This window comes from Acipenser ruthenus, chromosome 1 (assembly GCF_902713425.1).
Source record: "Acipenser ruthenus chromosome 1, fAciRut3.2 maternal haplotype, whole genome shotgun sequence".
NCBI lineage: Eukaryota > Metazoa > Chordata > Actinopteri > Acipenseriformes > Acipenseridae > Acipenser > Acipenser ruthenus.
In genome coordinates this window covers 81,111,863-81,400,220 of record NC_081189.1, presented here as the reverse complement: position 1 = coordinate 81,400,220, position 288,358 = coordinate 81,111,863, and the positions used below count along the sequence as shown (strand labels likewise).

At 38.1% G+C, this 288,358-nt stretch overlaps 2 protein-coding genes across 24 annotated transcripts in view; one reads left to right on the top strand and one right to left on the bottom strand.

Annotated features, from left to right (window-relative positions):
* LOC117421196 (calcium/calmodulin-dependent protein kinase type II subunit delta) overlaps positions 1 to 31,797 on the top strand; it is a 144,728-nt gene extending 112,931 nt beyond the window's left edge. For 2 of the 23 annotated variants that reach the window (XM_059030833.1, XM_059030822.1), the window contains exons 8-21: positions 348 to 431; positions 1,046 to 1,140; positions 2,625 to 2,747; positions 3,087 to 3,170; positions 3,512 to 3,554; positions 8,102 to 8,142; positions 9,456 to 9,488; positions 14,165 to 14,224; positions 15,560 to 15,604; positions 18,074 to 18,122; positions 29,421 to 29,496; positions 30,128 to 30,222; positions 30,856 to 31,089; positions 31,555 to 31,797. In XM_059030833.1, the coding sequence (XP_058886816.1) occupies positions 348 to 431; positions 1,046 to 1,140; positions 2,625 to 2,747; positions 3,087 to 3,170; positions 3,512 to 3,554; positions 8,102 to 8,142; positions 9,456 to 9,488; positions 14,165 to 14,224; positions 15,560 to 15,604; positions 18,074 to 18,122; positions 29,421 to 29,496; positions 30,128 to 30,222; positions 30,856 to 31,088 (1,061 nt within the window). In that variant the 3' untranslated portion in view covers position 31,089; positions 31,555 to 31,797. Of the gene's footprint in view, positions 1 to 347; positions 432 to 1,045; positions 1,141 to 2,624; positions 2,748 to 3,086; positions 3,171 to 3,511; positions 3,555 to 8,101; positions 8,143 to 9,455; positions 9,489 to 10,345; positions 10,361 to 14,164; positions 14,225 to 15,559; positions 15,605 to 18,073; positions 18,123 to 29,420; positions 29,497 to 30,127; positions 30,223 to 30,855; positions 31,090 to 31,554 lie in introns of all 23 variants that reach the window. The other 21 variants (XM_059030848.1, XM_059030846.1, XM_059030890.1 and 18 more) reach the window with 13 other exon arrangements.
* A 29,901-nt stretch (positions 31,798 to 61,698) lies between these two features.
* LOC117421068 (ankyrin-2-like) lies at positions 61,699 to 199,385 on the bottom strand. Its single transcript, XM_059030808.1, is given in 50 exon segments — positions 61,699 to 63,796; positions 66,144 to 66,235; positions 66,952 to 67,137; positions 67,512 to 67,676; positions 68,525 to 68,608; positions 74,725 to 74,827; positions 77,807 to 78,086; positions 78,551 to 78,697; positions 79,350 to 79,481; positions 80,694 to 80,768; positions 81,636 to 87,107; positions 88,700 to 88,721; positions 90,410 to 90,442; positions 91,423 to 91,545; positions 91,735 to 91,860; positions 93,129 to 93,357; positions 94,853 to 94,949; positions 104,736 to 104,940; positions 105,111 to 105,322; positions 105,640 to 105,794; positions 106,749 to 106,847; positions 113,538 to 113,762; positions 116,231 to 116,266; positions 117,871 to 117,974; positions 118,700 to 118,802; positions 120,230 to 120,371; positions 124,307 to 124,379; positions 125,953 to 126,051; positions 128,597 to 128,695; positions 129,046 to 129,144; positions 129,837 to 129,935; positions 131,954 to 132,151; positions 132,815 to 132,837; positions 132,840 to 132,912; positions 134,423 to 134,521; positions 135,401 to 135,598; positions 136,077 to 136,175; positions 137,650 to 137,748; positions 137,850 to 137,948; positions 140,083 to 140,280; positions 140,569 to 140,667; positions 144,044 to 144,142; positions 145,407 to 145,505; positions 147,396 to 147,419; positions 147,849 to 148,034; positions 150,275 to 150,373; positions 163,901 to 163,999; positions 164,544 to 164,642; positions 172,641 to 172,742; positions 198,851 to 199,385. Coding segments are annotated over 50 exon segments (11,415 nt in total). The 5' UTR covers positions 198,974 to 199,385; the 3' UTR covers positions 61,699 to 63,612.
* Between the last annotated feature and the right edge of the window lie 88,973 nt (positions 199,386 to 288,358).

Genomic DNA, 288,358 nt, shown 5'->3' with positions numbered 1-288,358 from the left:
ATTGGCCAATCATAATAAAGAATTTACTGCCACCATCAAATCTTTTGGCTTGTGACCCACTGGTCTTATGTTATTCAACTATAATTTCTGTAAATCCATGTGGATTGCAGGGATGGAAAATAAGACTCTGATTGCATATTGTAGCAGTTTTACCCATTCCAGGTTTTAATACAAGCTTGGTTAGTCACAGTGTATATATATAACACGCGCATGTCTGTCTTATTAAACCCATAGTAAAACCAGGAATGGATCAAACCGATATGCAATGGGAGTTTGATTTCCATCCCTGGGATTGTGGTTTTGCTCCTTGTGCTACGTGAAATTAACCCTTTGGTTCTATTCTGCAGGTTTTGCTGGTACCCCAGGTTACTTGTCACCTGAAGTGTTACGCAAAGATCCTTATGGAAAGCCAGTGGACATGTGGGCTTGTGGTAAGCTGCTTCTATGTATTGTCTTGCTAATCTGAGATTCACCAATGATAATTTCTTATACATATTAACCTTTTCCTTACCACTATATACACCCTTGTATCCAGTTAGGCCACACTTACACATTTAAGAGGGCTTTCAGTTATTTCCAGTTATATATTTTTTCAGCATACCCCTAGTAGTATCTGAAACAATCAAAGCATCTCTCTGGTGATATTTGACCAACGTCTAAATGGAAAACATCCTTTATGAACGTTTACCATAGTAAATGCACAGCAAAGTGTAATGAAGCATAGTGAAAGCATGGTAAAGCATAGGTAAGCATTGTAAAGAACAGAGCGGTATGGTAAAGCATATTAATAACCATGGCAAACCAGGGTAAATTATGGTAAATATGTTGTACAAACATGGGGAAAAGCATGGTAAAACTGCATACATTAAGTGGTTTTATAAGGGATGTAGTTCGATAGAATGTTTTAAATATTTTATTTCCATGTCCAAAATGCTCATGGCCTTGTCATTGTTCTTCCAGATCCTTCCTAGGCACTGTTGTTATCAGCTGTGATGTCTTCTTCTAAGAAGGGTTTCATGTATTCCTGTCTGTTTAATCTCTGCAGGAGTTATTCTCTATATTCTGCTGGTTGGCTATCCTCCATTCTGGGATGAGGATCAGCACAGGCTCTACCAGCAGATCAAGGCCGGGGCCTATGATGTAAGTGGGCAGCGGCCCTGCTGAGAACCCCCTTTCATACCAAGCAGTTGGATATATTAATGAATGCCAGGTTATGGGTTGAGCAGTACTTGTAGTGTGTGTTGCTATGATGATGTTTAATTCTGTAAAGGGTTGATAGGGATTTCATTAACATTAAAACAAAGTAGGGGGTTGGGTGATGCAGCAGGTTAATTCAGTAGCTTCTCTTGCTGTTCACCCCTGAAGGCAAGGGTTTAATCATGGCTCTGGTGACAAGATAAATACATTTGGTGATGTCAGCATAGCCCCCAGTCCACAGAACTATACAGTTCAGCAAAACAGGCAACTCTTCTCAGTCTTCTGAAACAAAATACTGTTGAATCTGCTTATAACAGGGAAATAAACAGGATTTACAGTAACAGAAAACAGTGAAACCTATTATACAAACTAATTGTATAAAGTTTGTTCAGGTTGTAGAAGTACCACTGCAAAATTGTTAAGATTGGCATTCCCAATCAAGAAACCTCCAGAAACAATTACAGTATGTTTGAATTGTCACATTCATTGCTGGTTGGATCTATAGAATTTCCAATGTGCAGCTGCCACTTGATCACCTAAAACCTAACCATTCAAACATTGATCTGCAAAACTGTAATGATGCAGTGATGGAAATAAGACTCCTTTTGCTTAACAGTTTCCCCATTCCAGGTTTTTAAATGAGCCTGATTAACCACAGTATAAAGGTACAGTAATAAACTCATAGTAAAACCAGGAATGGATCAGACTGCTATGCAGTGGGAGTCTTCTTTCTATTCCTGTGGTGCTTTGTACATTAAAAGGATATTAAAAATGTCACAGTTATTGGAACATTTGTGTCACCTGGGGATTTAAAGAAATCTGGTACAGTAGTACTGTACACTTATAGAGTAAGTCTGTGTGGTCCCATGGTTAAAGAAAAGGGCTTTTAACCAGGAGGTCCCCGGTTCAAATCCCACCTCAGCCACTGACTCATTGTGTGACCCTGAGCAAGTCACTTAACCTCCTTGTGCTCCGTCTTTCAGGTGAGGCGTAATTGTAAATGACTCTGCAGCTGATGCAGAGTTCACACACCCTAGTCTCTGCAAGTCACCTTGGATAAAGGCGTCTGCTAAATAAACAAATAATAAAAAATAATAAGTAGCGGGGTTCCGAGAAATATAGCTTAATACATCCCCATGTGTTGCTACAACTGTTTAAATAATGTACCTTTAATTTATTTTCATTGTTAACATCTTGACAACTGTTTACGCTTTTAACTTTAAACTCTGTTTCAAAGTTATTTTCAAAATGGCCCTTTCTGTTATCGATGAGTGATGAAAGAAAACTGTATTCATCCATTATTTCAAAAGGATGTCTGAACTTGGCCGAAACTTGCGTCTACTTGATTTACTTTCTTTTAAGTTTTACCAAAGAAAACTGTATCCTGTTATTCAATATTTTGTCTAATGTATAACCTGTTCTATTAGTTTCCGTCACCAGAGTGGGACACCGTGACTCCCGAAGCCAAAGATCTCATTAATAAAATGTTAACGATCAACCCTGCCAAACGAATCACTGCTACTGAGGCACTCAAACACCCGTGGATCTGTGTAAGTTAACATTCACATTCCAGTTCTAAAATACCAGGATGTATGTGCGTTTACTTGTGTAATACAGGTTTTCCTAAGGGGTGTGGAGTTCACTAAAAGGATGATCAATTTTAAACCATTATGAATACACATCTGTTTATCTAAAGTAACCAGCTGCTTAAATGTGTTATTGAAGAATGCATTAGTTATGTGTCAACCTGTCAATTTTAAATAGATATAAAAAATAAATACATATGCAGTATGTGTAGGGATCTTTTTTGGCAGACAAGCAAATGTGCAAAACAGCTGCTATTATCAAGCATGTCAGTTAGTTTAAAAAAAATGTTGTTCTCATTACAGCAACGCTCCACTGTGGCTTCAATGATGCACAGGCAGGAGACTGTGGACTGCTTGAAGAAATTCAACGCAAGGAGAAAACTAAAGGTATAAAGGGGGTTTGTTGTTGCAGGGGTGCAGTGCTTTAGCTTATTGGTGGGTACTTTCAATTTCAATGTGGCATTTACTGCTCCCAATGCACATAATTGAATGACATGTCTATAGTTATTTTAAATACCAGGTCACTAGGGCATAGTGTAGTGTAAATGAATATTTTAATGGATTTAATAAGTATGAAAAATAATGATTACCTTCTACCAGCAACTGTAGACATTTTCTTTTCCTAAGTTAGCAATTAATTTGCATTCTGGAGGGTTTGTGGTGGTGTTTATTTATTTTTTTAATTTTAAGTTACTGTTTATAAATTTGTCTGTCTTCTCTGTTTTAAGGGGGCTATTCTTACGACCATGCTGGCCACCAGGAACTTTTCAAGTATGTTTTGGTGCTTTGTGTATTTGTGAAGGTTTCTTAATATGTTTCTTAATGCATCTATTTAACTTTCAGGTAGAAGAAAGTTTGTCAGGCTATAGTCAAATGCACACGAAGCAGAAGGATATAATAGAAGCTACAGAAATGTAAATATGACTATTCACAGTAGGCTCACGGAAGACATGAAATGCATGCTTCCAAATACAGTATTACTGTCACATTCTTTTGTTTTGCTCAGCCGGTGGTTTGCATGTAATCAGGACAAGGTGGCAGTTGTTTTTGATGTGACAAACGTGAGAACCGACCATGTCTTGTTTTTAACTATATCAAATGATTGGCTGTTCTGTAACGGGTTATCCATAAGAACCACCTGGCTTCATGAACTAAGTAAATCACCTTTTACATTACAAGCACAGCCAGCTTTCCAATTATTGGGGGGTAGCATCTTTTTTTTAGGAGGCTTGAGATCTAAATGGCCAGCAATGGGGAGGAGAGATTAACTGTGTATCTGGAGATCCAAGGAAGTGAAGATATCCAAAGTACTATGAATACTGTACTGGATAGTTTACAAAATGGCAACATTAGTAAATAATATTAAAGCTTCCATTAGCTTTTGCCAGTATCTTGAAATAGGCTGACAAATGCATTAAAGGATCTCCAGTGTTATTAACTCTTTAAACTCAGCCCTATTTCTTCCTGTTTTTCACTGTTTTCATGTATGTATGTGGAACTACTGGATAGTTTGTGTTGCATGCGTATAACATATCAAATGAAAGGCCACACAATTTCTTTTCATATTATGTAAGTTGCAACAGGTTAATGTGGTAGAGATGAGAATATATGTATAAAATAAAAAAAAAACACTGGTCACTGCTATATATTTTGTAAATATAAATGGCTCAAAAAAACACTGCACCATTGAACTTCAATATGAAATAAACATGGGGAAAAAAATGAAACAAATTGTGTGAAAAACAACTGTTTTGGTAGCACTTTTACCAACCGAGCATAATCACAACTTTGAACAAAACAGAATATGGAACACTGAAGAGAACTAGTTATAATTTTACATGCTCAGGCCATGTCCCTTTACTTTCTGTGCCATTCTGTAAAGCAGCTCCTGTCTGGCACAAACACAGTGGATAAAACTCTCTGTCTCTGTCTCTGGTCTGTAGCTTCTCTAACAAGCTCTCTCTCTCTCTCTCTCTCTCTCTCTCTCTCTGAACTACGTATGCAGTTATTGCTGATATTGCTACAAAGTTGAGATTCTAAGCTTTCCAACGATACTGCCCCTTTCCATCTAGCTGCTAAAATGACAGAGCAATCGACTCATAACGAAACCTACGCATGTGAACCCTGTCACATGATGAGTGGCTTACCTTCAGGCGATCATAGCTCCAGCTAAGATACCGCTTTCAAACACTGAATATGTCGTTGGAAAGCACTGAGTCTGTACTTTTAAACAAACCACGCAGGTGGCTTTTACATTCCCTGAGTAATATGCACGTAAAGCCGGCACACCAAAACAAATGGGGCTGAGTTTAATTAAAGAGAAAAGTTCTGGATACGTATCTGCATGTTGATTGATAATAAGATTAAATAAGCCATACTAAACATAGTTACTTATTGCTGTATAAATACAGCTGTACATGTAAATCCAAAATAGCTACATTCACTTTGACACGCCCTATAAAACATTTCATGTGTTTCATTACATAATAGTTCCTACAGAGCCTACATACACAGGTTACTGAGTAGGTTTATTAACAACTTGTTGAGAAAAGGGTAGTGGGTGTTCTAAAGGGTTTTTTTTGGAAACAGAATGCTATGAAACAGAACAGCATGGCAGCAATGATACTGGCCTTTTGATCCTTTGGTAGAAACAAGCACGGTTTTCCAAACCATGATTGAGATTGTTTGTTTGTTTGTTTGTTTGTTTGTTTGTTTGTGTTTGCTTGCCTGCTTCATTTCTGCTGGGGAGGGTGACGGATGCCAGACCCTATTTGAGATTGGGATTTACTGGGGAATATTAAATGACCGATTGCTGAATAGAAACCTTTTCTACTTTCATTGCTTACTACCTCAATCATGACCATATGACCTCTGTACCTAGCTCGGCTGGTTGCTCCTGTAGTGTAATCACATTGGGTGCCACCTTCAGTCACCTATAAGAAATGTTACTACTGACAAGCTGAGTCTTTCCAATGTTGTGTAAAATTACTTGTACCATACTTGCCAGCATTTGGAAACTGTTCAGCGGGCCTCTCATCCCCTGGGGGGGTGGGGGGGTTATATGCATCATACACATGGGAGGGGTCATTCACAAAAAACAGTCTTAACTTATAATAATAGACATATCCCAACTCAACACCACACAAACAGACAGAATGAAACATTCGTAAGTTAGTGATCAGCAGATGTGTCAGCCGCATAAATAAATGCTTTTCTATGTGTAAATATCAGGACTTTCTTCCTATGCTTTGGGACCATATAGGGACTGTTGGCATGTATGTTGTACTTATTTGGAAGGTGTGAGCTACCAAAGAAGTGCATGTTTTCAGGGTAACCGTCAACATCCATACATTCTGTTTAATGTAACATCTTTCCAATCCGTTCTAGTTAAAAATATATATTGTATGTATGTATGTATGTATGTAATATATGTGTGTGTGTGTGTGTGTGTATATATATATATATATATATATACATATATATAGTAATGAAATCAGTGGGTGCAGTACCTTGTCTTCTCTTCAAAACACCAACCAGGAAACCAGGGTGTAATGAAAACACCGTAGCGTGCGTTTATTAAACAACGCAAGCAAACAAACTCTGGCATGTGCTCTCTTATCTCTGTCTTATTTCCTCTCCTCTTTATCAGGTTCTCCCTGTCCCTTTTAAAGGGGCTCTAATTACCCCAATTAGCCCAACTGAAAAAACACTTAAACAATAAACAATAAATCACTTAAGAGTCCTTCACCAAGATGGACTCCTTAGAGACAGGAACATTTACCAAGATGGAGTATATGTCCCTAACCCCAGGGTCCTAATGCCTCCAAATTATGGTCCGGGACATACACGTCATCACAATATATATATATATATATATAGATAGATAGATAGATAGATAGATAGATAGATAGATAGATAGATATAGATATCTTACTATAGAAAATGTATAGCAAGATATCATGCAAAGGAAACACACATTCTATGGTACTGGGTGTATATTGTACTGTACTGGGTTTATTGTACTCAGAGATTTTTGTTTGTAATATGGTACACATTATACTTTTGTTTTTCAGCTAATTCAGAATGTATACATATTGAAACAATATTTGAACATGAAAACCAATGTTCAAATAATAACATATCACCTGGTGACAATAGAAAACCATCACTTCTATAAAGAATACATAATTCTGTTGTTTAATAGCAACACAGTGTTTTGCGTGTGCATGATAGCGTGAGTCGTGAAGCTTCCTTTTGCTTTATGATTGTTAACATATCATATTTTAATAATATGATATGGCTTTGTCACATGTTATATGTTTAGATTGGTTTACCCAATTTTTCATTAAGTGTAATGGACAGATTGGTGTTTCTGGATCTTTCTTTTTATCCAAAATGTCCCTCTGATATGGTAGTACCAGTATTGGCATACTGTGGTACCCTTTTTGATTATTATTATTTATTTCAAATATATATAATTTTCTTTTTTTTTTTTTTTTTTTTTTTACAGTTTATTTAGGTCATGAGTGTGTGCACCAGCTAATAAACCTCTGTAAAATAGGTCACAAGTAAATGTGTGTTTACATTTTGTTTCCCCTTTTCTTTCCCTCCTTTATTTGGAATGTGTTCCCCATGAGGTAAGGTCCTTTGCCCAGGAGGGGACATTTTTGCATCCCCTAGCAATCACTGAGTAATCAAAAAAACACCCCTGCTTGCTTTATAAATCCTCATTCTACTAAGCCTGCTTTTGACAGTATTTACAATATTGTGTCTTGAGGCTGGCTTCTCTAACCTAAATTTCCTTTAACTGACATCAAATCAATACATGCCCACAGCACTTTTTAGATTCCAAGTATCTGCTTTTTTATTCCAAGTGTACTGTTTTGTTGCTCTAGATACTCTTTCTGATAAACTAAAAACAAACAGGTTATTTACTTTTTGTTTGCATGGTTTCAAATATTGTGGCACCTTTCGGGTACAACAATATACTGCAGTTGGCATGATTTCAAAGTTTTTAAACACATTACATACAGTATGTAAATATGTAACTATCTACTAATGTTTGTTTGAGTGTACAGTATATTTGTATACTGTACACAACATCTGTGTAGCTATGCTAATTTGTTGTATCTGTTTTTGAAAAGAACCGTATTCTAGCTTCCCAATTTGAAATCAATTTAAAAATGATCATTATGCTGACACTGTAGTTCAAATTCATGCAACAAGTAAGACACCTAATAACATTTCATTACTGTCACTAACCGAATGCAGCAAAGTAGTTGATGTATACTCACTGTACTTATGCTTTTCCTTTACAGCAGCAAGGAGTTTGATGAACAAGAAGACCGATGGTGTAAAGGTAGGTTTTGTCTCTTAATCACAGTCTCCATCTTGTATCCATCTTTGCGAGTCACTCTGTGTGAGTCAGGTCAGTCCATAGTGTCCTCATTGCATCATAAAGTAGTTGCATTACCTTTGTGATAAATTAAGGCCCAGACTATAAACCAACAAAAGTCTAGGTTAGACTTATTTAAGTTAATTTAAAAAGGATTTTTTTTCCCCCAGTCATCCAACATGTAATTGTTTGTGCCACTTATTCAGTTTAATACATTGTGGAACTGTTTGTATACACTTGGTGTAAAGAACATGAGATATAAAGGATAGTGCTACATAATATGTTACAGGGAGGAAACCATTGACATTTCCCCCTGACACCAAACTCCTGGTAGTGAGCAACACACTGTCCTTCATTAATTCATTTGATATCAACTTACTTGAACACAGTTTAAGGACAGCACTCCTTATTGATTACAAAAAGCCTTCTGAAGGTTGGATGACGTGTTGCAACCTTTGCCCGTGTTTCCATTTCATCTGCTGCAGCTCTTCCAGATATCAATGTTCGTTTACACTGGTCTGTGTGCACAGCTTTGTGCCTTATTAAGTGTTCATTATCTAGCAGTGGGTTTTTGGTGGATCACCAGACTTTGTCTGCAGCTACTGAGACGTTCCAGGTTTTTGTGTTAAGCCCGTTCTACACTAGCCCTTTCTGGAGCTGCTTCATGGAGGAGAATCTATTAACCTTCACTTTTTTGGTCCTAGAACCTTAACTTTATGTACAATTTTTAACACATGGTTCACAGTGGTTGTGTGGTTGGGCATATTTTTGTTACGAAAAATAAAGAATGGAACTTAAGGATGCTTACTTCTGCATATGCTGTCCCCGGTATTGGAAATGTCTGTGCATTTCTGCTGCTTGGTTGGAAAGCTGATAAGTGTATTATAAGGTTCAGGTAATTTAATAATCCTTACTATTGTTTGAATTTAAAACTGCATTTCCCCTCTGTCAGGTTTACTATACTGTGGATACACATTTAAGTGATTTAAGGTTTATAGTGTAACATATCTACTGTTTTTCTATTATATTTTTTTCTCTGATATCTCTCTTTTTATGTACTGTATTGTTCCAATTGTATTTTATTTTATTTATTTATTTATTTATTTGTATTTTTCACTGTGTCACCGAGAAGGATACTTTTGTGGTGTATTGTAGGTCAATTTCTGAAGAAATATTAGATTTTGTATTTTTTTTGGTTTGTTTTTTTGTTTTTGTTTTTTTGTGTTCATTCAGTCCAATCTGTCTTCTTTTCCTGTCTCTCTGGTTGTTCAATTAAGAAAAGGAAGTCCAGCTCAAGTGTTCAAATGATGGTGAGGATCTATGTTGGAAAGATTATTATTATTATTATTATTATTTATTTCTTAGCAGACGCCCTTATCCAGGGCGACTTACAATTGTTACAAGATATCACATTATACATTATTTCACATTATACAGATATCACATTATTTTACATACAATTACCCATTTATACAGTTTGGTTTTTACTGGAGCAATCTAGGTAAAGTACCTTGCTCAAGGGTACAACAGCAGTGTCCCCCACTGGGGATTGAACCCACAACCCTCCAGTCCAGAGTCCAGAGCCCTAACCACTACTCCACACTGCTGCTCCCCCTCCCCAGTGAGACAACACTGTAGCTTTAATTCTCCTTTGATATTCGTACAACCAAGTTCATTGCTTCACATATAATTAAATAGTTAACTGCAAACATTAAAACGAAACAGAACACGGAGCCATATTTATCAAAGTCTTTGCACAGGAATGTCACTTGCACTGTTGTTTCTTAAGAAAACAAGTGTTAATGTTACATTGCAAAGAACAATGTAGACATGCAGTACTTTTAAGTATTTACATCAACCACAAGTTGTTTTTAGGATCCTCGTTCAAAACATGAGGGCCTTTATGCTCTGATCACGTCCATCTGCCCGACTGTCTGTCAAACTACTTGGTGAACAGGATAACTGCCTTTATTTTGCATCTTTACCTAATCTTTATCGTACATGCCTGACCTCTTATTGACATTTTGGATTGCTTTTTGCTATAATGTAATGAACTTTCACAAAAAAGTGTAACAACCTTCATAAATGAATCTCATGGTCTCTTTTTTATTTTATATATATATATATATATATATATATATATATATACTACACTCTGATAAAACAGACACATGAAGTAACAGTAAGTTTATTATGATAAATATTGTTCTGTCCATCTGCAGTTCCTTATTTAATAGTAACATCCTACATTTATACTTGTTGAGTCAATGCCTAGGAGTTCCTGTGCTATCTGAATGAAAAGCTTGCTCGAATGCACCTGCTTTTTGCCACTAGCAAACCTCTTTTTTTGTATTTTGTTTTAGTTTTTCTTTTGTTGTTGTTGCTTTGAAGCAGACACAGTGACCTCACAATGGAAATGTTGTTCTTGTTTTTACTTTATTTGTGATTTTTTTTTTTTTTTAAAACACAATTATTTTTATTTTATTTTTATTGCAGGGTAAAGATATGTTGTTGTTTTAAGCGTAATTATTTAATGTTTAACTGCCGTATACATTTATTAAATTCAAATTCAACTTGTATTACTGTTAATAATTCTCAGAATACGTTAAACGTATATATTCTAAATGTGTTTAAGAAAGATAGATTTCGGTGTTAATCTTTAAACTGATCATTTGTATAAAAAGGACAACAGTAAGATGATAGTATAAGGATGACTTTTACCAGATAGGGTTAACTGTAATTTGAAGTACCTTTCACTATTACAAGCAAAAGAAGAAAACAAATATTAAATGGAAACTGTACTTTAAAAAATATATATCTGTAAATGTAATGATCCTCACTTTAAGCGTGGCTATTATTCCATTGTGCCCTTCAAAGTGGTACAGAACACTTTTTTTCAATTTTGTGTTGGAAATTTTCAAAATTTCAATAGTATACAGGTGTGTTATTTGTATGTTTCTTTTCCTCATGTCACAATCCTGGAATGCAAAAGAATGCATTGAGCTTTGGAAATATGAGGAAAAGATTTTAAAATTGAAACCTTTCTTTAGGGTAATTTTTACATATTCTACCTTTCCTCTTTCTACATACATCATTCATGACAGACTCACTAGCTGCTGCTCTAGCTTGATCTTGCTTGTGTATTGAGTCTTGCAAAGCAGGGAACACCCTTCAGAAAATGTCACCCAAGACGCATGTTTTTCTTGTACAGTTTCTCTAATTGCATGTTTCACAGACAAAGCTGTTTATCAATCAATCAATCAATCAATCAATCTTTATTTTATATAGCGCCTTTCATAGTGGACCACCATCACAAAGCGCTTTACAAGATGCAGTAACAACAAGAAGATGGAGCAGCTACACAGCTGGAATACCAATCACTCGAATTCCATCTTGTTGACTTCAAAGTTTTTGGTATTTTCTCCCTCATAATTATCTTGAACATATCGTCTACCTTTAAACTTGCTTTTTGTTTATACAACATGCTCTCCAGTCTCAGTTTCCGGTGCCTCAATTGAAAAATGATATAAATAGAATAAAATACATCATTCATTTCTCCAAAACAAAATATATTTCCAACAGAAAGACCTTGCGTCTGCCAGATGTTAATCAAATTCAATATATATATATATATATATATATATATATATATATATATATATATATATATATATATATATATATATATACAGTATATTGTAGTTGCACACATATGAAGCAGACAGTATTTTCCAACACAAATCAAAGTTTTATTTGGGTCCGGAAACTCCCAAGAAAAGGCTTGCTCTTAAACAGAAAAGACAATCCTGTTTGCGAGATAACAAAAGAAAATAAACAGTTCGAACAGGATTCATAAAAAAAACCCAAACACAAACGGCAATGTAAACTAACTGGTCCGTCAACCACGTCCAGCTTGTGAGTAAGGGAGATGACAAGTAAAGTCCGTCTCCAGCCTTTGAGCATAAATCCAATCCCATGGCGCGTTGCGAGACCACGAAGAGCAGCCGACCTCCGTGCCGCTCAGTCCAGGCAAGTGTTAGACCGTTCCAACAGCACCGGCAAAGGAAAGGGGATATTAGCCACATAAGAACTAGTCGCTTAGGTTTTGGACAGTTAGTATTGCTAGTTTTGGGCGTAGATAATCCAAGGTTCTCAGGTCGCTCTTTTAAAGGGGTGGTGAGTATCCAGACATTTGACTATTACAGGCTACAGGTGTGGGGCAATTGAGGCTAATTAGTCCTAACAATGTGATAACATTGATCCCCTACCTAACCAAACCTGCAGCCTGTTAGCCTGTTAACTCTGTGATGTCATGGCAGGCAGGTGCGCTGGCCACAGGTCTATCTGTTTGTTATCTGAAGCACCAGTGGGCTCGTTCCTAGCCCACCACACGCGCCTCCTGGTGATGAATATATATATATATATATATATATATATATATATATATATATATATATCTTGAAGGCATTCATGCACAGCAAAGCATTTTCCAAAAGGGTGTCAAACATAAGGCACTTTATATATTAATGTCACTGCAGAGTTAAATAGTTAACAGCAATCACATATAAACCATGTATAGTTTGCGCGATGGCGCTCGTAGAGAAGCGGTTGGTCGCACACTGAAAAGAAAACATGAAACAAACACAATGCGTTTCGACACATAGCATTTCTTCATCAAGTATTGAAGCTTTCCAGCTGTAATACTGAGCAGTCTGTTTAACATAAACAGCAGTAACTTCCTAAAATGTACAAGTGTTTTATTTTGTGGCCCTTATTCCACTGTATTTATAGTGTCTTTAATTATGTTAAGTTATGGCTGATGTAAAATACCAGCAGAATCAATACACTTATACATTTATTTCTTAATTGTTTACTCTGCATAAAATGGTCTACATTATTTTCAAAACCTTTTTTATTGTAGACATCTGAAAAAATGACTCCTCTTGGCCTAAAATAAATCTCCAGAATATTCAGTGGTATTTTATTTTCATATAACATTGTATGGCAATGAATCATATTCATGTGGTTTAGGATCCAAATAATAACCTAAGCGGATATAACAGTGTACTTATATTACTATATTGACTTATAATGTATTTGTTACTCAATGACACGTAATCTACTGATATTTAAAGTTGTAATACCAGCACACCCAATCTAGTTTCTAATTATTATTATTTTTCTTTTTTTTTCTAATACATTAATCTTGCTGAGTTAATAAAACCAGACCACGTATTTTCTTAATTAAAATAACCTCCCGTCATAAGGATGGGAATTAAATTCACTGTTTATCAAATGATTGACACTATGTCACTGCATTAATAAAATACAGTGAACTGCATTTGAGGTATAGTTTAAAACAGAAATATCCAGTATCAGTGATACTGGGTGTATTTATTAGGCAGAAAATTATGCCAACATTTGTGGTTTAGCTGTTGTCTCCATATCAGTGAGGTCCTGCTCAGTTTTGAGGTGACAGATATTGAGGTTTTATTTGTTATGGTAGACAGGTAGACACGTTTCTAGAAGTCAGTCCTCACATCTGGCCAGAATTCTATAACAAATGTGGATGTTAAAACCATTTTTTTGTATTTGTTTTTGCGTATTCTAATATGTGAATGAAGTCCTAATAATATGAGTGTGAATGGCACTGGTTACAGTCAGTCACGGTGCCTACAGCTGCAATAGGAGCTCTGCAAGCATCCATTGCCTTTCAGCCTTGGGCCATCGGGCACAAATGTGTGGTGTGGTGCTCTGATCCATTGGTCATTTAAGTTAAGCCCAGCAAACTCACTTTCTCTTGCCTGACATTCTTTTAAGTCAGTGTCATTCTTTGGTTGGTAATGTGCTGGTGGTAAAAGTCATTTTTTCCTGCTGCAAACAAAGCAAAATTTTGTGGCCGTTCATTGTATTCTTCCTTCTTTTTTGCACTTTGTTAGCCATGAGGTCTAAGCCTTGTCTGTTTCTGTTTTCTGCACACCTACAGATTAACAACAAAACCAACGTAGTAACCAGCCCTAAAGAACCTATTCCTACCCCAGCGCTGGTATACCCGGACTCTTCCTTTCTCCCTTTTTAAGTTGTTTACTGGTTTTCATTCTTTTTCTTCTTAGATTTTTTTTTCTGTAAAGTTTTTTTTGGCTACTGTTTTTATTTGTTGTTGTTTTTACTTTTTTGTCAGGGAAATCCATTGTGATGCAGTGTGGCAACATCAGAAACACTGTCACTCTTAGAGCTGGTGTTAGTAGTGTTAGAAGTAGCCTAATGCTTGCATGTCGTTGTAGAGTTCATAACCTTTTATAACCTTTTTTGCGCTTTTGCGTTGCCTTTAGCTCTGTTGATGATGCTAGTTGAAGACCTACATTTAAAAAAAAAAAAAATCTAGGCCTCTGATATACCAGGAGCAAGATGGCACGACAGAGAGCTAACAGGAGTGTTGCTAGGCAACTTGTAAAATAGACCTTATTCAGATTCTCACATATACCTTCCCCCCTGTGTCAGATGAGCCTTTGCCATTGATGAAAAGCTAATGACTCTCATGCAAAAAAACATTCAAATCTGTAAATGTTGTTCCGCATGAAGAGATTTCCTTGTAGCTATTTACTCTCACTATCTTTGCCATAACTTTGCATGGGATCCACAGAGGCAACTTGATCATTTGCATTGCCCTGAAGCCCATTATTTAAAGGTACCTTACTGTGTAAAAGAAAACCTGTAAAGCAAATTGTTACAACAATTTCATAAGCAGCAGTTCAGTTGCTGTTTGTTTTGTTATCAGTGTAATTTCCCTTAGATACAGGTCTGTACTTCTGCCACTATATTTGTAATAGGCATCTCTGCTGCAGGCAACAGCCTCCATAGTCTGTAGCCATACATCACAGTTTAGATTCTGTCCACGGAAGCATTATTATTATTATTATTATTATTATTATTATTATTATTATTATTATTATTATTATTATTATTATTATTATTATTATTATTATGTTAAAGCTTGGTGGTAATATACTGATGGCTAGGAAGCTTTCAGAACCTTCTGAGTAACTAAACTAATTAAAGTCATAAGCTAGCGTGGCTCTAATGGGTATGGCATACATTGGAAGCATCCAGCTTGTTTTCATTATAGCTACTTTGTCACCTGAATGTGTGCTTATCTTGAATAAGGTCTATCGCATGCTGTTGTTGTAGGTAGTCGGACCCTGTCATATTGACTGTTGCAGCAGGAGTCAGACCATCCCCCAGCATTGTTAAATTGCAGTAGTTGATGGATTTTGCTTTAGCCTCATCCTTGTTTTTTAGCTGATCTTGCTCTTTACCATTACAAGATTTTATTGACCACAAGAGAATATTCTTTCTTCCTTTTTTATCTTCTGTTGCTCAGGAGCCCCAAACTACAGTAATCCACAACCCTGCTGATGGAAATAAGGTATTCAGAAAGGAAACAAACACACCTTACCATCGGACTGCGTGTTTATTTAATCAGCTGCTACCGTATGTAGCACAATGGTCAAGGATTATGGTTTGATTTGTTTCGCACTGCATGGACCACAATTCAGGGGGTCTCTTGATTTTACTTGATGGGCTTGGAGCGTAAGAGCAGGTTATTTCTGAAGCACATTTATGAAGCATGTTTTGTTTTTGTTTTTTTGGGGGGGGGGGCGCGGGGCGGGGCGGTTGTTCTCTGCATGAATATTGTGGCTTTATGTGGTGCCTCTTCATTTATGAAAAGTACAAGCAATACACTGGGCCAGAATCACTAAGCAGTAACTTCCACATTTTCCACATTTGCACTAGTCCTACAAGGAAAAACAAAAGTATAGTATTACAAAGCTTAAAAGCTTTTTACAATGCAGTTGCAGTATGTTAATTTAACAGTCTGCTACATACAGCTTAGTTTGTCCTTGCTGGTTTTACAACCTTGCCAGTTTTCTGTTTGCATTTTTAACTTCAAATTGGACTTACTGTGGTCCAATGTGCATTGCTGTGCCTCCCTTTGAACTGGTGTATCTCCCTAAATTAAAATGGATTTCAAACAGAACAGTTTGAAATGCTCTCCCACTTCTCAGTAGGAACTGTAAATAAAACTGCATTGAGACTGCACAGATTTCTAATGTAATTTAATTGTTATGTCATAATTCTGGGAAAACGCAGCTATGTTAAATTTTGTATAGACAAAATGGTCTTTTCTTTTTGTGTGCCTTATTGTTTACTGCTGTGAATTGTGGGCCGGTAGTTATGGTTTCATTCCATTTTAGCTGCTGAATCTCCACGTAACCCTCAAGCAGTGGGAAATATATATTTTCATTCCTTGTGCTTCAACCAGTTTTTAAACCAGTTGTAAGAAGAAACCAGCTGGGAAAACAGTTTATAATGTAATTTGGGAAGACTTGGAAAATGGGATCCATGGTTTCGTTCTTGTTCTGTCTCCAATGAACTGCCTATTTGTATTCCATTAGCTGCCATGTTAAATAAGAAATTGCCTGTCAGGTTTGTAGCCAAGCTTTATTCCTGCTGTGACACTCTAACAGTGGGTGCCTCTACATTTTGTATTGGTAAGTTGTCTTGCTGTTGTCAAAATCTGCTCAAGACATATTGTAGATCCCCTTCGTGGGTGTCTGGGGATTCTAAATCAGGTTACAGCTGAAGGTCACATGACTCCTGAATTGGCAATAACCTGCAGGCTGTTGATTAATCTCCAAACTCAAGCTTACAACTTTCATTGGGTAGCTAGGGCTCTTATACAGGTCAAGCATTTACAAGCTTTTCATTTTTGCTAAGAACAAATGAACTACTGCTAGTGCCAGTGCTCTAAAATATGAGCATATTAAGGCCTCAGAGCCCTAGAACTGCCCAAACTAAATAAACCAAAAGGTACTCAAATCACAACAAATAAATTCCCTTTTTGAAAAAAAATCCAACAAGGGCAAAACTTGCTTTAGGCATACTAAAAAGAAAGGCCAAATAAAGAATTACGTTTACAGGGTTACTGGTTATTCTTTACCTGCTTGCTCAATATGGCTTTAAAGTTGTCCTTTTTTATCCTTGTTATGTTGTTCTTGTTTTATTTATTTTGTCTTTTTACATGTATTTGTTGAGTGCTTTAAGCACAGCATGTGAAGACCTCTGTAAATAAGACTGGGGACTTCCTTCTGATATGACATTTGCATGTGTGTGTTTTGTAAGCTGTACTTGTATATTGGTATTCAGTCTTTTCACTGTGGCATGAAGTTGAATTGTACTGGGTTTGCTTTAGTCAGATGATGATGTCAGTACATTTTTAAGCGACTAATCTTCATTTACAAAGCAGTTGTTCTTATTAGGCCAGTTAAATCGGTTTTATATATTTTCTCACCCCTTTAAATTTGACGTGGCAGATCTGTGTTAAGATTGAGGCCCAAGCAGCACTAATTGAAGTCCTTCTGTGTTTGTGGATAACACACAGTAGCCAGCACCATTCCTTAACATGACAATCAAAGTGTGAAGACAGCGAGTACTCCCGCTGTAAAATCTACTGTGTATTCCCTCATTGAGACCAATAAACAACAGCTTAAAGCTGCAGTTGTCTTTATTTAGCCTTCTCTGCACTCTACTTATCAGAAAGTACACATTGTTTACAGTTTTAGCAATAGGGACAAAAGCTTTCTCCTTGTTAAAATCTGCTTGCCACTATATCACTCTGTGAGACAAATAGGCATGATCCTGCACATAGGTTATGCTTTTTCAATTTGAATATTGAAGGCACAAAAAACGGATTGGTTTCACAAGGAAGAAATTGATTAATGTCCTCTTTTGCCCTGCTTATAAAGTATTGGCTATCTCCCTTAAAAAAAAAAAAGTAATGCTGCTGTTGTATTTACTTATTTATGTGTTTTGTAAATGTGTTTGTTTCTCTTAGGAGTCCACAGAGAGCACAAACACCACCATTGAAGATGAGGATGTTAAAGGTATGGGTACCCCTAATAATGACCATGATAGTCTTTTTATTAATATATGACCTGAGGAAACTGGGATTCAAGTCAGTGTTTATTGTGAAGTGAATAAGCTTCCCAAGTTCAGGGAGAAGTCCGTGAGGATTTGAATTGGTTGTACTTTAATGTTGCTTGTAATGATTTTATTTTGCTTTCGTTAATGCATGACTTCATCACTTCTTCATTAATGTGTTCATTTTGCCATTTGTAATATTGCATTTTATATTCTGTTCAGATTTAACCCTCTTGCTGCATTGCACTCTTCAGCTGCTCGTAGCATTCTTCTAAAAAGTGCCTCTGGTTCCAGTACTGTAGTTATATGGTTCCTGATAAACTTTTTTAACCAATAGACTACTGCTATTTGCTTGCTGCATACTTTTGTTTTTTTTCTTCTGCCTGTCATTCAAGCTCTTTTATTAAGTTGGTTTGATAAGCATGTTTCAATTCATGATCATTGGCTTAATTGATCATTTTTAAATACCGACTTTAGAAACTGGGTAAAGGCATAGTTTTTAAAGAAATGTTAAAGTACTATGTCTGGCCTGGTATATTTTGTTCTGATCATGGAAATTATGGCTGATGTTGTTGTTATTATTATTATTATTATTATTATTATTATTATTATTATTATTATTATTATTATTATTATTATTATTAATAATTTATTCAGCAGACGCCTTTATCCAAGGCGACTTACAGGTGTTACAGAGAAATACAAGGTTGCAATGCAAGCTTAATATATAATACAGTATAGTTTACAGTAAGGGCAAATATTACCACTAAAATACAATATGAACAAGAATGCAGCAACTTAGGATTACAATGTTATATCAACAATCACAATAGTAGTGCAATAGTGACGGGATAGTGCATTAGCTGAGGATCCAGTAACATGGTGCGTAGATCAGGGAAGCCCAGTGCATAGTAAGAAGGGCAGATCAAGAGATCTGGAAGTGCGGTCTAAACCGGTGGGTCTTGAGGAGGCGGCGGAAGGCAGTGAGAGACGGAGCAGTCCTAATGTTCACCGGTAACTGGTTCCACCACAGAGGGGCTAGGGAGGAGAAGGAGCGGACACGGGAGGATGGAGAGTGGAGTGCAGGCATGACCAGTCAGCCAGTAGAGGAGAAGCGGAGAGGGCGAGAGGGTGTAGGGAGACACGACAGGTTGGAGGTAGGTGGGGGCGGTGTGGTTAAGAGAGCAGTAGGCAAGAACAAGGGTATTGAATTGAATGCGGGCAGAGAGGTAGCCATTGAGGGTGCGAAAACAAGACGAACAGCAGAATTTTGAATAAGCTGAAGTTCATGTTTAATTTCCTGGGATTTGCTTAACCTGATTAGTCAAAATATTCAAACAGTAGTTTTAGATCAATGTGACACACAGTATCAGTGTTATTTTTTATGTTAATAAAGGTGTTGAAGATGTCTTTTCTCTGTAAAATACTGTAATATAAAGGTGTACATACATACTTCTAAACATATACTGTATAATGGCACTACAATGCAGCACCAATATGTGGTAATATAACTATACAGGCACAATAGGAAGTGCTAGTGCAGTGGAGTAAAGAAAAGGTTTTTGGCAAATGTCACAACTTACTGCATTCCTACAAGTCTTGGTCATATTAAATCAAATTGGGCTTATTTTGCATTCACTCACTGCTGTTTTGTCAAAAATGGTACTTTTAAAGGCTGTGGTAATCATTCCCTATTTAGTGGTTAAATCCTATGTTTATTTTTCGACAAACAGAACAAGATATTTGTATTCAGCATATAGGCAACTACAATATCAGTTTTTTGTTGAAGAATGTACCTCTGTACACATGAAGATTGTGTTGTAACAGAGAGTACTGTTTGTATTTCAAAGCTAAGTAGTTAATTGTATTATACTTGTAAAAACCAAAACACAATGAAAAAGGAATACCTTTGTATTTTGCCTATGGGTTTTTATGCCTTCACTAAGTTTGCTGTTCTCGTGTTGTTTTTATATACTCTACCACACTTGTTTGGTTTTGGTTCTAATAAGGCATTTGTGTGTAACTACAGTATGCATTGTTTGCTTGGTAACATTGGCGCCTCTGTCTCTGTAAGTCCATCAGTTAGCTTCTGAGGAGAAATGCGTTCGATTGTGGTACCTCAGGGGAGTATCATCACCAGTGCTGATAGTATCACCCAGTGCCTCATATAGGCAGACAGATTAGTCTTTAGGGGCCTTTTCGTCACTCTGCATTCACACCTACCAACACACTGGAATCAAAGGACATCACACATACTTCACTGAAACAGGGAATCTCTTGTATCAGAAAAAAATATATATATATATCCAGTACTTTGACAGAGTCGATATATTCATAGAAATATTCAGTGTGAGTTGGTAGCCTAGAGTGGGAACGGTCGGCCCAACATTAACTAGCGCCCTAGGCAGCACTTGAGATGGGGCCCCCTCCGAGTTAAAAACTAAACAATTACTGTGATGAGTATTGTGTGGTTAAACTCCATTAGTTACCAGTACATCTTGGTGAATAGCTTTAAACTAAAATGTAATCCATGAATAACAGCTTCATATTATTATTCATAATTTTAATGTCATTTCTGTACGCTCTCAGACACATTTTAATCCCACCCTCCGACCCTAACAAGCCATTTAGAATTTTCAAAACATTAATCTACACAAACAGCAATGGTATGCTTCCATTCAAACATCCAATTAGGCAGAAAAGAATAAAAATTATCATCAAGTGGCAACCAAAAAAGCATTCAGTTCACTCTACACAACGCTTTGTTCTGAAACAGTAGTGAAAGCACACGGCCAGTAATAATTACAAACTCTTTATAAAAAAAAAAACAAATAAAAACTGTAAAATAATTACAGCTAAACTCCCCCTGTTAAATGGTAACCTCCTTATGTTATTTATCATCCGCAGAGCTCTGTATGGTTCTTCATAATTTTGTAGTTGGGCTACGGTATTGTCTGTAAATACTTTACGCCAAGGATTTTTGCTATTCACACTAATTGAGGAGCTGTTTGTTTTGCGCCCCCATTGTTTGTTGCCATAGGCAGCCACCTGTATTTCTGATTCACTTTTCTTTTGTCTCAGCATGCAGCAATGTTTGACAAACTGTTGCTGTTTATTTACTTTTATTTTTTTAACTAATTGTTCATTTTCTGGCCTTTCTTTTTCTTTCTATTCCCACACATCTGCACACCCCTTCCTCCTCCTCCTCCTCCTCACAACTTTGACCATGGAATATAAGAGACAGCAGTTAAGTTGTATTCACTCATCCTTCTCTTCTTCCACCACTTCATCCTGCTGGTCAGCATCCTCACTCAGTCCTAGTCGTCACACCTGCTGCCACTGCCTCCTGAAGGTGCTGGTCATGCTGTACTTCTTCACCTTTGTTTGTTCATTTGTTGTGTTTCTTTCAATCAATTCAGCTGCCAGTGCACAGAAAATACAAACTCAAAGAGCCTGTTGCATGAGTCTGAGCCCACACAGTCAACAAACTCCTCAGTTCAGTGCAAGTGCAGGGAGAGAGCCTCCCATTCAGGTATCCCCGTTCACTGACGCTGGTGCCTTGTCTTAATGAGGCCCTACACATATGTAGGGTTGACCAAGGTATTTCTCTGGCTTCAGTTGTCAACCATGCTGTTACAGCAGTAGCCAAGAATATTGCATTGTCTTTTTTCTTAAGTTTGACATTCGCAGTATGGTTTAACTGTAAATATGTGTCTATGATGCATTGAATAAACAATAGAAAATGTATTTCAATTTAAAAATATATATATTTAAAAAACACTTTTTTTTGTTTGTTTTTAAACACAAAGACAACCTCATTGTTGTAAATATGCCCCACTAATTGGTTCAGTGAGTCTTGGTAAGTGCTTCCATGGCCTTAGTCCTTGTCTGACTGTCTGACTTGGCTTTTAATGTACTTGGTAATATATTGTAGAATTTGTAATCGCAATATTGTCTCATTTGGTATTTAGATTATTGTATGTTTAGAGTTACTGTAAAAGTAAGGTGATGCAATGTACAGTATGCATATGAATATCACTTTCTGGTGTTTATTCAAGTGCACTGCTCCATATGTGTTAAGTCATTTTAAAATAGTTATGTGTGAAAAAAATCTAATGCTGTTGTATCAGAACAGAAGAAAACAGCACATTTAAAAAATGGAGTTCTCTTGTGTACTTTTCTGTATACTTTTCTGCTGGGGATGCATTCCCTATCATCAGGGATATAGTGGAGGATCCCCTATGCAAGTTCTGATGCATAGACTCCTTTACATGCTCACTGGTACGTATGTGCGATATATACAGCCCAGGGTCTTCCAGGCACAGTAGAATGTGTGCTACAGTAACTTTCAGGTGTACACAGCAAGATGTTTCTGAAAGAACCAACAATGGTCTATATTTGACCTGGCCTTATTTATTTAATGGGATACAGCCCCACAGCTTGCTGAGCCATATGTAGAAGTATCAAGGTTATCTAAATGTTGCTCAGGTGTCTTGTGGTGGGGTGGGGGTTGTGAGACACCTGAAAATACCATCCCATTGAAATTACAGAATGTACATTTAGTGAGCCTCTTAAAGAGGAGGGAGGTCTGGATATCCCATCACCCCAGTATGGTTTTTAGGAAGCTGTGCTTATAGAGGTGCCTGTTTTGTATCTGAAACATTAACACAAAACCTAGTTTCCCTTTTATACTTAAAAAAAACATCTGCATGCAAAGGTATTGACTTATTAGTCCAGCAAAGATAACATGGGCATTCAGACACATCTGTAAGGCATTCGTAATGCAATAAATAGCACCTGCCAAATTTATATTAGGCCTGATTAAATATGCACGTTTACTGCTGTCTGAATAATTACAATATCCACTTTGGTGACACACTTCTATTATTTGGGCAATAACTAACATTAATTATCATGGTGATTGCCTGTAATTTCTCTGTTTCTGTAATTTTCAAGTTAATAAGGGGTCGTTTGGGTGGTTAAAGTAATAAAACGTTTCTTGCTGCCACTTTTTAACAACCATGACCTCCATTTCAATTCAATTATTTTGCATTTAAGGCATTCTGCAGCGTACCGTGTGTGTAGAATATTTGATTATTTATCTGAGTATGTGTTGCTTTCTTGCTAATGATTGCCATCTAATATGCATAATCAGATTAAGAGTTAGAGCAGACTCACTGCATGAAATTCATTCAGATCAGACCAAATCAATTTCATGGATGTTTAGCATATTCTGCCTAATTTAAGAACATAAGAACATAAGAAAGTTTACAAACGAGAGGAGGCCATTCAGCCCGTCTTGCTCGTTTGGTTGTTAGTAGCTTATTGATCCCAGAATCTCATCAAGCAGCTTCTTGAAGGATCCCAGGGTGTCAGCTTCAACAACATTACTGGGGAGTTGGTTCCAGACCCTCACAATTCTCTGTGTAAAAAAGTGCCTCCTATTTTCTGTTCTGAATGCCCCTTTATCTAATCTCCATTTATGACCCCTGGTCCTTTTTTCTTTTTTCAAGTCAAAGAAGTCCCCCGGGTTGACACTGTCTATACCTTTTAGGATTTTGAATGTTTGAATCAGATCGCCGCGTAGTCTTCTTTGTTCAAGACTGAATAGATTCAATTATTTTAGCCTGTCTGCATACGACATGCCTTTTAAACCTGGGATAATTCTGGTTGCTCTTCTTTGCATTCTTTCTAGAGCAGCAATATCCTTTTTGTAACGAGGTGACCAGAACTGAACACAATATTCTAGGTGAGGTCTTACTAATGCATTGTAGAGTTTTAACATTACTTCCCTTGATTTAAATTCAACACTTCTCACAATATATCCGAGCATAGATGAAGACATTTCTGAGTCAACATAAACTCCTAGGTCTTTTTCATAGCTCCCTTCTTCAATTTCACGATCTCCCATATGATATTTATAATGCACATTTTTATTGCCCACATGCAATACTTTACACTTTTCTCTATTAAATTTCATTTGCCATGTGTCTGCCCAATTCTGAATGCTGTCTAGATCATTTAGAATGACCTTTGCTGCTTCAACAGTGTTTGCCACTCCTCCTATTTTTGTGTTGTCTGCAAATTTAACGAGTTTGCTTACTATACCAGAATCTAAATCATTAATGTAGATTAGGAATAGCAGAGGACCTAATACTGATTCCTGTGGTACTCCACTGGTTACCTCACTCCATTTTGAGGTTTCTCCTCTAATCAGTACTTTCTGTTTTCTACCTGTTAACCACTCCCTAATCCATGTGCATGCATTTCTTTGAATCCCTACTGTGTTCAGTTTGAGAATTAATCTTTTATGCGGGACTTTGTCAAAAGCTTTCTGGAAATCTAAATAGACCATGTCATATGCTTTGCAGTTATCCGTTTTCAATGTTGCATAATCAAAAAAGTCAAGTAGGTTAGTTAGACACGATCTCCCTTTCCTAAAACCATGCTGGCTGTCTCCCAGGATACTGTTACCATATAGGTAATTTTCCATTTTGGATCTTATAATAATTTCCATAAGTTTACATATAATAAAAGTCAGGCTTACTGGTCTGTAGTTACCTGGCTCGGTTTTGTCTCCCTTTTTGTGGATCGGTATTACGTTTGCTATTTTCCAGTCTGTCGGTACAACCCCTGTGTCAAGAGACTGTTGCATGATCTTGGTTAGCGGTTTGTAAATAACTTCTTTCATTTCTTTGAGTACTATTGGGAGGATCTCATCTGGCCCAGGGGATTTGTTTATTTTAAGAGCTCCTAGTCCCTTTAACACTTCTGCCTCTGTTATGCTAAAGTTATTTAAAATTGGATAGGAACAGGTCGACATGTAGGGCATGTTGTCTGTGTCCTCCTTTGTAAAAACCTGTGAAAAGTAATCATTTAATATATTTGCTATTTTTTTTCTTCATCTATGATTTTGCCATTTGTGTCTCTTAGACATTTAACCTCCTCTTTGAATGTTCTCTTGCTGTTGTAATATTGGAAAAACATTTTGGAATTGGTTTTAGCCCCCTTAGCAGTATTGATTTCTATCTTTCACTTGGCCTTTCTAACTTCCTTTTTGACTTGTGTTTGCAGTTCCAAGTACTCTTTCTGTGTGCTTTGTTTTTGGTCCCTTTTAAACGCTCTGTAAAGTGCCTTTTTTCGCTGAATATTTTTTTTATTGATCTATTAAACCATTTTGGCCATTTTGTTTTAGATTTAGATTTGTCTACTTTTGGGATGTAATTGTTTTGTGCCTCTAGTACTACATTTTTAAAAAACAGCCATCCTTTTTCTGTGGATGTTTTCTCTATTTTACTCCAATCTACTTCTATTAGTCTCTGTTTCATACCTTCGTAGTTTGCTTTTCTAAAATTGTAAACCTTAGCTTTATTCATTACTTTTGGGGTTTTAAAAAATATTTCAAATGAGACAATGTTATGGTCTGAGTTTGCCAATGGCTCTCTGACCTCTGTTTTAGTTATTCTGTCTTCATTATTTGAAAAGACTAAGTCAAGGCATGCCTCCCCTCTAGTCGGTGCCTTGACAAATTGTGTTAGGAAGCAGTCATTTGTCATTTCCACCATTTCAATTTCGTCCGTCGTACCCCCCATCGGGTTTTCCCATTTTATACATTTTATACATTTTATACATTTTATATTTTGCTTCTCCTTTTCTACACGCATTTCGAATGTCACTGTACAACAGATTATTTTGCTCGGTGTCTGAATTTGGCGGTCTATAGCATGCTCCTATTATTATGCCCTTTGAATTTGCGTCCATTATTTCTTAAATCATCATTTTCCACATATACTTTGGGGGCTTGCAGTGGGATGTTGATGAAACTAATTAAAAGTACACAGCATATGGTGCCCAAAAATATACTATCAGTATAATTCATCTACTGACTACAAAGTGTGCATATGTGTGGTTATTAGAAATAAAATGCCTGCTTTGTTATTTATTGTATGTTGCCGTTATGAGTTGTTGCATGTTGTGGTAAGAACATTAGTCTTGATAATGGTGTTATAGTTTCATATAAATTACCCTTCGGTGAAGCTCCAGTGTTGTCGGACATTTCATTACTGAAGTAATTTAATAACAGGCACCTAAGGTGTGTTAAACTGTTCACTGTGGTGTACGGGTCAAAGTACTGTGTTTGTTGAAATTTGAATGTGTTATATTTGGAAACTATTGCCGTTGTATTTTTTCTGAATTCTCATAAAAAAGTGAGAGTTTTACAGCTTTGTGACTCAAGGTATTTTCACACCAAGCGAGTTGCGTCAGCGTCAGCGTCCTGTGTATTTTGATACCATCAAGTTGCTTTCACACCAAAGGCACCAATCTGAAAATGTCACGCTACACAGCATTTCCTTAACAAAGTACAGAATAAAATGTGTATATCTTTCAGCACCAAGTACTGTAACAGCAGTACTATTTCATGACAACTAATTAATGCAGTTCTATATACTTTACAGAAATAATAAAAATGGCAATATGTTTTAAATATTTAGTATACATTATACATTACATCAGTCATTTGGAGTGGGGTTATCTTTGCCACACAGTAGAGCAGTCTTTCTCTATCATACAGTTCTTTTCCGCTATTGAAAGTTACAGCATGTTAATGTATTTTACTGTAACCCCTGGTTGTGATCTTCATATGTATACAGCATTTTCTGTCTTTAATCTTTTTTAAACCTGTTTCTTGGACACTGCAAGTGCCTGCCTGTGTGGTGAGCTTTTTGCTGGTTTGCTTTTTAAGGGGCATTCCTGTAGCCTACTCAGAAACAACCATTTGCAATCTAAATGTCTCTTATTGTTGAGGGCAAAATATAGATATATGCGGTTTCATTTTGAACACGGTAATAAAAACAATTATTTGTCATATTGATGTGTATTTTTCATAAATACATTGGCCATATAAGTATGATTTATGATGGACACCCACAGAGAAATAGGAACACTGTCTGTGTCAGCTGCCATCTGCTTTACTCAGTGCGTCCGATGTGAAGGCCTCCATAAGATTTCAGTACAGTATTCTAAAAAACAGAATGTTATGCTGGACGCTGATGCTTTGGCACGTCACGCTTGGTGTGAAAAGACCTTCAGACTAATGTCGATTTTATAGATTTAACTATTTTAGAGTGGAGGCATCTGTGAATTGGTGCTCAGATTCTTTGGTAATCCTAAATTCTGATTTAACAAATGTTTTAAATATTTTATTATACACTTTTAGGGTAAAATCTGTGTTGGGCAGAGGTGCATGTTCAAGTCATAAGTTATATAGTCCTTCATTATACAGTCTATCCAAATAACAAGGTAAAAATGAAAAAAAAAGGTTCAGATTGGAGATTGTGGTCTTCACTAACAGGCATAAGTGATATGTAGACAATGGTGGTGTTGAAACTGTTACACAATCTTCCATACACCTTTCCTCAAGAAGAATCTGGCTAAACCAGCTGTATCCAGCTTCAGTTTATGCACATCTAATAAGCTTAACCGTAAGTGGTTAGTTATTATAAATTAACGCTGAGGTTAATAATGTTAAGTAAAAGATTCAGCTAATCAGAATGGGTCGATTCACATCTGTTTCATCACATCCCCCTATATCAATGAAATCCATCCTTCGGATGAGACGTAAAACCGAGGTCCTATTATAAGTGACTGCAGCAGCAGTTGTGGTGCATAGTTCACCCCAAAGTCTCTTTAAGTCGCTTTGGATAAAAACATCTGCTAAATGACTAAATAGTAACAACAGTGGACGTGCTACTACCTTCACCTAGGGATGCCTTGGCATGAAAGGCGCTATACAAAATAAATTTGATTGATTTGATAGTTGTGTGTAGCTGTGTAAAGGACACATGCCAAATTTGAGGAACTTTACGTTTTATTCAACAGGGAAGTCCAGTTAATTTCCTTGCCACATGCCACATGTCCTCTGAATAACACAGCATATACAAACAGCCCTCTGTGAGAGGTGCCCACATTTGAATGATGGTGTCAAGAGATTTGCATTGAGAAAATTAGCCAGCCCTGATGATATTCCTTCCTGACATTGACCCGTCACAGTGGTTGGCGTGCGCTTACAAATCTCTATCTTATCACAAGCAGTCAGTCAGGAAACGGTGATCAGCTTGCCTAGTTATGCCGTTCAGTCTGGATAAAAACAGGAGGACTTGCTGACATTTTCGTAACATCTGCTGGTGACTACAAATGTGTTTGGATTGCTGAGGGGATAAAATGCTAAAGAGATGGCCTCAGATACAGGTGAAGTGTTCATGATCTAACAACCCTTGGTTTGCTGACAGCTAAATAAAGTGTTCTGTTTATGTGGAAAAAAACACTAACTTATTCAGTGAGAAATGTTTGTAGTTACCAGCATTTAATGGAACTCTCTTTACAGAAATACTACCCGAAGATAACCAATTAAATGTTTTTAGTGTACTGAATAATACATATAAAAACGACATATACATATTAGTATATTTGAGTGGTGTTCTCTTTCCTATACTATTAGAGCTGTCTGCAGTTTTGAGAGCAGTTACCTTTTCTAGACCTGTAATTTGCTTTTCTAGTGTTGACAGAGTTAATGTTCTGAGTTGAAGGGAAAATCTACAATGGCACGTGTTTTATGATCAAAACTATCTGTTCATAATATTTGACATACAGTATGCATTTTGATACTAGAAATATGTGCACTTGCTTGGGTATTAGTGAGAAACTGTAAAAAAAAAGAATAATACCAGAGAGGGAATAAAGGTGCAATGTTTAAAATAGAGGTGCTTCTTCTGTTCCTAAATCAGGAATAGTGCAGGGTGTGCTTCTATAAAAGTGGATGTGACTTAGAACAAGTTATCAACATGGTGTATATAAACAGTAAGGGGGGCAGATCCTTAAGCAAAAGAACAGTAACATTGCATAGTTTTCAAAGTTGGGTTATCTTTAAAGCTTTGTTGCAACAGAGACTTAAGATACAATAAAGCTCCTGTAGATGTGGTAACTAAATATGAATACATTGACATTTAAAGGACATGGTGCATTGTGAGTGAACTACCCTTTCCCTTCTACAAGTAGAAATACTGTAGGCAGACATGGCTGATCTTAAGTAGGTAATTTGATTAATAGGATGAGCAAGGAGATCATTAAGCGGTTTACTTATGCAGGCTGCAATAGAAACTACCTTAACACAGTTCTTCAGGTTTGTATTTTTGGTATCTGTTTTATATCCGTAACTACCATAACTGATGCCTCATGTGATCGGATTACTCTTTGTGTTCCAGCTCGCAAACAAGAGATTATTAAGGTTACAGAGCAGCTGATTGAAGCAATCAACAATGGAGATTTTGAAGCCTACACGTGAGTAATCATGTTTGCTTTTGTGGCCTTATCTGGAGTGCTTCTGTGATTGCGCCTACTCAGATGCATGAATCTGAAAACTAAACAAGGCCCTTTTTTATATTGTGATCCAGCTCTGTGTTGGGTGTAGCATATAACAAAGCAGCGGCATATGAATTGTATTTATATGAGAGGCATGACAGTAGCAATTTCTCATGACAATGTATTTATGTTGTGATTGAAGGGACGGAAATAAGGATAGCATTTTATTCAATTCCTGGGTTTACTATGAGTTTAATAAGACCCCTGAGGTTGTTACCTATACACTGGCCTAATCAAGGACATATTAAAACCCAGAAGGGGTGAAACTGCAATAGGAGCATTATTTCCATCCCTGTGATTGACATACAGTCTTTTAATTTAATATATTAATATTTTCCAGGTTACAGAATGTACAGTGTATGTATGTGTATATGTATATAAGACCATCTGTATAGAAAGGCCCCATGTATACAGTGACCACTGAGACAAATCCATACAAATATATCCCCCATGTCAAATAACCTCTATATAAACATCACCTGTCTGTAAAGCCTACACAGATGCTCCTCCAATTACTTCACGTGACGATACACCCTTTGTCATTATACAGGAAGATTTGTGACCCAGGTTTGACAGCGTTTGAGCCTGAAGCCTTAGGCAACCTAGTTGAAGGCACTGACTTCCACAGGTTCTACTTTGAAAATGGTAAGTTAAACTCATCTGTAGAACAGTTCAAGGATTACCACAGATTTTAATCTCATTCTGTTAGGAGAAAGTCCTTCAGCATTAAATCTTCTCGTCACGTCCATAATACGGTCAGGTGGATTTAAATTGCTGAACTTCACCAGAGTTCATGACCACATTTTTTATGCAATATATATTTTAAGGGCCATGGGCTGCTAGGGACTCGACATCCACTGAATGAACAGTAGAAACAAGTCCCAAGCCTGCCTTGAGTGTTTTTGTTTCTTTGAATTTTCTGAACTGGGAAATTATACATAGGCCCTTATGTTCAGTGTTTGTTTTTTTGAGCATACTATATTAAATGACCATTTAGAGTAAATTTCCTCATTTGCTTTAAGCAGACTGGGGTTCTTCATTCATGAATTGTTGAATTTGTCACTTGCTGTGGTAATGGGAGCAGGCAGTGATATATGGGTACTGTAAAAATTACTGCTGTTCAGAAAAAAAAGCTGAACAATTAGCCGAGCAACTGCCACCTGTTGTACAGTTTAATTATGTTTCAATGAAAAAACAGAGTTGGCTCAAAATAAATACATTGCTCTAAGGGCGCATAAAATGCAAGAACATCCCACCAATACCACATTTCTGTTCTAGCTCTGTCCAAGAGCAACAAGCCAATCCACACCATCATCCTGAATCCTCACGTGCACCTGATTGGGGAAGATGCAGCCTGCATAGCCTACATCCGCCTGACCCAGTACATGGACGGGAGCAGCATGCCAAAGACCATGCAGTCTGAGGAGACTCGCGTGTGGCATCGCCGTGATGGCAAGTGGCAGAACATTCACTTCCACCGCTCTGGCTCTCCGACTGTGCCCATGAAATAAGGTGAAGACGTCAACCAAATCTCATAGATATCGCAAGGGGGTGGGGGGCAGTCAGTAAAAGTAGTCCAGGAATTATAATTTTACAATCGATTTATTTTCAGTGCTCTCTATGCATTGTACTGAAGTTTTTTGACCAGTTTGTGTCATTTTGTAGTACAGTTGCAGTGCAGTAGAACCTCATAGTTACAAACACATTAAAAATGGAGGCTTAATAAGTCTGAAATATCTGTGACAAAAATTAACCAGGAGGGCTGTTTCACTGATAAAATTCCTAGCATCTGATCATCAAGTCTTTTTAAGTAGTCAGCAGAACTGTGTCTGATTTTAATGTTTAGTGGACTGGTCAAAGGCGGGCCTGCAAACTTTGAGGTTGACCAAAAAGATTAGAATCACAAAAGTTCTGTAATATCAATGATAAGTAGTAATATAAGTTTCATTAGTAATAATATTTTTCCTTGTGTTCCAGATAATGGTTAATGGTGCCCCTGCTGCTGCAGTCACATGACACAAGCGTTCAGGAGGCTGTCCTCATTGTCAGGCTGTCCGGTCTCCTCCCATGCATGAGCTTTGGATGGGCGTCCCCTCAAACACATTCATCATGTACCATTTGTTGTTTATTCCATCTGTACTTATTGTTTACACTTCATTGGAGGAAATGTTCCATGCAAAATGAAATGTTCCATGAAAAATAATAAAAGTTTCTAAAAGATTTCATTATTTATGCCAAGTTTTGTGATGCTCAAATTAGTCATTATAAGGACATTTGTTAAAGAAATGTATTCTGCATTTTTTTTTTGTATTGATGTTAAAAACCTTTGTATATCTTCTAGGATGATCTACAAAAATATAGGCTTACTGACAACTCTTGACCGTTTACTTTTGAAATATTTTTGACCATTTAATTCCCTTTATTATACAGATCAGTACAAACTGCAACATCAGCAATTATTGCAGTAAAACCATATGTGATAATATATGTACGGTCATTGTTTATTAATTGTTAATAATTAGTGGATCAAACCATGTTCATGTACTTACAAAAGTGAGATTTGATAACTAGTTCCATAAACTCTGTCATATAGGTGTAATTTTTGACAAATTTCAGGTTAATATATATTTTTTCCTTTTTTTTCAGTTTGTGTGCAATGCATTTGATTTTTGTAACCAAGCTTGCTTTTGTATGGTGATGCTGTACAAATTTTGTGATTGAAGTAAAATGCTACAGTTGCTTTAGCTGGGAATATTAGGGCTTTAGAACCATTTTGTGGATTCAGTTTACCTGCTTTGTTGGGGTAGCTATTTATAGTTTATCTGGATAATATATTGGGTGTCACATATATATATATATATATATATATATATATATATATATATATATATATATATACACATACACACAGTAGTAGGCAAAAGTTTACATACTGCAATGGAAATTTATAATTTACAGAAATTTCTCGAAAACAACAGCAAAAGTTTTGCTTTTGTAGATTAAAACAAAGCTATAAAAGAAATAGATGTCTACAATTATTTATTTCAGCATTTTCTTTGCAAAACTCCAAAAATGCCAATTCAAAAGTATTCATACCCTTTGATGCTATGATAGTGTTGTCTATAAGGTGCTCGAAATTTCAATATGATAATGCAGAACCTAATTCTAGAAAAGTCTAGAAAATGCTGGATTGTAGGTGAACATTCTTAGAGAGTATAAAAGGGTTTGGCATTGGATGATTGCTGTCATTACCAATAAGTCAATATGGGAAAAAGTAAAGTTATCTGAAGACCTTAGGCAGAAAAAACATTTATTGTCATAAAGCTGGAGAAGGATACAAGAAGATTGCCAAGCATCTGAGTATCCCAATTTCAACTATTGTTTCTATTATTAAGAAGTATAAGACTCATGGTACTTTCACAGCGCTCCCTTGGTTTGGAAGAAAGAAGGTTCTTTCACCAAGAACAAGTAGAAGAACTGCGGTTCTACATTGGACCCGGTCCGACACAGTTTTTTCTTTCCGGTCCTGTGTCGGACCCTGTCTGACATCATCAAAAAGGCGTCAATCACAGGTCCCTAGTCATTTTTTTCGACGTAAAAAACAGATAAAAGCTTTCAATGGCTGAGAGAATGGAGGCGGATCTGAGCAATATGCATAGGCCCTTTACCACAGACATAACACGGACATAACCAAACAAGAAAAAACAAAGAAAAAGTATGAATATAAGTATGTATATAAACTAAATTACCCTCAAGTGAGCAAATGTTGAATGATTGAATATATGTAATTGCAAATGTATCATTATTAATACTACGTAGCAGCAGTAATAAGGAAAGCAATGTTACACATTTAAATGTAAACAAAAATAAACATACCGGTACCTGTGGATCCTGCCCAGTGTTTTCCTTGTGGTAAATTTTCAGATGTTTCACGAGACGTCGTTTGATTATATCCAATAATTTTCTTGCACATTTGTCATTTCACCTTTTTCCTTTCCTCGCCCTCGAATACAAACTATTTCCAAAGAGATTTCGCTTTTCTTCCTCCACTTTCTGCCATTTCTTTCCCTATGCCTTTGCACAATAATAATGAAAAAAAAAAAACCTGACCAGCCCAAGAGTAGAAAAATAAATGTGAGCAAAACTCTGCCTAAAATAGGAGTGTCTAGAATACAGTTTTCATTCTATATAAGGAAATGCTAACTTTTAAACATACATTACATTGGTTTAGACATGTATACATGATGACAAAAAGCACATTTTAGTAATATTGTTTGTGACTGCAAAAAAGGTATAGACAATGTTGACCCAGGGGACTTTTTTGACCTGAAAAAAGAAACCAGGACCAGGGGTCACAAATTGAGATTAGATAAAGGGGCATTAAGAACAGAAAATAGGAGGCACTGTTTTACACAGAGAATTGTGAGGGTATGGAACCAACTCCCCAGTAATGTTGTTGAAGCTGACACCCTGGGGTCCTTCAAGAAGCTGCTTGATGAGATTCTGGGATCAATAAGCTACTAACAGCCAAACGAGCAAGATGGGCTGAATGGCCTCCTCTCGTTTGTAAACTTTCTTATGTTCTTATGCCCCCACCCATACCCGCACCCATGTAAAGAATCGACTCCTCATCCTTAGAATCGATTCTCAAAATTTTGAACGTCAGAATCGGGAATAGACTCCCACCACTAACTCTGGAGAGTATTTTTAGTGTACTTTCAAAACACTCACTTTAAAAACACTCAGGTCACGTTCATAACACTCTACGATCAAAACAACACACTACGTACTTTCAAAACACTCTACAGTACATTCAGTTCAAAGCATTTACGTTGCTTTTTACAGTTATGGTATTACATTTGTATTTTCACCAAACGTTTTTCAGCTAAAGCGAACTGAATTAACCAACATAACAATGTACTAATAGAAACGTTAGGTTACTTACCGTAACCCTTGAAAGGAAAACCGCAGGTATTTCCTGTGCTCTGGGCGAATGGGTATATGAAAGTTGTGAACCAGTTGCCCGGCCGGACGGACTGGAGGATGTGACGGTGTGTCAGCATTTGGAACCTCCTTTCTTTCAGAAACCTGTTCAAGAGCCTCAGATCTAAGATGGGGCGAACGCCTCCATCTCTTTTGGGTACCAGAAAGTATCTCGCGTAGTACCCCTCCTCCTGGGAGACGGGGGTCTACTCGACGAATGGCTTGCTTGTGCAGCAAGGCGGCCACTTCTTGAAGTACCGAGGCCTGCGAGGGGTCTGTTACGCAGGTGTTTATAACACCCCGAAAGGGAAGAGGTCCCGAGTGAAACTGAAGCGCATAGCCGGTTTGCATGGTAGCGAGCACCCAGGTATCTGTGGTGCAAGCGCGCCAGTATTGCAGCTGTTATGCCGAAAAGGGGGTCTGAGGCCGCCAGCCTTCAGGTGCCCTGCTGGGGCTGAGCAGCTTGGGGTGAGCGCGTAACGTGCTGGCCCTGAGGACGACCCCTGAGACGCTGGTACGTGGCCTGCGTTTCCTTTACCTGCTGGTTGGGCTCTGTTACCCTGAAGGCTATGCCTTAGGTCACCCCGTGGGGCTGTGGGGACTGGAACCGTTCTGGTGACAGTTCGAGTCTTTGGAGCCCGCCAACGGCTCGACCTATTCCACGCCGGAGCACGGGAAGGAGCAGTGCACCTGACGGGAAGCCTCTCGGTCTTGAAGAGATTTCTGCAGAATCTCTTCCACAGCTGGCCCAAACGTATGCCCCGGGCATATGGGCGCATCCAGCAGCGCAGCTTTATCTGCTTCAGGGACCCTGGCCTGTGACAGCCACAGCTGTCTATGCTCCACAACTAAGCCCAGGGCTTGCCCCTGCAGGCCGGAGATCTGCAGCAGTGTATCTGACAGGAGATGCAGCTCCGAAGCCACCGGCTCCGGGAGCGGGGCCTTGCTCAACACTCCATCCAGATACGCAGTCAGCACACTCACTGTGTTAGCCAAGCGGGTTGCCTGCGCCCCTGCTGCGTACGCTCGCTTTAGATGTGTCTCTGTCACCCTGCACTGAGGGTTAAGACACATTTGGTCTCTAGCGAGCCCCTCCACCGCCGGGGCCCTCACCAGGGCTGCGATAGTGGAGTCTACTGGTGGAAACCCCGCCAGGCCAAGCTTATTCGCACCCTCCAAGGAGGAGAGCGGTGTAGCCTGCTTGGAGATATTAGGGGCCGAAGCTGGTCTATCCCAGGAGGAGCGCACTTCCTCAACAAATTCTGGGAAGGCTTGGAAACACTGCGGGCGGGGAGCCAGCACCTGCGTCCGGAACACGGAGCGGCACAGCTGTGCCCGCCGGTGTCCAGGGAGCCTGCAGGAACGCTGCAGCACGTTCCATGAGAGCCGAGACCGAGCTAGGCAACGGGGTGGAATTGGCTTCTGACACACACTCAGAGCCGGGTTCCTCCTCCGTAAGGGTGTCCCCCACCTGCATATCAGAGGAGAATGAAGCTGCATCACCGGAGGCGGCTATGGACAGCGCGTCCTCCTGTGCCAGTTGGGGCGAGCCTTCCCACCCTCCTTGTGCTCCCTGCGGGGAGGGGGGATATGGTGCTTGGGGCTGCAGCGGAGCCTGGGCAGGGGCCGATGCTGTGGCCTGTTTGGACAATAGCTCCAGGACCTGAGCCATCTGGGCCTTCAGGTCCATAATGTCCCTTGCCTGCTTGGAGCGTTTTACCCGCTTTGCGGCTGGAGACGGGGAGCGGTTACGCTGCGCACTCGGGATGTCAGGCAGGGAGTCCAGGGGCACGTCGTCGGGGGAATCAAAGGCCGCCGACGACCCCGCCGCGTAGGATGCAGAGCTCTCCTTTCTGGCTCTCTCCAGACGAGCCTCTTTCACCCTAGGCTGAAAAGCCTCGCAGACGCTGCAAGCCACATCCCTCTCGAGGGCCATGGTGGCATGTGGGACACCCAAGCACCGCACACAGAGTGTATGGTTATCCTCTTGTGGGATACTGGCGTTACAAGCCATACAGGCATGGAACCCCGGCATGGGTCTGTTCTTGTTTAGCATAGTTCCCCCTTTTTTTTAGGAACTAATGCGCAACAGACTAGGCCTGCACTGTACCGTGTGGCACCACGAGGTAGTGCCTACGCAATGAGAGCAACGTGCACAGCACTGCTCGCCTCGAATGTTCCAGACGCCATGCGCAGCGGGAGAGCGTAAACTGTGTACTCTGCGCGTTGTATGTGCTGTGAATATCGTTCTGCGTACACTGCATACTGGGAATCAAGTACCGTGTGCGTTAAGCTCCTACGCTGGCGTCGGATAATACGCAGCCTGTGCCAAGAGAATCAGGCTATGCGTGCGCCGCGGTACCGCAGCACCGGAGAGGACGCTACGCAAAGTGTGTACCCAGACCCCGGTGGGTCAAGCAAAAATTACAGTTTATAAGAAGGAAGAAAAGGAGAGAGAGCACACCGAACGCACATGAACCGACACACCACAGCGGTCAGGTTCGGCCGGCGACTCCGCTTGGACGGGGATACGGTAGTACCTAGCCCCGATGAAGGGAGCGCGGCTGGGTCACTCGACAGTGGGGATACGGCAGGCCTAGCCCCAAGGAGGATACTAGTGTAGATCTCTATAGGACAAGACAACTCACTCGCGGGTGGCTGCACAGACAGCCGCTCACATACAACAGACAGCAAAGAGAGAGCGGCCCACCAAGGGGGGCCGCTGAAAGACAGAAAGACAAAAAACTCGGTCTTTTTCAAGAGTCGTTGATTCCAGTAAAGCGGCAAGCCAGCTTTTAGCACGAATGCTAGGAACTACAACCGACCCGAATCGACTCGAGGGCTCTTCCTATCAACACGCTCAGTTCTAGACATAGAGGTCATACCTTACCGTCTTGAGAAGGAAAAAGAGGGAGATCTTCCGGTGAGTGACGGTTTTATACCCTCGGTAGGCGAGACCGAGTGCGTCATCACAGGAAGGGGCCTTCGGCAGCTCTGATATACAGAGCTCAGTATTACCTACCTCTAGGGCAGGGAATATCCCATACTTAATGTTGGTGGTCGTCTTCGACTTGAAAGGGAACTGTAACTGTATAAACGTACTGTATATCAAAATACGGAGTTGAAATACAAAGCAAACATAAAATAAAAAAAAATACCAACATTAACTATATACACATTAAAGAAAAAAACTACTACATCCAGAAACACACACACACATACACACACCAATAGTAAATTGGAATCAACGGCTAAATGGATGACCTTGTTTCAAGCATACTGGTTTGAGTTATTTTGCTCCAAAATCAACAATCATTCTCGAGGGATTACAAATGTTTTCGCTATACATGTTTTGAATATGTTATATTGTTTTATAAAACATTTTTAATTAACAAAAAAATATGTTTAATTAATATAATAACAAGTAGTAACATACTGATGTACATGCTGATAGAATGTGTCTATTTTGTGGCTCTCCTTTGTCCTTTTTTTGTGTACCTTATGTTTGTACATTAGTTGGCCATCTGTAATGAAAAAACGCTGGCACTGTCTCCGAAAATTAGCCTTTCTTCCACTGTTCCCTGGGTATTTCCCGTTTGATAAATAACTGAATATTTCTTGAAAGTTGGTATCTCCTTTTCCAACCAGTCTACCCATCCTGTTGAAACTCTGCACGTGGTTGGATTGTGATGTTGCACATAATATCAACAATGGGCCTGAGGCAGAATTGCATTCTGTTTAGTTAGCTAAATAGTAAATAGCACTAACACTTTTAGTCAAATACAGAATGACATTCATATTTAGTCTTGTTTAGACAAATTTAGATTAGCAGTATTTGCACACGTTTTACGCATGTTAGAAGAAAATATATAGACTGCTAACAAAATAAATTGATGAAATAAAGCTAATAGGCTAAATGTATTATATGTAGCTGTTTTATTTTTATTTAAGCAGTATCTATGGTATATGTACGAATTAGTATTAAACTAGTATTAAATATGATTGTGCTACACGGGAATGTTTTTGGCGTATGTAGCTATCATGTTTTGGTCTTGAAAGTGAGTGTTTTAAACGTGAATTCACAGCAGAGTGTTTTGAACGTATGCTCATTACCCTCTAGAATGGATAAAACCCTTAAGTACTAGTTATAATGGTGGTTGTTTCTTTCTCCCCCTCATAGCGAGCCTGCAGCCCCTTATAAAATGCCCCGCCCCTCTCGCTTCTGAGAATCCGGTTGGTGGAGACATCTCCTTAGCCTTCGCCTCTCGCCCAATCAGCGCACCCACCAAATGTCCATGACAGAGGTCCTCCGAGGATGTTAAGGAGCCGCCAGCCCTCCCGAGGTCGTTAAAATATAAACACACATTTTCTATTGAAATGTATTGCGATGTGTAGAGTTAAACATATTTAGGTCGTATTGGGCCCCTTCAGAGTGGGCCCGGCGCCGTGGCGCCATTGTAAACCCGTCCCTGGATATAAGATAAGCAAATGAAACAAAAATGTGATACAAAATAAAAGTATACACCGGGTTACAAAAATAAAGATAACAGTGCTTCTCTAATAGCAGGACCCTCTTCATATCGCTGTTGTGCAATTCTTGCTGGAGGCTGAGGTAGCTGTTCCTCTGCTTCGCTCACCGTCAGCAGCCACTGAACACCTCCTTATAATCCTGGCACAGATTGTGCAGGTTACAGCAGGCAGTAATAATTTCTGGGAACAAACTTGTGGTTCACTTCACTAAGCTTCAGTAGCCTAGTATCTGCCACCTCCCTTTCAATAGCCCAAACGCCTGTTCAACCACCACTCGGATTTGGCCCAGTTTATATATTGTCAGAAAAGAGCGAGTTGTTTTAATGTTGTTATATTTATAGGTATTTAATACTGTGTAGCTAATTTGGTAAAAGTTGAAAAAAATCAACTAAAACATGCCACAACGATGTGCCGCAATGTTAACCTATTAAGTGTGGTTCGGGGGGTGGAGCTAGCCCCCCTGTGCCCTATCATCTTCTTCCATCAATTAAATCTACTCTATTTAATGCATAGCCACTTACATGTAGTTGTCCTGTGTTTTTTCGTTGATCTTGCGTTTTTTTTTTTGTTTCATGTATCATTACAAACCTAAATCTAAATCGATTATTTGTAATACAGAAGAAAACTCACCCGTAGCAATTTTCTTTTTAGAATCAGCAAATCTCTGGTGATGGTGTGACCTCTATCCAAATCCAGCAGATGAAATGGCTAAAGAAATTTGCCTGGTATGCTGTTTTATCCTACCGACATAGCGTCTCTTCGACTCCGCACAACGCCGACCTTCCATATCAGCCGCAGCGGTACAGTACTCGATCATGCAGCCACTGTATCTAGTATTCTGACCGCTAGAGAAGTTTTCCTTTGCATGCATTTCCAGCGCGTCTTTGTAAAGATTAACACGTTCACGGAATCCTGGAAGTTCTGTTTGTAAAAGGTATTTTCTTTTCTGTTGCAAACCAGTACTCAAGCAGCAGCAGCAGCGCCAGCTTCCCCAGCTGGTTCAAGCCGCCAATGTTTTACTCTGTCTGCATTACAAGACCCAGTAGCGCAGATTATCTTTTTCCCCTTTTATAATATCTAAAGACAGCAAGCTTTCAGCTCTCAACGATGCCCTTCGGTGCACAATCACTTGGAATTACTCATTAAGAGCATTACCAATTCTGTTTACTTTCTCGCCATTGCAGATGCCAATACAGCCTCGTCTCTCCACGCCCATATCTGCAGTAGATCTCTCAATCATCACGTTGCACTATTTCCATACAATCTCCCAGCTGCAGCGATCCATTGCTACTTTCTTACAGTAACTGAGGCACAAAATCATAATAGGTAGGACATTAATTAGATTCAATTCTCATTCAACTTGGGATCCCCAGCTTGTTTTGAAAAAAAAGTTACTCGTGGCGACATTGTCTTGGTTTTGTGTTTTACAACGCATTCTTGTAGTTTACCCTCTTGCTTTCATGAAGTGGATTCATGCGTATCGTAATCACTAGAGGGTAGTATAACACCACAAATTGTGTGTTTTAAGCTACAGTATCTATATCATTGTGTAAGAAAGCCCTGTATTTTCTAATCAAATAATTATTACCTGCTGCTTGGTTTGAAATGTTTACTTTTAAAAGACTAATAACTAATGTGTGGAGCTGCCAGGAGACATTGAAGAACTATTAATATAATTGAAAGCATTCTCTTATCTCACGATGGATAATGCATTCATAGACTGTTCCCGATCAGTTCAACAGTTTTTGCAGCAAATTTACGTCTTGCAGCAACCTCAGAGCAAACACCTGCAGGACACCACTTCACGGTACTCATAATAACATGGCCGGTGTGCTAGCTCAGATACAGATATCCAGATTCCTTCATAAAGTCTGCAGCTCATCCAACACCTCTGAAAGCTTTGCAATGAAATCAACTATTGAACTAAATCTCTCCTTAGTAATATCCTGGATTCAGCCCAGGATACATGGCATCTACGCTCACCCTTCAACTAGATCATCCTACACCACCGACTGGAGTATTTTTCTCAACAATTTCTGAACTAAAATGGATTTCCTCAACCCCTTTTCAATCTCGCTTTTTATTGTTCATTCCAAGGACTCTTTTTCCCTGTCAAAGTCTACTTATCTGGAATCCAACATCAGTATTATGTGATATCCATTCTTCAACACTACACTCCATTCCAGCTGTTCGTCTTCAGCCTGTGTGGGATCTTTAAGAGCCATCATCTACCTCTCCTTGTTTGCCATTTTTACCGTTCTCAAATACTTTAATCTCTCAAGAACTAGTGATGGAAACAATCTGTTTATCCACTGCAATTTCTCAGAATCATACTGGCACTGGATGTTAAGCAAACCCTCTGTATGTAAACTTGACTATATTTGTTCCCCTATTCAGAACTTTCAGATCAAGAAACACGCACCACTCTCTTTGCGGGACCATTTTAATTTGTAATTTGCATTTTCCCCAAGGTTGGACATTTCATATTTCGATTTACTTGCTCTTTCATCAACAGCAAAAAACTTGGATTCCTCCATTAATATTTCATTAGAAGCTAGAAAATTAAATGGGGGGGGGGGGGGGGGCTCCCGAGTGGCGCATCCAGTAAAGGCGCTTCGCGTGGAGTGTAGGATGTGCTCTATAGCCTGGACATCACCGTTTCAAGTCCAGTGTGAAAAAAAGCGGTCGGCTGACAGCACACGCTTCGGAGGATAGCGTGTGTTCGTCTTCGCCCTCCCGAGTCAGCGCATTTGGCCATTCCAAATTGGGAGAAAATAATAAAAAATAATTGGCAACGACTGAATTAAAAAAAAAAAAAATTAAATGTGGTTGGCTCTCATTCAACATTGGAACGGCCTGTTCTATATTCTATGATGATTTCATTTCAGCATCTCTCGACCTGGCCTTATTTATGAACGCTTCCTTCATTTTTTTTTAACAATTAATTTTTTTTTTTGTTTTTATTTATTTATTTATATATTTATTTTTTTATTTTTTTGTCACTAGAAATTGAAAACTTATTACTGCATCTAAAATCCACAGCTTTTCAAATATACCCAACTGTCGCAGCAGCACATATATGGGGTCATCTTTGATCAAAGAAATAAATACTATTCATGTGCGAAAACAAATCTACAGTTCATATTATTATTCCAGTTCACCTGTTATTATGCAATTACTACGGCGATTTCCAGATTTTAGTCTGGTCCCTACAGCTCTGCCAACTCCAGCAGTGACATCCCTGTTCAACCAGCTAATGTTCAACTGAACCCATCTATCAGCAGACTACTCAATACAGCGCAAGCATACATGGCTGCAGCACTCCTACTTCCACCACCCCTCTTATTTCACCGGCTGAACCACCTATTGATTTTCTCTTCCCAAAGCAGGATTAATCCGACTCCATTTAACCACATGGCTTTCCTAGTTCATGCAAAATAATCTTTACATTTGGCACCAGCTACTATCAAATCCGATTTGTTAGGAATACACCACCAATTTCACTTGATGTCTTTCACTTCTCCAACTATACTACTTCGGCTCCACCTGCTCGCCCGGCTATCTCTATAGTCACTCTAGGCAACTTGATTACTTTCTATGCCAAGGCTGCTTTTCTCCATTTGACGATTTAACTATGGAAATCATATTCCTAACAGTATTTTGGGGGTTTTGAGATGCTCCGAATGTATAGTTCCTTCTGTTCCAGCTTTCCTATTCTAGGTATCCGCTGCAGTGACCTGAACCTCATTCAAGATTCCTATTTCATCCTATTCCTTCGGATTTCAAAAACGGATCAGCTGCGGCAAGGACAATATATTCAGCTTTCAAAAATCAACTCTCCTCTGTGCCTGTCCACTTCCATATTGAAGTACATCGCAGAATGCAAGGCCATTTCATCCTGTGACCCTTTGTTCTTCAATTCAAGCAGGTCCAATGAAAAAAAAACCCTCATCTATGCCCATATGCTTCCATGCTGAAATACATTACAGAATGTAAACCCAAATCTCCTTCCGACCCCCTATTCATCAGTGCAAGCGGGTCTGTTGTCTCAAGACAATGGTTTTGTTCTCGGCTCTCCACTTTGGTTTCCAGAGCAGGTCTTCCCCCGCTATTCTACACTCTGCATTCATTCAGAATTGGGGCAGCCACTTCAGCAGCAAGAGCAAAGATTAACCAGCATCTAATAAAACATATGGGACGCTGGACCTCATCAGCAGTCGAAGCTTACATTCGTTCTTCACCCGCCAAAGTAGCATCTGCCCATCAGTTTATTGCTAGTATGTCCACAGTGGGGATGACCTATCTGCCTGGGCCACAAAAGGTTTCCTCCTAAAAAATAAAATAAATAAAAAATGAAAGGGGGTTTTTCCTTTCCACTGTGCGGAGGGTCTTCACATAGTCAGTAGGGTACAGTTACTAACCCCTGTGTCACGTTAAGCGTTTTTCTTTCTTTTTGTGTTAAATATTTGATCTCTTTTCTTCTTTGCTTTATGCATTGACGGTTCTCCTTTTTTCTTCTCCTAAACGTCTTCAGCGGGGAGCCGGGGGTCCATCCTTTGGGGGGTTAGTGATTCCACTTTCTCCAACCCTTTGTTAAGCATCGCTTCATTTACCTCATAGAGGAGGGTTCTCTGTGAATCACAGGGGACCCCTGGCCAAACCCCTCCTTTTAGCATGCATGATTCCTTGTCTTCTTCTCTTTCAGGTACTGATGCCTCCATTTATGTGAGGGCCCCAAGCAGTGGCCCCCTTCCTGTTTGTCAGGTCTCCTCAGCGATGGAACTCCCCTACTGCATATGTTGGGCCATTGAAGAGCCGGCACCGCTTTTACATGTTAATATTACTAATCAATGTGTGTTCTTTCTGGTTCTCGAGCTTCTTCGTTTGTCGGGTCATCTCAGAGACGGTGACCCACCTCCTGTTTGTCGGGTCTCCTCAATGACGGAACCTCCCTTTATATGCGTAGGGCCTTCGAAGGATGGAGCCTCTCTCTTTATATGTTTTATTTGTTACTGACGTTATGTCCTAAACATTACAGCAGGTGGCCTAGCTCTGCCCCGTGAACTGTACTTACACAATTACAAAAAAAGGAAATATCTCCTTTTTTAAATTTCCGCAGGACGATCTCTTATAGCTAATTAATTACCTAGTTATACAATTCCTGTTTATTGTCTTGTTCATTCGTGTATGAATTATGTTGTAAATATCTTAATGTGTGTGTATTTCTCAATAAAAATATTTATTTGATCTATCACATTTATTAAAATTACCTCAGCAATTGATCTACCATGTATGTGTAAAAAAGCACGTTTTAGAAAATTAGTGATTATGAATACAAATAGCTTATATTGATACATATAAACAAATCGTTGTCAGATACCTATAGCATAATTAGAATGCTGAATCCATAATAAGTTTAAAAGAATAAAGCAGAACTTCGACAAGTAAACATTTTGTATAAGCTGAGAACACACTACTCTCCCGCCAAACACGTTATTATAAGTAATAATAATATTTTTTACGCTTTAGTATTAGTACGTGGTCCATTGCCAGTTTTTAATGTTTTTTCTTCTTTAATTTTATGTCACTCAGAAATTATCAATATTCAATTAATGTCATTCTGTTTTAATATGTAGGTGTAAAAGATGGATCATAAATATGAGAAGCGATTTAAAGCGTAACTCCTCATATGAAGAACTACTTAAAGGAGGTTATGTCGTGTGACAGACATTTTGAACCAGCGGCCATTATGCAAATAGTATGTTCGTTGACATTAAATATTGTATTTAAGGTAAAAATGTAATTCGTAATGTTACATTAAATCGGATTTGTGATTATATATTATATGGTAATGTGATTGATACGCTGTATCTGTTTGGTGTGTTTTCAATTGTGCTGATTTGTTGAAATCTCTTGAAGCAGGCATGTGTCTCGGTGAACCAATGTGAAACGTATTATACGTTGCACTGATTTAATCGTGATTAAAGAGTGATTAAACTGAGAAGCGCGGCAGATTTCACATTCTAGATAGGGAGGAAGTGAGCTCCGGAACTCCCTTTTTCCACACAACTCCCTGCGTGAGCAAAGACGGGACTACCAATGTTAATAACGGAGTTTACCATCTTGTCACTATAGAATATTTGGTGAAACTGTTCTCTGCACATGTGAACAATATTTTGGTGACTTTCACTGTAAACAGCACAAGAATCAAACTGGGCCTTACGTGTGGCTAATTTAAATATGACCCCCCTGGTCCCCCTTTCTTTTTTCATTTGCATAGCGTTCGGGGGAAAGTAGGCGTTCCCAGGAAAATGAGCGGCTTTACATGTAAATGCAAAAAGCTGCCAAGTCCACGTTTATTTATCCAGATAGAGATGTCTTGAGAAAAAGCAAACACTCACGTATTTTTTTTTTTTTTATAAAACTTTGAAGCAGGTAATGACGGATGACAGGTATGCATTTGCATCTTAAAAACAATATGGAAATCCACTTTTCTTTTTTTTTATTGCTGTGCATGCGTACCTGTGTACTAGTTATGTGAACCCCTGATATATCTGAATAAGTGTTGCTAGATCTGAGCAGCCTGTATGTAGTTCAGTCCTGGCACGAATCTTTGTATTATTTAAATTTGGATGTTGCTAAGTCAACTTAAAGCTATTTTTTGGTACATAAGTGTATTGAAACATGTTATCCTGCCAATAAGATATGTGTAACTTTCTTTTATGTGAATGGCTATTGTGACATCATTGTATTCAAAAATGAAATTAATGTGACATTTGACTTTTTAATATTGCATGTGATGTTGAAGAATTACAATAGACCAAGTTTGTCTCCCACACAAATTTGTGAGGAAAACGTGAGTAGTTCTCTTTCTTCACTACAATTGAAATTATACCTTTATTTTTCTGTCCTTTCTTGGAAAGGTGCAGTTAATATCATGGGATACAGTGTACATATTTCTTGCCATAAAGGACTGATTCATATATTTAAGTAACAATAAACATTTTTGATTTCTGCTGACATCTGTGCTTGATTTATTTTGTTTATTGTTGCATCTGTCAATTTGCACTGCTGTGTTTGTACCTTTCCATTTGTCTTTTAACAGATTTAGCAAACTGTCTATAATCTTTGTCACTAACTTCCTTTGTCACTAAGGCCCTATAATTGATATTGACCCTTTTAAAGTGGTTGAAGCTAACAAAATGATTCTATTAATCTTACCTGTGATGCACTTTTATTCACTATATAGGTCTCACATGAGCAGTTTTGAAAGAAACACATGTTATAGCAAACATGTATTTTCATTTTTAAAATGGCACGCGGTACTACACTAGATTCAAGAACAAGTTTGCTTGCCTTTCCTTCCAGGAAGTCTGTTTTTGCTTTACTTCGTTGGTCATTCACCCTAACAGTGCCTTCATGGTGGCTGCAAAGAATGTCAATTATTAGGGGAAGCAGGTGGTTGGTTAATGACGGGTGACCCAGGAAGTGCAAGACAGACAAACAGATTTAATTAACCTAGTGTAGTATCAGATTTCATGTTTTAAAAGTAAAATACATGTTTGTGTTTCTTTCAGAACTGCACATTTGAGACCAATAAAGTGGATTTGTGTGCAGAGAAAAATTATGGAACTAAGTTGCTGTTAGCTGCAATTACTTTAATGAGCAGTCACCTTTGCTAAGGATGTTACTTTCCATTTTCATATTACAGACTGTTCTATAAATCTAAAAGGTACATTTTAATGATCCTGACATCTGCAGATTCTGGTTAAATTCCTAGTTAGACAGTAAGTTGATAAAGATCTTTCTGCTCACTTTGTCCTTGCTAGGACAAGGCTGACCTCCAAGACATTTTGAAATAGGTTTTGGCCTCTCCTTTGATGTCCAGTTCTAACATGAAAGGCATTTGCCATTTAGGGTGGATCATTGTTTTTGTGTTAGAGGTACCAACATATTGTTAAACATCTTTACAAACTGGATATAAAACAGGTTTTCTTAGGAAATTACAAGTAATTTTATGAGGGTTATAAAAACTAGCTAATTCAAAGAGAAACTGGATTGAACCAGATGCTTTGAAGCTAGGGTTAGGACAAATGGACAATTAACCAAGTGTTAAGAGATTTGTGTCTTTGTGATTGGTTTAAGGAAAAATCATGATGTCATTGAGAGGCTGCATTTAAACTGAGAATACTAAAATGTTCTTGGTATTGCTCTGATCCGTGCTTGGAAAGAGGATACCTGCAAACTGTTGTCACCATGTAACCTGTCTGGTTGTAACTTTGCAATTCAGAACTTTTATCTTCAATAAACCCTACTTATCTGGACTCAAAAATAAGAAGCCCGTGACTTCTCTTTCCTTTCTTCTTTTATTGCTTATCTCAACAACATCTCAATATTATGACGCATACAGGGCTAGCTTTAGCAAAGTCTTTACACCAAAATGGTATTTGCTCAATAATAAAACTGTAATCTCACACAACCAGAAACAAACAAACTGTAAGATTAACTATAAGGTAGCCCAACTGTGGCAAAGCACTTCTTTTCAGAATGGAACAATGCACCCAATAATGTCACCAAACCAAAATTAAACAAGAAATTTGATTCAGTGGCCTAAGTAAGCTTAACTGGCTTCCCTTTCCTTCACAAAATGTGTTAACAACTCTGTGGTTCTTCACAGGCTGGCAGAGAGGACCAGAGTGGCTTTGCAGTACTGATGACTTATTAACTAGTCAGCCTTTATGAAGACATTAGCCAAAACTTTATAATTCCTTCAATGAAGTTACATGTAGTGTGGGAAACCTGCACTATGTTCTCTTGAATGGCCAACCCCTTAGGATGATGCAATTATTTGGTTGAGCAACTGAAGCACCAGAGAACAGTCAAGTCTGATAAAAAAATAACATGTGGAAATACTATTTAGGATGAATAAAACAGACTGCAATGAAAATGGAAAGGGTGAGCAATACCTGGATACCTTTCCCATGTTGCTTGTCAAAGACATGTTACCCTTATATATGCAGACCTTGAAATAAGCAATTTTGCTCACTTTTTGTGGGCTTTCACCATTTCTATTGCAACACGTAAACTATTCCTATAGAAAATGAAAATGCTCTTCGTCGACAACAACATTCTGGTTGCTTAATTTTTCAGTTTGTGTGTAGATGTGTAGGCCTATGCTTTAAGTCTGGTAGTTGTCCATGGAAAATCCCTGAACAGTAAGCCACTGTGGTAAATCAATATTGATTCCATTTTGTCAGTACTAATATTGTAAAAATTAAAAAAGGCTACACAATCAGACTCTTATTATGAGAATATTAGGTACAAAAGGCTACATTTATTAAGGGCTTCACAAAGAAACCCTGTGATGGACTTTTTGTTCCCTCAACAAACTGTCAGAGTTGAACCAGACTGCTGTGGCAAGGATATAGTGCTATAATGAATAGAGTTGAAAGTTGCAGGAGTTAGTAAATGGCTTATGTGTTGTTCCACATTAAAGATGATATTTCTCCTTCTTGTAACTAACGCTCAGTGGACGACCTTTTTATATTAAAGGATGACCTTTTAAGTTTAATGTGGTTCTCATTAATTGAAGGAACCTGTGGAGATAACAGACATTCTTAATAAATGATGTTTTGTTGTCATGGCAGTGTTTCTCAGAGCAGGGATGATGATCAGTGTGTGGCAAGTAACTGTCAGTTGAGTTCAGGCTATTGTGTGTTGATGAGAAGAACCATGCTGTTACCTCACCACCGGTTATGTAGGAGCCTGTCTGTGTGGGTACAGAGGAGAGCTCCTGCTCAAAAGTGACTACCAGCATTGACAGCTATGCTGGCTGCTGGTACTGTAGAACTCCCCTGAAGTCCCCCTACTGTCTAGCACTGCATTAACACAGAAAACAAGGGAAGCACTGCCAGATATCTAAACACATTCTATTAAGTGAGCTTAAGGAATAGCTGCAGTTCTCATCCTGGCATGAAAGCCGTATGAGACTAAATATGTCTTTGCTTACAGTGTTCAGACACCAATCTGCTTACTGTTTTTTTTCCCCCCGTAACGAAACACGTAAATATTTTTTGAAACATTTCTTAAAAATATCCACAGCTGTACATATCATTATTAACTTTAATGAAAGGATTTCATTTAATCAGTGCTGAGGCAGTCAAGTTGCCAGTAGTATCACAAAAAAAAAAAAAAAAAAAAAACTGCATAGGGCTTCACCAACCTTAAACTTGCAATATATATATATATTTTTTTTTTAAAGCATTATCCCATGTTGTGTATATACAGTATTGGTATAGTAGATTCACTGTAGGAACATGATCTACTGTATGCCAGAGGGATATTTAAAGCAGCCCCAAGATGCTATTTTAACAAACGTCTGCAAATTTTTCTTCCAAGTGAAGAGAAATGCAATCCCAAAGAAACAGCAGTCATAGCCTATGGGATCATCAGAGCTTAATATTCATTTATTTCAAAATAATTTAGCCAAGGTCTCCATTTGAAGTACAATATGTTTCCTGGCTCCTGCTGCTACCCAAATGTACAGCTGGGTTACCTGAAGCACACAGGTCAAGTGATTCACTCCATAACAGTTTTATTTCCAGATTAGCTGGGAACACCAATGGGGAAGGGAACAGCCTTTATAACGAACACTTCAGTATTAGATGTTCTTTGTATGGGTTTTCTTTATTAGCCATAGTCATTTGCAGTATGGCACGGTGTTGTTTCTACAATGAAGAGAATAAGGAGAACATACTGTATGAATGAAACCAAGCATGCTTCAGGCAGGTCGCTTGGCTTGTCCAATGTTATAAAGTACTGTAAGTAAATGTCCAGTTGGAATTCAAACCTATCCTACATAGAGGCCCATTCAAATAATGCATTACCTGACAAATATATGGCCAAACTCACAGTTGTTGGCAAGCTGTTTATTCACAGTAAGGTATCCAAGACAACACATACCTTGTTTTACAGTTTGAGTCTTCTGTGCATTAGCAGTAAATATACATACAGCATACACAATGCTTTATAAAGAGGCATCAGCACACAGGTATTCAGTAAATAGACAACTCACAAGACAAACAAATTCATCTTAACTTTTAGAACTTCACCAGTTTGACACTTGAGCACTGCTGAATGAATGAGACCTGAGACTTTCCTGGTTGCAATGACAAATACATAACAAATTCAAATTGCACATCAAATAAAATATGAATGCATCAATAAAGGAAAGATGAAACACAAAACATTGGAATGCACCTATGTGGGTGCAAGGCACATTCAGGAAGGAGTTGGAAGAATAGTTACACAGCCTTCTCCCTTTAAATGTTAGCCTTTAGGCGTAATTCGGGGGATGAAGTAGATGGCTCTCTCCAGCTTTGCGCTTCTTTTTTCTTATCCTATATCCTTTTCTTTAGCCCGACTCAAGCCGTTCCGACTCATCTCATCTGAGTATGCACAGATTTTGCGATCAGTTTTGGTTTGACGTCACAGTTCAGTTTTTTACGACTGGGTGTCGCACATTGCTAAGACTGAATTACTGACCACAACTAGATCTTGGTGATTACTATATATGCAGATTTAATTAATACTGACCTGTACACATTTTTGTATTAACTTAGCCCAACATAACAACCCTCATATTATGCATGGCATCGTATTCTGATTAGACGTTGGAGACAGCGCCGCGAGGCAACCAAAAGAAGCGCTTAGCCTATTAATTAATTGACCATTTACACCGTGCAAACGTTTCAGGCAGTGTTTGACTTTTTGTATAGTTTGTCTACTACACTTTAGCCTGTGGTAAATAAAATCCAAACTGTTGATTTTTTATTTGACTTTGGTGGGTTTTTTTCTCAGCGTGTGGATCTAGGGGCTTGTGATTTGTGACCTATTGGAGATCGACACACCGGTTACTTCTGTTTAGCGCAGTAAGAAAATATACGCTGCGAGTAGATTGATAATAAAAAGGTAAATTGATAATGTACCTTTGATTAATAAACGCCTAAAAAACGATTAAAATGTGCACATATCTGGTATTTTTTTAATTCGGGACACTCGGAGCAATTCAAGACTAATGTATTTTTACCTGTGGAACAAAAGATCTCAATATTCCACCATCTTGTATGACAAGTTACATGCCAAGCTACGTCACTTAATCCTGCTTCACCATTGGTTGACACCCTTATGACTAATCAGTCTCAGTCAGTCTTGGTCGGCAACCGCCGCAGACAGACAGACTGATCACATCTGAACGAAACTGCGTCTGAAAAATATTCAACATGTTCAATCTTCAAATCTGAAGACATCCCGACTGAAATCTGCATAATCTTGGTTTTAAGTGCACGCACACTGATACGATTCATCCAAACTCGGTACAGCCAGTTGAGATGAGATGAGTCGGGACGATGATGTTCCATCATCACTGCTGTACTACAACTCTTTCCCACCGGCGCCATACAGACAACGGTTACCACGGCAATGCCTCATCGAGTGACTACTGGGAGTGGTAAGTTACCACGGCGACCAGGCAGCTGTAACAGGCAAGGCGAGCCTGTGCCTCACTACTGCAATCTTCTGGTTCCTGCTGCTGCGCTTTTGCAACATGAGAGCTTCAACTCGCCGAATTGTGATATCTAAATACTGCAGGCTCCTCTTCTATACCTACGTTAACTTACTTATATCATGTATCTATGCTGCCCTGCTTCACTGAAGCCAATGGTTTCAATTCCAATCACAACCTCTAGATGGCAGCATAACACCACAAGCTCTACATAATTTAAGCTGATTTGCTATTGCTGCAAATCTCGCACACTCCAAACTTTTTATCAATTCCTGCAGTTCCTTGTCATACCAAGGGATTCTCAGTACCCTCCTGCCTCAACCTCTTTTGCTACATTATATTAACTTGAATTTTTCAAATCCAAACCCCTCCCCTTGAGGACCTCGTCATGAAGCCAAGCTTATCAGCTTCCCTGCATCAGGCCATTCCTGCAACCTTCTTGTTCCCGGATTTGCACTTCCTCATTTGCCCCCAACTTTATCAAGGCACTTAATATAACTTTCAAAGTCCATTTCATTCAATTTGAGCTACCAGTCACATACTGAAACTATGTGCTATGATTATCAACATTTCAGTCAAGCGTCCTCCTACCCCGCAATAGACAATGCACTCTTAGACTGCTCCTGATCAAATCAATAGGTTTTGCAGCAGCCTCCGAGCAACGCATTCCCATCCTCTCAGGTTTTGCAGCGGCCTCAGATCTATGCATTCTTCATCTCTGTCCAAAGGCAGCCCCATCGCCGACATCACCTAAAAACGCCTTAACTCTCAAATACCAATTTCCACCGCATTCAACAGCTTTGCTCTACAGCAAGCCACTGCACACTATTGACCGCATTCCATCGTCTACTCCCTCAGATCTCTGCCCATTCAGCAGATCTTGCCTCTACTGTTAATATCTCCTCATCACAGCAAATCTCGGCTCCCTCTTCAGATCTGCTCACTATTACAGCATACAAAAATGGCTTTAGTTTACTGTTTAAATCTGCAACTGCTCTCCTCTAGAGCTTCCAACGCTCCAGCTTTCCTCCAATACCTGGATCTAAAATATATATATATACACGGAGAGCTCGACTTCCTCAGCAATTTAGTCATATGTCTGCTTATCCTCTCAGATACTACAAGATTTAATACATGATACGAGACTGGAAATCTGTTTGATTTATGAATTAAGGAGTTCCACTATTTGGAGAATGACTGGAGTTGTGGAACCCAAATCTCTGATTTATGAGTTCACCTTTTCCATTCCAATCAGACATGATGGTAGCAAACCGCTGATCAATCCCGTATTAACTAACACAGGATGGTCGGCATCTCATCTCTCTGCCTTCGTTTTTAGAAACAACTCGGCAGTCGATTTCATATATTTGTTCAGGTCCAGCTGCCACTTCAGCCCTCATCAAACTCTGCAACACCAACATCTGCCGTTCAACTAAATACAACACTCTCCAACCTTCTGCAATCTGCTCATCACTACATGGCCACACCCTTAGCCCCAGCGACCAAATCTTCATTTACCACTGGATGGAAAACATTTACAACTTTCTGCACTCAAAACAAAATACATCCCATTCCGATTTAATGAGCAACGGATTCTAGCTTCCATCACCCATGCAAGGGATTCTCTTCACTTATCCCCCACTACCGTTAAAGCCTACATCTCTGGAATTCAGTATTTCTGCCGCCTCATCTCCGTCCCTTCTCTAACACTCCTATCCATCCCATCAGTTTGCTGACACTCAGAGAGATCCTCAACCTACAGCACCTCCTCGCCTTCATCACTCACCTCAGGCTGTCTCTACGTTTAGCCCCCTCCTCTATTTAGATGCTACCTAGTGGGCATTCAGTATCAATTTCGCCTCCAATCTTTCTCCTCTCGTCCGTTCTAGAGATGGCGGATCTCTAGAGAGAACGCTCAGATGTATGGAAAACCGGGTGTTGGGGTGGTCTTCTAGTATGTCTCGTCGGGTAGTGTCGTTGATTTGAAGAATGCAATGAAAATGGTGGTGGCTGTGTTTCATCATCTTCCTCTTCCCCCCTCAGGGTAGATGGTAAGTCTTTGATGCGTAGGCTGACGGATGAGTTTGAAGTGGGATGAGTTGCGAGTGACCTGGTGGCCTTTTGAGAAGGCAGTAATCATAGAGCCTTTGGTGCTCACTACTGTATAGAGCTTGTGACTGAAGGGTGAAGAGAGTTTGCCATCTTGACGTTGGTGAAGGAGGACAGCATCACCTGGTTTGATTGAAGACTGCTTGGCATGGAAGTGGGAAATGGTTGACTGCATGTATTCTACAGTAAAAGCTGTTCTGCTGGCCTTGTTTGCTTTTACAAACCGGCTCTTCACCTTCTCCATGGATTTCTGTGGGCTTCAGTGATTTGAAAAATCTTCCACAGGCTATAAAAAGAAATGCAACAGCACATATCTGCAGAGGTAAAAGAAAATTGACATTGCATTAGATGAAGGATTGTGTATACAAATTGCTAAACATGACGCTCCTGTTAAGAGGAACAGAGATGTGGTTAAGTGACTAATAGATGCTGTTACCTATTTAGCAAGACAGGAGTTGCCATTTTGGGGGCACGAAGAAGGTGCTGAATCATTGAATAAAGGGAATTATCGAGAACTAACTATGTTATTATCAAAATATGACACATTACTGGATAAAAGGGACTCTACTGTGTTTACTGGACTGTCTAAAACAATTCAAAATTATTTGGTGTCATCTATTGCCTATACAGTAGAGGGGGAAATTAAAAAAGAAATAGCTGATTCCCCATTTTTTGAATGGCAAGTGGATGAAACTACTGGCGTCTCCCTGCACATCGCAGTTGTCAATTATCCTGAGACTTGTGGATTAGACTGGAACTCAACATTTGTCCACATGAACAATAAGTTTCCCATCGAGGCTCTAGAATAGGGGTCGGCAACCGATGGCTTGTGAGCCATGCCTGGTTCCTCAAGTAACCAAATATGGCTCTCAAGTTTCTAAGTCATTCATAAATACACACACACAGACAAAAATAAAACAATTAAACGTACTATCAGCGTCATCACACATCTACAAATGTATCTCGCTTTATTTGTTTATTTATTTATTTATTTATTTTTACATCCACCTACCCGCTGCTCTTATTGGTGCTTGTATTCCTGGAGTCTGTTTCATCATGTTTTGATTGGTGCGTTTTTTTCAGTTTCAAAGTGTAGTGTAGAGTTCTTTAGTTTAATTTAAAAAATGGCAAAAAGTCAGATGAGGAATACTGTTCTTTTCAGCCGGAATGGACTGATATGTACGCCTTTGTGGAGAAGTTAGGATTTCCACTTTGTCTCATATGCAGTGAATGACTTCAAACAAAAAATCTAATTCACAACTTGCAGCAAAATACCCAGAAAATGAGGTGCGGAAAAAGGCCTGTGAGGAGCTGCAATGAAAGTGGGGCAAAGTAAACTACTGGTGGAAGTTTAAATTCAGCAAGTTTTGCAGGCTCTTTAGAGATCTTTCGCAAAGGTAAGCCTTTCACTGATGGCAAATATGTGAAGAGCTGTATGCTTAATATAGCCAAAGAACTATTTGAAGAATTCCCCAACACAGACAACATCTTGCACCAAATACAAAGTATGCCTTTATCTGCAAAAACAGTTCACGATCGAGCTGTAAAAATGGCAGATCAGGTTGACAAGCAACAAACAGAAAATATGGATGAGTCAACGGATGTCTGTGATGTTGCACAACTATGTATTCTCAGGCGATATATATGTGGCAACTTAGTACGAGAAGAAATGCTTGCAATTCTGCCAAAATCAGAGGCTAAGACAAAACTGTGCTTTGTTAGCGAGAAGCAGATACAGTTAGGGAAGCTTGTTTCAGTGTGTACTGATGGTGCACCCAGCATGATGGGTAACACAAGGGTTTTGTTGCTCTTTTGTCAGAACAGAAACGTCCCATTTTAAGCTTTCACTGTATTACGCAGCAGGAAGCTTTTATTGTCTTGTGGACATTACAGGTCATTTGAATCAACTTCATGTTAAACTTCAAGGGCAAGGAAACACAGTCCTGTCTCTACAGCAGGCAGTTTTTGCATTTGAATCCAAATTGAATCTGTTCATCAGAGATAACAAGACTGGCAGACAGACTCACTTTGAGATGTTACGAATGTTTCGAGATTCATTCATGGCAGCTCTGCAGCAGCTTGTGGCGTTTACATCTGATCTGCTAATGTCGTTCAAATCTCGTTTTGTGGACTTTCGCAGACAAAGCACTTTTTTCAAGTTCATGATTCGTCCCCATGAAACTTGTGTGGAAGCACTGGGCTTGACAGTGATTCCAGGCATCTTAATCAGAGATTTGAAGCTGGAAGTTGTCGACTTCAAGGAGTCATAGATTTGGGTTGAAAAGTTTTGCACTTTAAATTCAATTCAGGAAAGCCTTGCTCAGCAACGCGCAGAACTAGCAAAACTGCACACATGGACTGATTAGAAGAAATCGGAGTGCAAAAATAACCTCATTTTGCAAACTTGGAATGCACTTCTACTTCCATATGGCACAATGCAGTTTTGCTCTCTTAATAATGTTTGGCTCCACCTATATGTGGGAACAGGCATTCTCCTGCTTGAATCACGTCAAAAAACAATTTGTGCTCAAGATTAACAGAAGAAAGCCTGAATTTGACCAGCTGTGAACCGGACTTCAAAGAAATGAGCAAAACGATGCAGCAGCTGAAGTCACATTAAAGAAGCGCACTGTAAGTACAATAATCAATTTAAATTATTATTTTTTTCACTTTAAAGTACATCAATTGTGTGTATGATTGGCTTTGCAGACCACTTGCTCTAAATTTCTATTCAGTTTGGCTCTCTTGCACAAAAAGGTTTCCGACCCCTGCTCTAGAATCATTAAACAAGTACAAACGTTTTTTACACTGAGAGCTTGAAAAGTGAACTCATTGTATAATATGCAGACAAAAATCTCCAAGTTGCTAATGGGGATATTTGTTCTCTCAAAGTACTTCAGGCAAAACAATTTGGACAAAGTCATGTGCCAGCTTTACCATCTGACTGATGTGTCTTGTAGTAACCATTCCTGCATCTTCAGCAGCTGTTAAACTGAGCTTTTCTTACCTAAAGCAATTCAAAACATAGAAAAAAAATCCATGCTGGTATCATGCTGTTATCGACCATTAAGCTGGAGAGAAAGACATATGGCAGAGTTTTTCTACAAATCACATCATTCAGGAATCATCAATATCAAGCGAGTCCACAAATGTTTGTTGTTATATTCAGTTGCTTGCCTTATGTGCTACGTATACTCTATTACTGTATTATCTTATTAAATTACGAAGTACCTTTTGAAACATGCAACGTTTTATTGCGTATAATAAAAAATACTTAAAAATAATATTGAAATGCAATGATAGCAAGGGTTTATGTTCTAATCCAAGGAGCATGGCCAGGTCCTGTTGTAGATGAGTACCCAGGGTCTGGAAAGTATGGGGATGATTTCAATGATTACATCATTTCTTTATAAGAGTAGTGACTGGTACATAAAAAAAAATAGTATTTTAGCCCCTATTGTGCTTTGTTTGACTTAGACCTTTTTGTATATTTTTTTCATGGCACAGTTGTTTTATTTTATACAATTTTTTTTATAACATCACCCTTTTTTAGGATATCTTGAAACAAAACTCCCTGTCTAAATCAGTTACTGCATATTGTAATATGTCTTAATACTTAGCATTTAAGGTTCAACTTAAGGGATGAGTGATACATGCAGAGGGTACAAAACTTACAGTATTTTCAGCTTCTTTGTTTATGGTGAATTGATTATTTTTTAAGGTTTATTTTGTATTCATAAATGTTTTGTGTACCGATATGTATATATATTTTAAAAGTATTTATTCATTGTCACTCAAATTGTCTCAATTCAGTTAATGTTTACACCCGGCTGCGGATAGTGGGTACCTGTACTTCTTTCTTTTTTTTTTTTTTTTTGAGAATTTCACCCCTACATATATACATTGGTTTACCCCATATTTTTTATCATTATTGTTTGTGATTTGGGAAAGGAATACAAAAGTTAAATGTTCTATGAAGTTACTACAGTCAGCACTCGGATATCTGTTACCCAGTCGGGTTTTACAGCCCTTGTATTAAGAATAAAATCAATCCCCCATTATATCTATGTAACAAGTTAATGTACTTACCTGTCACGCGCGATTTCCAACTCTGTCACTAGTTTTCTGATAAAAAGCTCATCTCTTCAATGTTACAATTAATTTAATTAACCATCACAACCCACAGTTTTTTCTCGCATGCCAAATCAGCCTGTATTTATTGTGCAGTTACACAGCGCTTCCTCCAATTTCACATGATGAAAATGCAGCAAAAACAAAGCGAACAAGACAAGCTACGGTAATGTAAAACAGTTAATCATTAAACAGTTTTAGATACTGTGATGTATTTTTTTTCATCTTTAGTTGCTTTTGTGCATTTTCATTTGCAAGTGAACTGTGACATTAGGGCCTTATCAAGCACTATATTGTGCAATTTTGAATATTTTATTAAAATAATAATAATTATTGCATTTATATAGCGCTTTTCATACAAAAGTATCACAAAGCACTGTACGGTACATTTAAAAAAAAAAAAAAAGCATTTACATTTACACAACACAATGCCTTTGTATAAAGGTTCCCAGGCATGTCACACACACAACTGCTACATATTAAATAGCATATTTAAAAAATAGTATATAAAAAAATAACGTTAAAAAGCAGAAATTTAAAGGTTACATTAAAACCCACTATAAATTTTATAAGGTCGGATATGAGTGCTGACTGTAATATAAAAAGGTACACATTTCCCCCAAATGGGAAAGAGAAAGTGGATACATTGTGAATACTCAATTGTTTAATGTTGAATGGGAGGAACTTTCTTTTTCACAGAAAGCAAAACTGCTTCAGGTCTCTTTAACAGTAAAGTACAGTAATGGGAACTGGTTAATAAATAGGTTTAAATAAAAACATTGGAAGGAAAAGGTGCAATATATAAACAAGGGGCTGGTTTCACAAAACACTTCTAGGTAGCAGTCTGCTAAATACAGTTTAATGTTATAGAATAAAATTGAAAGAAATGAAAAGGTTTAACTTTTAATCATTTAGACTAGCTGATTTCTGCTTTCTTACAGGTAAATGGGCAGCTAAAAAGAAGAACATATAATTTAACACATGTTTTAAAGATGATCAAAAAACATAAATTCCATTATATCCATGTAAAAAGTCTCATTATATTGTAGTGCAGCAACACAATTTGTGTAATATAATAAGTGTGTGCCACATACAATCATACAATGTTTGTGTGTGATGTTTTTAATAATGTTAAGATATTAAATAACATTTTTATTTGCATTTTGAAAAGGTCCTGTAAGAATGTGCTTCAGGGTAAGCTGGTGATGAACACAATAAAACAAAAGATAATTTTACTGAAGCCATGAAATTGGACTAGTGTATCTGTATATACAGTATGTCTTTGCCATAAATTAATATATAAATAAACAATGCTCAGAGACCAACTTTTATTAACAATACTTTTGATAACATATTTTAAATAACAGTGTAACATTTTTGTTATTTAGGATGGTGTCTGTAGTAGGTGTAGTTAAAAAAATAAAGGAGAAGAAACTCTCTAAATGCTTTAGAAAATGTGAGCCTTTCATGGGAAGGGAAATTCTAGAAACTTTAAAGTCAACAGAGAGATTGGATGAGTTAACTCCCAAATGCATGTCATAAGAACATAAGAAAGTTTACAAACGAGAGGAGGCCATTCAGCCCATCTTGCTCGTTTGGTTGTTAGTAGCTTATTGATCCCAGAATCTCATCAAGCAGCTTCTTGAAGGATCCCAGGGTGTCAGCTTCAACAACATTACTGGGGAGTTGTTTCCAGACCCTCACAATTCTGTGTAAAAAAGTGCATCCTATTTTCTGTTCTGAATGCCCCATTATCTAATCTCCATTTGTGACCCCTGGTCCTTGTTTCTTTTTTCAGGTCGAAAAAGTCCCTTGGGTCGACATTGTCAATACCTTTTAGAGTTTTGAATACTTGAATCAGATGTCTGCATAGTCTTCTTTGTTCAAGACTGAATAGATTCAATTATTTAAGTCTGTCTGCATATGACATGCCCTTTAAACCCGGAATAATTCTGGTTGCTCTTCTTTGCACTTTTTCTAGAGCAGCAATATCCTTTTTGTAGCGAGGTGACCAGAACTGAACACAGTATTCTAGATGAGGTCTTACTAATGCATTGTGAAGTTTTAACATTACTTCCCTTGATTTAAATTCAACACTTTTCAATATATATTCGAGCATCTTGTTGGCCTTTTTTTTTTTATAGCTTCCCCACATTGTCTAGATGAAGACATTTCTGAGTCAACATAAACTCCTAGGTCTTTTTCATAGATTCCTTCTTCAATTTCAGTATCTCCCATATGATATTTATAATGCACATTTTTATTGCCTGCGTACAGTACCTTACACTTTTTCTATTAAATATAATTTGCCATGTGTCTGTCCAGTTCTGAATGCTGTCTACATAATTTTGAATGACCTTTGTTGCTGCAACAGTGTTTGCCACTCCTGCTACTTTTGTGTTGTCTGTCAACCATCAATCAGTTAATAACTACCAATAATATTCAAACAAGGTACATTTAAACCTACCTTTCTTGGCAGATTGCCTTGCTGTTGCAGTTGCCTTCACTTCAGGGGCGGATTGTCCACTAGGGGCGCTAGGGCACCGCCCCACCATAGCAGAACACAAGAAAAAAAATATTACAGATCAAGGAGTTGGGCCCGGATCAGCCAAATATTACAGTAAATCAGCAAAGCAGCAACGGGGGGAAATTGTTCAACCGGGCGACATGAAGCACATCTCGGAAAAGACGAAAAAGCAAGAACATGGTAAAACCTGTATGCAAAATGTGGTAAAGCTAGCGATGTTGGGCAAAGTTAACATAGCTACCCAACTGAAAAGAGTTCAATATTCACATCATTGAGAGGTTTGCCTCCCAGAAAGAGAGACGGGAAAAGTTTCTTTATAGGTAAATGCCTGACTGTTTCTGATCCTCACTTATGTGATTCTGTGTCAGCTGAGCAAAATAATTAATTCACACACACCATCACTTTCACTCACTCACACAGAACACATACTGAACTATACACTAAAAATGTTGGTGATGTTTAAATGTTTGAGTTATTTATTTTGGATTTATTTGAGTTATTGTAAATTTTATTTATTTGAGTGTTTGAGTTATTTATTTCAGTTTTTTATAGTGTCAAGTTAAAATTGTGATAATGTTGATATAGCCTATGGTTAATGGCTATAGCCTATGTTTAATGTAATGTGAATGTTGATAAGTTAAATGGAAACAATGTAAATAGTTTTAATGTAATAATATATTTGTTTTTTTTGACCCCTGGGAGTGTGTATCCGTGTGTGTGTGTTGGGTGGGGGGTTATCAGGTTTCTGCCCCACCTTACAAAAAACCCACCAGCTGCCACTGCTTCACTTTCACCTCAACCTCAGCCTTGTGGGAGGATGTCAGCAGATGAACAACCTCTCTGCTTCTCAAATGCAAGCTATGAGGCAGCACCAACTGCCTTGAAAGGAGACCACAATAAAGAAAGTCAAAATGCTGTAATGCATACTGTTGTAATGCTTCTGTATTCAAATTTTGTTTTTCATTTGTGAGAAACTTAACAGTATGGCCTTGTCGTGTCACAACAGCAAATTCAGACTTTTTTTTGCATTAGCCAAACTGAAATTCTCTCTCTCTCTCTCTCTCTCTCTCTCGCTCTCTCGCTCTCTATATATATATATATATTGTCTTTAATGCCACTTTAAATAAATGCAATTTTTATTAAAAAAAAGTGTATGCAGTAGTATATTTCCTGTTGTACTTTGAACACTGACATTTGCATCATTTGCAAAATAGATGGCATGCAAAGTTTCTTGTGAGAAGAATAAACAGCAAAAGTAAAGGAGACAGCCAGATATGTATACATTTAACACATGTTCATTTTATTTAATTAAACCAGCCATGTACACATTGCAGCTGCTATGCATTGTTAGTGTTTTAATGTTTCTTTTTTAATTATTTTTTTAACTAATACATGCCCTCAGATATAATATATGGTGATAACACACACACACATTATATATATATATATATATATATATATATGTGTGTGTGTGTGTGTGTTATCACCATGGGAACAAGATGCTGACTCATCAACTTAAAGTTTACTTATCACAGTTCTCAAATTCTTGGATTACACGCAAAGTAAAAAGTAAAGTGAAAAACCATTATGTCATTACATAGATATAGTAAGCAATTAACATCACAGATACTTTTCTTTGAGCCTGCCTGGAGGGCTAACCAATGTAAACACCTTTATTCTGTAGGATCTGCAGCAGTGATGGAGGGGAGTGCATCTGTTGACAGCAAAACTGTATATTTCATACTACAGGTAAATTTATCAAATACGGAAGTCCCTTTGTCCCCACTGTGTTCACGTTTTCAATCTGAGCGCTGAGTGAGATGGATCATTGTGTTGCAAAAAGCAAAATGATTAAAATATTTTATCATCCCTTTGAGTACCATACACATTGACAACTTCCATACGCACATTTTTATCAAACAGTATTTTCAAAACTTTTTTATATGTGTATATATATATTTATATTTATATCACATTACAACATTTGCTATGATCGGGCTGATACTAAGGGAAATAACTCGGACAATATTTACTAGTGTTATCCTTCTTTTTAAAAGTGCTGAAACGCTGCAGCAGTTCTCGGAAGGCTGATTTACAATCTTGAAAAAATTAAAAATACCTGAAAATGTCCAGTGAAATTAAAACGAAACAAAACATATTCACAAGTGGAGGCTGAAGAAGACCTCGCTCGTGCCAGATGGGTTAACAAGTGAGTACATTATAACAGCAGCATTGTATGTCACATGCATGTACAAAAAAGACAATCCTGATAAATATGGTGAAGCAATAGTCTGCCCAACTAGAAGCACTGGTCTGAGCTCCAGTTTTGCTGCAGTGCAGTGGCCAGTGGAAGGAAACTCGGCAATCACACACACACCTATATATGTAGAGGAGACACAGAAGGTGTATTTGGATAAAAAGCGGTGGCAAAGCTTTCTGTACTGCAGCCTTCTGTACTCCTAGTTTGAAAAGGTATCATTAGTATTGGTGCTAGCATACGATTTAGCTTATAAATGCAGTTAAGAAGGTTCATGTAACCAGCTTGGGTGATGACCTCAGGTGGCTTATATGACATTCACTTATTTTATTAATATCATAATCAAGATCAATACACAATTCCAAATACGCTACATCTGCCACTGCTTGGTTTAAGTGCTCTATAATTGGCCTGTACACACGGTTGATTACTATGGTGATATCAGTAATTTCTTAACCATTCCACAAGGACAAACAGATCTTGTGATTAGTGATGTTTTTGTGTGGTTATGATAGGCAGTGAATGTAGTCTGACAAGTCCAAGCCTAGCTATATGTACATTTTATACTGTCACACGCATCCCTTTTTGTTAGACAGTTCATAGAGTAATTTCGAAGAGGTCTGTGGACAAAGTTGACTTTGCAGTTTGCTCTTCCATTGTATGTCTATTTTGCAGCAACAAATAAGAAGATTTAGCTTTAAGTCATCCTACAGTAATGGATACTATCTTTGGTCACAAAATTAGCAAACGGTTAAAAAAAACAAAACAAAACAAAAAAAACAATACTATTACTAATAGTAATTATAATAATTATGTCTTCTAAGTGACTTCAGATAAAGATGGAATCTGTCTGTGAACTGGATGCATTGTACCGATCAGATATGTGTTAAGGGACTAAAAAAAAAAAAAAAAAAAAAAAGAAAAGTCTAGGTCATTTTATGTGGCCTCATGCTTGCGGTCGTCTGTGCAGAAACGGCAGAGGAGCTGGTGCAGGTCGTGCTGAAGGTCGTCTTGCTGCAGGGCCTCGGGGACGTCCTCCAGCTGCTCCACGTGCACATGCTTCCCCTCAGCGTCCTTCACCACAGTCCTCTTCTGAGAGCTGGCTTTACTCATCCTTGTCCTTTGGAGAAACAAGCAGGGAGACAATCAAGCAGGGCACCGGCTTCTAAATCAAGAGCATAGGCAAAGCCTGGGGGCAGGGAGAGGTTGGTTACCAAACTCCTCAGGGATGTTTCTATAACACAGCTAGAGCACATTTTATGAGGAAAAGTATAAATAGATAGTAACAGACCAGTACATAGATAGACAGTAGGGTTAGCACCTGGCAATTAAACCCAGAGACAGCTGATGTGAATTGCAATAGCTGTCAGGCTAAATAAAAGTACAGTCGATTTAATAAGAATTTCAAGGGACCAGCAAAACAAATTGTGTTATCGGCAATTCATATTATCACGAGTCTAAGCCAAATGCATACTGTCAGATTTTATTGAAGTTCTAGCAACACTAAAATCTAATTTTGATTACAGATCAATTAAAAGTTGTATACATTTCACATGATTGTGCATTTTATTGAATATACAGTTGGAAGTGAACTTTTAAAAAGTATCCATTGCAAACGAACTGCACTTGCAATCTGCATGTCCCATTCTGATGAAGGGCATGTTTAAACCACTAAAGGCGTCCTCAACATCAGGTACTGAGCAAATCAGAAATGCAGACGACTTGCATCCACAGTTGTATAACGTTTTTTCAGAATGGTTAAGAAAGTGTTATCCACCGGTATCCACTGCTTTCAACGCCTCCACTTCTGTCTGTAAGGATATTATGTGTGAACACTATGGCAACTCGAAGTGCATCATGGGATCTGTAGTCCCAAAACAGCACTAAAATGCACTAATCGGGATGCAAGTGAATACATTTCCCAATATCCTTTACACTCAGCTGTTTGAACTAGAGCAATTCATTTTATTCAAATATTTCTTGCCTGAGAGGGCTACAAAATAATTTGCACTAACAGGAAATTTGTGTCAAGTGAATTTGTATTATAAGAAGTAATGTACAATAAGCGACTGCTGTAGAAAATTCGTAGTAGCAGTTTTGTTTTGATGAGAATTTTCTATAATTGTTTTATTTTACTATCTACGAGTCCTGTCTAAAGCACACTCATTCTTTCTGTGTTTTTTACAAAAATTGTTTCACTACCATTGTACAGTGCCTTGGGTTTGGGTATTAGAACAGACCTATTGGACTATTTTGCTAGATTTTTTATTTTATTTCTACCATGCACCAGTAAATGTTCAGGCAGTAGGATTTTAAATCATTCAGTTACAATGCTTTCAGGATGCAATCTCACCCACGACAATCAAACAATAAAATCCTCTTAGTGAAACAGATGCAATTCACACTTTACATGTCAATTAAAATCAATGAAATTGTGGTTTAGTATCCTGGGATTATGGGGCCAGTTGGAAACACTGATAGACAGACTGACAGAGACAGTAAGAAATAGAAGCTACCAGAGTTGATAAGGGGGCCACTTTTTGACAAAAGACACATGTGCACAGCAGGGAAAAAAGTTGCGGTTATACTCTGCGTGAGAGATTTGTTTGAAAAAAAAATTGAATTCCTGAAAAACATTGCAACCCCCCCCCCCCCCCACACACACCTTTAGAAGGGCACCATTGACTGTGGTACCAAAACATTACTGAGACAGTTTTAATAATCATAGTATACAATATATACAATGTTGTATCCTTATGCTATTAGAAACACATTATTGAATTATTTCCCTCTTGCTGCAGTATATCACATTTTTATTAGCTATAATAAGCTTATTAGATTAATAAATGTATGCTCATTTGTTTAATTAGCCCAATGTGTCCTTTAAAACTGGCTTGGGTGTTCCGTTTACACAGCATCATTTTTAGTTCTGCCAAACCTTATGCTCATTTTATTTAATGTTATTATTTATCTTCAGCACTGGACAAAATTATTTTTTGTCTGAACCATTTTGTTGACACAACAATTACATTTGTATTGTGGAGCTCCTTATCTACTGGTTGTAATTTTATGAGAGCACACTACAATGATTTCAGTGATTTTATCATCTTCACATTTTTATTTTCAGTCTAGAGGTTAAAACTACTCAGGCAACTAACATTTTCATATGCAATAAATTATTCAGCTATTTGTACTAAGATCCTAATCAAATAATTACTACACTATAGACTGAATAACAATGAATAACACAATTGATAACTACTTCGGGAATAGTGCTTGTCTGTTGAATGAATCCACACTAATCCTTCAAGCAACACCATGCAGGCCTATTACAGGTCATTAGGGTTGGGAAAATTACTCTATGAGAGCTTTGTTAAAAGGGAACGACAAGTGCACTCCAATCAAACAGAAGCCTTTGCCATTGTTAACTGTACATTTGACAACAGCTGCACCATGCCAATCCAAACCTTTTTATCACTGATCCGTCCTCTTTTACAATCTCCTGCTCTACTAAACACGGGAGATGGACTTTCCCAGTGCCCCCTGCATAACTCAGGGCCTGAATGGAACAAGAAAGGAAAAGCAGTTCATATGCTAGTACTGTCTTATAGTCTTATTTCTACATAAATGGAGGCACAGGATAGAACTTAATGTGTGGTCTGTTCAGTTATTTAACAGTATCTCCCTAATACAAACAGTTTTCTAAAGATAATACTATGACTACTTTAATTGCTTGCTCATTAGGCGGTCCATTATGCCACAGAAATGGTTATATGGTTGTGAGGGTCATGGCTCCCATTTGCCCCATAAAGCCATTTGACTACTACTTGCAGTCTCTTTATACAATGGAACACAAATAGTATGCTTAACTATGACTCACAACTGCAGAGTGTGCTGTTTAAAGTTACAGTTCTGCCATATCTGATTACAAAATCTAACTGCTTTAAGTTTTCAAACTTCTACTGTGCTACTAGTAGAAATTGTTTGCCAAACCCAGGTTAGCTGGAACAACCTTCTAACCCCTGAGAATACCAATAAGATTATTTTAAATCTGACAATCTGAAAAATAGCTTGTTTGGGATATTACAGAAAAAAAAGTATTTGTTTTATACAATTGACTGTCTCTGCTTTGATGGACATTAACAACATACTGTTAAATGAATCTATGACTGAGTGGGTACATTAGCTTTCTGTTATAATCTCTCAAACCCTCTCCCTGCAAAGCTTCTTTATCGCATCACTACTGAGACCAGTGCTCAGTGGACTGTGGCTCACCTGTTCAAAGTCATCTTTGGCTGATGGAAGATCAGTGGCTAATGTGGCATCTCCAAGGTGTTTCTCCATTCTCTCCCCCTGCACCACCGTGGTCTTGATAACTTTACTAACCTTGCGGCCGTGCACCGGCTCCATTTGGAACTCAGATAAGCTGCCCGCGAAGGCCTGGGGTTCAGAGAACGTTACCTGGGGTAGGCAAGAAGCAGACTTTTAGATTTGAAGTAGGGCAAATTCACGTTTGAAACTTTTATTTTCAAATGTTTCAAAATGTAAATAATTCAGTGTGTTTAATCAAGTGCCCCCATGTACATATATTAAAGAATTGTTTTCCTGTTTTCAAAACAATGGTGCAAATTCTGAACTGGAGTAAATACTTAGCAAATCTAGAAAAATAGATCTGTAAAAAGAATATTTGAACCAAGTTTTTAAAGTCTATTCTATACTTACTCCATGAAATTACTACTCACAGTGCTTGTGGTTTTAATGCTCAATAATGTGGCATATGCAGTTTAGCCAGTTTTATCAGTGTGTTTGCTGTAAACAAGCTTCACTGCACAAACCTCTGTTTGGTCACTGTCACTCTTCAGCACTGTTCTCTTTACAACCTTGGAATAGCCATCTCCTTCCTCGATACGGAGTGAATCTTGCTGTGGCCCCTGCATTATAACTTCTTCTTTCTCTGTGCCATCCGGAGAAATGTACCGTCTGATTATTTTTCTGGTGACCTAGATCGTAAAAATCAGCAAGATTCAAATTAGTAAAGTTTACACCAAAAACCACACTCGCGTACATAGTCACAGTATCTGCTTAGAAGAGTTCCTGAGCAAGAGCAATAACATACTTAAGCCCAGGGCATTGCTGTGACATTGAGACAGCAGGGGACAATTCTAATACACTAAATGCAGATCTGCTGCCATCCATAACACATTGATGAAAGGAACATATTAGAAACATAATGCATTTCTGTATTAATTATGAGTACTGCAGATAACTTGGTATACCAGTTTACATTTAGTGAAGGTACTTTGGTACTTCGGCTAGTATCGCCTGCTTCCAAGATTTATATTGATGCAAAATAAGTGGTATTTTTATGCAGAGACTATTCAAGTATAATTTTCATAAAATGTAGAACACAAAGTGGAGTAAAACGTTGTAGGAAATATATTTTTGCCAAAGTGTCCTATAATTAAATGTCTGCATTGTCTGTTTCTTAATTTTTCAGTTTAGAATTGGAATTTAGCACTGAACTAAAATAGATGAGTGGATTGACAGGATGAGTAACCAAATGCACAGGCAGACTGGATTGCAAGATCTTCTTAACTGCTGTACAAAACCAGCCAGGCTTGTTACAGACCAGAACTATTGTCTTCCTGTGCACTACCTTATTTACATTGGAGGAGTCTTGTACCAACTTTTTTGGAAACTGTATGCATATCAGATACAAATGTGTATTTTTGATACATCCGATTGCTGATCAATGTCCATGGTGGAAAGCACTGCTTCACAAATTCTTCTTATAATCCATTTAGAGATTTCCAGTATGTCTAATTGAGCTTAGACAGAGTAACGGTACCTTCTTTACAACCACATGGCCGTGCTCGTCTGTGTACTGCTCCTCCGTCACTGCCTCTGGTGGAAAGTCTGGCATGTCATCAGCCTGGGGGGACACACACAATATCACAATGAGCACTCACACTACATAAAGCGAACCAACGCCATGGCCATGCGACTTGGTATATTAAAAAGTGTATTCCTTTACTAAAAGGGATTCATGAATCATTAACAAAACATTTATAGGAAACAAGCACAATCTTCAGGTGTAATGCACACATTTACTGCTGGTCTTTTAACTGCAGAATGTAAGTAATTGCTGGTCATTAGTTCACACATGTTAGAATGATTTTAAAATGTTTCTCACTTGTCTTTTATTTTCCGCTTTCTGAAAGACCACCAGGATTTATTCTCTCAACCCCACACAGCAAAACGGCAACAAAAAAAATACTCATGCTAATGATAACATTCAAAATGATTATGATTAAACTGCCACACTGTTAAAGGTTTAGAATATAAAGGAGCAGCACACCATAACGTAATAGACTGATTCATAGGCAGGCATTATTTGGGAAAGGAGGGTGAGGGAAGAGGATTGTTTTTTGTACTGCAAAACTTTGCATGCCCATTGCACTCCAAGCAACGCTGGCAGGTTTATAGCCTCAAAGATGGCATGACATGATGGCCAACCCCCACACACTGCTCGGGGCAGAAGCACATGCACTTCATAGTCACTCGATACCTGGATGATAACTCGTCGCCGGATGACCCTGGTAGTTACAACCTCTTCATCTGAACTATCCTCCAGCTCACCTAGCTCCTCTGCTATCTCCTGATTGATAGTGTGGAAGCATGGTTGAGTTTTAGATGGGAACACCTACATTTCATTCCAAACTCCTTGATGCAGCTCCTTTGTTCTGAACTTTTTGCTCCAATGTTTGCAACACCTTGAAAAAGCTGAATGGTGTTTTAACCCATCCTGCTTTTTTCAATGGTTTTTGATGTATTTAGGTAGCAAGTCCTAGGACTGTTTTGACGACTGATTGTGTTGCAAAGCAACCCATAGAGCTTTGTCTCGTTGGGCCCTCTGTTTACCTGCACACACCAGAGTACAGTAGACGTGTACAATAATCATTGGATGAAATACCGGTTATTGAGTCATTTTAACATGTCCCAATGACTGCATACTGCGTTAGAACACTGACACTGTTAGCACATATTTTTTTCTAATTTTGAGAGCGAAAGTTAAAGATTTCAAGTCAAAACAACTGAAAAATTATCAACATATATCACTATGTTACTAGGGGGAGTTTTTCATTTGCTGTTATTTTTTATAATCAAAAACATTTCAATGTATAACAAAAAAAAAAAACAGGCATTTTAAAAGACAATCTTTTAAAAGACAAAGTTTCTTTAGCCAATGTTGCATGCGCTATCCATGAATACACAGAAAATGAATTGTGAAAACTCACTGTGCGATGGGTGAAAGGCAAACACGTGGTATAATATGAAGTGTTCATTGTGAAAACCAGTCACACAAAAAAAAAAAAGTCTCTAACAGAAATACATTGTGGTTTCTTATTTTCTTCATGCTGCATGCATAACTGAATGTGTCCACACAAACAGATTACAATATTCAGTAAATTAATTGTAATTTATAAACTGAGACCCTGATTGTCCAAGATCCACATAAAACCCCACTATAACTGCACTGGTTGGGTCTCATGACTTTTCTATTTCTAAGCCATCTCATAGTCATTTTATAGACTGTGCAGCTGTTTATGTAATAAATGAACTTCTCAGATGTGTCAATGCAGTGTATTACACAGCAACAGCACATCCTGTCAAAAATGTTATTGCTTACATACTGTACTACATGCCATATGATAATGGCATTTACCACATGCACAAGGTTGACCTGGCATCTGCTATTAAGCCATCCTCACTTGCTTGATAACAGTTTTATCACATGCTGAACCATGCAATATCTATTATCCCTATACATAGATACTGTATAAATCAGTATATTTTAGTCCATTCAATTCTAAAACAGCCTTTATTTTCATCATAGGGTTAATATTTTAAGAACCTTTTGAAATATTTAAAACATATTTTTAGATCATATGGGGCAGTGCACCGGTTATTTACTTGTGTAACAAACTGCTGGCAGTAAAATGCACAAATCCTTACCCTCTCTAGAGACTCGTCATCCAGATATTTGCTCAGCTTGTCTGGGTGTTCATCAAGGGACTCTACAATAGTGGGACCACTCATTCTGGGGGGCACTACTGGCTCATGTTTGTCCTGGACTTCCTCTGGCTCCTGAACAATTGGTTCTTCAGCTTCTGAAGGTACGTCTTTGGTAGTAGCCTCTCTGTAGTCAGGGGTAGAACCTCTGTAGTCGCTGAAAGCCTCTACAAAGGTCTCTATGTAGTCTGGACCTGAATCTCTGTCATCAAGAGTAGATTCTCTGAAGTTGCTAGCAGCCTCTATAAAGGTCTCCATGTAGTCTGGACTTGATTCTCTGTCATCAGGAGTAGGTTCTCTGTAGTTGATATTTGGTTTTATATCATCAGAAGTAGCCTCTATGAAGTCAGAGGAAGCATCTATGAATTCAGAGGTAATCTCTGTGTAGTAAGGGGTAGATTTCCTGTAGTCTGGAGTGGGCTTCCTGTTGTTGGTGTTATCCTCGGAGTGGTTGATTGTAGGATCTGTGTAGTCAAGTCTGTCATCAGAGGCAGCCTCTATGTAGTCAGGAGCAGGTTCTCTGTAGTCAGGGGACGATGCAGTGTAGTCACTGGTCAGTTCTTTGTAGTCAGGGGTAGATGCAGTGTAGTCACTGGTATGTTCTTTACAGTCAGGGGTAGATGCAGTGTAGTCACTGGTCAGTTCTTTACAGTCAGGGGTAGATGCAGTGTAGTCACTGGTATGTTCTTTACAGTCAGGGGTAGATGCAGTGTAGCCAGGGGTATGTTCTTTGTAGTCAGGGGTAGATGCAGTGTAGTCACTGGTCAGTTCTTTGTAGTCAGGGGACAATGCAATGGAGCCAGTGGTATGTTCTTTACAATGTTCTTTACATGCAGTGGAGCCAGGGGTATATTCTTTGTAGTCAGTGGTAGATGCAGTGTAGTCACTGGTATGTTCTTTGTAGTCAGGGGTAGATGCAGTGTAGTCACTAGTATGTTCTTTGTAGTCAGGGGTAGATGCAGCGTTGTCACTGCTATGTTCTTTACAGTCAGGGGTAGATGCAGTGTAGTCACTGGTATGTTCTTTGTAGTCAAGGGTAGATGCAGCGTTGTCACTGCTATGTTCTTTACAGTCAGGGGTAGATGCAGTGTAGTCACTGGTATGTTCTTTGTAGTCAGGGGTAGATGCAGTGTAGTCACTGGTATGTTCTTTGTAGTCAGGGGTAGATGCAGTGTAGTCACTGGTATGTTCTTTGTAGTCAGGGGCAGATGCAGTGTAGTCACTGCTATTTTCTTTACAGTCAGGGGTAGATGCAGTGTAGTCACTGGTATGTTCTTTGTAGTCAGGGGTAGATGCAGTGTAGTCACTGGTATGTTCTTTACAGTCAGGGGTAGATGCAGTGGAGCCAATGGTATGTTCTTTACAGTCAGGGGTAGATGCAGTGTAGTCACTGGTCAGTTCTTTGTAGTCAGGGGTAGATGCAGTGTAGTCACTGGTATGTTCTTTACAGTCAGGGGTAGATGCAGTGTAGCCAGGGGTATGTTCTTTGTAGTCAGGGGTAGATGCAGTGTAGTCACTGGTCAGTTCTTTGTAGTCAGGGGACAATGCAATGGAGCCAGTGGTATGTTCTTTACAATGTTCTTTACATGCAGTGGAGCCAGGGGTATATTCTTTGTAGTCAGTGGTAGATGCAGTGTAGTCACTGGTATGTTCTTTGTAGTCAGGGGTAGATGCAGTGTAGTCACTGGTATGTTCTTTGTAGTCAGGGGTAGATGCAGTGTTGTCACTGCTATGTTCTTTACAGTCAGGGGTAGATGCAGTGTAGTCACTGGTATGTTCTTTGTAGTCAGGGGTAGATGCAGTGTAGTCACTGGTATGTTCTTTGTAGTCAGGGGTAGATGGAGTGTAGTCACTGGTATGTTCTTTGTAGTCAGGGGTAGATGCAGTGTTGTCACTGGTATGTTCTTTACAGTCAGGGGTAGATGCAGTGGAGCCAGTGGTGTGTTCTTTGTAGTCAGGGGTAGATGCAGTGTAGTCACTGGTATGTTCTTTACAGTCAGGGGTAGATGCAGTGGAGCCAATGGTATGTTCTTTACAGTCAGGGGTAGATGCAGTGTAGTCACTAGTCAGTTCTTTGTAGTCAGGGGTAGATGCAGTGTAGTCACTGGTATGTTCTTTACAGTCAGGGGACAATGCAGTGTAGCCAGGGGTATGTTCTTTGTAGTCAGGGGTAGATGCAGTGTAGTCACTGGTCAGTTCTTTGTAGTCAGGGGACAATGCAATGGAGCCAGTGGTATGTTCTTTACAATGTTCTTTACATGCAGTGGAGCCAGGGGTATATTCTTTGTAGTCAGTGGTAGATGCAGTGTAGTCACTGGTATGTTCTTTGTAGTCAGGGGTAGATGCAGTGTAGTCACTGGTATGTTCTTTACAGTCAGGGGTAGATGCAGTGGAGCCAATGGTATGTTCTTTACAGTCAGGGGTAGATGCAGTGTAGTCACTGGTCAGTTCTTTGTAGTCAGGGGTAGATGCAGTGTAGTCACTGGTATGTTCTTTACAGTCAGGGGACAATGCAGTGTAGCCAGGGGTATGTTCTTTGTAGTCAGGGGTAGATGCAGTGTAGTCACTGGTCAGTTCTTTGTAGTCAGGGGACAATGCAATGGAGCCAGTGGTATGTTCTTTACAATGTTCTTTACATGCAGTGGAGCCAGGGGTATATTCTTTGTAGTCGGTGGTAGATGCAGTGTAGTCACTGGTATGTTCTTTGTAGTCAGGGGTAGATGCAGTGTAGTCACTGGTATGTTCTTTGTAGTCAGGGGTAGATGGAGTGTAGTCACTGGTATGTTCTTTACAGTCAGGGGTAGATGCAGTGTTGTCACTGGTATGTTCTTTACAGTCAGGGGTAGATGCAGTGTAGTCACTGGTGTGTTCTTTGTAGTCAGGGGTAGATGCAGTGTAGTCACTGGTATGTTCTTTACAGTCAGGGGTAGATGCAGCGTAGTCACTGGTCAGTTCTTTGTAGTCAGGGGTAGATGCAGTGTAGTCACTGGTATGTTCTTTACAGTCAGGGGTAGATGCAGTGTAGTCACTGGTATGTTCTTTGTAGTCAGGGGTAGATGCAGTGGAGCCAGTGGTATATTCTTTGTAGTCAGGGGTAACAATCTTGAAGTCAGGGGTAGTTTCTATGTGGTCCGGAGAAGATTCATTGTAGTGGGAAACAGGTTCTCTGTAATCAGGAGTAGATTCCCTACAGTCAGGGGTAGGTTCTTTCTCGTTAGTGTTACCTTCTGCATAGTTGATTACAGGATCCCTGTAGTCAAGAGTTGGTTCTCTTTCATCAGAGGCAGCCTCTGTATAGTCAGGGGTATCTTCTCTGTTGTAAGAGATAGCCACCGGGTAGTCAGTGGTAGGTTCTCTGTAGTCAGGGGTAGATGCAGTGTATTCAAGGGTATGTTCTTTACAATCAGGGGTAACCATCTTGAAGTCAAGGGTAGATTCTATGTGGTCAGAAGAAGATTCTCTGTTGTGGGAAATAGGTTCTCTGTAATCAGGAGTAGATTCTCTGTAGTCGGGGGTAGGTTCTTTATTGTTAGTGTTACCTTCTGTGTAGTTGACTGTAGGATCTGTGTAGTCAAGAGTGGGTTCTCTGTCATCATCGGTAGGCTCACTGTCCTCTGGGGAAGGTACTCTGTTGGTAGGGTCAGCTTCTGTGTAGCTGATAATAGGTTCCACGTAGTGACGATAAGTCCCTTTGTTGTCAGTGGGAGACTCTCTTTCAATAGAGCTAGACTGTATGTAGCCAGGGGTTGTCTCTTTGTATTCATAGGCAGGATCCCTGTGCTCAGGAGTAGTTTCTCTGAGGTTAGGAGTAGGTTCTCTGTCTTCAGATGTAGTCTCTATGTAGTCAGTGTAGCAGGGAGGAGATACCCTTTGCTCTGGGGTAGTTTCTTTGTACTCATGGGAATGACTGGGAATGGGTTGTCTGTGCTCATGGATGGAGGGCTCGGGAGTGGGTTCATGGATGGAAGGACTTACTTGTTTGGCCTGGCCTCTCACACAGTCTGCCAGCCTCAGCGACTGTGCTTCTTCCTTTAGAGGTGCTGACAGGGCTGTTTCTTGAGATGCTTGGCCTGTAATGCTGGTCAGGAAGGACATTTTGCATTACTTTCTGACAGAGTGGTAGGGATCATACTGACAAGACTGGAAAAATATAATACAAGCCATTAACTAAGCCATTAGATAAACAAAACAATGTTTTTCAATGTAATTTGTATTTATTTCTATTGGAAAACAACAATGTTTTGTGAATTCAAGAGAATTACCATTGTTGTATACTTTTTACTAATAAACGTAAAAAAAAAAAAAAAACTGATGCTTTTTTTTTTTTTTTACTTAAAAACAAATTAAAATAAATACTAAATATATATTACAAGTTTCAGAGGCTACCCACTGATGAATAAATCCACACAGTTATGAGACCTCACTCGCAGATTATTAGATCACATGGAATAGTTACCTTTTATGAAAACTTTTCGTTTTTAAATGTATACCTTAATAACAAAACTTTATTTTTAAACAGTAAAACTAAAATAATTTCCAAAGGGTCATTGATAAAACATTAGCCTACCTTTCCTAGCCGTGTTTTGGTATTTTTGAAACTTTTCTAGACAATAAGCAAACCTATTATAATGTGCCATTGAGTGGTCGTAACTAGGGCCAGTGTTTTCCAGCAATCAAAATAGTGTCATTTCGGTAAATCCTTTACAACACCTAAAATGCGGTACATCACAATGTTTACAAACACACTCATATTTAAAAAATGAACTTGTCAGTTTTAGAACATAAAAAACAGTAGGCCTATAATGTGATTATAACAACACAAAATTTTCGCAGGGCAAGATTACAAAGCTAGATCATTGTTTTATGCACCAAACTAACAGTACAGGGAAATCTGGAATAATGCAATTTTTTCAGGTGAACTAGAAGTCCATTCATTTCAGTAAATGATCTCAATAATTAAACAAAAAATAAATAAATAAACCTGTAGCTTAATCCAAAAAGCATGCTCAGTTCAGCTATACATAAGTGCGCTTCGGTATATACAGCAGCAGTAACAACATTTTTTAATGCAAATATCTTTATATTACAAGTATTTGTGCCACTATCCTCACATGCATATTAATAGACATGCTTAGGACACATTAAAGCGAATTTGGGCATACATCTTCATACATCCATTGACATACAGTAACATTGTGGGGTTAGCATTTGCCTAAGTTTGGAGAAACTGCGTTCAGCATCAACTGAATTACATGGGACTGCCAAAACATTCTAGCAATCTGGCTAAATGCTGTTCCAAAAACTGCAGAGAGACATTTCATTGTTACTGGGGAGTTCATTTACAGTGTTCAAGTAAACAGCCCACACACCCTGATGTACAGAACTCAGCAGCGGGATACTCTGTTCATAGTCACTGAAGTTGTGGGAGAGTACTGGAACTTGCTTGGGATCCAAGATTTATACATCATGGAAAAATCAGTATGCTGGCTGTTTGTCTGTATTTAGGTATCCCTGCAGTTTCTCTGTGCAATTGTGGAAAACTTGACGTTTGAGACTGTCCGGTGCATTCCGTTCTTTGTACTGAAGTGTTGCCAATAGATCAGATGAAATGTTGTACACTTCAGTTGGTAATGTCGACCGTGATTCAAACTTAAGTAAAGTCTGAACAAGTGGCGTTGCTTCTGCTTGGATAAAATTTTAAAACACTTAGCTCTTCTAAGACAGCAGTTATGTCTTCCACTTTGATTTCCTGAGCAACAAACCCTTTGCAATACTCCACACGATGGCAGTGATACTCCACGGCTTTGAACCAAGTATTCCACGTTGTTACAACAGGTTCCGGCGGCAATGTCGGGCTTTCAACGCTGTGGTCGATAAGGTAGTCTCTGAAACGAGCACGTCTCAGTGGGGCTTTGCAGAACAGCTTTTTTATTAGAGCACACAAACGGTCCACGTCTGTATACAATCGGCACCAGCACTCACCTGGTAAAGCTGTAATGTGTGCCCAGCAGGTCACGTGAATGCAGTTCGTTAAAATGCCACTTAAACTGTCTTTCAATGACTTTCGCATGTAGTTTGCATTATCCGTCACATAAGCCACTATATTTGAAAACTCAATTCCATGTTGTACAAGAGTCTTTATCAGAGCTTGTGAAACCGTAGAGTAATTAACACACTCTAACTCCACTGTTTCTGTGAGCTTGGCAGCAGCTGGGCAATCGTCTGAAACCTGCTGTAATAGAATATTCACCACATACCGGTTCAGCCTGTCTGTGTATTCATCCACAATTACAGCTATGTGCTGACCCTTCAATTCAGTTGTTGCTTGTGCTGTTCAAAGACCTGGGGAAGATGTATTTGCTTGAGGGATACAGCCCCCATTTCTTACATGCTCGTTTAGGAACTCTCTCATTTTCAGATTGCCCGTTTTTCGAGAGGGATGTTTGCACTACAACAGGCCTCCACCCAGTCTTGCACCCAATCTTTTCTCTGTATTGTTGATTTTCATTTTGTCGTGCAAGCACTCCAGTAATTGTGCACTGTTGCTTTGCTGCTGTCATGTCCCCTCTCTCTGCCCTTTGTTTTCTTTGTTCTATTGGTACCACATGACAAGGGCCTCTAATGTGGTCGACTGTGCAATACTTTTTAACATAGTCCAAAACCTTGCTGCAAAATGTACAGAATAACTTCCCTCCATCCACATGGCGCACATCTTTTCTGAATTATTTTACGCGATCTTCAGGCTTAACCATTTTTTTACATAGGAACTGGTGTAAAGTGAATAGCTCAAATGGATGAAGCGCAAAGGGGAAATCGGAAGTATCAAGTGATTTCAGAAATGAAAGGTAATTTTGGAAAACAAACACGGCAATTTCCAGAAATCACTGGCCCTAGTAATAACTATTTTTAAATAATAATATTTAAAAATAAAATAAATAATAATGGTAATAGAAATTAACAACCCGAACTCTTTAAACTAGGACCCTAGGTGCAGATTGTTGTAGCCTATTTTGCTGTAGCATTTCATTTTGGAAAAATGTATCTAATTAATACTTACGAGTATTCATGGTCAGCAGATGGCTCTTCGCTGTGTGCCTCAGTCTTTCCGTACATCTCGGCTTCTAGTTTCTCCCTTTGTGTGTGCCTCAGAAGCTCAGTGATTGATATGTCTGCATCACCCCTGGGAGCAGCTTCATGCAGTGAAGAGTAGCTAACTGAGATGTCTTCTTCCGACACAATGGGGGGCTGCTGCTCTGAAGTTGGCCGGTCGCTGGCTGTCATCTCTATGTGCTGTGCAGTCCTTGGGCTGTAAATGTCTTCATGAAGTGCAGAGAATCCTTAACACACAAGCAAACACAAAGAAAACATGGCTCAGTATAAGACAGATACAGTATGGCATAGGGAATATGAGATGTCGCGAATAATCTTGAAAAACTAAATAAGAGATTGAAAAAAATCAATAACAGACCAAATACACAAAAGGCAAAAAAGTGACACATACATAATCCTTACAAACTACTGTACTGTATATACACAACCAAATGGTCTTCAATGGCATTGGCACTGCAATGGTTCTGTACTAAGGGGTATTGGTATAACAAGAACAAATAAAATGGTTAACTAATGGCATCTTTTTTTTCTGTAAGTGCATGTGCAGATAGCCGGAGTATTATGGTATATTCACACAAGGTGAAGATCAATGTCTGATATTCTGCCTTCAACAATACCAGCCAATGTAAGCAAAGGTCCTGCAGCAACTAAGGAGATGACTAATCATGCTTTCACTTCCGCACCAGCTTACCTTCGCTGTGGTCCAGTGCTATGGTCTGCTCAATCTCTGCATAGGTTCGGGAGGTCTGTTCTTGGCTGGGGTGTATGCTTGATGTTTCAATCAGGTGAACAATATCCATCCGGTTAATTTTTGTGAGTGTCTTGATTAGATTATTTTCTATTACAATATAAAATACAAAAACGTGTTTGTTGTTTTATGGTGTTTCAGTGACATTAACCTGCTACCTATATCAAAATGTATTCTAACAATAGTTCAAATAGTTAAAATAAACTGTATTTTGTTGTTCATTGGCTGATTCAATTTCAATGCCATTCACTTGTTCTAGGTTAATCCTGCTATTAAATAAGTTTCAGTTTTACATATTTTTTTTGTTTTGTTTTCATAAGCACTAAGTTTTTTTTGGCTGACATATTTGCACTTCTTAAAATCTTTGGTCAATGACCTTGGGCATACAAATATGTCAGCATGACAAATATTTATTTGTTTCTTTTTGTGATGGTAAATAATACATCTCTTAGCAGAAAAGGAAGGTTATTCGGTACACAGCTTTCTATATTGTGCCCAATTGTTACATTAAATATGTTTAATCATTGTACTAATATACATGCAACCTTGTATTATAATTAAGAAAAGTCTGGTGTTGCTTCATCGGTTCAAACCTGCTGTTGGATTTCACTAAAGCACATTTTAATGAGCTCCCATGCAAATCAACCGATAGATGGGACATTGAAGCTCACATACAGTGTGGGATGTTTGAATGCCAGGGATCCATTGGCACACACAAACATTTAACTGAAAAGCAAATGACCTGTTGCACGTTTGCCATCCCTCTCCATCCAGTACTTCAGTAAGGCGTGACTCTGATCCAGTAATGAGTTGGGGTTCTCAACTCTTATCTGATGAATCTGATCCTCAGTAAACTCCAACTCCCGGGCTAATTCTATAAACAGGAATACATTGTACATTTTAAAGCTTTCCAGTTTACTCTTGCAGTATTGTTGTTCAACGTAGTTTACTAGAGCAACATTCCGATTTGACAGAATAGAACAGGGTAAGCACTGAAATATCAGATGCGTTGGGTGTAAGTTAAATAAGCTCATGTCAGCTGCAAGGTATCTGCATTCACTAAGGAAATATTAGTTGCATTTTTTTTTAATTGTACTAATGTCAAGGAAATAAGACTCACACACAAAAAACAAGTTCACTTTCATGAACTTTTGGAAACTGGTGTAAAGCAGACATGAATAATGTAACTTTTGGAACCAAACATATTGTTCTCAGACATACATTATGTTAATTAATATTCCCTGGTTTATTAATGAGATCTGAGGGCAAGAATACTTAAAAATGCACACTGCTATGTATGTAAGGAAGCCATACATCAAGGTCACTTTGCCCTGAACTCTACTCAACTGCTATTCAGTGTATTATTTTCTTGAAAATGTAATACCTTTATCTAAAGACATAATTTCAAAATACAGTGAGTTACGGTTTAGATTTGACCAAATGAGGGTGGCCTTGGTACTTAGTTCTGCCTAAAGGCTGTTTCATTTAGGCAAAATTTAGTAATAAAGAAAAACATGAAATCGGCTAAAGCTCTAGATTACTAGGAACTAGACTGACAACCTACTGATACTGTATTAAGCACACTTACACAGCTGTAATTAAAAACAAATAGGTCTCTTTCATAAGGTTGGTGCAGGAATGAAGTTTAAACTCAAAAGACCACAAAAGAAACATGTGAGTCTGTTCTTCACTCGTTTGAGCAAAATTGACTGCTTATAAGTACAGTACAATGTACAGTACAAGGCCCTCAAAGAGCGACATAATTGCTTAAGTATTAAATATTGTTTTGCTTTCTTTATACAACATAATAAGGTTGGATGATACAATTCAGTTTTTGGGCTATATCATTTCAGCAGTACCTGTAAATTATAGACACACATTGTGTGGGCATTTCTGCTGTTTTCTTCACAGAAAAATATCTGCTACATTGAAAGGCATGCTTTCATATAGTTATTTCTATCAGAAAACATGTCAAAAAAAGGAGAAGTCATACTCAGTTAACACTTCCAATGCCCAGAGGGGCAGAATTATACAGTAAAAATTAAAAGAGCAATGCTGCAGTTTCATATTAATATTAAAAGCATACCTGTCCAACTGAAGCCTAAGTGGTCAACAATGACTGCCAACCTTTCCTCACTTCTTTCTTCATCATCCTGTGGATCTAGATTTTATCAAGACAGAAGTCAAAATTAAGCATTTCTAAATCTACTAAATCTTACCTAAATCAACATCCTATGTAAATGTGTACACCTCAATGACCCCCAGGTAATGGTCAATCTATCTCTTTTGGATAAAACCTACTGTAGATGAATTATAAAGAGGGCATCCGGTACTGAAAAGGCAGTTTTTGTTCATACTAGGTCTAAAATTCTTCATACATACATATTTTCTGCTTAATGTGATTATAACTGAACTTCTGTTTAATGAATCATGTCTATTTAGTTTTATCTGACATTTATGCTGAAATAATGAAAAAATGGTGCAGATTAAAAATGTAAAATGCAGCATTTTGGCAAACAACTATGGAAGTTGTACAGAAAACAGAAGATAAAATGAAAGCTGGCTCACTTATAAAGGAAACAAATTGCTATATTTACAGATCAGTTTGGACTTCTAGAAGTACAAACATAAAAGCTTTGAAGGCTTTCATTCCTCTTTCTGATTTGGTTATCTGAGCCTGCAACATTTTTTCAGAAGGATCTGTTAATTGCGAAAATGGTTAGTCAATATTATCTTTTACTATGCATTACTACATAGTAAATGATTAAGTATAATATGACAGGCAGGGGAATCCAAAACACAACAACAGATCTGTGATTGCTCTAACGTAATAGCCTCCATATTTTCCTACCAAGTCTATTGGCCAATCTTGAGATTGTTAGACCACATCATAGGAAGAGAGACAGCCACAACACAACACAGCACAGTTCACAAGACCACATAAACAATCACAGAAGCCTGAACTAAAGAGATGTGCATTAAAATCTAATGTGAAGAAGCACATAGAACCCCATTAACTGGGAGGTACCTTTACTTTGATTGTGGACATTTTCATCAGGAATGCGTTGGATCTGAGTCTCAACAGACTCGTCCCAGATGGGTCTCATGTCAAAGATGTCTTCAGGAAGGGGCATCTGTGATTCAGACAATGGCTCATTTTCAATAACTGAGACTTCTAAGGTACTGCTTTCATCATCTGAAACTAGTTCTTGTGCATGCTCTGCTTCTTTTAACCTTTCAACTAACTTAGAGGCTTCATCGCTAATTTCTTCAAAGAATTCTATGGAATCCTTGTAGAATTCAAAGAATCGCTCTTTGTTCTCTTTGGCAGGGGTGGATGTTGGGAATGTCTGGCCAGGTTTATTCTTTACAGGAAGTCTCGATTGGAATGTTTTGGGTTTAGTAACATCAGGACTTTCTGTTCCACTTGAAGCCTCTTCTTTTGTTTCCTGAGGTTCAGCCTCACAGTAACTCCCGGTTTTGGAAGAACGTTTAGATCTGGCTTCTGCAGAGCTGCTAGCATCTGACTCGGACTTGCTCCTCTGATCTTGTTTGACTGGAATTTTGCATTTCCTTTCCAGAGCCTTGAGGGACTCTGCTCGGTTTACTGAGAAATCAGAGGCAGGTTCAGATTTAAGACCACCTAACTTCACTGGTATTTTGGATTTGGGTTTTGTTTCCTCCTCTATGGACTGTTCCTTATAAGTAGCAAAAGGGGAGACGGATGGAGAAGACATGTCACTGGGCAGAAGCGCTGTTCGTTGAGATACAGGTGAAGTAGCCTTGACAGGGATCTTAGATACTGGTTCGCTGCCAGCTACACTCTCTGTTGCAGCAGTAGGAATTTCAATTACTGACCGCTGGTCTTCAGGGGAAGAGTCTGAAGACTCATCATCTTGTTCAGAATAAACAGACCTAGTAACTGTGGAAAAGTCTAGCTGCACATTTGTTATGGATGGTTCCATGGAAGCCATGTCATGAGGGCTGTCACATACAGGTTCCTCGAGTGGAAAAGGTTTTACTTCTACAATTTCAGGGAGAGGAGAGTCTTTCTTTTGGGATTTGGCAGAAGCAGAAATGCCCATTTTGATTGGGATTCTGGACTTTGTTTCAGAATTTGTGGCCGGCAAATTTTCCTCGGTTGTCTCTGGTTGAGAGGGAGATTCAAGAATAGGTGCTTCTGCTGCCTTTACTGTTAAGTCATGTGTAACATCATCAGAAACCGTGACATACATAGAACCTTTTGCTGAAGAACACTCACCACCGATGGGATCTTCTCTGGCTTCATCTGACAAAACCTCCTCCAGAGGCTGTTCACCTATCTGGAAAAAGTGGAAACTTTCATCAACATAGCTCCTTTTGCTCATATCTATGGCACCACTTCTGGTCATTTCAAACAATTTCCCTTCCTGGAATAAGAAAGGGTTTTGCTCACTTGTGGGTGTTCCCTCCTCAGTAGGAGTTCTAACTGGGGTTGTGTCTGGAGTTGCTCCCTGGGACTGCTTGTCAACCATCAAACTGAATATCTTCTGCTCCTCTTCCTTCACACGGGCATCAAAAGCGTCATCATCCTCTCGCATTGCACTCCAGGAATCTATGTCAGACTCTGTCCTCGCAGTGACCCCCATGGACTGAGTAGTGTGAGCAGAAACATGTATGTCTTCCATGCCAGTGTCCTCATAAACACAGATCTCCGGTCCAAATTGCATGTGGGGTTGTTCAAAGTCTGTGTTTAAATTGTATTCTTCATCAATGTCTCCTGTTGATTCTCTAGAACATCTCATATGTTCCTCCTTGACTTCATCTATTGCATTTGCTTCTTCCAGTATATCTGGCACATGGGAACTATATGGGCAGTCTTTATCTTCCTCATCATTGTCCTCCCCTGCCTCTCTTACCGTTTTACTGGAAAGTACCCCCTGTTGTTCATCGGTTCTATTTTCCTCATCCTGAACATCAGCAGTAGTGGAAGTAAATGTGGAATCTACATTATCATAAGGGCTTGTTACTTTTTCAGAATCTTTTGCTTCCTGTTGATATTCCAAATCAGATGGTACCTGTGGATCCTGTCTTTCAGTTTTTTCCATTTCACTAGATTCAACTAATTGAAAATGAGAATTGTCTAACACTTCATCAGCTTTTGGACTCATTATAGAAGAAAATGTGTCAATATGAGTAGATATTGTCTCGGGATATGAGTGAAATGTTGGTTTACCATCTGAAATACAGTCTGGCATTTCTGCTTCTCTTTCTGAATAATCTGACTGGATAACTGAATGCTGGAGATCTGTCTCTTCAGGGCTGGAGCTCACATCCATGCCTGGTGGAAGAGGAGACGGAGGCTGGACTGTAATAATTGGTTCTACGCGAAGACATGAATCTGCCTCTTTTTTAAGTTTGGTCAGCTCTGGCTCACTTTCTGAAGAGCTGCTACCTGGAGAGATTATTTCCACAGGCACGTGTTTATCATCTTCCATTTCAGAGGTCATATAATTGTCTGTTTGCTTTCTGTTGTCTCTTTTACATTTAGCGTCTTGTTCCATTTCATCAAATGTTTTAATTTTGGCTGCCATTTTAAACATTTCTTCTTCCGGAGTAAACTGCTTTTGGGGCTCACTACTATCTGAGGAATCATCTTCTTCAACTTCTTCAGTGTCTTCCAGGATAGCGGCTGGTAAAGGCAGAAATTGAAGTTCGGGTGTTTTGGGGGTGACTTCATAGCTTATCTCTTCAGAGCTAGGGGTGTCAGGTGAGAGAGGACTCTTTCCTGAACTTTCCATTTGGGAGGTTTGCTCCAAGCTGTCATCATCTGCACTACCCTCAGGGTCCCTAAGGAGCCTATTACGTACCACTTCTGGAGGAAAATCTGTCTTTGCTGGAAAAGTCTGCCAAGGAGACCCACGTGATTGCTCCTCTAAAGGAAGGCAAGGCCTTATCTGTTGTTCTACTGGGCTACTTTCTAATGAGTCGCGACATGGAGATTCCTTAGTTGGACTTGGCTCAATAGAATCAGGAGTTTTGTGTGAAGAGTTATCCTCCAGTACTGGACTAGCCTCTAAGGAGTCTTTGTGGCTGATGGTCAAAGAATCATCTGCCAATGGGCTAAGGTCTCCTGTGTCTTGCTGATAGAGTGCCAGGTCTAAGCCTTCATGGCTATAAGTGGTTCCTGTTTCCATTGGCAATCCACAAGGACTGGCTACCATTTGGCTTTCCCTTTCAAATTTGTCCTCCTCATCATCCGGGTTCAAAAGGGTATCAATGGTATCTGAGATTTTTCTTGAATCTGACCGCATTTTGTATTGATTTTCTGGTGAAGCTTCTTCTTTCTTTGTAGCCTCACCCCCCTGGAAACACAAGTCACCTTTCAGGCCAGATGATGGCTCACTTGTAGTCCGATCATCAGCCTCCCCAGTAGGTGATGTAGGGAGAGTAATTTCAGTAGAATGCTGCTGATCAAATGCAACAAAGCCAGAATCAACAGTAGATTCAGCAGCCAAGCTGTCAGCCTTTTCTTTTGCTTCAGGTTCTTCCAATTGCATGACAGAATCAGCATTTTTACATGTGGCAGATACATCTTGACTGTATTGTACATCATTCTCTTTTGTGCATATTGTATGTGCCATTTCCTTTACTACTAGTATTTGCTGCTCAGTTTTCTTTGGTGAAAATGATAGGCTTTCAGGGCTTGTTTCTGGAGTCTCTGCCAAACCCTCATGTTTATAACTTTCCTCAGAGCTTATCTGGGGAGTGCCATCACCTAAGCTAACACTTGGGGAATCAGTAGCACCCTCATGTCTGAGGCTGTCAGAGCTATCTTCTAAAGTGCCATTTTGCACTGCTATGTCTGGGAGAAACTCCTCTTTAGAATAATCAGGCAGGAAAGTAATATTCAGATCATGCTTAACAGGGCTTGTAAGTACTTTTTCCAAATGGAGACCCTCGGTATCAGATGTCTTTCTGAACTGCTGGTATTCATCATTGTCCTCAAGCTCTGCTTTAATATCATCACTGAAATCAGTTGATGTTTTCCTATCAGGGCTGATCTGCAAATCCATCTCTTTGTAGTGGTCATCAGTACTTTTGGTATCAACTATGTTATCATGCTGCTGTGATTGCTCATCAGGAGCACTGGCTGAAGCTTTAGAGGACAAACATTCATCTTCAAGTGAGACTGTGGTAGATTTGGCTAGGTGGATAGCCTTACTAATAGGTGAAGATACTGAATGGCTAATAACAGTCTGATCATGTGTGGGAATATGTTCTGAATCACTGTCAGTTTTTGGCATTGTCTCTTTATCCTCTGTGTCTGTTGTATTGGATTTTGTATGTTGTGTCACATCAACAGAATGGGTTTGCTCTGTTGATGAATGATTAGCTTTGTGCTCAAAGAGCCCTGACTTTCTCTTAGAGGGATCCTGCCCTGTCTGGAAAGCTCTCATTAGTTCACGGACTGACATGGTCTCTTCCAGTCTTTCAGATGTACTAGATTCTACAGGAGGTGGCTGTTTTATGGATATTTCTCTTTTAACTTCAGTAATTTTCATTTCCTCATTCCCCTGAACTCTACTACTTATTTGCTTGCGCCCCTTTTCCTCCTCTTCCACTTTCTTTTGTAGCGCTTTTACTTTTTCCTTTATTGAACCAATAGGGGTCTCCTCCACCACAGGTGACACTTGGGCTGGAGCTGGGGCGGCTGGGGTAGACAAAACCAAGTCTCCATCTAAAGACTCTTCTGAGCTAAACCTAGAGATATCAGATCCAGAGTCTTGAACCTGTGATTCGTCATTGTACATTTGTGTTCTTTCCTTCAATTTTCTCCTCACTGGTTTCTTAATCTCAGTGGGAGTCTTTTTGACTTCCTCTAGTGAAGAAAAGTCATATTTCTTTTTAGTTTCTCTTTTCACAAGCACTTCTTCAAACTGTTCCTGAACAATTTCTTGGAGTTGACTAGTAGGTACAGCAGGTTGACAGGCAAGATATTCATCAAGCTCCTCAGACAGGTAGGAAACCAACCCTGTTATGTCCTTGGCAATTTCTTGTTGGGGTGTGCCTCTGTCAATTTTAGTTTCCTGAAAGCTAGGTTCATGCACTTCTTTGGGGGCTTCCCGTTTGGCTTCTTCGATCTCACTGTTACCAAGTAGAACCCACTCTTCCTCTCCTTTGATTACTTTGACCACACCTTCTTTCTTCTGCATCTCTTTCTTACCTTTGTATGTCCCACTTCTCAGAATTTCACTCACTTTCTCCAAGTCCTCTTTAACTTTTTCTACAATTTCAAAAGGCTCTCCAGTCTCCTCCTCTGCCCCCCTCTCGAGTCCACTTCCCTCTATGGGGCTTGTCTTCTCAGTAGAGTCTGTTGTTAAAATTGCTGTCATTTTGATTAAGTCTTGCTTCATCTCAGACACCTCAGACAGCAAGTCCGGGCTTGCCAGTGCTGGGGCATCCCGAATCAAGTGTGTTTTCAGGGCAGAGGTTTCAGTTGACTCAGTCTCTTCTTCGTCTTGGGTGTGAACAGTCAATAATTAAAAGTAAAATGGAAATCAAAAACAGAGATTGGAAAAATGTGATCAGGACTGGAACAATACAGAGTCTTTGTTCAAGTGGTAGCGAGGGAGGAAATACTGTATAAACAAAAAGGGGCAGGAATGATCCAGGGTCCCGGGAGGGGGAGGACAATAGCAAAGCAAAGCTAACTGAAATAAAAAATGGGAAGGAAATGGGCAGGAAATAACTTGCTTATATACTTTTGTTTTACCATTGCACATCCACACGTACACGAACACGAAAAACAAGAAAAACTATTAAAAGAAAAACAACAGGACACCAACAAATCAACAAACAGGAACACAGTGGGATCACATAGCGTTAGGCATCTCAAGATTGCTCAGATGTAAAATATTCAGGTCTCAAGAAAAAAGGTATCAGAAACAATCAAAAGCTGTTTTCCTCTAAAAGAAAGCCAGTACTAGCAAACTGTCAGAACAACATGTTAAGTGCCTTTCAATGTCTGTGCACAATTCAGGTGGAAAAAAAACAAAACATTTTGTGGATTTAATATTATGAAATCTACATTAATCTGAATCAGCTGCAAACCGGCATTTCAACTAAAGGAATGTTTAGCCTACATGTAGAAAAAAATAGAGGTATGGTCCTTTCCTTGGAACATCCTCATTGTTCTGACAAGTAAAATAAAATATACAGAGGCAAAAGAAAAAATAAATGTACATGAAAAACATGAAGGAATTACTGTGAATCAAATTATAAGTGAATCAAAATTAGTCAAAAGAACACTCACACTGGACACACACACAGTACATGTAAGCCAAGTTATTTCCATGCAAAGCAAAGGTATGTAGCCTCAGGTGAAAAACAAATGACTAGCATGTTAAAACAATAAGCATTTTAATTCATTCCAGTTTTAAATCCCAAATAAATAAGATGCATCTCTTGCAGATAAGTGTAAAAATAATTATGGTCTGGAATGATTTAAATATTTAAATCACATAAGTGGTGAGTTGTTTGCAATCTTAGACATCTTGTTAAATAAATGGTGATCAATTGTTGAAGATTACTAAATGTAAGGTGTAAATAAAACGCAGATTGTCAAAACAGATTCAGATTTTTTTTTGTTGTACTTCACCACGTTATGGAATGGTTGTATAAATATGTGCATACAGACAGTATCCCTTTTAATAACATTAGACATTAAATTAAAATAAGATACTGACATTTTTTTTCAAAGATGAGAAGTGACAGTATTATGCCACAGAACTGGCATAACCTTTGCTTGATGAGGTATGGACAAGACAAACATACAAAACTAAAGGGCTTTGAAAAAAGCGCATCAGCTGCAGCGAGGCTACTAGGGATGTTGAAGGTAAGCGAATAATAGGGTGATAATCTTTGTATTCAATTAGTTCAATAAATATCTAACAGTGTACTACATCACATGACTATAATCTAACATTAACATTACAATAAGGTATTTTAGCTGAAGGAATTTGTGTTAGTAATGACATGGTAAGACATGGTAAGTAGCTTTTATCTCTCAAAAATTATCCTCCATACAATAATTTTAGAAATATGTCTTACATTTCTCAGGTGTCCTGCTTATCTGTGAAAAAAGGGGGTGGGGGTGGGGAGGGTACAAGATAAAGAAGCTGCTTACGGCATTGTTCTGTTCTAGGTCTACAGGTATGTCTCTTCATTATTTTTATTGTGCCAACCTTAATTTAAAGAATACAGAAATAATGTAGTACCAGTACTGGTAAATGTCTGTGTTGACATCTTTGTTACTTAAACTGTATTTCATATTTTGTGGCACCATAGTTACAGAATATTGATAAATCCACGTTAAAATGCAGACATAATTCATTGTAGTAGATCATATTCTAGTATTGTTTTCAAGTGTTTTGTTATTGATTATTGCTTAAAGGGTACATAAGGACCTTTTTATTTTATTGTGTTACATGTTCCCATGTGTTGCTACAACTGTTTACGTAAGGTGTGTGTTGTTTTAATATTTTTTTTTTTTTACATTTTCACCACTTTTTTAACTTTTAAATTGCATTCCCTGCCTCAAGATGGCTTCCCATGTACCCGCGTGGACCTCTCAGAACTACATTTCCCATCATCCTCCTGCTCACTGGTAACTCCATCTCAGTTACATATGTGAGCAGGAGGATAATGGCAAATGTAGTTCTGAGAAGTCCTTATGTAAACAGTTGTAGCAACACATAGGAATAAAATAAAAGGTCCTTATGTACCCTTTAATCCCATTTTGCTAGCGCTTCAAAAATTTTAATAACAAACTCTTCCTGGTGCATTACTTAAAATAGTTTAATTACTGTTTAACTGTATTATTAACATGAAATAAGGCAATCATTAAAAAGCTATACAGTACAATGCTGGAATGAGGATTTACATATTACCTTTTTCTGAAACATCTACAAAAGTATTACATTCACCAAAAATGGAATGAGGTTTTCCAAAAAATGATGGCATTTCTTGATTAATACTGTACATCTGGCAGTAAAGCTTAATGCAATAATTAATCAATACATTTCCCCTTACAGTTATTAAAGGGCTTGTTGGCACAGCATTTTAATTCGGTGTAATTCATTTCTCTAATCAGTTTTAAAAAAGCACATCTATTTCAAATTTGTTATCTTCAGATGTGCAACCCACCATGACAGCACACTCCTGGATGATAAAGCATACCCCAAAACGTATGAAAGTGTCAAGAAATATCTTCCTACAAGCAACGTGGTCTTGTCCTGAGCTTTTCTTCAGTACCTCTATTCTAGCTTGGGTTTGAACTGTTGAGCACTACATGCTGGTTTTCACTTGTACTGTAGCTTTCTACACTGTCTACGTTAAACCTCTATAAATACCCCAAGCCTAACCTTATCTCAGGGGTAAGACATGAGTACATAACCATGGCTCTTCCAGTCCATTCAATTGCAGGACTTTATTCTAACAAGTTCCTTCATTATTGAATTGAACCTGCTGGCATAACCTGAACAAATTCTAGCAATGTAATGGAAAGCAGTGGTTGCCTACCCCATGCGCTATCATCTTTTCGATACCTTCGGTACTTTCAGTTGCCTTGATTTATAACTATGTGTAGCCAATAAAAACTCAGCATTGGCATTTTAATATAATATCTTCTTATAATTCCGTTTTTATGTCCTCCACTGAAAAGGGAACAGTTTCTTTAAATTGTTCTAAATAATTATAATAAAATGAGTATATATGTTAGTCACATACTGGAAATGAATGAGTTATTTGTGCTTGGATTACCTCTTCCTCTTGTTCCTGATCCGAATCAGATTCCTTTCAGTCCCAAGAAGCAGTGCAGAGGAAAGAATAGGCAAAGCAAAGAGTTATCAGAGAGGGCTGCCACAGCATGAGCGAAGAGGTACAAAATGTATAAGAATTAATATATTCAGTATTGCTTAGGCAGTTTTAGAAATGAAGATATCAGATATTAAATGCAAAAGGGAAATGAAATAGGTAGCATGCAGAGCAGATTGATCATGCAGATTGGTATAAACTGGAATTTGTATTGTTCTGTAAAACATTATGAAAACCAAAAAAGTGCAGTCATGAAACATGGATTCTGATCTTGTCAGGTCTCAGAAGTTCCTTGTTAGTGCATGGATGGGGAATCTCTAGTTAATAGTAGGAGCTACAGGGAGCAGTTTTAGGGGGCTGTGCTGTAGTACATGCCTTCCTTTACATGTTAAGATGAGGTTTACTCTGTGGACATTTAAAATCCCATGGCACTATTTTGAAGAAATTGAGAAAAAACTTCTAGCCCAGATGTTTGTCAAATAATTTATTAAGTTTCTTTTAGTATATCTAAATTTAGCACTATCAAGTGTTTAATAGTTATCCCAATCCGCTTAATGTAGGAACTCTAAATAAAAACATTGTCCTTTTGCAACAAGTGGAGTTGGCTGTTTGCAGCTGTTCCAGATTTTTTAACACAGCTATTGACTCAATTGACGATTCGTTGTGAAGTAGATGCACTAATATTATTGGCTGTAGGCGGGCACATGCTTCTAGAAAAATATTGTATTCGGATTGGCTGAACAAATTATCGAAATCCAATATAGAGGTTAGTTTGGCTTGCCAAATCCTTTACTTGTAGAGTATGATAAACCTCTGGCTAATTCATAAAGCCTTCTACCCCTATTTAACAACAAGCTACTGCAAAAAGAAACAAAAAAAAACACTGACGTCTTACAAATTATAAGAACAAGAAGAAGATGAAAGTTGTTTAAAGCATACTTTTAAAAGTGTATTCTTACCTTTGAGTAAGCAGGCAATGTTATATTTAGGTTACAAATGGCATGGTGTGCTAAACCTCTGTAGGATCTGGGTTCCTTCATAAAGGACAATCGACCACAGGGCTCCTGAGTGCTGTCTCGTACCTAGAAAATCAATAAATGCATATTGTTATTCATAGTAGACACAGGGAATAGATTCACAAGCCATGCACACTGCTTGAATCCACATTCTGAAAACAGAAATGTAGGCAGTTCTGTTGTTTCACCAAATCTCACAGCTTTCTGTACTCTTCAGATAACTTGATAAAAAAACAAAAAACTATATTGTCTTACCTTGATGAAGAGGGCAAGCCTGTTTTCTTTGAAGGCATAAAAACTGAATAGATGATGTTGACCACTCTTTGTCAGTGGCACCAAGTTTCCAAAGCAGTCAGCATAGATTGGTTTTCCTTCCAAAACCTACATAAATACAATAAATGCAGTATTTATTAGAGAATCAGAAAAAGACACACACACAGTTATATATTATTTTGGAAGAAATATACTGAAGACAAACATGTTTTAACATGGACCTGTGTCATATCCTATTATGAGTGTTGTCTATCACTGTATATAAATTGAATAATGTATGGGTCAGAATATGTATTATAACACAATATATGTCTCAAGTTGGTTTTGAGCAGTAATGCATGAGTGGCTCTGCCATGAGACAGACATGTATTATTGTGTGATTATTGTGTGATAATAATATCATTCTGATCCATCTGCATGTTATTTTATATACTCTATGTTTCTTAAAGCATTGAACAGTGAATAACATTTAAAAACAAACTGCCACCATTATATCAGTACAACAGAGAATAAATAATAAATTCAAGCAAAGACACTGTGTAAAGTCTTCCCCATTTTTTATTTTTACTAACAAGATTAAATTCAAAAGGTGTTAGTCTTTTCCAGGTATTTGGTGAAGTTATCTGGTTTCTCCAACTGAACTCAAATACAGCTTTGAGAGGTTTTTATCAGCCATTGTTTCTTTCATGTTCTTTTATGTCTCCTTAAATTCTTGTCTGAATCTCATTGTTTCTGAGTTCTCGTCATTATTTGGTTGAATTTCCATGTCTTTATTATGAATGTATTATTTCTTCTCCATTGTACTGTGCTTATTGTAGCAAGAGTGATAATGGAGGTGGTTTGTTATTAAATGAAGCTGCCAACCAGGAAGCATCGTGACGTACAAACATGTACATGAAGATTACAAGGATATTCAATATAGCATTATGTTTCCATTATTTCCAATTATTTGGTTCTGTTTAGATGATTATTAACCGTGCTAATGGTCAAATCGGGCAAAAACACATCAAGCACGTGGTCTATTTCTGAAAAGCTCCTTTTTTCTGAAGTGAGATGCTTAAATAAATGACCAGTAGTGGTCAGCATCTAATCTCTGTGACCTCTGTTATTCTGATAGACATATTTTTTCTTTTACAAACAGTTTTACACTTCTAGTGGACTTTGTTCAAACTACCACACAGCTTTTAGGAGTATTTCACAAGCAGCACCCATGACTGAAAAGGATATTCACTGGGAAACAAGGTAAATAATGACCTAAGCATCACATAATAGGATAATACACAGGTAATGGACATTCCAAACATGCAGATTGTATCCTTTTAGAGTATTTAAAACAACATCGTGACAGTTCATGCAGATTTTTAAAAGCCGTTCACCTCCACATCCCTGCTCCTTGCCACCTCAGTGAAGTTCTCCTGCTGCTCCAGGGTCTTGTCCACTTTGTCATCGGTCATGCAGAAGCACCTCAATCGAGCTTCAATAGGGTCATGCGATTTGGCAAAAATGACAAATTTGGCCATATAGGGTACACAGATGATCTCTCTGTACACTTGTGTGGCAAAGTTAACCGACTCCTGGTTCTGCCGACAGTCTATCAGCCAGAACCTTGGAAGAGAAACAGAAAGTTACATTTAAGAAAAATGTATCAGTGGGTGAGTTGTGAGCATTTACAGTGCCTATAGTAAGTATTCACCCCCCCTTGGACGTTTTCACAGTTTGTTGTGTTACAACCTGAATTCTTGATGCATTTAAATGGAATTTTTTTTCCTGTGATTTACACAACCTACTCAACACTTTCAATGTGTGAAAAAATGGGGGGGGGGGGGGGGGGTCAAAAAACAAATCAATTAAAAATAAAAACTTGAAAAGTCTTCATTTGATAAGTATTCACTCCCTTTGCTATGGCACTCCTAAATAAGATCAGGTGCAACCAATTGCCTTCAGAATTCACACAGTAAGTTAAATGGAGTCCACCTGTGTGCAATAAAAGTGGTTCACATGATTTCAGATTAAATACACCTGTTTCTGTAAGGTCCCACAGTTGGGTAGTGCATTCAAAGCAAAGATAGTATCATGAAGACCAAGGAGCTTTCAAAACAACTCCAGGTTAAAGTTGTGGAAAGGCACAGATCAGGGGAGGGGTATAAAAAGATTTCAAAGACATTGGATATCCCTTGGAGCACAGTCAAGTCCAGAATCTGCTGAGAGCAGGCCGTCTTCCAAAACTGAGCAGCTGGGTAAAAAGGGCATTGGTCAGAGAAGCCAGCAAGAGGCCAATGACAACTCTGAATGACCTACAGCGTTCCATGGCTGAGATGGAAGAAACTGTCCATGTGTTAACAATAGCTCAGGTACTCCACAAATCTGGCCTGTATGGAAGAGTGGCAAGAAGGAAGCCATTTCTGAAAAAAGCCCATGTAAAATCCTGCTTGGAATTTGCTAAAAGGCATTTGGGAGACTGAAAAGATGTGGCAAAAGATTCTGTGGTCCATTGAAACAAAAATTGAACTATTTGGCCTAAATACAAAGCCTTATGTTTGGCGCAAACCCAACACAGCACATCACCCAGGTAACACCATCCCTACTGTGAAGCATGGTGGTGGCAGCATCATGCTATGGGGATGCTTTTCATCGGCAGGGACTGGGAAGCTTGTCAGGATAGATGGCAAAATGGATGGAGCTAAATACAGGCAAATCCTTGAGGAAAACCTGCTTCAGTCTGCAAAAGACTGGGGGGGGGGGGGGGGGGGGGGTGAATACTTACTATAGGCACTTTATATAACATTTTCAGTGGCAGAGCTTCCCAAGTATCTTGACAAACTACAGAAAGTCATGCATAAATGAATCACTTATGTAAATCTAAAGTCTGATTTGAGCAACTGTGATTCCATTGAATCTTTTGGACATGCTACTGAGTGAGGAGATAATACAGTTTCTCTTAATGTCATGATTGTTGGGGAGATGGAATGACAACTACCCCTAACTACTGACTTACCAACCACCTACATATTCTTTATACTGTATGTAATCTGTATTTTACGTGCTGCTACAGTATGTTAGATTTACTTTAATATCAGTTCCAACCAAATTTGTGTATTACCTTGCTGAAACATTTGTAGTAAAGGAAACACATTCATTGACAAATGTTAACGGTGTAGTTCCTGTTATGTCTTCCCACTGGGCTGGTGTTGTACCACCTAGGAAGCCAACAAAACAACATAGTAGTTTATTCATTTTTTCAGTTTTGGCTAGTTCCAAGTTAATAGGAGTTACTATAGCTGTATTTATTTAATAGCAGCACTGAATGGAAAATGACTACAGTAGAGAGTCAATTATCCAATCTTTGATCAACTGTACTGCCTAATCAACCGAACACACCTGTAATCACTGTAAAATTACGTGTGGTGTATTACACACACAGCTTTATCTGCTAAAACAGCTACTACATTTAGCTGCCAAAAAAAGGACCAGCAGACTGAGGCAAATGAAAGTTACAGAATTATTCAGACCACCAAAACCTTAGATGGAGCACTGTGTGCTTTAACACTAGAACCGCCATGTGGGTCAATTTGGCCCATTTTGGATTAAAATTCCTCTTCCGTTGTAAATGTTATGTGTATGTCCGTTTTTGACTTTTCCTAAATATATGAATTAAATATCCAGACGGCGTTTGATAGCCAGAATCGCAAAAATTATAAAGTTATAAACAGTTCTACCTAGAACCGCCACGTGGTCAATGTGACCCATGCATTACAATACATTTACAATCTTTTTTTTAATATAACGTAAGATATTCATTTTTATTTTTGTAAAAGCAGCAAACAAGACACGCCCCCTCCTCCTAGCACATGTTTTATTTTATTTTTTTACTTCAAGCCTTTTGTTTGTTTGTCTGGGAATATATCAGAAGGAAATATTAAATCTTGAAAGTAGTCATTTTGATTGGAATACGGCAAGCTGCACTCGGATGCACACAGCAAACTGATAACAACTTATGTGCCTAATATGAAAGGTATGTTCTATGTTCTTTTTTTATATTACTATTAGAAAAAAAAAACATTTTGGTTTTACAGGTTTGTATGTACCAGTTTACACGTGTTTACACAATAATGTTCAATGCAACTGCGTCTGTGTTTACAACACAGCTCCTGGATGCAGGCACAGTCAACTGGCAGACGTGTACGCTCCTCCATAGAGTACAATACAGCCGTCATACTGGAAGTAGTGTTATATTTTCTTTTTATGTAGTATTAGAAACAATGATTTTGGTTTTATAGTTTTGTGTGTACATGTACCCGTTTACACCTGTACACCGGTATATGTACATACCCGTTTCTTTTGAAATGTGTATTTTATTATATTTTTTCACTGTTTGTAGTTGTACTGTATATGCGCTCATTTTAAAAATAAAGCCTTTATGTTTAATTTTCCATTTAAATTTGCGATGCAAATGTTAGATATGATGTTCATGAATAAAACTTTTCAGTTGTATCCGATAGTATGTCTTTCATTTTCATAACGAAGCAGTTTAAAAATGTATGGGTCTGTCACAAAGACGGCCGGAGTGGGTGGCGTCAGACCAGAAGCAGGAAATAAACAGACAGAGAGGTGTGGTTTGGTGGAGCTGAGCGAATGGTTTCGCTCAGCATTTAATAAACAGCACAGAAAATAAAAGGTTTTAACACAAAACACGGGACACGGCACTATACGCCAAAATAAAAAGACAAAGAAAAAGTACTAAACACTTAACAAACGGTGCACGGAGAGACAAACAAACACGGTGAGTACAAACACTTCTAGATTATTATTTTACTTCACTTTACGTTCTCCTTCTCTCTCACCCGTTCTCCACTCTCGAACACCCAACCCTGAGTGAAAGAAAATGTGTCTATATATACTGTTGTGCTGGGATTCAATTACTAATTAATTATTCACTTGAATCCCAGCATGTGAATTAATTCTGTGCAACCCCGTGCTTACATATTACATTTAACCAGCACGTGAAGTGATTTGTGCCCTCCTCGTGCCTAAATACAAATCTACACTTTTTAAATACACGTGAAACACAGACCCGTTTATATCCCGTGTACCAATGACTATACACCAACATTAACACACGCAACACGCAACATACAACACATAATATGCACACAGGGGCGGGGCACATTGCCACATATACCCCCCCCTGTGCAAAGCACACATGGCCTCAACGGCCACCTCCCCCCTTAAAAATCCAGCAGTCCAGGACAAAGTCTCGGGCTGGGAAGGGAGGCTTCAGTGGGCCCATGGCTGGCCATGCTGTCAGCACCCCTGCCGGTAGTGGCACGGCTGACAGCCTGCTGGTCCACGCCTGCAGCGAAATTGCTGCGGGGGATGCTGGTCTCCTGACCTCTCCCCCTTTCTTCGTAGCCGGTAGCTCCCCTTGGTGGGGCTCCGACCACAGTACTTCCGGCAGTCGAAGCTGCAGTGGGAGCAGGTCTCCGGACCTCCCCCACGATCTCCGGCAGCGAAACTGCTGCAGTGGGAGCAGGTCTCCGGACCTCCCCCACGATCTCCGGCAGCGAAACTGCTGCAGTGGGAGCAGGTCTCCGGACCTCCCCCACGTTCTTCATGGCCGGCAGCTCCCCTTGGTGGGGTTCCGGCCACAGTACTTCCTGCTGCGATGCGGAGCACCTGGCAGCCCCAGGCGATGCCGAGCGGCTGGCAACCCCAGGCGACGCGGAGCGGCTGGCAACCCCAGGCGACGCGGAGCGGCTGGCAACCCCAGGCGACGCGGAGCAGCTGGCAACCCCAGGCGACGCGGAGCGGCTGGCAACCCCAGGCGATGCCAGACAGGCATCCTTGGGCGAAGCGTGGCAAGCATCCTTGGGCGAAGCGTCGCAAGCATCCTTGGGCGAAGCGAGGCCGGCATCCTTGGGCGAAGCGAGCCCGGCATCCTTGGGCGAAGCGAGGCAGGGAGTCAGGACAAGCTGGGGTGCGGGTGTTGGCCCTCTTCTCGGCCTCTGCGGCTGGGCGGTTCTTCCCCATGCTTCCCTCAGCAGCCTATGCAAGCCTGTGGATGCACCGACTCCTCCCTTTTGGGCTGTGGACGCACCGACTCCTCCCTTTTGGGCTGTGGACGCACCGGCTCCTCCCACTCAGGCGTAGGACGTTCGGGCTCCTCCCACTCAGGCGTAGGACGTTCGGGCTCCTCCCACTCAGGCGTAGGACGTTCGGGCTCCTCCCACTCAGGCGTAGGACGTTCGGGCTCCTCCCACTCAGGCGTAGGACGTTCGGGCTCCTCCCACTCAGGCGTAGGACGTTCGGGCTCCTCCCACTCAGGCGTAGGACGTTCGGGCTCCTCCCACTCAGGCGTAGGACGTTCGGGCTCCTCCCGCTTGGGCTGTGGACGCTCAGGCTCCACCCCCTTGGGCTGTGGACGCTCAGGCTCCTCCCGCTTGGGCTGTGGACGCTCAGGCTCCTCCCGCTTGGGCTGTGGACGCTCAGGCTCCACCCCCTTGGGCTGTGGACGCTCAGGCTCCTCCCGCTTGGGCTGTGGACGCTCAGGCTCCTCCCGCTTGGGCTGTGGACGCTCAGGCTCCTCCCACTCAGGTACTGGCGAGCTGGCATAGGGGCATCCCGACCAGTCGTATCCCCCTTCCTCACATCGCCCGCACCAGCTCGGTGGCACCTCGGAGCAATCCCTCCAGCGGTGATCCACCTTTCCGCACCAGGTGCACCAGGGGAACAGTTTCTCTGGCTCCTCTGGCCGCTGTTGCAGTTGTGGTTGGGGCGGTGGGAGCAGCAGTCTACCTCCCCCTGCTGGTGGTGGAGACTGAGGCGACCCCTGCTCCTCCCTCTCCTGATGGACAGGGCAGCAGGCCACGAAGTGCTCACCTCTGCAGATGGGGCATAGTTGGGGTAACTGTCCGAGGGGGTACCAGGGGCAGTTGGTGCTGGAATGCCCAGGCTCAGCGCAGCAGTAACACCCGGGCTGCTGTTCCTCCGGCTGGTGTTGTGGTTGCTGTTGCTGCTGCAGCTTTCCTTTCCCCCTTCTCTTCTTACTCCTCCTCCCTACCTTCCTCTCCTGGGCCGGTTCCTCCTCCTCCTCACCTTGGAAGGGGCAGATCGCCACCGTGTGTCCGTAGACCCCACAGGCCATGCACCAGCCTTGGTCCTCAAGGCCCCCGAGGAGGTCCTCCAGGTCCCGGCAGCCGTCTCTCCAGCCTTCCATTTTCACTTTTTTTTTTTTTTTTTTTGAAAACAGTCCTGTGTTTTTTTTGTTTTTTTTTTAAAACACTAAACCCCCTCTCCTGGTCTGACGCTTGGAGGCGCTGTTATCCCACGATGACACCACGTGTCACAAAGACGGCCGGAGTGGGTGGCGTCAGACCAGAGCCAGGAAATAAACAACAGAGACCTGGGGTTTTGGTGAAGCTGAGCGAATGGTTTCGCTCAGCATTTATTAAACAGCACAGAAAATAAAAGGTTTTAACACAAAACAAGGGACACGGCACTATACGCCAAAATAAAAAGACAAACAAAACGTACTAAACACTTAACAAATGGTGCACGGAGAGACAAACAAACACGGTGAGTACAAACACTTCTAGATTATTATTTTACTTCACTTTACGTTCTCCTTCTCTCTCACCCGTTCTCCACTCTCGAACACCCAACCCTGAGTGAAAGAAAATGTGTCTATATATACTGTTGTGCTGGGATTCAATTACTAATTAATTATTCACTTGAATCCCAGCACGTGAATTAATTCTGTGCAACCCCGTGCTTACATATTACATTTAACCAGCACGTGAAGTGATTTGTGCCCTCCTCGTGCCTAAATACAAATCTACACTTTTTAAATACACGTGAAACACAGACCCGTTTATATCCCGTGTACCAATGACTATACACCAACATTTACACACGCACGCAACACATACAACACATAATATGCACACAGGGGCGGGGCACATTGCCACAGGGTCACAGTGACCCACGTGGTGGTTTTAGGTAGTTTGGAAATCCGGTGGTTCTAGTGTTAAATGTTGCACTTACGCAAATTAAAACAGTCACCTCGTTCTTGATTTTTCTTCTATTTCGTCAGTAAGGGCTGGAGATCATGTCTATGTTATTGAGCAGCTAAGAACTTTTATTGTATTCATTTCAATTGCACATTATTACAATGCCTTACCAGCCAGTATCAAAGTACAGAAATATTTTACTGCATTTTTGAAGTTTAATGATTCCTAAAGCTCTGTAATCGGTGTCAAAGTTATACTGAATTGTATTCTTTGATGATTTTCAAAGTTTTGGTATATGGTACGTTTAATTACAGTATTTCATTACCTTAACTGTAAGTATTAAAGTTTTACTGAATTACATTAATTTAATGATTTGTAAAGCTTTGTATTGTTGTATGCTTAATGTGACAGCATAGGTTACGAGCTACAGGTAGTGAACACAATAATGGAAACACCTGGTTAAATGAGGGACACCAAGTATATTGAAACCAAGGGCACTTTAGTACATCTACCCCTATGTATCAAGCTAACCAAGCTGACTTTCACAAGTGGTAAATTGAATCATAACAGTGTCTTCGATGTTTAACAGTTTGATAAATATGTATTGGTTGTTGAGTAGAATGTGCAGAAAACATGGTGGTTCTTAAGAGGTAATGCTAAAATAATCAATTGATAAAACAAATGATATAACCAACTATTTCCCAGTCCGCTTTTTCTCGTGCGTTGCCAGTTGTGCTCAATGCATTTTTGAGGCGAACACCCAAGTACCTAATTTTCAACAAATTTATATGACATTTGTAGTCAACGTGCTGGGAGCAATAGACTGCGCACATGTGCCAACAACTGTATAGGACCATGATCTATTCTGTGTCAATTGTCTAGGCCAGGGGTTCTCAACCTTTTTGCTTCTGAGCCCCCCCCCCATAAAAATTTATTATTATTATTAAAAGTTATTATTATTACAATTATTATTATATGGCTAACATATTTATTTATTGGGGTCTTACTCTTTCTTATTATAATTTCTCTGGACATGTACAATTGTTGAATAGTCTGTGTAGTATTGAGTCAGACTCGAAACTTGTTGGTGGAGGCGGGACGTCATTCAAGCTGGCAGGGAGTGGATTGGCTGGTGCGGAAAGAACTGAAGCAGGGTTGGCAGTTTGACTGGCTGGTTTTGAGGGAGGGTGTTTGGATCCAGCTGATGACAGAATTGTGGACCAATCCTTGTGATTTGCTGTCCAGTAGCTGCGAATTGAGCCTTCATTACGGTGTCCTGTCAGACATGATTTCTCTTGTCTCTAGACCAGCGTCAGAAAGTATGTTTAAGTAGCTTTTATTGTTGTCAGATTAGTTGTAGATTAGAATGTTAAGGGGAAAAGACGATATTTATGCGCAGATTGCACGGATACACACCAAAGTATATATTGAAATTAGGGCTTCAAATTTTTGATGAGTTAATTTATGGCATTAGTTGATTTAACCCGTAGATTCATCAGTGAATAAACTAAACTAAACCTTTTTCTACATATTATATTATATCAAAAGAACAAAACAAAACCATTAATAATAATAATAATAATAATAATAATAATAATAATAATAATACGCTGCATATGTTAAATAATCTATGAAATGCAGATTCCAATACACTGTTATAATAACTCTACTGTTCAGGGGATTCACAGATAAAATAAAGGACATTTTTTTAATTATTTTTTTTTAAACAAACAATTTGTGTAAAAAGTGTACTGGTAAATTAATGCCTATACATAATTTATTTACACATATGCGTTCTTTGATTTATTTATTTTTTAAACTTCCTTTTAAAATCATGTTATCAGTATTCGCAGGGGTGTAAGGGCTAAATAAATGTCAGCGAAGCGTTCTGGTTATTATGGATGTTTGCTTTTTTTTTTTTTTTTAACTCAATCCACAGTAATTTCTGAATGTTTTAATTTCAAATGATGAAGCATTAAACGTGTTTTTGTGGTACGGCAGTTTTGTTTGGCATAATTATTTACATACCACTGTTTTCTCGTCCGGTTCCTCAAAATACTTCCAAACGTGGCTTTGCTTCATTCCTTTGTTTAAAGATGCCATTTCATTTAAAAAATGTATATAACAAACTTTAAAAAAAAAAAAAAAAAAAAAAAAAAAAACGCTTGGCATTAACTTCATTAAACCGTAGAATTGATACAATACCACGCCTACTAGAGCAGAAAAACAGTGCGCCAGTGAAGCGTCAGCTCGACCAAGAATAAAACCCGCCCCAGTGTCAATTCTTCTGTTGCACCAATTAGAAAAGCTACTTGGAGGCAATTGCCAAACCCCTTCATTTTTATAACATCCGCCCTTACTGTGGCACACAGCAGGTGGATACGCGACGGACTGCTGTACATGACGATACTAAAACTACTAGATAAAAAAAAAAAGTGCGTTCACCAATTATACGTCTAGCATATTATTCAACGTAAAAAATGTCCGTTCACCAATTATACGTCTGCCATATTATTCAACGTTTAACCACTTATTTGGAGTTATACGTTAAAACATTTAAAATTCCCATCCCTACTTGATTAGCCCCAGTGTGAACAAGTTCAGGTTTGTCTTATTAAACTTATACTACTAAAACCAAGAATGGATCAAACTGCTATGTAATGGGAGTCGTATTGCCATCACTGATAGACACACACACACATTATATATATATATATATATATATATATATATATATATATATATATATATATATATATATATATATATATATATTATTTTTGTTTTACTTACTCAATTTGAAACTTGTTGCTGGTGCTGAGCAACAATTCTATCAAGACGTGGAGGTATCTTCGCCAAGCAAAGTCATGGTCAGTGTTCATCCTGGCTCGGTACTTTGTTTTCAGCGATGTCAAGGCTGGAAATCCGGTTTCACACATGTTGGTTGTACTGAATGGGCCCAACACTTTCAGTGCTGCAGAAGAAGCAGCGCTGTATTCATCGGAGCACCCACACCAAAATGTCTCCAGCAGCATTTCATTGAACTTGGTAATGAGGGAGCTGTCTGATGAAATGCCAATGAGCTCTTCTAACAGCTTTGATGGGACAGATGGCAGTTTAGCTTCAATATTCTCACTAATGGGGTTTGTAGCTCACAGGTGTGTAGCGGCTTGTTCCGTCGTGAGTTCAGGAAAATACGTATTACATTTGTTGAGTAGACCAGACAGATGCGCTGCCAACTGCGGTTTGATTACATCAAAGTCAGTGTTTTGTTCCTGAATAAAAGCATGTAATAGCTCAAACACATCAGTAGTCCTCCCACAGACACAATCTTTCCAGAGTTGTAGTTTCGTTTTGAATGCGTCAATTCTTTCACGCTGGCTCCCACCGTTTTGACAGTGTCATTTTTGCCAGTTCCTTGGCCTTCTGCTCTGCAAACATTTGCTTTACAATTTCAAAGCACAGGGCATTATCAACTCCTCAGCAATTGTATACGATATTTTTGCTTTAGCAATTTGCTGCGCCACTATGTACGATGCGATGACACAACAAGCTTTTTATCCGCGCTAGTTGTGCATTTCATTATGGCTTCATGTTCCCTTAATTTTTTTAAACAGCTTTATGTTTTTTACTCACAACACCACCTCCTCGCTGTTCTTCAGCCCTTACTGTTGAACTTGTTGAAGGAAGTTCTGTATCATCATTCTGTGTGTTTTGTTGTTTTGATGCTGATGGTCAAATTACAAAATGTATCCATATCTGGTATTTATTGTGCGCGTTTCCAATGATTTTCCCTCTGTTTTGTAATCTGTCGTGCTCCCGCTGAAATAGCTCTATTACACCATATGTAACCCGAGAACATGTTACGTAAAATGATAACGCGATAATGTCTACGCATGCTTATTACATGCTGAAGCTAATAGGTTTCAGCGTGTCATAAGCATGCAGGGAAAATAACAAATTCTCTGGTTTATTTTGGTGGACCCCTTGAAACCTCCTCAAGGCCCCCTAGGGGGCCGCGGACCCCAGGTTGAGCACCCCAGGTCTAGGCCGTTAAAAATAATAATAGTTTAAAAGAAAAAAAGCTGAAATCAGTTAGTTTCAATTTAAAATGATCTTTTATTCGCATTGTACACTAATGTGTACAATGCAGCAGCATGATTTATTTTGTGTTAGCGGTAGGCTAAAATAAAAAAGAAAGTGTGTTAGGTATTCATTTGATTTTAATACTGTACTGTATAGGCCTACAGTAGATTAATATTTTGACAATGTAATGTGCAGCCAACCCAAAACACATTAGTGTTATTTCAGCACAATGATTTACATTTAAAATTCATTGAGCATTATAAATGTATGTGTGTGCGATTTTATTGTATTGTTTTTAAACCCGACACTTCCTTATGTCAGACAAACATGTCCGGTTTAGCGAGGAACTACTGTTTGATAATGAAAAGTTTTCTGGGGGTGAAGGTGGGGGCCCCCACTATAGAATCTGATGGGATTAAACTGCCTTTCATTTTTTATATATATGTATAACAATTGGTAAAATGAAGACGGAACAGAATGCATTGTACAGATGACGTTTACATTTAACAAAAGCAATGTTATTTTGATTCTTGCACCATGGCATGTATAGACATTACCTTCGGGCACCCTCTGCTGCAGCAAACCACAACTCAACTCCCGCTATTTATTTGAACAATGTCGCGTGACTCTCACTAAGAAGAAGCAACAAATAACATTAACATGTTTACTTTGCTAAGTGTCGCAACGAAAATGGAAATTGCGGTATGTTTGCGCTGCGACTGGCCCATCTCAGTACACTTACCCCATAGTCTGTAATTGTGATTTTTTTTTCTCACCAGCTGGCCATGAATTTAGGGGAGATCATTTTGCTTTGGAACATCTAAGCATACAATAAAATGCCACACAAACATCACAAAATTGCAAAAAGATGGTTTATAGGTGTGCACGTACCTGTAATACTGCACAGTAATCTGAGGGTTGGGGTATCTCCCCCATATCCATTCATCATTCCATCAGTACTGGATTTGGGAATAGGAATTGTCATAGTTATGGGTTTATGGAATTTCCTTCTCCTGGGCTCTAGGGTGACTATAGGACTGAACATCGCCTTGTTGCCGAGAATCTTCCGTACCAGATCAGTGTCCGTTTGATGGGCCTACACAATAAAGCAGTGAAAACAATTAACTTCAAAAAAGATGGACTTCACAAATCATACACTATCAGATAATGTGTCAACCACACAATTCCCCTCCTCATGGTCTACCCAGACATAGAATTAACTGGTCAAGGGACTTTAATTGCTCTGGCCTAAACTACAGAGCTTACCTGAAGGCCAACTCTGATCCTCTTGGTCAAGGCCCCCTCAGGGAAGACTGCCTGGACCTGTGGCACCACAGTGCTGCTCAGGACCCCTCCGTCTGGTCCAATCAGGTTGCTGTCTTGTTTAATTCGAGACACTACAGCAAAGTACTGTGGAAAGTCTCTGGTGATGATGCGGCATATGCGCTTCTTCTCCAGTTCCTCTGGACTGTCTAGCTCTTGAAGATGCAAAAAAAAAACCCAACAACATTTGGTCAATAACAAATGCAGTTGTACTGAGACTATTACAATAACATTAAAACTATAGGCTCTTATTATTTTACAATGGCTTATTATTGCCTACAATTAATTGTTTACAAATGTACATATGATTTATCCTGAAGGACCCCATTAACAATGCTTACGTTTTATTAAAAAGGTTTGTTTTTTTGTCTGTTTTGATAAATACATTTATGCTCATGAAACTGTATAGGCTGTTGCCTTCTTTAACAACAATCAAGACAAGTTACATGAAATTCAACCAAACCCCAGATACCTTCGTCCATTCCATTGAGGATCTCGTTCAGCTCCTCCTCACTGAATTCACAGTGGTGTTCCTTCCAGCTCTCTCCAGTCTCACTGCGCAACACCACCAGCTCCCTCTCCTTCCCTCGCAGAGCCGCGAAGTGGGGGATCTCCACTATCACCGGCCTGGGGCAATGACAAACTCACAATAAGAAACAATGACACAGGGAATGATGGTTCATTTACTTCACAAATAGGGTGGTAAGGCCTGGAACAAAAAAAAAAACTAGACTTGACAGTATATAGTAGTTTATTGAGGATTTATTTGATTCCATCCAGTTTGTATATTGTGAAGGACTTTATAAATGACCAACACACTTTTATTTTTGTAAATGTTTTTTTTACAGTTTTCTGTGTAATATGGTGCTCAAATGAGATGCTTAACTGAGGCACAACCAGATCTAGTCACTTTCCCATTATCACAGAATTAATTTGAGGCAAAGAGGGTTGGAAAATCTTATTTGTTCTAACCATTATATCAAGCTGCTCCTATGTATTCCCTATTGAAGTGAAAAAGTATGTGTTTAATACAGAAAATATTTAAGAATTCAGCAATGACCCAATGCACAGCAAGTGAGTGTGTGGAGTTACCAACACTTGGACATTAAGGTCATTATTCACAGGGTGAAATATCAGCTACCCTATGGGCTGCATGTGTGGATATTACAGACCATAGCTGATGCAAAATAGATTGTCTTTGACACTATTAGGCTATGTGACTATATTGCAGAACCTTACAGGTTTGCAAGGTCATACCTTTGTTCCAGACTCTACAACACATCATTATGCTAAAGACTATGCAAATGAATATCTATGGGAGCATCATGCTAAAACAAAAAAAAGGGGGTAACAAATCCATAAATAACTTGTGAGCAACACACATTGCACTAAACACAAAAAGCATACCACAAAAGCTACATTTTCCAGTTTCACCCCCCCAAAAAAGAAAAAAAAATGACACAGAACATATAAAAATAATACGAGGAATAAAAGTGGGACACAGATAACAAAAATGTCACAGAGGGTGAGGAGAATATAAAGACCAGCGTCCATGGATTTTGTTCTGTATGTCTCTCCTACCCAAGGAATTTTGTTCCAGGTGGCCCAAGCTGGAGAATTCGGCTAACCAAGCTTTCTCCCTCATTTAAAGGGGGAGGAGCAGTAGGAAGATGCAGTTTACTGAATGAGTCCAAAGCAGCAGTAAAAAAAGAGAGCATAAATAATACACATTGTCCATTGGTTTTGTTATCAACAAACGCTTCTTAGAAACAAAACAGCAATGACCAGATGCATAAATGATCTGGGCTGTCATGTGGATCCAAGCGACAATGAGTGTTCAGCAAAGCACCTAAAAGCTAATTTCAGCCCATTGGTAGGAGTTCAAATAAAATGGTTCTTGTCAAGAACTAGATTTTCAAAAAAAGGACAGGGAAAAAACCACCTCTATAAACCACTGTTTTACATTAGCCTGTTTTAGCATAACAAATGCACTTAGAATCCCACAGGTGCAGCAAGTTATTTGAACACCTACCCATGAAGCATCATTTGGAACATTGCCCAAAACAGACGCATAATATTCAAACGCATAATAGCTTTATACCTGCAATAATTATGCAAACTATAGTGGGTGTAGTTACAGTTTTTCTTCCTTGTGACAATAGGAAGATCTTCAAAGGAATTATTTCTAACTAATACAGGATATAGCTATTATTTTTTATCCAACTTCTTCACTTACAGTACCTGAACCCATTGTGAATATGAAAATTAACACTCTATGTTACACTCTTGTTAAATTAACTTTATACAGTTTGCATAAAGATCACCTGTTTAAAAGATGAGAAGTCATTATAGTGCACGACTGATTTCAAATGATGTACTAATTGAAGGTTTATCTCAAAACTATAAAAGTGCACTAAGGTTTACAGAACAAATACATTATTAATATTGAAATACTTGTATCTTAATTATTATTTTTCTACATATCACGTTTGTAAGTGTACTCCAATTATCTACCTGTAAATGGAAGGGTGTATTACACTTCATATAGAAATTAAATGAAAACATATATCAAAGAAAGGTTAATTAAATGCATTGTAAATGTACAACGATTTGATGTGCAAGAGTTGTTATTTTATGTCTGATATTGGAAACATATTGTTAGTATACCTGGTAGTCATGAAAACACAAATTTACTCCTATATGCCACTAGATCTTGCGTAAATATACAAGTCTATGTTATCTACCCTGATGGATGTGTGTTTATGGAGTAACTTTTATTAGCACTGAAAACACAAACTAACACAAACGATTCTTGGGTTTTATAAGTTACACTTGATCAAAACTACCCATTGAATTTACAGATAAATAAACAGATCCCCATGAAATAGAACTGAAACTACAGTGCTACCCCATTTTAACACAGTTGTCGAGGTCCATAATTGGACCACATTATTTGTGTTTCACCTTATAATGAATATTGGCATTTCTGTTCCCAAAATTATTTACAATGGCCAAATTAATATTGTAGCATACGTGGAAAATGAAGGAAGGAGACACACACATTTTGCAGGTACTCAAATCCACAGTTTATTGGGATGATTATTCCCAGCCCCTGTCAGCCTGGGCCTCACCAAAAACAACAAACAGTCTTGCACATTCACACAGCAGCTTGTCTGACAGCTGTCAGCTCTGTCCGCATTGATGTGGGCTTTCATGTCTCCGCCTACCCGGACGTCAATCAATTCGACTTAGGCAAGCTTACCACTTTCCTGCTTACACACACGCGTGCACACACACACACACACATACACACACAGGGTCCATAGACCAGTTCTGTAACAGTATAAATCCCGGGTCGTTACAATATATACAGTACAATAGAAACTGCTATTCCACCAGTTTAATGGTTACACCACTCTTATTTAAATTGTATATTTTTTAAATATATGTTGTAAACTGTAAATAAATAACAAGGACGTTTATACACACTTGTATTGTTTCGTACTTGTTTTGTAACATTAACAGACAGTTTGTTTTTAGTTTTAGAAAAAAAATACAGTGCAAGCACGGGAGCTTTATAAATGTCAGCCTTTAAGCGTAGTTCGGGGGCGTTGGAGAGGGCTCTCTCTCTCTTTCTCTCTCTCTCTCTGTTTAGTTCCAGCTCCAGCCGCACACCGCCGCGGAAACCAGCCAGCATAGTTCCGGGTCGACGCGGCTCAGCCCATTCCGCCTCGGAGTTCTTTGTCTCTTAGCCAGCTCTCCAATAGCCTCAAGCCCTGCATGCTACGTCAGCCTCTGGGCCACAGTGGAGTGGGCCGGGGCTCCCCTCTTCGCTGTCCCGTCTGTCAATCACTCCCTACTCTATATATAAGCACAAGCACAACTTCCTGTCTTTGTCTTGTGTTTGTTTCTACAGCATCCTCGACTGCCTTTCAAGCTTCAATCTATAAAAAGAAAAAATCCTTTGTTAAATCTTCATTTCGAAATTCTTTATTTAAACCCTTTGTTTAAAAAAAATCCTTTTGTTTGAACCTCTTGTTTTGAATTCCTTGGTTTAAACCTTAAAAAGGAGGTATGGATCTGTTTCCACCTCTGTCCTTGGACGAGTTTGAGGATCTGCAACCCGGGCAGCCCTTTCCACTGGCCCCTTGGACCTCCTCGTCCTCCCACCAGGCCACTCCAGCACCTCCTCGTCAGCAGGGCCCCGCGGCCCGGTGCTCAAAACGGCCATGCCTGCAGCCGCCACCATCACGCCTGTTCTACAAGGATTGGCCTCTCTCCTCAAAGCCCTCTTCGACTCAGGCATTCAGATTCCGCCGACCACCAACCGTGAAGCTCTCTTCCTGCTCTATTGCAGCTCAACCACGGCAGAGCCCATCTTCCCGCCACTGAAGCACCGCCGTGCCGCGACCAGAGGGCACCAATCCAGCATTGCTCCAGCTTCTGCGCCTCCCAGCTTCTCCCCTGAGCTGCTTTCAGCCCGGCCTTCCACTTCCACTGGCATCCGTTCTTCATCTCTGGCGGAGCGCATTTCCCCCCCCCAGCAGGAGCGCGGCAAGCGGATCTCCAGCCTCTGATTCACGGCCTTCTACCGACTTAGTTGCCAAGCATCCAGCCGGCCCCAGCAGGCAGTCCTCCCGCTCCGCAGCTCCCAGGTCTCCTCCTCAGCCTTCAGCTGCCAGCACCACAGGCTTCCAGTCGCTGCACCAGAGTATCTTTCAGGAGATCAAGGAGTTCATGCAGCCTTTTGCCGAGTCTATTTCGGCCATCAACTCCCGCCTCTACATCATCAATGTCCACTCTTCCACTCTTCTTCCACCCACCAGCGCCACCGCTACCACCACCGCCGATTCTGACCCTGCTCCCGTTTTCAGTCTGGCTTCAGTATCAGCCTCGGATTCTCACCCAGCTCCCACCACCCGGTGCTACACCATCTCAGGAGGCTGTGTGGTCCAGTGGTTAAAGAAAAGGGTTTGTAACCAGGAGGTCTCCGGTTCAAATCCACCTCAGCCACTGACTCATTGTGTGACCCTGAGCAAGTCACTTAACCTCCTTGTACTCCGTCTTTCGGGTGAGACGTAATTGTAAGTGACTCTGCAGCTGATGCATAGTTCACGCACCCTAGTCTCTATAAGTCGCCTTGGATAAAGGCGTCTGCTAAATAAACAAATAATAATAATCTCTGCTGCTCTGCGCCGGTAAATCATTGAGGGTAAGGACGTAAATTTCATCTCTATTCATACTGCCACGGCAGAGTTCAAAGACCATCGAGTAGTTCATGGTGGAGATGTGTCTGTCACACTGAAGTCCAGTGACCCCCACTTGCTCAAGAACCTCACCCTGAGAGAGTTTGTCCTGGCCTTCGCCATCTTCCATGATGTCCTTTGCACTGCTTATCCTCATCGATGCGAGGAACTGGATCTCTACCTGGCATACGTTGTCGAGTTGTCTGTGCGATACGGTGGTACGATGTTCTTCGAGTACCACAAGAGCTTTTCTGCTAAGACTGCAGCAGTCCTCGTAACCGACAACGTCATAGTCAACTGGGCTATTCCCGACAATGACCTTTTCAACCGGATCTTCGGTGGTCTTTGGGCTAATGCTTGCGGGGTCTGCACTCCCCCAGCTCCATCAATGCCCTAATCCCCTACGACCAATTCTCCCTCCAGTATATTACACTTACCGACACCATAAAATGCATCAAGCTTGCTGGTCATGGAGCCTGGCTGGCCAAAGCCGACATCCATCCATCCTTCTCTGCGCCATCTGTTTGGGATCTCCTGGCAAGGCTCCTTCTACTTTTCCACTCAACTGACCTTCAGCTGCCGCAGTGGCCCGAAGATCTTCTATTCGCTGTCCGAAGCGCTGTGCTGGATCCTCCTTAATATCTACCTCATCCCGCTCCTGCTCCATCTCCTTGATGATTTCCTCGTCATCTCTCCAGCCTCTCACCCTCCAGCTCAATCCATCACGCAGCTTAAATCCCTCTTCTCTACCCTCGGCGCCCCACTCTCCGACGACAAAACCATCGGCCCTACCAACTGCCTGGAATTCCTGGGAATAACCCTCAACACACATAAGTTTGAGGCCTGTTTTCCTCCCTCTAAACTGGACCGTATCCGCCAGTTCATCAATTCCTTCCAGAGTTCCAAGTATATTAAAAAGAGAGACTTCCTCTCTCTCCTTGGTCATTTCAACTACGCCATCTACACCATTCCCAAAGGTCGTACCTTTATCGCTCATCTCCTTGCTCTGTATGCAACTACCAAAAAACTCAGCTCCTCATCCCTTCCGATGCCAGAAAAGATATCAAGATGTGGTCCACTCTCCTGCAGCACTGCAGTCTTCTCCACTCCACCCATCAATACATGGCCGCGGCGCTGGCCCCGTCTACCAGATCATCTTACTCCTCTGTCTGGTCAACCTACTCCAAATTCTGTGCTCAAAACCGAATCGCTCCTACCATCTTCAACCAGGTTCATCGCCTAGCATTCGTAGCTTTCCTCAAAGATGCCCTCAAGCTGGCTCCATTGACCATCAGAACGTACATCTTAGGGATCCAGTATCACTACCGCCTCATGTCTATCCCGTCGCCTCCTCTGTTTTCCATCCCTGCAATCTGCTTAATTCTCAGAAGAATCGAAAGGAGCCTCCCTCCCCCCGCCCCAACCAGGCAACCAATATCTTCAAATATCCTCAGCAAATTTACTCTGCACTCTACGGAACGGCTGCTTCACTCCATCCAACGACCTCACAGTGAAGGCCTTCTTTGGCTTCCTGTGATGCTCCGAGTTTACGGTTCCTTCAGCAGACAGCTTCCCAGCCATCGGCCTGCATCACTCCGACTTGTCCCTAGTCCCCGACAGCCACTTTGTCCTCATCATTATGACATCCAAAACCGACCAACTTCATCAAGGTCAGTGCGTTCAGGTCTCAAAAATCAATTCTCCTATCTGCCCCTATGCATCTCTAACAAGATATCTCGCTGCCAAGAATCCTTCTCTCCTAGCAGACCCGCTCTTCACTGACTCCTCCAGGACAGTCGTCACCAGACACTGGTTTTCCTCACGTCTCGCTATTCTCATCTCCAGAGCTATCCTCTCTGTCCAGTTCTACACTCCCCACTTCTGGATCAGAACCGGGGGGGGTTCCTCTCCACAGTGCAGATGGCCTCCGATCTATAGCCTGTCCTTACTAACCCTCTCATCTGTTATCTTCCTTTTCCTAGCACGTGTATGTGTGCTGGCATGTGGCTCTTTCCTAGTCATGGTGCGGTTCTGCGGGGAGCCAGGGTCCTACTTTTGGGGGGAAGTGAGGGTCACTCCCCCGGCATCTGGGCTGCATCAGGTTCTTCCGCAGAGTCGGAGGGGACCCCCGGCCACAACTGTTCTTTTGCAGCTCATGTGCTTTGCCTTGCCTGCTGGCTCTATCCTAATCCTACTCTTACTCTGCCCGGGCTCAGTTCCTCACCTTGCTCCAACCTACTAAACATTTCCCTTTTCCAAGGTCCCTGCAGGTACCTCTCTGTACCCGGCCTTAGAAGCCAAGCTTCACATCAATCACAAGGGTGACTCCTGGTGACAGGCACCTGACTACCCCCTTTTCTTTTCCAGTTTCTCCAACCGTACTCGAGAGCCTTTCCATCCCCAATGCCGAGTGGAGGGGACTCTTTCTTATCCTGTGTGTTTTCCAGTTCTCCAACCGTACTCGAGAACGCCTGTTCCCTCATGGGTAGACCTAGTCTCCCAGACCGACTGAGAACGCTTCTCCGGTCCTCCGAGAGTGAGGGTCTGTCCTATCCTGTCTGTCCTGTCTCCTAACACTCCCTAATAAAAGCCCATCGCCCCTTGCTAGCGCCCCGGGAAGTACTACATGTCCCAGTTTCAATGTAAATGGGTTTAAATACGGTAATGTAAAACAACAATAAAACCCAAAGTTTGTGAGTCAAATTGCATTTTGGGGGAAATGGAAGCCACGACCTTAGCGTGTTATAACTGATTCTGCACTGTAACAAGCTGTGTTATAACAGGTAGCACTGTATACATTTAGTGGTAGTCATGAATATTGAAAATATTGAAAATACCTACAGTAGTAAGCAGATAAAAGCACCAAGATTTAGGAATGATATCAATATCTGGACAAAAAGAATATCTAAGACTCCATACCAAGACAGTAGCTGAGAGCTGTGAAGGCCAAATAAAGATCCACCAAAACACTCAAACATATTTGAAACTATTTTGCTGTATATTGAAACAGGAAAACGTTTTACAGTTCAAACATATTTTGATGTTTGGTGATTAAACATCCATGACCAGAACTGTAAATCTAAAATCATTTCTGTATTCCATAGTAGTGTTGGCTGATTCTTACCCAAGGAACTGAGCTCCAGATGGTCCCACCTCGATCAGCCTACTGGCCAGGCCCTCTCCCTCCACCATAGGGGGCATGGTGGCCAGTCGGTGTCGCTTCACCAGTCGGCAGGTGACCCGCGTCGGGGCAGTGCACTTCCGAGGGGGGATGATAATACGTAGCCCATTATGACGGCAACCTCGCATGGCTCCACCGCGGGCATCCACCATGAAACTAACCAGGAAGCTGCAAAATCACAGACAGGGTTTATTCATACATTCACTATGACCATTAACAGCAGTTTTCCTGACTTTTGTTGCTCAATAAATATGCAATCTTTTTTTATAGATAGTATTGCCCATGCTTTGCAGAAAGTGTACAGCTTCTAACAAGTCTACAGGAAAGGGAATTTGGTTTAAATCAGCAAAAGCAAAGCGGCTTTACGTTTGGTTGCAAACAACTGAAAGCTTTACCTCAAGCAAAACAGTTTCCTTTCTATTGGGCCCAATTACCAAGTAAGGCTCCAGAAAGGACTTGAGGTTCTACAATTTGCTACAGCCAGATCAGCCACTAGACAGCACAAGGAATAGTCACTAGTTCCAGAGTTGCTTGAACGATTCAGAACAGGGGTGGTAGATCATAACATGCAGCTGGAAGAATAATTTCTGAAATTGTACTGAAACTTTTTTGCTGTGTGTGTAATGAGAAACTACAGGTAAAAACAAAACAGATGAAACCAGTAATCTACAACTTTTTGATCTACTTTTGTATATAAGATAATGTATAAATGTAACTCATAATAATCAGTTAGAACTGTGAAAATTTATATATACCTTGTTTCTTTACATGAAAAAATGATAGTAGATCACCAAGACTTCCATCCACTGTACATGTAAAAATGTAAGTGTAACGGACGGACAGGTTCATCCATCTATCCCCATATTCTTTTACTCTTAATAGCTTGTTGTACGGACATAGTGTGCTTCCAGGTACTGTATGCATTGCTGGGGGGTGATAATAACTTGTATAAAGACAGACAGAGCTAGGTCTCATTGAATGTGGTTTGGCTGTAACACTTCTGTTACTTTGATCCAGCGCTGCAAGTTGTTGTGATAAGTGCTCTTAACCCTATATTGCATGAATTACATTAATGTCTTATGATTTTTCACTGGACAAGAAAAATGCAAGTTTACATGCAGATTTTATATTGAAGCAAACTATACATGGTTTATTTATAACCGATAAACACAGTACATTTTCATAAAGTAACACATATGAGACACAGAAACACAGGACACACCACTCAGTACTGGACTTGACTGTGTCAGTTTCAATTACACCATGATCTCATAGGGGTCAACGGCAATATAAAATGCCAGTGATACAGTATGAACTGACAACAATAACTTACAAGCAAGAGGATGCAAGTCAAATTCTTTAATGCGCCTAGCATTATTGCTCAATAAAGCCTATAGCTTCACAGCTGTTGAGACTGCTATCCAAGAATTATAAGTACAAATAAAAAAAGTATCTAGGCTTATTTGTCAAAATTGGTTCAAATGATAATGTGAAAAGGACAACCCTTCCTAGTGCTATTCTGAAGGTATGGTCCTTTAAGTTTTCAACATTGCATTGTATTGAGGAATAGTGGCATACACTCCATACTGTTAAGTCATTCTCAACCAGCGTCTGCCAGCGGGCAGTGCTGCATGTAAACACATTAAAGAATATTTCTGCGAAATGTGTACATAGCCAGTTCAACTACTTGACCAATTTTGGGATACACACAGCGTTGTCTGTGGTGCCCAAAGGAGGAAGGGAAAGGTGGAACACACAGCATTCCATAGTTAGTAATGGTTTGCAAGACAGAAGTTTATTGTAGCTTTTTCACAAAATGCTTCAGGGCTCTAGCATTTAGCACTCGTTTCACTAATTGTAATTTCAAGGAGTTCTAACCCATTCTTAAATCTATTTTCTAACTTCCTAATATAAGCATTAGTGGCATTGCCACGGGTCTCCAATGTATTATGTTAAAGATAATTTGATTATTTGTTTGTTGTATACATTAATTCAGTATATACAGATTTTTCAAGCACAAAGTTGTATATCAAAACAAATCTGTTTCCTCCTGGAAGCAGTGGCAACTTTTAATTAGAGTCTGTTGTCTGAATTATCTGCATATTCTGAACTGAAGTATTAACAGAAAACAAGCAAAGAAATTCAATAAAATATTAACATTGATACTATAGTGATAATAACAAGTAAGAAAACAGGACTTTAAAACAGTTAGGACTCCTTTAATAGGATTGTTAACTAATGGAGACTAATGGGTGATGTAATATTGAAATTACAGCCCAGCAGATCACAAGTCATTGGCATAAAAAATGGATTATAGTGGGACTGTGATTATAAGCGCACAGACAAAATTATATGCAGGAATAAGTCATTCCTGTTAATGGAACACATTCTGCTATTAAGCAAATAGAATGGCGTCATACGCATGCTTTGCAGTTACTGTGGTAAATCAATCACAAGGTACCCCTAATGGAGTTTTAGTACTGTAAATCATGTGAACATAATTGACCAAAGGATCTCAGCATGAATTAATTTAACTCAAAAGCACTGAAGCATCCCGAGTGGCAAGGAGATAGTGAGATTACAAAAGGGCAAAAACAGTATAAGACATTAAAGAAAGCCATGGTGCAGAGGTTCACCTGCTGTTGTCATGGTCAAGGCATGGAGAAGAGCGGCTGAAAACAGAACAGAGACTTTAGCACAAGAGGAAGCGAGGAGAGAAAAAAAAATAGGAAACTGAAAAAGAGAGACTGAAATATGAGACGGGAGGAAAAATTAAAAAAACTAAAAAAGCCACATGGTTTATAGCCATTATATGAATTATAAGTGATTTGTAAATAAATAAAAATAAAACGTAAATAATAACCTACCCACCTTATCGACTGCTTTTGATGTTGTTAGTTCAGAAAGTATAATAACAACATGGTGTACATTCAGAAGGTTCTTGGTTTAAATGGCACTTTTTTGTAGTAGTAGAAATTTATAAGGGGAGGTTCTCTGGGTTGGCTTGTGCACTAGGGTGCATTGTAAGTAATCAGGAGTTCAAAGTAATGATTTAGGCCCATTTCTCAAATGGGGACTGTTACATTTAGGTTCTGGCTTGTTTTTCTAAGAAACACCCGCTGAATACAGCAAGGTTAAAAGAGTAAATTACCTTGTTTACTTTTAGCAATCATTATTACTAACATTATATTTACAAGGACCTAAAGATTATTTTAATAGATGTTTCATGTTATTATTGCATGAATAAAAGGCACAATAGTACCTTAAATATTATTAATTCACTTCAACCATGATCCAGCAGTACCATCTTAAATCACATCTATGTCAATATCACATCTATGCTACTATCGGCCTGAATTATCAAGATCTTTACGCCCAAAAAAATTTGCACCATTACTTAGGAAAGGAAAATCAAATTTAGACCTTAGACATACAGTGCCCTTGACCTAATTGAATCTTCTAAGTTGTTTCAACTATGTATTTTAATTTATTTTATTATTATAATTTCTTTTTAATTTTTGATGTAAAGGCAAAGCAGGCCACATGTATCAAAGTGTTATGGTATAGAGTTATGATTTAACCCCTTTTTGTACAAGCTTACAACCCAGTGAAGCGAAGGTCATGCCATATATTACTCAGCCCTTTGAGCTTGGCCTACAAATATGGTATACCAAATCATTTTCTAATTCAGCCATTCAAAAAGTTAAGGGCCCAGCATAAATAACAGCATTGAGGTATGTCCCCAAAGCATGTCCCCCTTCGTCAGGCAAAAGTTTTAACAGGAATGCAAAACGTCTAATTATGCAAATATCGACCCCTGATTGAGAAAGCATAATGAATAATGAATGAACTATAATATGGAAAGTAAAACAAGGGTCTGTGTTAAAACTGATGGGGGCTAGTCTACAAGGAATAATAATTACCACATAATGAAACTTTTTGTGGTCCACGTTATACCCAGAACAAAGTGAAGAAAAAAAGAGGTTAGACCTTATAAAGGTCATCAACATAAATATTCAAGAAAAGCATTATAACAAAAGGCAGTAACTTTGAGAAATACATTTATTGCCTACACAAAAATAACAATGTTTTGTAATGCTTTACAATATAGTCCAAAGTAATTTAATGTTGTAAACTGTAAGCTGTTTGAGAACTCCATACTAAAACACTAAGCTGCAAGTCTTTTCAATGAGTGCAATGCACTGTAGCTCATTAGAGAGCATTGCTTTCCCCACCACACCCCCTGTTGCTCAATGCTGTGCTTTTAGTTACCTACCCTGAATGAATTGGGCTGGAAGAAAGAGCCACATTGTCCAAGTTCTCGGTACACCAGCTCAGGCGGTATGAGTCCTTTTCAGGCTCCCTGGCCAGGGCAGACACCTAGTGGGTAATAAAGGTGTGCTTGTTAGGATCGTACTGAAATGCCCCTATTTGAAAATGTTAGAAGCCATGAGTCCAGTAACTTAGCTAAAAGCTACATTCATTTTTGATTCTATGAATTTACAGGATAACACTGTAAGTGCAAGCTAAACAAAAGGGTTACATTTATATTGGGATATAATGTACAGTACAGTATATAGCTCAATATATAATAAAAAGAACCATTTAAATTGTTACTATAATCATTTGTTACAGATTTTCAAATGTAGCTTAAAATAAACTAAACTGTTATTTTAAAGTACAGTACTTGTTGAACCAATAAGGAACACAACCATCCTTTAAACATTTCTAGACTCATTACCTATCAATGTTATGCAGTAACTATCTTAACATTCAAAATACACATTTGTATCTAAAATGTTCCTGTTAACAAACACAAAAACAACACAAAGAATATCTTAACATTCCTTTACATCTACTTAAAAAAAAAAGAAAACACATCCTATCAATTTGAAAGACGTTTTTTCAGATTGAATGCCTTTTCAATCTGAAGAACTGAAGGAGCAGCCTGTTAACTTGCTGGCACACCACAGGACTCTTATAAGCAGTTTAGTGCATACTAAGTAAGAAAGTACTGGCTTTCTAACCATGCTGGAAAAGACTGTCAGATTTTACATAAGGTTAACACACTGTGAAGCAGCTGAAGTAGAGGAAGAGTGACATACCTGGTGGTTGGTGGCAGCGATCATGTCCTCGATCATGGCACTGTCCCTCAGGTAAGAGCCCTGGCTCTGTGTGTGGGACCTGTCTGAACTGAAGGACCGCAGGCTGTTGGGTTGGCAGGTTGCCATGGAAATGTGGTGGTGAGATGATGGGGTGGTGGATGAGGGAAAGTGGGAAAAAAGCTTGCTATGAGCGTATTATGTAACTTCCAGGGGGGTGAGCACTTGAATGAAAAAAACTTGAAGGGCCTGTTTGTCCATGCCACTGCTGGCAGCACAGCAAGAAACAAAAGGTAATATATCTACTTTGAAAAAAGAAACTACTGTATTACCCTACTATAAATATTGCAGAATTTAAACAGCATCAAACAATTCTGCAACACTCTCTGTTGCTGCTGTATTTTTATATTTAATATCTTGAAGTTTAGATGTATTCCAAAATGTACTTCACTGTACTGTATTTTGCTTAAATCTACCAGCAGTTTACAGTACTAACCTAAATAGTGAGGGGTTCCCAGATTACCCATCATACATGTTTCATTCTGACCCCTGGAAGGTACATTTAAGCAAACTCTGGACAGCCACGTGCTGTCTGCATGTGCCTTACTACTGTACAGCATATCTATGGTGTCTAAAAAAGAAACTACAGACACAAAGTGCACCTCACAATCTAGGAAGCAAGCTAAGGAAAGCTTGGGAGTAAAGCGATGGATATGTATGTGCAGGGCAGGGATTTACAGTTTGAAATCTCAGGTACAAATCTGATTACATTTATCTTCTGGCTTTGACTTCACTCAAGGTGATAAAATTTTCTAATTCATATAAGAGAATTAGGAATTTTAGAATGAAAAAGCATTGGCACCAAACAAAGGCTAGGTTTTTTAATCATTTTACAGTATCTCTCTCGGATCTACCGATATTACTTTAAGTTACCCTTTATTAAGTTCTGGGGATGAAGTGCATTGACAAGGCAGTGAAGACAGTGGAAAGTGTCCTGTATTGTTGCTGCCCACAGTACCATGCTTTAATGGAGAAAGACAGGGTTATGCTGCCCGTGTGTGGATATAACTGAGAAAACCTCAACCTTAAATCTTTATTTTACTCAAAGCCAGCAACAATACCACAGTAGCAAAGGGAATATAGTCTGCCTACCTGTGCATGTGACTATGGAAGCATAATGAAAATGAAATAGGAAGAAAATGGTAAAATAAATGGTATTGTAGAAACAGATACATATACATTTGACATTTGTGCATTCAATTTGCTGATCTGATATTGAATATTCATGAAAAAACAAAGCTCTAAACAGAGTTAAAGGCCGTCAATTTATTTACGGTCAAAATATAGACAATCTACTTTGAAAGCACCAACACCTTTTCGTGTTTTTGTTGTCAATGCAAGACCTTAACAGATTTGTACAAATGTCATTCGCAGGAACAGATTACCTAATATTGCTAGAACATGCTCCTGGTATAAAATGGATTACATGAAAACAAAAGGGGGCAATGTTAGGGATGAAATGTCAATAAATACCTTTCAGATCGGCCTCCTTCTAAGCTGAACCTTAAGTAATTCATACCATCCAGGTACTGGCCGGGTAGAGAGTCATCTCCAAGCTCTTTGAGATCCTCTGCTCTCAGGTACTCTCCTCCATCCCCAGTCATTGTATCATCACCTTTGGAGAGGGAATAATGTAGTTGATGGCTTATTCAGAACACCTGCAGCCTTGCAAGTGCAACACCAGGTTCGGCAAACAAAACACGAAATTCACAGCACCATAGCAGCAATCAGTGGGTGCCAGATAAAACACACACACACACACACACACACACACATATAACTCTGGTTTTGTTTTTCATTGATTGAAGGCTTTCCTCATCAATGGTATACAATTTTATTCTTAACATGTATAGATTGTAGTTAATAGAAGACTTTTGACTACTGCCATTGTTCTTATCTTTCTAGGCCACTGACTACTAGCAAACTGCAATATTATTCAAAGGAGTGAGCCAACTTAATGAGATATTTTGGCAACCCCCCCCCAAAAAAAAAACTCCACATATATCTGTGACTTTGGTGCAAAATACACAAACATATGCTTAGTCTCTAGGGATATGTGGGTTACATTGTGGACTGGGATACTAGCTGGGTTTTAGTTAAGACACCTGTTTCAAAAGTGGTTATACGCAAGGCTGACTATGCACTCCCTAGAATTATCTGACACTGGGACAGCACTACTGCATGTACACGTATATAGGAAATCATTATCTGGAAGACTACAAGCAATGGAAACCAAACACTACAGCTGATAGCTGCTGCAAATGCTGTTAATGCAACTTTATGTACTTTCAGTTTTTTAGATCATCATCGCATAAGTTGCTTTCTGCAATACACGGTTGTGTAAATCTTTACTTTGATAGGAATAAGCACACAATTCCGAGGACATACAAAGAAAGAGGCACAGTACTAGTGTGAAGCTCAAATGAACTCTCAACTACTGTACTCCCTAATGCCGGTCAGTAACTCCAAAACAATGTTTGCTATTAAGCTCTAGAGCACAGTTGCCACTACTGCAGAGCCAAAATCTCAGCAAGAAGCAATAATACTGGACAAGGGTAATTAAAACATACTGTAAACTGACACTGGATTTCTGTTGTCAATATCATATTGGCTTCCTGAAACAGTAAAGGTTAAAAAAAAAATCAGTAAGTTAATACAAAATCATTTGGCAGATGTGGTTTACATGCTGGAGACAAAAGAACACCAAGCAATACAGCAAAACTGTTTCTTTTAATGATTTGTAGTGGTTTTGGTGATTGTGCCATTACTGTAAAAGACATTGAATATTCACAAAAAGCAAAGTTCAGTTTAGTAATTGTGTCGTATTCATACATACTAAAAATGAACAGCACAACCATAACTGTTCTATTTATTTTCATTGAAAGTATAAGTACAGTAGTCTCAGGAAAACCGATAGTAAGCAGTAAAATCAATACAGAACACCCCCGATTCCAAATCTCAAAGAAATTCCAAAGAGAAGTAGAATGGGGGAAAGCCAAACCAGGCAAAGTAAACATTTGAAAGAAGCACTCACAAACAAATGTCAATGTCATTTTAGTTAACTAGAAGATAAACATGGCTCTCTAATGCATTTTTACACCCATCTAGCTTTTGCAGTATATTTATCATCTATCTGAACTGATATGTTATATAAACATATTTTTAACAGTAAGATATAACACTTTTGTAATTGTAGTTGTTTACTGGCAGTTTTGGGGAGAAAATGCTGCCTCTGATATCTCACGACAGCCAGAATCACAAATGTACCTGCTGTTTCTCATAATACAAATAACAGTTTTCACAAGGTCTGGACAACTCAACACTTGGAAGCAGATTTAATTTTCACCTTCATTTTTTCTACTGGTATGCAGGGGAATAGCATTACCATAATTCTTTTTTTTTTATTATTATTTAGTGTGTCCAATTATAATTTTCCTCCCGATTTTCTCCCAATTTGGAATGCCCAATCGCTTTCTCCTCACCACAGCAATTCCCCACATGGCTCAGGAGACCCGAAGATTCAATGGGCATCCTCCGATACCGTGACCAAACCAGCTTCCTTTTTTAACCCAGGAACTCGAGAGCGGATGTCAGCGAGCTACGGACCTCTGAAGGCCAAAGGCCAGTCCTCAGGTGTCTTCTTTGAGCTCACTGGCAACCTGGCCAGCAGGGTTTACTGTAGATCAATGAAGAGAAACAGTCCCTGCCGGTTTTACCTCCTTAACCCACGGGAACGCCTGAGCCAATGCAACGCTCCCTTCAGAGTCCTCAGTGAAGACCGACCTACTTCACACAGCCAGGATGCAAACCTGCGCTGAATGACTCACCCTGCACACCACGCGGCAGCGCTTCTACCAGGTGAGCCACTCGGGGACCCCCTCATTACCACATTTCTATAATAAACAGCAGCTCTGATTATGACTTCCAAAGACAATTGTCTTTCAGTCAACTATTAGCAGGTTTCTTGCAAGCTGTCCTTAGAACACAGTACCTCTGAAAATAGAATAGCTTAAATAGGCCTGGCTCAGGAAATAAATAGCAAGTATGGTTTTGGCCAAATGTGTAAGAACAATAGTACCAAAAACAAACATGATGCAACTTAAAAGTAAACTTAATATAGGTATTCTAACATTCTTTTTGGCATACACACTGTCCATCCTTTTTCTGAGCAGGTTTCCAGACTAATAAATCTGTTTTACTCATTATGAAGCTTCATATTGCCAATTTCTCAATTATAATAAAATCAGGTGTATTTGGTGGTCAGCCATTCATTCATTAACCTGTACAAGGTGCCCTATTATCCACATTAATCAAATCACCATAAAGGCATTTTCCTGCTTGCAACACTAAGAGATTTGTAAAAGCTTGATCCACAAAATCTTTAAACTTCCAAGGCGACTTACAGAGACTAGGGTGTGTGAACTATGCATCAGCTGCAGAGTCACTTACAACTGCGTCTCACCCAAAAGATGGAGCACAAGGAGGTTAAGTGACTTGCTCAGGGTCACACAATGAGTCAGTGGCTGAGGTGGGATTTATGAAGAAATATATTGTTTTTTGGGCATTTACCGAAAGCTTATTGGTAAAGGCAATTGGTTATTCTTGAGATTTACCAGTAAATGTCTGAAGTAAAGCATTATCATGTTTATTTCAGACATTTACCACTTTACTTGGTAAATGTCAACATTTACCAGTAAATCTTGAGATTTGACAATATTCTGACTTTTACTGTAACATATGCATTGAGTATGACTTGAATAAAGTGAATGCTGGTTAAACATTCATAACAAACAAGAGCATTCTATGTACTGAATAAACACAATTAAACTCAGTACTGTAAAAAAAAAAAAACATGCTGTTAAGATTAGACACAGGGCAAAGTTTTTTTCATAACCAAAGGAGCACTGCAAATCTGTATACCTTCCAAGTCGATAGATTCTCCATCAGTAAACCGCTCATCATCATACAATTGTCTACGCGCTGCACGACATACAATGTACATTTAATATGAGAGTAAAGGACATGACAAATACCATCCCTACCCTGTTCACAACAGTGAAATAAATCTCTAAACAGTATACTACTGAAACCATTCATTATGGACCCCCCCATAAATCCATGAAACTTGGATGTCTTGTGAGATATCAATACAATTCATGTATTCAATATTTTCTTTAAATATTACAGCTTTGTATCACTTTAAAAACTGTATTTCACTCTTTATACATAGTTTTGTTTTTTTTTTACTGTAAAATACGTAGCAATTAAAATGTCTTTTTTCACTTTACTGCTGGTGTCAATGGCCACATCTGTTTATTTTTTAATTCATTGTCATTTCACTACAGAATGGCTTGTACTGTATTTGTTGAAATGCATTTAGAGACAGTATACATCTTGAAACAAACACCTTTCGAATGCTGTCTCTTTTTTTTAACATACTGTAACAAGGAACATACTCATTACTGAACATAATTTTTTGGCCAAATAAGAAAGTACCAAAATGAAGACACAAGTTGATTGCGTCAACAATAGAATATACTAATGACTCACCCTCCTCATCTGATACCTCCAGAACCTCAGTCATGGTCTCAGGTACATTCAGCTTGTGTTTTTCTGTCACTGTCTATCAGGGGAAGAAGGGGAGAGATTAAAAACAGGGCATTGCTGTCTGGGAGTCAGTGAAGGCAGCATGGGCTGATTCCAGTAGTTCTTTGCATGGTGCTTGGATCTTTGATGGTCTGCCAGTGTAGTATCTTGTCCTTGTGTAGCTCAGTCAGCCTCAGTACTGTGTACTGCCCATATTAAAGCAATAATTATACAGCTGCAGAGCTTCTATTATTTTGTGTATTTATTCTGTAAAAGCTTGCAAAAAAAGTAATTTATAACTCTGTCACAGATTAAAAACAATGTACTGTATATTAAAACATGTTTACAGTCATACACATTCACATGATGTTGTGTATACAGTATTCAATAAACAAAGAAAAATTTACAGTGTCAGACCTAAATGAATAACCTTGTCTTTAGACAAAATACCTTGTCTTTAGATAACAGTCTAAAAAATGTCTTATTGCTTTGCAGTTGATAATATTTTATTCCAGATTTTTCAGTGAATTATTCTGTAACCAAATTAAGTTTGATTGGAAGTACTTGGTTTCCTCTCCCCATTCACTCCCTGTAAGACATTAATAAGACCCCATACAGTACTTAGAAACAGAAATAGGTTTGATATCTGCTTTCTAGATTGTTTTATTTAAATTCAATTACATCATTTTGTCCCCTCATTTGTGTTTTAATGATACAATAAAAACAGGCTCATTTTGGCAAAAATAAAATCCAGACTGAAAATAAACCTATTTTTTATGACTCACAAGAAGAATCAATGTCATCATTTAAGGGAAATTAGATTGTAGTATTTTCATGTTTCTGTCTTTCAATAGCACTGGGAATTTTCCAGCAAGTATTTTAATGTTGTCACTTTATTATTAATTCATTGTCAGATCTATTTATAAACCTCCATCTAGTCAGACCTGCAACCCACCCCCTCAATCTCTCTCATCATTCTCCCTGCATGCTGCATCTTCATACCACATCCATAAACCCTGCAAGCTTTTCAACCTTAATAGTCTCAGTCAGAAAATATTGCATCACTTTACAGAGAAAATTATGAAGCAACACTTTTTTTTTTTTTTCCGTATCAAAATTATCCATATGCCCGATTGGTAGAAGGAACATAATTGTCACAATTTTTGCTGATATTATAAAGTGCTGTCTCTGCTTGCTGGAGGTATCCTTCACCTATTCATAACAGTCATTATAATCATTAATTTACTTCCTACAGGACAGCCAGTGCACAATGCATCTGTCAGAGGTGTGAAGTGGAATTGTACCACCAGCAGAACACATGTATTCTGTACATATCTTGTGGGGGAGAAGAAAGTAGTAATTCTACTAGTATGATGACTACTACTAGTAACACTACCACTAACAATAATAATAATAATAATAATAATAATAATAATAATAATAATAATAATAATAATAATAATAATAATAATAACATAAAGGACATGTTTGTTGCAGTGGATAGTTCTGGGACAAGCATACGTCATTCCTATTTTCAGAACTATCGCAAAACATTATGCAAGTGCATCCTATGTCCACAGAAATAACAAAAAGGAGGGTGCAGTACTCACAGTTGTTGTGGTGATGACCTCCTCGGTTACCACCTTCAAAGTATCAACCACAGAGATATATCCAAGACGCCTGGCGATGGCCAGGGCTGTGTTGCCATTCTGCAGAGAGAGATGAGGCCGCTTTAAACCAATGAGCAGCAGCTCGTCAGGGCAGTGCATTCGCTTTCTTCTCAGTGAGAACAAGCCCACAGCAGCTCACAGCAGAAAAGAGGGTACAAGTCCTAGCCTGACTTCCTCTTAAGCACAGAACATGACCTTTTTATCATGCAAATTCAACTGCTTCTGCGTTTACTTACTACAATTTACATACATCAATTTCATATTCAGAGAATTCATACTGTTTGAATTACAACTCCTGTGCTACTTAAAAAGCGTGTAATCTCTAAATATTGAATTGATGCACTGTATGCAAATTTAGTTTGTTAGTATACACAGAAGCTGTTGGATTTTCATACAGTACATCAGTTTAATATTTAGAGAATACATACTTTTATTTGTACTGTATACCACAGGAGTTGTAATTCCAACATTAGCATCTTCTTTTGTCAGTATGATCTGACTTATTTAACAACTCACCATTTCTAAAGTATTTATAAGACAATTTGAATTTTTACTTTCTTATGGAATTAAAAACCTGCACCTGACATCAAAAGTTAATTATGGTGTTTGTTTTTTAGAAAATACATGCTGAGCATATCAATTTAACTTTTAAGATCATAAATTAGTAGATATACAGTATTTGTTGCACTAGACTGTCCTTTGTCCTAAATATGTCTAGTATGATCATTGCCATATTTACAACATAAACACTATTATAAACTGTTTATACCAAATCTAGCCAATACATCACAAGGCTAGCTACTAACTTGATAATGTGATAATGATAATGTGAAACAGCCTAATTTTTAAACAGTAAATGAACAGTTTTTAAACTATTGTCAAGTTTTTCGCCACTAGGACTGAATAAAGATATTTTAGATCAGCCCATTTTTTTTTTTCTACACCAGCATCAGATAAACGGGTTTGAACAGGGAACCTCTCGACCCTGGTTAGGATTAGGGATGGGAATTTTAAACGTATAAACTCCAAAGAAGTGGTTAAAAGTTTAATAATATGCTAGACGTATAATTATTGAAGTGACAAATTTCACCAAACGCACATTTTTTAATCTATTAATTTTAGTAATTTATCGTCACCTGCTCTAGTGCCACAGTAAGGGCAGATATTATAAAAAGGTAGCTTTTCTAATTGGTGCAACAGAAAGATTGACACTGGGGCGGGTTTTATTCTTGGTCGATCTGAGCTTCACTGGTGCACTCTGTTTTTCTGCTCTAGTAGGCGTGGTATGGTATCAGTTCCACGGTGTAATAATATTAAGCGTTTATTTTTTATTTTTTTTAAGTTTGTTAAATATTTTTTTAAATAAAATGGCATCTATAAACAAAGGAATGAAGCAAAGACACTTTTGGAAGTATTTTGAGGAACCAGGCGAGAAAACCGTGATATGTAAATAATTATGCCAAACAAAATTGCCGTACCACAAAAACCTGTTTAATGCTTCATCATTTGAAATGAAAACACATTCAGAAATTACTGTGGATTGAGTTTAAAAAAAAAAAAAAAAAGCAAACATCCATAATAACCAGAACGCTTTGCTGACATTTATTTAGCCCTTACACCCCTGCGAATACTGATAACATGATTTTAAAAGGAACTTTAAAAACTAAATAAATCAAAGAACGCATACGTGTAAATAAATTATGTATAGGCTTTAATTTACCAGTACAACTTTCACAGATCATTTGTTTAAAAAAATAAACAAAAAAATGTCCTTTATCTGTGAATCCCTGAACAGTAGTGTTATAATAACAATGTATTGGAATCTGCATTTCATAGATTATGTAACATATGCAGCTGTGTTTTTATTATTATTATTATTATTATTATTATTATTATTATTATTATTATTATTATTATTATTATTATGAATGGTTTTGTTTTGTTCTTTTGATATAATATAATATGTAGAAAAAGGTTTAGTTTAGTTTAGTTTATTCACTTTGTGCCCACAGTATTAATTTTTTAGCATTACATGAAGGACATGCGCTATAAGATAGTTATATTTAAAAAAAAAAAAATGTGTACAGATGAATCTACTGGTTAATCAACTAATGCCATAAATTAACTCATCACGAATTTGAAGCCCTAATTTCAATATATACTTTGGTGTGTGTGTTTTTTTAGTTTCTTTTTGTTTTTACTTTGTAGTTAAGTCTTTAAGATGTTCAAACGTTATTTTTAGGTTTCTTTGCTTAGAAAATACTAACCAGGGCTGTCAATATACATCATATTGTAATATAAATAGTGTGTGTTTGCAGATATGGTTTAAACGTTTAAACGCTGACACCTCATAGCATTTAAACGTTCATAAAAATGTAACAGAAGCACATCCCTAGTTTGCAGAAAGGTAGAACCATCTAGATCAAAGTGGAATGCACTATATTAATGCTATAACCATGTTATTCATAGGCGCATGAACGCTGCTATCGACATCATTTTTTGTTTAATGCATGCAATAGTTCTGCTTAAGAGACACACTTTGTTATTTCCGATGCATGTCATAATTATTTCAATAACCACTCACCACAGTGACTGCATTGGGCTTCGCCCCATGCTGGAGGAGGGTGTTGATGATGTGGGTGTGGCCCTGCTGAGCAGCCTGATGCAGTGGGGTGTATCCATTCTGATAGGTGACAGGAGTAAAGGAAACAAAAACCATGAAAAGAGGAAGTACTTTATTAGTTAAGCATCTTCTACTTTTACAGTCAACCACTGTCTGTCCTTATGAGGCCTACTACATATTTAAATACTGCAGCAAACAAATAGCCTGAAGGGTCATATCACATACACTAATGTAATCGGTTCACAACTGACAATTACAGGATACACCACTTACCCCCCCCCCCCCCCCACCCCCAACAAAAAGAAAAAACAGACATTGATGCTATGATTTTTAACCACATCCAGATTAATTTGCATGCATAAACTTTCATGCAACTACTTTGAGGCATAAAAGTAATAGGGTGTTTTTACCTTAGTTTTAGCATTGACGTTTGCGCTGTGCTGAAGAAGAAAGTTTACCATCTTGATGTTTCCATAGTGACAGGCTACAATCACTGGAGTGTAGCCCAGCTACAAGAAAACAAGGACAGGGTTTATATGGTTATTATTATTATTATTATTATTATTATTATTTATTTATTTATTTATTTCTAGCAGACGCCCTTATCCAGGGCGACTTACAATTGTTACAAGTTATCATTATTATTTTTACATACAATTACCCATTTATACAGTTGGGTTTTTACTGGAGCAATCTAGGTAAAGTACCTTGCATAAGGGTACAGCAGCAGTGTACCCCACCTGGGATTGGATCAACGACCCTTCGGTCAAGAGTCCAGAGCCTTAACCACTACTCCACACTGCTGTTATTGTTATGCAGTAATATTTACTGGTATGTTCAAGGGTATTGCATGTCAAGATGGAAGGCAGCCATAGAGTAGACCCAAGTTATTGTCTGTAATGTGTTATTTAATAGCTCTATAAAGCTGCTATAAATGCCCTGGTGTCTTGCTGTGTATTTGCAGAGAATGAGACAGACACCATGCTAGGCTGAACTATATACAAGTTTACTAGAAGTATGCTACAAGTGCAAATGCAGGCATGTTGTTGGTTCGATATCAGTGTGTAGAATGACCCCTGTGGGTAGAGCGGGAGTGCTATACTCCTGTACAGCTACATGCAACATATGGAGCTGTACTCCAGAGTGGATATGTGAACACTACAGTACCTATGCAGTACCAAATAGAAAAATTGATTGATACCTTCGTCTGCGCATCAAGGTTGGCGTCATGTTTTGCCAAGTTTTCTGCCACGGTAACCCTGTCCTCCTGGGCTGCCAGATGGAGTGATGTCAATCCAGTCTGTAAATGTCACACAATCAATGGGTATGGTTTACTATCAGAACAGTAAAACGCTGGTTGGTACTTTGATTTGAGTACATCCCAATTTTTATTCTTTTTTTTTGTTTTGTATTTTGGTCTAGTTGACACTGTAATGAAACTTGGCTTCTACTGCAGACCAGTAAGTTGTAATTGTTTTAAAATGCTTGCAAATAGTCAAAGCATACATTATAGTTATAATGTACATTTGGATGGTAGAAACCATAAAAAAACACTTAAGACCATTCTGTGCTGCAGAAAACAATTACATTTAGTAGTATATTGTTATAATGTGGTAAAGGATACCCTCACAACACTCAAGTGTCTAACACCTACAGAGGGTTACCTGAGAATGTGTGATAAGGTTTAGTAATTGAGAAAATGCTAATATGACATTTTCAAATGCTAATAGAGTCATTTTGAACACTATTTAAAACATACAATAATAATAATATATAACATTCACTTGAATTGGTAAAAATCTATATTTAATGTTTGTCAAACCTTGAGAATCAAATATTGTCCAAGAAAGAAAATTATTTTACCTTTTGGCATTTGTCAACACCTTCCAACATTGCTTTGCCACATAGCAACCAGGAGTGTAATTGAACATACTGTTACTCGTGGTCATATCATATAGTGTACCCTGAGTACCAGTTTCTAGGAAACATCAATTAAAACATTGGCCATTGGCAGCAGTGTGGAGTAGTGGTTAGGGCTCTGGACTCTTGACCGGAGGGTTGTGGGTTCAATCCCCAGTGGGGGACACTGCTGTTGTACCCTTGAGCAAGGTACTTTACTTAGATTGCTCCAGTAAAAACCCAACTGTATAAATGGGTAATTGTATGTAAAAATAATGTGATATCTGTATAATGTGAAATAATGTATAATGTGATATCTTGTAACAATTGTAAGTCGCCCTGGACAAGGGCGTCTGCTAAGAAATAAATAATAATAATAATAATAATAATAATAATAATGTTTGAAATTAGGAGTTTGGGCATGTACAATAATAGTATTATAAAATCCTGCCAAAACTAAAGAATTAAAAGTTAGAGAAAAAGCTGGGCCACTGGGGAAAAGATTTATCATACTGAACCAAAGGAGAATTTATTTGCTTTAACTCACAGGACAACTTTGAAGCATAAATGTAACAACTATTGACCTGCATGACTGCAAACAGTAATTAATTATATACTGTTCCTATAAACAAATACAGAGCTAACAATTATACAATTCTATAGCGCTGTCATTTAATTATTTATTCTTCGCACAGCATTTGTTAACCAATTTTTCACCAACCGAACCTGAAAAACACCTTTAGTGTGAGGTGAACACTGCTTCTGATCATGCACAAGCAAAACAAGATGCCTAATGCATCAGAGGGACAATGAAATTATTTTAAAGAGTGCAGTAGGAAGTAGCATGACAAATAGCATTAGGTAGGGCAGGAGGTTTTTGAAGGAGCGCTGACCAAAAAAAAATAATTATATATGACCTCTTAGAATTACTATCACTGGTCCCCTTTACTTTTGTTGTAAATATTTGGTGTTGCTTATTTGTTGTACTTTTTTTGTAATACACAGCTATTTCAATGACAAAGCTATACAGGTTAAAGTTGTTGCTGCTTCCAGTGCCAAATAACTTCCTGTGCTCTAGTTTCACTCCAAATGGTCAGGCTGCAATCAGGCCATGTGATCAGCTACAAAGGAAATAATGAAGTACCAGCAAGAACAGTACCCTTATATTCTGTCCTATCCTTCCTTGACCAATCAAGTTAGTGTTTACAGAGCAGTACAAATCCAGGGCTTATCAGCCACTGCTATGGCTTCTTCTATTTTAGGAAGTTTTCTGACTCATAACAGTTTATGTCCTACAGTAAAGTACATTTTTAATTGGTATGCTCGTTCTTTATTGTTAATGGGGCTGACATTGGGTGAATGGTATAAGAAACATTGAAACCAAGCACTTCCACCAACAATGTGATTTGCTGCTGTTACCTTTGTTCCCACATTGATGTTGGCCCCTTTCTTCAGAAGCAGGCCCACCATGTCGGTGTGTCCTTCCTGTGATGCCAGGTGCAGCGGCGTCACGCCCTGCTTGGTGAGAATGTTAGTCTCCGCCCCGTACTCCAGAAGTGTGCTGGCTATGTCCATTTGGTTCTTCTTCGCCGCTATGTGCAGTGGAGTGTATCCATTCTACGTATGCACACAGAGAGAATAACAATCTATACCAACCCCTTTTCTAAAAAAAGCTTAATGTTTTTTTTTTTAATTTTTATTATTATTATTTTTTTTATGACAGTATAAAAATAATTGTGCTTAATTTGTAATGTGGACTAATTTTCACCATGGAATAAGAGCGACAAACTAATCATAATTTGGGATTTTGTCTTGTTTCTAAGCCTGGCAGGAAAAGGCCCATAGAAGCACCTAGTTCCAGTAGAGCAAATAGTTATATACTTAAGAAAATACTTTCAAGTCACCGGTATTACAACTGTTTATGCCATCTAGTGTCATAGTTTTTTAAATACCCAGTTTTCTTCAATTTTGTACAGCTTGACGGCCATATACTTCACAGAAAAAATGGAGAACAAATTGGGGAAAATTGGATACTTTAAAATCATAACACCAAAGGCAATCAGGTTGAAATCCTTTCAGACTGGTAAACTGAAGTACCACAGTATCCTTTGATAATAAGAACAGTGCTATGGTACGTTGCAACACACTATAGCATGTGAATATGTAATTTGAATGAACATAATGTATTTATAGACAAATTCAATGATGCTGATGCAGAGTGTTTTTTGTAACAAGTGCACGAGACACAGCTGCTGAAGTCCCTTTGCCTTGTTGTCTCACCTTGGCAGTTGAATGGGGAGAGGCCCTTTTTCCAGTAACAGCATTGCCACCTTCTGGTTATCATAGTGAGCAGCAACATGAAGAGGGGTGAGGCCATTCTGTAAGGGTGGTTTAAAAAGTACTGCATAGATCAGGGTTAGCAGGGAATAAGCTGCTGTTAGGCAAATAAACAAACCCAAAAACTGTGCGCATTAAGAAATGTATTAAAGTGTGCTAGCTGCCATGTTTTGTTTTACTTAATGAATTCAAAAACAAAAGGGGAAAGTTATTGATGTTGTTACTGAATTTAATTACATAAACAAACCAAAAAAATTAATGGTACATTGAAGTACTTCGTATAAAGTATTGCTTACCGGTATTTTTGCTCTCAACATAGCCTCAACAGAAAAATATAAATTGTCATTAACTACATTTTCCTTTGTCAAATTTCTTAATCAGTATGCAAAGAACACGTGTGTGTTTTGTTTTTGTTTTTTTCACAACACAAAAAAGATCAACAGGTCACATAAGAATACATTAGGTCCAGTGGCAACTGCACAGGGGCCCACGCACTCAGAGGGCCCTAGAGGGATCCGAATGTTTGGAAAATAAAAACCTAACAGTGATAATATCTTTCACATTCATATTTGCAGATTTTACCATCATATTCATATCATTGTAGCTACCAGTGCCAGTAATTACATTTTTATTCTACCTCATTTCATCAGGTACTACTATTCTCTTAATTATGTTTTTTTTAAAAATGGTTGAATTAAAATAAGCTTCCTAACTTTTTTTTCCTCGTAACTGTCTTTGCATGGAGGCTGGTATGAGGCCCTGTTTTATGTTTTGTTGGCGTCTCTATCAAACTCTGCAACCACTTGCATTTTAGTCTAGTGGTTTCTCAATATTGCAAAACAGTTTCCTACTGTCTTCATGGAAGGTTTTTGGGTACTGTTCAGCAGTCTTTTGCAATTCTATTCTGTGTGCATGATTCATCCTGTTGTTTACATGGAAGCTGTTAACAGGTGCTGCTGGGTACCAAAATAAACGAAAGCATGCTTGTATTTCTCATTGGAAAAAAATGATTTTCTGTGCGAGAAAATTTCTGTGAATTTCTGCGGAATCCTGGAGGGACCGGTGATTAAACTTATTAGTGTGTGATTAAAAAGAGTGTAGTATTGGAAGTAAAGATGCACGCAAAATGCAATTCAAGTAGGGGAGTAGAAAACCTTCTTATTACATGTAGTCGTATACTGTTTCATACATGCTAACATTCTGAGAATAAAACAGTGTTAAATATTGAACATTTGACTTGGCATGTTTTATGTTTATAAAAGTATTACATAAAGGTCGGGGCCCAAAATAAGGTCCTGCACCGGGGCCTATCTTTCTCTTCCTCCGCCACTGATTAGATTTTACCATTTGTATATAAAATACTGAATTTTATACCTACTTTCTTGTGATTTGACAGTTGTAAAGTAATCATTTAATCAAATATACTTCCCTTAGACAAGCACAGAAGAATAATGTTGATAATGTCAGAACTAAGCATTAGTTTATTTAATTGGCATTTCCAATACAGAATGGCACAATGAACAGTGAAGATACCTGTTACAATTCTCTTACCTTCCCAGAAGAGTCAGGTGGCGCCCGGCGTTGCAGGAGGAGTTTTGCCACATCCAGGCTTCCATATTTAGCAGCCACATGCAGGGGGGTGAATCCTTTCTGTAAAGTTTTAATTTGAATGTTTATTTGGGGGGGGGGGGGGGGGCAGGACAGACGGACTGCAGTTTCAATCTTTAAGTGCTATAACACAGATACAAATGTCTATGACGCAATACATAGAAGAACATGTATAAAATGAATGTTCTATGTTTAATATGTATAACAATATATGTTATCATGCAACTGTTATTTTTAGGTTTATTAACATATATGCAGTAATACATCCTGTAATTACAGTATGTTCCTAACTGATTTTAATGATGGCATTCACAGAGGTTCTGTGTATCCCTGTTAAAATACTGCATTGAGCATTCTGTGGCCATATTAAGCAGCAAGTTCACATATCTGTAGGAGCCATGAGCCACAATGAAATCCGAATCTTGTTACTATGCATTTCTATATCTATAAAATCATACTCTAGATAGATGTGTACTATATGTAGGTGATAAAGAAAATATACTGAATATAATATTTACCTTGTCTATCTATAAAAATATGTAGTGTAGGTATATAGTGTATTTCCTGTAGCAGTCTGATTAAAATGGGGGTTCAGCCTAGTAAAGCTGTCCGCTCAGATGCAGGGGGAGGTAAACACTTAACAGTTCTTCTCTCCGATAACCACCCAGCTGCTTACTGCTGAACTGATGCTGGAAGGCAAAGGGAGGATGCAGATGTTCTATCCCCATCTCTCCCAGCAGGGGCTGCTGTGCAGCAAGGAGGACTGTCACCAGAGTGAAACTGCAATATGATGACTAACTGCTGCAGTTCCCTTAACTAGCTTGGCTATTGTAACAGAGGGAGGTGTAAAAGATGTACATTAAATATATAGAAAAGGGATGAAAATGAGTATAGTCAAAGTAAAACACCAAAGTGATTTACCTTTGTGGCTAAGGAGTGTGAGGCTCCAGCTTCTAGAAGAACTGAGGCCACATCCACTTGCCCCTCTCTGGCTGAGATGTGCAGTGGGGTGTAGCCGTTCGTGGTGGCTGCATCAGGGTGTGCCATGTGCTGCAGTAATAACTGCACGATTTCTGTTTTACCCAGACGGGAAGCAATGTGTAGGGGGGTCTGATCCTCCTGAAAAATAATAACATACAACCACAATCATACTGATGAAAGAGAACCTAAAAGTCCAAAAACAAACGTGTTGAAATGCGTATTGTTACCCATTTCCCCCCAAAAAACTTTTTGTATTTCTAAATAGAGAATTTGTATTATTATTTTTAAGTTTAAAAAAAAAAAAAAATCTCTGAAAACATAAAACGATGTTGCATATGACCGAAGGATGTATGATAAGGGTATAATGTTTTTACTTCTTTACTACCAGAAATAGTTACACTTATAATAGGTTTATAAATGTAGTAAGACCACCACTATTTATTTAACAGTGCCACAGTGCTGGAGTAAAAATAATACAAACAGTACAATAAAATAATGGAGGTCATAATTGCAAGCCAGAAATGAGTCTGTTTTTTCCTCTGATAAATGCGATATTCCTATGTAGCGATTTAGAACTGGTCATAGTTACACAGTGCTTATTGTACGAGTGACTTACCCTGGCTCTAGCATCCACAAGTGCTCCATTTCTCAAGAGGCAGCGGACAACTTCCACCTGCCCAGCCCGAGCAGCCATGTGCAGGGCCGTCTCCCCGCGCTGCAAACAGAACAGCACAATGACCTCGTCACACCTGAGTACAGTGAACACCCTCCCTGTGACCAACTTAATACAAAGATCAGCTCATCAATGACAGCACTCTCTGACAGTTCCTTTAAATAGGACAAACTGAAAAATCTCGCTGTTAGGACCAGTTCACAATTTAGGCCATTTTGCTTCCGTTTGTTGGTTGAAAAAGACATTCTTCTGGACCACACATACCACTTTCCAAGCAAGTATCACTGTTACGGACTATACTTGGCATTCTTTTCCAATTCTTTCTCAATTTTTATTTTTTAAAACTCACTGGGGTCAGTTCATTTAATTTAAATAACATCATCCCTAATTCATAAAGGACCCAGGGTTATGGAAAGTCAAACTTCCAACAGTACATGTTAGACTCTTTAATTTAAAACTCTTTAATTTATTTATGTTAGTAAAAAAAAAAATAAACTAAGGCAAATTCAAATTGTAATGATTTCAAATTTCAAATCTCTAAAATACAGTACGTTTGCTTAAATGTTTGCTGCACAAAACAGAAAATGTAACTCCTTGTTTGTCAGCTTCAATTTTTCTCTTCGGTAGCGAGACAGTCCTGACCTTTTACATAAAATTTATATGATTGAAATGCCCAAGTTCAGAATGCTGACATTTTAATTCTCAGCAATTAATTCTAAACACTTCCATTACAGACAGTGGAGGTTCCTCTAATTAGGTTTTATAGCCAGAGTGAAATTACAAGAGAGGACTTGACAATTCCTGAAAATATATGTTCATAAAGTGTGATAGGAAGTACGCTAGAAAGAGAAGCATTGTGTATGACAGAAAATAACAGTAAATCATTTATAGGGGGAAAAGGCAGTCAATATCTTGTGATGTATAGCAAATATGGTCAAAAATACTGTAACTTTACAATGTCAAATTAATAGCTTTTGTAAATAGCTGCTTATTGTACAGTGTATGCTATGAAACACAACAGTTTTACTGTTTGTACTTTATTGCTGAAATGAATGGTGTGTCATTTTGAAAAAACGTAAAATATCAAGACTGTATAATATAGTATTTGTATTTTATTGGGTAAACCTCCAGAGTTGTACTTTAATGCCCTCCTGCCTTAGTGGTAACTTATGAAGACCTTAAATACCAATCCATTATGACAGTGCTTGTACAAGCTATCACAAGTGACATCTCTTCAAAAGAACACAACACAAACATCTTCCGGCAGCTGTTATGCTGCAGTAAAAATACATGTTCAAAACTTTTGTGGTTACAGCATTTTCTAAGAAGAGAGAACCCTTCATAATATAGCTTTTTAAATAGTTTATTTATGCTGCTCATACCTTGCAAAGTCAATAGTTCCATTGTGGTCATCTAGATAGATTACATGACACTGCTTACATATTACATATGCAAAATACTGTCTACATTTCCTGTTCAGAATTTGCTTCAAGAGGATAATTCAAGCCATACTCACAATGTTAGTGACATCTGGAGAGGCTCCATTCTGCAGCAGGAGCAGGACTATATTCAAGTGGCCCATGAAGGCAGCCACATGTATTGGAGTAAGGCCAGACTGTGAAACAAAACAACAAGGTTTTACTGCTGCAAGAGTCTTGATTGAATAGAACCTTTTAGGACAGTGTTACTTTGTAAGTAACCAGTAAGAAATTCTACCTCTGTTATGGCTTGGATTGAAGCGCCATATTTCACAAGGAGTTCCATGACTTTGACTCGGTTTTTCTTGCACGCAATGTGCAGTGGGGTAAATCCATTCTGTGCGGGAGACAAACAAATCAGCATACAAAAATCTCAAAAAACTTTGCTTTAGCTGAGGTGCTAATATATACAACCCTATCTTTTAGAAGAAATGATCTGAAAATAGCATTTTTGTCTCATGCAAATCATAAATCTGTGTAGACATGTTCACTCTTAATTTTAGTCATTTGTATTTAAAGGGTAACATGTTTTGCTTTCCAAATCAGATCTCTTCCCATGTGATACAAAGATACTTTGTTTTTCCATGGCAGAGGATTTGTGAGGCTGTACATGTCTATAAGGACAACCCTTTTGTATGTCTTTGTTCATCAGAGTCACTTGTCAAAACATGTTGTTAACATGGTTTGAAGGGACCGAGGATGAGATCTATTACTATGTCCTTTAAACTGAGCTGTCCGTACAGTGTGGTTCTTTATAGAGTTACAAATAAACTACTGTCATTTTTGCTATAAACAGCTATCTGACAAAGAAGATGTAATATCTGAAGTACCGATATAATAAAAAAAATTCTGACACTATGAAGCTAACCACACATGTCCTGTCAATATATACAGTTATAGTCCAAAGTATATATACCCCAATGGAAATTTAGAATTTCTAGAAATTTCTCAAAAACAAAGACATTTTAGGAAAAATCTTTTGTACCAAAAGTTTTGTTTTTGTGGATGAGGAAAAAAGTTACAAGAAATCAATTTCTGCAATTATTTATTTCAGCAATTTATTTGCAAAACTCCAAAAATGCTAATTCAAAAGTATTCATACCCTGACAAGGAAAATGAAATTAATAACTAGTTTAGGCACCTTTAGCAATAATAACCTATTTTAAATTATTAGGATATTTGTCAATGAGCTTTTGGCATGATTCTTTAGTGATTTTTGATCATTCTTCAACGCGAAATTGTTCCAGTTCATTCAAATTCCGAGGACTTCTCTAGTGCACAGCCTTATACCAAAGATTCTCAATCGGATTTAGATCAGAACTTTGACTAGGCCATTCCAGAACCTTGATTTTATTCTTCTTTAACCATTCTGAAGTAGATTTTGATGTGTGCTATGGATTGTTGTTCTGTTGGAACGTCCAGTTGTGCTTTAAACCAAGTTTTGTAGCGGAGGGTTTCAGATGATTGGCCAGTATCTTTTGGTATGCTATGGAATCCATTTTACCATGTATTGGAACTACATTTCCTGTGCCATTAGAGGAAAAACAGCCTCATATAAGGATATTACCATCACCATGCTTGACAGTAGGTATGATGTTCTGTTCTTTGTACGCATCACCAGACTATCAGCGTGACCAAATAGCTTGATTTTTGTTTCATAATAGGAGAAACAAGAGGCACCAATGACGGCATCAAAGACATACAGCGTTATCACACAACAATGTTAGCAAATGAAAAGCATTCACAGCTTGAAAGAAAGGCTTGAATGAGGCTTGTTTACTTGCAACCAATTCACTTTGAATATCTTTGGCAGTCAATCTGGGATTGTTATTAACCTTCCTCACAATTCTTCTACTTGTTTTTGGTGAAAGAATCTTCTTTTTGAAGGAACACTGTGACAGTACCATGAGTCTTTTACTTCTTGATGATAGAAACAACAGATGAAATTGGGATAGTCAAATTCTTGGAAAGCTTTGTGTATCCTTCTCCAGCTTTATGATAGCTCTTTACTTTTTCCCATATTGACTTATTGGTAATGACAGCTATCATCCTATATAACCCTTTTATACTCGCTAAGAATGTTCACCTACAATCCAGCATTTTCTAGACTTTTCTAGAATTAGGTTCTGCATTATCATATTGAAATTTCTAGCACCTTGTAGATAATACTTTCATAGCATCAAAGGGTATGAACAGTTTTGGAATAGCATTTTTGGAGTTTTGAAAAAAAAAAATTGCTGAAATAAATAATTGTAGACATCTATTTCTTGTAACTTTTTTTTCTCATCCACAAAAGCTACAAAAGATCTTTCCAAAAATTATCTGTTTTCAAGAAATGTATATATATTTATGCAGTAGCATCAAATATGAACAAGCATATTGGTGCTTGATCTCTCAACCAAGTATACATTTACATACACATTTTAGTGTTTAGGCAGTCTACTCATTGATAATGTGTTATGTGTGTTTACCAGTGCACGAGCATTGGGATTGGCTCTCTTGTCCAGAAGAAGTTTTGTTACTCTGTAGTGACCACAGTGCGCAGCAACATGAAGGGCAGTCAAGTAGTCCAGTGTGACATCATCTACAGGTGCTTTGTGCTGCAGCAGGTGTTTGACACATTCTACATGGTCTCCTTGGGCAGACATGTGAAGAGGAGACAGTCCATTCTGCAGATAAAAATAAAAAAATCAATAACAAAACCTGTGGTACTTCTCCCCGTTATCTTGAATACACATTGAATCTTTCTGAAATTATAACTTACAATGATATTCAAAAGCCACTTGATACTATAACTTAATTTGATACAACTGTATTGTTATCTGTAATGGGATTTGGGTTTCATACAAAGTATATGTTCACTCTTTGTACACTGTTGTGTAGTTGCTGATATGTGACTGAACATTCTAGAGAATGAGCTGGGACTCTCAAAGACCTTTGAGTAGACGGTAATGTACCTTTGTCCTTGCTAGCATGGGCGCGCCCCTCTCTAGAAGAAGCTCCACAGCTGGGTCATGCCCACTTCGTGCAGCACAGTGCAGGGGTGTGAGCCCATCCTGAAACACAGGACCACAAGTAAAAACACTGTGATTCATCAAGGAGAAACAACCCAATAGTTACAAAGACACATTTCAGTCCGGAGGTAGAACTGTAACCTTCTCCTCTTAACAGGGCTTAACTATGGGCAGTAGTGTGGAGTAGTGGTTAGGGCTTTGGACTCTTGAAACTTGAAACTATCTCACCTAAAAGATAGTTCAAGGTGGGCTTCCATTTATGAGTTGAAAGTTTCTACAATGCTCCAGTTTATTCACAATTAAATCTGTGAAAACTGTTTGTTACAGAGAATAAATTAAAATCCATTTCTGTTTCTGTTAAAGTCTATGGGTAAAGTGCCGGCTCATTAAACCTAAATATAATCTGCTGTACACAAAAGTCATTATACAAAAACATAATCCTATGGTTTCTCATACCATTTCTATGCTGATGATGCTCAGATTTTCCTCTCCTTCCCCACCTCTGACTCCACCATCTCCTCCCGTATCTCTACCTGTCTGTCTGCTATTTCCTCCTGGATGCACTCGCATCACCTCAAACTCAACCTCTCTAAATCTGACCTCCTTTTCTTTCCCTCCTCCTCCCCCTCCTCTGATCTCTCTATCTCTGTTCCTCTGGAATCTACCACACTCTCTCCCTCTTCCTCAGCTAAGAACCTTGGAGTCACCCTGGACCCCTGCCTCTCTTATTCCCAACACATCTCCACTCTGGCACGCACTTGCCGATTCTTCCTGAGCAACATCCGAAGAATCCGACCCTTCCTCACCAACTATGCTACCCAGCTCCTGGTCCAGGCCCTGGTACTCTCCCGCCTAGACTACTGCAACTCCCTCCTGGCTGGCCTCCCTGCGTCCGCCACCCGTCCGCTCCAGCTCATCCAGAACTCTGCTGCCCGCCTGGTGTTCTCTCTGCCTCGCTTCGCCCACACTACTCCACTACTCCGCTCGCTCCACTGGCTCCCGATCACCGCTCGCATCCAGTTCAAGACTCTTGTACTAGCCTACAGATGCCTTGACCAGACTGCACCCAGCTACCTCCAGACCCTCATCTCTCCCTACATCCCCACTCGACGTCTCCGCTCCGCCTGCACTAGAAGACTAGCTCTACCTCCGTTACGCTCCCCTGCCTCCAGAGCCCGCTCCTTCTCCACCCTCGCCCTGCAATGGTGGAATGACCTTCCTACAGATGTCAGGACTGCCCAGTCCCTGACCACATTCCGGCGCCTCCTTAAGACTCACCTCTTCAAACAGCACCTGTAGGACTCCTCTGTTTGTATCCTGGGACACTATCACCCTTCATGTAAATGTGCTTTATTTTGCTCTTATCTGCCCCCTATTTTACTGCATTTAATCCTGTACTTCAGAATACTGTAATCTGCCAAGTGTTTAACCTGTAGTACTTTGTATTTAATCACATCCTGATGTAACTATTACTATTTAATCATATCCTGATGTAACTATCACTATTATCTGCTGTATTATTGAATTTTGGTTTGTCACACTTGTACTTTGCTTGAACAAAAGTTATTGTATTTTTTGCTCTTATTGTATTACTTGTATTGTAACACTTGAAATGTATTTGCTTATGATTGTAAGTCGCCCTGGATAAGGGTGTCTGCTAAGAAATAAATAATAATAATAATTATTATTATTATTTTTAAAATCCCCAAACAAAATGTAAATGCACATGCTAAGGAATTATGATGAAGCTGATAATGACAATTTGGTTATAACCACGGAAATAGCATCTTGACACAATTAGCAAGCTGAGAAATAACACAGAAATTAGGTTGCCGAGTGTGGCTGTATATAACTTTTAACACTGTGGATTTTCAGGCCTTACTTATTATTAGCAACTGTGAATCATCCATATTGTAAGGCAATATTAATCCTTATTAAAGTGACTTGAACCGACCAAGAAATACTGTGACTGATTTTGCAATTTGTTTTGATGTGCACAACTGACTTCATGACTCATACATTCTGTCACAGAAAATGTTTTGGCCTTCTGTGGTGTAATTCATCACATTTCTATACAAAAGCCTACCCTTCATCCAGCTCACCTACTGGTCCAGGCTCAAGGGGATGCATGCACAAGTCTACTGAAGTCCTACAGGAACTCAGGACAACTTTATTATTGGTTTCCATTGTACTGCTACCCAAGATATTGGAGCATTCTTTCAGAGGTCTAGAGGTGAAGAGAGGGCATAGAGGCTGGGACAAGAGTCTTCCCATTTAAATGCAACACTGAGCATGCACCACTGCACCTACCTCTGCTGGACCCTACATACACTTGACCATAGCAAGCACAAGACACGCAGAGATTATAGGAGGCTGTGTGGTCCAGTGGTTAAAGAAACGGGTTTGTAACCAGGAGGTCCCCGGTTCAAATCCCACCTCAGCCACTGACTCATTGTGTGACCCTGAGCAAGTCACTTAACCTCCTTGTGCTCCGCCTTTTGGGTGAGACGTAATTGTAAGTGACTCTGCAGCTGATGCATAGTTCACACACCCGAGTCTCTGTAAGTCGCCTTGGATAAAGGCGTCTGCTAAATAAACAAATAATAATAACATAACAAGAGGCATCAAAGACATACAGCGTTATCACACAACAATGTTAGCAAATGAAAAGCATGCACAGCTTGAAAGAAAGGCTTGAAAGAGGCTTGTTTACTTAAAACAAGATGTTCTGCAGTGATTACAGTACAGTGCTTGATAATACCCAATGCTAATAATTACACAGTACAATCAGTTAGAAGCCCTGAGTTTTGTAACTAACCCAACCAAAGGATGCTTGTTTTGTTTATTGTTAATGACAGGCGTTGCATGGTAAGATATTAAAATTGTATTTTTTAGATGGATGTGTTATATAAAATATTTTAGTGTATGTTGGACTTTACTACTGAACCAGGGCTATGGCTATAATGTCTGCAGGTACATTATCACAGTCCAAACCATTATTAGACACTTTACAGTAATATTAATGCTTATAATATGTCCTACACTTTTTAAAAACATGTGCTGACAGTTTTCTTAATTGACAGCAGCCACACCTTTTAAATTTTGTATTTATTTTTTTGTGCCACAGCAATACTTTTGCAATTGTCTTAAACATTCTGTGATTGAAAGTGTAAATTGATATTGAAAACCAAACAGAGAGGGGGATTAATCTTGGCTTTGAATTTGTAAAAGTATTTTCAAGGCTTCTGTGCTCCTTTGTTAGTTAGAGTGCTGAAAATGATGTTCCAAAGCTCGGCTATAGAACCTGATCTTTTACATCTACACACACAGTGCCGGCTGAGGGAGACAGCAGGGTGCACCAGGTAATGAGCATGCTGAATGATCAGAGAGTGGGTGAGGGAGACAGAAGGAGACTCACTCTGGTCTTGGCATCGATCTGTGATCCCCGATCCAGGAGGAGACGTACCATGTTGGTGTTTCCTCTTTTGGAAGCTACGTGGAGGGGAATGATTCCATTCTGCAAAGCAATGAGGACACTGTTAATAGACAATAATATTAAAATGTTCACAAAAACAGAACAAAAATAGACATAGTACTTTATTGTATTTAAGTATAAAAGCAAACCTAATTAAGTAGCAGATGAAAGACTTCCGCAATAATTATCAACTAATTATTACAGTGCCATACAGTATTTAAATATGTATTTATAGATTATAGATTAAAAACTCTGCGTGATGGAAGACAAGTCCCCTATGGGCCACATTGACGGTGTTGGATGTGGCGACTCTGCCAAACAAATCTATAATCACCCTGTAAGCTTGGTGCTACTGTACGCCTTAATAAAACTGGGCGTAGCTGAATGTCTGACTTTTCTCAGACTCTTTTGTCGGGCCTTTCAATAAAAATCGTTTTTATAGCATAACCTGTTGGAAAAATGTTAGTAACTCTATTTATTGTGTAATCAGACACTTGTATCTGGAATGGCAATGCCGGTATGAAAAGGGCTAAAGCTTTCGCTTGGTGCTTTTTATGTTTTAATTTTGCCGTAGAAATGGCTTCATAAGTATATTTCATGTTGTGGTCATTCCAAGATGGCAACAAATTGAACATCTAATCCAATAAGAAGTATTTTATAAAATGGCTTTATTATCTTAGTGGGTTTTAATGTAACTTTAAAATTGCTGCTTTTGTATTATTATGTGTATACTGTTATTTAAATGGTCTGACTGTGGCAGTTGTATGTGTGACATGCTTTTCAACAGTATTGTGGTGTGTTCTTTTTTCTGCTATGTACTGTACAGTGCTTTGTGATACTTTTGTATAAAAAGTGCTATATAAATGCAATCAATAAATAAATAAATAAATAAATAAATAAATAAATAAATTGGATGAAGAGATTTACACAAGAGGCATGTCATAAATGTAGAAGCTTCACACGGCAATACGTGTGCTGACCATGAAACTTGTTGTGCTTGTGTGATTAGTTATTGTAAATCATATGCCTATGTCCATAGAAAATGGATGCCACAACAATTTCAATTAATTCCTTGAAATGGGTCAGAAGTCTCAGAGTTTTAATCCTGCTTTAATCAAGAAATTAGGATTAGAAGCAAATTGTCTAAAAAATCAGGTGACTGTCGTAACATGCAATGTAATCAGCTGACTGTCGTAACATGCAATGTATGCTTTTCGTTTTCTCAGCAGTTGCCATATTCTCCTTGTGTGAGATTTAGCTGCTTTGATTAAAGGCAAAAAAAGGAACGGTGGCTATTCAAACGTACCCTGGCGGTAAAGTCGACAGCAGCTCCGCGATTAAGCAGCAGTGTGGCAACATTGACATTCCCATAGTGGGCAGCAATGTGCAGAGGAGTAAAACCGCTCTGTAAAACAGAAAGCAATGGTGGTCAGCTTTAGTTCACAAGAACTACCGTTTGTAATCCTTTTTCCCTTCATGCAGCAGTCACATTAGGCATCACTGTGAAATATATGCGCCCTTCCAAATGGAAAATCCACATGTTTACCAAAAAAGAAAATTCAGAACATAAAAAAACACACAAAAAGTCTTCATGCAACCCTGTAGAAACAATGCATAACCAGTCTGTATTATTATAAAAAAACAAAAATTATAAAAAAAACAAAAAACTCTGAAGGAAGACAATTTATAGTTACAGAAAAGACACATAAGGATTTGTTAACAAATTATGGGGGGGGGGGGGAAGAAAGAAAAATCAGCCAATTAACCATTTAACCAAAACATAAAAAGTGCACTATGCCACCATACGTCAGATATTATGAATCACACCAGGGTCATATGAAAACTGATATTGCAGAGCAGTTTAGTATGTGAAATGCTTGCCCTTACCTTTCCATTCTGTTAGACATGTTCCAATTTAATATGAAAACATTATTTACAAAAATGTGAAGAATATTGCGTTTGCGAAATGATTAAAAATTGTACAAATAATGCTGGAAATGATGCAACATAAATTCTGTAACGGTACATGCCAGCAAGAGTATTTCGATCTTTCCTTGACCTATGTTTTATAATTAGAGTTTATTTATTTATTTATTTTTTTAATCTTAATTCAAGCTATATAACAAATATTGTACTCTGAACATTATTCAATTCCCTGGACTCTACGTCTTTTACAGTATGAAAGATCTAAACTAACAATGCTAGCCACCGCCACAGTAACCTTTCATACTTTAACAGTACATCCTTATTGCAAAAGGATATTGTCAGAAAATCTGAGTGAATGTTTCTGGAAAACATTATTAATGTTTGTTTTTCTCACACATCAGTAATCAGAAAAGACTGCATATAGAATGATCACATCAACAGGGAATGAGGCTTGGTTTAACTAAACTACTGAGTCCAGTGTCAAGTAATTATGCTAACAAAAATACAGTAGCTGTTAACACTGAGGAAAACTACATTATCTTGTATTTTGGGGTTATAAAATTTGAATTTCTCTTTGTTTTATTTATATTTTACTCCAACTAATTATTATCAATAATCAATAATGAATGGCATTTTCAGTAAGTCCTAAAGTATATCAGTATATCTCCTAGATGTGATTGAACTGTTACATGAAATATGAAATGCAAACCTATTTAAATGTACTGAACATTTCTGTTTGGAATATGTATGCATTGCATTATTTTTTACTTTTATTTCCAAAGACTGTGCAGATAAAGATACAAACACAAATAAAAATACACAATGCAAAGACTTCAAAATCCATACAGAACTTTGGTATTTGTGCATCTGAGTCATTAAAATTTGTATCAGTTCAACCAGAATAATGCAGATGCAATCTGATTATTCTGCATTGGAATTTAATTGTGTGTTATGTATGCTGTATTAATAATAGGAAATGCATATATATATATATATATATATATATATATATATATATATATATATATATATATATATAATTCTATAGAATAATATAGAATAAGATAACATATAACTTCAGAAACTCAAACTAGTATTAATATCGACTCTAAGAAGCTCTTCACAAAACATAATTGACTGAAACAAAAAAATATATATATATATCGAACGTATAGAAAGGAAATCGATATAAAGTTTTCTGGAAAGAACTTAATAGCCATGCATGTGAAAAACTTTTATAAAACTACTGGACATATTGACGACTCATGTAAATCTACCATGCAAGACTAAAAAATGTAAACTTGATTTAAGCAAAGCATAAAAAAAAATCTATGACAAACAAATTCAAAAAGTGTATCTGAATATATACCTCAGTAGTCCTATTAACCATCATCTGGTGCAGCATTATTGAGGAAGGAAACATTTTGTTATAAAACATAGAAGACCTTTGAAAGAGAAACCAAACCAGCTGCTATTTGCAGTGTATTCTTTGGTATAAACATTTCTTGCATGCAGGGTCCACATTTCACCCTGCATAACATGAGACAATTATACAAAATATTAGAATATGAAGTAAAAATATACAAATAATCTTGGTGTTTTCAGCTTGTTAAATAAGGCGTTCCTGTTGACAGAATTATAATTGTGTGTCTGTGTAAACACCAACATACACACACACACACACACACACACAGTGAAACAAAAATGGGTTCAGATTAAAATGTTTTAACTCATTTCATGGCAGTTAATTTTGTTTTCAATTGAGTAATCACATAGCGTGTCTTGACATTAAAAACAAGGGAGGCCTCTCGCTGCAGCTCACCTTGGACTGCACGTCAGCGTTGTGGTCGTTCTGGAGAAGCAGTGCCGCGGACTTGGTGTCGTCCTTGCGTGCGGCAATGTGCAGGGCTGGCAGCCTCACCTTCCCCTTGGTGTCGTTCTCCAGAAGAATAGCCACCACCTGGTTGTGGCCCTGCTGCAGTGCGACAGCCAGTGGAGTGAAGCCGTCCTGAAGATTTACACAAAGCAATCAAGCTCAGGCCTCCATAAAGCGCTGGTAAGCGAGCAGTCACAGTCTAGACTAAAAAACCTCCAATGCTGTCTTGCACACACCCTCTCAATTCCAAACATAATTTACTCACTGTTCATATTTTATATATATATATATATATATATATATATATATATATATATATATATATATATATATATATATATATATAGTAATATATATATAGTAAAACCTCTGGAGTCTTGTTAATATAATGAACAGGGAAAATTAGCTATTTGAAACCATTGGCATTCACTACAAAATCACAAATGTTCAAAATATATGTGAACTGTCAATGGCCCAGTAAGCATATCGGATGGGGGTGGGTGTCGCAGATAACAACATATTGGTTTATTTATTTATTTTTTATTTTTTTATGAACTGTGACAACAAATTATAATTTGTGCAAGAGGCATTTGAAATAACTCCTTGAATATACTGTCAATCACATTTGCAAAAACCTGCTCATTTACTCAACTAAGATGCTAAACAGTAACAGGCACAAGTGTAACATCAGGATACCTACCTGTTGCATTATTGAAAGTCTGCAAACAGTCTCTAGATACCCAATTATACAAATTTACAAATTAGTTCCGCTGTATCTAAAACAGAGACTGGCATATTTAAGACAAACAACCTAATTAAATAGAAATGCATATATATGCATATATACACACACACACACACACATACAGTAGATGCTGGTTATTAGCAACCCTGATAAACCCTGCCAACATTAACAACAATCCTGACCCATAGACTTTAATGTTAATGGAATTCTGATATTAGCAACTGCACGCCTCTTATTGACAACTTTTTTACTAGCTGCCAGTGCTACAGAGCGCACTTTCATGATTTATGCGCATTCTTCATGCAGCTTTTATAACACACTGACTTTGCAACTGCGTATTTCTGGCAGACTGAGGCAGACTCGTGGCTTTGAAACTGGCTACGAAGCTGCATGCAAAATTTAGATGGATTTATAGCGGGAGGTGGTACATTGTAAAAAGCAGACAACGTTGGACAATTTCTGATTTTAAAATTGTGTTCTTTAGAATTGATTGTTAGAACAACACATATTTTTTTGTTTGCTTTACTCATTGTAAGGACAATTGTAGTACATCGTTGTGTAGTACTACTTAAGCCTACTCCTTCACGCATGAAGTAAACAGTTCTATGTTTGGGTATTTTGTGTTTCTCATGTTCATTTTTTAACACTGTATCATTTAAAACACATGTATTTCAGTGCCATATTTGTACAACTACAGTATATAACGTTCCATATAAATACACTTGAAAATGGGGGCTTTTCGCTTATTGGCAACTTTCGGTTTATGCCCATTTTTTCTGGGAACCTAGAGGTTGTTAATAAGCAGCATCTACTGTGTGTGTGTGTGTGTGTGTGTCTATATCTATCTATCTATCTATATATATATATCAATCTATATATATATATCTTTATCTATATCTATATCTATCTATCTATCTATCTATCTATATCTATAACTATATCTATATCTATATCTATATATATATATATCTCGATCTCTCTATCTCTCTATATATATATATTGTATCCGAGCTGCAACTCAGTCGGGTTCGTTGCCCCTTTAAAACACCGATCCAGGACACAGAAATGGAGTTTAAAGCGCTGATGCGCTATTTTTAATAATCACACAAAAACAAAACTAAACAAAACAAACACCTAGCTCTATACGAGCACTAACTAGACACACGGAACCTAAACTAAATGGCAGGACGGCTAAGCCGTTTACCTGCACAACTCCAACAAAACCACACAGGTTTACACTGTACACGCTTTACGACTGCTTGGAAGCAGAGCACCTTTTCTGCCTCCGTCTCCTCAGCAGCCCCGAGCAAACTGACTGCCCTCTTTAAATACCCTGCACCTGGTTCTAATTTAACAATAATTACCAGGTGCAGGGGATAATTAATAATAAAACAATTAACAAATTAAATTAAACAATAAAGCAAAACAATTCGCACATGTTTTTTCATGCAGGGAGGCTTAACCCCCTCCCTGCTGTGTTACAATATATATATATATAAATTTGGAATCATTATTATTTTACACTATTATTTTACATTTACATAAACTTATTTTACACATTGTTAAATAAGTTAAGTAGTACAACAATAGTGTAGATGTATGTGCTGTCATGCATGTCATTTAATACCTCCGTGGCAGTGCTCTGGTTTGATCCATTTTCCAGGAGGTACCTCACAACATCTAGGTGGTTCTCCTGGGCTGCCATGTACAAGGGAGTGAAACCATTCTGTAATCAAAACGAAAAACAGATGAAGATGTGTGTACAGTACCTGCACCATTGTACCACGCAGCTTCAGGACATTCACAAATAAACGTTTTTAAAAATAAATAATTTCAGATAGCCTGAAACCATATTAAAAGCACAGCCTTCTCTAGCCATTGTTAGTCATTCCAGTTCAGGACCTGCATTTTCCACTATGGGCAACTAAGCAGGCAAATTGCTCGCTCCATATCTAATAAGTTAGGCAATTTGTCCACTGTGGAATAAAGTGGTCAATTTGTCCACTTTGGAAAATCATGCCCCAGGTCTTTGTTCCAGCCATGTTTAAAATTGTTTAATCAAACCCAATTAAACCTTCATTCAGGCTCTAAAGTAGTTCCTGGGATGGAGTGGTCCTTCAGAACTGGAATTGGGCACACTGGATCATTAATAACAAAAAATGAATCCTTCCTATACTGTATGTGGCCTTCAGCTAAATTAAGACATGGCCAAGCATATGGACAGGGTAATGGGGATGTAATTTACCTTATACAGGCACGCACAGGGCTGCCTTTACAGAGACTTCCTAAATCTTTATTAAGAAAAATGTGATAAGAAATTTCCATTACTTGTGGTCATCTAAAATAGTGTGATACATACTGTGCTTTAACAGCAGCTATATAGTCCCGGAACCCAGCCACCCACCTCAGTAACAAATCAAATATACACCCCATACATTATTCAGCAAGATCTTTTTCTGTAACATTATCAAAGCGGCCAGTGTTTGTATGCTCGTACAGTGTTTGTGCATTTGCAGTTGTTTGGTTAGGCAAGTTCTCCTTTCTGCTCTGGTCACTCACTGGAAACAGTCCCGTGGCTCTTGTTTCCTTCCATAGGGTAATTTTTTGCTACATCACTGGTTATAAATCTAGTAATTCTACAACAGTTATACCAACTTTACAACTCCCATTAATGTTTTTTTCTAACTAAGAAAAACAATCTGTCCCTGTTTACAAGGATAATAAATCAATTAAACAAAGTACCAGATTCAATGGTAATTGTATCGTAATAATATAATATGATTGAACTCACAAACTTTATTAACTTCAACCTTCTGGATCTACTTTATATTATCCTTATAGAAGTATTATGTTGCATGTCTCCTTCTGTTAGCTCTTCTGTCTGGCCTGCTTTTTTTTTAAAATAATTTTTGTACTATTTTTTTTTTTCTCACAGAACACACCAGCATCCAGCAATACACTGGGAAGGAGCCATCCATTCAGCAGCTAGTTGCCATGGAAACTGGGAGTCCAGATTGCACTACCGTATGTCAGGCAGTGGATTTATTGATGTATTTAATTCACAATTATATTTTATTGTTGTTCCTCCTACACAATAAGTTTAAGTAGTCATTTAGGTTATTAACACATTTATATCTAATGATTCCTCTGCTACAAGAGTGTTCTACTAAATCATACAGCTTGATAGTGAGAAATGATCAAATGATCTCATTACATATTGTGACAAGTGCCAATGGCAATACCAGAATGGTTCTTTAGGGAGAGGTTTCATATGGCATTCTGAGTTTGAAGTGAAGACACAAAAGGCATACAAATGAAATAGATTGCTTGGGCAGCTAAAACAATATTTGCTGTGTGAAGGGTGCCAGGTGAAGAGTGTTTTCTACACAAATGCATTTAATTAAATACTGAGGCCTCAAGTCCTAGTGTGCATAAAAAAAAATTCTTTGAATTTAAAAAATGAACTCTGTTTGCAAACAAACCACAGGGTTTTTATGTAAACAGACCTGCGGCTTTCCAACTGAATTCATTGCGACCAGAAAATAGGTAGTACACCTAAAAAGCAATATTAACTTCAGAATACAATTAAACGACATAGTAATTACAGGTTGATTACATTGAAATTATTCAATGAATAATGTAGCATCACATGCAGATAATTAAGCATGCTGAACTGGCATCACTTGAGACTGAAGTCCTCACTATCTACCGGTATCCTTACAGAAGGGATCTCAAAAGCAGGAGCTTGACTTGGCAGGGGCCTACAAGGCTATAGGGCAAAGGAGTCGAATATTCAACATGCCTATCAAACAGCAAATCTTAGACTTACTGTAAAGCTGTGAAGGCCACTACTAATTCTACAATAACAGTGCAAGGTAAATGATCATTTCTCTCATGCACTACAGTTAAGTTCCAAAATTAAATCGCAAGTGCACACAGGACTCTGATGAGCTATTGTTCACATATTCCATTATGAAGCTAAATCACAGCTGTCTGCAGTCCACGGGGTTAATCTTATTGTAAAGACTAGAGAAATAAAAGCACTTCAGATACTGGGTATGTTCAAAGCTTTCTAATTTATCACACTGACAGGCCTTTTTTGCAGCCTCTGTTGCTCAGGGACAGAAACCTGAAGAACATCAGAAACATTATAAGTTTTATTGCGCAGACCTCTAAAAATGCAGACTCTTGAGGTGTCAAGTCAAAATTGGTCTTAATCTAAGACACAACCAAATTACTTATTTGTTACAGGATCTGTCCCACAAGAGGGTGGGGAGGACAGGGAAATTTCCCCAGGGCCCAATGCCCCGAAGGGGGCCCTGGTGAAGGGGGAACGTTTTTTTTTTTTTTAAATATATAAAATATTTGAAAACAAGTAACCCTGCACAAGACCCTTTACGTTCTCACCACCACATTAAAAAGAAAAACTCCCGTACTGCACACCGAGCCAATGTGCTTCTGTTGTGTAATGACTGTGTATCCAGGCGCTGTCAAACACTGATGATTTGAACTTTCACATTTCATATTTTACTACACCAAAAAGCTGAAAAAAGGCATATCAATTGTATGTATTGTTTTTAAAGACAATCAGAATTTTAAAACTTTAAAAGAACCCTAAAGTTGCACAATATATACCACAGTATGAATTATTCTATTATTAAGATCTATAATTTGCTCAAAAACAATGTGGTGTTGTCGTTTGTTAGAAAAGTGCTATTGTGTATAAATAAATAAAGTACATTCTTCAGCTGGTGGTAAACACAATTAGAGAATGATCGGTTATATTGCTTAAAATACAAATATATTTACTAATACAGGTTATTAGTTAAGAGCAGAGATGAGTGGTTTATATTTGGCACAGGATAAATACAATAGTGTATAGCAACACCATTAAAATGCATTTATGTTATTTGATGTTAAGTAATCATCCAACGAATGACTATTACATGTGGAGTTTGTACAAAAAAAAAAAAAAAATTCTCTTACCAAAAAGCTTGAATACTGTAAATAACTTAAACATAACTACTTTAAGAAAAAGTAAACTACCCTGCTGCAGATTTTAATTTAGAAATTTGTATGCGTCGTTGAGAGTTTCCTTCAATGTGATTTTGCAGGTTAAGAGTTATAGTAGTGCTTGAAAATATTCTTAGATTTTGTATGATTGGATAGTGTAACAGCAACGTGTGTGTGTGTGTGTGTGTGTGTGTGTGTGTGTGTGTGTGTGTGTGTGTGTGTGTGTGTGTGTGTGGCTATTATATGAGACAAGTCAGGAATGAAATTAATTAAAAAGTAACTGTTAGACAACTTTCACAGACCCATTTTTTTACTGAAATGATTAGTTTTTACATTCTGCGAAAAGCTGCATGCGCATATTTTTTTATGTATGTGTTCTTGACCTCAGCTGGGCAACGAAACTTGCAAAAAAACATAATAAATTAGTCCAACGGTTTAAACTAAGTTGTTATACATGTATAAAGTTTGACTTGTTTACAATAGTGTATGTCTTGGATAAGGGGTGGTTGTTTGAGCAGAAAACATTCAGGAATAGGGTTAAATGAATCTGATACTACCACTGTAGCTTTTTTCTGCTTTTTAAAATGTTAAGTAAAAAAATATAATAATAATTAAACACAGATCAACAACGAAAATAGAAACAAAACCATTGTTGACTGTCTGTGACTGCAACAGAACCTAAAATGTATGCAAACACCAGTCATAATTTTATTTCAAAGCAGTAAGAAGCTACAGCATTATAAACACATGTTCTGCAAGACATATGTAATTGTACAAACATATATAAATATTGCAATCTTTCGTGCTTTAACTGTATCATTCCATCTATTGTCTTTATCACTGAAGCTCCCATTTGGTTTGATCATCAAGCGATCGTAATACACAGTACACATCATAATGCTCTTCCTTGGGCTGATGATTATACTACAAAGTCAGATGAATGTAGTACTGCGTGTGCCGGTTTACTTTTTCATTGACGGGGGGAGGAGGGGGGAGTCATACCAATCCTTCCCCGTGGCCCATGACAGCTCTCTGTGGCCCTGCTCACATACCCTAGTCACACTGCCTAAATACTGGCAATCTACACACAACTAACCATTATATAACTAATGAAGACTGGTGGTTTATCATCCAATTTGACAAAGTAGCCTATTTTTATTCATTATGAAGCAATACAATAGAAGTTGCACTTGGTAATAAAGTGTTAAAAGATGTACGGACCCTTCTGACGAATAATCTTATGTTATCAATGCTGGTAATAATAGAATGAGCCAGGCATGTACTTTAATAGGATTCTGAATTCCAGGTTTCATTCCTGTTGGCTTTGGCTGTGATTAACACATAAAACAGTAGCATGAAATAAAACAAAGGTGATGGATGTAAAGAAGAGCTTGTTTCCGGAACATACTTTGCATTCTGAACAAGAAACACTGATTTCCCAAGAGGAACATAAGATACTTTGAGAGCCAAGCCACCTTATGTAAATGAGGAATAGCTCAACCCCTGTGCTATTCTTCTGCTCGCACTCAGATAAACATTCTCAGAAGCACAAATCACTGCATGTTCAATACGGAAAGCTGCTGGAAAACTTGACATTTTTATGACAACAATGGAAAGGTTAAGCCTCACTCTATTTTTAGCAACTGCACAATGTATCAGAACTCCCCACCAACCCAGCCACATGATCCTTGCTCAGCTAGCCATTTGATTGTGTTAAAATGATATCACAATTTTGACACCTCTGCTAAGTGCTCTTAGTTTAGTTTGCTATGTTTCATAAAAGAGATTTCCTTGCCTTGCAAATGAACAGCATTTTAGGAATCGACAGTGTCTTGTCTCCATAATCCTACAGTAGTGTTCCCTCATGAGGACAGTCTGTCCTGGCCTGAGGCTGGAGGCTCAATTGCAGAGCAAGTGGGGAAGCTCACATTGCCACACCTGGTATAACTATTTTGTGGAAAAATGGGGAATTTAAAGACATTTTAAATGCCAAGTGTAAATTCCATAAATCACTTTTTTATATATAAGTTTCTGCATGCAGTCTCTAAGGGGAAATGAAAGGATAACACTGAGCAAGTGTAGAGGGCATCTAAAATTGTATTTCCTTTTTGACAGTAACAGCAGCCATCAGACTGCACACACACATCCAGAGGCAACGCAAACTAAAAACTGCAAACAGAGGAGTTGGACATTCTAGTGGAGGAGGTTGTTTTAAATTATAATACCTTAGAACATAAGAACATAAGAAAGTTTACAAACGAGAGGAGGCCATTCAGCCCATCTTGCTCGTTTGGTTGTTAGTAGCTTATTGATCCCAGAATCTCATCAAGCAGCTTCTTGAAGGATCCCAGGGTGTCAGCTTCAACAACATTACTGGGGAGTTGGTTCCAGACCCTCACATTTCTCTGTGTAAAAAAGTGAGTCCTATTTTCTGTTCTGAATGCCCCTTTATCTAATCTCCATTTGTGACCCCTGGTCCTTGTTTTTCAGGTCAAAGAAGTCCCCTGGGTTGACATTGTCTATACCTTTTAGGATTTTGAATGTTTGAATCAGATCACTGCGTAGTCTTCTTTGTTCAAGACTGAATAGATTCAATTCTTTTAGCCTGTCTGCATACGACATGCCTTTTAAACCTGGGATAATTCTGGTTGCTCTTCTTTGCACTCTTTCTACAGCAGCAATATCCTTTTTGTAACGAGGTGACCAGAACTGAACACAATATTCTAGGTGAGATCTTACTAATGCATTGTAAAGTTTTAACATTACTTCCCTTGATTTAAATTCAACACTTCTCACAATATATCCGAGCATCTTGTTGGCCTTTTTTATAGCTTCCCCACATTGTCTAGATGAAGTAAACTCCCAGGTCTTTTTCATAGTTCCCTTCTTCAATTTCAGTATCTCCCATAGGATTATTTATAATGCACATTTTTATTGCCTGCATGCAATACTTTACACTTTTCTCTATTAATTTTCATTTGCCATGTGTCTGCCCAGTTCTGAATGCTGTCTAGATCATTTTGAATGACCTTTGCTGCTGCAACAGTGTTTGCCACTCCTCCTATTTTTGTGTCGTCTGTAAATTTAACGAGTTTGCTTACTATACCAGAATCTAAATCATTAATGTAGATCAGGAATAGCAGAGAACCTAATCCTGATCCCTGTGGTGTAACTCTGAAGGAGCTGGAGAGATCCACAGCTGAGATGGGAGAAACCGTCCATGGGACAACTATAACCTGGACGCTTCACAAAGCTGGGCTTTATGGAAGAGTGGCGAGAAGAAAGCCATTGCTGAAAAAACCCATATCAAATCCCATTTGGATTTTGCCAAAAGGCATGTGGGAGACACAGCAAACATGTGGAAAAAGGTTCTCTGATCTGATGAGACCAAAATTGAACTTTTTGGCCTTAGCGCAAAACGCTATGTGTGGCGCAAAGCCAACACTGCTCATCACCCTGAGAATACCATCCCCACGGTGGAGCACGGTGGTGGCAGCATCATGTTATGGGGATGCTTTTCATCAGCAGGGACTGGGAAACTGGTCAGGATTGAGCACCGGCGTAGATTTAGCTAGGGACGGTAGGGACATGTCCCTACCAATGTCAAGGGACCGTTGAATTGTCCCTACCAATAATTTTGATAAATCTGAAACGTCTTTTGTCAAGTCATTTTATCCGCTCCACAAAGGGTTAACTCTCTCAAGATCCCCTGGTTGCTCCTCCCTCCTCCAAAATAAAATAAAAAACAACGCTAATTTGATTGGCTTAGGCCCTAGGTTCTCAACCGAGTGGGCCGTGAAACCTTCCAGGGGGGGCGGTGAACGTTTGAATAATAACGTACTAGTAATAATAACAGTGACGTGCCAAACAATACTACCGATTTCGCCCTTTGAGTGCAGCGAGTTATTAAAGAGAGAAAAAGAGATACCGGTAGCTTTGAAAAGAATGGCACCCTGGGATGTGTAGGTGTTTGGTGGTGTTTTGGGGTGTAATTAGCAGATAAGAAAACTACAAATTCCATAATGCATCACTGTAACACTGATATAAAAAGTAATTCCAGTGGGGCGTGAGTAAAACAAGGATGGGAATCGCTGGCTTAGGCTGGACTCTGGAATGACGCTCATCTGAAGTTGCCTCTTGCCGGTCAGTCTGATATGAGTGTGAGCCACTGACTGAATGAAAGCCATGTGCTGGGGCTGAAGGTATTGTCAGGTCGTGAGCAACATAGTTTGAGAGAATAAACCTACCTACCTACCTAATGGGTAGGTAAGTAGGTTTATTACGTTAGCGACCCATTGCTAGCTGCTAACCCCACGTCATTGGTGGCTAGCTAGCTTGTTTCACAGCTAAATCATTGTGTGTGTGTGTGTGAGAGAGAGAGAGAGAGAGAGAGAGAGAGAGAGAGAGAGAGAGAGAGAGAGAGAGAGAGAGAGAGAGAGAGAGAGAGAGAGAGTGAGCATGTTTTGATATCGTCAACCAACTAAGGTTATCTAATCACTTCAATTTGGCTTTAGGTGACTAAAGCATAATGGCAGCCAAAAAAAGAAAGATGGACGTAAGGAAGTTTTTTTTTTTTTTTTACAAAAAGTCAAAGTGTAAGTAGGAAGATGTTGTTAAAGTAATAAACACAATTGATAATGATTCTCATAGCAAAAGTAAAAATAATTTACTAATGAAGTTAGCAGTCATACTTTCTCTCTAAACAGCATGCATCAATTTATCATTTTATCAGGCAAATGAAGCAGTGCAACCTGGTAAAAGCAGTACAGAGGCAGGTGGAGCAACAGGGTCGCAGGTGAGGTCTGTAATGACTTTGTGATTATAACAGTGAAAGTGTTAGACTCAGTTTTGAGATATGTTATTGTTTGAGGCACATTGTGATATGATAGTAGGCTAATGCTGTATAGTAATACTCAGCAAATAAAGTTAGCATAGCCATATATTTTCTCTCTATATGGCATGCATTAATTTATTATTTTATCAGGTGAATGAAGCAATGCACCCAGGTACGAGCAGCAGCACAGACACAGGAGAGGCAGGCAGAGCACGTGAGCGTGTATGTGCTCATGCTTGTAGCGCCAGGGGTATTGGTAGCTTACAGTAAGGCTGGGATAGGTTATAATTCAGGTTATTAGTAATTCTATAGCAGGGATGTCAAACCAGCTTCCAGGACGGACACTTTATCATAGTGTTTTAAGTGTATACCAGCCAACTTCATGTCAATCAGATTGTCCTCCATTTATGTCCAGCATTCATTTCAAGTGACCATTTAACAGCTGCCTCCTAAAAAAAATTTTCCCGGGTGGGCATGCCCCCGAACCCCCCTAGCAACCACGACTCCGCCCCCCTAAATAATTGTGTCCCCACCAATGTTCAAACCAAACCTACGCCCTTGGGATTGAGGGCAAGATGGATGGAGCCAAATACAGGGAAATTCTATAGGAAAACCTGTTTCAGTCTGCAAGAGACCTGGGACTGGGGCGGAGGTTCACCTTCCAGCAGGACAATGACCCTAAACACACAGCCAAAGCTACACTGGAGTGGTTAAAAACAACAACCTGAATGTCTTAGAATGGCCCAGTCAAAGCCCAGACCTCAATCCGATTGAGAATCTGTGGCAAGACTTGAAAATTGCTGTTCACCAACGGTCCCCATCCAACTTGACAGAGCTTGAGAAATTTTGCCAAGAAGAATGGGCAAATATTGCAGGATCCAGATGTGCAAAGCTGGTAGAGACTTACCCAAAAAGACTCACAGCTGTAATTGCTGCCAAAGGTACTTCTACCAAGTATTGACCCAGGGGGGTGAATACTTATGCAACCAACAAATGTCTTTTTTTTGTTTAATTAACTTTTGTGTCACAATAAAAAACATTTTGCACCTTCAAAGTGTTAAGTATGTTGTGTAAATCAAATGGTAAAAATCCCAATTAAATCCATTTTAATACCAAGTTGTAACACTACACAATGTGGAAAAGTCCTATATATATATATATATATATATATATATATATATATATATATAGAGAGAGAGAGAGAGAGAGAGAGAGAGAGAGAGAGAGAGAGAGAGAGAGAGAGAGAGAGAGATAGAGATATATAGATATATAATATGAGAACAGTAACAGAATTAACTTGATTTTATTGTGGCCTTGTGGACCCCCACATGGAATTTGGACAGAGATTGTCCAAATTCCATGCCTTAAATTACTGTGCAATTATACTCTGTTGTTTGTATCCATACTCTTGTACTGTACTGTTTAACTACTGATGAGCTAGTTCAGTGTCCCCCCCCATCCTTTACTCTAAATCTTCTTTGTTTTTTAATTGTTTTTTTTTTCAGCAAAAAATCAATGCTGTAGATCCTCCCAGATATCAGCTTTTGACCCCGGGGAAATCTTAGGAAGGAATTGGTGTCGAAATGGCCAGCCCTGGCTTTCTTCTTAATCACTAAGCCAACTGCTTCAACCATTATGTATAGTTTCAACTGTGTTCAGCTTTGGATTGCAATAAATAAATATTATTATTATTATTATTATTATTATTATTATTATTATTATTATTATTATTATTATTATTATTAGCAAGTGCTTTTATCCAAGGCGACTTACAGAAATGAAACTAAATATAAAAATACTATATTAAAAATGTTGAAATGTTTCTTATAAGAAGGAAAAAGAAAAATAAGGATACGGAGAGAAATGGCAGAACAAAAAACATTTAAAATACACAACTAACTAATTAATAAAATAACACAACACAGAAACACCCCAGAACAGCCACAAAACAACCAATGTTCTTTCCCAATGTCCTTATACGATTGCCACTCACACCGGCAGGGAAGATGAATCAGTAGCTATCCTTAATCGGAGGCAGCAGAAACAAGTGTGTGATGGACGCAGGTGAAAACAACCAGTCCAGTGATACACTATGACACGCAGAAAACACTTGCAATTATGCTGTTGTTGTTTGTTTTAGAATTAAAAAGAAAGTTACTAGTGCAGTGATATAATGAGCTATAATGTTCAAGATGGAAAAATATTTTTAGTGTTTAACTGGTTATGAAAAATTATTAAAGCCAAAGAGATTATTTGCTTTGTCAGTGCCATTGGCATGTCTATTATCCTTCAAAAACAACTGTCAGGTATTTTTTCTGAGAAATGTGCTTGACAAGTGAAAGAATGTAATTCTCTTGGTAACAGTCTTGGCAAAATCATTGATCAAATGGAACTACAGGCTGAGAGAAATGAATGTGCTACTTTAAAGCAACAGTCTGCAAAACTGAATAGAGTTCGCCTGGCTTTGTAATCATTCCAACAAGCATTTTTTTTACCACCTCAAATCAGCTGAAAAGGTGACTCATACAGCTTAAGGATAAAATCTATTTCTAGCACAGTGCTTTTTATGATGCATTGTGTATTTGGGGCACCATGGTGATCATTTTTGGAAGAGCTATCCCAAAAAAAGATTAATATACAGTATAAAACACAGTCCAGGTTACTGATTGAACATGTCCGTTATGTTCAATCAGTGTAGTCAATGAACACAGAGAGTTAATAGAGATCAATATTTTATATATTAATAAACAGATCAATTTTAAGCAACCCCCCCCCATGGTTGTAAATTAAGTTATTCCCTGCCAACTACAGCAGATTTTTTAACCACACCATAAGAACTGTAGCTGCAATTCAAACCTCCACTGACCTACAATCATGTTGAATTATGCACTCTGCCAGACATTGTTTGCTAATCTAAGGTCATTTTTGTTGCAGATACACACCTTTTTCCTCTTTGTTTAAATACTGTTGCTTTTTTTGTATACTTACAGTACAGCATTAATTAAGAAACCCACATAAAACTAATACTTTATAAATGGGCGAGACATTCCTTCTAAATATGTAAAATATGTAAAAAATATATATAGGGCACTGCACCTTTAAGATTAATAAAGAATTTAAACTGCAGTTTTAGTGTAGTTTAACTGCTGGTTTTTGTATCACTGCACTGCCCTTTTCAATAAACTGTAGATTGGGTCAGTAGTGTCTACTACAGTACTGTTTAATATTCCTTAAGCAGATTTCAGGTTCAGATGTGATATAATACAACTGATTCAATATGTGATATTCTTACTGAAGTGTTGGAGGGTGATTTATTGTGTCTCGTCATCACCTAAAAGGTTAGTTTTGTGACAGAGATCATAGAAACATCTCAGCAACCCATCACTGTTGTCTCTTCCAGCTGATAGTAGGAAGCCACATATCTGATACTCAACTTATCCTGAAATAGTATCATCAAACATCTCTTTAAATAAATACATAAATAAACCTGGAATTATTCACAAAAGATATGCCTCTTTTCCATTATGATCAGATAATAGTGTACATTGGGTTAAATTCTCAAAACTGTTCACTTTTCATTAAAAAAAAAAAAACATATATACACACCCAATGAAGTTATCAAACCAGAAATCAGACTTTTTGGACTTGATGATAGTATTACATTGTTTCATATGTGTTTTAGTTTTGTTATAGGTGTTTTTTCCTTTCAGAAAAAAAAGTGCTAATGACAAGTTGGAGAAAATAGCCTATTGTATTGTTTCACTGATATAAAATAATGCAACACTTTGCTCTAACAAATAATTTTACATCTGTACCCTGTCAACAAACTGATGACAAACCAGGGGTGACAAGTCTAGTTATTTAAACACATTTGTTTTTTTTTTCTTTCTATTCTAAAACACTTAATCACTATTATATTATTTGCACGTGTGACTTTGATTTGTATTTTTTGAATAGATTGCTTTTTTATGTTGTTGTTGTTGCATGTAAATTGAGAAAGTTTTCCCTGGACTAACAAGAGCTTATTGACAATTGAAATTATAAACACTTGCTCTAATTACCTGCAGCTGAAGCTGCTTGTGTGAGAGGTGGTCTCCCTTTTAAAAAGCGCGCACTGTAACATTAGAGAGAGCAACGGCTGACAGATACAAGTGGCAGTAGCAGAAATAGCAGCAACGAAACTCGATAGGGGTTTTTACCGTGGAGCGATTGACACCGGTTTAACCTAGAGATTAATACCTGCTGAGACGTGCACACATGATAGCGGAGCTGCTGTGGCACCAGACAGATGGACAGACGAGACGGACAGACGAGACGCAGGGAAACTGTGGGCTGCAGCAAGGCTACATGAAGCTGTCAGTGTGCAATTTTATTATTTCAACAGCTTGGGAATTAGTTTACCATGTTTTTAAATGTTGCTTGCTTGCGCTTGTGTTTTTTTTTTTTTTTTTAAACTCTTTTAGATTACAACGCTGCTGTTTTATTGTTGTTGTTTTAATAGTTTTAACGAGACACCCGACTCCCTGCCCCTGCTGAGATTGGAAGCAGCCTAACCATGGATTGCCAGATTGGGGACAATCGCTGACCGCCGATTTGCCTGGGACTCGTATTCTATTATCTTAATAGGTTTTGGTTAGAAATGTTATTGTATGTGCTAGGGCTTAGTTTTAATTATTTCATTATTTTTGTTTATTTTCTTGAAGTGGCTCTCTCTTTTGAACAGTTTTTATTGGCATCTGAACAAAATACAATTGTCAATTACTATTACTGTCTCCCTGGTATGTGAACTGGTGCTGCTCCCCCAAATATAAAAGAATCTGTACTCCAAAATTTAATTTCTGGAGGTGAAAATCCTCCAGTAGCGTAGCGGCTACAAACTACATATAATTGCCACAGTATAGCAATTACATCCTCACTGGGGTTCAGCATTCTCACAACACTCTGTGAATGAGATAACGTGCAAATGTTCTGTAATCTGCACGCCAAAGAAGTTTCCTGGACCTTCTCTTCTATAGCACTTTCATATCAATATATTGTCTGGTTTTATGCAAGTAAAGTCTAAATCAAATTAAAACACCAGCTCTTATCTGTACAATTTTGAAACTAATACAAAATTGTAAAAAGACTGAATAATTAAATATTCATGAGTGAATTAAATTCTATAGACATAATTTATTTATAGAAATGTACTTTAAAAAAGAAAAAAATAACTTAGATTATTGTATTCAATTTTGTATTGATATATTAATGTTATAAAAAGGTTTTTGTTTAATGGATTAAATAAGAATGTATACTGTGTTTACCTTCAATGTAGCTGGTTCAGAATTAAAAAGCCACTTCGTACAAGTTTGACACATTCTGTTCTTTAACCTCCAAATATTTTTTTAAAAAAACATCACTTCTTACCTGAGACTGTGCATTGATGTCAGCTCCTTGCTTTACCAGGGTTTTGATGACCTCTTCTTGACCTGCCAAGGATGCAATATGCAGGGCTGTGTTTCCTTTCTATTATGTAAAATAAAATGGGAAGCATTTGATCAGTAAACATGTTTGTTACAGTAAAAGATTGAGTCTGGTAAATCTTAAGTTTTACTGGTAACTGTCAACTTTTAGCAAGTAAGGTGGTAAATGGCCAGAGTTATGAAGACATATATTGCTTTTCAGATATTTACCGAAAGCTTATTGGTAAAGGCACTTCGTTATTCTTGAGATTTAGAGGTAAATGTCCGAAATAAAGCGTTATCATGTTTATTTTGGACATTTACTGCTTCACTTGGTAAATGTTGACATTTACCAGTAAATCTTGATTTGCCAATATTCAGACTTTTACTGTAACATTTATACCAAGTAAAACATGTACTAAAAGTTAGAAAACTCAACTAATTTCATACGGCTGCTGCCTTCTGGTGTTATTATACTGTAACTTTGCTTTAGTAAAACTGACTCTTTATAAAGCACTTATCTGATCCCTAGCTAATTTGCCAGGGTATTGTTGATTAAGTGTTACCAAAAAACAAAAACAAAAAACTATACAAATGTAAAATGTTACCTTGGTAGCTGAATTGACAACCGAGCCTCTTTCCAGTAACCCAATAACCAGGCCCATGTGACCTTCCTTGGCTGCCAGGTGTAAAGCATTGAGTCCATTCTGAAAGAGAAGCACACACTCATGAGTACTTCAGTGTAGGCCATATAGAGGTATACCATTCCCAAATTACAGGACCTGAAATGATAGTGTAACAAAGTGTTTAATCAAGTTACAGGAGCTATTTTTTAAAGGGGGTGCACCCAATATTACAAAACAAAAATAAGTACTGTTTGTAATATTCTTCAAACTTTCAAAATCATTATTTTTCCCCGAATACGGAAGGCATGATTAAAAATAGATGATAAACCTTATGCAAACATCACACTGAATACGTGTGCGATTAACTCAACAATGCAGTAGCATCCTGTCAACTGAAAACCAATTCATAAAACAAATTGCTATAACTTTAATGGACTCTGCATCACAGAGAAGGTCCATATTTTAAAATTATTTCGGAAATAATGTTTCTCTTAAAGTGAATGTCCCTTATAAAATAAGTGTCTACATTTATGTAAACCCTTTCAAAATGCAATGCAGACCTATATAACTCATGTTCTAGGAAATTAAATAGGCAATAACATTAAAATAATGAAAACCTCAAAGATTAACATTCACACCAAGCTGCTTAACATGGCAATTTTGTTCTGTAATATTAGATTTTTTTATGCCACAGTTCTAAAACTGTATGTTAACAATGAAAAGAAAAATTACAGGCACATTATTTGAACAGTTGTAGCAACATGTGGGGCTTTAAACATTATATTTTTCGGAACCCCACTACTTACTCATTAAGGGACAGGCTGCACTCCATTTTTTGCAGTATCTGTTAGTTTTGCAATGTACAGTCCTGCATGTCCGGTTCTCCATACAAAAAAAGGTCTCATCCTGATTGGATATGGATGTACTGAGGATTTATAATTATATTTAAAGTACCGTTTTTAATCCAATTGTAATACAGTCCAGTCTTAATGTCATTTTGCATAATTTACTGTTACAGTACAGAGAAACGGTATAATACAGGATCTAGCTTATACCATTGATGGTAAACGTTGCAATAGCAGAAAGAATCATGGCAATGTCAAATATGACATTTTTACACAGCTTCAGTCTGTAAGACAGAAATGCTAATTATATAATTTAGGTAAAAGAAAGGTTATGTCAGTTATAAATGACAGTTCAATTGAAATTATTAATCTCCCACAAACAGAAGGGAAAATTAATTAGGGGCATTTAGTTATACTGAGGCAGATAAACACAGTGATAATCAGGCATGTAGGAAGAATACTGCAAAACAGAACCTGAGGAATAGACAGCCCTCTGTTGACCAATTAATTCTAAATAAATGCATTCAAAGTATTTTCTTTGTTTCTTTGAAATAGGATGTGATGAATAATATATCAAAGACATTTCAGATATTCAACCTCCCAATGTTTATTTTTTTTATTTTTTTTTAATGAAAAGTTTAATTTAAAGAGACAAGACAAATTATTTTGTATGTACCCAGCTTCAGTACTAATGAACTAATATTTTTTTGGAATATGTGTTTAAAATAAAATAGCTATTAAAGTGCAAGAGTAGCAGTAAATGAAGATGTTAAATGGCTTGGGTCCCGTTCTCACTACTGATTTTTTTTTTTTTTTTTTTTTTACTTAACATCATTACAATTTTAAGTATATTCAGCAATTGTACCCAATTATTGCTATATATATATATATATATATATATATATATATATATATATATATATATATATAGTATTTTTTACAGTATATTAAAATGAGTGCATTTTAGCTCTTGTAACTTTTGGTTTCATAAATATTTACTGAAAACTACAAGCATAAGTGAAGAAGATGTTTTATTTTTATTTTGCTGGAGCCCACTTTATATCTAAAGGTTTCCTGAGTCACAGGATCTCGTGCACAAGCACAGGGAGCCCTTGCTGCACCAGTTCCAGCAATTCACTTACATGCTTCTGTGCCATTTATTGGGGATTGCATCTGCTCCAAGTCTAATCTGACACATCATTGCTTACAGATGTAGGCTGTGTGTGTATAACAAAAAAGTTACCAAATTAGGAATCAATTGAATCTCATTATCGAACAAGTATCAATTAGGAAGACATTTTGTAGTTTGGCTCCAGTGAACAAACACCATCCAGCCTTTTAGCCTCTCCTCTAGTACAGCAGGTGTGTGTTCCACAGCAGTGTAACAGAGGACATATTAGTGTCCTCTGCTCCTTAATTCCAATATGTACCAACTTGCTGTGACCATTTATATGAACTCTGCAGAGGCTTACTGCGGGCAAAGCTGCTATCGCAAAGCCGCTTTTGTAATGTGCAAACTCGTGTTATTACCTCAAATATAAATTGCTTTCATGTCCAAAAAAAGGTTGAAAAAAAAACCAACATCCAGTACATATTTTACATTTTACAAGACAAACAAACACCCTGCAAAGACTACAATGCATGGTTACAGTAGATGATTGATTTGTATAACCTTGGCCTGAATTACCCAAACAGTGGCAGTATTGAGATGAACCAATGTTAGATCCCGTGAATATACCCCACTGTTTTATGTATATTTTAAGTTTCTTGAAATTTGCTCAAAGTAAAAAAAAAAAAAAAAAAAAACTATTTTCTAGCTGTCTGAAAATGTACTGCATGTTTGCTAGATTTGAACATGCTACTGCTTCCTTCCACACAGCACTTTCAATGTTGCTTTTATTTCACATTTACCTTTTGTAGTGATTTGAGAGTTTTCTAGGTATGGAAGTGATTGTTTATCATTTTGTGATGTTATTTTAGTTCACGGTATGATGCTTTACATAGCCTACCTAGCAAGATGTTCAGTATGTGACAGTTAATCAGAATCATAAAACACAAAACAAAGTATTCAAGGAAGCTTTGTATTTCGTTACGTCCTTCTTTTATGGAAAAAATGAAACAGCTTAGTGTTGTATTTTTTAATTGTATCCAAATTATTGCACTAATAATTATGCTGCAAGTTTTTTTGAAACTACAGTAGGGCAGTAGTGTGGAGTAGTGGTTAGGGCTCTGGACTCTTGACCGGAGGGTTGTGGGTTCAATCCCCAGTGGGGGACACTGCTGTTGTACCCTTGAGCAAGGTACTTTACCTAGATTGCTCCAGTAAAAAAAAAACAAAAAAAAAAACCACTGTATAAATGGGTAATTGTATGTAAAAAAAATAATGTGGTATCTTGTAACAATTGTAAGTCGCCCTGGATAAGGGCGTCAGCTAAGAAATAAATAATAATAATAATAATACACACTTCCCCATACCCTCACTGAACGTATGCCATTGTCAAAGTATGATGGTCATGCTTTTTAAATACAGCTACTAATTCTGTCCACCTCCTCACCCTCAGGGAATAATATATCTGACTAATGGATGATGACATCATGAGGAAGGGAGTGACCCATGAACTATCTCCCTGGCCATACACTGTGTTGATGCTGGGAGGAGTGGCCAGCCATTCAATTGGCTGATTCAGCTACAAAGCCTGCTTAATAATTTCTCTAGTGCAAAGCACAGCAGTGCCTGTCTGTCTCAGCCTCAGTTACTTCAAAGGGAAGGGTGCTGATAAAAGCGGGAAACTAAATAGCCTTTCCTTGTGAGCTACACCTTGTGACAGCATTTAGCACTGGACTAGCACATGTTGCTGTCACATGAATGCATGTTCTGCCCCCATTTCTATGGCCGACTTAGTTATATAGACTTGTTGTTTGTTTATAAGCGAGGCTTACGAACTTAAAAAAATAAATGTGATGCTATTGTGCTTCATTTCATTTCAAGTGCTGTATTTGTAAAATACTGTTTGAAGTTATTAAATAGATGTAATATGCTAACATGTTGGACATGTTGTCTTTTATTGTTATAGATCTGTGCAACTTTTGTTTACAATAATTAATCCTGCAAGGTTCAATTGTTAAAAGTCCAGTTCAGTACTGTATGCATTTTAAATACAGCATTCATTACCTATGAATAAGGTTCTTTGTTTTCAGTTTGTATTTTATAGTAGAGGTCCCAGGGTTGTAGCCTCTATAGAACAATTTGACTAGTTTTAGGGGTTTGAGCTCTGGAGCCTCTAACTTTCTGCTGCTGTCAATGAAACTGCCCAATGGCTTACACTGCACGGTTGAGGCTTTGTATAAAAAGCATAGGCTTCCTCCTCCTGTTTTGTGTGTGGTTCGGACTGTGTTCCATATATATGTATATAAAATATGCCCAGGTATATTTGCTGTTTATAAGGAAAATATACAGTGCCTTGCATAAGTATTCACCCCCCTTGGACTTTTCCACATTTTGTAGTGTTACAACCTGGAATTAAAATGGACTTAATTAGGATTTTTTGTCACTGATCTACACAAAATAGTCCATAATGTCGAAGTGGGGAAAAAAATCTACATATTTTTCAAAATTATCTACAAATTAAAAACTGAAAATTCTTGATTGCATAAGTATTCACCCCCTTTGCTGTGACACCCCTAAATAAGCTCTGGTGCAACCAATTGCCTTCAGAAGTCACATAATTAGTTGAATGGAGTCCACCTGTGTGCAATTAAAGTGTCACATGATCTCAGATTAAATACACCTGTTTCTGGAAGGCCCCAGAGTTTGTTAGAGAGCATATCTAAACAAACAGCATCATGAAGACCAAGGAGCTATCAAAACAAATCCGGGATAAAGTTCTGGAGAAGCACCAATCAGGGTTGGGTTATAAAAAAAATATCCCAAACTTTGAACATCCCCCAGAGCACCGTTAAATCCATTATTAAAAAATGGAAAGAATATTGCACAACCGCGTCTCTGCCTAGAGAAGGCCGTCCACCAAAACTCAGTGACCAGGTAAGGAGGGCATTAGTCAGAGAAGCAACCAAGAGGCCAATGGTAACTCTGAAGGAGCTGGAGAGATCCACAGCTGAGATGGAGAAACCGTCCATGGGAAAACTATAACCCGGACGCTTCACAAAGCTGGGCTTTATGGAAGAGTGGCGAGAAGAAAGCCATTGCTGAAAAAAAACCCATATCAAATCCCATTTGGATTTTGCCAAAAGGCATGTGGGAGACACAGCAAACATGTGGAAAAAGGTTATCTGGTCTGATGAAACCAAAATTGAACTTTTTGGCCTTAGCGCAAAACGGTATGTGTGGCGCAAAGCCAACACTGCTCATCACCCTGAGAACACCAACCCCATGGTGGAGCATGGTGGTGGCAGCATCATGTTATGGGGATGCTTTTCATCGACAGGGACTGGGAAACTGGTCAGGATTGAGGGTAAGATGGATGGAGCCAAATACAGGGAAATTCTAGAGGAAAACCTGTTTCAGTCTGCAAGAGACCTGGGACTGGGGCGGAGGTTCACCTTCCAGCAGGACAATGACCCTAAACACACAGCCAAAGCTACACTGGAGTGGTTTAAAAACAAGAACCTGAATGTCTTAGAATGGCCCAGTCAAAGCCCAGACCTCAATCCGATTGTGAATCTGTGGCTAGACTTGAAAATTACTTTTCACCAACAGTCCCCATCCAACTTGACAGAGCTTGAGCAATTTTGCCAAAAAGAATGGGCAAATATTTGCAGGATCCAGATGTGCAAAGCTGGTAGAGACTTACCCAAAAAGACTCACAGCTGTAATTGCTACCAAAGGTGCTTCTACCAAGTATTGACCCAGGGGGGTGAATACTTATGCAACCAACAAATGTCTTTTTTTTGTTTAATTAACTTTTGTGTCACAATAAAAAAATATTTTGCACCGTCAAAGTGTTAAGTATGTTGTGTAAATCAAATGGTAAAAATCCCAATTAAATCCATTTTAATTCCAAGTTGTAACACTACAAAATGTGGAAAAGTCCAAGGGGGGTGAATACTTATGCAAGGCACTGTATATTAAGTTTGTGTTAAGGTAGAAATGAAATACAAACGAACAGTAATATTAGGTAACATGATATTTTCACTTTTTAACATTTTTCAGTAGAATTCACAGAGCTAAAAGCGCATCCCTCCGTGACAATGGGGCTGATTTTTGTTCCGTCTGAACCAGTGCAACGTTTGCCCCAACTCTTCAATTGATATCTGGGATGAGATGCCTTGAAGCAGAGTAGTAACAGAGGCAGTTTGTTTACACAAATGTAGGATATGTATGTCAATCATAACTAAAGGGAGGGTAGTGTTACTGCTGAGAGGGACCAAGGCAAAATGCAATGTTTCCCAAGACTAATCCACAGCAGGTGTGGCTTGCCCTGTCAGCAGGGATTTGACAATTCAAGCAACCTTTCAAGTGGTGCAGAATGTCTCTGAAACCTTTAAACTATGATCAGGAATCACCTTTACGATCAGCTTATTTCTAGCATTTAAGCAGTTTGTATTTCATAGTGTGGGTTTCTAATTAAAACACACTTTTTTGTTACACAATAACTTTGTTTCCCCTGATTTTCCACTTTAATTTTCTAGAATACAAGGACTTTCAGTATGGCTAGATCTCTTCAGTTAATACATCAAATGTTTTTTTTAAAACAAAATATTCTGAGATTTTGCACTGATTGTATACACATTTACACAGTGTCCACATATTCAGTGATTACTACAGAATGTTTCAGAATAATGAACCACAATTACATTATTAAAGTCCACAATGCTAACTTTTATTTTTGTATCCTGGATAGACCAATTATAGATCACAATTAACCCAGCTACAATAAAAAACATGAAGATTTAGACTGTGCTTCTTGTAATTTATGATGTGTACAGCAATTCTTTGACTTTTCTAGGGCATTAAAGTTTAACTGCAAGTTTTATAAATACTATAAGTATTGATGCTATAATCAACTATGTCCGGAAAGCATTTTTTAAGAATTGTAAAAAACAAAATCACAGTATGCTAAAATATACTGTAGAGATGCAGGCACCCTCAAGTCTGGGCCTTACACAAATTAACAGTGTACAGTACTTTAAATTGTCTAGATTTCTTCCAAATTATTATAGAATTTTACAAATTCATAGAAGCATCCAAGGTTTCATGTAATAATAATGTCCGGCCACAGCTGTTTTGTTTAACAGTTGCTACTCTGATAATATGTGCTACACCATCAGCAATGGTTCTCAATAATTTGCAGAGCCCTCAGTCTATCTGGGGGATTTTTTTAACATTATAGCAGCTGTTACAATCAAGACTGGATCCAAATAGAATCTGTAAACTCATCTTTCTCATTTTAGGCCTATTTTTAACTCGTCCTGAGAAATCCCAACTATTCAGCACACTGTGATATAAAATGCCACAGTAAGTTTGCACAGGTTAGGAACATGGGAGTGCTTTTTGAACAATTCTTGGAAAGCAAAGTTTTAAGGAATGATTATAACAGTTGGAATTCCTCAGCATTCTTTTTTTCACAGCAGTAAACTCTGAGAAAGGTTAATAAAATACTTCAGTGTATTACTGTATCTCTGGAGGAAAGATTATAGTTGTTGTCTTGTTTTTGGTTTGTTTGTTTTTAGTCTTCCTTTAAATTATATTTCACTATTTATCATGTACATAATAGCACAAAGAATTTTACATGGCAGAATAGGTGAAATGTTACTCGTCTGCTTGTGACCATTACAGTAAAACATTTACATGAAAATATTGCTATACTAAATTAGCATCGGCCATCCTGATCTTGTCTGTCATATACTAATACATTAAGCTGCCTGCTGTAACTCCAGAACTCTCTCTTGAAAATGTGAAGAAAAATAAATAAATAAATAAAAATCAAATGAGAAAATGAAATAAATTCAACGTGAAAAACAAAGGGCCGTGTTTCACAGATCCCAACAATGGCAGTGTCTAGATCCCCTGCTGTTTACAGTATAGATCATTAAAATAGAATCCAATGTAATTTTCAATAGCCAAAACAAGCATGCTAAATTGATTTTCACCATGTCTCCGTATGCTGTGCAATATGAACTTAATATAATGTTCGGCTGGGTTTCCATAAATGGACCAAAGCCATTATATGAATAGCAGACACATTTTCAAAGAAAACAAATGAAACCTCATTACCTGGTTACAAGTGGCAATGTCTACTCCTCCTTTGAGATACTCCAGCACTTTGTCAATGTTGCCAGCCCTGGCTGCTCGCAGGAAGCTTGTATTGCTGTCAGACTGCAAAAGAAAGAAATATGTGTGATTAAGAGATGGTCTTAGGAGCTGACACAGCAGAAAGGAAAAGCCAGTTGACCAGCAATTTGGTAGGTCCTTCAAAAGCGTACTGAAAAGATACAGTGCTGTGGAAGGAGGAAGGGAATAACACATACAGTAGATCACACTGGCTGGTCATCTAAAAATAATGAGCACTTGACAATCCTGAGATCCCAAAACAAAGTGAGGCCAATTTATAGGCCATCTACAATAGCACAGGCAAACTACACTTTTCTTCTGAAATCTACAATAATGGAGTCAAACTAACACATGGTTATAAACAGAAAATTCCTCCTGTAAGAAAATAAAGATGACAAAAGGCCAGCATCTTCTCAGTTTAATAACTTCATCAATAAAACAGTTTGTATTAGCAACAGTAACGTGTAGTAAACCCCAATGGAAGGAGCTCACTGGATAACCATAGAGACATAGCACCTCATTTGAATGTAAAAAAGCAGCCTCTTCATGTGTGCTTATCATTGACCTCCCCTATAAATGACTTTCAAAAGCTGGCACAGGAAAGCAAGCTGTAGGTCTCCCTTGGAGATACAGCAGTGTCGGCATAATTCAAATCGACTTATCTGGAGTGTTTACTAAAAACAGAGACTCCCTGCAAACCGCAAATGCTTCTCCATACCGAATGTCACAGCTACACTGCCTATTTGTCACACACAGAGCCAAGATAATGTTAAGGCTGCAGAATCATAGGCCTGATTGAGCTGCATCACACAGTAGTGTTTGAGGTAATCAAGCCTTACAGTATATGTTTTTACAGGGTGTGGAGCAGGACACAAAGTTAGCCAATCATGAAACAATATCACGCAAAGGAGTGAAAGCAGTTAGCTGGTAGTTAGTTGGTGACAAATACTAATCAGAGCCTTATCATTTTTGTCTGGAATTGTTACCAGGACATCAGGGACCACTGTTTCCATAGCCATAGTAAACAAACAAGTGATAGGTTTGCATGCAGTCTGCAAGGACCAATATGGGGAAGACAACAGCAGCAGAGGATTGTGACATTTGAGAGTCATCATTGAATTGTCACAATTACCTAAGAAAGATCAGTGCAGATGAAGATTCTCTCTGAGGAGGTTGTGGACACTATATTGTAAATTATTATTTTGTAGAGGTGGAGTGGAACTGGACATTGGGTCGCATAGGTACAGAACTTAGCTACAACCACATGGGACACAGTGCCTCTCAAAATTACTTGTATAAAGTAACTGTTAACAGAAGCCTGTTTTCCAATCCCTTTCAATGATATAACTATTTTCTACATTGCCAGTCAGCAAGCTTCTATGACAGATACTTGCATCCTATGGATTAATCCTGCAATCAGGACTTTGGATAGCTCCTTAAAGCTGCCTACAGGAAAGGCGTATTGCAATCCATTCCTCTTATCATACCCTGGTTGATGTATTGTTGTGATGAAGAGGGACCTTTAAGGTTGCAGAAGATTTTGAAGTGCTATATAATAAATCCATAGTATATTGTGAAATGTAGTTCCCCATTGTATGTGTATTGGTATAGGAAAATACAGAGGGGAGGTCAGAAGTATTTTTTTGGATCAGTTGAAGGTAAAAAAAGTCAAGACTCCCAAAGCAGTCCACTGTTTATACTGTATCTTTGTGTTTTTGTGACAAATCATATGTCTTCCCCACCAATCAGTGCTGACAGGTAGTCATTGCCACAAACAGACAAGCAATCAGATAAGATATGCATGGCAATTTCCTGTATAAGTAATGCCATAATGGTAAATATTCCACCACCAGCAAGTGCTAACTCTAAACAATAACATTTTAAAAGAGGCTGGTAAGATGAGCCTCTGGCTGTTAGCTAGATATATACATTTGTACATCCTACATAGCAGTAAACATGGGGAAAGACCCAAGTTGGCACAATGCAGATAAAGCCATATACAGAACAGGACAGCTTTAGGAAACACTTGTATCTAATATAATTTGACCATGTGGTTTAGTTCCCCTCCAGCTTTTACAGATTCTCAACAGAAAAATAAATTCTTGCCCAAAGCCCAGCATCACTGAGCAGAGTGGAATTAGTTGCAATCAGCACTGACGTCAGGTACCAAGTTCCCTGCCGCTACAGGCTGGAACACATCACAACCTGATTGCAGCCAATCAGGTTGTGATGAGAGCAGTAACACAGCTCCAGTCTCCACTGCACCCTGGTAGGTGTGGTCAGCCAGAATGCAGACACAAACACTGCAGCAAAACTCCCTTTAGTAGTCGAGACAGGCGGGGGGGGGATGAATTTGTTCACTGCATTCATGATGTATCTGTATGTATAGTAAATTCAGCAATAATCCATCTTTTCTGTGACAAAACTGTGTCTTTCGATATCTTTGAATTCCCCAGTGTTTACCCTTGTATTAAGCCTAGCTCTGTTGTCCCAGTGGAAGGCTTTTCTCCTTTTTTTTTAGTGTCTGCCCGACATCTAAATCAGTCCTGAATGGATCACTGGTTAAATATGCAACATTTATGTGACTCCTGCCTAGAGTCAGCACAAAACATCATTCTTATTCACCGCGACTGTGTGACTCAATGAATAAACGATGCAAAGCCATAGAAAACCATACGTGCACCATATTACACAGCACAACATGCAATATTAGTAGGCACTGCATACTGTACACAAAAGAATCAGTACCTGTTGTCAAGGCTTACTAGTGGCACTCTGCAGAGAGCAGGAGAGTGAAATACCTCCATGTAAATGGTTATTCAAATGCTGAAGGGATTTCAGTAGCTAAATGATGCAAAAAGTGAAAGAACTGGAGCTACAGCACAGAGCCACAAGGGAGCTAAATCTACTGGCTCTGAAATACAGAGTCTGCTGTAGAAGAGGAGCTAATGCAGACAATGATACACTAGCCTTCCAAATTAAAGACAGGACCAGAGATTATTTTGGTAATTTTTCACTGAAGCACAGTACATTTAAAGTAGTGTAATAGATAGACAGGTAAAGTGATTGATATAACTCATGGATTTATTTACTGTAGATGTGATTATCTACTTCTATATACTGTTACTGTTTCAGCCAGTCTCAAGTGCTGTGCTACTTGAATGCATTTCTGTTGATCTGGGGTAAAGCCAGCTGCCTGGAGATAAAGGGCTCTAGAAACCAAGTATAATTCTATTTATAATCTTACATACTTGTGTTGACTTGTGTAATACCAAATTTATTATTTTCTTTCTTTCTATTTCTCATTCCATTGTGTTGCCCTGCAATTTTGAACTATAGTAACTGAAGTAATAATACCCCCATCCCCACAGTAGGGATCTAGTTTGTTTATCTTCCATCAGCAGCATACTGAAAATGCATGGCTGACTAATAGAGGATTATAAACCATTGCTTTTTTGGAATGCAGACCTCTGTATAAAGATTCAGATACAGAGTGAAAGAAGAGACAGAAAAAGAAGAACATTCATGGATGTATAAACCCCTGAAGCAGAAAACATATAATTTCCAAGGCCCTTGGTTCCCTTCTGAGACAACAGAAAAGCGTATTTTGTAGAAATTTGATTCTACTTGATTCCTCATGGAGTCATGCGTTAAACTGATGATGTCCTTTCAGAGATGGATATGAGAAAACCGCTCTACCTTAACTCCGGTCACTGTATACAGTATGATAATTGATGTATTGCACTTTGGTTGCATCATCAACATTCCACATGGAAATTCGGCTTCAATGGAAGGGCTGATGTCATAGTATCAAAAGGAAGAAAAATAAGCAAAAAATAATAATCATGGCAGGTAATACATAGATTCAAATTTGGAGCTACAGTACAAAGCTTATGTCAATTCCACTTTTCTGTTGGGATACATTTTCTTCAATCAAGCAGCCATTCATACATCCACTTTGAAAACTAGAGGATGTAAATTAGTAACAAGGATAGCAAAAGCAGTATCTTGATATACTAACTTTAATCTTGTGTGAAGAGCCTGAAGGTACCCAATTGTCTAAAACCACAGAGTGAAACAAACTATACATACTGAGACCTGGAGAAAGTGCAGAGCTACAGTAGGGTTGATTGGGATATTAGAGTGTTGGGTGGGGGAAGACAGCTGGTCTGATCATTGGTATGCAGCCCACCCCCCCAGGAATGGGATTCAAAATGTTGTAGAATATGGTACAATAAGTAAAATACTGTGCAATTTATTATAGTGTGGTCTCTTAACACAAAACGGAAACACATCTTGATGCAGATTGCATATCTGAGGAGATTGCTGATACCAAGATTTTCTAATAATCTTGAGAACCAAAGTACCTTCATAAAAACAATTATTTTAAAGCTTTCTGGAGTTCCTTAAAATAAAATAGTGAACAGAGTAATTTGCAGCTATTGCATTTTTTGAGAAGTATTTATTTATTTTGTTAAACTCAAAAGTAAGACCTTGCTTGCCTAATTCCAATGCCATAGAATACAACATTGACATAATTTATTGATAGCTTTAATCCTTATTGCACCTACAGTTAGACTGCTTTTAGCCTTATAAATGGTTCAAATATGACTCTAGGTGTTTAGAAAACCTTTCAAAACTAGGGTGCTCACAGTTCCAGAATCAATAGGAAGCATATATGAACCAAGGTTCTTGTTTAATGTAGAGTACTTTACTTTGTGGTAAATTGCAGGTTAGCTGGGTTATGGTCCATGGTATATTAAAAGCCTATTTATTGTTTACACTAGCATATGCACTTTCAATAAAGTACAATAACATCTTTGAAAAACAAATTGCTAAGTAACAAAATGATATATACAATATACTTGTATATTTGAGCATTTCTTTTAAAAGTTGAAGAGACGCTTCCCTAAATAAGGCAGTTGGTATGCTCCCAATCCCTGGCCTGTATAGATAACAGTATGCTCAAAGTATATGATTAATTGGTCTGACCTTTCCATTAGTAAAATTGACTTGACATAGAATATTTGCCCTTTAAAAATGCCTGGGGTAATAAAGCTGGTATCCCAAAACAGGACAGCATTGTGGCTCGAGTTGCGAAAACCACACTGAAATATAATGCAAGTCAATGGCCTTTTTCTTTGCTGTTTTAAACATGGTGGAATTTCATCAAGGCAGAAAATTCCATTAAGATCAACAGAAATGCAACCCTTTTTGTGGCCAAAGAACTAATAATTAAACCTTCCATCAATATTTATAAATACCGTTTTAAGCAGCGCTTGTATAAGCAGTGCATCCGATAACAGACAATATGTAACAGGAAACAGGTTTCACAACAATAACACCCTTCCTAAAGTACTTCCATAAATATGACACATTAGGATTTACGGGATATCAATCTATATTGATTGCCAGATAGTCTTCCAGATCTACCCACAATGCAGAGCAACACTGTAATCCATTTAACATCACTTATCAGAAGTACAGTAGATTATGAAACTGTATGCGAAACTGGTTTCGCCATGTTGGCGCCTGCTGCTCTATCCAGCAGTTAACACAATGCTGGTTTTATGTTGGAGGCACAATGATGTAATTTTGCCTATATAACAACTTCAGTTGTGGCAACTTGCTTGCAAGGCACTCGATTACAACAATCACCCTTGCAAACTATGTAGAACGTCAGCGCACATATATCATTAACTAAGGAGAAGCATAAAGGGAATGTTGTTTTTCAGGTACTGTATACTGGAAGCTTCAATAGAATCACTAGTCAAGTACCTGACAGAGTTGTCCTATACTTATTGGACAAATGCAGGGACATAATACAATGGCACTTTGACTTAATGAGTCAAAAAGATCAAAGCTAATTGATTTGTGATGATCATAAGGCTATCAGGCTATCTTTTATGCTATGTTGTTCCATTAGATATTGACAAAGAATCCACAATTGAAATAAGTTAAAAAAGAAAAACAGAATTGTAAATTAAAAGATGTATACACCATCTCCAACAAGTATTGGCACAGATGACTGAATGTAAAAGGACTGGGGCTGGGATATTCATGTCCTGTTGTACCCCACTCAGGCCCCTTGCTTACTAAATATTTTGGTACAATTGAACGCAATATTAAAGTATGCTTCTCACGATAAAACCTTCAACGGCTTAGCAAATTCAGTATCAACACTATGAATGTAGGTCACTGTGAGCAAATCAGAGCATGTGGAATAACTTCTCATAACAAATGTTTGTGCATAGTGATGTTCTCTGGGGATGCAAAGAATGTTAGCTTCAAAATAGACCTGTATTCTGACTCTGGTACATGACTTGGAGACTTACTCTAATCTAAGTATGTGCAGCACATCTTTAGATAAGCAAAAGCCCCAACACTGACAGAAGAGTGTTTTGTGTATTGAGCCTTCAGTAGCTTCTCATTTACGTCTGCAAGGGCTTTTTGTCACAAAGGAATGATGTGTCCTTTGATTTGAAAGGTTTGGTTTGAAAGACTGATTTAAAACTATAAATCACATAAAGAGACTCCACTCTAATTAAAATAACTTTCGGATAACAGATGACAAATAGATAGATGACAAATTTAAATGAAGACAGACAGCAACTGGGACATGTCTCTGGCCTCAGCCTGATCACAGACTCATCAATACTTTCTATATTTAAGCAGCGGCACTGAGAGAGTCAGTCCAGCTGTCAAAATGGCTTAAGTCAGAGGGAATTGACTGTCCGTCTTGTGCACTGGGACACAGAATGGAAAATCAAAACCACTTAAAAGTTTAGAGGCTTTCAAGGTCATTACTTAGAGATCATGCTTTATCCACACCACTTTATTTCACAAGTTCCCTGCTAATGGCGAGTGTATGTAAAGTAAACAGCAGATAAACCCATGTTTACCATTCAAATGCTGTGACCATGATTCTGCCTTCATTTACCTAATTTTAGGGGTCATTTTTAACATTAGATAAAATCTAGGTTGAATTGAATATGCTTTTACTGCACTGTATGTGACAACATACAATTTGTTTGGATCATTTGAAGTTTTAGTTACAAACAGGTTTTGGAAAATCAGATGGCAGCTGGATCTTGTGGCACCAGGGAGGGTGCAAATAGACTGATCCCTGGAGTCAGCATTACACTTCAACCATCAACACTGGACCAATAGGAAATCCACGTTACCGACCGCTGAAGGCGCATATATTACTGTGAAGATACGTCTTGGTTGGTCCCCACCACTACTATCTCATTTAATCTTGGCAAAAGCAGTCCAATATTAGCATGAAGTAATTCTCATCTAACAAAAAATATTCAGTGACAAGCAACCAATTCATACAAAATTGAGTGCTACATAACCTAATTGCAGGTTCATAAATCATCCTCTGACATCCACACTTAAGTGGATATCTGCCATTCTTGAAGTACCTTTGTAAATAATCAATCAATGGAAAACCTCCTTGGTAATTGTACATGAAAATGTATAGTATACTTTCATTTGAACCTAGAATAGTTATCTTTCTTGCTCTTAAAATGAAATGCCTTTTAAATACAGCACACTGAAAGCTATCACAATTCTGGACCTAACTGGTGACATTTGGCTGAAGTCTGTAAGGTCACCTGTGCTGTCTTTCTCCACAATATGACTTCTGGCCTAACCTGAGTGCACTGCCTGACAATCACAACACTTTGGTTAAAGTTCAAGAAGCATTGCTGATCCTGCTTGTTAAAAAAGGCACCTGCTATGTAGCATTCCATTATTCTACAAGAATAACTACTTGATTTTCCACAGTGTACAGCAAGAAGACAATAACACCAGTATTAATTCAACTTTCAATATACCTCATTTTACGCATCACCCGAATAGGCTGTGTGCGACACCAATGTCAAGATCGGGCACCATTATTGCTGCTGTGGAGTCCCATTCGAATGGTAACAAGGAAGGAGTCTGTTAACCCCCAGTCAGTGTTAAGAAAATGATATCCACAAGACTTTCAGCACTCCCAGTGCCTTTCCTAAAGAACGACCTACCAAATTCCATGCTGGTGTATAGAGCAAGCGCTTGTCAAGTCTGTAGATACAATGTCTAGTTAAGTCATTCAATGTATACTATCATACAAGATACATTTTTAGATAATAAGTACCAGTCTGTTCAATATTTCTAAATCCAAAGCTCCACATTAGCAAGGTATTTATAATTGCTGTGTCTTATTGCACTAATAAAAATATATTTTAGTACTTCCCCCAGTGACCAGATTGTACACTGTGTAACACAGCCTACACATTAAAGCAGTAAAACAACAACAACTACTACTAAGAAGACAACACAAAGTCACAGCGCTTCTCAAAAGTAACTTACCTGTGGTTCAGGGTCCTTGCTTATTTCACAGCCATAGTAGTCAGGACTTTTGTCCAAGTTCTGCAGGCTGCCTTTCCCTCTAATTCCCTTGTCTGAGTGACAAGAATGGCAAAGTGGTGAGTTGCCCATGGCAGTTAACGTTTAGGAGGCTGACCCAGTTGGAAAAAAGAGCCCCAACCACTGTTGGCAGAATTGTACACTTCCCAGAAACAAGGAACACTTACACCAATCCAAGAGATGGGGGGCACCACATTGAAGTATCAACACTGCTGTTGCCCTCCTGCCTTACTACCTATGTCTACTGCAACTCGCTAACCTAACTCTGAAAAGAACTTGGAAAACCCAGCAATTGCTGCTACTGCATGCTGAAAACAGCCACCCATTTCCAATTCAGGCACTGCCCCGGCTATTTTTACACCCACCAGTCTAGCTATGTATGTAAATCGAGGGCCTCTCTTGACTTCAGTGCAGCACACCAAGAGGACAGTCGTATGAAATGCCCCACTCCTAAGGAATGCTATCCCATGGCTGTACTGTACTATCGGGTTACCACCACCACCAGCACCTTCAATCCTTACATGCTCCAAATACGATTCACTCTACAAACCTCACCGTTAGTGAATTTGTACAGTACCTGCTCTAGCCTTTCACAGCACAGCAGTAAAACCCATGCATTTTTTAAATCCAAACGTATTTTTAAACTAGAGTACACTTAATAACTGAAGCAAGATGAATCAAATGTTTTTCAAAGGACGGGGAACATATGTTTTACACTTCAATGACTTTTTTTTATGTTTTTCATATTTAAATTATTAATGTATATAGTATCAGTACACAAAAGGCATGTTTTATAGTCACACTATATTCCACTGCATTGATCTGGCATGAGTTAAAATATGTTAGTCATTCTGCCAGCCATTTTGTGCTATGATTCATTGAGGTCGTGGTAATTACATTCAGTTCATTTACATTCACTATGTGGGGGACCTATATTGATTGACAGAGTGCTGTGTGTGGCTCATCTTTCTTTTGCCCCCAGGTGCCATTATTTGGACAGCAGTGTGACATTAGTTGAGTGATGTTTCAAGGGCATGAGGTTTTGAAAACTAAATTATTACATGCCGTACTGTACAGCTTGCCTTTTTTTTTATTGTTGAGTCAACTAGAAGCAGACACCCATTCACTGCCTATGACCTATACTGCAGTCCAGTGCCCTACACACAGGACTTATCTCCTTTTCACAGATTTCCTCTTAGCTTTTACATCAAAAAATAAGCACTTGTTAGACCTGTAGGAGCCTACTTTAGTGGTTTCAGCAGGTAATTGAAACTTTAGAAAATCAGAACACACATAAAGTAATTGTTTATTTTATTTATTTTTATATAAAAGCCTCTTTGTCCCTTGTATTTATTTCACAGAAACACAGTACTGTTGTGAAACTGTATGAGTTTGGTAATTTGGTAAAATAAGTATGATTGTAAATATGTAATGATGTAGTCAGATTCATAATTGAAATAGGTTTGTGAGGCTGCTGGGCACCTCTTTGCAAGCTACAGCAGTTAAGGCCAGCTTGTTCATATTTTGGGTCTACCTTTCAGAAGGTTGCCTCACACATTTACAATACCATACTTTCTACTTTGCTCTTTTACCAATCACCTATGCTCATTGCTTTCACTACGCTTATGATGTCCATACGCTGCTATTCCTTTAATGTATACCGCAACAAACATGTTTAAGTTCAAGGAAGTGTGCAGTTAACTGATTCAAGCTCTGTGGCAACTACACTTCAAGTCAACATTGTATTAAAGCTAATGAAAAGTACAAAAGGAAAATAATTTCTTGCAAGTCCATTGCCTTGAAAAAGTAAAACAAATATGCTAACAGCAGCAGTACTGCACTCACACAGTCCTGTGAAGCACACTGAAACTATTATCACCTGCCCTGGTGTCACACACATTTCACTGAGCATTAGTTATGTGCTGCTTCACTGCCCAGCAATAATGACAACTGGCACTGTGGCAGCTGGCAAGAATACACGTACGAGAAAAATCACCATCACATTCTCAGAAATAGCCAAAGGAAATTCATGAGCTTATTTTTTTTTTTTTTTTCATACTGCTACACAGATAGCCTTGGCTAAAGACTATGTTGTTTTGAAGAGTTCTAAAGAGTCTTTGTGACACTACATGTTTATCCAATACAAACAATGATACTGTACACATAACTCTTAAGTTTCTCCTGCAAGTGAGCAACACATATCTCAGTATTGTTTTCTGAACAAAATTTGTTCAGCTAGTACAATAAACAATCACATTTATAAGACACTACTAATTATTGTTTGGATATACTGAAATACATTTGACAATAATCTAATATGTTTAATTTCCTGATAGTGAAGTAACAGTTATACAGTATGTAATACCTGGTCATACTAAATGTCCTACTGTTTTATTAAAACCTAATCTGGTAATTCTTTATGAATTACTAATGCATTTTACATGCTGGTATTATATCACATAGCAGTACAGGATACAAAATGCCTGTGTTTGTTTTCAATATAAAATGTATTATTTTCTCTAGCAGTGGAGGTGGATACTTTCATTTTAATGGCTTGTACTTAGTAATTGGCTTGGTAATGTGTTTGACACAGTCATATTTAAGACTCATCCGCATTTACAGTATGAAACCACTTCCAGTGAACTGTTTTAAATTACTATCAACAGTGGCAGAAACTTTTACTACTACAATGAGCGACATTACTACAATGGCTCTTACTATATTTTAAATGTTTTCTTATATTTGTGTCACATCATCCTCTATCTGTCAGTCCCAATCTTTAGCCTACACTAAGCAATAAAAGTGCTAAGTGGGTGACACGTTGATATTTTAAGATTTATGCTTTAATTCCAATAATGCAAGGGCAAGCCCATTATAGACTATGGAAGTGTTCCAGTGTTTTTGGACTTGAGATAGAGTCTACATTTTGGTTTTAATAAAGATGAAAATAGACTGTTGTTAATCTGCCAACAGTTTCTTTTTGTTTTGGTGACTCTCTAATATACATTGTTAAAAACAACACACCACAATGCCGATCTAACCACACTGTCTATTCAGACATAAACCTCTCCCAAGACTTGCCATTGTGCCAAACTGTGTGACTTGATGTAAACAGTATATTTTCAAACAAACCTACTAGGGATCTAAACAAACCAAAATCCAGAACTGACTGCCTGGAAGATTTTTTCTTGATGTGTAGCTGCAAAAGGTGAATTTTAGAATGATTTATAGGAACTAACAGAAAGATATCTGCGTGTGGGGAGTGTTTATCATCAGCTACAGAATTTGGGATTTCGAGCCTGGGATGTCATAATAGTCTAGCAGACGATGGAGCAGTCATTCTAGTGAACTAAATCTGGTTTCAACAATTCCTGACGCAAATAAACTCTCCTCAAAACAGAGGCTGTTCCCATTGATCAGTCACAATGCAAGAGCAACACTGGAACAGATGGAATGACACCGTTTTTGCTTTACATCATAAAAACACACAGGTTTTAGGTTTTTAATCTGTTTTTGTATTTAAATGTATTACCACCTGTGACAGGAGTGAAAGGAGTCCCTCTTGTAATTTGCCCTCCCGACTACTGGCAGCGCTGTGCAGGAAGGACCGAGACACAGGAGAATGGCTGAGTCATGGTTGGGGCAGAAGCCACAGTGGGGGCAGCCATCTTAACTTGGGGCAGGACCTCATGGTTGAGCCCCATTATTGCAATCAGCTGTGCTGCGCTCGACGATTGGCTGAGGTGGGGCAGTGCACTGATTGTAGGGGCAGGGCTCGGCACTATTTAGGCTGTGGGGTTCTGCCATTTGGTCTCCCTATCCTGGACTGAGACAGTTGTGCTGCGTGAGCTCTGTGAGTTTTGTTCTTTTGTTTGTTTTACGTATATTCAGACTGAGGATTCCCAGACCGGCTGCCTTCGAGTCTGGATTTTCCCTGAGATCCTGGGAAGCTGCAGGAATTACTTGTCCTGTTGTGTTGAAGAGGGAGCCCAAGCCACCTGCTTGTTGTGGATCATTGGAAAACCCTGTGGCAGTGTTTTTCTTTTGTTTGGACTATTTGTTTTTCATTTCAAGCCTCTGCTTACCATAGCTGGTAACAGAGGCAGTTTCTTGTGGGAGTTATAAATAAAAAAACCAACCCCAACTACGTGCTTCCTGTCTCCATCACTTCTGTATCACATCACTTCCTCCCATAACCCACCACACCACCCTATTCATTCATGTATACAATAAATACAAAAAAGGAAAAACAATAATACCTAAAGCCTGTCATGTGTTGATTGGGTACAACTCTAAGTAACACAAAACTATTACACACATACCATACCAAACAAAAACAGCAAAAAACTGTGAACACAGTCATTCAGCAATTTTTTTCAAGGTTGGAGAGCCAGAATGAATTTCAATTTATTAGTTAAGTTTAGTTTTATTAATTTAACCAAGACAAAAAAAAAAAAAAAAAAAAACTTAAGTCATTAAACCTATTACTTCTAATAATCTGAATAACCCCCAGAACACAAATGTGCATATAATAACTTACTTTAAAAAAAGCATAATACCATTTACCTTTCATTAAAGCCATTACTTCAGATATTTCTGAAACCCCAGAGATGTTGTCATGACAACTGTGTATACAGCATTAGTGGCCAAGTTTCCATGAAAAAGGAAAAATAAGTCTCACCTTTTTGTCACGCTATTGTGGTAAAACCTTTCGGGTAGTGTGTGTTTCCATGTAGTTTTCTTTTAGCCAGAGAAATTCTCCTTCCAAATGATAATAACCTAATTAATATTAAAATACAGTACGGTATATTTAAATGTTTGTGCCTGAGTTCCAATTTGGTCTTGCTTGACTTTTGATATCGTACAGTTTTCTTAAACTGGGTTTCCACTAACTTTTTAGGATGTGTTGAAGCACCGCAAGTGCAGCCTGCCTCATTTGGACACCCAAAAAAAAAATAAAAAAATAAAAAAAGCACAGGAAACAAAACAAAAACTCACACATAGCGTTACACAAATTATTAAATAAAAAAAGAAAGCGCTGTGTAATATTCTTGTATTATTTGCTGAACATTTTTGACTATATATGTATTATAATCCTATTGTACACGTACATATATAATATATATATAAGTTTTCCTACAGAACCGTAGCTTCAGCAAATCTGATCTGATGGTAGTCTATGAACAGAGTTTTTGCTTTTTTTAATTTTTTTTATTAGATTTTTGTTTTTGTTTGAATGTTCGGGTGTTTCTTGTGACACTATAACTTACCAGTGCCTTGTTGAATCAATCTGAAACTGTGTAAGCGGCATCATAATGGTTGGGAAATGCAACAGGCACAGTTACAGACTGTGTTAAACCCACCAGCTGGCTATTGATACAGTAGATCTAGTTTTAAACCTGCTATAGTCAAAATACATTTTAGGGTCTAATTGAAATAATACATATGAAAGCCCTACTAAAAGAAAGCAACCTTTTTGTGATAGAGTACCTTACAGCTAATGCAGCTTTTTTTTACAAGTTTTACTACAACACTTTCTTCTGATGGTTTGTTAAACATTTTTATAAAGTATGATTTTGAAAAAGAAAAAAGATATAGTTGCTTCATTCCTCGATACACAGAGTTAGCAAAGAATCAAATAAATAAGTATTTACTGTAATGTAACGAAGATTTCATTTCAATTTCCCTTTGCTAAAACGAATTCTTACCAGTAATGCTCTGCTTTTGAGTACAACACAAATGCCTGTAATCTGTGATGAACCCCGTGGCACAACATTCTTCATTAGGCCTCACAGCACATTATTCAGTAATTGAATTCCGTGTCAGACAGTATGCAATAGAAACTTGAGAGTTCATGACCATCCTTATTTTGTAGCACTTCAAAAGCCTTCCTTTTTTTAGCCCTGTATGTGTGGTACAGCGTCTGCATACTGAAAGATGAACTCATTTAGGTGCCAATCATAGTCAGGGGAGAGTCAGCCTGTCATCAAGGACGGTAGAGGTCCAATTGCCAAAACAAGGTAGTGACAGCAAAACAAAATACTGTACCAAAATACCATAGCCAGCATTCTTTTCTTCTGTTATTGAAAACCATCCAATGTTAAAGTAATTTATAGTAATACAAAATATACTAGCTTTGTTATCAATAGGGTCCTTCTACTGCATGTTTATTTGTTTTACACGCAGAATAATGGACTCACGTACCATAAGCTACCAATTTATTTCAGGAATAGTTTTTGTTGCCCAAGAAACACATTTATTTTAAATATTACCTTTACAGTATATAATCAAGACACTTTTTAATGATGATTGGATTTTTGGAGGTAGTTTCTTCAAAACAGGCACAAAAGCAATGGTTTTAAAGAAGATGTGTACAACTTTAGCCGAAAATGAAAATGGCATTACAATCATATAAAATTCATAACTGCTCAGGACTGACTAATTGCATCTTCCTCCAGTATGATACACAGCAGGGAAGGGGGTTAATAAAGAATGCTCCTTCTGCAGGACCAAGAGCAGGGTTTTATATCTTTTTATGATAAGTTTGACACATCCACAGACAGAGACCCGCCTTGCCATGTCTGCATGCTTTATGCATTTGCAATGCAAATGGAAAAGAAAACCTTGACTAACTCTTTACTCTTATCATATGCTCCTCTTTCCCTTACTCTTTTGTCTATTTAATGGTGTTGCGCCTCTTTGCCTTTTTATAGTAAAGAACAGTACCACAGATGTACAGTAAGAAAGTAATTGGTGTTTAACTATTATTTTACATGTGTCTTATAGAAAAAGTGCAGGTACCCAACTGTAACATACTGACATCTGTTTGTACTTTGGCAAAACATTTTATTAGATCATAAGCACCAAGATAAATTCCCAAACTGTCTGTTTTGTTTAGTATATATTGTAATTTGAAACCTATATCTTTGGCGCAGTATCAGAATCATGTTTGTTTGGTTTGGCTCACCTTCTGCTATTATAAGTAGTCACATCAACTCAATGAATAAGTTGCAGGTTACTGAAACATAAATTTTGAGGGGTAATATACCTGTACCTCAGCAAAGCAGCCCACAAAGACAGCCTCAAATAGCAATCAACTGTCATTGAACTGGTAAAAGCTGTTGGTTTGGTAGGGTGGGATTTCAGTTACAACAATTACAGAGAGTTTTGAGGGGGACTTTTGTTTGTTTGTTTGTTATTTTTTAATATTTGTAAGATTACATTTTATATTATCAACACATACTATGTCATTTTTCATTTTTTTACTACAAAAGGATATAAAATAACAAAAAAAGCATATACATAAAATACAATAATAGATCAATAATAATAATTTAATTAATTAATTAATTAATTAATTAATTAATTTAATTAATTAAATAAAAAAAGCACTTAATTTAACAAAAAGACCAAGAGGAGCATAAACACTCCTGCATGGGATAAATAATGGTAAACACAAATAAACGGAAAGCACAATACACGGAAGTCAAGGTGTCTTTAATTATCAGGTGCTGAAGGCTGTCCCCCCCCCACTCTCAATATAATCCCACAATAGAGACCATATACTCCACAACGTAGAATCATATGTAGGGCTTCTAGTTTTGGGGTTTTATTTTTGATCACGTGATGTCCCTTTAAACATATTTTGAGTCGATTCACTTTCTTAATCAAACATTAATTACCAAAGGAAGTTGTTTCTTTTTACCCTCATATCTTGATTGAGTTAACAAACAACGTGCATTGGTCTTAACTGATACGATTTAAACCTGCATTTCGTTCTGGCTCTAATCGCCAAATTCATCTTATTAATTTCCATTGCGTTAGTTTCTAGTAATGCGTTGCTAATTTAAACAATCTGGTATTCAGTTAAGGCTTAACAACTATTAATTGAGGTTTAAAGGGAGGGAGAGAAATGGAAAATAAAAAACAAAAACTAGAAGCCCGAATCATATGTTAGTTTTTCTAAAGGTAAAATATTTAACGCCTGAGAAATCCATAGTTTAAGAGAGGGAGCTGTATCTGAATTCCACAATAAAAGGATGGATTTTTTTTTGCTAAAAATGTTAACATGTCTGTAACGGGGAGATCTGTGCTGACTATCTGGCACACGCGTTGTACTGCAGGTAGAGGGCAGCAGTCTCGTAAGATCCGCCTGTCAGTCATGGCCATGACACGGAGAGGTGGGGAAGAGTTGGCGGTGTGTTGGCTTTCCCTCTCTCTCTGAGTGGCTGAGAGGCATTTTGGGTGGCCGTGTTCGGAAATATAGTGACGCTGGCAGAAGACGCCAGTGTAAAACAAGGACCAGGCAAGCCCGGCTGAGGGAGACAGCCTGCCTTAAAATAATTTACAAAGTAAAAGAAATAATTACGTACCTGAGGGGACGTGTGTAGGTATACAGGGAACTCTGGCCACCCCCAGTGTATAGAAATAGCTGAGCATAGGTCGGAGGCCCGTACTGACCGGCTTAGCGGCAGTGGGAGCACTGCATAAGCAGCACCTTTATTACTGTGTTTTATAGTAGTTTTATTACTGTGTTTTATTTTCCCTTTTCATTTTTCCTTTTGTTTTCATTATTATTCTGAGCACCTGTGAGTGCGCGAGGATTTCTCCTGTTTACCAGTGTTGGTATTCCTGTGGTCCTGTGTACTGTTGTCGATACTCAGGCCACAGCCAACAGCGCCCTCGGTGGGCTAAAAGACAAAACAGCCAAAATAATAAAATTGGGCAGCAGGCGGTGTTTTCAAATAAAAGTTCATCCTGATCACATTAATTCAAACCATAAGAGAGATTGGTAGGTGGGTCCAGATTTTTACATTTTTTTCACTTAAGGGGAATAATTTGCCTTAAACAGGCATTAGATTTGGTGAAGTTTATTTTATAGCCCGGAAAAATGCTATACTGATCAACTGCACCAAGAACACCGGGGGTAGATTTTTCAGGGTTTGTTAAATATAAGAGACTATCATCGGCATAAAATGATATTTTGTGTTCAATGTTACCTGCTAGAATACCATCAATTGATGCAGAAGATCTAATGGATTCTGCAAGGGGTTCTACTGCCAAGGCAAAGAGGAGTGGGGACAAGGGACACCCTTGTCGTGTGCCTCTACTAAGGGAAACCATTAAAAATAAAATAAAATACCATTAGTAAGTATTTGTATTTAAGCCTGTGGGCAAGAGTACATTGATTTAATCCATTTTATAAAATGAGGTCCTAGATTAACTTTTTCAAGCACTGAGGAAAGAAATCCCCACTCTACCCTATCAAAGGCCTTTTTAGCTTCTAGCGACACAATCATTGCAGCTTTTTTATGCTTGTTTATATGATCAATGATATTCAGTAGCCGATGGATATTATCAGAGGCATACCTCCCCTTAATAAAGCCAGTTTGATCTGGCTTAATTACCTTTGGGAGAAGTGACTCCAATCTTCAGCCTAATAACTTTGCAATAATTATACTATGTCATTCTAAAGCCTTAAGCTCAGCCACAAAACACTATTCAGTGTCAGCTTGATAGTAGAATGACAAATTCCTGACCGAACATGTAAGAACACTAAAACGTGTATGTAAAGATGTACTATAATGTAGAGACTTGCACAGTCTTGTCAATTTACTGGTTCGTTTTCTTTATTTAATAGTTTTCTTTTTGTGAGACATTATGGAGATTACTAATATAAAACAAAAAATCAGGTCACAATATCTATTTTTGCTATTAATTAAATACATGATTAATAGATAAGGAATGATATTATATTCTGGTAAAAATTATTCTGGAAGCAGGTACATAATGTATTGTTAAAATATGATAACTAAATAAAGGTTTACACCCTACTCATACACTATGCCCTTGGCTTAAATAAAGAACAAAACTGATGAAGCATGTTGAATGTTTAAGAGTGCTGGAGGGCAAGCTGTCATCAATTTGTCATTTTCTAATTCTACAAAAATGTTACCTTTGTATACTGTGTCCAAGACCCTGGGGTCACAGAGGAGGTAGCAGAGGTCACAAGAACCACAGCTAGCCATGCAATGTGATTCATAATGTGTTTTACAAGGGGGTTCCAGCATAATGACATCAGTACACCAGGACTGAATGATCTAATATCTGGAGGTTCCAACTGCATTTGAACCTCTGAAGATCATTTTTTTTTAAAAGCTGATATAGTATATACCGTAAAATACATTATTTCCACTGACCAACATCCATTATGATATTTCAGTTGTGACCTGTAACCTACCCAATACATATAAAGGATAGAGTAAGATTGAAAATCATTTAGGAAATTTGAAAGGGGCAATGTTTCTCATGATGAAACAAAATCAATATTATCTGACAAACAAATGAAAACTAACCAATGATGCATTCCATTTTACAACCTGTACTGCAGCATATTTTTTGCCAAACACAGAGCAGTATAGGTGTTCGCTCCAGTTACTAGTATTAAAACTATGCACATACACCACATTTCAAAGCATAGGTCTGAAATATCAGAGGGGGTATTTGGGTGTATTTGTGCTTGTTTTTGAACGTTTTGTATTTTTGACATCATTTTAACATGTGGTTGTCTTAAATTTTAACCAAGTGCACCAGTTCCTTTCCTGTAGTGCCTTGTTTGGGTAGCAATAATCGATTATTATTTTATTATCAATCATTAGTATTTATCTTTAGTATTGATCATTTCAGATCGTTCATTAACTAATTATAAGTTTGTGTGAGATCATGGCACTGTGGTACTGTAACTCCCAGTATGTATTGGTTCATACCATTGTGATAAAAAAAAAATATATAAAAAAATGTTACCTCTGCTGCATCATTCAAACAGTAGCTCATCATTGTACTTGCCGTTGTGTTACTATAGTCATTGGTACAGATAACATATTTTGGTGAGCGTGGTTCTTGTAAGGTGTAATTTACAGAAGTGTTAGAAACAGCATCGTCTGTGACCAATGAGATATGCATTCTTTTCAATATTTTGTTTCCTTAGTCCATAATATCCTAACCTATCTGTTCGGTCTGTTCTAGCTGAGGGATTTGGGTTTGTGCTTCACTTTTTTTTTCAAGTTTGCATTGGGTGTTCATCACGCTATCTCCAAACCTGAGATTCAATTGGCTGTCTGCACTCAGACATTCAGCTGTGCTCTGCAAAGGATCCTTCCTTTCATTATTTATGCATTTCATGCAGCAGTCCCAGTGTTCTGCACTACAAGAAAACAGAGACCCTTTAACATACACAATAAAAGCAGTAAAATTCAGACTTTCTCACTATGAAAGGAACTAAAAATGTAAATCTGCAATATCCTCTGGTAAACTGAGCAAATAGCTTAATAAGGGCAAGCTGGTTTGCATACTATAGATTAACAGTCGAATAAAGCCACACCCAGATGAAGCATATGAAGGCTCATTGTCTTATGTATTTTGAATTTGAATTGTAAAAGTAGCTTGTCTTTTTCAATCTGGTTAGTCGTAAGTTAAAATCTGGAAATGTTTTAGACTAAACACAACCCAGCTTAAATTTAAAAATGCAACTCAGAAATACAAAAATTGCACCCATCTGTGTTTGATGCTGAATAGCAATCTGTATTGCAGAGTGTGTTAAAAGGAAACCTCCAGGCATTGTGCAGTACCTAATACAGCCAAATAAATCCTCTGACATTTCATATTTATGCATTCATTAGAACTGTTTTCCCCTTTTGGAAAATGGGACATTACATCTTTAAATATATATCAATTTGCTCAATTGTAAAAACAAGTGACTTTCAGTATTGGGTGCCCCAATAGCTTTTTCATTTCCATTCCCTGCAGCCCAAAGACTGCAGCATAGTGCACACAGCAGCAGGTGTTGAATACAAGAGCATTTCTACAACATGCTCCACGTAAGCTGCGACACAGCTAATAAAACCCTATATATAAATTATAACACGCAACCTAAGAGCAGCAGAGTACAACTGATTTAATGCTCTGAAGCACTGGCTTCAAAGCATGAAAAAGAACATAGTTGCAAAAAGAACATAGTTGCAAGACTGCTAAAAAAATCCATTGTGATCAGCGGTGGGGCATGCAACGATTGGATAGAGCGTGGCACCGGCCTCTCAGGGGGGAGTTTGGCAGTACAAAGGGGACACAGCTACATGAGTACAGGACCTTACGCTTAAAGTACTAACGCACCGGCACACTGTGTTTTGTTATTGTTTTGTATTACAGACGAGTAGCGGCTTGGGAGCTGCAGCCCCAGAGCCAGCACACACACCCTGGAGCACAACTACCCCTGCACAGCACAGACACGCACAGCCAACCCCGAAGCACTTTCATGTGCACAAAGGAGGAATTGGTGGAATGAGATTAATTGTGTGTTATTATTTGGGACTGTAATCCGCTGTATTTCACTCTCCTATACCTGGTAGAGGGGCAGACTGTATACTTTATAGTTAATAAAATACAGACGTTCTTGGATAATTGAACTGTTGTTTGGACATTCCCTTCTACTCACGTCACTCACACCCTGACACAAGGGGATTTAGAGATGTTTGCAGGTGGCTGCTAAAATGACAGTGCTTTATAATTTGTAAATACTGAAGCTACTATAAAATCAAAAACACATCCCTTTGGAAAAAATAAATAATCCCTTTGCAAAGCACATAAGATATGTTCTATCCTTAATACTTTTGTTATTTTCATGTTTAGTGATAGGATAGCTGATTACTTTAACTTAGAGTTTTCTGTACCTTAGCAGTAAGTAAGTCGCAGTTACGCTAGTCTTAAGTAGCATCTATCATGGGTACTGACTAAGAACAAAAAAAGTAATGGTTGTACCCCAAAAACTATTAAATTCGCATAGCTGGGAATTCATGTGGTCGTCTAAATTATTGTGAAACGTGTTCAAAATGACAGATATGGGGCTTGTATGGGCCACTGGTATACAGGATCCCCAATAACAAATATATAACCACATTCTACTGGCAAAAGCCTTGCACTGTCCCTGCGTAATTAGGATTCAGGCATTTATTATTATTATTATTATTATTATTATTATTATTATTAATAGTAAGTTAGCTTATTGTAGATTTACTGCCAGCATTTGGAAAATATAACTTAAAAACTTCTTATAAACCCAGTTTAAGAAAGCTGCATGATATTAGTAGTTGCACAAGGCCAAATTGGAACACTGACAGAAACTATACCCTCCTACATTTTAATATTATTATAATGTTTTTCTAAAAAAAAGCTACATTTAAAACCAAAAGGTACTACTAAAATAGTGTGACAAAAAGGTGAGACTTAAGCCCCTGTCACACTGACGCTCCTACCTGGGTCCTGACCCGGGTTCTGGCTAGCTGGGTCAAAATCCTGTGTAGTGTGAAACCACGTACCCGGGTCGACCCTAGCTAAAAATGCATGATGCCACTTGTAATCGGAGGAATTAACAAACAGCCACTCCTGCGTGAAGGTTTAACTTCCGCAAGGAACTTGAGAGCCATTTCTGTTGATTGAGACACACCATGAGCTAGATTGCTACAGGGATGACGTGGAGCGATTAAGAAACATTTGGGCCGACGATTCAATCAAGAGAAGCTTAGATGGAAGCGCCCGTAACAAGCACATCTTTCAAACAATTTGCGAGAGGCTGTGCAGAGAAAGATAAAAAATAGGTGAAAGTGCAGTCATGTAAACATTGCTGCTTCCAGGGCTTCCATTCTGTACTTGCTTCTGTCACCCTAGGTTGATAAAAATGCTTAGCTGATCCACATTACACCAGGTCGTGACCTGCGTAGAGTATGCCATTGTGAAAGGGGCTTCATTTATATTTTTGCATGTTAACAAAGCCTTTGACTTATGTGGCTTCTCTGACTGTAGTTTTTCATTTAGTTGACATAATCCGATCAGGTAACTTTACTAACAACATGGTTACATAATTATTTTCAATCTTTAAATGTAGATACTAGATAGTGTAAAGTTATACAGCCTAAATACAGGTAATGAAGACATGGGATATACTAGCTGATAACAGTACAGTTAGTTTTTCCATACCCTCGGTTGTGCCCCTATCATCAGAATGTCACAAAGAGAGGATTAGGCTGGAATTATGTATCCTTCATCTGGAGGTCAAAGTTTTCCACAAACCTTACAGTACATCACAGTTTACCCCTTGTGACAATTACCTCCATGACTTACTTATAAGATGCAGAGTGAGAAAGACAGACAGACAGAAAGCATCCTTTTAGTGGTGTATTTGCAATCTGTAACCTGTCTTTAAACTGGCAGATGATGGGAATTGGTGCAGTATCCCAATATGACAGCTTGGTATTCAAATAAAAGCATGTGTGCAACTAAAACACACAGAAAACCTGTGTACAGCACAAGTGGAAAAACAGTGAGTCTAACTCTTCTGTACCTTTGTACCGTCCATTTAAGGTAACAAGGGGCCTATAAAACCTTTAGTTGCGTGTGTCTACTGTAAGGACAGAAAAAAAGGCCAGAAAACAATGGACCGTATCTAATTTCATGCTTTTTCACACCTGGCCTTTTTATGATTTATCCTGAAGTAACAATATTTACCTGATAACAGAGCACCATTAGTGAGTTGTTTTGCTATGGCTGAAGATAAATGTCATCTACATAATCCCTACCTCGCACCTGCCTCTCACGCTTATTACGTTATAGCAGCAATACACACGATCTGCAGAAAGAAACATATTCTGAGAGTAATGACTGCAGCTTGCAGGAGTGAGTGATTATACTACATTGTGTTTTATAGAATTATGATGATTATACAATAATTACGATAGTCTCTTTCTGAGCTCTGTAACTCTAAATCTTCATTTAACAACAGGCATTCTAGATATCAATCCCTATTATTATTATTATTATTATTATTATTATTATTATTATTATTATTATTATTATTATTATTATTATTATTCACACTCCCTTACCCAGGGCGACTTACAGTTGTATACAAAAAATACATACCAAGAATTACAGTACAATTAAGAGCAAGATACAAAATATAATGATTTCAGTAAGTTCCCTTCTTTGCAATAAACAGAAAACTTCCTTTTTCAAAAGTCCTACCACCAAGGAGTATGGATAACTTGCAGCTTTAGTAAAAATACATTAGAAAAATATGGTTGGAAACAAAATAATTTAATTGGAAACTAAAAATAATTTTAAATATAAAATAAAAGAGGGAGAATCCTACAAAACAAGTTAAAATGCTGTTTTTTGGGTATACGGGTGTACAGTGAATGGAAATGTTCTGATAGAAATGCCATGACTTCTTTTAAGATAAGCAGATTTAGGGGATGAATACATCAAATATGCTGATTTCAAGTAGAAGTACATATACAATATTGACAAGCTTGCATTTCCATGGATGCATATTCATAAAAAAATACTTTTCTAGATGAACAGATTATTGACAGATTTTGGATAAACAAAACAGGTATATTATCTTCTGTACTTTTCTAAAGCTTTTCTTATCACGTTTAAAGATGCAGTGTCCTACAATCATGTTCAGCTTTAAAGTGAAATGTAATTCCTTGGGGCTAATTTACTGCATTCTTCCATGGTTTAGCATTCTGAGCTCACTGCTTTATCAAAAATAAAAACAGTCCTTGTCAGCTGTCTGGTTTGTTTACATTCCCCCAAGTAGCTGTAGGCATTTAGAGCTATTAAAGCCCTTAGTAAACAGAGAGTAATAACATTTAACATGGAATAATACCTACTTTTTGGATTGCATAAACTACATAAACACAATTTTAAGGTTATACATTAACATGTACAGTATAGGAGGCTGTGTGGTCCAGTGGTTAAAGAAAAGGGCTTATAACCAGGAGGTCCCCAGTTTAAATCCCACCTCAGCCACTGACTCATTGTATGACCCTGAGCAAGTCACTTAACCTCCTTGTGCTCCTTCTTTCGGGTGAGACGTTGTTGTAAGTGACTCTGCAGCTGATGCATAGTTCACACACCCTAGTCTCTGTAAGTCGCCTTGGATAAAGGTGTCTGCTAAATAAACAAACAGTATACGTTGACAATAAATACAAGCCATACATCTACAGCAAGTATATAACAAAATAGTATTTCACTTTTACCACAAAAATCAATTTCTATTAAGACACAAAGCTTTTGAGTTTGATCTGAATAATTAATCTCACTAATTGGATCAATTTAATCATAAACTTAAACTACTACATGGAGTGGAATTTAATAGAATTTCTGAGTACATTTAAGTCATAGGTTTTTCAAACATGTACATATCTCCAATTGTGCAGTTTGTTGGAAGTCACACTGTTTTTCGCTTGGAAGTAACCTTGGCATCTTTAAAAAAATATGACGGAGTATAAAATGCAGTTGTTTACCCGTCTATCTATATTAAATCTATTCAAACTGTTCCTATACTCATAGTATAATTTAAAAAAACTAAATAAATAATGCAGTATTTAGTTGGACTGGTGCCTGTGCGAAACATTTTTTTTTTAAGCGAATACTGTACTGTTTGGATGGATGAAAATAACTGTTGAAATCATTTCAGTCCAGCTAAATGTACACTAAAACAAAACCAAAAAACTGACAACAACGTATGTGTATGCTTGATGTGCACATGCTAAACTATGGACCACTAACTATGGAAGAATTACTCTAAATATATGTATTTTATTGTAAAATTGAACATGGTTGTAGGTCATTGTAGCAGCTTTAGTGTAACTGCATCTTGTTGTTGACTGGACTTCCCAGCAGTCTGCCAGGGCATTATTAAAGTAGTAACCATCATCAGAGCCCTTAAATTAAGCCTTTTTGAATGCATTTATGTTCCAAAAGGGTTTAGAAATGCAAAGCCATAACCCCTAGTAATCTGAGGTAAACTGCACCATTATTTTTTTTTACAGTAATATGCGTCACACAGGCAACACTGCAACAATTTGTATTTCAACAAAATATCTTACTACACATACAGCTTACATGTGTACTCTACTCGTCTGTGGTTTGAATTATATGAATTATATGATACTTCACAGAAACATCTTTAGGTCTGTTTGCATCTCATACATTGCATCTCATTGCAGGATCCAGCATCTTTACTATTGTTAACATGGTATTTCTACACTTTCATTCCAGGGAGTATGTGAGCATTAAAAACTAACTACAATCACTAAAACCAAGGCCATCTGTTGGTTTGTTTTTTAAGCTTTTGTTAACAGCATTTTCACAGAACAAGTCGACATAGAAAAGCACTGCATGGAGGAAATGGATGGAATTGTTAATCTCCGATCTAGATGGCAAGGGAATGAGAGTAATGCTGTTTCTTTTTCCATCCTTGACTTGCAAATCTGCAGTTGTTTCTATGTTATTCTCAAGCTTAAAGACACCACTTGCAGCATTTGAGGACAGGATAAGGGCAACATGTAAAGAATGTGTCTCTGCATTTGACAGTGCAGCACGAACTGGTACGTTTTTCGGACCTTGGATGAAGCAGATGCCTGGGTTAGAAGACAAGAAACACGATGCCAGTGACCATCTTGGTGCCCCCCCCCCCCCCCCCCCATTGGAGCCGTTGGCACGGGTAAATAAAGGACACCGTAGGAGTCAAAATGCGCAGATGATTATGACAAATTATGTATGTTGATGAAGGTGCTGAATGATAATAAGGAATGGAAATCTGTTCCCAGTGCCAGTAGTACTGTTGCTGAAAGTGGTGGTGATGGTGAAGAAAGAGGTTTAGAAGGGGGTTCTCATACCTTGCGTTTCCGTTCAGCTCGCTCCCTGGAGCGCCTTCTCCTCTCCTTGGCTTTCTCGCTTTTTAAATCTGGTGGCGGCTCAAGCTCCCTGGATTTTTTAATGTGAGCAGCAGCGTGAGCCATGGTCCTGCAGCAGAGGACTTCAGAACATTCACTTTGCAAGCGGAACAATACAATCCAGGTGACTTCTGCCAAGGGCACTGGCCGACAGCCAGGATTTTCACAGTTGCAAAACCGACAGTGGCGCTTTTCCCCCTCAAATTCAGCAGACCAAACCTCTTGTAGAAGATCCCATCTCCTGTGAATGATGCACCAGAAAGGGGAGGGAGGGGGTGGGGGCTGTCTAATGCCCACAAATGCAGGTGAAGCCGGTATACAGAAGACTGACTGATTCTCCTCACAACTGCAGAGACACCAGGTGTTGAAGGGAAAGCTTTAGGTTTGGGAGAAAGCCATCCTTAAAACCACACGTCCCCCAGATTGAATAAAAACAGGACTTTTGGGACCCAGAGTAGAGGGAGCCTGTGTCCTCTGACTAGAGCAAGGAAGGAGCCACGCGCACAGAAAAGACAGGGGGGAGTGGGGGAGGAAAGGAAGCTCTCCAGCTGCACCTCAGCACAGGGAAAACAAGGAGAAAAATGGTGCAGTCTGACTTAATGACTTGCTGCTGCTGCTGCTGCTGCTCTGCCAGAACACATGAATATTTTTTCCCTTTCTGTGAAAAAAAAAAATAATGCTGCCCACTCACATTAGCTGGTAAGCAGCAGGTCTTAATTCCTAGATACCAGTTCCTAGCTTATTACACCTGAAAGCAGTAATTACATTTTTTTAAAGGGTGAATGCTTCTGGAATGCCTGCAACGTTTCAAACCTTCCTCTCTGTCAGCATTTGTGTGTGTGTGCGTACGTGTGTGTGTTGTTGTTTTTTGCTACCTCAGGTGTGATTGTCCATTAAGAGGTTTCATATTAAGAGGCAGCTATAGCTAACCATAGCTGGGAGATACAATATACAGAATGTTATGTCCTTTATCAGACAAACTGCTGCTACTAATTGCCTAATCATGACATTAGCATTCAGTACAGGGAGGAGAAGGAAGGGCGCACCCACAGACTGACTAGCCCAGTGCCTTCCAATAATTCAGCCATAAACTATGCACTATCAATAATGTATGGCCCCTGTGTTGGGAGGAAAAAACAAGCAAGCAGTGATCAGTAATCCCAATGACTGTATAGTCCTGTGACAGAAATACAATGCTCCTTGGTTTTAAAAATAAGTGGTATGTAACAACATAGGAGTGAAAAACTAAAGGATTAAATAACAGACGAATAAAGAAAAACAAATAATGAAGGACTACTGTAGCTCTTAAACATCTCATTACAAAATGCAAAAAACTAAGTTTTGAAAGCTTTCAGCCATGCTTAAGATACAGTATTTGAAAGTATATATTAATGTTGTTGCAATCAGTATTGTTTATAGTGATGTCTAAAATAAATGTGGCATTCAACCTTTTTAAAATGAGTGGAATTTCATGGAATTCAATTCTATTTCCTTTCATTCCATTTCAAATTCCAATTCTGTATCCTGAAGATTTTTTCAATTCAAATTCAAATTCAAATTCTTGAATTGAATTGGAGTTTACCAACACATTCGGAATTGACCCCAACCTTGTTCCAGGTCTTGGCTCTCAGGCAAGAAGTAGGCAAACTGCATCTCAAAAAAGCCATCTGTCTCATAGAACGCATCTCTCAAGGAGAGGGGTTCTACTCAAGATACTTTTTGGTGCCAAAAAAGGACAGTGGTCTACGCCCCATTCTAGAACTGAGACACCTCCACGGGTTCTTGAGGGAGAGGAGGTTCCAGATGGTCACACATCGCCACATTCTCCAGTCTGTCCGGCTGTGCGACTGGTTTGTAACAGTGGACCTAAAGGACGCGTATTTTCACGTTCGTATTCGTACACCACAAGAGCGTTGTATGACTATAAGTGGAAGTTTTTCAAAACTGCTCCCTGACCAGAGGTCATGACCCCATTTATTGCCCTATAGCAACTATTTTGCAGTTTCTGCAAGATCTGTTAGAGGTGGGTAGATCCCCCTCTACATTAAAAGTATACCTAGCCACCATATCTGCATGCCATGTCCTCACTGATTCAGTGTCCCCGGGCACTCATATATTAACAACCTGTTTTCTGAAGGGTGCTTGGCGGTTACGTCCTCCCCGAATGGAGTCTAGACGTGGTATTGGAGGCTCTCACTAAGGCCCCCTTTGAGCCTATACATTCCATAGAGTTGAAATATTTCTTTATGAAGACAGCCTTTCTTTTAGCCATCACCTCTGCTAAGCGGGTCAGAGAGCTACAGGCTCTGTCAGTGCACAGTTTCTGTATGCGTATTTGAGACAATGGAAACAGGATATCGTTGCGCACAAACCCTGCTTTCCTCCCTAAGGTGATTACGGCTTTTCACTTGAATGGAACGAGAGGCTTTCCATCCCCCTCCTTTTGCGGAGGTGACAGACCAGAGATTTAATTCCATCTGCCCTGTTCAGGCATTGACAGGTTATGTGGCTAGGATGAGAGCATTGTGTCTGTCTGACCAGCTCTATATCTGTCATGGTGAAAGGACCCGAGGTCAAGCCCTATCTATGCAGCGACTGTCCCGTTGGATTATGGACACAGTCTCGACTGCATACACTAATGCCGGCCTACCCCCACCTGGGAGGGTGGCCGTGTACTTTACCAGAGGTGTGGCTACGTCATGGGTCCTCTTTAGAGCTGCCTCATTGACTGATATCTGTACTGCGGCTAGCTGGGCTACTCCGCATTCATTCACCAGGTTGTACCGACTTAAGAGGGTAGATCCCTCTATGCCTTTATTAGGCACAAGGGTCCTTAAGGTTGCACGCTCATATCACCAACATTTTCTTAAAAGGGTGGATTCAATCAAATGGTTTTCAGACAATCAATTACAGCATCATTAATTGTTTCTCAGCTAGCACAACTCCAAATTCAAATAATTTTAATTCAGTCAAGAAAACTCGATTAAAAAGAACAATATTTATTAAAGCTTAGACAAGACAATATTATGTTAAGCATATTCTGATTACATCTTTGGCCTTTGGCCTCGTCCTTCGAGGTACCCCTGCCCATAAAGAGACTGCTGATAGTGGAGAGGCTGACTGCAGGGAAGTCATGGGCAGGGGGGCAGGATAGCTGCCCTCACCCTTAGACAAAGCCGAAAAACGTGTTGGCTGGGGAGGAGGAGGCGAACTCTGATGCACAACATGGATGAATGGATTCAGGTAAGATATAATGCCCTTTCTAGCTGATCATTAGTCATGTTGATAATCAAATGACGAATGAGATACTAGCCATTTGACTGACGAATGTCTGGTAATGGAAGCACCTAATATGCTTGACATTTACGATTTTAATCTATCTTAAAAGTGAGTTCCCTGCCTGAACCACCGCTTTGCTGAATATACAGCTTTGTCAAGTAGCCTTTAAACATATGCACAGTATACACTTAATGCATATTAAATATCCTGTCATCCATCCACTTTGCCAGCTTTGGTAACAGCCACAAAGATAGGTCACCAGTTGGTGCAACAGCTGTCTGTGTTTCCATCAGTCAGCAGCTTTTCATCTTTGTGAATCACTACCAGCAAAGCACTAGTCATTAGAGGAATGTGATAATGTCATGTGATCAGTACTTCCCTACAATGACTTACAACCCCTCTGCATTTCAGTAACAGAATGTCTCAGACAGACTCACTTGATGGGTGGTAAGAGATGTTTTTTTTCCAGAGCCCTTGCAAAAATGTAGCAAAGCATGCTACAAGTATACATAATATGTAACAGTTAAACACGTCCATAATTATCCTTTTTCAGTTTGTATGCATCTGAACTAAATCTGATGAGGTCAACCAGTAAACAAGGTAGGTAACATAAGGTATATATTCATGACACACTACAGGTGTCAGTATCATGTTAAAGTAGGTCACCATAGCCAATACCCAGAGCATGTTGATTAGTATCTCATAACTGATGCTCGTGCAAAATTGAATACAAGTTTAGGATTTTATAACTCAGTCAATTAGGTTTCAGCACTGTAAAAAGATGGTACTGTGACCTCTATTCATAGTATGTGGAGTAATACATGTTTATGCATATTGCTAACAACAAAAAACTTTTTTAGTTTTACAGAATTGGAGTCATAATGAAACATCTACCCTGTGCAAGTTATGTACTGTATGCCATGTGGCTGTTGGAACAGAAAGGCTGGGAAGTACTGTAAATGATTGGTAAGTGCACAGGGACTAACAGTTTCATTACAACATCATTTCCATTTTCAAAGTAGAACTTCTGCAAAAAAAAAAAGGTTCTGCATGCCATCACTTACAAATATGTTGTCTTTTTTTTTTTTTGCATGTCATCGTTTTTTTGAATGTTGCCATTGTTATTTGGAGGATTGTATATTTATTTTTTGGGCTCATACAGTGTTAATTGTTGCATGCAAAGTTTTCAGTGTTTGTGCACTTCAGGGTCACCGTACCAAACCGATCAGAGGCCAGAACTGCATGAGTAGGTCACCATGACCAAAATTCTGATACTCCCGAGAACTTGCCCTAAGTAGTATTTGAAAAAAATATATTAGCATGCAAAATAACTAAGAAATTATGGCATCCCTGCAAATAGACAGGTCCTGACGGTGCTGTAATTAAGGGAAAGTAATTTCCCTATACTGTTTCTATAAAAGCTGGGAGCTATACAAGTTCGGAGTGCTGCATCAATCCATCCACTAACGTTGGGCCAGCCTCAGGGAGGGTGCAAGGGATGCAACTGGTATTGACATGTTTCAAATGAAAAAAGGCCATGCAATTAGGCAGGGATCTGTGAGATGTAAGGATTTAGCAATGGACTCCCCAAAAATGTAATTTTCGCATTGTCCCTAATTATAACATAATAAGACACCATTTTCTATGTTAGCGGATAGTGGCTATGGCCTGCAACCCTGGATGATGACACTATTAGGCAATGCAGAAACCGAAGCTCAAATTCGCTACAACCATGCCCATGTAGCAACGCGACGTGGAATCAAGAGATCTTTTGGCATCCTGAAGAGTCGGTTTCACATAGTGGGGTTCCCTCATGTATAAACCAAAAAGGGCTGTAAAATGTCATACAGCGCCAACTGTACTCCTAACTCACCTCAGCTCTGGGCTGTAAGTGTGTCCGTTTTTGCGACCCTCATTATAATGATTGCGGTTACTTATTTGTGTGTGTTGAGTAATTTGCATTGCTCTTAAGCTTACATAGGCCACAGTGCAAAATAACTGCCTGGCCGCAAAGCAATTGCATTGCACCTATCCTTACATCAGCCCCTTAATCTAAAAAAAGAACAACATTTTGAAACCCTATGTAGAGTACTGTATCAGCAGTTTTACTAAAGTGGACATTGAATCGTCTTTGCAGGCTCACTTAAAGAAGGTTACTGCAGATGGAACTGGCGGTAGCTCCATGTTTGAAATTGGAACAAGTGAGACTGAGTTTTACAGACTGGTTTCTTGGCACAGATGGAAACATGGCATTACATAGGGTTGGCATACCCATAATCATACTGATCTATACAAGAAGCTTTAAAATCCTAGTTCATGTAATATAATCTGGTTATTAGCCCAACTGATGTGTTCTTAATCATAATGTATTACTGTTTCCGCATTTATGGACATCTGCATGCTTAAGAAAGTCACCAGCATTTATTTTTGTAATCTTTAAGTCTCTGTGCAAGCCTAAACAAGCTGGTCATCTGTAATGAGGCCAGCATTAAAAAAAAAAAAAGTAATTTCTTCCCTCCTGAAATAGAGTAAGGTCAATATTTTCCATCCAAATCTCTAACAAATGTTAGGTTATTATCATAACCCTGGTTCCCTGAAATAGAAATGTAACCATTACCTAATGGGTGTTAACCTCCTAAAGACATGAAACCTGAATAGATATACCAAAGCTGAACACAAGTGCATGTGACATGATAGGGAACTCCCTGTTTAAGGGGAAGAAATCACCAGTATGAAGTCAACAGAGAACATATATAAGGCATGAGGCCTTAATAATTAACGTTTTTGGATAGACAGTTTCAAGTACTTTGTGAAAGTTTTCAATCTCCTTTCAAAATTGTCTAAGAAAATTAGAAGAGCTACAAAAACACCACACATAACTTCAGGGGTAGAGTGTTGAAAACAATGACCATCACTCTATTAATATTTACAGAGATTTGTTAATTGAGGGGAGCATTACATGGAAAGGGGTTAAACCGTTGGGAGATATCAAAATCGTAAAAATAATGGAGTTAAACAGTTTGCCCATTATACAGAACATGTCATTTTCACACTTTGTTCAACAGCATTTAGCAGTGCAATGTCTGTTTCTAAGGCAACATGTAGAAGAGGTACTGTATATAGTGCTGCATCTGTTGTGAAGGAAAGAGGTGAATGCACATCCTACACTTGGCAATTCAAGTTTCTATTGCAATCAGGCCTCCCACTGCCATATGTTTGCAGATGACAATGGAAATAATATTATGTAAGAGTCACACAGACATAAACTTAAATTATTTAATCTCCATTTTTGTGTAATTACATACAGGTATGTGATCGAGAGTGAATGAATCCTAGTCAGCAATCTCCCTCCCGACCTGTGAGGGCACGGTATAACAGGAACAGTGTGCCCCGGACTGGATGGTTTGACAGTTCATTCCAGGGTCAGTCGGAAGTCGGCCATCCAGAAAGGGGGCGGGGCCAAAATACCAGAAGTTATCGCCTTAATGCGGTAGGCGATGTGTCAGTCACAGATTGGAGGATACCTGATTGGACTCGCCACCGAAGAAGGCGTGACTAAGGGTATTTCAGGGGATGTGGCCTAGCAATCTGTTTCTTTGTTATGGTTACAAGCGAATGGACCGAAAACGTATAACTGTGAATGCTATATTTTGTTGTGTGTCAAACCTGTTTATTTATCATTGTTAGATGGTTAAACACCCGGGAGCTGTTGCTGTCAAGCCAGCATTAATCCCGGATTACAACTACTGCACCAGTCACTATTTACAGCGTATTCACCACCAGCACGGGAGCACCGCGAAAGGACACAGAGCCGTGCCGGGACATTGTCTTTCTTTATTATTATTTTGGTACTGAAACCCAGTATTATTTCGCTGAGCAAACTACACATTGGTGTATAGTTGCCAGCGCTATTATTGAATGGTGCCAAACCGCGGAACAGATCATAAAAGAACTGTTTGCACCGTGAATTCTGTCTGTGTGTTATTATTAGAGCACTGCATCACCTCTACACCTGCACACTACTAACCACTTTGCCACAGGGTACTACATCATTTTGTAACTATGTGGATTTCGACGTGGGCGACTGGCATGCTGGAGTAGAAGCTACTCATATAGTGTGTGGGCTTCAGATTGAGATAAGAAATCCTTTACCAGCAAACTGATTTCAGAAACAACTGTCCTGAAAAGCAATGCTGCTTTATAGCAAAAATGTAGCAGTGAATGAAGACTGCAGAGTGTTCAGCTCAATTTGCCTTCCAAAACAATGCACTTCCTTTTCTGCATTTGTATGTACAGCATGCCTTAAAATCCCTGTAATAAATCTAAACTGCATTACATTCAATGTATGAGCTAACCTATAAGTCTACAACAAAGTAAGGTGCTTTTTTCAAAACACAAAAACAGAAATTAGTGTGATACGGCCTGTCAACAAAAATGCACTCTTTGTGGGATCTGTGTTTCTGTAAGGAGGTCACTTATGTTCATTTTGTTTCAGACCCAAATGCTTGAATATCTACTGTCTGTGTTTTACCTGCTTTGCAGATACACACAAGGCTTCAGTCTCTAGGGCTGTACATATGTCACTTGCTACCAGCATTACATTTATCACAGCTGCTATAGAAGGGATGTCATTGGCCTGTTTTTCTGTCTGGTAGCTCTGCCCGAGACATGTTCCAAATCGCTATACACACGAGGATCCCCCGAGGATTAAATGTTGTGTCATTTATCATCGCTGCTGCTGCTTAAGCTGTCTGACTTAAGTCATCCCTGTATTAAAACTGATGCATTTTGTCTATCACACACACACACACACACACACACATATATATATAACTGTATAAGTATAAAAATCCTGAACTGTTTCTGTCGCATCTACATTGCCAAATGTTGCTTTTCACACAATGTTCTATTTTGTTGTTTATTTTTATTTTATTTTACTGTAACTCCCTGAATTCTCTGGGGTCAGGAACAAATGCTTGAGGCTTATTACAAAAAAGTATTTATAAATAAAACTGTGTGTTGTCTGCACACAGCAATTTCCATAAAATGACTAAAATGGAAAAGTATCAGTAAATCACTCCTATCTTGAAAGTGATCCAATCCATCACAGTACATACAGTATTAGTTTGCAATGACTATAACAAGTGGTGAACACCTAGTGGTGAAATCCAACCACAGAAAAACCTGGGTTCAACAGTATCATGATACTGCACGTTGTTAATTTGTTGATGCTCCAAATAAAACAGAAATTGTCAAGCAATTCACAAGAAAATAACTAAACTACTGTATATATTTTTGCACAACAAATGGTTCACAAGAAAAGCAATATGGTCTATAATTAAGCAGTATATACCAAGGGCCCCATTTACGAAAGGGCATTAAATGTAGCTGTGACATGCACATTAAAGTGAACCTAACCTGCACCATAAATCTAGATTTACTGTCTCATTTACTAATAGTGAATGCATTAATTTGCATGCACACTATTTGGCTAATTTACATACCATAGCGTGCATACTACATGTATTGTGAGTGATAATTTAATGTGCACGATAACGTCTGAGACTTACCAGTGACCACTGTGATATAAAAAGCCCCAGCAGTCCAGGTGTACCTTTTGGTCAGTAGCTTACAGTGAAAGATAGAGGTGGCTTGCATTGACCGAAAATGAGCAACAAACAGACACAGCACTCAGCAGGGGACAGGCAGAGGCAACGGAAACTAAAACTGCAGGAGTTAGAAATTCTAGTGGAGGAGATTGTTTTAAATAATACCTTTTTTGGTCCAGTGTTTTATTTAACCACTCTATTATTTGTACTAATGTAATGAACTATACAATAATTATAACATTAATTAACGTTTATTCACGCTTATATATAATGATAATGAATACAATTGCAATAGTAAATACAGAAATCATGAATGTGCACACTAATTGCAATTATGGTGCACCATAATGTTTAGTGCCCTAAATGGGCTAAAAATAAAATATTTTAATACAGTACAAAACTGAATTGATTATTATTATTATTATTATTATTATTATCATTATTATTATTATTATTATTATTAGTAGTAGTAGTAGTAGTAGTAGTAGTAGTAATACTAATAATAATAACATGTTTTTGACACTGTTTGTGTATTTTAAAAACAAAATATCATTTTGATTGCTGTACTACTGTAATGTATTTATATACTGTAATGAAACTGTATCAAGCAGCCTGTGTTGTTCAACGATGACGGCACGTGCAGTATATGTCAACTGACCAATAGATGTCAGAAGAGAGCCATGATCAGAAACACTTCAGCAGTAAAGAATGCTTCACTTGTTCCACAGATTTAATAACCCTGCCTTTACCATCTGGTGCCATCGTATTGGTACTGTATATTTATTGGCAGTATGTTTTATTATTTTTACTTATATGAAAATGAATAATCAGCGTTTCAGATTTTTTATATATATATATATATATATATATATATATATATATATATATATATATATATATATAATTTTTTTTTTATTTGTTGAAAATATGTAGGAAGATTACATAGACAAACTCTGCAAATTTGAAGCAGACAGATAATCTACATGCTACACTGTAGCTACACCATATGTACTGTTCTTCACAGTACCATATCTAAATAGTTAATATTCATGTACAGCATTGCTGTTATTTTTGTCACTGTTATGATAATTGGCAAGAGCAGAAGGCAGATAGGTCACAATGCATTTGAACAGGAGGGTGCTGTTAATTACAAAGTGGTCCTTTTGTGAATTTTAATCAGAAAAATACTGCATCAGTTCCAGAAAAACATTGATAACCAATCAAAGCTCATTCCTGTGGAGACCCTGCCTGCTCTGTAGAGCGCGCCGTCACACTCAGTGATGAGGGATCTGCTCGTAAGCCACCGTGTTTAATCCCAAAATCCAACCTAATAGCATGTCCAGATGGCTTTCCATTTTGAGCAGAGCCCCACAGAGTAATGTAATCATAATGCTGCAAAATCAAACTTGCAGATTGACTGAAGGAAAAATAAATGCAATTATTTCATGGACTGAAGGCATGATGACTGTATTTCGCCATTTAATCCTTGTGGCTTTCATTTACTTTGTACATTTTAGGCATTCTCGTGTTTTTATGCCATGGTGCACTATGGTAAAAGCATAGCAAAGTGTGTGTGCAAAACGCAGACCAAACAAAACAGGGCAATCTATTGTAAACAACAGTATCGTAAATTAATTGAAAAAGCAGTAAAATGGAAAATCAAGATTATTAACTTGCTTCATTTTAGAGACAGAATATTCTTGGTAGATGTTGCTTTGTTTTTTGGGCTGGGATCCAAACCAGATCATGAACCCGCCCAGCAGGTGGGTCACTTTCACTGGTAACGATGAGGTTATTGGTGTTTGTATGCTGTGGCGTGATTTTCTCTGATTTCCTATCTCCTGCTATTCAGCTGTCTGCAGAGCTGAGTGCTTAATTGTGATCCCGTAGGCTGATCCAGCCTGAACTTTCCCATGGGTCATACAAGGATCCCTTTAAAAAACTGGTGACCACAAGCGACAATAATCCATGTAATCAACTCCATTAAAGACACTGTGTCAGTAAAGATATTAAAGATATTCTATTTCAGATTCATTATTCTGCTGTGAATTATACTTTTTTCTTTGAGAAACAGGAGTTTAAAAACACTATTATAAATACACAGCATTGTAATGTACTGTATTCAAGGCCACTTTTATTTCTTCCTTGTCAAGTAGACAAAGTATTATGACTAGTCAAGTGTAACACTCACTTTAGGGAGAGTCTGATTTTAATAATTTAGGCACCGACAGCATTTCAATCTGCCACTGTTTAGATCTAGTTGAATAGAGCCCGCTGTTTTTCGTAATCTTCTTTCAGAATCATTTATTTATTTAAAAATACTCATTGGGATAGCTTCATGGACATGTGAAATCTCATCTCTGTAGGTTTCAGGGGGTAGTAGCTACACAATCACTTGCTAACGTAATCCTACATTACAAAATATACAAAATATATACAATAGATATAATACAATTTTTAAAAAAAAAACTCAAAAGATGAACTAAAAGAAGCCTGTGATTTTTTAAGACTAATAGTGGTTGTAGTAGTAGTAGTACAGTTACAGTATAGTAATAAAACAATTCTAGGACCCTAATATGCCACAGTAAGTTAATATAGAAATATACTGTAACAGACTAGGAAGAAACCACTCAGTATTATATTTTAAAATCTAACAGCAAACTAAATCAATACTATGCATAATATCCAAAGTCAACCAGTAACACTCAACAGGTAGAATTTGGTAATGGAAGTGATATTTCAATAGAAATGACTCGTAAAACAGATCATGCCATGCAAGCACAGAATGCCATGAAATAAAAAGATGTATCAGCACAGCAGTCCTCTTTACAGTATCTCTGATCCTGGGTAATTACAACTGTTATGAAATTTGAGTATTACAATCACGCACTCCACTATATCACTGCAGAAACACAATACAATGGTTTAACAAAAGATAATGAATGAACCCGCAGTAGAGGAGTTGTAAGTACACTCATGTACCATAACACCCCCTGGGTTTAATTAAATGTTTTGTGACTGTAGGGGTGGAGTTCACCTCTAATAAGGTTGTGTGTATTCCACTTTCAGTTACTGAAGTTGCTGTGCACACAGGTTCCACACACAGTCCATATGCCCCATTAACTATGCCAAATGCCTTAGGTTTCCTATAATAATATTGGATACAAGTATAATGTAATCATTTCTCTTGGTGACATGAAATCAATAGTTTACATTTTAGCGCCACTATTGTCCAAACAGTTTACATAATTGTATTTGTCTGAAAGGGTCTGCCCTGGCTCCAAAGGGTTTATGTCTGATTCATCAAGATTTGACAGAGTGTTGGGCTGGCAACAGTCCAGTTACTTTAATGATGAATTATGGTATTTTCTTACTGAAAGGATCATAAAGATTATGATAATCATTAAAATGCCAATGAAGTATGTCAGAAGAAATAAAGTGTGTTAGCTATGATTTGCAATGTACAGTACCACAAGAGTATTTATTTAAAATGTATCCAGCCATTTACTGAAGCCAAAACGCCATGGGAGTGTGCTCATCTAATACAGCCCAGAAAATACATTATTCCTGTGTCTCTGGAAAAAAAAACTGCAACAAATGTAATGAAAACATTAATTTGTATAATAATAATAATAATAATAATAATAATAATAATAATAATAATAATAGTGCAGTTTTTCGTCATTTTGAACATTTACATTTTTGGATCTTAAATCTTCTTAGTTTGACTCACCCAATACAATAGTTCAAATTGGGCTAAACTGTTTTTCCAATGCTAACTCACAAAGGGGACTGGGGAGGAGCTAACAAAACCCAGCACAACACATTTGTAGCAGCTTAGGTTGTCAAGAGAAGCCCCATGCCATCGTTGTAGTTTCCAAGTAGTACAATCCAGTTTAGTTAATACCCTTTTAAAAATACGATAAATCTGCATAGTCATTGTTTTATTTACTTTGCTCTTTCTTATCATGTCATATAATGTATTTACCATGCTTCACCACATTTCTGTAATCTACCAAACCATACCTGTGCTTTACTGAGGTCTCACATGCTATGATTTTACCACTCATATATCAGTAAAGCAATATAAAACAGATCTCTTGTTCACATATCAGTTCACTAGCTGTACAAAAAAAATCCAAAAGCTTTTTTTTATTGTTTCTTGAACCTTTTCTTTCTTGTTACCTTGTGTAATAATCCTCATTTTATAAATGTGTGCACACCAGTCAATTAGTATTAACACTGACTGACTATCAAAAAAGGAAGCTCAGCATTCTGGAGATTAGGAAGCAAAACGCTTTATGTGAAACTGAACAGCCTATTTAACACAGCACACTATAAATCCAACATCTGAGAAAAACAGCAAGAACAGAACACATCTTTACAAGCCTTACCTGAGAAGCAGGACCTGAAACCATATTGTTCATGTGTCGTCCGGGTAAAGCAAACCACTGCAGCCAGGCACGTGTGTGCTCACTGACAGCATTACCCTGTCTCTGGATTACTGTAGGTATTAAACATACTTCTGTAGGCCAAGGCAGAATGTTGTGGAAAACCAACCTTAAATAAGGGATTACTGGCCAAAAATAGGGAAACTGTCTTGAATGCTGCCCTAGAATTGTATAGACTATTCAGTGAGTAATGTACATTCTATCTAAATTAACCTGATATGCCTTGCGCTTATATTATTAGAAAGACAGTGACGTACCATAGTTAATACCTTATAACAGTACAAGCAGATTTTAGCTAGGGCACATATTAGTTAAAGCAATAAACAGAGCACTACTTACTCATTAAAACTTAATTAATGATATTGTAATGTTAGGCCAGGTTACAAAACATACCTTATTAAGTAAAAGAAAATGCAATTTTACAGTTATTATTCTGGATATAGCCAAGTACTACTGAAGCTGCTATTTTTTGCACTAAAGTTTTAATAATATAATAATTTTTATTTTTTTACAGTGCCTTTCATAGTGGACTACCATCACAAAGTGCTTTACAAGATACAAGACTAGGGTGTGTGAACTATGCATCAGTTGCAGAGTCACAACAACGTCTCACCCGAAAGACAGGGCACAAGGAGGTTAAGTGACTTGCTCAGGGTCACACAATGAGTCAGTGGCTGAGCTGGGGTTTTAAGCAGGGACCTCCTGGTTACAAGCCCATTTCTTTAACCACTGGACCACACAGCCTCCATGACAGCTTTACTATGACCTGCAAACTCTATGGCGTTGCAGCCTAGCAGAGCCAGTTGTGTGCTTTGGTTTAGGTAGAGTGAGAGAGGGCTGAGAGTGGAATCATGAGTTTAGTCGCAATTATCTTTATCTCTGTATTTTAAATATTTAAAAACATGTGCCTGGAAAAATAAAAAACATATTCGAACTTTGGCTTGGATTTTCATTTAAGCGCTTAAAGAAACCGGCAATAACTTTGCTGGCTTACAATATGTTATTTGAATAAAAATAAATATTGCTCCATCAAAGCGGCCAAAGATATATTCTGTGCAGGGTAAACGGTCATATGGGGACTGTGGTTGATTATTAGAGCTTTAAAAACCTAATTTGAGCCTTGTATCATACAGTACAAGGCCAAAGTAGAGCTAGTAACAGGTTAACCCCCCCACTCTTTATTAATCATAGGTGAAATTGGGATTGAGTTATGGCAAAAACAAATAATACAACACCACATCATTAAAGTCCTAAAACAGATCTTCCAAACTATTTCTACAGCCATGCTGTTGTTTCAAATGATTTTTTTTTAGGCTTTAATGCTTCAATGCCCAGAATCGACCTCTCTGCCCACGGCAAAACACCATTGGATTCAAAATCAGTAATATATAACATCACTGGAGCACAAACTGCTGCACCTAACCAGGAGGCACATACAGTAATTGGTTGGAGGATGCTTTTTATAGACACCCTGAGTGAGGGGTTTGTCTCGTTTCCATAACTGATCACTGTTCTGTAATAATTTCTGAAATCTACTTTAAATAGCAGTACGATCATTTTTCCAACATTGTAATCAGTGTCTTCAAAAAGTGATGTCTTTTTTCACTGATGAACTGGTCATTGTTCCGTAATATGAACATGAATGAATAATGCAGATTTCTTTCCTTCCAAATTTTTACCTTTTGGGATCCAGTATAGCTTATAGCATTAGTAGATAGTCAGTTTGGATCTAAAAGAGGTCAACAATGCTGCCAGGAAATGTTATTACATCTACATGTATACTGTACATTACACTATACATTTTTGGACCACTTTTTTAATTACTTGTTTGATTTTTATATAATTGCAAAGAAGCAAGAGATAAAGCTATATACAAAATGTTGGACTAGTTGATCAACAACATTTAGCAACATTTTAGTGAGACAACCATAGACAGATTTTGTGTACTGCAAAATAGTGCCATGCTACACAGAGGGGCACTTTGTTTCCGTCCGCTTCAACTGCAGACGGTGCCTGTGAAGGCTCTGCCCAGCCAGGACTGACGTAAAGACCTGGAGTCACTGGGAGGCCAGGACTTCGGGAGCAACAGCAGTAAGTTACTTCAGGGGATGTTGATCCCAACCAGTATAGAGAGGGTAATGTAGTGTAGTAGGTCCATAGAGTGGGGCGTCTCTTTTAATGAAGCTAGCGCTCGCCTTGTGAATATTTCAGCTTGCTGCTGGCACAAAGAAGGTAAGCATTATGTTGCCTCATGCCCGAACAAGCTCACAGTTCCCAAACAAGCATGATAAACATTTTCAAAAATAAAATGTCCATGATACTGTCCAGCTCATGTAGTTTAAAACAGTATTGTACATTTCTGAATAAAATCTACAAAACACATTTAACTGTTTAAAATAAAATGTTTAGTAAAACTGATTGACATTTTAGAGAAAGTATGTCTCCGTCTCTCACACAGGGTTTATTTTGTTCTTGAAAGTATGTCTCTGCCTGTCACACAGGGTTTATTTTGTTCTTGAAAGTATGTCTCTGCCTGTCACACAGGGTTTATGCTGTTCTTGTTCTAGCCTCTTGCCTGCATCAGATCAGACCACAGCTTAATGACTATGAGACTGACTCTGATTGGTTCATGGGTTTTGTTACTTCACAGTTGAATATTCTTTCCTTTCTAAATTCCATTTCTCCTCACATTGTTGTACATCCTAGTAAATATCTGTAAACATGTACACAAATTCAAGTAAACTAAACTGCATCTTTGACATTTATATAATTGTGTGAAATTCAAAGAGAAAGCAAACCCAGGAAACTTCAGAAATCATGTAATTAGAATCATGTAATTGCTGATATATTTTAAGTTTAGTTTAAACATGCAGTGAATAACAAAATGTTTAAACTGAGTCTATGGAATTAATATTGATATTCTTCCCTCCCTCGCATAGTCACATTTTTAGCTAGACCAGCCAAAAAAAGCCATGTTCTGACTTCACAAACTTCATTTTTTGATGTTATGTCTTGCTAATCCATAGGGCACTCCATCATAAAATCAGAATAAAATTAAAGAAACTGCATTTCTTCAAATTCTGATATTACACTGCTGTGGATCTGCAATATATGTGCATGTAGGGGGGTGTTGCTATTTTCTGACCTTACTGTACTAGAAAACTGACATTTTCTATAGATAAATAACCAGCAAAGATATTTAGCAATATAGTGGTGGACTTCAATTATTTCAATCGTTACTGCCATGATTGGTGCAGTAATCTGGCTCTAGGGCTGCAATATCTTTAGTATACCCCTGGGCTGTAGTGTAGACTACTCTACTTCAACTAATTTTCCATATATTTAATATGTTCCCTTGATAACTGTTAAAAAACTGTCCTATAACTAATGGCTGCCTAATGGCCACATTTGACATGCACATTCAGAGAGGAAGTAGTGTCAGTGAATAATATTGGTGAAATCTATCTATCTATCTATCTATCTATCTATCTATCTATCTATCTATCTATCTAACTACCAATACATGAGCCTTAATTAAAAATTTAAATCCCAAATAATTTAGTAAACTAATAAAATGTTGTATAACTGGTCAAACATCAATAAGTTTTAAAGTTAGTGGGCCTGGTTTACTAACATATGGGCTTTTTGTAATACTTGTAGCATAGAAAAAAAGGAAACATAAAGGTATAAAGGAAATTGAAAAGGACAGCAGGTGCACAGCTGTAAATCCCTGTGTCAGGCAGCTGAATAGAGAATGGTTTCTTCCTGCTTGCAACATTTCCTGGAGGCAATCGATTGTACTGAGTCATGTCACATCAGTGTCAGGTCAGTCTGTGATCGAAAGGACCTTTGGCATCTGAAAAAGTCTTTTGAGGTACCTAGTCATTTGTGGTGGTGTGCGATAGTATGGCTCCAGGACTAAGTCTGGGGGAGTCAGTTGGTGCTTCATGAATATGCTGATTGATTGTGGAGGCTGCTGGTACTGTATTTCTAAATAGCATAAAAACACAAAGCTGTGTGACACTTCCCAGTTGATATCCATCTCTGAAATGTCCTAAAATATCTTATTTCAGGTTATGAGTTGACAAAATATGATTGGTACTTGCATTGGTCCTTTGCAATTGAATGCAAGCAAGGGCTATGTATGTCAGTGAGAGTTATTAACCCCAGTCAATCCCCTCCAGAGAACGCTTTCATACAAAAAAAAGCACAATTACTTTCAGTACCCCATTACTTTTTGGGTCATCTTTCTGCAAGAAATCAGAACCAATTGGGAACTAAGATGGGACAGGCTTAGTGCAGGTGAAGGACTTGCACACAGGGACTGAACTTGCTTGTTGTTTTACCAAGTAAAAGTAGTATCAAGTAAATTAAAAAAAAAAACAATATAGCCAAACAGTTGTCATTTTGTTTATATTTACAACCTGATGTTTGGTATACCCATATTTAATACAGCAATGCAGTGGGTCCCTAAATCAAGCTTTTAGCAAGATTACTCTTTTCAATACCAGCAAGCACAAATAACTCAGTGTTTGGTCTGATGGTATGTGCAGTTACACTATAATTGTGCATTTTATTAATTAATTTTTTCAAATATATACTCACTGGTGAGTAAATTAAACATAACACAATATGCATATTCTCATTGTTTTGTAATAAAAATATTTTACTGTATATGTACATTCTATATGGTTTGAAAGTTAAGGACTGTCTCAGACCAAATATCAAACAGCATATAAATTGGATGCATATCTTACCTCGCTTTCCATACAGTACATAAAACCGGAAGCGGTATAGTTTGGGCCAGATTTACTGTACTTTGCACTCAAGCTGGGATCATAGTTTACAGCTAAAATGATTAGGGGTCTGGTGCCTGTATTCCAACAAATTGGAATATGATATAAGGCTATAAATAGAATGACTGCCCTAAATTCAAACAGCTGTACCAGATGAATAAGCTTATGCTGACACCATAGTTTAAATGTTTTTATTTACAGTGAATCAATTTGTTTTTTCTATAATAAGCATCCCTTTATTGAAATGCAGCCAAGCTCCACTCTGAATTCAGTGAATGCCATAGATCTAAATAAGTCTAAATAAGAAGACATCTGTATAGGTAATACACCAATACAGTATTTTCAGAACATTCTTGTGGCAGGGCAGAAGCCCAGCTGCTGTAAATAGTGTGTGTGTGTGTGTGTTGTAAGTATAGGGTGGGCAGGGAGGGGGGTAAAATCGTTCCTGCCTGAATACATGTGTGAATGTGGCTGGAGCCTTAATTGAATGATTGATGGTTAATTAGGTTCCAGCCACATGCTACATAAGGGAGGAGAAAGCCTGTGTTTGGTGTTTGGTGTTTCCCAGCCTGAGCAGGAAGGGTCATTCTTTTGTTTGAACCTTTAATTTTGGCCACTGTGCCTTGTTTATTTGTTCCTGTTTTGTCTGTGTTTAATAAACATGTGCATACACACTTTAACTGCAGTTTCCAGCCTCTAAGTCTCATTCTTGACACTATCCTGCTACAGTTCTATTTTCATTTTGATATGGTTTTCCTGATAACAAAGTTCAGAGTTGCCAAAGTAGCAGTTTAACTTACAAACAACTTTTGGTAAACAAGAAATAATTTATTTAGTTAAAGGTATATCCACTGTGAGATGTCATGTTGGCAGCAAGAGCTCTTAATGTGTTCACGTAGTATAACCAGGCATTGGAAGAAGCAATAGCTGCTTTTAGTGGGTGGAGCATGGGCAACCAGACCTAATATTGGGCATACTGGTGTCGCTGACCACAAACATGATGGTAACCTTGTTCTGTTTTTATTTATTGTTTCAAGATATGTTATCCATATTCTGGCCTCAAAGCTCTACGGTTTTTTGTTACCAATGATTTTTAATGTCATAGAGAGCTAGCTTACATTCATTTTTCATTAGTCTATTTTAAATCGTTTTGCTTAACAGGATCGCCTTAGAAATGCGTGTTCTTCAGCGCAACAAGGGGATGTGAGTTATTCACGCTTACACAACATGGCCTAATTGTTTAATCAAACTTGTGTACCCTCGATATGCTGTTTTTGTCCAGATTCAAGAGCAAATTGAAACTAAACACAGCAAATCAACTTCAGGATTTTTGTTTTGTACTACTGATTGACTTATATCTATACAAATTCAAATTCTGACTTTTCTATTCACAGAAAAAATAATGAGGCCTTCAAATAATAAGAGAACACACCCCCACATGTAGGAAGCTTTTTATCACCCTGCACACATTTCATGACAGCAGAGATTATTATGCAAAGGTCAATTAAGCTATGCTGTCATACAGATAGGCTCTATTTATAATTAGGGCTCTCACAAAGAAAGAAATAGCATCACACCCAGACTCAAACTCAGCCCGGCACTCAGGGCATAATATAGCAGTAATTCAGCATTCATTTTAGCACACATGTTTAGAAAATAAATTGGCAGTCTGGCACATCAAAGCACCCTTCTTCAGTTGGTATGGAACTACAACCATTAACCTGCCCCCCCTGCAGCCCCCAGTGGATGTAAGAAATGCCAAATGTATTATATGTGTTCATGTTCATGTTTGAACTCTGGATAACAATGATCCGGATTTTGTGATCTTATATTTTGTGATCGAGATTACTTGTAATCTCGCCCTGGATAAGACACCCTGGATAAGGACGCCTGCTAAGAAATAAATAATAATAATAATAATAATAATAATAATAATAATAATAATAATAATAATAATAATAACTAGAGTTACTAGCAACTATAAAGGCTTCCAAGCAGTTATCGTGAAATTTAAGCACATTGGTTATTATAGATGAAACGTTATAATCACAACTGTGCTAACTGTGTCAATTTTGGCAGAAATATGAGAAGACGACTTTTGAAAGTTCCCCAAAATTGTCATTAAATCAAAGATAGCTGCCACACCATGTGACCAAATGCCGCCATATTGACCATGGCACAACATCCCATAGTCCTCTACATCTGTGTCAAATTTTGTGCATTTTGGTGCAGCCGATACAAAGTTATAGGCAGTTTTATAGCCAGTTGCGTATGTTGATGATGTCATGCATCACGTTTGACCTTTAGGAGAGGTCAGAGGTCACGGGCAATGACATTTTTTCATAGACTGCATATGACTTCTAATTTGGATCATTTTGATCAGGTTTTTCAGAAAATGTCACTGCTGGATTACATTTATCCAGATTACAAATAATTACGATTACGAAATCTGATTTTTTGTTTTGTTTTGTTTTGTTTTTTAAAGTAGTTTTGATCACAAAATATAGGATTACAAAATCCAGATCACTGTTATCCAGATAAAAAAATTGGAAAACCGGCCGCAGATATGCCAACTGAACTTAGTGAGACATTTGTTTAGAGAAAATACGTAAACTGAATCTTAACAAGAAGAAGAATACATTAGTTGAATTAACTGTGGAAGTTCAAACCCATATGAAGATGCTCTTTAACCCTGGCCTTTCCTTCAATTCAAAACTTCAAGTCCCAGAGTTCATTTTTTAATGCCTTCTATCTACACCTTGTCATTCATGGAAATGATGTTGAAACTTCTACAGTTCATCGCACTACAGGGCATGTATACCTAGTGTAGATCTGCCCACTTTTCCTGTTACTGGTATATTTTATAAGTTTCTCTTGTTATTATAAGATATTTAATTTTGTGCAGATTGGACAAGAGGACTGTGAAGTCAAGATGGGTGACTCTGTCCGCTTAAATTGTGCAAGATGATAAACGGACATACTGTATGTGTCACAAAAAACAAAGACTGTTCTCATGAACTAGTACTAAACATAAAAGTGTTGCTTTTAACTTCACTAGGCAGTGTATCATTTATACACCAGCGACGATGTACCATGATCGGTTCATTTCTTGTACGTTAAAACTCAGTTACCTTTTCGTTATTCTTTACTTAGAAGACCATTATGGGCCAATTCAATTCATTTTTTTTTTTTTTGCTGTTGGGAAACATTTAGGAAATGTAATGTTTATCCAAAAAATTAAGAGATCATCCATGCCAAAGTTAAGAAAGATGGGCAATTCGTTTTTACAATCAATGGCAGCTAGGGACTTTTTCTTGTACCCTGCATAGGCCTAAAGCCCTGGTTCAGATACAGTATGTCTGTCGTTATCACAGCAGTGATCTTTATCTAACGATGCAGTCTAATTTATTTATCTCAAATCTAAAATATAGGCAACTAAAGCTTTGGATTACAGCAATTTATGGCTTTAGTGTGCGTCTCTCACAAAGGTTAAAGCTGCTAGCATTTTAAAACAATTTAGTTCATAAGAAAAAAACTAGAAAGATTTACTGGGGACATCCATTGCAGAGATGGTTTTGACATTTCTCTTATTGTCTCTCCCTCTCCAGCCTGTCTATTGCAAGAAAAATTCCCTGCCCTGGATTATGAATTGGTTGTTGATGCAGCTGTGGCCAGAAAGTAAACTTCATTACAAAAGTCAGGGTACAATAACCTCCACAAGCATGCACCCATAGGAGCACCAGCTGTGGTTACTGTATATATCTATCTTAGGGAGGTACAGTATATGCCTCCATGCCACGTAATTGCTATTCTAGGCCAGTGCCTAGGGCAGTCCAGCAGGGGTAGCAGTCCTAGGCACCATTCTATCCCAGAAACCATGATAATTTACTAGAAATAATAATGCTGGTGATTGCCTCTTGGCTTCAACGAACATTTTGAAGGCAAGCATTCAAATACTTTTTCTACCCATTCTTCTACGCTCAGCAGTGCCTCCTATTGAGGCAGGGAGGCTGTCATGTTTCCTGCTGCTTTTCTGTCTCCTGAGGATAGCTGCCTGTCACACATATATGACCAGGGTGCCTTTTTTTGCAGAAGTTTTACATATCTGGCTTTCAAGTGTAAAAAAAAAAAAGGTTTTGAAAATGTCGACTCCCACTTGTTTGATACTTTTATGCCGAAGTCATACTGAAGCAGTGACATTTTTTATGCAAAACCCCAATCAAAAACAAAAACTTGCATATATGTGATGTTCAGTAAGACAAGATCTAAGTATAACATTTTTAATCGCCAAAGAATTGCAATTGATTGTCTGCAAAGAAACATCATTAAATCACTCAAGCAGGTAATGCTTGGTCAAGATGACCTACAGTAGCTTGAATGTGTTTTTATACAGGAAATCTATATATGTGAGACACACAATTTCTAATAGCATAGGGGTTTGCAAGTCATTAAACTTTCCCTCAAGTCGTTCCCAAGCTTATCCCCAACCCCTAGGCCTTTACATATTTCACGATCTACATGTGTACATACAGACGTGCTCAAATTTGTTGGTACCCCTCCACAAAAAACGAAGAATGCACAATTTTCTCTGAAATAAGTTGAAACTGACCAAAGTAATTGGCATCCACCATTGTTTATTCCATATTTAATAGAAATCAGACTTTGCTTTTGATTTTTTATTCAACATAATATTGTAAATAATAAAACAAATGAAAATGGCATGGACAAAAATGATGGGACCGCTAACCTAATATTTTGTTGCACAACCTTTAGAGGCAATCACTGCAATCAAACGTTTTCTGTAGCTCTCAATGAGACTTCTGCACCTGTTAACAGGTAATTTGGCCCACTCTTCCTGAGCAAACTGCTCCAGCTGTCTCAGGTTTGATGGGTGCCTTCTCCAGACTGCAAGTTTCAGCTCTTTCCATAGATGTTCGATAGGATTCAGATCAGGACTCATAGAAGGCCACTTCAGAATAGTCCAATGTTTTGTTCTTATCCATTCTTGGGTGCTTTTAGCTGTGTGTTTTGGGTCATTATCCTGTTGGAGGACCCATGATCTGCGACTGAGACAGAGCTTTCTGACGCTGGGCAGTACGTTTCGCGCCAGAATGCCTTGATAGTCTTGAGATTTCATTGTGCCCTGCACAGATTCAAGGCACCCTGTGCCAGGCGCAGCAAAGCAGCCCCAAAACATAACCGAGCCTCCTCCATGTTTCACTGTAGGTATGGTGTTCTTTTCTTTGAAAGCTTCATTTTTTTGTCTGTGAACATAGAGCTGATGTGACTTGCCAAAAAGCTCCAGTTTTGACTCATCTGTCCAAAGGACATTCTCCCAGAAGGATTGTGGCTTGTCAATATGCATTTTAGCAAATTCCAGTCTGACTTTTCTATGTTTTTCTTGCAAAAGTGGAGTCATCCTGGGTCTTCTTCCATGGAGCCCACTTTCGCTCAAAAAGCTACGGATGGTGCAATCACAAACTGACGTACCTTCACCTTGGAGTTCAGCTTGTATCTCTTTGGCAGTTATCCTTGGTTCTTTTTCTACCATTCGCACTATCCTTCTGTTCAATCTGGGGTCGATTTTCCTCTTGCGGCCGCGCCCAGGGAGGTTGGCTACAGTTCCATGGACCTTAAACATCTTAATAATATTTGCAACTGTTGTCACAGGAACATCAAGCTGCTTGGAGATGGTCTTGTAGCCTTTACCTTTACCATGCTTGTCTATTATTTTCTTTCTGATCTCCTCAGACAACTCTCTCCTTTGCTTTCTCTGGTCCATGTGCAGTGTGGTGCACACAATGATACCAAACAGCACAGTGACTACTTTTCTCCATTTGAATAGGCTGAATGACTGATTACAAGATTGGAGACATGTGTGATACTAATTAAAGAAACTAATTAGTTTGAAATATCACTATAATCCAATTATTTATTATCTTTTCTAAGGGGTACCAACAAATGTGTCCAGGCCATTTTAGAATATCTTTGTAGAATAAGCAATAATTCATCTCTTTTCACAGCTTCTTTGCTTTATTCTATGACATACCAAAGGCATGCAAGTATACATGATAAAATAGCTTTTAATTTCATCACTTTTCAGGAGGAATGAAGCATTATTTCAATGAGCTGTAAGGGTACCAACAAATTTGAGCACGTCTGTATATTCTATAAATAGGGGGAAACTTACCAGAATGAGTTCCCCTTTCAAATTAATCAACACTTTTATAACAGATGAAGTTGTCAATAACATCACTATGGCACTATTCTAATTGGGATTTGAGACCAGGATGGCTGGTGGTGACATCAGAAGTTAGACAGACAGCATTGGTGTTGAATGTGCTGGTGTGCGAGTTTTAATAATAAATGAACAAAATAAAAGGTCTGAACGAACAGGAAACAAAACACTAAACACAAACAAAACGACACATTGGCCAAAACAAACAGACAAGAAACACACAAGTATCGCGCTCGTATAAATCCAGCACAAATAGCAATTGTACTTTGCTATTTCACTTCACCTCCCGACTCTTGTTCTGCCTCTGGACACACCAACCCTGAGAGTGATTCGTGCTCCTTTTATCTACAGCTGGGCCGGGGCTCACTTGCGAATTAATCATTCATTTGAATCCTGCCACAGTCTGCACGTGAACTATGCAATCCCCGTGGCCCACATACAAATACACACTTTATCTGCACGTGAAGTGATTGTGCAATCCCCATGCCTAAATACACATATATATTTTAAATCACCTGTGCTACATAACCCTCTGTGCACCACTACATACATACATATAAACCATAACACACCACATACAACACAAAATACTCACAGGCGCTGGGGTACCCTGCCACAGGATTGTAAATTTATTCTAATTCATATGGTAAGTACTGCTTTCATAATTGGTATATATGTTTTTCAACACCTAATTCACGTTTCATTCATTGAAGCCAAGCTAAAATCTAGCAAGGGGATTTTACTGTATATTAAACTACAGTATTATCAAGACTAAGTTCACACATATCCTGAAAATATTACATAAAACTAATAAATAATTCTGCAATCTGTGGTAAAATGCAGAGCTGAAGAAAATTCAGAATGTCTATAGAATTATTATTATTATTATTTATTTCTTAGCAGACGCCCTTATCCAGGGCGACTTACAATCGTAAGCGAATACAGAATGATATGGATTACTGCAATTCTCAATAGTTTACACATTTCTATCCCTTACAGACTCACAGTGTCATCTCATTTCACTTACATTTTTTTTAAAGCCTCTTTGATTACAGTATTTATGACATTACACACAAGAGTAAAACATTTTTCCTGAAGGAGATTTGATTCCAATTCATTTGCTGTGAGAAGTTAGACCACAACAATGAATGACTAATGGGGGCAATGAAAGATTGCACCAGACTAACTTTCATTGAGGCTCAGAAATGCTCTAGCAGTGCACTATTCCAGGTCAGTTGAACAGATTAAAAAATGTTATCACCTCGCGAGATGTATTTATTTATGAATGATGAACAATGTCAAGCTAAATGTTGCTTGAAAACTACTGAGCTGGCTTAGAAAAGGTGTGCAGTCAGCAATAAACATGCACTAACATTACACACACACACATAAGACTGAATATTTGATCATCAAAAATTGTAGCTGTCACTCCCAATAAATGTAAAACTTTCAAAAGAATGAAACAGCTGTGTTCTTCGTATCTAAGCAGGGCACCATTTTTGGTGTGGAGAAAGGTGACGGCACACTAGCAGTTTGTAGTGTTATCTCTTGCATGTTTTATATGATAATGGGGTCCTGCTTTGTTATTTACATAATATGCATCCACATATTAACTACATTTTGGGGCTCCCAAAAGGGAATTATACATTTCATCAATAATTGATACTAAAAACACACTCCTTTAGGAATGGTTGTGCTACAAGTTCAAAGATCGAAGCTCAGCATTGTAAGATGTAAAGTGTAGTGTGGGATGATTGACTGTTTGGCCCAGGATCTCGGACCGCTAGGAGCCGCCCTCGTTTGAGGTGCGACCTCCAACGTCGGTCAGGGGTCACCAAGGCCGGATGATGGAGGACCACCAACCCCCAAAAGTGGATCCTGGGCAGAACGCTTCCGCCTCTAGGAAAGTACGCCTCCAGTGCAATTAAATCTAAGCAATAACAAAATAAAATAGAGAAGATATTGTTAAACTGTTTGTCCAGGATCTCACCTTAAGGTCCGGATGGGGCCACCCTCAATAGAGGTGCAACCTCTGACGTTGGTCAGTGGTCAGCCAAGGTCGGGTGATGGAACATCAACCCCCCAAAAGTGGATCCTGATAAAAAATGCTTTTAATAATAGACATCTGTATTTCAGCATTTTTGAAGTCTGAAACTGAAATCCTGATGTACAGCTCTACTGCAGACGATGTCCATCTTCCAAGCTTTTTGATCGGATGTTGGTTAATGTTAACTTTTGCAGTGGTTGTAGCTGCTCCGATTCTGAGGGAGTGGGCAGAGTATTGAGAAGCTGGTAAGTGAGCTCTTGACAGTAGGTTTGACAGGTGGTCAGAAAACCATTGACGAGTGACTGGTGCTTGGTTACACAAGATGAACAGAGGCGCTGAGGAAAGAGATGGATGTCGTGCTGCTAAGAATTTAGTGATCGCAGAATATGGACATAAGTCACAGTGGAAGCTGATGGATTTTCTTGACCATCGGTGGCCCCAGATGGAAGCAGCTGAGACTATATGATAGAGCTCATGTAGAGTAGAGGAACGCTGTTGAGGAGGGAGATTACGGATTGGAGCTGGCCAGGCTGCTGAAAACTAGGAAAAGTTGAACACGGCCCCAAATCCAACTGATGATGCGTCTGCGTACAGATGGAGTTCAACTGATGAGATTTAAGTAATATGCATTTAATTAATATGCATTATACAAATAAAATGATCAAATTTAGCATGTGAGTGACATTTAATGTGTGATTTATAGTATTCACACATTGTCAAACGATTTCAAAAAGGTTTAAAACAATCTTCGAATTCCTGGCTAGCGAACAAACCTTCAAACCTTCTATTACAGCCCTACTAAGAAGTAAGTATATATCAAGTACTGGCAGGTTTTTCTATCTTAGATTTTATTTTGGTTAATCATGCAGGTATTCATAATTTAAGTCAACAGAACTTTTGTTTTAAATAATATAGCAGGCTAATCACTTGATAGATTAGGAATACTGTAGGCAAAGTTTTCATGTTGTTATGTGCAACGACAATGGACACGATTCTCAACTCCATTTAATCAAATTCATCATAAATGACAATTTTGTCTGAAAGGAAAAAACTATATATTTACAATTCTTTAACAAATAAGAAACAGTCTGAGACTACTCACAAGCCCCATAAATTACATTCATGAGTTTATTTGTGGTTTGGTGACTTTATTAGGTGCTTTTCAACTCTCTGAAAAAATTGTGCCAATGATGATTTGGGGGTAAAATGACTTTGAGAATCTATCCCAATTCGACTAATGGTGTTCTGAGCTCAGCCACTTATATAATGCAGCAACTATTTGCCAGCTATACAAAATTAGACATTTAATTGTAACTGTAAACAACATTTTTGAAAATGACAGCACACTTTCCATGGGCTATCAGCTTTGCTGACAGTAATCCACCTACTAGGCAGGTGTCGAAAACAAAAGCAAATTGAAAATCCCCAGTGAAGCAGGACCTTCAGACATCATCCTGTAAAGTCTTCTCATGAGAACCGAGAAAGTAATATACAGATGTAGTCTATATATAGAGCTCTACTTGGACACAGACAACCTTTCTTGCATATTATGTTAATTTATTTTGATTTGGACATACAGTTTTTTTTTTTTTTCTGAAACAAAATTGTAAATAATAATCAACTGCAAAAAGATGCATATTTCTTTTCAAATAAAGTCTTGGACTTGTATGGATGGTGATGTACTGCTGGTGCTGCCTCCATGGAAACATGCTATAGCAATGGTTGAAATTGGTCTGTTCTCCCTGATAGAATAATGTGACATTGTTATTGCTCTCCCTCTATATTGGATGACTCATTGAGATGCTGTCACGGTTGAACTTCCAGAATTCCCAATTCCTATCCCCACACTGTCCTCAGAAACACCCATCATAATCCAGAGGCATTCTTTTGTTCCCTTTGTTACACAACCACATCACTGGATAGACTCTATAGCTAAAGACCTCAGTGTTTAGCTACTGTATACCTCTCCAGCTATTTCCCACTCAGTTCTTACTGAGTGGGAATACAACCCCGACTTTTTTTTTGCAATTATATTTTATGAACCTCTAACCTAAATTTGTATTGTTAGCTGCTTTCTACTGATCTGTGTTCAATAACACATTTTGCCACCTTATTTCAATCAAAATACAGTATTTAAAAACTTTTTTTTTTTTTTTTTTTTTAAATCCCATGTGTTTTGGCATTAGAAATAGATCAGTCCAGATTTAGAAGATTGCATAAGAAACACAGACGAACCAGCACACATCTGAAATTGATTAAAAATAACTGCAAATAAAATGATGACATGTTGATGTATATGTTATGTGGTATAATGTGATGCAACGTTCACTCCACTGTTGGGAAGAACTTTAATAAATCACTTTTCTTCTCTTGGGTCATTGGGTTATTCCTTAAGCAGGAAATAAAACTCAAATCATAACTGACAACTCTGTAGTCTCTTTTTCAGGTCAAACTACAATACAAATGTACATTCCTTTTTATACAGAGATTTGACATATCGGTAGGATCCCAGTTTCCTCTTGGTGTCTAAAGTACCGTGTTTACTCGAATTTAAGTCACCCCTGAATTCAAGTTGCACCCCCAAATATGGACACCAAAAAAAAAAAAAAAGACTCTGAATGCAAGTCACATTTAAATCTTAATGAAAAAAAACACAATAATTAACTTTTAAATTACTTTTTAATTTCTAGGTGCCGGCAGGGAACACTGTATATTAAAACATAAGAGTACATCACCTACTATATTACAAATGCAAATGGGAAAAGAAAATATGTACAGTACAGTACTTTCAGTATTGAACGACAGTCATTGCAGTTTATGGTAGCTGGGAAAGGGTAAATTACCTTGAACTTTATTTCAGTCTGCTTTATCGTTTGTTTAATTTGGCCAACGTGACTCTGTTGCGTTCGCAAGCAAAATTAGTGCAAGACAGAAATGCGTAGTTTATTTTAGGTTTGAGTTAGCACTTTGGAGTTTACACTAGTGGGGTTCCCATAGTTAAACCAGGCACAGACCATAATAACAGTGAGTAAGTTAGAGAATCAGAGAGCGATGGAGAATCTGCCATTAAGCAGTACATACCTTAGTGTTCCTGTTTTTTGTGCTCCTCCAGATAGAGAAAGAAAGATATATAAATAAATGATTATTCATTTTGAAGCTGGACCCGAGTTGATCATTTCAACAAGTACTGGTAATATTAGTATTGCATAGCCTTTCGATTGCGTCTCCATCTTCTGACACATCTCAGATGCCGCAGTTTCTCTTTTCTTCGGCAAACAAAATTACCTTTCTTTTAAAAGCAGCATTAACAAATGTTCACTGTGCAGCCATTTTAATATACCAGTACTGTACCAAGAGTAATATCTGTAGTGGGCAGTACTGTGTACAGTTGGTCTTGTTCAAGCTCAGCAGAATAATTGACATGTGCAAATGTAAATTGGTACCGTAACTAAAAACCTCGAATCCAAGTTGCTCCCCCCAAAATTGAACTTTCATTTTGGCCACAAAAGTGTGACTTAAATTCAAGTAAATACGGTAAATACTTCTTTTCAATGAACAGACTTCAAATATTTAGGAAAACTTTCAACAGCTATTTTTTCTACTTCTCAGTTTGTTCAAGGTGTAAGTTGGATCTCCCACATTTGATAGTGGTTTCCTTTCATGCAGTCAGATTGTGATAAAGTACAGAAGACAATTAGTATCTATTGTAGTAAAGACAAAAATACACTGGAAAAGCAATAGAACATGAATTCTACTACAAGTTTAGTCACCATCGTCCTCTATTCTGTAGGTCCTAGCCTTGTCATCTGAAATAAATCAAGGGTACTGTGATTTTTCACTATGATGGCATAATTAATATTACATGAAGTGCCTCCATCTGTTGTATCTTTTAGAAGAATAGAAAAAATGGATTTGCATCTTATGTAAATATAAAAACCTTGTTTTGCCTTGATTCCTACACTTCATTTGATGAAAGATGCGATCAGTTCAGACCAGAAAAAGACTGTCTTGCTGTAGGTATGCTCAATTAGTAGAGAACTGAAATGCATTACAGTATTGATAGATGCGTTGATATATGTTTTGGACTAGAAAACCATCAGATATTCACTGTGGAGCTAAATTTACCATCACAAGTGCTTTTGATTCTATCATCAGTGTTTTGTGATTTCTCATTTTCAGCTGTAACTGATCTGACCTGGAATACCAGGTTCCAAGTTCAGAATTTCTGTTGTCTGCATTCTGAAAACCCAGACACGCTTAGTTTTCACCGCAGCAATTCCCCACATGACTCAATACTGTACTCTGAATCACCATCCAGGCAAACAGGCATAAACTAAATCAATTTGTAGAGTACGGTACACACTATACATACATCAGAATATCATCCATACACAGAGAAGTACTGTTGCAGTTTGTAGACAGAGCATAGAAAACTGTATTCTGTAAATGTATTTTAGTAGAATGCCATCACATGGTTCACGTCACAAACAAACTCTTGTCTAATTCTTGTTAAACAACAGCCACTAATATGAGAGGCATTGGGCATATACTGTTTTTTATTTACCAGCAGTATGTGTCTAAAGGCATTTCAGAATGTCTTAGACTGACCTGAGGAAGTCATATTGCATTGTCATACTACAAGTTCTATTGCACTGTTGAGATCCCAATAGGAGATTTCAATATATATTTGCGAACCTCAGCTATAATTAAGGCCATGAAACAAGAGGCAACTTTCAGTCTTATTCTGACAACTGTTGATACAGTTTACTGCAGTTCTATATTAAATGTTATGTTCTTACATTAAAACCTTTTTTCAAACAGTGTCTGTTTGAATACAGTGAACGTTATTTCTGTTAATAAACAAGAAGACCAAATGAAACAGAAGCTTGGAAGTTTGGAGCACATCAACAAGACATACAGTACTTTTGAACTGTTTAACTTGCCAAAAGCACATTTTTATTATCTTAGGAAGAAGATTTCTATACCACGCCTGAAATTCCTCAAAAAGCACAAAATGGCATCCTGTAATGATTAGAAGATTATAATAGTTTAACTGACCTCAACTGGCATAATATATTGTTCCAGAGAAATCAATAAACACTAATGGCTCACAGCATTAATAATTCATAGACATATTATCCTGGCTCATACTTTTTAGGGGGTACCCATCCTACCATGAAGACATAAACAAATAAAAAAGTATTACAAAGTAGCTTGTGATCCATATTTAAGCATATCAATATGCATAACTTTATCAAATGGTGCGGTATGCATTCCACTTCTGAAATGAGCCTTTGTCTCAAGAGGTTATTCAATATTCCCAATATTCCCATTTATCATATTTGCATCAGCTGTTTTTTCTCATCCATTTTCCTTTTCAATGAAGGTTCTCCTTCACTGACCAGCTTTGGAATTCATTATTTTCAGCTGAAGGTACCATACCTAAGTAGTTGTCTGCAGGCAGACTAGACAGTCATTACCCAAAAGAGAACGTGCACCTCTGCCTCTCATTCAGCTGAGGCTCTGAACATCCACTGGGATTTGGGAGGTGTGGTTAGTCCAGACAAATTGTGACTCGTGCTGTCTGCTTTCTTCAGGAATGTAGCGCTGAGACAGCTCCCATAGACACAAAGGCACATTGCTGTTTACTTAATACTACACCAGGTAAGGCAAATACAAATAAACACATGAATAAATGAATAAATAAATAAATAAATAAATAAATAAATAAATGGGGTACATTATCATATTTGAAAAGTAGACTTGGAGATGACAATGTATTTTCATCTTTATAGTTTTTTAAATTGTAATTTTACAGACTTATTCATTGTCAAAAAAAAAAACAGCAATTCCATCTGAGAGTTAATAGGGTTCAGAAACTTGAACACACCATTGCAGCTTTATTCTGTGTTGAGTCCACTGACTCTTGGGCCACTATTTAGGGATGTGCATTTGACACTTCTGATTACAAAAAGCATCAATTGTGTTACATAATGAGTTTGATTGATGAAAATAAAATAATAATAGAAAAACATACAATTTGGATGCAACAGACACTAAAGGCTTAAAGAGATTGTTCTGGTACATAGATTCACAGATCAATGTAATATATATATATGGCTTATTCTAAGCAGCTGTCAAGCAAAAATCCTGTGTAGGCTGATTTAAGTTTAACTCACAGATATATGACGAGAGCTATAGTCTGCTGAAGTCTGCTGTTTTATAACTTTCACTTACTTTTCATCACAGATTGACTCTTTCACACAACAAAGAAAAACATAACAACTGCCCATTGAGAAGTGGAAACCAGGGCAAATCTATATGATTTCTTTGGGTTAGAATACAGGACACTCTCCTTCCAGGGCAGGCTATTCAAAAACAGCAGTATGGTGTGCCAATTCAGTTGTCTCAGAACTAATGCCTTTGCTCATGAAAATGGTGTCTCAATACAAAGAAACACTCCTTATTAATTAAACTAATAGTGCCAGAAAAGGTAAGAAGACAATGTTCTCCTGCTGGAGCTGCAGCTGTATAGAATCAAGGGAAGACCATATTCAAAATACTGTTACCCCTTTGGGACCATTCCCATCAAGTTTAGCAATTTGGTACAGTATGTCACAGGTTAGTCAAGCTATATTAACACTATAGTATATTCTTTAGCCACATCCTTATCTGAAACATACATTATTCCTGTTTAATGTCAATTGCAAACAATACCCTTGTAGCTTTTTTTTTTTATTTAACCAAATGTTCTGGACTTCATTTTTGTTTATACTGAACAGTATTTAACAGTATTAAGCATGAAAGCTTTTCCTTGAGGAGTTTGCATAACATTAGAAATATGAAGTTGGCATCTCAAATTGTTATTAGCAGCTAGAGGTGGCAGGATAATTAAATGTCAATTAAATATAATTCATAGATCCAAATTAGCATCATGGAGTATTTTACCTACTGTAACAGTGACATGCAGTAACTTTAGGTAAGATTAAGTAGTCCTTATGGGGATCTGTGAAACCAGTCACATATTATTATTGAGTTTCCATAGCAATATCACTGTAGTTAGGTACTGCACTGGTATGGTATACTGCCACAATTTATACACAGTTCTCTTTTGCAATACTTTTCACCTGTTATGTAATGTGTGAACCATAAGCTGTGAAGTACTATGAATAATATAAAATTGTAATACCACCATCAGTAATAACATCTGCTGTTAAGGTACCATATGGACAATATACTGTGTAAGTAACAATTGGTAAATAAATTAACAAAAGAAATACCACAGCTAGTAATTACATTAAGTACAGCAGAATTTGCATTTTTAAGGATGATGGAAGGCACAAAAACGCTGGCATATTTCTCTTTTTGCCAACAGTGTCATTGTGATGAAGTTATAGCGCTGCTTATTGATTCCAATTAATTAAGATGAAAGCACATGGAGTGAAAATCTTTTCTTCAGGGCAGCAGATAATGAGGACATTCCCAAACCAAAAGAGGCCTTTGGTTACTGTTAAATGGTTGAACCCACTGAACTGCAGGGTTGTTCACAGTATGCATTCCCTTTCATTGGGATTACAAACACCAGACGCTCTTAATTGCAGAGGGAAGATGACATACTCCCATAGTACAGGGCTATAGGTCTTTGGCAGTGGCCAGACTTTATAGAGAATACACAGAATACTCACACGATGCATGTAACATGTATCTTAAATATCACAATCAATGGGCAGATGAATTATGGATATGTTCACTGTGTATTGATTTGGTGACCATATAGCAACAGGTCCGTATGACTTATTAAATGAGCTTGGTATATTAAAGGAATCATGTGGTCACAATAGGAAATCAACAATACACCTAATAAGTCCAATCAAAAACTCAAAATCAATACCTAGTTGTTCCTTAACTAACAATTTAGACAATTCACAGTACAGCCCAATCAAACAGACAGACAGACAAACAGAGCAGCATTGATGACAGTCTACTGATATGCAATCATCTAGGCTCACCCTTTAACCAGTGTTAAAAACTGAAAGCCTTTCAATTAGTCATGACCCTTTTGAAAGTGTAAACATCCCACCTTCTTTCTGAAAATATGAAGAGCACAATAATAATAATAATAAAAAATCTGTTTGCTTTCAACTACCAGTGTTACAGTAGAAACAATCTGACAGTTTCTACCTTAGAGAATACCCTAGAAAAATAAGGTTTTTCCATGTGCATCTGCAAAACTGGCTACATGCAGATAATTAGCATCCATGTAAGAGATTGTATGCAGCTGAATAAGGCAGGGTGTTAAGATTCAAACTCTGTTAGGGGTATAGCCATTTTCACGACAGGCGTTGTGATAAAGACAATATGAATAATTTAAGCCCAATTCTTCAACTGCCGCTCCTTAAGGCTTGTATTACTGTATAAGGGGTTTGTGCACAATTGACATCATATATTTAAGTGGAAGTAGTGTTATTTTGCAAATAAATAATTCAAATGAACGTCAATAATGAGCACAATGAATCAGATACTAATTCCATTGATTATTCAAATATATAATTGCTTTTTATTGCCTAGATAATATGTAATTAATTTTATAAAAACAATGTGTCATTTGAAAAGATGTTTTTATACAGTACAAGTTATATTGCAATTTTAACAACAAAACAAAAAACTGTTTTGTAATAGGAAATAATTTCCCAATAAATTAAGCCAACTTCATCAATATATATATATATTAAGACGCACCACATAAATCAGACTCTTTCCAGATCTAGCTAAAGCAGATCAAAAAAGCAAATTACTACAACAATGAAAAAAAGCACTGGTGGAACAAACAAGAACACACCCATGGTCACGATTACATTACAATAAATATTGAGAGGTAGAGGATTGCCACTTGCAACACAAAACCACAGTTTCGAATTCACTTTGGTCACCAGTGTTGGACTGTAAGGCTCACATAACAGGCCCCCGAAAAACACAAATCAAAATGTTCTCAAGTGACAGCTACCCTGTGGTGCCTTTCACCAGAAACAATAAGTATCTAGCCATCAGCAGCACAACGTTTTTCCAGTCTCGCTGCTGCATTTTGCAACAATCAAGCCCATTAGGAGAGTTTTTAACTTACATCGCCAACGATGCAATTATCCTTCCCCCATGCCTTTCAGGAGACTGAAAGCCCTATTCCAGCCTGCTGACAGGGAGACACTCCTGTCTGCTTACCTACTTCCCAAAGAAGCAGCTCAATTTTTGCATCCCCAGTATCAGTACCAAGCCTGTAGTAACAGTCCATTAGTTTTACCTTTCTTGGCCGTTTCCTCCTCTGGCTGATGCCATTCTGCTTCTCCCCACTGTCACTCCTCTGGCCTGCCTCTTCATTCATATTGGTATTTTATTTTTTTCAGTATTTGTTCTGTAGCACGGAGCTCTGCCATTAAGCCCTCTCAATTGCACAGTCCACACTGAGTGTGCCACTTACTGGAAGCAGGGGAGGGAGAAGGAGGGGGGCAGAGTAGTGGATGGGAGGGAGGGAGGGAAAGCACAGTGGTGTTGCCATGGCAATTTATCTGAATGTGTTGCTAAATTTGATTTAACCAATTGCCACCATGGCTAGGCTGCTTAAAAAAATAAAATAAAACCAACATGTCAAGGACTAGAAAAGGTTTGTACTGCAAGGATGATAATATCACATAAATAAATAAAAAAATAAAAAATATGTACATAAGAGTGAGGAGGCTTATATTATTATTTATTTCTTAGCAGACGCCCTTATCCAGGGTGTCTTACAGTCGTAAACAAATACATTTCAAGAATCACAGTACAAGTATTAATACAATTAAGAGCAAGATAAAAAGGAGAAATATGGTATGTAAATTACAACACTCCAAAACTTTTTTAATTAAGTCCAACCACGCTACTCATATTAAAAATGTGCAATACCAACTTTCTTTACGCTCATAAAAATAATACTAATGAAATAATGATATTACTACTGCTAAAACTACTACAAGAACTACTACTACTTCTACTGATAATAATAATGAAAAATAACATAATTAATAATATACTGTACTACAGTATTGACATAATTCTATATATTGTAATCAGGCAAACTATAGGATGTTGGGGTGGGCAGCATTCTACTATGTTTTTTTTTTTTATTCTTCTATAGGGATGTAGTAGAGTAATACCACACGTTTGATTAGTCACATTGGGAGTGAAATCAATAGACCAGAAAAATTATCAATATGCAGCACATATGAGCGAGAGAGAGAACATCCTTTCGTTTGTAAGGATTTATAGCAGAAATCATTTATGATTGTCTATGCAATCAAAGTATATATCCTTTATTTACAATATTAAGAATTATACTGTATAATCCCACAAAGACACAAGTTTATAAAAATCTGTACTTTGTGTAAATTAATTGACTCCTTTGGTTGCACCTGTGTCTGAGTAAGGCCCTAATGGTTAAAGTGCTATTGCAAGGTATGACGTTAAACAAAATAAGTTATGATAGTGAAATTGATAAAATACCATAATTAAGTTGTGGAGGTGGATTTAAAATAGGCTTTCCTTTTTTTCTAAAATAGTGCTGCATATATAAAGAACATTTTTACAATGATTTTTGGTACTCGCAATGGAATATTCTTTTTGTACAATTTTGATGTCATCATACCACCATCATACTATCTAAGCGTGGAGTGGCTGTAGGGGGTATGCCACTGCCAGTTTGGTTCGATTAACATCGTTCCATGGATCAAAACACATTAAATTTACAGGATGAATTGAAGAATCATCATCTTATCTCCTGTAATACCGTTGCAACTCTTGTGTCAAGAAATGCTTATCGAACAACTTCAGAACAAGTAACACAATGGCCAATGAATGCTATTCAGGTAAAGGGCACAGAGCTATATCAGTGCTTCCCCACGATTGTCAAAAGTACATTCTCGGGAATTTCACAACAGACTTCTCTGAATAATCTCAAAGCAGGTTAAACAAGCCAGACTCTTAGAGTAATGCAATCAATAACATTGAAACCCACTGTCGGAAACTATTATGACATAAAGGTATTTCTCTTCTAATAATTATAGTCATTATAGCCATTTTTATTTACTTGGTTTGGAGATAAGAATTATATATATTTTTTACCAGAAATATTATGTTTAAACTTTAAATTTATTGGGGTAATCACATAAAACACATAATAGTATGTAGTTCTGTGCAATTATAAAGTACTATTTTTGCTTTCTATGTTTATAACTCCGAAGGTACAGTGCTCATCCGTTATAAGCCGCGTCGTTATAGTGTGGAATTGGTTATAACACGGTAGGGTCGTGGCTCCCATTTGCTCCATAATGCCATTACAGTAGCCCTTTTATACTTGTTATAAGGCGGAACACAAATAGCACAGTCTTGTAACTATGGCTCCCTACTATAGCGTTAAAAAGGGTGAGCACTGTACATTTATCAATGTCACCAAAAGTCTTACAACTTGTACTGACATGAAGAAATATGTTGAAAAGACGCTAGTTAATTCCATAAAAATAGGCTACATGAAACTGTATAATACGACAAAACTGTTTATGAAAAATATACTATGGATGGTTTGGAGCCATGTGTTTTTTTTGTAAATGACGATCCAGCTCGTCTTCAGTTCTCATCCCGGAACATTACTTATGACCACTTACAGTGATACGATTTCTGAATGCCATTTAATAAGAGAAATACAAAGCAAATATATGTATCACTGCAATGCTATTAAAACTGCAAGCTATTAATCTTAATTTTATTAAAACTATGAAATTAAAATGGACATTTAATTTCTTTTTGTCTAAAATTTTTGATACTCGCTCGCATCGTCTTTTTGTTTTCGAAAAATTACTGCGCAGCAAGCATGCAAATTATGTAATGAAAGCACGTCTGGTTTCAGGCCTGGTTCCTGCTGCCCTCAAGACTGCCAGAGTAACGCTAGTGCTCATAAAACCCTCCCTTGATCCGGCTGTCTTATCTAACTTCCGTCCCATATCCAATCTTCCTTTTCTCTCCAAAACTCTTGAAAGGGCTGAAGCTAGTCAGCTGATGAAACATCTCACGAATAACAATCTGCTTGAATCTCTGCAGTCTGGCTTCCGGCCACATCACAGTACAGAAACTGCTCCCTCAAAGATCTGTTCTCGGGCCTCTTCTCTTCAACATCTACATGCTTCCCTTGGGTCACCTCATCCACCAACATAGTCTCATGTTTCACGCCTATACAGATGACATCCAGCTCTACCTAAAACTATAACCTGCATGTCCCTCTGCCATGGTCCAACTCTCAGCTTGCATCCAAGACATCGAGGCCTGGATGTCTGCCAGTTTTCTTCAGCTCAACACTAACAAATCTGACCTTCTTTTCAACATTGCTTCCTTGAACCTTGGAAACTGTCTGCTGCTGCCTTCCCCCACTCTACGAAGCTTTGGTGTACTTCTGGATAGTAACCTCTCCTTTGATGCCCAAATCTCCTCTGTAGTCAAATCCTCCTTCTACCACCTCCAAAACATCTCAAAGGTCCGTCTCTACCTTTCCCTCCCGGATGCAGAGATACTCTGTCATGCATTCATCTCCTCTCGACTCGACTACTGCAACTCTCTCTATGGTGGTTTTCCATCACATGCCATAAACTGATTGCAGCTGATTCAAAATGACGCTGCTAGGATCCTTACCATAAAAAAAAACATGATCACATTAGCCCCTGTCTTGCCCAGCTGCACTGGCTACCTGTAAAGTTCAGGATTACTTTCAAAATTCTCCTACAAGGCCCTTCATCACACAGGTCCAGAGTATCTCTCTAACCCCACTATGTCCCTGCATGCAAACTGAGGTCCTCTGGCTTGCTTGTTATACCCAAGCAAAAATGCACCACACTTGAAGAGCACTCTTTTAGCTTCATGGCCCGGACTCTCTGGAACACTCTCCCAGCTTTGGTGTGTGTAGCTCCCAGTCTCTCGCTTCAAATCAGCTCTCAAGACCCACTTGTTCTCTCTTGCTTTCAATGCTCTTTAAGCCTGATATCTGTTATTAGCTGTTTTCTAAATTGCTATTTCAGGTTTTTCACTCCTTATCTTATTCGTATGATTCTGTATGACACACGCATCCACAATGTTTAGAATTCACATCCTAGCCTTTTATTTAATGTATTATACCTGTATTTAATATATTTGCAATGTCTTTTACTGTTTGTATTTAATATACTATGCCCTGTGTTTCACTGTATTTAATGTATTATGAATTGTTCCTCACTATCTTGTAAAGCGCTTTGTGATGGTTGTCCACTATGAAAGGCGCTATATAAAATAAATACTGATTGATTGATTGAATCAGTGTGGCGCTGGCCTTTCCCTGATGAGGAGGACAAGGGGGGGCAGAAAAAAAATCAAGATTGGAATATGTCTGCATCCAACTGAATTATTTATAAAGTTATTTCTTCACCACATCCGAACCCCAGCATTACATTGTGATAGATATGTGGGAGGTAATAGTGCGTAAAACGAAATTCACAATTATCGGTTTCAAAATGCATCCAGAGTTCTATCTAAATTGCCTGAACACAGTGCAGCACAGTGGCCCTGAATATCAAGTGTCTTCCGACAGTCCGAAACGTCTACGTCTGTTTTAACCTGACTCTTATCCCGAACATTGTATCTATCATAAAATGAAACACTTTTCTGATGTTTTCTGACAGGTGGAATGGGTGCAATTTACATAAAGGTGGCGGAATAACTATTTGGTATTTAAATTAGAAACCTATATGTTAATGACGCAAATACGTCATTTCAGGATTTCAGTTAATGGACAGGTGGAATTGAAAGGTAGTAAAGGCAGAGAAAAAGAAAACAGATGTGTGTTCAGGAGAAACAAGAGAAGATACATTTAATAGAACATAATAATAAAGCAAAAAGTACTTTCGGCTGCGATTCCATCCTCTAAAAATCGCAGCAATCCCTAGCAGCACATTGGGCACCATTAGTATGGTCAAAGCGTCACTTTACGCACAACAGAAAACCGGCGGAACCATTTCAGACGGAGAATACTCAATCCGACCACATCAACCCTTTTGATTTTAGCACAGGAGGTATGTTAATTAGGTACCCACTTCATTTGCATAACATTCCTCATACTGTCAAAATTTGGGTTTTGCGACTGTTCTCATCCTTCCTGGCCATTTTAGATTTTTGCTCAGAACATGAAAAACAATCGGTTTAGCTCTCCTCGACTGTCAGAAAAGCTTTGATATTCAGGGCCAATAACTTAACGTTTGTATATGTATTGGTAAAAATTACATGCAATTTATCACACAAACTGAAAATTGATGCGTTTGAGTGTTGCGTATGAAAATAACTGATTTTGCCAAATAATAATAAAAAATGAAAAAACACCCCCGAACTCAACAAAAAATAAACCCCCAAAAATTCAAACCCTACTAATAACCATACCTGCTGGTATATCAAACATTATGACATGGCCTATGAACATCCTGTTTATTTGAGCTTAATTAAAGCTCAATGTAGTCTCTTGCAAAAAAAACCATAATAATAATAAATAAATAGTGATTTTTTTTTTTTTTTTTTACAATCCACCCCAATTTTATAGCCCTGTGCTTTAATGTAAAACAACAGACATGTTAGGAATGTGTTTATAATAACTGAGTGGGCATTTATTGCTTTCATCTATAAAATATCCACCTTTTTTAGTGCCAGGTGGCAGTTTCCTTTTCCCAGTGCTGTTAGTCGACACAGTGGGAATTGCTAATTGTGCATATTTCCAAGGTTTGGTTTGTGTGTGTGTGAAACAGTCAGCTGGGGTTTAGTGCGTGTCCTTAATGAGGGGTTTCCACTGGTTACCTAGGGCTCAACCACACTGCTGCAGCTGCCTTGCTCCCATAAGGCAGGAACAATACAACAACTATCTGAGGGAAAACAATGGCTTCAGAAATACTACTGATATATTATTGATTGAGGACCAACCTCTGCAGCTGCCAGTACATCAACCTTTGTACAATATTTTCAAGTGCACAGCACAAGTTCCAAAACCAAGTACATTTCCAAACATATGGTACAGTATAACTAATGGCATTTTATATAATATTCTAATATCACTCAGTTTCCTACCTACTATAAAAGCACAGGAGCCATTAAAATAAAAACCTATATTTTACTTTGATATGTATTATTAAGAAATATCTAGATTAAGTAGCAAGTAAGTGGTATTTTAATGGCATTTACAAAATCCTTATGTTTTTGTGATGCGACATCATGTTTTTCTTTGTTCTTTTAGTTTACATGCACATAATTGACTTTAACCACAGAAGCAGTTCTACCCTTTGTAGCTGTAGCACCGACTTTTTCCAAAGAAGTACATATTTGCTTCATTGCTTAGAATATCTGCATCCAATGGCTGTATGGAATGGTAATCAGGTAACAAACCCTGCCATATTATAGAATTCTCAGACAAATATTACGCTTTTAACATTTTAGAACTGCCAGTGTGTTCTGCACTCTCCTGAAGACAAAGACAATCAGAACACCAATGTAACGCCACTTTCACAGTCTTTAAATTGATGCCACAGACTCCAGTGTGGCACCACCTCTTTAGTTTCTCTCAGGTAATGTGCAATCACAATGCAGGTCAGATGCTGTGTGGCTATCGTCATGGAAACCAGCCTCATGGCCTAGAGACCGTCTGACTGGGAGGTCCCTTGGGTGAGTTGGTATTAAACAAGGAAATCTCAGATTGGTAGCACATCTTTTCAAGACTTGCCTCACAGACGGTGGGGGATGTGAATGTAAATGCATATTGTCCTGGGCCACTGTTATAATTCCATGAACAAACTATGAAGGTAGCTTGTCACTTGAGGTTAATGATATAAATGGTTTTTAATGGTGCCAAAAAATACTAAATTGGATGGTTAATCCATCAAAGCTAACTTGTCAAATTGCCTATTGGGCAATGTGGCAGGACAGAAGCCCGCAGTGTGAATAGTGTATGTGTAAATAAAGATTGTGTATTTTAAATGTAAGTTTGGCAGGGATGGGCTTAATTCCATCCCGTTCCAGGAGGTAAGCAAAGGAGCCGTTGCCATCGCCCATGGCAGAGAAGGAGGGGCTGTCTTCCCGTGCCAGACAGGAAGGGTCCACCATCCAGACAGCCAGAGGGGGAGAAGCGTATGCCATCTCCAGATCCAAAAGGGGGAGGGGGAGCGGGGGGGTGGGGGCCTGCTGCTTACTCCAGTGAAAGGGGGAGGAGCTTCCGCCGGCTTGAGACTTTGAAAGGGCAACTACCAGGCCAACCTAAGCAGCCGCTACACCTGCTGCTGAGGGGAGCATGGCAGAGGGCAGTTGCACGTCTGGATGGTCCAGCATCTGCACATCCATAGGGTCAAACGCAGCTAGTGGTGACAACGGGGGGCACTACGGCAGGGGCAGCGCTGGCAACGACTGGGGGCACTCCAGCAGAAGGGAGGTGTGTGGCAGGGCAGAAGCCTGCAGTGTGAATAATGTGTATTGTTGTATATACGTGTAAATAAAGATATTTTGAATGTAAGTTTAGCAAGGATGGGGTTAATCCATCCCTGCCAGAACCCATTCATGGAATGTGGCCATTCCCTAATTAGATAATCAAGTGCTAATTTGGGAATGACCACATGTATATAAAGGAAGCTAAATCCTTTTTGTGTATGGCGGTTTGAGGAGTTGGGGAGTACAGTCCAGTGAAAGCGCTGCCCAGCCTGGTCCTTAACGTAAGGACTTGTTTTAGTCAGACCTTTGGTTTTGGTCATTGTACCTTGTTTATTTGTTCCTGTTTTGTTTTTATTTTGTTAATAAACGTTCATATTAGTGCTTTAACTGTAGGTTCCTAACTCCAAGTCTCATTCCTGATGCTATCCTGTTGCAGGCACCATCTGAGCTCCCTGATTGATTGGGGGGCTACAGCCACATTGTCACGTATATTGTAATTAAAATTTCTTTTAATAAAACACTGCAAGTAACAGTGCAGTGTCAACATTGGTTCTACAAATACTTCAATAGTCCATTTCATATGTTAGAAAATGAATGTTTCTGCTGCCTACTGTCTTACATAACAGAAGGTCAGGTGCAATGAATTATCTTGCAAGTACGATAAAGTTGACAAGAATTGAGGGAGGCAGATTTTGTCAGAACAGAAATAAAAAGTGCTATCAGCTACATCTGGTTAATGTTCATATCTCTCTGCCATTCCATGAAATAATGGGGTTATTTTATATTTTCAGATTTTACTGACTTGTTTAAGCCTTGTATATGACTTCCTGGGGCAAATGGGGGTAATCTGTTTTGATACTTTATAGTATAATTTATACCTTCAACACCTACAACTTCTTAGTACAGATTGGGTCTTTGTCGACCAGGGCAGGGTACATTTCGATATATCGAAGTGTGCTCTGGTTTAGACAAAGTTATTGTTTGGTACCTCAGCATGTTATAAACGTATCAAGTCTCATTTCGTGTTGTAAGACGTTTACGACATTCCTTTGTTATGACATTTGTCAGACCAACATATGCAGGGTTCTCCCAAGCCTTTTCAGCCGGACGGGCCACCCAGCTGAAAAACCCTGAGCCTGTCTTGCAGATGCTACTGTGGTTTAACTATAAGGATTGGTTGCGCTGCTAGCAGACTAAATCACTTGCGCGTGCTGGGTGAAAACACATGACAGCTGTGTTGCTGTGTCTTGACACTACATTTAACCAATCAGACAGTTGAAGGGGTGGGTTTTCTGTTTTAAGCACTTCGAGAGGCTGAAATGTTAATGACTGCTAAAAAAAAATAATCGATTATTTTCAAAGCGAAAATAGTGACAATGAATGTGGAAATGACCAAACCGAAATGAATATTGAAAAAAAAAAGAAAATGTACAAAATGAAAAAGAGAAACCCAATAAAGTCAACGAAGAGCAACTTGCAAAAACCACAAGAGGGGTCAGTGAACTACTGCACAATGCAAGTGATGCAAACTACATATCTTCTGTAGACAGCCATTTTTTATTCCTTTGCTGTCCTGTGTGCATTGCACTTAAGCAAAAAACAAACAAACAAAAAACGTCCACAAATAACATTTAAAAAAAAAATTCTCCAAAGCGGTTTAAGTTCTTGTTTACTATTCAAATGACAACAAAGTTTTAATCAGCCAATCAGTGTGTCTGTACTGCTTTTCTGTAACCTGTACTGTGCAGTAGGGGTTGGGACAAAGTCAGTGCTGCATTGTTTTGATTTAGGTTGCCAAAATCTAGTTTTCAGCATTGGAGGTAAAATAGTAGAAATGGACGACAAAGCATTTCCACATCTGTATAACTTGGCAAAGCTTTGCCTTAACTTCCAACCAATTCAGTGGATACAGAACGTGCAGTCTCAATGTATGGGCAAGTCAACTGCAGGGGGATGCTGCATGCTTGCCTTTAACAAATGACACCACTCTGGGAAGCAAGTACCACTATTTTTAGGCTTTATAGTGTTCTGAAATACTGTCTACTTAGGTTTATTTAATATTTAAACAGGTCCGCGAAATGTCCACGCAACCTACCCATGAAAAATAAGTCAATTTACCGCAATTTAAGTAGACCCCTACTCATGAGATAATATAACAAATCGCCCTGAGGCACACTAGTCGGATCGATGGCAGCCTTGTTGGGAGCTATAATGCGCATGTCAAGTCGGAGAGGAAAGGATCGGTTTGCAGAAATTGCTATTTCTCGTGGAATTTGAGGGTACATTTGTAACATGTCAAGGTACCAAACGATTACTTCTTCTAAACCAGAGTACATTTCGATAGTACCTGGTCTACACCCAATCTGCCTTCTTGGCTGTATGTAATAACATGTGTTCAATTCTGATCACTGAAGTCCTGAATCAATCGGTACAAAAATAAAAATCTGAATTTTGCCTATCACATGACACTGGCAACATTACTAGCCTCTAAATAGACATGCAATACACCACCCACTCGATGTATCGCGGGTTTCGGGATCCAATATAAATCTGCTATATATCAAGGGCTGCGATATAGCGAGAGACCCATAGCAAAACAAATAGACTAACAAATAATACCACTCCCTTGTTTTTTCTCATTTTTCATATAAAAAGCAGCACACCATTTTAATTAGAACAGTGGAGGGTAATTGCTTCTCATCAACTTCAGTCTCCAATTAATTTCATGAGTCTTCCTCTAGTTTCTCAAATGCACAAACCCACTGCATTGAAAGAATCCATTCCCAACAACAACATAGGAGGCTTGTTGCTAGGGAGCTGACATCACTGCCTTATGGCTTTTGCTAGTGCATTGCTGCCACACGTGAACACCTTGTTTCTCTTGCTACAAAAAGTTGGAAATTGTTCGAGGTTTTAAAAAAAATTCGAATCAGACACAAAACGGTGAACATTCTGGTTCTGGTGAGTTGCTTCACCATTCTGTTAAATAATGTTGTCTTGTATATTGCTGCTGCATTTTGTAACGTGTGTAGGGGTGCTGTGTTAATTTAGTTTGACTGTTAGTTTATTAATGTTAGTTTATCTGTTACTTTATTATTATAGTTTATTAACATACCCTTGCCTATTGCTTTTCTTTTACTTATTCAGTTCATTTCATATGTTGATGCACGTGCGTCATGACAAGCAATACATATTTATTGATTCATATGGTGGCTAACTCCGTCTTAGAGAACACTTCGGCGATAAGAACACTTTGCTTGCTTCCCGAGGGGTGTTCTCTTAGCTGGAGACTACTGTATATGTTTGTGTGGCAGTGTGGCAGGGAGGGGGTTAAATTTCTCCCCGTCAAAACACATGGGAATGTGGCTGAAGCTGACAATTGAATAAATTATTAAATGATTAATTAGGTTCCAGCCACAGATGTATAAAATAGGTGTTCACGGGTTAGAGGATTAGTAGGATTAATGTTGGTGATAGAGGTGGAGTTCCGTGGTCTGTGGTCTGTGTTCTGTGTTCTATGCTGTGCTGTCCCGTCTTGATTACGTTTGTGAGTTTTTGTAAAATCTTTTGTTTTGGTCCTTGTGCCTTTTGTTTTGTCAGGTGTTCTTTTGTTAATGTTTTGTCTGTGTTATTTCTGTTTATTTGTGAATTAAAAGAGCACCTTAGCGCATTTAACATGCAGCTTTCTGTGTCTGAGTCTCTCTCACCCTGCAAAGACCATCTGGGCTGTGACGCTACCATGCCAGTTTGAAACACTAGTCTTACCATATATTAAATTTAAGTAAAGTAAAATTTCCCAAAGGCGGTCCATGTACCATTTGGCGGGCTGTCATGGTGGCGGGTAGACACATTTGGGTTTGTGACCACTGACTTATATACACAATATTTAAAAAATTACAAAAGCAAATGTAACATAAGAAAGCATTTTTGTTTCTGTCCTAATATGTACTGAACATGATTTACAGTAGCTTCCACATATGCTTCAAGTTCAAGTTCTTATCTGCTTGTGGATCCAGGGTTTCGTGCCTAGTAATTGTTGGTGCTGGTAGCTGCATGCAGACCTTTGCCATGCCATGTTATGTCTTAATGTTCAATTTTGAACAATGCCAGTGGTGGACCGACTAATCTGATAAACAAGAGTAATAAATGTTTGGTTTTTTGGGGTTTTTATTGCCATTTCGCTATTTGTGATGTGAAAAAATCACTACTAATGTCAGGGTTAGTAGTTGATCCACGCTGGTGCATTTGGCCCTTAAAGTTATAGCAGAAATAGAAAAACATGATTTCAGGATACACCAGCATTAGCAGTATTCAGTGCTACCCCACCTTGTATGACTACTTTAGTTTTACCAACTACACCAGTTTCTGACTCTGAACGACTTTTACATTTAGAAAGTGAAGATGCAGCTTCTTTGGAATCGGAACCCATGTCTCAGCTGGAAGCCCAATTTGCCTCTTGTTGGAGTCAAACGCAGGCTAGTTATTTTTCAGTCTTATCCGTGGCTTATCTTTTCTAGTGGCAAAATCGGGTGCATAGTTTGCCAATATGCTGGACACTTAGAAGCAAGCATAGGCAAGGTGTTTCACAAACTTGTAGTACATGTAGTGTTGGATTTTATGGTGATACGAAAAAGTTACAGCACACATCGCTACGGAAGAAAAGTTTTGAACACAGGAAAAGTGTGACCCACAAAGCATCTGCTCAGATTCTTGCCAACACCAAAAAGAATAATGTAATGGAGAAGGCTGTTGCAGAACAAAACAGGCATCTGTTTGAATCACGTGCTAGAGTTTTTCGGTTTGCTTCTTTGCTAAAAACAATCGGCCATTCTACGATCTTCCCGGCTTGATTGATTTGCATGAAGCAATGGTTTGGATATGGGTATTATCTTGCATTCTAAATGGTCAGCCCATGAAATAGCTGACCACATCGGCAATCAAATGAGAAAAAGATTGTGTAAAGAAATCATCTCTTCAAGAGCAAACATTTCAGTTATAGATGAATCTACCACTGTAGCTTCGAAATTGGTGTTGGTAGTTTACCTGCGTAAGTCTATGTGTGGCAAAGTTGTCTTGTTCTTTTTCGACCTATTTGAACTAGAAGGAGGTGATGCTGATTCGATTGAGTAGGTAGAGTTAACAGTGCCATGGGAGGATGCTGTAGATGAGGCGTATGAGAGGAAGAAACTCATGCTCAACTAGCCGCTGAAGCGGAACAGCGAAGATGGAGAGTCTGGGTTTACCCAGTGGAGGTGGGTTGTCGAGGATTTGTGGCACACTCTACAACCCGGTTTCTCAGAGACGTCGGATTCAGTGGCCAAGAGTTGCGTCGCACAGTGAAGAACTTATCTGAAGCAGCAGAGAGGAGCAACAACTGGCTGTGGTTGAGACAGAAAGATTCTGGTTGGGGATCTCAAGCACAATAGAAAGAAAGAAACGCTGATGTACGGTTAAGTTGGGCTGAGTTGAGTGGGGGACGGAGGGGGGTGATGCTGGGATGCCAGAATCACCGTTGAGCTCTCTTGAGGTGTCGTGGGCTAGTCGATGAAACACAGAGGATGGAAGGTGCCCACTTGAAGACCCCAGAGATGTACCCTACTTAGCTCAATCCAGACGGTTGTCATGCTGATGCGCTGGGAAGACCGCACTGTGGTTGATCCCTGGAGCCAGCATTACACTTCAGCCATCAACACCAGGCAGAAGGATATCTATATCGTCATATGGAAGGAAATGCAAATGGATGGAGATACAAATGGCTGCCATTAGTTTACTGTAAAGCTATGTCTTAGTTGGTGCTTATCTTGGTGAGAGTTGAGTTCAAATCAGCATGAAGTTTTAACATCTACTCTCATGTAATGGAAATCCCTTGCTGCACTGAAGGCTTGCCTGGCGAAACATGACTTTTCACGTGAATACCTGACAGATAACCTGATCGGTGTATGCAGTGATGGGGCTAGCGTTATGGTTGGAGAAAAAAGTGGAGTGACGACTATATTGAACAAGGACTACCCTGATCAAATGGCACTGTGCCATCACATTGAACTGAGGGTGGGAGATACCATTGAAGAAGTTAGCGGAGTAAATCATTTCAACATGTTTATGGACAAATTGTACTTGGTTTACAGCCAGTCTCCAAAAAAACAACAAGAACTAGCTGCTTGTGTTCCCGAACTGGATCTACAGCTCAACAAGGTGGGAAAGATCTTATCTGTGTGCTGGGTGGCTTCAAGCTTCAGACCAGTGGCAGCTATTTGGAAAAATGATGCAGTGCTTAATGCTCATTTCACCCTTGTCAGTGAAGATGTATTTTGCAATTTATAAATTCATGAAACTTTCCGTGGACTTGCTAAGTCGCTTTCTTCTAAAGAGTTTGTTTTAAACTTGGGGCTCATGATAAATACATTAGCAGAGATAACTGAAGTGTCTGAACACCTGCAGAAAGAGGATATCACCTTAGCTCGAGCATGCCAGGTGATAAGTAGAACTATCCAAGCAATTGAGAAGATGAAGGAAGATGCCCCTGCACACATACATGAAACACAGCAAGCTGTAGCTGGACATCTGTTTAAATCCATACACCTTGTGAAAAGTACAACCGTATATAAGCAGGCTGCCACTACTCAGCAGCAGTTTCTTCAAAGTCTAGTGAACAACCTAAGATCATGTTTGTTCACCACAGTTGCATCGAATCGTGCTGCACTACCCGGGGATATTAACAAAAAAAAAATCTGGCTGAATTTGTTAATTAATTGACAAAATCCACATTTTAGATCCGAGTAAGTGGCCATTTGATATCGACAGTCCTTGGATTGCAGGAGAATTATGTGAGAAGTTACGAATCAGCTCTGAGCCAGTTCAAGAGAGCTTTCGCGACTTCATTGATAATGATGGGAAGGCGGTTCCTGGACTCAAACCCCTACTCCTTGCTGTTGAGACGATACCAGTTACCTCTGCAGATGCTGAAGGAGGTTTCAGCACTATGAACAATATATGTACTCCATTACGAAAGTCTTGGAGTGCGTCACCTCGCATTGTTCATCAGCTTAGTCAGACCGCCTGTGAGTTCCTTTAACCCCCTACCATACGTGAAGAAGGTCAGCGGAAAATACCAGATCAAGTAAACGTCCACTAGGACATGGCGCTAATCAGCAGTATCATGACTTACCTTGTTTGTAGACTTTCTTATGTTCTTATATATTTATGTAACGTATATATATATATGGGTATCAGCCGCGCCATTGCGCCAATGCCCCCCTGAAATAAAAAATGTACCGCTGAAATTCTCTAAACGCGCTCGTGTGTCCCCCTTCCCAGACTAGACGCAATACCAATACGCAGTAAATTAATGCATTTTGTATTACCATGACATGTCTGACGACAGGCTAATCTTTTTTACTTGTCGGTTTACATGTTTACGTGTTTTTATTCTCGAGTCCAGTAGAATGCGCTCACACCCTCCCTGGTTACAGGCAGTTTCACAGTAAAGCCTGGACGACATCAGGCTTGTTAACAACGTGGCCCGGCGCAAATAGTATCTCTGTTAAACCCCACCATTACTTCTGGAAGAATAAGTAATCAGCTTCGGCAGTGACTTTTGAAATGCAGGCTATTATATTTGTGCTTAAAAATACTGTGTGCAGTAGATTTGCGAAACGAAAACCGCATCATTGACTAAAAAAATATGTGAAATTTGTAATATATATATATATATATATATATATATATATATATATATATATATATATATATATATATATATATATATACGGTGTATGTGATTTTATACAGCACTGTATATACATCTTGCACTGAGAAAACACCACTGGAATCGGAATAAAGGAAATTATTATGTACAGTTCACGTGCAGTCACGGGTAAGTAGCATTTTCAAAACCATATCATTATGTGCAGTATTAAAATAAGTTTAAAAATATAGCAAATCCACAAAACCAATTGTATATTTGACATTTTTTTTTAGTGTTCTGTGTCACACGGGCCATCGTTTAACCTTGAAAAAAATTAAATACAGTAGTACCTGAAGCAGAAGCAGATATAGGCGTTTAATAAATAAAGCCAGTCCAAAATATTTACTTGGGGGCTAAGAATGAAAAATGTAAACAAAAAAAAATGCAATTTTTATATGGAAATTGTCAAAATAAAGGGGAAGCTGGAAGGTAAGAATTTACCAGTCAGGACAATGGCATTTAAATACGACTACTATTAAACTGTATAGTAATGTGGTTTCTTCTAGCAGTTTTCAAACTGGGGTACACGTACCCCTGGGGGTACGTGAGAAAAATTCTGAAATGTCAGACAACGCATTTTATTTAGTACCACTTCTCAATCTATTGCAAACTTTTATCATGTATCAGCGTTTAGTTTTTAACACCAGACTGACGAGCTGTGACAGAGCGTTCAGTGCACACACGGCTAATTTACATATTAAATATGTACGTTTTAAATAAGCCCTGTTGTTTAAATGTCATAAACAGTTGGTCTGTCTGGGATAAACTAAAATTTCATATTTTAAAAAACTAAAAGCCTAGTCTTTAACTCATTTTATTTCCTGTGAGCGTTCGTGCCTGCAAATCGATATTTATTTTTTTCAATGACCCGATTAAAGTTTATTGTAATTTAAGGACATTTCAAAATATAGAATGTATGGCCAATCAGAAACCAAGGTATTGCCACGCGGTCTAGTATTGCCATGCGTTACGTCTGGTGTGAGAGTTAAGAGTTTTTAGCTTTCAATCCAGTGAAAAAAATATGGATTGTTGGCTCAATACTAGAACATTACTAGCAAAAGGCGATCAAGACGAAATACCGTTAGAGATTAAAAATGCCAAAAATGTCTTGCGACTGAAGCTCTCTCCAATTTCCCTGCCATCATCAGTGATTTGTGTGATATAACAAGCAGGGACATCCATCACATACTAGGTAAGCGTTTTATTATTGTTTTTTAAATTAGCATCAGTACTGTACGTTTTAATCACCAAGAATTTAAAAATGCCAATAATATGTTTTCGTAATGAGGTCAGCTGTAGAGATGCGTGGACAGTGAACTTTTCTTTGCCTTATTTTCTGTAATTTTATTATCAATAAAAATACAAGATTGCCATTTCCTATCTTGGAATAGTCCTATGTTATTTCTGAGTGGTTTGAGGCTAGCACGGAGGCTTTGTTGATTTGAATTAATTAATATTTACAATAAAATGATGATGTTTCCAAAAACTAGAAACCTGTCAGAGGAACTATTTTTAGCTAAAAGTAAATACAATATATATTTTTTCTTTTTTAATTCTGTAACTTTTATAATTGTATCCATCACACACTCCAAGGCTTGTGCGTTTTGTTGTATCATGTTATTGTACAGACCTTTTTTCTGTTTTCATTTTATGACTATCTCAGTGGACTACAATTTTTGGAAAGGGATACGCAGCTTAAAAAGATTGAAAACCCCTGTTCTAATGTGATTTGGTACAATTAATATCCTCTACACAGTGATACACAAGCATCACTGTGACACATTTCCCAATATTGTCCCCAAAAGTGACAGCGAGTATTGTAGAGACACCTTGGTTGTATTTACAGCTTTACAGTTTTATTTTTTATTCAGAAACAAAAGGTCAGTAAACTCTGCTGGTATATTTAAAAACAAACAAAAATAAGAAATGGTGGTTGGTTCTCAATCAAACATATTGACCCCCTCACTGAAGAAAATGTCCCCCTAAAATTTTGAGAGGGGGCCACATTGACCCTCAGTCTGTAAGTCCTGGAGCAAACACTGGGGTATGGAAATTGGCACAAATCGCGCTATTTACTGAACTGCAAGCGGGTTCCCCAAATTCTAAATGCATGACAAACGAAAAAGGACAGTACTATAGGTGAAGGTGCTGTTCAACTTGCTAAGAGTATGGTGTCAGAAAGTCAACAATTACTGACATAAACGCTGCAAAACTTGAGACATTCTTGAGCGACATGGAATCAAGCACTGCATGTATACAGAGAATAGGGTAAGAGACAGTTAAAAATCAAATGTTTATCTGTTGCAATTTTTTCTATTCAGTGGAAATTTTTTACATTTTATGCAGACTACAAGACAGTTGCTAAACAAATGTGTATCTTTTGCAATTATTCTTAGTTAATTTTTAAATGTTGTTGAAATGATGTAGTGTGTTCCAGCACATTTTTTGGGGGGGGGCTCGAGCACTGTGTACAAGTTTGTATTTTCAAAACGTATGGTACATTCGGAGTGTTTTTTTTAATAATATTGTCATGTAAATATTTCTGTTTTCACCATAGATAAATGTTTGTTTTCCAACGCATTACTAGTGCACAGATCAGTGTTAAATTGTGATCCATACAGGTAAATATAAGTATAGACACAGTGCAAATAATTGTGGATGCAAAATTCAAATTGCATTGTGGATAAGCAATTATTTTGCACTGCGCCCTATGTAAGCTTAAGAGCAATGCAAATTACTCAACACGCACAAATAATGATCCGCAATTATGATAATGAGGGTCTCAATGGGCGCATCGGGCTATTTAGCGGCCGCACTTGCAGAGTTAGGAGTACAGAGAGCAGTAGTCACTGTATGACATTTGTGGAGCACGAAATTACGAACCAAAAATAAATAATGTCAGAGGAAGAGCAGTAAAGTCCTCTTGGTGCACAGTAAAGAAAAGAAAAGTTTTTTGAAAAGGAGCTGAGAGTTGTTTGGAAAAACCTCAGCCAACATCAGTTATGATAGTATCCTTAGGAAATTATATGTATTGGTTTGCCCTTTTCAGCATGAAAGCCTTTTACTTTAATTGCGGAATAACGCAGATTTTTTTTTTTTTTTTTTTTACTCAGAGAATTTTTATTCCAAGTTCTGCAAAGGGCTACCATCTTATCAGAGGCCACTGTTTGTTTTTAAATGATAAAAGGCATTACATGTAGCTTTCTTTAGCAAAATATGACAAGTGCTATGATAAATGAACAGTGGTCAGTTGCTTGTGGTGTTGCTCTACCACCCTTTATCTATTTTTCTTTCTCGCTCTTTCTTTCCACTACAAGCCCAACAGTGTTGGTATAGTAATGCACTCTGAGCAGATAACCATAGCAACCGGCTGTGAGTCACATCCTTTGAATTTCAGCAGTCAAGATAAAAACAAACGTGATAAGCTCTGACAAAATGGGGGTCTGATATGTTATAAGTAGGGCCCTGTGAAAATCCTGACTTCACGGGCTGCATGGAAATCGTGAAATTAGCCCAATACCGCAATTTTTACAATATTCTTAAGACATAAGCATCATTTCATAATTATTTGTATTTCATACAAAAAACAAACAAAAAAATCACATAACGAAACTGTACAGCTGTGATATGTGCTTGTGTGTAATATTTGCCATGCACACAGTGCTGTGCAGTGATTATGTTATGTGACTATCTAAGCGGGAAATTAAATTACAACACACTGTAAACAAGAAAATGGATGTCTCTAAAAAGGCTAAAAATGTGTCTGCAGCAGAGTTTACACAGCAATGGAGGTAAGCTCTTCTGTACGTCCTGCAACGTTACTGTAGATCACTACCGAAACTCGTCTGTTGACAGCAAATATTCACCCGAAGCAAAAAACGGTGACTTCCATATTCCAAAAGTCCACTTAATAAATTTTGACCTGAGAGTCGTTTGTTTGCGCAAATATCCGTTTTGGACAACCAAGGTTACGGAAATTCTTCAGACAGAGTAGTAAATGGTGAAGCGATGCCTTCATCAGCCCAGCTGAGACGTGAATACTTACCTAAAGTTGCCGAGTATCACAAGCAGGAGATTATGGAATTGGTAAAACAGTCTGGTTGCTTGTCAGTGGTCACTGACGAGTCCACTGATGCACAAGATCAGTATGGGTTACACATTGTATTTGTTTTGCAAGACCTAAATGGTGAACATGCACCTGACGTACTAGAACTGAAAGCTGTCCTTGCAGATACACTTTACCTACAGGCTGTTAATTACAGCACCGTTTCACAAGCTATTGTAAAGTGCTTGAATAACTTTGATGTTAATTTTGATGTCGGTGCATTTATCTGTATATATGAACTGCTCAACTTTTTAATTAGGTCAGATTAATAGTGTTAATAAATGATCTGTTAATAAATCATCTGTATGGTGTCATCTGCTTATATTGCTGTGCATATTGTCCTGCCCACACTAACTCAATTATAGATTGTAATGAAGAGAATTATGTATTCCATGACAACACTGCTACTGTATGCATTCAGTAGTCTTTGTAGTCTGCTGAGTGGAGTACAGTACAGACAGTCACATGTCTACAGAGTGCATGGAGACCCTTTCAAATGTTTACAACAACAGTGGTGGTGCTGATTGATCCAGAGATGTTATCTGGGAGACAGGTCAGAGTGGTCCATGCACCTTCTTTTCTTGCAGATGTACTGTACAGTGAATGAAAGGCTCCTGATATCATTCACTGTCTGATGAGTTAGCTATTCACTGCTCTTTTCATCTGATGTCAAGCACCTGCAGCCGACCCCAGCAGCTGCCTGCGGATACCAGATGTGTTCAGAGAAGCCAACAAATATTAATTGTCTTTTATAAAGCCGAATGAGGTTTGTAATACTGGCAGAAGTAATTACTGCCACATGCTGCCTTTTCATTCCCTCTAAAATAATAAAGACACAGTGCCTGTCTGTCAATTCTGTCTCCAGTCTTGTTAGAGAGTTCAACTCTAAATGATTTTGTGGACAAAATCAAACCGTCTCATGTGTCACATTGACCCACGTAGAAGCGAAGCAAACATTTATAGTTTAACACCTTTCTTGAGCATTTGAATTAGGTATTACACTGATATGTTGCTTTAAGACGCTATATCACTTTAAACAACTATTTCAGTAAGACACCAACAGGCTGGTAACACAGTTCTGCCACATCAAGTCTGAAGAGGTCCTGTCAAACGTGTGTACGTGGCACAGGGGAAGAGGAGTCATTAAATGAAGTAATGCACATGAAGGAAAACCTCACAGTCTGTAACGTACAAGCAAGCCCGAGTACAGTGGTTGAGATCTAGGGCCGAAAAACACAAGAGTTGTTCGTACATAGCTTCTGCCTGGGAGGCCTCATCCTGTTAATCCCCCCCCCCCCCCCCCCCCCAATCTGCAGTGGAAACCCAGACACCTTCCAGAAACCTGCTTCAAATAGTTCAGATCTCATCAGATATGCACTAATCGAGCGTCTGACACATTGGCACTCCTACTGATTACTGACTCCCTCAGGGATATTACAAGGAAAATTATTGATAATCAGCCTTGTGTACAAAAGAAAATGAAAGCTCTGCTGGTGTTTGTAAGTAATGTTTTTCTCCCATGAATAAACATCATGGGGTTTACTGTATTTTAAATGTCAAAATAGTGGTGGATTTTAAAGACACTGCTTTTTTCCTGTGTTTCCCCCAATTGTGATTTATTAACATTCAAAACGGAAAGAAGGTGAAAGAACAAATATTCTATACAATGTCTTCATGTTCAGTTATAAATAGTACAGTATACCCTTTGACATATGAAACCAGACAACCATAATCAATTCATTTCAACTTTAACCACAATGTGCAGAAAATACTTGCTCTTACATCTGTCTTTTTTTATTCTGTTAATGTATAGATTGTGCTGTTCATGCAGCACAATCTCTATAATGCAAATACACAGCCCAAGGGAATCTTGCCTTCATTCAGCTTCAATCAGTTTTAGCTCAATTGAATGTATCAGGACTGTACAGCACATTTAATACTTATCAGCTGCTGTAACACTAGTTGCCAGATAAAAGAAAACAAAACTGGTGCCTAATAACATTTAAAGATTAGTTCATGATGTAAGGCTGTTATCTATCAGTCCATGTTGAAAATATCCCCTCTGTGTTTTCGTGTCAAATATTATAATACAAAATAACTGCCCCTTTTTCTCCTTAATTAACATTCTTGTTTTGCTTCTCTGAGCTGCAGCGAAGCTAGTAGTTGACAATTATAGGCCCCGGGTGCAGTTTGCAGGGGAAGGATACCTGTTTAGTTCACAGACAGGGTGGCAAGAATACTTCAAAGAGGGAAGAAGCTTGTGTTCCTCCAACTAAAACTGCCTTTGGGGAGAATAGGGACTAGAAATCCAAAAGGTGTAGAGTGCTCATCAAGCTAAACCATGGAAGAATGGTAGAGGTGCAAAGGAAACATATTTTAGTGTAAAATTGAAAAAGACTGTGGAACACTGCGACTTGAATCTTTACCAGGGCCCTTGAAGTATTTTTTTTTTTTTACCCAGTAATTTAAACTACCATAACTGTGATTTTTACTCCAAAATGTTTTTTTTTTTCTTGTTTTCTTTTTTTTTTAAGTAAAAACAAAAACCTCACAATTTCAAAATGAGAAATAAACAACCTAACTGTAAAATAGGTTTAATTAAATACCTAATGTGTATATTTTTAGTTTTATAACTTGAATGTAAAAGCTTTGAAAGTAAAACCTATGGTCTTGTCCTACATTTTATAGAATACAATTGTGATGAATAAAATTACCACCTGAAGATTACAGTATTTCAGCAAATTTCAGGTTACTTTCATGCTTTAATAAGTAGTCGTGACTATTGATTTTGGGAGATATACAATAAGGATAATTTCTCTTTAAGAGAATAACCCAAGAATCACAAGGGAATTATTGCTGAAGACTGATATGTTGGAAGCAAAAGCATTCTGTCTAACGGGAATGTCTTCAAAGACAATAATAAACCCTCTTATTAATGAAATGGGTTGTGTAAACTACTTGGATAAGCTGCAGTACAGTATACTGTTCAAAGATCAAAGCTCAGCATTGTAAGATGTAAAGTCTAGTGTGGGATGATTGACTGTTTGGCCCAGGATCTCACCTTCTGGACCAATAGGAGACACCCTCGTTTGAGGTGCGACCTCCAACGTCAATCAGAGGTCATCAAGATCGGGTGATGGAGGACCACCGACCCCCAGAAGGGAGATACAGTTGCAAAGGGGGAGATGGATGAGAAAGACTTGCAGAACAAGCTATGGAAGATTAACCTGGACTATATAGGTTAAGGAACCAATAGGATTAGCGTAGTGAGCCTCGCCTCGCCCCTAGAACTACGACAAGCCTGTATTATATGTGTCTGCGCCTGTAGTTATTTATTTATTTAACTTTATTTATCTAGTTGCTTTTTATATATTAACTGCAGATGGATCCGCTGAGATACAATAATCTTATTCACAGGGACAAACCAAAATCATAATAAATACAGTGGTCCTCCTGTATAACGCTGCAGTCAGGAGTCATAGTTATAAGACTATTTATGTTCCACCTTATAATGAGTAATGGCATTATGGGTCCACACAAAGCCACCAGTGCATCATTATAGGAACATGATGACTTAAGTAGGCAAGAGATCTCTGCTTCTTAAGCAAATCAGGAACATTCTCAAACATAGAGACAACTGGATTCAAGTTAATTCTGGATGTCTTTCTGTTTACAGTGATTATTATTTTCACACACACACACATTGAAAGAGCCAATTACTGATTCACAAACAATCTTTTTCATCAGTAAATGGCTGAATGAACTGCTTTGAAGCAGCTGACATTTTAACGCCACATGCTGAGAAGCGATTACCACCACAGGGCCTCAGCACTAGACGAGTCTGCAGCACTCAAAGCCACTAATATTCCAATGGCAGTATAGACTATACTCATAATACAATATCATTTGATTAACATAATTTGTTGTCATAAAATATCTGAATTCCTTCTTAGATAAGGTTACTCCCATCTTTAATGAATTCCTATTTTTTGAAAGAAGAAAAACACTTACTAATTTTATAAAACCAGTACCAACAAATTAAGTAATATATGTATCATATAATTAAGCACTCTCAAGTTATTTATCTATTGTTTTCTTATTTTTACCTTCTAGTTTTCACCTTTAAAAAATAACAGTTAATTAAAAACTGCATGGAATGTAATGTTTAAAAATATGCTCCTAAATTTACCTAATTTACATATAGGCCATTATGTGCTAAATTGCCCGAAGCTCCACTTCTGCACATAGTTGTAACAAGATGATAAAAATCCTTGTGAATTATTGAACTAACTGATGTGCTTGAAGAAATGAAATTGTAAAACAGCATATATATATATATATATATATATATATATATATATATATATAATTCCTGCAAACCATCAATTAACTTTAGAATTAAGATTACATTGCAAGTTTTAAAGATTTTACTTGTGGGCATGCCAAAACCCTGATACCATCGTAACGGAAACATCACAGTGTTTCAGATATTTTTAGATTCATAGGCTATTTTTATAGCATCAGTGGTTTTCAGAGAAAGGGATTCAATAACTTCAATTCGAGAATGGTCTTAGAGGTGGACAATGCATGATTGATCTTGTATTGAAATGTAAATCATTTAAATACACTAGCTGGTATGACTATTTATACTAAAATGTAAACACGCATTATTCCAGCTATTTATACATAACAGCTGTCTTTTCGAGAGCTTATACACAACTTGTCAGTTCATTTTAATAATACAGATAGCCTAAGGAGAGAATTACAATGTATTGTCTCTGTGGGAGGTACATTTAAGGGTTGTTTTTCAGCTTTGGGTGTATTGCCCAGACCAGCACATAGTAATATGGAAAACAACAGCAAAGCTATGCTTAAATGCCTCAGGAGATCTGTGTTTTGTCATTACTTTACCTAAAAGTGAACAAAGTGCTTCTAAATTATTTGTAATGTATCTACATTAATCATACCAGCAAATAACATGTTATTAAACACTACATCCAGTTTTTATGGCATTACTTTTCATCTGGCTATAATTATATTAAAGTTAGTTTTGCATTAAACAGATCTAATAATATAATCAAATCAAATACATAGTGCAATATCTCCGCTTCACAGAATTACCTAAATGAACTGGGCTGGATTGTACGGATTTACCTGTGTAGCTCTCTAGGAATGAAAACATAAATAAATCTGGTTTCAAAAAATGGAAATTTCTTATGCAAAAACACAGAAGAAACTGCAAAATACGAATTTAATCATCTCTTTGGAGGCAGCTTAAACGTCCAAGTGGTGGATCCTGTATTGCCGAAAGGGGCTTCCCCAGCTAAACAATTTGCACTAACAACACAAAACCTAATTGCTTCTACACAAGAAGCCATCACTTGCACAGCTATCCATTATTGTGTTATAAATAGTGCTGGGACGAACACAGGATTTTCATGTTCGGATATTTGCTCATAATTTAAATATCCGTTCGTTTTTCAAAAAGTAATAAAAGCCATTATAGTGTTCTGAACGCAGGCGTGGCCATGGCCCAGTGTGTGTGCCTTTATTTTACAGCAAGACCTTACACAATATGTAACACGTTAAAATAGAAAAATATCCCAGGAGTAAAGTTGTGTAGGACTTACTTTACCCCAGTGAATTAACTACAAAACAAAGGATGCCAAATAGCAGTTAAAGTTAACCGTTGTTTTGTTTATTCCTGAAATAAATTGTACATATTGACTTTTTTTTTTTTTTAATTCCTTGCCATTGCCGTTTCTTCACAGTAAACAGTGGCCATCGACACTTTTTCATAAAGTAATAACATAAGGTTTACTTGTGCATTTTTGTAGCTGAACAAGCAAACGAAAACTGAAATGTAACTTTAAACACTTCAAATAAAACAAAACGTGGAAATGGCATTGTAAAGTGTCAAAAAATATATAGAATATATAAAATCTATATAAAAATGACTACACAACATTGCCAGCAAGTTGGGCACTGTTTAAGCAAGGCATTTCAGAATGACATGCTTGCCTTTTTTCTGTCCCATGGGCCATGAGATTCTGACTTGCTCTAAAGCAGCACGCATTTTTGACCCAGATCACTACTATACGTGCATGTGCATAATCTGGTTTGTTTACGTTTTGCTGTCACTTAACACTTTTAAATAGAGAGCTCAAGAGCTGCTGTGTTGATTTTGTGTTTTATATTTATATATTAATCTCACATATCACACAGAGCTCTTTTTCATTTGCCATTTTTAGAAACTGTCGCTCAATTTCTGGTGAGACACTAAATAAGTGCAAGATATTTTTGTCATTTGTAGCGAATATGAACATCTGATTTTTGTATCCTAATACATGTCTACTCATGAATACATGTCTAAGCCAATGTATGTTTAAAAGTTAACATTTCCTTATATAGAATGAAAACTGTATTCTAGACACCCCTAGTTTTGCTCACGTTTTTTTTTTTTTTTTTCCAACTCTTGGGCTGGTCACGTTTTTTTAATAGCGCAAAGGCATAGGGAAAGAAATGGCAGAAAGTGGAAGAAAAGCGAAATCTCTTTGGAAATAGTTTGTATTCGAGGGCGAGGAAAGGAATAAGGTGAAATGACAAATGTGCAAGAAAATTATTGGATATAATCAAACGACGTCTCGTGAAACATCTGAAAATTTACCACAAGGAAAACACTGGGCAGGATCCACAGGTACTACTGGTATGTTTATTGTTGTTTACATTTAAATGTGTAACATTGCTTCCCTTATTACTGCGACTATGTACTATTAATAATGATACCTTTATATTTGCAAATTAGATATATTCAATCATTCAACATTTACACACTTTTGAGGGTAATTTAGTTTACTTACCTACTTATATTCATACTTTTTCTTTGTTTTAGAGTGTTGAATATGATGGTGATTAATAACAACGCTCTTTACTCAGATTCATGCAGGGTGACACATAAACGGCGGGAAAGACAGAACACCACGCATGCGCACACAGACACACACTTAGCACAGATCGCTATAATATTATCGGTTAAACATATACAAACAAATCTCGCTACAGTACAGACCATCGTAAATCGAGGCTACATGTATTGCATTTGGCTAGTATTGCATGTATAGTTGTAATTTATCTGTTAGAATACAGTTAATTAGCAGTACAGCTATGGACAAAAGTTGTACATCTCAGAGTCGAATGAAGCTTGTAGAACAAAGCTATGCTAACATATTGAATTACTACCGCTTTGTAATTTTCCAAACTTAACGAAAAACTGACAATTAAAAAATGTGACATTTTGAAATCCAACATGCCGTAAATACTACTGTACAACTATTATGGCTCCCGGTAGACTTTTGCGATATCGTTCTGTAGTTTCTTTGATTACATGATTTTAAATAAAACATCTAAATTATGTTAATCTGTTTATTTATTTATTTATTTTTATGAATGTCTCAATCCAAAAAAAACAAAACATAAATGTAGGTGATGCAAAACTTTTGGCCATAGCTGTACCTGCGGGGCTCCGCCATGTTTCACAGTGTGGAACAGCTTCTCGAGCAGACCGGGCTGTTCGACTGAACAAAGCAGAGCACGTTCCACGACAGGAAGGTGGAACGGTTTCACCAAATCAGATTGTCCATTCTGTTTGGTCTTGTAGATCACAGGGAAATGCCAATTGCCAAGTAATGGGGTCAAACTGTGTTGTTAAACTGAGCTGCAGTATTGTTTTGCTGAGGTAGTTCTTTTCTTAACCATTAACATTATCAATATGAGCACTTCATGGGAGCATAATGACGAGTATTAGCTGATAATGGATTGGAGGGGACTGCTCTCCTATTTACATCAATTATGACAGTTCATTTTTCCCCCAGAAAAGCTTTTACAAGGAAGGGGCTATTTGAAAAGAGAAAATCAATAGAAGTTAGCTGTGCAAAAGAAAGAACAACAAGTTGTGCACACAGATAAATGCAGGGTCTTGTCTGCAAATCTTGCTTGTTTGATTGCTTTTCTAATCCAAATCCACTTGACTTTATTGAACTAATCACTGCTGTCTTAAGAGCCCCAAGTAAAAGCAAGTATTTGCTTAAAACATCAATATGTATATTTGTTTTACGTCTACAACCCTTAATGCAAAATCTGAATATTATTATTAAATTGGGTTACAGTTTAACATGCTATTATCCCGTGGACATGGGCCCCAGCAATAAACACTTCTGACTGGGTAAGAGAGAGCTCCAGATGGTCACAGCTCTCTGATCAGGCTAACAGCTGTTGAAAGGGCAAGGTATTATCCCAGGTTGTTTGGCACCAATCATATCATGAGCTGCAGATTAGGAAGGACACAAGCAAAGAGTCAGCATCCTTCTAACCTGGTAGTTTTACCCTTAGCCAGCAGGTGTCACTACATATACATATATAATTTACACACTAAAAGGGCAGTCCCAAAAGGTCTACGAATAAGAATACGAAGAATATGCTCAAAAGAAAGTGACTGTGTAAAACAAAGAAATGTATTAAAAACAAATCTTAAAAAAAAGAGCATACAAAGAAAGAATTATAGAGACGGAGTTAAGGAACGTGGATAAACTAAAAAGAGATGATCTACTAGATTATAAAAATAGAGATAAAAAGAGTCCCATTAGTAATGACTTACTCTAAACTTTTGCCCAATATTTCTAAGATAGTTTGGAAACACTTGCGGATTCTACATAATTCAGAAACATTTTTAAAAGTATTCCTTAAGGCCCCAGTTGTAGCATTCAAAAGAGAAGCTAATTTAGGTGATATTTTAGTTCACAGTAAACATAAAAGAATAATTGACAAAATAGGTTCTCCGAACATGTGCACCAGTAGATGTAAAGTGTGTAAATACATGGACAAAAGTAAAAATATAATTAAACATAATAACACCACATATCCACTAAAAACTAATACCTACTGTAAAAATAGTAATGTTGTTTATGGAATAGCCTGTGAAAAATGTGATGAAATCAAATATGTTGGAGAGACTGGAACTACTTTATATAAAATAATTCAGAACCACCTTTCATTAATTAGAAATAAAAAAATGAATGAACCAATAGTGCAGCACTTCACCAGTCAAGGACATGACATAAATGATGTAAAGTTTGTAGTATTAGAACAACTAAAGTCAGACAATGCGACATATAGAAGAATAAAAGAAAGTAAATGGATAAATAGACTGAACACGATTATGCCAGCGGGACTCAACAGAAAAGAATGAACTAATTAACTTCAATAAATATATAACATTTAAATAAATAAATAAACAAAATTCATTCAAAAGTTGTGCATGCTGATGCGCTGGGGAGGCCAAATCTAGACTGATCCTCAGAGCCAGCATTGCATGATATAATAAAAATATGAGTTTATGTAAAGTAATGTTAATTAGAATTAATACAGATTCAAAGATAGAAGTAAAAATGATGTCACAATATATAGAGCACCATTACATCATGTAAGAATAAATCATGGATTTGAATGTAAACAATAACAAGTAGTTGTCATGCCGTCAAAAACCTATAAATACCTCCAATGTTTTGATTCAAACACAGGCTCCCTTGAGAAAGATATGTACAACATATCGAAACGTTGGGCAGCTGGCTCTTTGAGCTAATATATATATATATATATGTTCCATGTTTTATCAGTCTTTTCCATGATTTTCAGACATGGTCACATAGGGTTTGGACAATATTTGCAATCATTGACAGAACCAATAGAATATCAGGTTGAATGTTGATTCTGGATTCATACAGCTGCTGATATATGGTGTAGGATTCAAATTGTGTTGAATAGTTCAGGGCACTAGTCCAAACTAACAACTGGTACATTTATTTTCACATGGATGCCACTAGGTGGTACTGATACCTTTCAAAGCAGTAAAAAAACAGCCCTGTGAAACCAAAGCAAAGGGCGTGTTCACAATTCAGAGGCAGAAGTATGTTTTGTTTTGTGTTTTCATTGTTTTGCTCTTACTGAAATGTTTAGGGTTTTGTGCAATACATTAAAATATACTGAAAATGACTTGAAATGTTAAGGTATAATAAGCAATTCCTTTCTAACAGTTTCATTCATCAAACCATTCCTACCTTTTAAGCTCGGCATCATAATCTCTCAAAATACAGTAAGTACTTCCCATATGTATGTATCATTTTACAACATAAAGAGATTTATTCTCATTTGACTCTCTCTCTCTCTCTGACTTGACTGAGAGGACCTACGTTGAGACTACTGGGCAGAATATGTGAAGGTAGGTTTCAGAAGATAGCAGCATTTCTAGCTGGCAATTATGGGAATGGAGTGCGCTGCATGTGTTATTTCAGAGCTCAAAACATTTCTTAGCAACTACATACTGTACCCAGGAGCAATCCATCTAAATTAAAAACAAGCTACAAAAGTAAGGCCACACCAGAGACTAAACGACAACGACATAACAGAAAAATGCAGGATACACCACTTAAAAAGATATACGTTGAGAACATTTTTTACATACAGTATACTCTAATGTTGACACACCCTGTGTTCCATAATTTCAGTTACAGAGCACAGCTCATTGGCCATTAGCCTTTGATCTTGCATCGAAACGCTTGTCTGTTTAATTACCCAACATCAGGATGAAAGCTCTGTGGTACACTCGCTGTTCCAAAAACAATATGATACACACTGCATTCAAGAAAACTAAAGACACCTTAATTCACTTCAAACAATGGAAGATGACTGTAGCCCAGGGCTCTTCAAGAGTCCCTGCAGGGAGAGGCAAGTCCCAGGCAGCATGGTAATAAACAAGGCTTTATTCAGTATGTATCTTGCAGAGTTTATCAATGAAAAAATGTGAGTATTTGGCTGCAAACTGAACAAGAATGAAAATAGCTTAAAGGAATCTGGCAGATTTAATGTTGCATACGAGGAGCCAAGATTTGCACATGTTGGATTACACTTTGGGGCCATAAAAGTAAAATCCTACACACACATATAAAATTTAAACACAGGGTATTTCCTTACATGAACTGAACAGAACTGCCGTTCAAAGACTAAACCAGGGGGTATTAGTTTTCTCTCTCTTTAAAATATAATATAATTTTGTAAATAGAATATAATTCATACATACTCAGAGTATAATTTTCAACTATGATTTTACTATGGTTAAAAAGTGTTTTTTTCCCCTTAATGATTTACTTTACAGTTCTGATTACCATGCATGCCTGTACTATACTAAGTTTTTACCATGATATAGTAAAGTACATTTTATTATAATTAGAATTCACAGCGTTTCCTGACACTAAAGATCTGTTTATTTTGTTATTGAGAGGACTAAATATCAGTAGTTCATTTGTCTAGTACAAATAACAACACCATTTAGAATAGGAATTAATCTAAAGACGCGAAGTGGTGAATAACCGTTGGGAGGAGCTTTCTCAAAGTCACGTCAGTGGTTATTCAGTAGACATTGAACATGATAACCAAAAATGACAAGTTGTATATGTAAATTCAAACACTGATTTTAAGTTGAGCCACGTCTAAAAGTGCATGGTACAAATGTAAAACGACAGATTTACCAGTATATAATGTGTGAGCTGATAACTAATTGACAGAGTTAAATGCTTATTATTGACGTGGAAATGTTGCTACATATGTAGCCTTTGGCACTTGTCTGTGTTAAACTGATACTATATTAACAGTAAAAGTTAAACATGGCAAACAGGGGAAACTAGTATAGTATAACCATGGGAAAAGCTTGGTAAAACTGCAAAAATACTGTGCTTTTATAATCCGACGGCTCACCTATTGCCTTATCATTGTGTGGTTAGTTTTCATTAATGTGTATTTTAAGTTGCTAAGGGTACGAATGGAGCAAAGCAAAGCCAAACAGCTTCCCTAACGTCCACCAGCAAGAGTGAAAATCTGTTCTTGTCAAACAAGAACAGATTTTCAACTGCTGCCCCTATTGACAGGTATTATTCTAAGCCAGTCAGTGAGGCCCTTCTGCAGAAAACATCAAACATATCCTATTTATACTTGGATCACCATGATGACTTGATCGATGTTTTTTGTACAAAACAAGTTCCCAAAAGAAAATAATTGAAATAATTGTCCTCATATTCATGCAAAATGCTGTTTTAAAACCAAAAGACCAAAATAAATAAATAAATACATGTCAAATCTACCTAATAAAATCTACCTAAATAATACCACTGCAGTACAGTCCTCAAAATGCTAATATATTTTCCATTCCAGTATTTCAGTATGTCATAAACAGGGTCTTGGCTTTACACCATTAATGTATTTGCTATCCATGAGACATGGCATTGTATTCTTAGTCCTCCCTATGGAGGAGCAGAGAGGACTGTCAAAATGCTACTGTCCAACTTAAACTTCATAGGAGAAACAGCAATCAGACAATTAAGACTGCCATTAATTACGGAAGAAAGGCTTTTTCAAATGACCATATTTAAAATAGTTTGTGCTGCAAGTCAGTACAAATATCACAAGGATGGGTCAGCTAATACTAATCGCCAAATTAAATAAATAAGCATCTCATTCTGAATTCAATGCCTTTGTAACTTTAAAATACATATACTACCCAATGATACATGCATTTGAGTGGAGTATGTAATCTTTGTTTAATGATGATGCAGTAAATGCATTGTAGATAATGTGGCTGAATATAATCTACTGTAAGTGCTTTTACTGTTGTTTTATATTGCTAAATAGTATCTGTTGAGTGAATGTCTGTAATGTCCTCAGCAGTGTAAAGCAACCATCCCTCATAATTGGTAACCCACACAGAGATTGCAGATAGCACAGACAGACACACACTGTAATGCAAACAAGGACAATGCACTCAATATACCAAGAGTTTGAACTATCTTATATTCTTCCGTTTCAGTGGCAAAGTCACATGTTATGGTAGAGCTGCAGCAAACCAGCATTGACAAATGGTTTTGGAATCAAGCTGAGATGAGCAAAGGACTTCTTCATTACCCTGTGGTGGCCTTAGAGAGGAACTGAACAATGTGAATGCTCAAATAAGACTATTGTTGTTACTGTTAGGAGATATATATACACAAGTCTAATTTGTAACGATTCAAAGAAATGGGCATGGGCCATACTTACAAAACTTTACTCCACACTTTATTTAAAATATTAAAAATAAAGTTTTTTACGTTTAGGTTTTAGTTACAGGGTGTTCGAACACAAAAATTCACGTCTGATGTTTTGTGAACACCAAACCTAGTTTATTAATTAAAACATCTTTAAATGAAGTTCAGTGCTTTTTAGAGCGCACATGCAGCTCAGTCTCTTTAAGGTGTGTTATAAACACAGTTTTTATTTAGTGAAAAGTACGGAAGAGTAAATCAGTAACAACCACACACAAACAAAGAAGGTTCCAAGATCTGGGGATAATAAAAGGCAAAGTTCTGTAAATTGGGGTGTCTTATTTACAAAGTAAAACTTTTCACAAAGGAAAACCATCCAAACATTGTAGGAAAATACATACTCAGGAACTGAAACCTTGAGTGTTCCTGGACACACAAATCATTGGTTATGTTTTTTTTAATAGAAATTGAAGTATTGACCCACCATAGATGCACGCTGAATTTCAGGAGACAAAAGTCTCCCCTGGGCTGACATATTGACATATATTCTATATAAGCGACTAAAACGTAAGATGCTTTACTCAAAAGACAAACCAATTATTTCATTCCTGTAAATTGAACCATCTTCTGGAACAAACACACATAGGTCTTGAGTTGGAATTGCTTTTTTCAGACTGGAAAATAAAAGTACTGTACTTCCAATCATGCCAATAACCACAATGTATAAATAGGTACGTTATAGCTTTTAAATTAAACCATTTTTAATGGTGGGTACTCTCTGTTTACATGTAAGCAAAGATGTACAAGTATTATGTTTCCCTTTGTGCTGCCTTTTAGTGAACAGGTATAGAATGTCAAAAATACCTTTTGCAACATGGTGGTCATTAGTCAGTGTCAGTTCTTCATGTCTCTGCTTGATTTACTTACCTAAAAAAAAAAAGAAAAGAAAAACAGGTCAATATTAGATATGAGACAAAAAGCAATCAAATCATAAAAAAAAGACATTTAAAAAATAATCAACTTTTTGTGAATGCCAGAAGATTACTTACTCATTATCTTTTAGATTAAAACTTTATTTTCCAGCTCATAATGAATTCAAATAATTGGGTTAAAGAATGGTGCTCAGCCCTCTAAGGGAAGACTGTTTTGTAGAATCCTTTTGTTCAGTTCCCAAGGAAATTCAATAACATCATACAAAGCATCCTAAAGTATGAAAATACTCAGCTGTCCAAAGCCTTCACTTCCCTGGCAGAAATGGGGAAGCAGACAATACGCTGCATGCAGAGTTTCTCTGAAGCACACTCCTGCTTTTCACAATGTTCTGAGATTTTCATATACAATCTGTCAAGGTTAAGTGAGAACAAGTGCATCTCTCCAGCACTATGAGCAGCCTTAAAATGCTTTCATTGATACAGCCCAGCAGTAAACCGGATCTCCCTCAGTACCGGGATTACAGCATCAATTACAGAGCTCCACTGTTCCTGGTTGTGTTGTTCTGTTGTGACCGAGAAAGGCTTAAAACTCATCGACTGCCAGTCGCATTTCATACTCTGCAACACTCGCTGTGTAGTGCAAAACCTTTTTTCATGATGAATTACAAAATGCTTTTTAAATGGTTGACAAGACTAATCTTAAACTTTATATTATTTGAAAAGATAATTGTATATTTTGGGAGCTATAGAGCTCTATTCAGACTTTTCCTCATGTTGTATTTGTTTTCAAAAGCTTGTTTTAATAAATTATAAATAATAAATAAGCCTTTATCGGCTATTTCTAAAGAGCATCTGCAGGTTATTCTAGTGTTTTAAAACACTCTTTAACTCATTAGGTTGTTTACCAACAGCTGTAATGGATATATGAACAAACAACAACTTTAACAATTTATGAAAGATTTTATGCCGTAAGTATTACCTACAGTATATCAGAAAGGTGTTAATGGATCTTCTCTTCCCATTAACTGGATAAACTACAATGAATTGCACTAAAATAACAAAATCTAAATGCTCAATTCTACATGTAAAACCTTTCAGTAAAAATGTAGTTTTAGACAAGACTGGGAATCCTGTATGATCTTCAGCTTTAATACCATTATGAATGCATTTCCTTTTCTATTTGCTGCACTTAACATGGCAATATGCAGTATATATTTTTTTTAATCCAGGTTTGTCCAGTATTGAAATGCATAGTCACACTAGACATGAAACACTCATTTATTTTCAAACCCTTGAGGTTCCCTTCTGAACTGTTTTGAACAGAGGCTAAAGAAATGAAATGCCCAAGATGGCCTTTTAGTTGAGTTTGTGGGTCTCTCGGACAGGAACAAATACCTCCTTTGTGCCAGATAGCTGGAAGGCACCAATAGTTCAGCACACAAACACAATACAATCAGGACCAGTGTAAACTACACAATAAGGCTAATATCCAAGTCTACCAGTGTCAACTTTTTCACTTTGACACAAGCTTTGACAGAATTCCTTTCTAGCCTTTGTTGTAAACTGGCTATAAACTCCAATTTTAAATCATTTTGGCAAGGTTATTGTTCTTTTCTTCAAAAGTATCTATTTTATAGTACCACCCATGTAATACTAACCACACTAAAATAATCTGAAAAAAACCATTTTCTTTCAAAAGGGATCAACTTTGTATTGTATTTTGGAAGTCTACTCATATACAAAATAAACACTTCTAACATTCACCATTTATTTCATTAAAGCTTATAATAATAATAATAATTTATATATATATATATATATATATATATATATATATATATATATATATATATATATATATATATATATATATATATTAAGTAATACATTTGACTTTAAACCTACCCAAGAATAAATCATGTGTTTTGCCTCTGGTTAATGATAAACTATATTCCCAAAGGGAGAAGGTATTACTTTATATTCCTTGCTCTGCATCACAATTAAATTATCCAAAGCTATGTCACAAGTACACTTTCTTATCAGACCAATTTGATCTAATTGTAGAGGGGAAAAAAAAAGATTAATTAACATGTTAAGTGGTTTAATAAAGTGATTCTGAAATATTTTACGTGGCTGCTTTTCCCCCCCAAGTCTCATAACAATAACACAGCAGTGCATTTACTGTGTAGGAAGAGATGCTGTTATTTACGGTATGCACATATCTTGAAAACTACTTATTAAATTGCAAGGAAACTTGGTATTAACATTATTTAGTATTTGGTTACTGAGCGTATCAGATTGTGGGTGTATACGGAGGTGTCTAGCTGTCTATGCATCTGTCCTGTATGTCACACTTACATATAGAGAACACAGTACTTTATCATGATACTAACACCCCATTACCTAATAATATGTAGATATTAAATACCATTAAATTATCCAATTTTCATTAAACTATTCTTTGCCATTTCTTATTTTATACTATTCTGCACATTCTGTTGATCTACGTCATGGTCATCATACTGATAGCTCTAATTCTGAATTCATAGCCAGAGCGAGGGATATATGTTACTGAAATACAGTACCATACACGCCAACAGTCCCTATATGGTCGGGACAGTCCAGATTTCCTAGGAAATGTCCCGCGTCCCGATATTTACCAAGAGAAAAAAATTCATTTATTCTGCACAGTAGAGTTAGTGAAAACTACAGGCTGTGCTCTTCGTGCAGCGGACTCATCTGCTGATCACTAACTTATACAAAGGTAAGAACGCTTCATTATGTCTATTATTACTGCCATGTCTATTATATGACAATGAGTAAGGTTGTAAGGAAATCGCTGGCCGTGAATTTGTTGCGGAAACCGCAACTTTTAACACAAACCACAACGTTTTATAGTTGCCACAACCTTTAATGTGACTGCAATGTTTCTATTATTTATATGTAATTTCGTTGCAAAATAATGCTGAAAAATAAACTGAAACAGAAAAGGAAACGTCACTCTCACATTGTCTTTTGCTAGTGGGGCTGGCCTTGTCATCCTCTCTAGCCAATCAGTGATCTTCTTTCCCGTTGCTATGGTTAGCAACGGGAAAGAAGACTGTGGGCCGTGATGCGAGTACTGTACTTACTTACTGTTACATTTTGTGACTGAATGTTTATTGCCGTTTTGCAAATACTGTAGCGGCTGTTCAGTTTTGTGAGTGAGCTTTTACTGTTATGCAAGAACTGTATGTTATGCGTCATTATTATTAGCTGCAACTCTTCACTTGTAATGAAACACAGTGTAAAATGTTTTATTTCAAATGGTGATAAAGAGGGAGTCTTAAGAACTTATGTTCTGGTTATCTGTTTGTTATCTATTTTCTTATTGTTGTTTTTGAACAAATGAACAAAAATCCATCTTGAAAGCAAGTATATATACGTGCAAACTTATATGTATGACCGTGCCGAAACCGCAACCTTAATACACAGTGGCTGCAACTTCTTGATAAAAAAATAACAATTTTCTTACATACTTAATTATGTTTTTTGCTAATGACCCCTCCCATGTGTATGATGCTCAAAAGGAACACACGGATGTAAAAGCAGCCTTATCTTGCCTAGATTGATGTACCATACCTCCTAGTGAGAGGAAAGGGAAAACAAAACCCACACTGTCTTAACTGTTGTAAAATATTTCACATAAAAAATAGGTAGTCCTCCAGGTAACTATTGACACACTGGCACTCTTGCTTGCTATGTGTACCTAACATATTTCTGCATGAGTGCCCTAACATGATACACTGCTTCCCAGCTACCACAACAGTGACAGTTGGTAACTGGTTTTCTGTTTACAAAAGCTTAAACCATTCAACTTGGACTACAGCACTCCACACAATGCGGTGCTGGAGATTAACCTCAATCAGACAGAGTCTCTTTGGTTGTCAGCGCCAGACAAGCATTCCGCTAAACAAAAGCTGCTCCTTGTCCCTGGAGGTCTGGGGAGTGGAGCACACTGATGCTCTGTGAGGAATCAATTGAAACCTTGCAGAACTGCACTGGAAAAGGGAAACCAAACAACTGCAGGGGCCAACACATTTTTATATTCTGACTGCTGAGTTTTCTAAATAAAAACTACATGTTCGCCATTTTGTACAGAACTTTAAAAATATGTCCTATTTAATTCAGCAGTTAAACTGATGTGGGCAGTGTGATTAAATTCTGTAAGCATGGAGTTGAAACATTTGCAACATTCAGTCGTTTTCAAAAAGTCATCAATGTCAGAATCAGAAAATAAATATTTGCCTGGCAATTTGTTTTTCAGTAATCTTGCGTTAAATAACCACCTTTATTATAATACAAAATCTTACAGATTTCCAAAAACATTGAACCCAAACTATGGGTGAATAAAAATAAAATAAAAATAGTTGGAGGCTGGAGCACAGCCTCATCCCTTGGAGCATCCCGGTGCCGCCTGCTAATAAACAAACAATAAAATAATAAATCTATGCGATGTGTTCATCCTGGTGAACAAAAATGATTAGGCAGAGGAGCATCGTATACTTCCCCCCTCAGGACGAGGCTGAGAGTGAGGTGGTGGTGGTGGGGAGTGAGGTGGTGGTGGTGGTGGGGAGGAGGTGGTAATTTGAAAGGACGGCAAGACTGAGGTTGCGAAATAGGTATATATATGTGTATATGTGTGTGTGTGTGTGTTAAGGAGAAAGTCTGGTGGTCTGGCGAGTTTTGCCTGGGCCAATTTTGGGGCAAGCCCAGGCGAGTCTAATTTCGTCCAATGCTTCAAAACGATGCTGAGCGAATCTGCTTCAGCACATGCCATTAATCTGGGCGAGTCTAGCTTCGTCCAAAGCTTCAACATTGATGCTAGGCCAATCTAATTTTGCCTATGCCAATTATTTGGGCGAGCTTTATATTATTTAATTTTCTACTTAATTTCTTGTTTTATGGTAACGCATAATGCCTGCAGTTTAGTTTATCACATTTTAAAGGCCAATTAGAATACTTGGGTGTCAGGTGATGATGGTACCACACATTAAAAAGCATTCATTCCATCAGTTTATTAAATGAATGACCAAGAAGAGCAGGTGGTTAATGTTATTATGCAATCCAGTTTGCATCAGCCAGTGCAATTCTATCCTTTTTTGCCAATGCAATTATCCTTGAGGATCATTAATGTACATTAGGACGGTGGATTGACACAACCCTGACTGGAAACACCTAAGGGAGGCTGAACCTGGCAGCATTTACAGTACAGCGGATATGATTCATTTAGTTTGTGCTGAGCATTGTAATAGATAGCCTGGTAACTCTTGCTTGATAGACACTATTGGCTGGCAACCACATGCATAGCGCAGTTCACAACACCGGCATATTGTTTTCATTCACTGAAACCCAACAACTACTTGAAAATCCTAATCTCATGAATAGCTTTATTAATCAGCAGGGAGCTTTTAAAAGTGTAACTCAATGTGGTCTGATTTAGTGATGTAAATCATGGTATTGTTAATAAATCACAAGTGGGGAAAACACAAGATCAACCTTGAGTTAAAGGGTAGAGGCATCCTCCACTGTTTAGATCTTTGCAGGTGACCAGGCTTGTCAGTGGGAAGCTGGGAATGGAACATACAGGATCCTATTATTATAGTCTGCAATTATAACCACTAGCAACCCTGAGTCTTTTTCATAACACATCCTGACAGGCTAATATTGCAGTTTTTTGTTTCAGGTGACCAAGGAGCTTCTATGAATTATGTAAAGAATCATATTAACTTAATATACTTGTAAAGAATCCAGTTGCATTATGAATATGGCCTACAGTAAATTACTTTTCAGGATGTTTTGATGGATTTAGCTGTGCCCTGGCTAATCTCTAGTGAAGGATATAATTCTGATTAAGCTTTTAATGTTACACAATTGTAATAGCTTTAGTTTGTCAAATAATCTATTAAAATAACCAGGGCATGGATAATAAGGCTGAAATCAAGTTATGTCCATATAAGTGATTTTCAAAAACATTCTGTCTGCTTATTTTTCAATTAAGTGATACAAACCACCCAAGCCCTCTCCAGTAAGCAAACTACTCAACATCATCACAAGGGAGTGCTTTTCATTTTACCATTTTGATTTATACATGTATGGCTGTGACCTAGCAGAGCTTCTCCAGCAACTACAGGGGTTGCTTAATAGCATTTGGTTTGGGATCCATCCTGATGATGAGAAATAATGAAAGGTTACATCCAAGTAAAAGCTCCCTCTTTCACCCACACAACTGCTGACTTTGTTTACTGTTTAGACTGTACTGCTGTATGAAATGAGTCTGTATAAGTGTACACGAACTGTGGATATGACAATGCATTCACTGGTTGAGATTTATTTGAGGATTCCATATAATGTGGTTGCTTTAACAAATACCAGCTTTCAGTCCAATTGCATATTAAATAAATTATCCAAGCTAAAAATGTGATATATTAATTATAAAAGTACACAATTTGTAAATGTTCCCACAGTTTATACATTGGCTTTATAATGCCTCTAAAAAGCTACTTGCAGAGCAATTATAAAAATAGGTTCGTTTATGGATAAATTCCTATTTTTTTTATTATAATCAAGGAAATAATATGTACTGCCAAAGCAGTTTTCTATACATTAACCGAAAATAGAAAGCAGAAATTATTATCTTCATACCTACAACTTTTGCTAAAGGTTACCCTTTATTGAGTTCAAACAAATAAGAAATAAATAAATACATAAATAAATCCTACCTGCCTACCAAACAGCGTTAAAACATTATTAAATCAATATTATTGTAATGATTGTCCAACAGGCTATATATACTTGTCTGTGATTTCAGCTAAAGTTCACAAAAAAGCTTTCTACAAGAAGGTGACATTAGTTCAGACAAAAACAAAGTGTCAGCTTGGAATAAACTGTTAAAGCATCCATAATATTACATAAATCATTAAATATAAATATAAAGAGTTAATAATGCTTTTAACAGTAAGTAGGCTTCATGCAACTGATATGTTGCACGGGGTCCATCTCAGTGAGTCAGTCCCATGTTATTCCCTCTAGAGTACATCAGCAACATTAGTGAACTGGGAGAGATTTATGGATCTCTGGCATAAGAGCAAAGAAGAAATCAATACAATAATGATAAATCATTTATTAATGCGAAACCTTGAATGAGGAGTGCAATTTTCTTAAGTGAAAAAATGCATCACATGACTGGGTTATTCTGTTTGTCAAATACGATTTACAGTACCCCACTGCAAACTACATGAAATAAAACAGCAAATGAAAATGTAACAGAGAATGCATCATTTTATCCCAGCCTAGTTTGCCATTTTTACAAAATGATGTCTACAGTACCTCATGTAAAATCTAAACAGTGTTAGTTTTCAGACCTATTCCCCCCAAAGGCTTTGTTCTTTGTTCATCAATTCCCATTCCAATTCGCAAGCTAAAAGCTATCTCTATCTAGTCTTTTCTGATCTGCCTAATTAACGCTGTGAAAATGTAGATTGCCTGATAAAAATGCTTAATTAGAGGGTTCCTTTACAATTCAGTCAAGATAATTTTATAGCCAACTAATTCAATTTAAATGGGAACCTGAAGGAAATACGTAACATTATTGTTACATGTTGTGTTGCTGCTATATTTAATGCCTTGGTGTTATGCCAGGTGACAGAATACAATCATGCCGATAGAGAGAATATTTCCTTATGCAAAACAGGCCATGCAAATGTTACAGTAAAGACACACTGTCACATAACAGTTTGGGAATTGGGAATGGGGATTTATTTACTGGATTTAACTATTCACAAGCTTTACATTCATATATAGGCTGTCCCTTGCTAACACTATGTTGTATTACATACAGCAATAAATGTTTATAGGGGTATGACATACAGATGATGCCAAACTTCCTGTTAGACATTGGTGATATTTGCTTGTGAAAAAAAAAAAAACATTCTTCAGAGCTCTGAGAAGAAACTACAGCCGTTAAGTCAGGTCTTTTTATACAGCTGCCTGCAGAATTAATAGTAGTTCAAAAATAGTTGTATTGTCTCCAGGACAATGTCACAGATATATAGCAAAGCCTCTTCAGTGATATCTACAACATCTCTCCAAACTGCTCGGCAGAGATGGAAATTTGTTTTAATCAGAAAAGGATTACATACTGTAGAACTGTAACATAAGATACTCATTTGTAAGAAGAAATTAGGTGAGACCAGACATTTTTTATGTTTCACTTTGTATCAAATGGTTGCTGCAGGTACAGTAGTTCATTCATAACTATAAAACAGATATGTATATAAGTATTTCTCACCAAAGCGCTTGTCCAAGAATTTTACAACATTATTTTAAATACTCCTGCATTAGTCAAATAGACAAAATGTCATTGATTCTTTAATGAATGCTACGATTACCTATGATAGGGTGTTTGAAATTATGGATGGACAATAAAAACTGAAATTCATCAGACAATTTGTCAGCTATATTATATTTTGAGATTTTATGCAACCAAACTGTGGAGATACCACTACAGCAGTTACAAGTAGAAAATGTCTAGAGATATGGCTCCAGTCGGTTTAAAGTCAGACTTGTGGTGAAAGAGAACAATGGCTTGGTTTACATGCAGTTTGGAAATAAAACGCTGTACCATAAGTTCACGAGACTTCAGCTGTAAAGATCCTGTTTGTTGCTTAACCTCTGTCATACTATAAACAAAGGCCATACCAAGCAATTCTTTATTAACAACTGAGTTCTGCTGAAAGTAGTCCTGGCAAGCTTCTTTGACCAAACAAAAAAAACATGCAGCACATGGGGTTTAAAGACCTCTTCATTGAGTATTTTGTAATTTATTTATTTTTTTTAAAATAATTTAGTCATTGCCGAGACCGAGACCAAACGTACTGAGACCGAGACCGAGACCAAACGTATCAAGACCGAAACCAAATGTACCGAGACCGAGACCAAATGTACCTAGACCGAGACCAAGACCGAGACCAAACGTACCAAGACCGAGACCAAATGTACCAAGACCAAGACAAAGATCGAGGCCAAACGTACCGAGACCGAGACCGAGACCAAGACCGAGACCAAACGTACCGAGACCGAGACCAAATGTACCAAGATCAAGACCAAGATCGAGGCCAAACGTACCGAGACCAAGACCAAATGTACCAAGACCAAGACCAAGATCGAGGCCAAACGTACCGAGACCAAGACCAAATGTACCAAGACCAAGACCAATCCCGAGACCAAACGTACCGAGACCGAGACCAAACGTATCAAGACCGAAACCAAACGTACCGAGACCGAGACCAAATGTACCAAGACCAAGACCAAGATCGAGGCCAAACGTACCAAGACCAAACGTACCGAGACTGAGACCAAGACCGAGACCAAATGTACCAAGACCGAGACCAAGACCAAGACCAATACCGAGACCAAACGTACCGAGACCGAGACCAAACGTACTGAGACCGAGACCAAGACTGAGACCAAGACCGAGACCGAGACCAAACGTATCAAGACCGAAACCAAACGTACCGAGACCGAGACCAAGACTGAGACCAAGACCAAGACCAAATGTACTGAGACCAAGACCGAGAACAAACATACCAAGACCGAGACCAAATGTACCAAGACCAAGACCAAGATCGAGGCCAAACGTACCAAGACCGAGACCGAGACCAAACGTACCGAGACTGAGACCAAGACCGAGACCAAGACAGAGAACAAACATACAGAGACCGAGACCAAGACCGAGACCAAGACAGAGAACAAACATACCGAGACCGAGACCAAGACTGAGACCAATATATTTTTGCTAGAAGAACAACAACAACAATGATAATAACAACTATTTATTTTTTGAAAGCTATTTTTCTTTTGATAAACAAAATAAACACAAAACTGAAAAATGTGTTCTATTGACTTTTTCCAGTTACAATCAATTCACTTAGGAATACACACCCTAATAAGGTGTATAAAAATATTTACATGAACTATTTACATATAATTAGAAACATCTTAAGAGAATTTTGAACTTGAAACTTGAATCTGCAATTATTGTACACCCTTTTATACCCCAGTTAGGAAATTGCCAATTATTCAACCTAGCTCACAGCTGCAACCCCTGTACTGACTCGGAAGAGATTAAGTATATTGCTCGGACATGTGGAAGCCGAGAGACGCTAGGATCCTTCCAAACTGAGCTGGGCACTTGTGATACACAAGTGTTTGTTGCATCTCAGAAACACCAGAGATGAGAGAAGCTGCGGCGACAGTTTCGCTCAATGTGGTGTTATGATCAGACCCCCCTGGCTGAAGACGGTTTCGCTAGATATAACAGCTATACACGTGTAAAACATTAGGCTTACCTAGAAAAAAGAAGTTCCTCTCACTTCTGTCACCTTTGTGTTACAATGCTTGCACTTTGCCGTCCATTTATTATTACGTTCATCAATTTCAGAATTGATGTAGGCAAACTGAATGACGCGGCTGCTTCAAAGCCATTTCAGCTCTTTGAGAAGAGAAACTTGCAAGGTCTGAATTTGTTATGGAAACTGTCAGTAGCTGTTTCCATCAGCACTAAAATGTATGCGTATAAAAAAAAGCACGACAATGGAAGCAAGCAAACAATTTTTTTCACTATTACGAACACATATATATATATATTTGCAATTGTGTGTGTGTGTGTGTGTATATATATATATATATATATATATAGAGAGAGAGAGAGAGAGATATATATATATATATATATATATATATATATATATATATATATACACACACACATTAAAAATCACATGGAAATAAGATAATATGCAAAGTACATTATTCTGTGGCATCTTAATCATTATTCCGCCCCCACCTTTTTAATTTTTAATTGATTAAATGCCTGGTAATTGTGGTGTGCTTTTTATAAGTAGCATATGAATATGTGGTACAGTCTTCACTTGTAAATCTATAGCCTACTATAATCTTTTTTTTAGTTGGTGTCTGCTTACACTGTAGCCTGTTGAAATAAATTGTTATCGGGACTTTTAAAATATACCTGTAACTTCATACATTATTACAGTGGGGGGTGGGGGTGATAATATAATAATAATAATAATAATAATAATAATAATAATAATAATAATAATAATAATAAATAACTTACTTTCTATGGCACCTGAATGCAAAGCATCTCAAAGCGCTGTATAGTTTCAAACACGGTAGCACAAAACGTAGCAAAGCACAAAATGCAGTTGCAAAGACATGCTTTCTTTTTTGGCTCGACAAAAACAGTGATACATAATTCCAAAATTATAAAACCCAACCATGATGGAATGCCAATAAATAAAGACGCGTTTTTGGTTGTTATATGTTTTAAATAAATAAGAGAAAAATAATATATTCATAGCCTAATATACAAACCAGGAAATTCCTAGATTAAACGGGTCCCAGGGGGGAGATTGGTCTTGAAAACGGGAGGGTCCTGATCAAAACAGAAGACTTGGCAGGTATGTACAGGTAATCATATTTATTATAATATATTACAGGAAATGTATTTGCTGGCTACATTATTTTGTATTTAATAGCTGTCAATGTATGAATGTGAGTGAATTTTGAAGGATAAAAAAGGATATATGATAATCTAGGAAATAAAATAATCTTGAGAATGTTTATGAATGAGACCAATCTGTGTGCTGCCTGCTATCAAGACCAAGACCCGACGTGCCGAGACCCAGACCAAGACCAGACGTGCCGAGACCCAGACCAACACCCGATGTGCTGAGACCCAGACCAAGACCAGACGTGCTGCGACCCAGACCAACACCCGAGTGCCGAGACCCAGACCAAGACCAGACGTGCCGAGACCCAGACCAAGACCCGACGTGCCGAGACCCAGACCAAGACCAGACGTGCTGCGACCCAGACCAAGACCCGACGTGCTGAGACCCAGACCAAGACCCGACGTGCCGAGATCCAGACCAAGACCAGACGTGCCGAGACCCAGACCAAGACCCGACGTGCTGAGTCCCAGACCAAGACCCGACGTGCTGAGACCCAGACCAAGACCCGACGTGCTGAGACCCAGACCAAGACCCGACGGCCCGAGACCGAGACCAAGACCAAGACCTTTAAATTTGGCCTTGAGACCGAGACTGGGTCCATCTCTGATTTACTTGCACAGTATTTGGCTAATTTACATACCATACTGTGCACGCTACATGTATTGTGAGTGATAATTTAATGTGCATGATAATGTCAGAAACTTACCCGTGACCACCATGATATCAAAAGCAACAGCAGTCCTGGCGTATCTTTTGGTCAGTAACTTATTGTGAAGGTGGAGGTGGCTTACATTGACCGAAAATGAGCGATCAACAGACACAGCACACAGCAAAGTGAAACTGCACTGCTTACCTTTTAATTTTAACATGTATTCCTTTTCCTTTTGCCTTTAATGCATATACAATAAAAGTAATGATGTGCAATGACGTATTTTTTTTGTTCTGCTTGCTCTAGAAATATTGATTGATGAGATGTAGCCTCAATTCTTTTTCTTGTCTGCATTGCCAGAGCAGGCTCCATGGATCAGGGTGACAGTGCTATGTGAGTACAATCAATAGCACATGTTGTGTAAACCTGTCCTCTGTGTGGGAAATTTAATATAATTCCCTGTGAGCTTTAGCAGGAATTTTTTGTGTAAATCATAATTTATTAAATAGGTTGCAGTTAAACCTGAGTGACATGGTTTGAAATAAATAGTTAATACTCTAAAGCAGGGGTGTCAGACATACGGCCCGCGGGGCAATTTTTAGCGGCCCGCCCATTGATGTACTGACTACTGTATCGTTTTGGAATTCTTTAAAACAACCTGCCTCTTTAATATAACACACATACAGACGTGCTCAAATTTGTTGGTACCGTTACAGCTCATTGAAATAATGCTTCATTCCTCCTGAAAAGTGATGAAATTAAAAGCTATTTTATCATGTATACTTGCATGCCTTTGGTATGTCATAGAATAAAGCAAAGAAGCTGCTTATTCTACAAAGATATTCTAAAATGGCCTGGACACATTTGTTGGTACCCCTTAGAAAAGATAATAAATAATTGGATTATAGTGATATTTCAAACTAATTAGTTTCTTTAATTAGTATCACACATGTCTCCAATCTTGTAATCAGTCATTCAGCCTATTTAAATGGAGAAAAGTAGTCACTGTGCTGTTTGGTATCATTGTGTGCACCACACTGCACATGGACCAGAGAAAGCAAAGGAGAGAGATCAGAAAGAAAATAATAGACAAGCATGGTAAAGGTAAAGGCTACAAGACCATCTCCAAGCAGCTTGATGTTCCTGTGACAACAGTTGCAAATATTATGAAGAAGTTTAAGGTCCATGGAACTGTAGCCAACCTCCCTGGGCGCAGCCGCAAGAGGAAAATCGACCCCAGATTGAACAGAAGGATAGTGCGAATGGTAGAAAAAGAACCAAGGATAACTGCCAAAGAGATACAAGCTGAACTCCAAGGTGAAGGTACGTCAGTTTCTGATCGCACCATCCGTCGCTTTTTGAGCGAAAGTGGGCTCCATGGAAGAAGACCCAGGAGGACTCCACTTTTGACAGAAAAACATAAAAAAGCCAGACTGGAATTTGCTAAAATGCATATTGACAAGCCACAATCCTTCTGGGAGAATGTCCTTTGGACAGATGAGTCAAAACTGGAGCTTTTTGGCAAGTCACATCAGCTCTATGTTCACAGACGAAAAAATGAAGCTTTCAAAGAAAAGAACACCATACCTACAGTGAAACATGGAGGAGGCTCGGTTATGTTTTGGGGCTGCTTTGCTGCGCCTGGCACAGGGTGCCTTGAATCTGTGCAGGGCACAATGAAATCTCAAGACTATCAAGGCATTCTGGCGCGAAACGTACTGCCCAGCGTCAGAAAGCTCTGTCTCAGTCGCAGGTCATGGGTCCTCCAACAGGATAATGACCCAAAACACACAGCTAAAAGCACCCAAGAATGGATAAGAACAAAACATTGGACTATTCTGAAGTGGCCTTCTATGAGTCCTGATCTGAATCCTATCGAACATCTATGGAAAGAGCTGAAACTTGCAGTCTGGAGAAGGCACCCATCAAACCTGAGACAGCTGGAGCAGTTTGCTCAGGAAGAGTGGGCCAAATTACCTGTTAACAGGTGCAGAAGTCTCATTGAGAGCTACAGAAAACGTTTGATTGCAGTGATTGCCTCTAAAGGTTGTGCAACAAAATATTAGGTTAGCGGTCCCATCATTTTTGTCCATGCCATTTTCATTTGTTGTATTATTTACAATATTATGTTGAATAAAAAATCAAAAGCAAAGTCTGATTTCTATTAAATATGGAATAAACAATGGTGGATGCCAATTACTTTTGTCAGTTTCAAGTTATTTCAGAGAAAATTGTGCATTCTTCGTTTTTTGTGGAGGGGTACCAACAAATTTGAGCACGTCTGTATACAACAGGTGCATTCTGCATTGTGTGAGTGGCATTTCCATTAAGCCAATCAGAGGTAGTAAAAACAGCCAATCAAATAGCACACAGGATCCATTTCCTCACGCACGTAATTTTGATTAGGATAACGAAGCGAAGGCTTGTTTAACCTATTTATTTTACTCAGTAGTGAAAAAGTAATTGGAGATATCACGGAAGCGAAAGTTGGAGGCGGAACACAGAAGATTCCAAAATCGTTAGCTAGATGATTATTTATTCACTGAATAATTTTGACGACAAGGCGAACAATGTTGATTTGCAGTGCAACGGTTGCAGTTATGAAAGATTATACCACCATACAACGTAACTATGATCCGCTGCACAAAGCAACGTATTTTGAGTTTACTGGAAATTAAAGAAGCTATGGTGACTCAATGAAAGGAAATGGCTTTTTTTTTTACTTCAAGAAGCCATGGAAAGTGCAGAATTAGCTTGGAAGAAACTAAGTAGTGGGATTACAACAGAGGTTTAACCATATATGACTGAGCAAGAGTGGATTGCCTAGTAGCAGTGCTGGAAAAAATGAGTACCTATTTACATTGGATTCTGCATCAACCGGCATTAAGGAGGCTGTGTGGTCCAGTGGTTAAAGAAAAGGGCTTGTAACCAGAAGGTCCCCGGTTCAAATCCCACCTCAGCCACTGACTCATTGCGTGACCCTGAGCAAGTCACTTAACCTCCTTGTGCTCTGTCTTTTGGGTGAGACGTTGTTGTAAGTGACTCTGTTGTAAGTGAACTCTGCATAGTTCACACACCATAGTCTCTGTAAGTTGCCTTGGATAAAGGTGTCTGCTAAATAAACAAATAATAAGTGAAAAAGTTGCAGAAATAGTAATGAGCATTTTTATCAAGTGTGCGAGAAAAGAAGTCAAGTGTCCTGACAGAAGTCATAAACAGGTACATTTCAAAGTGGTACTGTTTACTATTTCGCATTTTCACAGTCAGTATCTTTTTTTTTCAGTGCTGTTAAAACATTATATTTTGGAATATAAGTTAAATATTGAGACTTAGCATATTTAACTTATCTTTTTTTTTTTTTTTTACTGTTTGAGATTTCCATTGAAATAAAATAATCTTCTATTTTCGGTGTTCTAGCAAAGCTGCTTCTAGTTCATGTGTTTTGTGTAAAGTAGTATATTTGAGTATTTATACAGACATTTTCACGTACATTACGATGTGTGTGTGTGTGTGTGTGTATATATATATATATATATATCATTCAGCAAGATGTATTTAATACGCATTAGTGAATCAGACAAACAAATCTGTTGAATTGATTCACTAAACTGAATGAATCGAACAAATCGAGTCAATAAAAAGAATCAAACTGCACATCACTAGTTTTCAGGCCAGAAAAAGAGGTTTAAATAGCGCGCCTATCAGTGGTTAAAGCCTGGTGTCCAAACAAACTAATTATTGCTCACTTTAATGTGCACAATACAATTATCGCCCTTTAGTAAATACGGTGTGAATGAAGCTCATCTCATTATTCAGAGCGGGGTGCCTCATTTAAATACATTATCATGCATTACCATACAAATCACATATTCATTCTGATTACCCTGGTTTGGCACAATAAAATTAGTGTGCACCATAGTATGGCCACTATTTTGCACGATAATGAATACAATTACAATAGTAAATACGGAAATCATTAACGTGCACAGTAATTGCAATTATCGTGCACCATAAAGTTCAGTGCCCTTTTGTAAATGAGGCCCAGTGTGTGTTTTGGCTGCACCTCCTAGCACACTGCTAGGCCAGTACAGCATGTTTTATTATAGTGTAGAAAGACACACCCAAGCCATAACATGTACAGTCAATAAAATAAAATTGTGAGGGAAAGCAATTAGCATTGATTTTATTTCTGTTCAACAGGATACATCAAGATCCTTAAAAGCAGGCAGCTACAAGCAGATCAGGTTTCAGGAATTGGACACCATCCCATTATAACATTACACCAGACACTTTTATCATGATGGCTACAATTGTTTCTGTACATTACTGAATTGGTTTTAAAACATCAATACCATTATTTTAACAGTAAACCACAGTAAACAACAAGACTAATTACAAGTGCTGAACAAACACACAAGCATGCTCTAAGTAGATATAATAATCTTATTAACAATATCTTGATTTTTAGCCAATTTATTAAAAAGCCTTAAAGAGCATATGGATAGTGCTTGAACTTTGCCCTTTTCTAGAGAAGATTAAAAAAGAGAGATGTGCTTTTTACAGTTACTTTAACTGACAATGCAGATTCTACACATGCAAACAGTAAAAGAGATACCTAAAGCATCTGTCAGGAAGGAATGCATTTCAGAGGATGAACACCTTAATAACAAGCTATCTAGTCTATAAGAAACCCATTCAATTATTTAGTTGTATTGTAATTATGTGCAGTAAAATAGTATTGAAGCTTCACAATGTGCATTCTCAATTGTGCAGTAATAATGTGTTTATCAGTTAAGAAAGGTAAACACCTCTGGTGGTTTAACAAAAATATTAGATCACATTAATGAAAAAACACCTAAATAAAAAACAGAGTTTCGTTTAATCAAATAAACTGTCATATTTGTATTATACTCCAGGAGTGTGAAATTTTTGAAAAAAAACTTGTTGTCCAAAGGAGAAAATGCTAGAAAATCTACTTGCCCCCTCCCTGTCACACAAAACGGGATGGGCGAGGCCAGTATGCCAACTGCTTGCTAATAACCCGGAAGAGCGCACCCCGCAGGTCGAGGGGTGCTCAGCGTGCTAGTGTGAACGGGAGAACTCCGCCTGTACTTTTCCATCCAGTGAGGTTACCTGCGGTCAGGCTGGAGGTGTCCGTTCTGGATTGGTTGGAACGGGCACTGCCTCCCTCCAGCTCTCCTATAAAAGGAGCTGAGAGCTGGATCCCAGGGTCGGACTGAGAGAAGAAGAACAGAGCAAAGAGAGAAAGAGCTGAAGACATAAAGAGCTAAAGAGAGAAAGAGCTAGAGAGACAGCTAAAGATAAGAGAAAGCATGAGCAGCTTTGTAAAAGTGATTATTAAGGCTAAAACAAATAAAAAGTTTAGCCTTGAAACCTTGTCTTGCGTCCCTCTTGACACCACAATATTGGTGTTACCAGTGGGATGTCGTGGGTGTTCAAGAAGGAACTAGAGGAAGAATTGATCTTCTCTCCGCTGGCGGCGTGGAGACCGGCGCCCGAACAGGAGTTCGAGTGCGGGCTGTCAGGACCAAAAAGTCAGACAGAGAAGGGAATGGAGGCAGCAGCCATCCCAACACCACACAGCTGCAAGTGGAGTCGAGTCAAGACCCCCTGCTTCAATGGAAAGGTTGACTGGTAAGCTTTTCACGGCCAGTTCAACCTGGTGGCCCGACTTGAAGGATGGACCGGGGAGGAAAAGGCCCTCCAACTTGCCGGGTGTCTGGCGGACGACGCTCTGCCCTGCCTACTGACCCTCACCCCAGAGCAGCAGGCTGACTACATGGCCTCGAGTGAAGCCCTCCGGAGTCGGTTTGGCAGGGCTGCTGCGCAATGAACTCCGAGTTCAGACTAGGAGGGCAGGGGAGTCCCTCCGCGAGCTGGCGGCCGCCATAGAGATACTAACCCGACGCGCATTTGTCCACATGCCTTCCGACGTAGAGGAGGAGCTGGCCGGGGACCAGTTTGTGGTGGCTATTAGGACCAGAGAACTACGGGAGCAGGTGTGTCTACTCTGGCCCCAGAGCCTCCAGGAGGCCGTGGAGCTAGCACATGAGAGGGAGGTGGTCTGGGCTACGGAGTGACAGGGCTCGGCAAGAACGAAGCTGACCAGCAGTCGGGACGACACAGCTTGAGACGGGGCCGTTCACCCCCAGTGAGGCGCCAACGGCATGGCGGTAGCGGCCCATGACCCGGGAGCCATTCTACAGCATCCTCTTCTTTGCTGGGGCTGTGGACGGCCTGGTCATCGCTGCACCGAATGCCTGACGAGGCGTCGTCCTGAGGGAGCTAAGGGTCCCCGCCTGATGCCGGAATATTCCCGGGGGTCTGCTTGAACAGAGGAAGGCGGACCCTGCCACATACCCCCTGTCGTGGCAGAGGCAGTCAACCCGGTGATGGTGGTCGGGAGGACTTCGGTGGGCAACCACTGTCATGTTCCGATCCGTATCGAAGGGGTGCCCTGCTCTGCCCTGGTTGATACAGGCTCAACGGTCACCCTTGTGCGGCTGGACATCCTACAACAAAGCCAGTGGGGGCTGGCTCCAGTGGAGGCGACCACTGCCCAGTTGCGGACAGTGAAGGGGGAGCTGGTGCCGATGGGGGGAAAGGGGACATTGACCATCTTGAGACGATGAGGGGGGGGGGCTGTGTAACGGCGGGTCCCGAGGCACGCTGGTGAGACGGGCGGGGCCGGCTCTCTGACTCCTTGTTAACAACTCGGAAGAGAAAAGGAGAACAGAGCAAAGAGAGAAAGCTAAAGAGAAGAGAAAGTCGACTTGTAGCTGTCAGCAGCTTTGTAAAAGCGATTATTAAGGCTAAAACAAATACAAAGTTTAGCCTTGAAACCTTGTCTTGCGTCCTTCTTGACACTGCTACAATAATAATAAAAAATCTGAATTTAAAAGGTTTTCAGTCTTTAGGGACTGTTTTTACCCTTAAGAAGACCATGATCTATCCGCCGCACTACAATCTAGTCATCGGGGCTATCTCTGTTTTCGGAAGCCATAGCTAGGACAGATCAGCGAGCAGATTCCCCATGTAGAAGCAAGATTTTCAGTCAGTTAAAAAATAGAGCTCCGTGCTGCTGTGATATCCCTGTACTCATTGCATTGATTAAATGCTTATGTGTATTTATTTGAGTGTAATATACATACATTCCTATTAAATGAAAAAGTTACTGAATGCAAAGAAGAAAATTGTGGTTTCAAAGCATGTGTACCAGCAGTCCATTGAGATTACACTGGTCCATTGTTTAATGTTTCAACAGTATTATATTCTGATAATATCATATTACAACTTTAATAATTGTGGAATTCCTGAGAAAGGATACTGTTCTTAATTCAAACTGAATATAAGCAAATTATGGCTCTATTTAGGAAGTATGTATAGTACTGCTGTGCATCAATACATTTTGGAAATCCATTAGCACTGATACTGAATTCTAGATTTGGATACCAGCCTCCCCCCTCTCTCTTACAGTATGGTACTTCTGCTTATTTTCTGCAAGCAGGAAATACCAAGCATTAAGAGGCTTCTGATTCCTGCCAGCTGTCCACTGAACTCAAAGCCTTCACTGAGTGGTACACGATGCATTTCCAAAATGTAACCAGCATTCAATGTATGAAGAGTCACCTGCAATCGATTCTGACCATAACATAAAATGTAATGTTCAAACATGTTAATGCTTAACTGATGGCATTATGCTAGTTCTAGTTAAACCTTTGCCACTTTTTCAGGAAAAGCGTATACATGCATAGTGTCCTGACACTTTTAATCAAGGTGTTTAATGTACATTTTTTCAGCAGTAGCTTTTTTAAATTTGGATTTTTGCGTATGTGGCAAGGTGAAAGCCCTGCCGGGGTAAAATGTGTTTTGGGAATACTGGATGGCAGGGAGGGGGTTAAATTCCTCCCTGGGGTGATGTGCAGGTGCAAAACCCCCATAATGCTGCCGTAAATCGTGTTTAGCAGTCGTAAAATCGCTAAAAATACGGCGTATGTAAAGAATGGTGTTCAACTGGCATTCTGCACCCGCTATCAAATTCTCACTTTGCCGTCATTAATCCATTAAAATTATATTGAAATGCATTCAAATGAAGAGCATGGAATTGGGTGGGATCTGGATACTAATCTGGCGCAAATATTATGTGATGTTAGGATTCTTCCTTGCACTTAGGGAATTGCTGACTCTCCAAAAACTTTACACCTCTTACAAGGTGCAAACCATTGTAGAGTAACTAAGCAAGTAACTAAGAGCTGTATAAAAGCACAAACATGCAGAGACCTGTCATTGGCTTCAGGATGGCAGCTGTGTTACACTTCCTGATGCAGAGACACTTTGCGCTTGAGGAGAGGCAAGAACACGTTCAGAAGAGAAGGGCAAGACGAAGAAG